We start from the raw sequence: 275,617 nt of genomic DNA on the forward strand, positions 1-275,617 counted from the left end.
TTCCAGGGGATACAGGAGAAAGAAGAGCCTCTATATGCCCCACACAATTAAACCTATGCAGATACTGGTGCACTGGTAATGGCCTTCCTTGAACCCTCCCAGGTGCTAAAGCCTCCTCTCAGTGTGGAGATCAGGAGTCCATCGGGAGGACTGTGGCCACCCAGGGCATTTAGCTACGTACTGACCTCTGCGGAAGTGTAACACAGCAGCCTGAAACCCCAGGGCCAGAAAGTCCTGGATCTAGTACTTCTTTGTGTTTAAAAATGTCATTATCTCACTTTCCTATCTTTATAGAATGTGGTAGCTCTTATAGGTACTGTATATCTGATTTCTTGAAGAGGTTTTGTTGTTAGTCAGTGTAAGGAGAAGTGGATTGAGGTGACGAAGATGAAAAGAGACCCAGTTTGTATTTAAAAAAAGGAAAAGATGAATGATAAAGAAATTGGACAATGCAGAAACATGGTAGCCATTTAAAAATCTTTTAATCTCAAAGTGCTTTGATATCATAATTCTCAGAAAACATTCCAGGTGGCAAGGGTGTGTATTTTTGAGATTGTTATTACTGTCAGGTAAAGGAAGACCACTAATGTGTGAACTATACCATTCAAGATGTTCCAGGCATTTGAGTGCAACATGCTGACAGGTAATACCTGATCTTTCTTCCAGTAAAATCCATCTTTGATATCACAGTAATAGTAGAATTAGGACAACGGCAGTCCAAAGTGATCCATTGTTTAATTACAACAGTCTTCATAATTTTGGTTGTTTCTCAGTCCTAATTAATGACTTAAATTGGTAAGATGTTAAAAGAGTTTCAAATAATGAAATATGGGAGATTTTAAGACTGCTGCTTCTTTCTAATGGGAGGAAGGAGCAAAGCTGGTAATGAGTGAATGAAGAGTTAACCTCAGAGAAGGACTTCCCTCTGAGTCTTCTCCCAAGGTAGATCCAATTCTGTTATTTGTTTTTTTTTTAGAAATACCTTGTTGAAAAGCATTCTACCACATACATGTGTAAACCAAGGTTTAGCACACTGGAAGGCATTCTCCCCTTTCTGTGTGCTTCTGTGGCATGAACACAAGGAGCTGATACGAGAGGATGCACCTCTTCAATCTTTCATATCTACTTTTATCCAAAGATAGTGCTTCAATCCTTTTAACTTGTTTTGTTGCTCTTTAAAGGAAGGAAAACGGCTCATACAAGGAATGCCTGTGAAGACTAAGGGAGGCCGCAGGCTTTGCTGGGTTGAACAAGACATGCTCTAAACAACAGTTGGTCTTTTTTTCCTTTACTATGTTCTTCCATCTCACTTATCCCAGAGAAATTCTTAGGTGTCAACCTAAACCATAAAGTTCCTGAGGATTAACCTGGTGGATCTTGAATTAAAAAAATCAAGAGATGACTGAGGGATTCTTCTGCTAGATCTTAGGTTGCCATTTCCTTTCCACTCTGCTCCTCTTGAGGTTCTCCTTCCTGTACAGTACAGTCAGCCTTTTCACCCCGAGGCTTGGGCGCTCTGCAGAAATAGCGATTGTCTAACACCAGAAAGGGTTTGCATTGCTTACTTGCTGCTTTGCCCCATGCACAAGAAATAGAGCGCAGTCATAGGAGTTAAGACGGAGAAGCCATGATGCTTAATAAGAGGAGTGAAGCTGATTTAATTTTGCCTACGCTAGCTGATACGAACCGGAGTGCTTTCATGAACAAGGAAAATATTTTTAGTCAAAGGCAAAAGAGTTGTATTGCATTGGTTTTATTACCTGTGAACGTCAGATTCTTCTTCCAGCAAGTCAGTGGTATCTTTCCCTTTTATCCTTACAAATTCTTCACTTAGCCCAACCTGCTGGAGGGTGTATCTGTAGCGACGCTCTGCTCCCTGACGAGCATCGTGCTATGAAATCGAAACTTAAACAGTAAGCATGTAGAATGGGGGCTTCCCCATAACAGTCAAGTTGTTTTAAAATTCACGGCTGACACTCCTAATGAGAACAAGAGGAGAGCAAAGCCCCTGTCCAAACTTTTTCTCATTCATACAGTACAGTACAGTACCAAAACTGAATACTAGGACAACGGCTCACATCTCTCAAAGCCAGAGCTCACCTTTTCTTTTTTTTTCTTCCTTCTTATGTTCTCCTGCTTCTACAGCATTCCAGTCTTACCAGACTAGCAGACTTGTGTCCAAGTCCTGACTGGCACTCAAATTAAGAGTATGTACAAAACAGGGTTGTGAGAAATTCTGGAAGCATGTTTGCTCGTAGTTGGTAAGCACTAACAACAGTGGAGTTCAGTAAATGGAGAGCACCTGTGAAATAGCTTCATATCAGCTCATCTTCACGAAACTGAACACCAAGCATCCTGGATCCTATATCCTTGCTGCCTCCAAGTAAACCTTGCAAATTAATGTAATCCAAGATGACAGTTTTCCAGTGGGACTGGCCAGTTCCTAAAGATTAAGGTGTTCTATATGGAAGGATAGAAATCTTGTCTCAACATGACTGAATGCTATTGATACTGGTGAATTCTTACCAACCTGGTAAACAGAAATGTCACCAATATTTATCATACAAATGTGTTTTCTGCCTCCATTAACCACTCATCTGAACAGAAAGTCTGACCCAGGAGGGTACTTTCTGTTGAGAAATCTTAAATCAGCATACTGTCAGTGCACTGTCACTGTGTCTCTAACCAGATATCCCTGCAAGGAGACAAGAACTGAAAGAGAAAACCCAGAGAAAAAGATACTTTACGGAGAGTAAAGACTCTATCTACACCTCAAGGGCAATACAGATTTGCAGCTGGTACTGTGTGATGGATGAGATGTGTTGAACACAACCCCAGATAGCAGAGCTTGAGGGTGATAAAAGTGACGTAACTGTCAGTGTTTTTCTAGTAGCATTATAAGAACAAAGAAAAAGTGCTCAACTGGAGAGGGTTTTAAGAAAAAACTTTAGAATTTTTAGATTGTAGGCTATGGTATTCAGGTGCAGAATAGGTATTCATATAATTTCTGGTGTGATAAGACTTTGGTTCTGATCAGACCGTATATTTTGATTGCAATATACACTAGGCACTGGAAAGCTCTATAATCAAGAAATAAGTCTGAGTAGTTTTTCAAGCAGTGGGAAGGAATTTAAATTATACTTGGGTGGCCCTTCCATATGTTATTTTTAGCATAGTCAAGAGACCATGGAACCATTTGCACCTTCTCATCCGTGAATTAACTTGAGACTAGATTTCTTAATGCCTGTCTTAAATGAAAGGCAATGTACCCTGTCACCCAGAAACAGTGGAACTTTGACCAGTTACCTTGGTGACCTGTTCAAAGAGATATGGTCTGTTCTTGACTCGCAGCTGCATTTCTTCCAGCTCCTTTCTGTATTCCTTCATTCTCTCTCTCATATTTTGCCTGAAATGGAAAAGTTGCCTGTCTAATACAGGTTCTGTCTGACTACAGTTTATCAGGAATGAGGAATTATCAATAACTGTTTGGTTCTTCAAAGAGCTCTGGTAAATCTCTTGATTCCAAATGCTGGGCAAAAGAAATCCTATTGCTGGCAAGCTATGGTAGCAACACTTTACTACTAGACTATAAGCAGACAACCAGTGTTCACATTTTTAAAAAATCTTGTCTTGTGTGTTCTTTACGAAATTATACATTTCAGGTGGCTTGTTTGTACAAATTAGTTTCTACAAATGTTAATCTACAGGAAACTTCTGTATGGAAAGAGTAGTGCGAAGTTGTCAAGAAATCCAAATTAACGTGGAATGGGTTTGACGGCCAAAAAAGAGGCTAGGAATGTTCTTAGACCCCATTCCTCCTAAAGAATTATCTATGATCCCCAGTTAGCAGAGCAAACGGTTATTTCTGTGCAGAATAGCATACTGACCAGTTCTGTTTCGACTTCTCCTTGTGTGTTTCCTCCAGGCTTTTATGGGGATCCAGGGCTTTTGCTCGGCTGTTCACTGACTTTCGGATAGCTTGACATTTCTTTTTCTGTTTCTCCAGCCAATAACTTCCTTCTTTGTCCCCTTCCTTTTTGTTATCTTGGGAGTTCCTACATAGAAGAATTTACTAATGAGCTCACTTAAGACTGCCAGACTACATGCTAGCAGGGAATTTCAGTTTTATAGTCCTTTAAGGAGAAAAGCAAAACTTCAGACATATGAGTGTGCAGCTGCCAAATCAACTGGGAGGCTGGGCAAGAATTAACAAAGAAAGAAGACAGAGAAACATTTAGGAAAAGTATTGTTGATGTAGTTGTGATGAGGGAAAACACTGACTTTTATTCCTCCATTTTGGTCATTAGCTGGTGTATAGTCTTGTAGACAAATTTTTCTACTTACCTAATAGCAGATTCCCTTTTTCTAGTTGCATCTGTAATATGCACTGGAAGGGTGTTGGAAGAGAGAGAGGAAAGTCCGGTCAGAGAATGACTTTTTTGCACTGAAACCTTGGAAAGTTGCTGAGAATCCTGAAAGAAATAGAACTTCATTCAGTGTATTTGTTCACAGTACAGAATCTCCCTGGTTCTTTGTCTACTGAAGAGAACAGTTGGGGTATGTGGGCAATGCACTCATTCTCCTCTCCTCCATCAGTGGGGATTTACATGGGGAGGGGCTGATGCATGAGGAGAAGGAGGCGTGATTAGGGGTATAGAAGGGTGGTTGAGTCTTAGCTGTCATAACTCATCTCTTTGTGTAGAATTTTGTCCTCTGGTTTGTGCTAGAACTCTGCAGTGCTCCCAAGACAAGGGCAGAGGTCACAGGATATTAACCATCTGTAAATAAATGCTATACATTTAAGAAGTTGCCATCTTGATCAGAGAAAGCAGTACCACAGAAATATCCAGTCATCTCACCTTTAACCTTTCATTAGCCTGCCTCTGCCTGCCATGGAGATTGGAGGTTCTTAACTTGAATGGCTTATTACGAGTTGCCTCTTTGATTTCTTGTCTCCTTACTGCTTCCCTCTGAAATGCCCAGTAAAGTCCTTCAAAATCCGGTATTGTTGGATTAATCCTTGGCTTGAAGCTGAAAGTTTTATCCTGCAAGAAGCCAAGTCTTTCTTGCTTAGTTTTATTGGCAGCTCGGGACTGAGGCTCTCTCCGACAGTTGCTGGTATCTATAGGAGCTACGGAGCTCTCAAGCAGATCCTTTGCTCTCATTTGAATACGGATTTCTCTGTAGAGTTCAGCCTCTGATGAAACAAAAGCAAAGTAATGAGAAGAATATGAGTGATGTAAAAGGCTCTGAAATTGTCACTGCACAACTCTAAACTTTTCTTTATAATGGCAGCTACAAACACAGGAGAGACCAGACATCCTATGTTCTCTTTCCCCACTTTCCAGCCTCTCTCTCCTCTGTCTCCCAGGAAAAAAAAAATCAAAGATACCAGAAAAAACATGGTAGAGTCTCTTAGGCATTAGCCTCTAGATCTCTCTTTCGCTTATCAGAGTAAGTTACTGAACAGGCCTTCTCCTATTCCTATCCTTAGGGGTACCAGGTAACTTGTGCCCTTTGTCTTGCAGAAGTGTTGTGTTAATCAAGGTTTTACTTTTCATATGGGACTTCATGTCATTACGTTGACTGTGTGATCCAAATGGGCTGTTCACATATACTTGTAACGGATGGTGGCTTATCTATGTAATGTCCAGCAGCATTTGTCTATATTGGAAAAGATTTTAAGTAAGGAGCACTTGGTGGATGGATCACATCTTGTGACTTCTGTGACAAACTTTCCATAGAAAGAATGTGTTTCAGGGTATAGCATCAAACTGAGTCCTTTCCTGTGCAGCACTAAATATTTGTGAAAATGCAGACAAACAGTTGGCTGTGGGTTGGTTTTCTGCTTTTAGAAAAAAAAATCAATACTGCTGTTTGCAAAATAAGACCTTTTTTAGAGTCTATTTATAAGTTTGCATTGACTGAGGTATGAAATGTTTATTTTTCCTCCCTTCTCATATGCCAGGTAGAAACAGAACAGTGGTTTGTCCATCGCTCTCTTTTACCTTTCTAATCTATGTAGTTTAGTACACCACAACAGAATGTTTTCTGATGAAAACTGAACTGCTGTATACATAAGAAGAAATCAGTGGGAAACAGCTAAAAAAAAAAGAGGTTAGAAAAGCAATGAGAATTAGCAAGGACTGGCTTAGTTCCTATATTCAAGCATGAAGTCTACATTGCTTACTTCAAACTTAGAATTGTGGCGGCTTAAGCCATCTAAAAGCAAGCAAGCATCAGGAAAATTTCCTTGGCTGCCCCTCTGACTAGAAGGGTCCTGGCACCTACCTCCCCTGTTTTAGCACTTAAGAAGGTGGAGAGCAAGCGGGAAGATAACTGGAAATATGAGAGAATGGCAGGAGGGACTGGACTACTGCACTATCACTTAGAACTGAACCAATTGCCTGATTTGGGCTCAGGAAATATTTTTCTCCTAGGGGCTTTGTGCACCATAGATCACTTGGGTGGGAGTAAAATTGTCAGTTCTAAGATACTGCATGGAGCTTGGACACTTCTGGCACTACATCTGTCTTCACATTTGTGCCACAAATCATCTGAGTCCCTTTAGCATAAGCAAAGGTACGGGATCCAGTGCAGGGAAGGATTCCCAAATTGTCACGATCTGCAGCAAAAGGGGCATGGAAATCTGTCTGAAAAGCTCAGTGTACCCATGTGTGCTGGGGAGCAGTACAGAACTGCTGCTGCTGACACTGATACAAGAATACTAAATTTAGGACACTATACTATAAGGGTAATGAAATGTAATGACCAGTGATATGCAGGAGGCTAGACAACCCCAGGGGATATAATGGTATTGGCTTTCCACTCCAAGTAATGCCCTATAGGCCATGATCCTGCCTCCCAGCATGGAGACTGTGAGGGACAGGCAGGGAGTTGTTTTTACAGGAAGAGCCCTGGTATTTTACCTTTGAGTTTATCTCCAAGTGGGTCATAAGTAGATTTAGGAACTTTTTTACTGGCTTGCTTCTGTTTGGAGTTCTCATTTGGGGTTGCTGCTGCCAGGAACTTTTGTCTGATAGCTTCTTTCTTTTTCTCCTCCTTCTCCAGGAAACTGAAGGGCCGCTGGGTTGAAAGTAGCAGCTCCTTTCTTTTCTGTGTTGCTATTTGCCTGCGAGTCTCATTCTGCTCCATTATTTCCTGATAAAGGGGCAGAAACACATGGGCAGGTACAGGCTGTGCCCGGAATTGTTTCTGACATTCAGCTTCATCCTGGCTTTGCCTTTTGTCTCTCTGTTTGTCTAGTTCAAGAAACATGTATGACTTCATCAACTGGGACTTTTTGCGAGCTTCCCGCAGCGTCATTTTGAAAGGCTGAGGGATGGTGATGGAAGGAATCCAGGGAGAGGAAGCACTTTTTGGCCTCAAGCAGGATTTAGGAAACAAGTAAGGCTTTTGCTGATCCCAGGCACTGTCCGAGGTGAGGTTGATCAAAGAACTGGACTGCCTTTTGTTACCAGATGTATGACTAAGACAAAGACATTATGAAGGGGAAATAAGTGAAATTATCAAACAACAGAGTTAAAAAAAGGGAGACGCTGTTGATTCAGAGGAAGACATGGTAGGCTAAGTTGGTCCTTAAAAGGCAGGCCTAGAGCTTATTGTTCTCAAGCTCGGTGTTTTGCTTTGCTACTAAAGTTCGTGAGCAGAGTTTTGCTTGTTTTCCATTTTCCATGTATGAAATGGTGGTTATGCCTCCCTGGCTTTGAAATGCAATTTATTATGCTGCTAGCACTCTATTGCCAGAAAGCCCACAAGTAAGCCAGAAAGTTCCAACCTTATGGATATCTGGCTGATAGCTACTCACCATAAGAGACAAACTCAGGAGGGGCAACAAACGAGGCGTACAGATGCACAAATCCTAACAAGCAGTACCAAACACCAGCATTCCTAAGACCCTGAATGAAGGGCCATTGCAAGGAACTGCTTTAGTGCAACTCTTAACAGCTGGAAGCTTTGTAGCTGATAAGAAGACCATAAAAATGATAGTAAGAAAAAACCCCAAGACTATCATGGGGCTCATTGCAATAGCAAACTTCTCATAGATGTTTGAGGGCGATTGTGAAACTGAGTAAAACTTACATTTAGGGAAAGAATAAATGCAGGTAAAAGGAGGGATCAGGATGGACCAAGAACAGGAAAATGGAAAAAAGGGGGGAAACTGAAGGTGGCAATGACATGTAAAGAGGCTTCCTATTCATTACACTCGCCTGGTGATTGGTGCAGTCCGTTCTTCATAAACTATTTCCTTTGTAAGAGTGTGTGTGTGTGATCTGCTAGTGAACTTCAAGCTGGACAAGGCACAGAGAGAGACAGGAGGTCTGAGAGCTAGGTGTTGGCGAGGCCTCAGCTCTGCAGACTGGATGCTGGATAGAAACCTGTGTGAGCGTCCAGCAGATTTTAAGCATGATTGGGTGATGGGCAGGAACGGGATGTGTGCTGTTCATGTTTTATGTGAATGCAGTTTATGTGGGCCCCTGTTGGCCCCATCCTCCCACCCGTGAGCACATCTGTAGGCACCGTTTTGGTACTATATCCGTGCATCTCGGGGCTTCACGCTCCACCTCGGCAGTGGTCAGGAGCAGCAGGAATCCCACACGCCATTCTACCATCCTTACCAGGTACCGTCCTACCTGAGAGCCTCCCACAGCTTGTCACACAGGACTGCCGCCTCCCGCCTGAAACCCTCGAGCTCCTCATCCTCCTCGGATACCCCGAGGTCGCCCCTTAACGCCGCCTGGTACGGTGAGCCCGGTTCTAACGGAGACCGCCGGCCTCCCATCCCGAGCGGCTGGCGGGAGACGCGGGAGTTGATCCGTTAGAGCCTGAGGGGATGCCGTGTCACCTGGAAGAAAAAGAAAAAAAGACCGAGAACTGCTCGTTTCGGGGCCGCGGCCCCAACCTCCAGGCCCGGCCCCGGCGCGGCCCTCACCTGCCGGCCGCCGCCTCAGCCCGCCGGTCCCCGCTCCCGCCAATCAGCGAAGCCGGCAGCGCTCTAGGCCCGCCTTCTTGTCCCAAACAGCCAATCAGATTCCAAGACGGGACCACACCCGCCGCTCGCTCATTGGTGCTCGGGAAGCGGTGCGACCCCAGGCAGGTTGCGTTGTCATGGTTCCCCAGAGCGACTTCCGCTCTGACGTCACTTCCGCAGCGATGGCGGCCGGGGGCGGCCGGGGGCTGCTGGCTCGGCTGGGCGGGCGGCTGCAGGCCGGCCCGCGGGCTCCGCTCCGGGCTCCGCTCCGGGCTCCGCTCCGGTCTGCTGCTGCTGCTGCCGCTGCTGCCGCCTCCGCTGCCGCGCCGCTCTACGATGTGGTGGTGTCGGGCGGGGGAATGGTTGGGAGCGCCATGGCCGCCGCGCTGGGTAAGGCCGTCACCTCCCGCCTCTCCCCTCCCTGCGGTCCCCGCACCGTGTGCTCCGCCAGCTCAGAGAGTCGCGGGCCTTGGGTCCCGCCCGTTTCCACGAAAAACTTCAAGCTGGGAGCTTTCCCAAAACCTTCGTGGTTCGATGTGTGTGGTGACGGGTGCTTTTATAAGCGGACTTCAGACAAAGGAGATAACTGTGTGTTACCGTTTAGCTTCTTATTTATCAAGATCCTCTTGTGGAATTTCCCTATTCCTTCATCCTCTTGTGGCGGCACCCTGAAGTTGGCTTAAAGTTGTTTGGTTGGCTGATCGTTATGAAGAGCCTTGTCCTATTTATGCATAAATATATGTTAATGTAGCCGTTACTTTGAATTCTGTAGACTACTTGTAGTGTCTCTGTCAAACACAGTCACCCTTCAGTCGCTGGTGGGTAATTTCAGCCGTAGCTGAAAATACTTTTCTGATCTGAAGCTCCATTCTCTAACCCTGTATTTTACACACTGGAATACCAAGATGGATTTGTGCATGGTTTGTATCACTAGAGATCCTGAGAGTACTGGCTGCTTCTTTATTTGCAACGTTGATTCAGAAGGGTGTCACAGTGACAGAAGCCTAAAGAAGAGCAAAAGAGCAAACATCCTAAGCAATAAGTCCTTGGCAAGTATAAGGGTTTACTTTGCAAACTTATAATTGTTCTGTTTGGATTGTTACACAAGACCACAGTGGAATTGAGACAGCATAAGGATCCCCCCCAGCAGTGATATCTAAGGCTAACGTGCAGGTTTAGGACCTTCCAAGAGATGAGGTTATGTTATGCCTAATGTAGAAAATGTGTTCAGGATGCAGCTGCTATTAGGACTGCCGAAGGAGTAAACGCTGGATGTTGTAAGGACACCATTTCTGGTCTCAGTACCTTCCGCAAATGTAGCGGTCAGGTGAAACAAGGAAGGCTAATTCAGCTGTAGTCTGATTTACTCTTGAGTCATCTCTTCATTTTTCAGTTCTCTTTACCTCAGAGTCTAAACTGCCTGTGCGCTTCCACTGTCAGAATATAAGGATAAAGAAAACATTTAACGTAGTGGCTAAATACCATAGCAGTTTTATTTTGATCTCTCATTTGAACAGGTGAATTTATGTTTAAGCTCCAAAAAATGTGTTCTGTGTGTGGAGTAAACACTGCATATTTCACTCATTAATACTTCAGTAATTAACTTTCAGAACAAAATAGGCACAAATTTGTACAAAAATGTAAACTTTGTACAAAAAGAAAACATATACTCTTTGCTTAAACTGCAAAAGGGTTGTCCATCTCAGTAACAGGATTGTAGTCATAAAGCTTTAAAATACAAAAGTTTACGTGCCTGGTCAGAACCTCGATCGTAAATGCATTTCTTTATTAAGTTTTGCATTAACTCTGTCTTATTACAGAAATGCATGGGTGTTACTGATACAGAAATAAGAAATGAGATTCTGTCAGGAGCATTGTACAGAGCATATATTTGCTTATTGTAGGGCATGATATTCACTTCCATGATAAGAAGATTGCTTTGCTGGAAGCTGGTCCTAGGAAAGAATATGATCACATGCCAGACAGTTACAGTAACAGGGTCAGTTCCATCTCCCCAGGATCAGCAACCCTCCTAAGCAGTAAGTATGATTTCTATTGTTTGCACTTTTAACTGTATATTTGAGCTGGTTTTACGTTGTTTAAACAAAGCCTCTTTGAGCATGTGCTGCCTTCATTCTAAACTCAACAGAATAATTTGCCTTTTTTCTCTTAGTATTGTGTATGCTGAAATGTGGTGATTAAATCAGGCTTCTCTTGACAGCAGGGATCTGTGTTCTGGTATCTTGGCCTGATTTGTTATATAAATATTTGTGACATTAGGCTAGTGAAATGTTGTAAGGTGCTCTCTGCAGCATCTGGAATGTTCTGTTCACAAAAGAAGCACTTAGTGCTCTGTAGTCTGGTAACGCTTCTGATTAATTTTCATTTTAAAGAGAGATTTGAGCCTCGATTCCTTATGGAGAAAGAAATGTTGTAAACTGTGATGGCCATGGGTTTCCATGTCTGTTGTATTACTCAGTGATAGGACAGGGACAGGTGACTGTTAAGTAACAGCTTCATGGGAAGCTCTTGTTTCTTTTCCACTGGGTTGTGTTAACAGTTAGATAATGGAATGCTGGAGCTGTGAAAGTACCAAGGCAGACCTGGCCCTGCCTGGGGATGGTGCAAGCAGAGTCTGGGCATTGATAGTCGGGGAAGGAGGAGGAGAGCGTGGAGTGAGCTTCAGTTTTGGTTGGGTCTCAATGTCACATGTCAACCGCTATCTCCGTGCATTTGTGTCCTTTTTCTCTTTCAGGTTTTGGTGCCTGGGATCGTGTCTGCAGCCTGAGACTCAAACCGTTCCACCGAATGCAGGTGCCTTACTTAGGGCTGCAAATATACTATGTGTCCGTCTACTTTGGATTCTCAGAAGTTCTTACATTAACGCTCCAAAGTTTTCTTTGGCAAAGGGCAGGTCATGCTTACGATGATGCCCGTTACTTTTTTTGGGGTAGCAATCTACTGGGAAATACCCATCCTCAGGGTCTTGATGTTACAGGATGAAAGGTCGATTGCTAAGGGAAGCTGTAGATATCGAGGCATGGGTGCTAGTCAGGAAATAAAGGTAAAGGTTTGTATTGGGTTTGGCTGGGATAGATAATTTTCTTCATAGTAGCTTGTATGGGGCTGTATTTTGGATTTGTGATGAAAGCTGCTGATAACACAGGCATGCACTGGCTGTTGCTGAGCAGGGCCTGCACAGGCCAAGGCCTTTTCTGCTTCTCGCCCCACTCCCACCAAGAAGCTGGGAGGGGACACAGCCAGGACAGCTGATCCCAGCTGACCAAAGGGATATCCCATGTCATATGGCATCATGCTCAGCGTATAAACCTGGGGGAAGCAGAAGGAAGGGGAGGGGGGGGCGTTCGGAGTGACGCCGTTTGTCTTCCCAAGTGACTGTTAGATGTGATGGGGATGGCTGAGCACCCGCCTGCCCGTGGGGAGTGGTGAATGAATCCCTTGTTTTGCTTTGCTTGCACGTGCGGCTTTTGCTTTACCTATTAACCTGTCTTTATATCAACCCACAAGTTTTTGCACTTTTACCCTTTCCATTCTCTCCCCATCCCACTGCGGGGGAGTGAGTGGCTGTGTGGTGCTGAGCTGCCTGCTGGGGTTAAACCGCAAGGTCGTAGGGTAGCTTTATATGTCAATCATGTAACAGGAAAGCAGGGCTAAAAAACTTTCTTCACAGTTAGTTTTGAGATGAAGCTAGATCACTGTATGAAAGGAATTACGTGATGTGCTTTAGTAGCTGAGAATGGACAGTAATCCTGGACGTTTCCCCTAGTTCTGTGTTTCCAGGTTGCCGTGTCCTTTTCCTGTTAAGATGGATACATTCATAGTCCCTGTAAGGAACAGCACTTCTTTGTTATGTAGCTTCATGTAATGTATTTTTATTTTGTAGGTGTGGGATGCTTGTTCAGAAGCCATGATCGTTTTTGAGAAAGATGACTTAGATGACATGGGTTACATAGTGGAGAATGATGTCATTATGTCTGCTCTCACAAAACAGTTAGATGCAGTAGCAGGTAGTGGACAACTTCTTTAATATTTTATTTCCTGCAGAGAGCTTTTAGTTGCTTGCCTTCTGTTGTGTGCGTTAAGTTACGAGAGGGAGAAAGGTAATTCATCTAGCAAGTAACTCTGAGACACAGGCAGCTTCTTAAACTGGGGGGGGGGAGGGAGAAGTCTGTCTTCCAAAGGCTACACAGCAAGAAAGCAGTGGCATGTGTAGTTCTCTAGAACGTAGTCTCTCCAAAAATAGACTTAATGAAAAGTTTTGTAGCTTTCTGTCCAGAGCAGGCCTTGCAGTAGCAAAGGGTTAGCCAGATCTGTTCTTTCAGGGTGCTGTGAGAATTGTAGGGTCAGCTCTTACGGTGCCATTAAGACATGTGTGGCCTTTGCTGCTGTAGTGATGTTTCCTTTTTTCATGTCTGTATCATGCTGTGACCACGGTACTTTGTGTTCCCATCAGACCGGGTGGAGGTTTTCTACGGGAGCAGAGCAGTCGGGTATACCTGGCCCCTTCCCTCTCACAGCTGTGACACAAGCCCTTGGGTCCAAATTGAGTTAGCTGATGGACGCAGACTTCAGACCAAACTGCTGGTAACTAACTTTTTATTTCTGTTGATCAGGCGTCATCTCTCACCCAAGTCCTTTCCACTGGATTTGGTTCTGATTCCGTGTGTGCCGCTCCACCCACGTGGAGGGCTTGAGTGAGGTGAGTGCCCAACTGTCAGAGGTGCTGTGGGAAACGGTGCGTAGCCTTTTCTGTACCCGACGCAAGAAGACGGTGCTGAATTGGACAAGTGCAGAAGGGGCCACCTCTTCTGAGATTTTGGGAATCTGTTGTTTGGGGTGGGGTTTAAGCTGAATAAACAAAAACTCTGTACGTGCAGGCTGAGGTTTGTAGACTGGAGTGTTGGCTTTTTTTAGGAGCTGCAGACGAGGTTGCTTTGTATCTCTTTGTTTTGCAGATTGGTGCGGATGGTCATAACTCTGTAGTCCGGAAGGAAGCTGAAATTAAGAACATTGAGCATCGATACGACCAGTCAGCTGTGGTGGCAACTCTTCATTTGTCTGAGGTGAAATTCTGATAATTGACTCTTCCGTAAGCGGCAGAACAGCTTAAGCAGGTGATGCAGGTCACTAGTTTGTAACTGTCCACTTGCTTCTTTCCACCGTAGGCCACTGACAATAACGTGGCATGGCAGAGGTTCCTTCCCACAGGGCCAATTGCGCTTCTTCCGGTAAGGTGACTCGTGGTCTCTGTATTTTATTTATTTATTTATTTTTAGTCTGTTCTTTTCTTATAACTTTATTTCTGGCTGTGCCTTTCTGCGTTGGTTCTGTCTCTTAAGAATTTGTCCATCTGCCTTTTACTTTTTCAGTCACTGCGTTTGTTTTCCCATCCTGTCCTCTCACTTTACCCTTGGCATTTCCCACTTGTAGCAAGTTGGGTTGGAATAGTAAAGTGCAGAGGGGCTGGTGTGAGGCAGGGCAGTGGGAAAATCTTTGCACTGATGGTTTATTTTTGCTGCTTTTTCTTTTGATGATGCTTACCCCTGACATTCTCTTAAACTAGCTGTCTGACACTCTCAGCTCTCTGGTCTGGTCTACATCTCATGAACATGCTTCGGAACTTCTCACTATGGATGAGGAAAGTTTTGTGGATAGCATCAACTCTGCCTTTGTGAGTATCAGCTTTGTGTCGGTTGTGAGGCTGACTTTGTTGTAATTATGAGAAATACAGTGGAATCCTACAGCTTCAGGGATAGTAATGGGAGAAGTGAATTCTCTGGTGAGGATGATATTAAAAAAGGCACTTAGCAAAGAAAGGATGACCCCTTAGGACTGAATTAGATTAGTTCTGAAAGTCACAGAAGTTGAACTGAATTTTCAAAAGGTGGGAAGGGTAGGCTCATCCTTTCTGGAAACTCGTGTCCTAAAATGATGGAGATAGTTTCATTTTCTTGTGTTGTGTAGTTTTATCCACATGGTTAAAACTCGCTATTTTGAGCTCATTCAGATGTTTGTCAACGGGATTCTTTTATATGTCTAGTTTAGGTCGACATCTAAAGATTTGTTTGTTTTTTCAGTGGAGCAATGTAAACCACTCTGACTTCATTGATACCGCTGGGGCCATGTTTCGATCTGCTCTTTCACTCCTGAAACCCTCGGGGACTGCAGTCCGCCAGCTGCCCCCGAGCGTTGCTGAGGTGGATCCAGGGAGCCGAGCCATGTTCCCTCTTGGAATGGGGCACGCGACAGAGTACGTCCAGCACCGCGTGGCTCTTATTGGGTAAGGTCCCCAACGGGAGCCCTCGTCTGAGTGGGTGGCCTGTGGTTAGAAATGATGTGAGCATAGCGACTCCCAGTCAGCAAATTAGACGGTTAGAAATGATTTATAGTTTCAGTTTGACTTTCTCCAGGCCCAGTTTGTATCGTGTGCTCTTGTGCCAACGCTGTCCTTTTGTATGAGTAGCTCTCTGTCCATTGTGTGTGCTTTCTGTGTAAATTGTGAGATAATTTTTTCCCTTTTCTGGTTTGTGTAGTCCGGAACGACGATCCAGTATCTCATGCTGGACCAGTACTTCCCCAAACATTGTAGCAGCCATCCTGTGTACCAGTTTGAGTTTTAAACTCACCCTTCTCGAACACAAATGACAAAACTTAGAAATTATTTCAGGTGGAATGTTACAGGCTTTTGTACAGTGTGGCCTATAGAAATAGGAAGACATCTCATCTTTTACATTCTGAGGTTGGATGCACTTTTTTCTCTGCCTCAGCTGCAGTACACTGGTAGCTGATAGTAATTCTTGGATGCTGTATTACACTTCACATACTTTTTCATCTTTCCAGCTTCTGAGCCATTTTGTGCTGGGGAGCATTCTGTGCTTTATAGCTTGTTAAAGTGCACGATCTTACATTTCGTGCCCAAACTCCATTTCATTTCTCTGAATTTAAAACTCCCTTTTAAGTATGTCTGGCTTTGTCCTTTATGGACAAGTTTGCTCATAATAACCTGATTTTGTTTCTGTTCAATGATATCCCACTTCTCCTTTGTATTCACAATGTCTGCCTACTTTCTGTTTGTGAAATGTGTCAGTGATATAGCTCCTGTTGTGCTGAGGTCACTTACAAAAGCATTAAGGCCTGTTCCACGTGTGATCTGAGAGAGGACTCTGGCTAGTCACCTCTTTATAATTTTCCTTTCAGAACTGCTTTTTGTAATCTCCCCTTTGTCTTGCTTCTTACAACTGGAGAGGCAGTCAGGTAGTTCAGCATAGCATGCAAGGAGGTACTGGAGAAAGTGTATGTGCTGCTGTAAGGTGGTGTTCATTGCAAAGAGGTGAGGAGTGCTACACGGATCCCTTCGGGGGTTTGTCAGCCATTATGGCTTTCTTCAAGAAGGGAGATAAGTTTCTGCCTTCTCTTGCTCCAGGGATGCAGCGCACAGAGTCCATCCACTTGCAGGACAAGGTGTGAACCTGGGCTTTGGTGATATTGCATGTCTGGCTCATCACCTCAGTGCAGCAGCCTTCAATGGGAGCGATCTGGGTAAGGACCCAAGACAGTGAAGTGGCAATAAGACGATTAGCCTTACAGGCCTCTGCTGCAGGTGAAGCGTCCTGCTTTCTTGTGTTTGAAAGGCACAAGCATCTTTGAAGCAAACCTCTTCTGCTGTCCATTGGCTGTGGGAGCAGTTAGATTCTTGGATGCAGTTCCCATTCTGCAAACCTCAAAGCTGCTTTTAAAAAAAAAGCAGCTTTGCAGGGTGGTAGCTAAGGAGGTGGTGAGAGGAAGAGCACTAGCTGATGGAAGGAGGCCTTTATCAAGATGGACCATTTCTGTGTTTTCAGTTGTCTGTGGAGACGGCTATACAGATAAAACGCACGGGTTTTTGTGGCACTTTTAATAGGAGCATTCCATTATCTCTTCCAGGCTCCTTAAAACATCTCTTAAAGTTTGAGACAGAACGTCAGAGGCACAATGTCTCCTTGATAGCTGCTACCGATCTGCTCAAGAGGCTTTACTCCACCAGGCTGGCTCCCTTGGTGTTGCTGAGGACCTGGGGATTGCAAGCAACAAATGCCCTGCCTCCTGTCAAAGTAAGAATCTCACTTCAGTGAGGGCTGTAGGAAGAGTCCAGAATATTTTTTTTTACTTGTAAATTAAACATTTTTGGTTGGAAAATGCTACTTGTTCAAACTGAGGTTTTGTCTTGAATGAGCCTGAGGAGTTGCTAAATGAATGATGGCTCAGTGGTAATGGGTTTCTCCTGCAGCACAAGGTATGATAACAGATCTGAGTGTCTGTACTCCGTATCAGTAGTTAGAAGACATTAGAAGTTTTTGGCTTTATTTTGCTGTGGAATGAAAATATGGAACCTTGAACTGCATCCCAGGAATGCACTATGAAAAACCAGCCTTACAAAGACACATTTTTACTAAGCCATCATGTAACTTGACAGATGTGTGGCACAGCTCAGGCGAGTTACTGGTTTCTGTGCTGGTTTGCTTTGTAAAATTGTTCTCTCCTGACAGAAGTGCAAGTCTGTAATGGAAGTTACCTGAGGAAGGCAGTTGTGAGGAGGTTCAGTCTTAAACACACACTCTCTATTTGCAGCCTGTCTGCCTAAATTCTGCACCATCTTGACCTAGTTGCTGGATTTTAATGAGGTTCCTTAAGCCACCTGCTCTCAAAGCTCCTAAGCACCTTCAGATTAAATTCCTCATTTCTGGATTTGAATGTTTAGTTCCACAACTCAATTCACCTTCTTCCTATTAACCACAGGTGGCCTGTTGCCTTTGTGTTACAGTCACAGTTACTACCCAAGTTGAAGAGCAGTAAATGCTGAAGGTGTAGCAGCTGCCACTGGCCAGGTCTTTATTAGTTGCACTAAAATGAGGACTATGCTGCTGCTTCAGTGCTCAGAATTTTTCTGTTTAAAGCAGAAAACCAAATGAACACCTCTTTCTGAGCACAGAACCGCTGGTAACAACACCTCTGTTTTGTGGTGCTTGTGAAGAGAAGGAATACTGCCACTTCTTCAGTACTCTGGTGTACAGGGATAGGTGCCCTGCACTTGGCTAGAAAGGCTGACAAAGAACAGTTGTCCATATGTATATAAAAGGGAAGGACACTATAGCTGTGTTCTAGAATGTGTGCTTATTACCAGTTCATGAATCACTTACCTTTTTCTTCTCCTCTTTTAGGAGCAAATCATGGCTTTTGCCAGCAAGTGATCTGTTGTCAGTTTGGAACAGCAGCTTGCTACTGAATGCGTTGCCCTTATAAAGACTATGACTGACTTGAATCTTTGAATTGTGTTATTTTAATTTAACAATAAAAGTGAGGGGTTGAGCTCTGTTTTATGGCATCTTCTGGTTTATCCAAAAGTTCTGTTTCACCTGCCGTCCTCAAGAGGATTCAGGGTCTCTTCCCATAGTTCCATGATGTCTTCAGCCACAGAACTATCTGTACAATGTGCTTGTAACTTGGGCCTTTTGAATCGAATGCTGAGGTGGAAAGGGCTGGCTGTCTTTTGGCAAATGCAGTGCTGAATTTTGCCAGCTACAACTTTTGCTGCTTCATTACTTTTGGTTTTTTCTGATGTGATTTCTAGAGCTGTAAGGTCACTCCTGGGTTCTTAACACTTTCTGGACTCAGAAAGGAGAGGTGGTTTACAGGAGAGGGAGACAACTCATGGTGGCAGACATGTTTTGAAGCTCTAAGCTGTCTCTCTTTCTTTCACCCTTTTTCCTGACCTTCTTTTGGTGATTTATTTAATAAGTGTTTCTTGTGGAACTAGCTATTCTTAAGGGCTCCATGAAAGAGATGTAAGACAACAGGAATATTTAGGAAAGAAAAGTGCACCACGTCATCTTGCTAATTGTTAAAAATGCTTTAATTACTAAAATAGACATTCAAGATATTCTGTCCATAGGTTCCAAACACCAGCCTCCTGCATTAGACGTTTGACACTCACAAAATTAAGTGAGCACTGCCCATGGGCAAGACCAGTATCAGGAATTAACATCAGAAAGAATGAAACATAAGTTTTGAACTGAAAGCCATTACTTGTGTTTCCTCAGTCACTGGTACCAAGCAGTTCCTGTTAGTGACTGACTAAAAGACATTACAAAGGAGGAGATAAAAATCAGGGTTGCAAGTAGAACTCTTCTCTCAAAAAGCTGCTCAGTCTTTAGTTAATCTAATAAATAATCTCATTGCACTAGGGCAAGTGTGAGGACTTCAGTAGCTTCTCTAGATCCCCCACCCACCTTGAGTAGTTCAGATGTAAACAGCAGGGGCTCCGTTCTGCAACTTCTTACAAAAGAAAGCTTTGAGCTGAGTTTTTGTTTCTCTCATGACTGCAGGATCAGGCCCCTGATAGAGAGCAGCAGGTTTGCTTCAGTTAATGAATTGTGCCACTGACAAAGGAAGGCCCCGAGCATTCAGAGTCAATGCAGCTTTGGTGCTGGGAAGCAGATGCTCCCACCTAGCATTTGTAGTACCAGAGTCTGAGGCAAAGAACACAGAAACGAAACTTCCTCTGCCTGGTACCTGTCTTGTTCTAGACCACCTGCCCTTTACACAGAACCAAACCCCTAAGTACTTCTCAGGGCTAGAGTCTATTCCGTTGGCAGATGTGCTGCTGCTGCTTGTTCCTTACCTACACCATAACACATTCCCTTCCTGTTTCAAATACAGCCTCACTGCTCACAGCTCTTAGCCCCAAGATCTAATAAGAGTTTGTCGTAGCACTGGCTCAGACTGAGAGAAAGCTTTTGGATTATTAAATTAGCTAGTTCTTGGGGGTAATGCAGCCTGGCTAGTAACCAGTGCATCCTACTTTGTGTTCTCTGAGAATACAAAAGTGAATACAAAGGTCACTGAAGACAAAATGAATGTGGTTACACTCACCCTGTTGTTGCAGACCAGACCATCTACTAAGTTTTGTCAAACACTAAGAAAGGGAATAAGAAACGCTCGTGGTTGAGAAGAGGTCACAACTACTTTCTTCATGTTTAAACAGAAGCTCCTAGTGAGCAAGGACCAGAAGTTTGGTGTGACTGAGGAATTTTCCAACACGGTTCTCAAAACCGATTTTGGTAAGGAAAAGTACAGGTAGGATGAGCATTTCACATTTCAGAGAAACAGCCTGAATTTACAACAAGGTGTCAGTGGTGGGACAAGTACAGGTAGCTCCATCCTCAACCCTTGGACTCCTGATGCTGACTGAATTTATTCAATCCAAAGCACGCCTTGCACCCTAGTGCCATAAAACCTGAGATATGAGAAGGGAATAGCTTAATCAGCCACAGTCTTGCACTGCTAACTAGAGGAAGTGGACTAATGTTCACAGTAAGGCAAATTTCTGAGTCTCCAAAGTGCTTGGCAAGATTAGTGAGGGCACGAGTGTGCTACTTCTTCCCCTTGCCGGGAAGTACCAATTATTTTGAAATCCAGGTTGCAGAGAAGGTAGCAGGAGGGCCATCTTTGGTCTTACAGAAGTAGGAAAGGTGTTACAGCAAATAGGTAACTGCAGCTGCCTGGCAGGAAAGTGTTCAGTAAGAGATCAGAGAATGAAAGCTTCCCTTAGTCACGTGAGTAATACCTCTCTGTTCTTACAACTGGGGTAAAATCATCTTTACCTTACACATTCCATGGTGAGTAGAAGATACTAATTTCTATTGAGCAGCTAGCTGGTAACTATTTCATGGGATAGAGTAAGTTTTTTCTACTTAGGACAATGCAAGGTCTGCACTTGGAGCCTCAAGGTATTCAGGCAATCTCAATGTTCTCTACAACCAATTAAAGAAGAAAACCAGGATCCTACAGCCCAACTTTCTAGCCTGACAAGACACTTTATTTAAAATATTGATCTTTCATTGCTTCTTTGCGTTTGTTGTGAAAGAGAGGGCAAGATTCACTTAAAATTGTTACTCATAGCTTCATGCTCTCCTAACAAAGTCTTGGGCTTCCTAAACAGCTGCAACACCTTCACTGGATGCACTGTTCCTAAAGACCTGTTGTAAATATTAAAAATAATTCCGGAGCAACCCAGGGCTGCATAGACCATTTTATGGGTCTCGCTTCACTGTATTAAAGAGAAATTAAACCAATTTAAAATGGACAAAGGATAAGCAAACAAGGGATAAGAAAGCAAAGCTACTTTTGTTCTTGTTCTCCCTCTGTTTCTGATGCTAATTCTGCTCTCTCCCTGTTTTTATCTATTAAACAACTGAAAAAAACAGCTTGTTTCATCGCAGCTCTGCATTCAGAGGAGGCTCCTAAGAAGAGTGCAGGAAGCGATAAGCCCAAACTTTCAGATGGGAAACCACACCCTAGAGCTCACTCTGACAAAATGGGCTGTGGTGTTCTAACAGCTCGATGGCCCAGCATGGCCCCCGGGCTGTGCAATGCCTGTTCCCCTCATGCTAGCACTAGACTTGACTCTGGTGAGCTGATTTAACTCAAGTTTGGTTTCATGAATTTGTTCACCAAAGAACCTGAGGAGTGCCAGCAGAGGAAAGATGGCTGGGGGAGTGCCTTGCTGAAAGCAGAGAAACAGAACTGCCTCTCACAGCAAAGTGAGCTATATCTGATCAGCCATTTCATCTGACTGTACCCTTAATGTCCGTGTGGGTGTAATGTGACAAGCATTTCTTTTGGCAGTGGAGTTGAAATAGCTGGCACTGCTGCCTAGTTGTGCCAGCACAACCATGTGTTATGACTACATGCTAAATGAATCAAGTTATTGGGTCTGGTAGCCAGATGTACAGTATAGCTGCACAGACTTGTAAAGGGCAGCAAAAAGGAACAGAGTCAGGCACACATTCTGCTTAGGAAATCACTGCTGCCTAAAGAAATGCTTGGCAAGTTACAACCTATGTTTTAGCCAACACCTTTCCCAAAACCATGTCCAAAGTGTGCTTAGAGCAGGCCCTGCCTTGACCGGAGTCTTCTTGCAATGGATTAGCTAAACTAACAGCTGGGTACTGGGAATGCTGAGGCTGGCAGCATCCAGTAGTTCATTTTACTCTGAATGACTGTTGATGCCATCTTTAATTTCTGTATTTAACATCTCACAAGCAAACTTAAGTTCTGTATGTTTAAAATAAAAGGGGGAGGGGAAGTCAGTGTCTGTAGTCTGCCACCACATGCCAGGTACTCTGTGCTATACAAACGTGCTGGTGAAAGCTGGCTTTGAGTCCCTTGCAGATACTCTGCTGGAGTTTAGGCCTTGTGACTTTCAGAAGGCAGCTTCTGGATCGTTTGTGGCAACCACAATTGTAAATCATACTGTGGCAACTCTCATTATGCACGATGCCAATCCAGGGTGAAGATCTATTCTATAGCTTTGGTCCATGTTCTGATCTGTGACCAACACCAGCTGAACAACGTACCTGGAGATTTCAATTTGCTTTCTCAGCCTTTCAGAAATGCCGAAGTCCACAGGAACGTCACAGCTCAGCAGGTTATCCCTAGAGACTGCAGCAGGTGAAAGGTAGCACCCAAAGTCCAGCTTGTCTCTATGTTGTTCACTTTCTTCGTTAACTATAAAGGACAAAAAAGAAGGTGTTCCTGATAGTTCTCTAGATTTGTACATTGCACAGGTGACAGCAACTACGTGTAACAACCCTGGAAAGACTCAGTAGGTAATTACCCAGAAAAATTAACTAATGCATGTTGGTGGACACAGAAACTGGGAAGTTGGCTTTGGGATTTAACTGTTTTTCTCACCTGTAAGAGTGTGTTGTCCCTAAATCCAAAACCTTCCTTTAGTAAAGCAGTGATGTAAGTGAGATCCATGCAGAGGAAAGGACTGGCTGAGTTGTACCTCTCCATGTTATCACAGACTAGAGAAGAAAGAAACAAAAAAAGGGATCTTAGCAAAATAAGAGCTTTTACTCACATTGTACATTTGAACTGACTTCAAGCCAAAGCTCACTGAAGCAAATCACCTACTTCTACTAAGGGGTACACGTGACACATGGTACCTGCTACACAGCTGTTCTATAATGTTGGAGAATAAACTGTACAGTACTTCTGGTTTCTCTTAACTCCATGTAAGTACATCTTTTATTACAGCACCATCATCCACATAGCTCTTTGGAAGTCTGAACCTCTGTTCAGTTGATAACTTGCTGGGGGTTGGTAGATTACTTAATCTTTCAAGAACACAGCATCATTTGTATTTCTTGTCTAGTCTCCAAGGATGGCTCCAGTAATGGACTCCACCTTCTAGGATGGCAGTTTCATTTCTTTTTTTTCCAACCACACATGTCCGAGGACATGGAAGAGGCTATTGCTCAAACAACCACTCCCTTGCTGCAGCTAAGTCAAGATTCCACACTAAGCCTGACAGTGACTGGGAAATGGATTTACATTAAGTGTCATCTCCCAGACCTACTGTTACTACCCTGTTCTACAAGCATCAAGAATGGAGTTCACCTCTTTTTAGAAACTGGTAAGTAGTATCCTCCTAATATGAGAAAGAGGAGCATTAATTTAGGATCACAGAATTGATCTCTTGATGCTCTGAAGCTAAGTAATTGATTGATGGTGTTAGATAACATCTTAGAAAATGAGCGCTCTCAGTATCCAGGGGAAAAAAAAAAACTAACTAACCCACACTCAAACTTTAGAGCCTAATCCCCCTATTCAAAATCATCTGAGGTTCTAGGGAGATTAACTGAACAGTCATTAGACTTTAGGCCGTATTTTAGAAAAAAAAAAAATCAGTCCTGAACTACATAATTAAGCATCTTCTGGTGAAAAATACAGTCTACTAATCATTATGAGGATGATCACAATTCAGAGGTAATGTCTTGCTCTTAGCCATCAGCAGCATGGGAAGGCGGGAGCTCTTTTTTCACAAGAGGAACAAAACTAGAACAAGCATTCAGGAAAAAAGTCAAGGGGAGGGAAAGGAACGCAGAAGAGGCTGTCAGACTTAAACCACCTCTACTCTCTCCCTCCATTTTGTCAGAGATTAAAAAGATTTAAGGTGACAGATTTACAGAAGTCAGCACTCTCCTAAACTCAGAGTTGCAGTTTGACAGAAGGAGCTCTTGATACCGTAAATTCACTTTCTTTTGTACTGACATTTATGAACTATCTCCCTCCTCTCCAGAACAGAACTGCGAAGCTGCTAACACTTTGTTTCCCCTCTCTGCTCTATCAGTACTTTCTTCTGCAGCAGTTACAGGTGTTGGCTAATAAAAGGTAAGTAGCATGACACTGAAGGTATAGAATAAAGGTTACTTTTTTTTTTTTTTTTGTTAAGTCAAACTCATGTCATGTACTGCCTATACACTCATAGTTTTGTTATTTCTCATCCACATCAGTTTCCCAAGTCTCATGACAATTACCTTCTTTGGCTTTTCTTTCAAAATCTTTCACTTCCAAAACACCTCCCTGTTCATAATCTGAAAAGGAAGAGGTGAGAAAACATCATCATAGACCTGAAAGCACTGGAGTTCTATATCTAAGTTGACCCTAGAGTACAACTTGGTGATGCCAGGCTACGAGTGAGATCTGCTGGTTACAGAAAACAGAGCTGCAAGTATAATGGAGCTCAGAGCACAAGTCTCATCTGCTGAACTCTGAACATCAAACTGCACTGGCAGATACATGTTCATTCCCTGAAGACACTCTGTGTATTTCCTCTTTCTCAACAGTGTTCCTTTTCCCTGCTCCCCGTGGCTCCAGCCTCCAGGGTTCCCCCGTCTACCTTCTGGTTGACATGCTGACACATAGTAGATTATCCCAAACCAATTTACCAATTAGGTTGGTGTCAACTGCTCGATCATAGTAATAGGAGAAAGCATAGAAGGAACTTCCACGAATCTCATCTGGTTGGTGCAGTTTCCCTTTGACAACCTTGAGTACTTCCAAGTAGCAAGGCTTGAATCCTGTTTCTCCTGTCAGGACAAACATAGATGGGGTGAGCCAAAGAGGCATATCCAGGAGATGGAAGAATCAGTGGCAATAGGATGAAAAAGGGTAGAAACAAGTTAAAGCATCAGAAGAGGTAAGAAGAACTTAGATATCCCTTTTGTAATCCAGTACAGCACCTGCATGCAGGCAAGGACTCTAAATCACCATCATCAGCTGGAACTGGTTAGAGCAGATCATAACAATGTCTGAAAGGTGCACTGTGCAAACTAGTGTAGGTGCATGAAAAGCTTCCTCCGTGTCAGGCAAAACTCCCATTGTTATGCTCTGTGGCCAGCAGAATCTCATTTACATTTGATACCACCTGCTAGATAAAACCTTACCTTCCCTCCCCATCACATTGTAATTTTATCAATCCACTCCACACACCAAATCTACAACTCGGCTCATGTTCCCCACTGTAAAGCAAGGCAATATCAGTCACCAAAGGGATCTGATGGCAGCAGCTTCACCCTCTGTATGCACCATTGGGGACAGTAGCTTAAAAAGTAGTTCCACAAGTGATGCAGACTTTGGCCTACCAGTTACTGTACCCTAACACAGCCAGAGATTTTGCACTTAGCTCAAAGCCTCAGAAAAAGTTCTCTTATTTGCACAAGTAACTCTTAACATTTCCTATAAAGGTAGCATTTGTAGTAAGAGATCTCAGCCAGAGTACACAGGGTACAGGCCAGCTATTCTTACAGCTTCAAATTTTTCTTTGGCTCTGTCAAAAGTCCACATCTATGACTGGACAGGTATCCTTCATAACCCAAAGTAACTGATGGAGTATTTCCCAAAGAAAAACAGATTCTGGAGACAAGACTTATCTTACAAGAAGCAATAAGACTCCTTAGTTTACCTTCTCTGTTGCCACCATACCAGTATTTCACTCCCCCAAAGTGCCACTCTGCCTCCAGCTGCTTTGGCAAACAAGAACTGCGAAACATTTGTCCGTCCACAGCTGGAATGAAACCAGGAGGGGAGAGTCAGAAAGGATAAAATTTAACACAGCTATCAATCAATATGAAAAACCAGAAAGGAAAGGCTGAAAGATCTTCATTAAGGTCTTTTGCTTAAAGTACAGAAATCTGAATTGATGGAAGCTGCACAAACTGGACCAGTCTCAGTCTGGAAAAGCTGTGTCCATTTTGTCCTCCAAGCTGCAGAGCAGCTGGGCTTGTCATTTGTTAATGAGAGATAAATGGGACAAGGCATATCTGAATAACGGCTGTTCACCACAGAAGAGAAAACCCAAGAGAGGTGGTAAATTAAACACATAGCTACGCAAACCCTAACAAACAGCAGATAACCGAACAAAAAAAGCAACTGAGCAGTGAAGACAAAAACTGCCAAGACACTGGTCAGTGGCTGCTACAGGATCCACTGAATGTACCTTTGAAGGGTTCAACCAGAAATACTGTATCTGGTAAGAAGACAACATGATTATTGTGGCCAGCACAGGTCTCGCAGGAAAAGCAAACTTCTTACAGAATGGTTGAGGGGGATTGTAGGACTGCAAAATTTACTATGGGATGTCTGGGGGAAGGCTCAAAGGCAGGGAAAGGGGGAATCAAGGCATCAGGGAAGCACAAGTGTGGGAGAACGGAGGGGACGATAAAAGGCAGCAATCACAAGTAGGAAGGGTCAATGTGCTTTTCTGGCCGAGCTTTGTGACCAACCACTGCAGTCTGTCCTACCTTTTTCTTAAGCCCTATTCTCAACTATTTTTGATTTGCGTACATTCCAGTAGCTAATATAGGTCCATCTAGCTGGCAAGTAAGAATCCAGAACGTGGAAAGACCTCAGGTTCTGGCCAAAGTCTGGACAAAAGGCCCACAGTCTGGGCATGAAGACCCAAAGGACTTACAGTCTGGGCCAGAGACTGGAAAGACTCAGGGATGTGGGTATGCATTCAGGGTAGTGAGCGAGAGTGTGTGTGATACGCTCATGGACTTCAAGCTAGACTAGTCAGCTTGTCAGTGAATGCAACAGGAGGGCTGGGGAAACACAGCGGGCCAGGCAGATACCAGAGAGACCTATAAAGTAGGTTTGGCCTAATCAGTAATCCTTAGGATAAGGATCTATTCACGCTGCTTGTGTTTCTGTGGACGCTTGTAAAGCTGTGAGTTTATGGTTGGCCATGTCTATATGGTGTTTGTATGTTCCCAGATGTGCGTTTCTGGAATTTGCACTCTGTCTCACTGCTGGCTGGAGCTGGAAATAGGGAAAAGCAGCTGTCTCAAAAGACAACTTGACAAGCAGTAGCCTGTTTCCAGACAGATCTATACCAATGAAAACACAGAAGAGCATAAGATACAGAAGTGAAGATATGGGAAATGGGCTGCTGACACAAGACCATCTCTTCAAAAATCTTACATCTTTTATCATATGACCATACCTTTCATATTCAAAGCTCCAAGTGTTGCTAGTCTGGCAGCTTTTAGTCCAAACCCCAAATAGCTGCAAACAAAGACAGGCATTACAGTTTTATTTCTTCCACATCTGGCATGCTTCACCCATAGCCTCTTCCTAAATACCGAAACACCCAAACCAAACTTCCTTCCTCTGCTTCCCACAAGTCTCCCCTCTATGAAACAGAGTTCCCTTTCCCAGAATAATTGCAAGTATCAAGAGTGCCGCAAAACCAAGAATTACAGAGAGCTGTAAAATGGGTAAATTAAAACTGCAAAAAGTGGTTAGAGCTCATGTGATATTTCTACAAAACATTTATGAAAAGCAAAAATGCACAATCTTAAAAACAAAGAAAGAAGGGTATGTGAGGAGTGCATGAGGAATAGGATGGCCACTCATGTCACGCACATAAAGACGCTCTTAGGGCAGAACTAATAGAACTGCAGAACCTCCCATTAAATGGGAGCTGTGCCTTTGTATGAAATTCACCTGTGACTCCACAGATTACTGCTAGACTCATTACAAACTAGGATGTGAACAACATTTATGAGAATGCCTGGCTTCAGCAACACAACTAGATTAAAAACCTGTTGGTCTTTCATTTCCACCTCTGTGTTTGGCTACTTATCCCTCCAGTCATGTCCATACAGATCTAACAAATTCACTGTAGTGGTGAATATAGCAATCAGTTACATCAGTAAATGAAAGCAATAGGAAAGGGCAGCTTTGCTGTCAGATAAGCATATTCTGTAACTGACTGAGATGATAATCTTCACCCCACTAGTAAAAGACTGAGACCAACTTTCTATTATACGTGGTCAAGTTCTCATTGCACTGAAAGTCACGCAGGTGAACTCTCTGGATTTCACTGCAGACATCTCAGAAACCTGTCAGCCTAACACAGTAAATGCAATTATTACTCCAGGCCAAACATCCCCTCCAATTGGTTCAAGAATCTGTTGTGCTCCATGGTATCAGCCAACTGTGGTTCTCTCTTTGGTCAACATCAGTCTAGGTTTTACTTTCTATACAGTTGCTAATGAGCTGTGCCAATTCAAACTAAGAAGGAAGAAGTCTCAGGAAGGTCCTCTTTCCAAATCTCTGACCAGGTTTAGTTCTGACTACTGGCACAATATCCACCTTTCTGCTTGGTCTGGAATATTTGGCTTGAATCCAGTAATAAGAATTCTTCTTAAATATAGTAACTCATAATGCTTCCTCTTTCATTTAACAGACTGACTAACATTCCCTTGCAGTGATATTAACCAAGACCCTGGAACGTTTCCAGTCAGCTAATGTCATGTTCCACTTCAACTAATGTTTCAAGCAGATAAGAAAACTAGTAAGAAAGTCATGGTTCCAACTGCTGGTATCGGGATGACATGGCCATTTGTGGTTAGCTCAGGGGCTGAAGAAAGACTGATTTCCCCAGTGGACACAGCAGCCTTTTTGCTCCTCACCTGTGAGTATAGAGCTTGTAGGTGCTATTAAACATTTCAAATGAGGTAAGAAAATCCCCAGGGGTTTCCTTCAAAGTTTCCTAAAAGATAAGTAAAAGAAGAAATCTTTTAGTTTCTATTACGCAATGAAGAATAACCAACTTTGATGTGTTATCACAGATACACCCATAGGGTTTACTGCTCATTCATCTGATCTGCTTTGAAAACAACAGTTTTCCAATGGTGCCCACTGCTGCGATATCCATAGCTTTTAACACTGAGTTTATTTATATGCATCTTTGTGTTATTTCTGTGTATATTAGGGAAGCGCAACAGATCAGGATGAAAATACTCTCTAATTCAGGATACTTGAATTTTTCAGAGTACTTACATCTAGTCTATATATACAGAGTCCCCATCAAAATCAACTGCACTAGAAGCACGATGAACTTTTAGAAGTCAGACTAGACATCTCAGCTGAGAAACTCAGAAGAATTAAAAATGCAAAGTAAAGTGCAGGCCACATTTTCACCATGTCAAATATCATGCTAATACTCCAGAAAACACTGTGACCACTCACTCCTAGTCTTATGGCTGCTTTACCTCCTGGTTTAAGTGTTTTCCAGAACATCTCTAAATTCACCTCTTAACTCATCACCTCGTTTTACTTCTTTCACAATCTTCCTTCTGTGTGCACCTGCAGCTCCCTGGTACTCAGTCCCTACCTTCTTGCCAGACTAACTCATATTCTTGTAAATCTGAACCACTTTAGGGCTCATTTACTGTTCCTTTGTTTCCAGTCCTCGAGATCTCAATCCCAGTTTATGTCTTTCCTCTGCTAGTGACCTCATTCTCCCAGTCCTTCTTGGCCCTGTGCATTCATATCAGACACTCTGTTGCTCTGGGCCAAGGAGCAGAATCTCAGAGAGGACTGTAGCTGCAGAGTCCCTGTAGTGACCGTTCAAGTAACCAGATAGAGCAAAAAAACACCAAACAGAGCTGGAATTGTAGAGTCCTAGACAGAAGCCTACTCAAAGCTGAAAGAGATTGGGCAGTGTTCAGCTTGAGTTTTTCCTGAACAAATACAAATTGAAATTTGTTTTGGGCATCAGGTAGATTTTCATGCCTTTCACGAAAATGTAGGAATCCTCACACTCCTCCCAAATGAGGTAGGCAGCAAACAGACAATTTCATAATGATGCCAATTGGTTTTCAGTTGCTTATAACTTTAGCAATAATACCAAGAAAAGCATAACACTAGCCTAAAAACAGCTCCACGCAGTTACCATTATATGTCCTCTATTTACTTGTAATCTAGATTTTCACCAATGAATCTCTTATGATTACATTATTTTGTTCAAAATGAATACAAAAGCAAACATGTGACTGCTTCAGATTTCAGGAAGGGAAAAACCCCCTCTGCAAATCAAATGGGGAAATCCCTGCTAAATCCATCAGGTGGGAAAAACCCTTCAAAAACATACTGAGCTATCTACATGCTTTTTAGTATGGACTTGACAATACAGGCAAGAAGCAGACAGCATACAATCAGGAAACGTGAACCTTGACTTTCACACTGCCCTACAAATTCACACCATTGGTCCTGGTCAGTAGCAAACTCTCAAGGCCTTTTCCTGCAAGGCTCTAAAGAGACATCTGAATCCTAAGCCTGCAGTTCAGCCTACTTCACAGCTCTATTTATGCTCCAAAACCCTGACACGCAACACCCTTTCCTGTTGGTCCAGTGCCCACTTCAGCAGGTGTTATCAACACAAAACAGAGCAAGTCCAGAGTACGTGAGGCTTTGCTGAACAGGATAAGGTTGTATGTCATGTTTCAGCATGACCCACCATTGCAGAATTAAAACATCCTGATATGAAAAACATGTGTTTTGTGGTCCCCAATCACCCTTTGAGAATCACAATTTCTGTAAGCAAAAAAAATGTTAAGCAAAGGACTCTTTCAGAAAGGGGGACAAAACCAACTTCACAATATCAAGGTATAGAATGATATAATGCCCTTTCAATAGCAATGTAAATTTTCCATGCAAACCCTAAATTTGAGTCCCAGCTCAAACTGCTTCTAAAGAGCTATAGAATTCCTGACAAATCCAGCAGAGCTAGACTGAGGGGCAGAGAGGAGAATTCTCAAAGAAAATGCAAAGAAATTGGTAAGTAAAGAGGGAATGGCTGTGCTATTATGAAAGACGTTTGCCTCCTTAGACACCCTCCTTCAAAATATAGTGAGGATCTGCTATCAGACTGGAATGGAAAAAAAATGAGAAAAGACAACTCAGAGCAGACTCTGAATTTCTTTATACAAGAATATGCAAGAATACTCCCTGCAAATGCGCTACATTTATTGAATACAAAATAACGGTCTGCATTAATGGGGCTTTCCCAGCCTGGGTCTAGAGAACAAAAGCTGTTTCTCTTTGGTTTTACCCACTTGCTTGCTTTCTTTTTCCTTCCTCGCTATCCAGGCTCCTTTGTTTTCAAGTGCCTATCAGTCAACTGCTGATGTCAAAGGGAACAGAAATACAGATGATCTGTACACCACAGATGTTCTGCTTGTGCCAGCGCTGACAAACGGTATCAGAGGGCCCAGCAGTGCTCAGGTCTCTCTACTGGCCCTGCAGTCCCAACTCGCACACTTTTAATCACTCCTCACCTCAAACCGCGGCAGGAATGTTATTTGGGTTGAGGCTCCTCCCAAGTCCAGAGTCCCAACAGTATGCTGGTTCTGGCCAGACAGCTGCCCTGCAAACAACATCATGCTCAGAACAGCCCCAAATGCAAAAATAGTGCATGCCTGTTCAGGCAGCCACCAAGTTATCACATTATCACAGCAATGGAGGAGGGCTAAGTTGGCCTTCAAAGACAAAAAACATTCACAGAGAAAAGGTAGGCAAACCAGGTATTACAAAAAGATTCATAAGACTTTCTTCCTTTATTCCAATTTTGCCTCCAAAGAGACAAAAGCAGATAAATCTCTAGGCATCCAGCAAAAGCTGAAAATAAGGGATAAAGTATCTCCTGCAGAACACTGTCAGGGAGAGTACATAGCTTCTGTTAACACCATACAGCTGGCCAAGGGCAGTAGGTGAGGAAGGATAGTAAGAGCAGAACCAGCTATTATAACTTCCCTTCACACAGAGCAGCTGTTTTGCTTGCTCATGTATTTGCTGGAGTACTGACTTCCTTTTTGCTTCACTAGATTGCATTCCCAGAACTTCTCAGAGTCAGCAGGGCTAAAGCACCAGTGCACTCCCTGTTACACTACTGCATAGTTCATGCCGGGAGGAAGAACATTGTAAAACCGGGTCTCCCACCTCCTAACAGATTAGCAGTACCACTCCCCTACATATATTACAGAAACCAGTTTGCCAGTGCCTCCCAGTCCTCAGTAAATCCTGGCACCTTCTGGATTAAAATGCCTCCTTACTACAGGTGTGTCACCCTCTGGAACACAGTCTGCCCAAGATGATCCACTGCTTTAGCACTGGTGCCACACCAGGGAGGGAAAGCAGGACATGACAACCAAGGCAGAGGAATTTAAGATGATCATCTCTGCAGAAAGGACTAAAGTTCGTATTTAGAGAGAAGTTATACAGAATTAACTACCTGTCAAAAAGTTCACAGTGATCCAGGCTAAAATTCCTGCAAAGAGTGAAAAAGGAAAAAAAAAATAGTCACCACTGAATACTCCCACAACCTCCTTCCCACCCTTAACACCCCTACACATGTTACTTATTTACCTGGAAATCATTATTAACTTAATATACCACCCCCTAATTAAGTTATATGATTTGTTATTGAATCATTAAAATCTCAAACTGAGATAGGTAGAATGTTTGTAATATCCATGCAACTGCAGCATGCACTAATCATGTCTATTATCCAATCAATATACAAAGAAGTAACAAACTGACACAATGCACAAGTTTCCTTGGACACTTCCCCCCTCTCCCCCCAGCACTGTAATTCCTAATCTGAAAATTACATACACACCACTCTGTGTTTTAGTTTTGTGGTTTCTGTAATTACACTACAGACATAGTGGCAACCAGTAAAACACAACTCCTCTGACTTCAGCAACTTGCTTGACACTGGCATGGTTCTCACCTAAACATAGGCAAGCATGAGACAGCAGAGTGGTGGGATTTTTAAATAAACCTTGGCAGGCTACACTGTGCTCTGTTATGCCTCAATGGTACTGCTCCCTCTCCATAGGACACTTCTCCCCAGTATACAATTCACCCATTAATCCTAGTGATGTACTAGACATTGCACTGTACTTCATCGAATACTTGTATGTTGCTTCTCCTTTTCTCTGGCCCATATGGGCAGATTTTGCTCTTGAATCTTACTCCATTTATTAGTTGTTTAAGCATTGGGATAATTCACCTTCCAAACTAGCAATATATCTGCCACAATGAAGTGTTCAGAACTGAATGCAACATCACAGATGGCTCTTATCTGGCATCCATACAGAAGGATTATTACCTGCCTATTCTCCAAGTTAATTTGTCTGGCTATGTAGTCAAAATGTTACAGTGGCCTGTTCTGCACTGCAAAATCAGCAGTCACTTCAAACCTACAACATATTTCACCTTTTCCTATATTTTAACTTACTCCCTTTGCTACTTTACTAGCTGCACTTTTTCAATCACAGTATTCTCTAGAATGTATTATTTTATTATGTATTTCATTATCTAATTTTTTAGTACTTGCCCATTATCCTTCATTTATCTCTAATATTCACAATGCTTCCAACCTTAACCTGAAAATTGATGAACTGATCATAATAGATTATATTTAACAGTGATAGTGCAGAATTTACTAGGCACTTTCCAGAAGTTTCCTAGTTTGCTATATACCATCGTGCAGCCTTTCAGAGGTAGACACCATCTTTTCTCCACCAGTTCCCAAAAGCAGGCTTCAGCTGGTTAACCTGCATACTTATTTCTGAAATAAGGTTCTCTTCTGGAACCTCAGAAGGTTTTGGATAAACCTGCATCTAGCTAACTCATAAAACTCTTTGTGCATCTGAATTTATAGCCTAACAGATGATGAAGTAATCAACACCTCCTAGGAAAAGGAGGATTGAATTGTTTCAAGCAGAACTAGAAACCTTTTATTTCTTCCCTCAGTTTAGTGACCATTTCTCTTTCCCTCTCACGTCCATAAGATATCTCCCTCTCTTCCCCCTACTCCTCTTTGCTTTCACTTTTTCCTCCTTCTAAAACATACCTTCATAAGACCCATCCATGATGCTAACACTGTCCTCTGGAACAAGAAATGGTGATTCCTCAAAGACTTCTCTCACCTGAAGAAATAAATAATTATTAGATTCCTTGGTCTTAAGAGTCTTGTTCTGCTCTTATGGTGACAGAGAAAGTTTTCTTTTTCTAGCAGTATAAGACAAGTGTGTAGAGTAGACAAAATTCTTTCAAGGGCCAGGAAAGAAAGAAATAAGGATCGTACGTCTCTCTCCCCCCATGCCTTCTATCCACATCAAGACAGAGGATTTCAGGACCCTATAAGAAAGTCTATAAAGCCTGTGAGTTTTATGCTATCATGGGATTACAGTCAATTTCAAACTTGAAATTCTCTTACACTAAACAGAATGGAGAACTGAGTCATAAAAGACAAAACCCTAGTGCCTCTAGAAGATCCCAGTATTACCTCTAAAAGCAGAGCCTGAGCTTTCTCCTCTGACAGCAAGCGCAGTCCAGCTGTGGCTTTTAACACTACTGGGGTCTTCTTCCAGAGATGAGGTGGCACAGCTTCTATGGCCATGTCCAGCAATCTTTTGACAGATTCAGCACCCTGAAAGGAAAAAGATTATGTTTTTCTTATGGTTTCCTCCTACAGGCCATCATAAAATAAATATCCCAATTCCCCCTCAACACTAGTGAAACCCGTATTCAATAGCAGATGATACCTCACCCACACCCAAGGTAAGGGTAAAAACTGTGCTAGACATCTCATAAGAACCTTAGAGAGATTGTCCACATTGGAAGGATGAGTGTATTCAGAGACATATCTCTGGCAACGGAAATGTCATTGTTGGTGGAAAGTATTTGAAAGGATGGAGGGAGGCAAGGGAACTGAGCATCTGACAGTATGATGAAACTAAATGGTACAATTACTGACTGAAGCTGCAAAGCTCAGGATGAATGTCTGTAGATCTCACTAAATGCACTATAAGAATTCCAAGTGTGTCCATAGCGAGTAGTGCAATTAAAATGCCAGCTGTGGAATGGTTACCACACGAGGTACTTGCATCACTGTGGGGCTCTCTATTATTTACACTGCTCTAACAATTACAGTTTGGCATTAGCAATAAATATTCTCCTGTAAAATATCTAGAAATTTCTTTTGGGGCAAACTCTTCTCCCCTCCTACCCAACAAACAAGACAATTTAATGAAATAATGAGAGCTATCATCAAAGTTTAAAAAAATCCAAAAGCCATTCACTTTTCCATGAAGCTTCTCACTCAAATATCTGTGGCACTTAATGCAACTGAGCAAATCAAGCAGCCTGAAACTCCCCCTATGCTAGTCCCCAACTCCAAGATTGCTAAAGCACACAAGGTAGAGTATCTAACCTATCATTTCTCTGGAACCTCCTTTAGCTTGTGAAAGAGCTTACTGTCAGGACAGGGGGATTTAGAAAATGGCCGCTTGCTTCAGGACTCACCCTGCGTATCACAACAGGATTATTTTAGCACTCTCTGCTCTGTTGCTCATTTCTGACTCCTGATCCAATAGAGCGGCATGGAACGAGCGTGCTGTGCATTAATTTACAACCACCCTCATTTGAAAATAAAGAGGATAACTTCAATTTCTTATTAAAATTATAAATTTATATGTTAATTAATATATCTGATTGTGGAAGATGGAACTGTCCCACTGTGTTTTGAAAAACTCCATATATAAACAAAACAACCAAAGTCCTGAGACAGTAGAAGAGTAACTGCCTGTACCTAAATCATTACTCTGCTAAACCCCTAATCAAATAGTTGAACTGAGTCCCACATATCACTGAGCACTGGCCTCCAAGCTGTCACTCCAAAGACAACAGCAAAGAATCAAAACAAACAAATTATTTTAAGTATGATGATAGAAGCAGAGAATATACTTAGAGAAATATTAAGGCCTGACTTAATCTGTTAAGTGCATCTTTATTCTTCCCTGTCTTCATAACTTATTAACAAAAATTAACTTTTGTAGATCTGACTATACACACACACAAAAAAAATATTTTTAGGAGTCAGAGAAATGAACCCTCTTTGCTTGTCAGTGTAACATGGCTAAAAAAGAAAACCCCTGCAGTCTTAACCCCTTATAAACTAATCAAAACAAAATATGGCCATATTGAACTGTAACTAGCACTGAAAATTTCAACCAAAAGGAAAAACTGTGAAAATTATTAGTAAATGAGACAGAAGTATGTATTTACTCATATTTGGGGCAGCTATAGGGGAAACAAACATTGAATAGGGATGCTGCTAGACCCAAAAATCACTTTGTCTTTGAAATTCTCGAAGGCATATAGTCTAGCTATATATAGCATTTAAGCAACTAATTAAGCCATTGTTCCATGAAATATGTAAAACAACAGCTCCCACTTATCTGTATAGAAATTAACTCCAAAAGTAGAGCAACATGTTTACAAAGTTAAAAAGTAGAACTTTTATGTTTCTTCTCGACTCTCTGCAATTACAATTAGTAATACTTGAACCGCTTGATAGAGTCCAACTGATATTAGCAGAGGCAAGACGAACTCACAGGGAGTGAAGGAGAGCCTTACCTTTTCAGGCTGATCAGCATATGCAGAAAGACCTGGCTTCACAGACTCAAAGATTTCCCCTTCCAACTCTGGAAGGTTTTCTGCACAAACAAAACATTACATGAAACAGTCAACAACTCGAATCTTTTTCTCTAGCTTCAGAAAGGTTGCTTGCAATGCCCGTAAAGTGACTATCCTTGATTTCCCCTTGTGAACAAAAATATTCCCTTCCTAAAACAAGCAAAACTCCCCTTCACTTCAGGAACATTTTTAACAGAATGTTGCTCTTGTATCCTCCAGGTTCACAAACAATTTATTACAAACATATTGGTATAATTTGAAGTTATGTTCATTTTGTATTTTGAACTACAATGAGTCATAGCAATGTAGTGTGACGCCTTACCTTAGTAAAATTTCTTTCCCTTTCTGTCCCCAAGCTAATTGTGAAATACGAATTCATATTAAGACACAACTCCTGATTAGGTGATTCATCCAACTCACAGACACAGAACAGAGCTGACTGGGCTCAAGCACTTGGCTGCAAAGCCAAACAAGTGTGACCATTGCTCCCAGCTTCGGCCTAGAAGCTATCCTGGCATGTTACGAGTCAGGCTGAGTCCATCAGAGCTGGACGTTGTACCAGTCCTTCCAAACTAAGGTTGAAATCACGTGAAGCCGCATAGGTACTATGCATGGCCTTGACAGGCTTATTATTAGCTGAGTTCCACCAATCAGCCTTCAACCTTTGCAAATTTGCTGGCTCACTGTACCCAAGCTAATCCACCCTCTTGAATCCTATTGTGTGAGCAGCCAACCCAGGTACCTATCTGCACACAGGTGGTCACCTGGAAATGGCTCAGACCTTCAGACCTTTTAACTCTAATTTACCAATTTCCATTTTCTACAAAATGCAACATATAAACCTAGGCAGAAGTATCTCTTGATATAATTGAAGGTAACATGCAACTTGATAAAAACAGTGTAAGCCTCTTTCCAACTCAATTAAACACTCCATTAAACAGCTGCCTAGATGAAATTCAGAACTCTCCAGTATACCCAGAATTAAACCTCGGCGTTTCAAAAGATCTACAAACAATGTATTTTCACAGCCAAACACCATCACAAACAGACAATAATCATCTGCTGCTGGACCATTTGAAGGACAAACTATGGAAATCTTCAGTTGTTCCCAAATGCCATGCTGGGGAAAAGAAACCTCTTTTGGGAAGTTGGAATCTAAGTCAACATACTCCAAGTGCACCGACTGACACAGGGTCTTACCTGGGCTGTTCTGCACAAAGGTATAAATGTGAATCCGAGTTCCAGTACTTCCTGCATCAAACATTATGCCATAAAAAGTGTTGGCTTTGGCATTTATAGGGCACACGTTAGGTGGAAAGAAATCCTGAAACCACATCTCTCTGTTTGAATGGGAAAGAACAAAGGACAAAGAGGAAAATGCCAATGCTAGAAGGACGAGAAGTCTGGAAGATGCCATCTTGTCAGGACCCCTTGAGGCGGTTAAGCATGGATCAACAATTGCAGAGTTGCAGTAGGTCCTGTAGAGAAAAAAAAGCAGGAATGGAAATTACCAGGAGCCCTTTTCTTAAAAAGTTGGTAGAAAATAAATAACAAAAAACAAACAAACAAACAAAAAATATCAGTCTGTACAGATATATTCTGCCCTTTAGATGCTTTTCAACACCTCATCCAAAAGATGAGATTTACTGCACTTAATGCTACAACTACATCTAAGTGATCTGTTCTTTCAGAGTAAAAGCTTCTCCATTTACCAAATGCAGAAGAGTTAAAGTAGTTTGCTTCCCAGTATTTCTAGTTTTGACTTTATGTAGACAACCTTTTCTTTGATTTGACTTGAAGATTCTCAACGTTTAGAGTCCCCAGTACCACCAAAAAGCCCAGATGTTATCTGAAAAGAAGCATCACCAAAGGGGAGCTCAGGGCAGAAGCACTTTACCCTAACATTTACACACTTGAGACGCTGTGGCAGAACACAAATGTTATTCAGAGTCACAAACAAAGAGAATTTCATCTCAGGCTAAGAACAGCTGCTGGGAGAGATTAGAGCACAGGGAGTGTGAAGGCGTATCTCCAGCAGCATCCTTGTCCCCATGAAAAGCCCGGGCTGTGCAAGAGGGACTGAACCCTAACGTGCACCTGGCCTCTGCCTCTCAGTATTCTTCATACTTTTCCTTTCTAACTTCATTTTGTTTTTTTCAGCATTTTCTCCTGACACAGTTTTAATTTCCAGAATTAATAAAAAAAAAAAAAACACACACACACACAAAAAAACCACAACAGCAAAATCCCACCATGCTATCACATCTAGACCAGTTGCCCTGAACGCTCAGGTTGCCTACACAGCTTCTAACAGCAGCTTCGATAAGCCAAGGCCCCAAAGTTGTGCAATGAGATATTGCATATCAGGATACAACTACACCTCCTCTGTTAACATGCATCTCTTTCAAAATATTTTTCCTAAGAAATGCTAATAAAGATTTGGGCACAGAAATTATAGGGATCATTAGGTGCCCCGGTAAAAAGGAGAATAATGTATAGCTATCTTTGTTATTTGCATTTCAACAGCAGAAAGAGCATGTGGCCAGATGCCCCACCATATGCAGTATCGCCTGTGCTGACATACACCCAGAGCACTCAGCATACAGAAGGTGCAAACAGCTCCTTATCATTCTCCAGAGACTTGGTAACATATCTATCCGCCCACAGCACTGAATAGTCTACTTCATATGCCTGTTTACCTGCTCTGTCCAAGACCCTCACCCACCCCTAGCCCTTACATTTGATTGTCTTTTAGCAATCTGCTCCATCCCGCTATGTTCATTCTCTCAAAATCTTCATTTGCTATCTCTATCCTACATTTATTCATTCCCAACTCTAACCTCTCTGCTTTTATTTCTCTGTGAACTTGACATAGCCTCTATTTCCACATGCCTTTCTCCCAAGCCCAAAGAACTCACTTATCCTCCACTACGTTTTATTCCAGATTTAGCCCTTTTACGACTTCTATTATTTCCATCCTTCACCTTTGTCCCCAGTTACATCAAAGTGAGATTAACTTTTACCCATTCTCAGTAAACATCACACTGGGTCATTCCTTGAGTGTCTCTCTACTACACTCAAGCATTCAGCTAACTTTGGGGCAAACAATGCACAGCCCACTGCAGAAGGGTAACCTTGCCTGCTTTCTGTGACCTTTATTTTGTATCCTCCTGTTCCTAGTAAACGCAGAGAGCAGTGGGCAGAAGAAAAAGCTCTTGATCCACTCTGTCTTAGAAGCCCACTCTGAAAAGAGGAAGAAGCAACTTTACAATTCTACATACAGGTAACAGCCCTGGCCACCTTCTGTGACAGATCAATTCCAACTATAGTAGTTTCTAAAGCATTCACATTTTACATGGAAATAAGTAAAAGCTTAGTTCTAACCCGAAACAACTTAGAAGTCCTATTCTGAAGAGAGTTCAGGAAAAGCACTAAGCCATTTGACAGCTTCACAGCTATAGATTCGTACTAAGATGCGGCTGGCATTACCCACGCTTGCTTCATCACAGCAAGGAGTTCTACTGAAAATCCAAACAGCTGTGCTGTTTTAACAGAACATAGGCCACATTAATGAGTACTACCTTCCACCTGGTTAGAGGAGGTGTTGTTATTCTCATATAATGTAAGGATTTTGCTTACTGAACAATCACAAATACAACCCAAGCACCTGCCTTAAGAATAAACTCCAGAGTCCTATTACAAACAGTACACGTGACACTTACACAAGCCTCAGAACCACCAATGATCCGAAAATATCTGAGCAACTGCCATCATTAACACATACTTTTCTTGCCAGATCTAATGGTGGATGAGCCTTAGCCTCCCATGAAACACTCCCCCACCAAGCTTTTCTTGTCTATCCTTTCTCAGACATCCACCATCATTTCACACTTTCCATTCTCTACTTCTCCCATAACTTTTTTCCCTTTCCTCTTCAGGACAAAAAAAAACCCAAACCAAACCAAACCAAAACAAACAAAAAAACCCCACACAAACAAAAAAAAAAACAACCACCAACCAACCAACCAACCAACCGTGGGATTTTTTAGACTCAGCACACTGAGCCTCTTTGATGAGTGGTGAGGACCATTTAATCAAGTGCACTAGCAAAACAGTGTCCACAAGAAGCATAAAAATAGAGGAGAGTAAGAAATCAGAATCAAGAGAGAGAAATTGGAAGAGCATAACAGAAATGACAACAGACCAGGAATTTGGAGAGGGTCAAAAGAAAGAATGGAAGAAAAAAATTAGACAAGAAATGAGTTCTTGAGAAAGAAAGATATTTCCAAAAGAGTTCTTCTCAAACAACTAAAATTCCTACCTGCTATCAGAATACAACCAGATGGATAAAATGAACAATAAAGAGAAGGAAGAAAACAGGGGAACAGTAATATGAGCACAAGTTCATTAATATAAGCAAGCAGTTCAGCAGGCAAAAATGCACAGACTGCCATCAGTAGGCTCTAGTTACTGCCTTTATAAATGAGCAGTAGTATCATCAGTTGTGAATACGTTAGGCACACACCTGAACACACCTGAAGCAGGATGGAAGCAACAGCTATTCTACTCCAGAGATTCCTAATGAAAACCACTTCTGAGCACCACAACAAGAGACATTGCGCCTGCACTTCTTTTCTTCACCTTCGCTTTCAGCTAGTAGGAGTGGACTATGTATCAAGCACATTATAACGTCATGGAGGCACATAAAATATCAGTTGAGCTGCTTTATTCAAATTTGAGTTCATCATTGCTCAATAGAAGCAGTGAAACATGCTCAGATAATGATATGGGACAAATTTCAAGAAGTTGAAAGTTAACTGAGTTCAACAAGTTAGTGAAACATTTACACAAACGTTACAGTTGACCTCAACAGCACTGGCCTCAGTCCAGTGACACAAGGTACAACACTCATTTCCCAACACAGAGAAACACATGTAAATATCATCTGCATGAGGCAGATTTTAGATACTAAACCAAAAAGTCAAAGCACATCCAATATAAAGACTTGGCAGCTACACATACTGTATGATCCAAAATATTGGAATGCTGTATACAGACTGCCAAAACTGAAAGCATGAGTAGGACCAAAAAACAACAAAAAAAACCCAACCAAAATTTCCTTAACAAATAATAAGAAACAAATAATAAGAATAATAAGAAATCTTAATACAGCAAAACACAACCTTACTTAGAGTTCACCAGACACAGAAACGCTGGTAATTTTCAAGACAATAGTCTCATCCACATTCTTGAATATTTCTGACAAAGAACATGCAAAACCCAAACCACAGCAACAGGACCATCATCCAGTAAAAAGGAATCTGCCTGATCCGAGGGGAAGGAAAAGCAGTATATCTGAGATACATAAGAATTTCCCTTCTGGCTCCTAAAATATTATTGGGAAATATTTGGATATAAAGATAAATAGTAGAAAATAGTTAGAAATATTTATGAAATATAAATATTTAGGCAAATATTTTAGGAAACAAAATCGATGGATTATGTAATTCAATTAATATTGTTATTTCTTGCTCAAGCACACCAAAAACTATTCAGAATGGTAAGTCTATTTTCTGCATTAAAACACTAACAAAATCTATTTTCCAGATGAGCAGCTCTTACACTTAAAAATATATTTGTCCAGTCATGAGTGTTAGCTCCTTTTTTTTTTTTTTAGAAACAAAAAGTTATTATATTTTTTCTGAACTTATTTTTATTTAGTAAAATAAAAATGCTTTCTTGGATTGTTTTGACAAAAAAATTAAGCTTCTTAAAGGTAAACAGTGTAGAAACCACAATAGCAAGGATAACTGAATCCATTGGCAGAATTTCCCAGTATTTCTATCAACGCACAATATATGCACGCACACATTTTGGGCAAAACTCTGGATCTAGAGCTTTAAGCACTAGAAAAAAAAGCGAACCAACTCCCGAACATGTGTTATCAGCAGGTTTTACCTTTTTCCCCCGTACCGAGGCTCCAAATGCACGTTACTTATTTATTCTCATTTCTACCCAAGGTGGTTTTCAATTCTCCTGTTTCCTCAGGCCGAGGGTGACGGTCCCCGAGCGCCTGACCGTTCCCCTCTACGCAGCGTCCCTTTACACCTCAGTAACCGCATCCCTGCGTGGACTGTAAATAACATCTCTTTCTTGGACCGGCTGATATTCTTAGAAAACAGGTTTGGGGCGCAGAGGGCTTTTGCTTCGCTCTGAGCCCGGGGAGGACGCCGGCACCAAGGCCGGGAGGTCGCTGCCGGCTGCGCGCCCCGCGGAGCGCTGCGGGCCGGGCCGGGCCCCCTGACGCCCCTTCTCCACACCCTACTCCCCTCGGGGGCTGCTGGGTTTTGAACTTTTACACACCTCGACGCCAAAGCGTTCTCCCTTTCTCCACGCCAAACAGCCGCAACCTTACCCTGAACACGCCTAAAAAAAAAAAAAAAAAAAAAACCGAAAATCCCCCCTACCTTCATTTGTCTCCCCAAGAACAAGCCTCCGCAGGCGGCACCGACCGCACTAAGCAGAAACACTCGTCAAAACGCTTATTTCCTCCTCAGGAGCCACCCGCAGCCGCTACTCGATCGCGGCAGGGCGTCCTCCTCCCCGCCTCAGGCGGCAGCGCCGCGGCAGTAACGGAAACGCCGCCGCCTGCTCGGCTTCCGAGGGTCTCACGCCGCTCCCTGACGCCTCCCCACAGCGGAGCTGCCTCCCGGAGCGTCGGGAACAGGGCGGGGGGTGCGGGGGTGCCCCGCAGCCCCGGAGCGGCTCCGCCCGGCCGGACACCGGCAGCGCCGCTGGCGGCGGGGGGGGGCGGCGGCGGGAAGGGCCGCGGTTGCCATGGCAGCGCGGCGCTGTCGCGCGCGCGCGCACACACCTCCTCCTCCTCCCCCCCCCCCCCCCACACCCCGCCGCAGCTGCGCGCGCTCACCGGTCGCTCGGAGCGCTGGCGGCGGCGCCACATCTCGCCGGTCCTGCGTGTCGCGTCAGCGCGCTCCACGTGACGTGCCCGTCGCGCGCGTTGCGCGTTGCTGGGGGGGGGGGGGGGGGGGGGCTGCGCCGTCCCGGTTTCCACGGGGACGGGCCGCCGCGCGCGCGGTAACCGCGGCAACGGGCGGCGGCGGTGGTGTCATGGCGGGCTGGCGGCGGCCGCTGTGCCGCAGCGGCTCCTCCCGTTCCCGCAGGCCGGCGGCGGCGGCGGCCGGGCAGGCGACCCGGGTGTCTGAGGAGAAGCGGGACGAGGGCGACGCGGCCCTGTGGGAGCACCGGCCGGCGGCGACCGAGGCGTCCCGGGCCGAGCACCGGCCGGCTAGCCGCCGGCGGCCCGACAGCGCCGCGGAGCTGCCACGGCGGCGGCAGGAGGCGGGCAGCGAGGCGGCGGCCGCGGTGTCGTTCCTCGCGGAGCAAGGCCGGGAGGAGGCGGAGGAGGTGTGCGCGCAGCCGGGCACGCGGGGGAGTGCGGGGTCCGGGGCTGCCCCCCCTCGGTACAAGGGAGAGAGCGGTGTACCGGGACGAATTCAGGGGAAGGGGCGCCGAAATGGTCGGGGGCTTCAGCACATGGTGTACGAGAAGAGGCTGAAGCGTTCGTTCAGCTTGGAAAAATGTACTGGATTGTTTTCTTGACAGAGGGTGAGGAAAAGCACTGGGTTTATAAAATACAAGCTCTGTAGCCAGAACTCACTTCTGTAACGGTCCAGTGCTGTAGAGCTGGTTTTGGTTTTTTACAAAGTGAAATGAAATCATACAAACATCTATGTGGATGGACTGGAGCGTCTGGTACACACTTTAAAGATATGTATGGAGGAGCTAGCAATTGGTTGTAAGCAGTATCAGTCTGCCTGATTTCTCACTAGTCAGGTCAGTTAGGATGTGAATGCTAGTATTGTATCATTTTTCAACTACATAAATCATTTAGAATATAAAAATAGGGAATGTCTTCCACTAAGCACTTACATAGCACATGACCTAATCAGGGCTACTTTGGAGCTATAATACAAATATTAAATAGTAGTATTGCCTGTAAAACATTTCAGCCTGGAATAAAAAAGTTTCCCAGCTGACTGATGACATGAAAAAAATGCCTTAAACAATTCAAATGCTTTGCTGACTCAGCTCTGCTGGAATTTTTTCCAAGCACAAGAAGGAGCTTAGAAACAACACCAGATGTTTTTGTGGAGACAAATGATTGGTCAACAGCATTTTGATTATTAATATATAGCCACTTTTAAGCTAAGATATTAAATATGCGTTAGGCATTTTTCCAAGAGTGCTTTAAGTGTTGGACTTCGAATGATCCTGATGACTGAATAGACAAAGCAAAGCATATTTCTAAAACTAAGCATTAAACAGTGTGAGTGTGTGTGAATGACTGTCAGTGATGTGAAAATACGGGCACAGATGAACTATGAGGTGGAAGCAAAGCAATGATACAAGTCAGAAGGTTAAGTGAATTTTATAGATTGTGTAAAAATGTGATGAAAACTCTGGGTAGTTCCAGAAAAGACTACCAAAGCCCTTCTTGAAGAGAACCTCCACACTTTTAGTTATATGGCTGAAATAAAACACCGTTATTAAAGAAATTTTATTCTTTACCATAGTTAAAGTATGGAGATTTCAAACAGGTGACATCAGGAAGTGGTTGTGAGATTGGAGAGGAGTTTTCTTAAAGAAAAAGTAAAGACTGGCAGGCAGTTAAAGAAACTTTCATTAGAACAAAATTATTTTTCCCACTGACTACTCTAGTTTTATATATTTTTCACGGTTCTTTACTGAGCATTTTACAATTTCCTGTGTCAATACAAGTATGATGAATGAGTTGGAGGCTAGATGCAGCTTTCCAAGGAAAAACATGGCATGTCAGGATCCCAGAAAGTCTGTATTTTCCACTTCCATCAGGAACTTCTGTGCCCTGGGGGGTTCATTCTTCCTCTAGCAGGAAGTTGGGTGAGCTGAAAACTGTGGGTGTGATTATAAAATTTACACTGTTTCAGGTTTTAGCTTTGGTGACACAGGTCTCATGTAAAATTTAAACAGGCTTTTCTCCGTTTCAGAAAAGACTGGAAGAAGATGTTGAGAAAAAGCAAATAATGATGGCAGAGACCGCCCAGTGTGAGGCTGTTCTGTAAGAAACACTTGCTTTTCCCATTTTCTACTTTACAAAACCATTTTAGCACTGTGTTCTAAATAACAAGTTGCCCATGTTACTACATGGACTTTGAAGGGCAAAATCAGTGACGACCTAGGCTGTTTTTATATTTCAAATGTCAAGAACATACCAGCACTTACATTTAAACTGTAAGACCCATGCTGGTTCCAGGGGAGAACTGGAGTTAATATTATCACAATGGCACTGCTGTTACTTTCATTTTCCCAGTCCAGATGTAAGACTAGAAGCAAAGCTATGAAAACTTGGTACAAACCTGTAAGGATTTTACAGCTTAGCTCTGAAATCAGGACACTGAAATATTGATTTCAACATAAAGCAACCAAGAAAGTTTGTGATTAAAGCTTTTGGATTTTGTTTCCCTCTGTCCAGGCAGCTGAACAGCACCGGAAGAGAGGTGTTGAAGGAGAATGTTCATCTTCGCAATGCATTTGCTTACCAGCTGAAAGAGACAATAGAATTGAAGAAAATCAAACAGAAGTTAGAAGAAGACAGAACTCTTCTGTTAAAGGAGAAGGTTTCTGCTCTGGTTTTAATTCTGTTTCATTCTCCTCCAGGAAGGGGTACACCTATATACAGATGTAAATTTATTGAGACCAACCTCTTCCCGGTCAGATGTCTCCACAGTTACTGAATTCAGAGTTGTCTGAAGACAAGCTCTTATTCTATCTTAATTATGGTGGAGAAAGAAAGGAGGGTTTCCTACGCTAGCCCACTGAGAATAGATCCCTCTGTAATGTATACTACATACCAAGCCTTTTTTATCTGGCTTCTCTTGTAAACAAAACTCTGATCCCAGAGAAATGTTCACTCCAGTGTGAAGGTGCCAGCATGTTTACTACCGTATCGTTTTTTGGGGGGGAAAAAAAGCAACCTTCAGATTTGGTGCAAATTAAATAAAATCCCAAATAATTTATTATCATCTTTTAGGAAACCAATGAGGGTTTGATTCGAAAAAAGATGCTACAGATCAATCGCCAGAAAGCACAAATTGGAGATCTGCAGCATAAAGTGAAAAAGCTGGAGATGGCCTTATGTCACACGCCCAGAGGATCTGTGAGAGAGACTCAGAAAAAACAGCATCAGGCACTGATAGAAAACCAGGCAAGCATGATGGAGATCAAGAAACTGCAGCAATTACTAGAAATGAAGGATCGGGAGATGAATCGAGTGAAGAAACTAGCCTGGAATATCCTAAATGAGAGGACTGAGGTGGAAAGGTTCTTCCTAGATGCTCTGGAACATGTGAAGCAGGAGATCATATCCAGTAGGAAGGACTATAAGAGAAAGGCCCAAACTGCCTATTACAGGAAAATGATGGAGGCATGTGCAGGGAAGGAAGAATTTCCCAAAATCAAAACTTTCAAAAGCAACATAAATAGCACAAATAGTGTGTACAGAGACCTAGAGGAAGCACAGAAATGCTACTGGTATTGAAACGTTAAAAATTCATGTCTATCTTCCTAGCACATCTAAAAAAGCCTTTATGTGATAATCCTGTCTAGATTTGGAATGGTTGTGGAGGCTTCTGTAGTAAGAGTAACTGTATGAGGTGTAATATCCCATCGGTTAGTAATGACTTTGTGGGCATCTAATTTCAACGAGGCTATCACTTTTTGGTGATTATTTTTATGGATTAAAGATAAGCTTGAAAGAGCTTTTTGCATATTCTGCAATGTGCTGTGGAATTTGATATAGAACTTTCAGTATAGCCATGCTTCTGCAGGTTTTTTTTATAATTACAGAGTTTTTAATAGTTATTGTTACTTTTCTAATATTTTTGGTTTTATAGGCATTGCTCTTCTGATATTGTTCTTTTGCTTTTTACTCAGTCCAGTGAGCTAACAACACTGAAGCCAAAAAATTACAATTAAGATGCTAACAGCTCTTTGCTATGTTGCTGCTCATTTTAACAGAAACATCCAGCAGATGGCAAATCCAGTCTTTTTTCAGCCATTCTTTCACAAGTCAGAAGCCCCTGCTTTGCATTGTGCTGTCAAAGGCTGTTTTCCTCAAGCTCTGTAGTAATCTAAAACTTAAGCCATTACATGAAATAGACATTGACATATCAAAAACAAGCGCACATGCAGTGCAGTACTGACTGACTGGCTTACATTTTATAGTGAATAAAACAAAATCTCAGATTTATAAGTGTGAGTATCTCAGAATTTGTATTAGGATGCAGCTTAATTTGAATTAGAGCTACACATGCTGCAGTGGCCAGGATTACAGGTCTCCCACCCCCTGCTAGAGATCTGTGCCTATGAACTGCAGCACTGTCCAGGCAGTTGGATTTTTAAGCCATAGAGTTAAGGTCCTCCATAGATGAAGCTTATGTACATCTTTAGTGAGAGACCAAATTACCCTATTCCCAAATAAAATGTTTGCTTAGTATGCACTGGCTATTGAATAACGTGGCAACACATAATCAGTCAGAATGCTTTGTTCAGTTCAGGTTATCTCAATAGCGCAGAAACACTTCATGAAAAATCAGAGGTGAAAGTAGTTATTGAGATCTAAGGAAGTTTCTCCTTGGAGCAAGAGAAGGGGAAGACTGGAACTGAGAATGAAAATTGGTTACATGTGTTGACCCTTTAAGTATGAACAGGAGAAGCAAGGGAAGGACAATGTACTTGAGATGTTGTATTAACCCCCTCCCAGTATTTATAACCACTACATGTATAACAGAAATGATTGGCTTTGTTCTATGGCTCTTTAGAGAGCCATAGATTTATAAGTCGAAAATACAGCACTGTGTGCTCAGATCTGTTTGTTCAATTTACACGCTATGAATAGCTGAGCAAGAATAATGCAGATCTAGAATTTAAAACCTGTTTTACACATACAGAGTCCATGAGAGATACGCATTTCAAATTTTCTTCTAATACATTGATCTTTTCTGTGTTTTTCAGGGATAAAATACAGTTTGAAAAAGTGGATATCAGTGAGTTGACATGGGAACAAAAAGAACGTGTTCTGCGATTGCTTTTTGCCAAAATGAATAGCACAAACCCACAGTAAGATTCTGTTTCTCCAGTAGGTGAATGCTGAACTTTCCCTCTTACAGGAGCTGGATAACTCTAGGTCAGGGGATTCCAAGAAACTGAGTCTAACGTAAGAATCTAGCTGTGTGTCTTGGTATGAGATCCTTTAACCTTTTGAAAAAGGTGATTTAACTTTTTGAAAACGTTGATACAGTATAGACTTGATTTTGGACATGCACCAGACTGTACTGTTAGATCTTTGTGTGTAGCATCAAGAGAAAAGCAAATGTAAGTAAATTTTAGTAGTACTGAGAAAGAGAGAAGTGAGAAGAATTAACTTCGTTCAGTGCAGTGGGATTAATTTTGTTCAGTCATTAATGAATCCCTATCCATCTTTACCAAACAAGCAAATAATGTATATTGTGACAGTAGCACTCCCCATGTATATTTACCAACATCCAACAGCACACATATGGCTGAAGAGTATGAAAGTTTGAAGGATGGAATACAAACACTTCAGTTTGACTTATGATCAAACCCAGTTTTTAAAACAAACTGGTTTTTATTCATTTCTCCTCACTCCCTTTTAAATGTAATGATTTTGCCACAAAATACAGAATTCCATAGTGTACTGAACTCATGTTTGATTCATAGTGCTGATTTTAGAGTGTACTGCAATAGCTCAGGTGCCCTGGCATTTCTTTTCCTGTTTATTTTAGAAAACAAGTTTGGTGTGGAATTAGAAATCCAGCTGAGCGTAAATCACCATTAGATGAGGATTACTTTGCTCTTGTGTCTTCCTCACAGGAAACACACCAGCGTTTTGGCTACTTCAGCTCCAGGTCCTGACAACACTAAAGAAGAAAGCAAAATTGGGTAAGATAGTCAATTATACCACACTGTCTAACATCTTCTCAGTCCTGGTTATATATAAATTAATGCAATTACCTCTGTCATCCCTTCTACTTTAGAATGGTTTAGTCTGTTTGAAGATCTGCATTAGTGTGTCTATACACAAATAAATGTATGTGTCACGAGAGAGGGATTATTCTGAAATATCTGGTCATGTTATCTTTTAGCAGCAGGCATTTAGACTTAGCTCTCATGAAAAAAATCTCACGCCTCCTTAAAGCCTCCTCTTACTGAAAAGCAGCTTTATGATTTTTTTGAGGATTCTTTTTTGAAAGGCCACGATCAGATAAGGAGATGCATTTTCAGCTAGCCCAGTGAGTTTTGACTAAAAGGCAAAATCTATTAAGTTGATGTTGCATTCAGTATAGAATCACTTAGAGAGAATGGACTGGAGTGACGATTCACATGCCTGATTTTCAGATATAACCATATAGCTAATTATAACACTCAAAGGCAAGCAGTATCAACTTACCCTGCAGGAGTAAGTAGGGAGGAGTTCTGGCATGCCATCATGTCAGACATGAAGCAGTCAAGCACACAAACCAAAATGTAATACTCGGGCATCAAACAATCAGATAAAGTTCATAAGCAGACCTGTAGAGATCTACATGGGAAGAGAGACACCTCCTTTGGAGGGGCAGACTGCCACTCCAGAAATGGGAGTAGAAGTGAGTTGTTGCCTTTTTTTTTTTTTTTCACAGACAGAAAAAAAACAGACGTGGAAGCCACAGGCCCTAATTCTCAAAGGTGCTTAAACTGTTTTAACAAAAGTTTTGGATTTAAAGAGTATCAAACAGCTTTGACAATTTAGACTGCAGTACCTTCGAGGCAAGAAACAATTTTTAATAGGAGACAGAAGGTTGACTATAAAACTGTATTTGAATAGCATCTAAAGAAATTCATGAGAGACTTTATACTGAGATTATATTTTTGTATAATATAAAAAGAAGATATATTCTTTAGCTTAATTTTTAATAGTGAGTGCTGAAATAAAAAGAATAAACAAGTGGGTGGAAAACTAACAGCAGTGAGATGAGGCAGGTACATCCGCAGCTTGATCTAAAAAGGCATTTCATTAAAAAAGGCAGATACAAGATTTAGATTTCTAGTACAAAATTTAAACCCATCTGTTTAAAAAATGCTGTTGGAAATACAGATAATCAGAAAAGATGCTTGCACACAAATGAAGAGATTATACAAGTGTCTAGAATAGGTCTGAAGAAAGTGCAGGGATACTCCTGGAATTCTTCAGGGAGCAAGTAAGCTTGATAATAAAGATTGCTTTTGTTACAGGAGAAGGTAGGTTTTAGAATTTCTAAAGGCAAGATGTGTAATGGGTTTTAATAGGACAACAGAAAAGTCAGAATAGCAATACTAATTAAGAAGAAAATTAAGGTGTTTTGAAAGTGAATGACTGTAGACAATATTAGAGGCTGTTAATTAGTATTCCTTTCCCAGGTGCATGAATGAATGCCAGTGTCTTAATGGTGATTTACCTAGAACATCTTACCTTTGCAAAGAAAAATGCTTCTCCCAACCTAATATTCATTACACAGCAGGTTGGATTATCAGATTCATCATCTTCTGCAGTAATCTTTCTGCATATTCAGATGTTAACACCACAGAGTAAGGCAGCTGTACACTCTGCATGAACAACAGCCTCGGTAATTACTGACTCATCTGCACTTTTCATTTTGGAAGTTATCTTGTGAGCAAAGCTGCTAATTCTAAATCCCATCTGCTGCACTGCTGCGTTGACTACATGTTTGAAATATATCTGAAATATAGTTATTTTCCTCCTTCTTAAAGATTTTATTCTTTCCCAAGCCAGGAGCTTGGAGGACCCTGTAGAAAGCACTAGGATTCAGACTAGTTGTTAGAACTCTGTATATAGGTGTTGCCTTGATTTGATCAAGATATATTTTCAGTTTGTAATAAAGTAAGTTGCGTGAAGCTTACGAGGTTTTGCGATCAAACGATGTGTATATGGAACAGAAACAAGGCATTCCTTGAAATGCTGTATTTGTACAGAGGTCCTTGAAACACTGTAAAAGGAAGATGGATGCGTGGGTTAGAGAGTCACAGACCAGCCTCTGCAAGGAGCGGAATAAAGTCAACATCACACCTATATAATGTCTTACCAAGGAATGGTCATATTCTGCAGAAATGTATTAGTATGATTTTAATTTGTGATCAAATTGCAAGGTGAGAATTTCCCTCTAGGGTATAGCAGAGGAAAAAAACGAGGTACAAACATTAGTGAATGCACAGCAATTGCACCAATACATAGCTGTCAGTTACAAGGTATCTTCAGCAGAAGGCAGGATACAAAGTGTTCACATTCAGATGGTTTAATTAGAACGAGTAATGGTTACAATCATTAGAATAGTAATATTTTCCATGGGTGCTTGAATTCTCTGCAGATCCCTCATGGCTGCATCATCATCCAGGAACCAGGAATAAAAATAGAGGCTCTCCAGATCCAAATGCCCAGATTCTTAAAAACAGGGTATTTCAAATCTTACCCTTCTATAGTAATGGGACCTGCTGTCTCTGGAGAACAGGACTATGTTTGAGCAAACGTGACAAGGAGTCAATCAATCAACACAAGAAATGCAGCTATAGCTGGGAAAAGAAACCAACAGAACAGGCCTAGCTGCTCTGTGATTTAAAAAAGTGTTCTTGCTTCCTACTGACCTGTCTATTCTGTCTTCCACCCAGAGCCACATGATGCTGTGACATGAAGATACACATACACGCTTATGTTTCTGCTTCCACAGTTTCATTATGTTATGGGACCTGTAGGCACGTATTTGTTAGCACAGTAAAAAGGCACCAAACAGCTTTCAGGTATAACGGAATCAATGTCAACCTGGAGAATACAAGCCAGATGCACAACAGGGACAGAAGTTTTCAAGCTGTCAGAGGCATGGTGAAGGTCACTGTACCATAAAAGAATTTCTTTCTTCACCAGGCAGCCCGTTCTTTCCTGAAAAATCCTTAGAACACTATTTCCCAAGTGTTTTGGAAACTGCTGAACAGATGAAAGACTTGACATATTCAACTCCCAAACTGGCTGTCTTCATTGTATGTCAAGTCACTTCTATGAGACATCCAAAGTCCCAGTCAGTTATACCACTCAAAATAAGTACTCAACTTTGAGTAAGGTGAAGTCAAAATCTTAACATGTAAGATAAAGAGGTAAAGAAAACTGCTACGAGATGTAGCCAGGAGTGAGTCACTAAGGCTAAAGATATTAAAGTGGAAACTGGAGTAATGTTCAAGTTCAGAGGGTCTGGAAAGAAACACAAACTAAGACCAATCTCACTGTCTACCCTTTCAACTAGATTAAGGTTGTTTCATCTGTGATAGGTTGTAGGAAAAAAAAAAAATTAGTTCAGCTAGCCAAAAAGCACTGACAGCAACTGAAAACCCAGACTGTGCGTTACAAGAGCCTGCCTGATCTACATAGAAACAGAGGTCCTTGAGAAAATGGAGCTTTCTATTCATTCCCATGGAAATTATGATAGTCAGGACAAAGCTGGAAGTGCAACATAGTAGGCGAAGGGCACCAGGAACAAAATCTGCAAAGGCTGATTTAGTTTCCCATAGTTGGCATAACCACAGCAGGTTTGGTTACGGTAGCATCTTCCTCTTTCCATTGAGAAATTATAGTTTTCAGCTGTGTGTAGAACTGTACTCCCTGGAGGAAAGGAGACACATGGATCAAATGTTTGGCCTTATGAATTCTTCAGGTCTGCACTAATGGTATATCAAACAGTTTTTACTTTATCTACAGAGGGTTGAGTTTTCCTCTGCAGGAACAATTCCTGTCAGCCTGTTCCTTTTACCAATTCCCCAAAGATTCTGATTCTGTGAGAAAGCTTGATACTTAGTTCTTCCTCCATTCTCAAAACTCCTAGCAAAAGACTCGGTTTTTTATATTTAAAAGAAAAAAAAAAAGGAATTGGCTATTGTAACGTGCATGATGGTGGCTGTGATTACTGGCTGGTCTTCAGTTTCCTGATTGAGACGGCTTCAAAGTCTCCTTACTAATGAGGTCTGATGACCATCTCCCTATTGCCATTTATAATGTGACTTATCACAATTCAACCCAACAGAGTACTCTGAATCAGTAAGTTACCTGCTTGCCGTAGAAATTGGTGTCCCCTCTGAAAGAAGCACGAGAGCCGGTGAAAGAGAACATGGGCAGAGGTACTGGGATAGGAACATTGACACCCACCTAAAGTGAAGGAAAGCTGCCATATTAATCATGAAAAAGTAGCAGATTGCAGAGCACTTTCCAAACACTACTTCATTTTGTTTCCTTAAACCTGAGGCTGGGTACTGTTGGCTGAGCAGTCAGCGACTAGTCACTGCAGCTGCATGGCTACCCACTGTAAGTGGTGAGTACTAATAGCAACAATCCTGGCTTGAACATACCTGCCCCACATCTACTAAGTGAGAATATTTCCGAGCTGTGGCTCCATTGGTGGTGAAGATTGCAGTTCCATTTCCATAGGGGTTATTGTTCACCATCTCAATGGCATCATCCAAAGTGTCTGCTTCCAGAACCACTAAGACGGGCCCAAAGATTTCCTCCTTGTAGCAAGTCATGGTTGGCTGCCAAGACAAACAGCAGAAAAAGCAGCTTGTATGTAGGATATAATAAACAGGCTATAATAAAAATATCCTAGTAAACAGGATATAATAAACACACATGCTGCTAAAGCTCAGGGTATTCCTAGAATCACACATCATATACTGCATTGTCACAGGCCATCCCTCAATCCTTCCTGCCTTTTCACCGTTTCCCATGCCCTCCCATCTGCCCAGTCCACTAAAGAGGGTACCACGTCACCTCCAGAGCGCTTTCTGCTCTTACTGCCTGCCTAACCTCACTCACAGGTCTACTCTGACCAAGGCTGATTAAGACTGGGATTAATTCAGCATAGTTTACTTCAGTTCTTATTGACGAAGTGACTAGAACCTGCTATCCTTTCCAACTCAGCATCCAGGACTTATGTCTGATAATTAGTAACATCTGGCGAATACCAGAACACCAGTTGGAGAGTACTTTAATCACTAATAGCTAATACAGAAAACTATAAAACATTCATTTGACAAGTTGTAAGTTTTACGTGGCTTACTGTATTATTAACCACTGTATAAGAAAACACAAAATCTCACTGAAACTTTAGCTTTTGAATATCTAACAATATTTATGACACATCACAGGCAAGTGAAGTATTTTAAGATATTTAATGAAAGTAAGGCAAGAAAATTCTGAGATAGATTAAAAGCCTGAATTATATAATTGCACAAAATCAATAAAATCCTAAGAACACAAAGTACAACAGCAGAATTATCAAGATGGGTTTGCTATCATGGAATCACTCATCAAAAGGCCCACGAGGAATTGAACACTTAAATATTAAGGAAATCATACCAGCTAATTGCATAAACATAAAAGAATGAATTTAGTTATGAAGACTCATGTGGATGTGTACCTGGTAAAGAATATTCCCCCACAGTAGTTTCCATCTGTTGCGCACCATGCATTATATTGAGGGGCTGACTCAAGGAAGTTGTGAACATATTCAACAATAAAGAGATTTTGTACCTTATCCTATATGATTATTGTGAAGATTTCCACAAATATTTAGCGTCTGTTTCTGCAAGTCCTTAAATTGCAAACTGCAGGAATGTATAACAGAGGAAGGAAAATTGCAAGTTTGGCTGTTCATCATACTCTTCCTTGGGCATCTGCTGGCCATTACTACAGATAGTACACTGTGCTCGATGAACATTTAGTTTAACACAGTACAAGCTGCTCATATATTTAATTGGCTGCAATCCATTCAAGTTAAGCTTATTAACCTCCTTCAGAGTATGTTGCACTACTGCAAATTCATTTATCACCTCCACAACAGCATTACAATAAGCACTTCACTGGAGTTGTGCAAGGGAAGGCTGAGCCATTTATGGGATTTCTACATGGTGATTATTGATTACTGACTGATTTGGGTAACACGTTTTTCAACTGACCCTGCAATATACACTATCAAGCACTGGCTTTGGTCATCTTACCTTGACATTGGCAAGGATCGTTGGCCCAACAAAATTGCCATTTTCATAGCCCTTCACTTTGATATTACGTCCATCCAGAAGAAGGCTGGCACCTTCTTTTACTCCTTTCTCAATCAGATGGCAAACCCGCTCCTTAGCTTGGGGACTGATTAGAGGCCCTAGATCTGCTCCAGGCTGGTCTCCTGCAAAGAGGCAGAGATGCCAAGTTTTTAATCCTGACAGCTTCCTCTTCACAGGCATCATGGAGATAACTACACTAGCAGGAAAAATCTGAAAATTCTGATGTTTCTGAGACACAAATCAAAGATTTGAGATATTAATGAACATGAGCAATAGCCTAAAACTTTCGTAATCAACAAATAAGAGAAGTCATAAGCATAAGCATGATTTTAGATCACCAGGAAGCCAAAATTCCAACAAGAGACTCTTCTCAGAAAGGAAGCTTTTCCCCTTTGCAAGATGTTATTAAACATAAAGAAAAGTAATTCTCCTAGAATTAACAACAGTCTAGTTTTTCCAAAGTAATTGTTTCCATTTTTCCTTTTTATTACATGCTTACTGCAAATCGGAAAGATCTCTTAATGAGGTTGCGACATAAATGGTAGGTTTAAGTTAAACGTAGGACATAATCTCAAAGCTCCAGTTAAAACAAGACCGATCCTGTAAACCTTGCATCACAGCCATACTGCCAAGCCTTCCTACATATTCCTAACTCCAAGTCTCCGGCTGTGTTTGCCAATCCAGACAATCTGCTAGCTCCCACTCCTACACATCGATCCTATGGTGCCAACAGCAACAACAGACACACTGCAGCATGGCAGATACTCTGACCTAAAAAGTTACAACTGTACAGAAGTGAAGTACCTTGTAAGAAATTATCACAGTCTCTACCTGCATTTACACGTAGATTTTTGGCTCTGTCCACAAGCTCTGGCAGCCATTTCTGAGCTTCTCCCACCAGAATTGCTGTAGACAGGGCCATGCAGCGCTGGCCAGCTGCTCCAAAAGCAGCTCCAACCAGCTGGTTCAAGGTGTTCTCTTTATTGGCATCGGGCATCACCACACCATGGTTCTTGGCTCCCTGAAATATAACACATACACAGTTTCCCATTATTAACAGCCCCAGCCCACTTTTTTAGCTCTCTGGCAGTATCTTCAGATAGTAGCTATGACTCTGCTACCAACAGGCTGGCAAGAAGGGCAGCCTCATCACTTAACTATCAGTAGCAAAGTCAGCTTCTGCTGCTGAGTGGTGTGGTCTCTCTTTAACATTCACAGGAGACAGAGGCAGTCTATGTGCTGAAGTGTGCGCCATTCGGAGGCATTACCATGTTGGCCTGGACTCTCTTGCCATTCCGGGATCCTCTCTCATAGATGTACTCGCCAGCCTGATTAGATCCCACAAAGCTGATTGCTCTGATATCCGGATGGTCACAAATGAAATTCACAGCTTCAAATAGGAAATAATACATTATAATTGTGGTGCACAAATGCTTCCCTCTGTTCCCATCCCCGCAGTGCTAAATCTCTGTATCTATCTTCTTATCAAAATTCTTGCCTTGGTATTTCCTAAATCTGAGTTCCCCCACTGCCTGTCTATGCATCTCTCCAGCACTACTTTCTCAGCACGTGTACTCCCGCTCCTGTCCTCATACACTTGGCTCTCTGCCATCTCTTCGTGCTTTGGGCATCTCCCAAGGTGCCCGATTGATGCTTAAGTGAAGTTACTGTTGTCTATTTGTATCCTCATGTTCTGAAGCTACTTGTGTGCTGTAAAAAAATATCTAGGAGCTAGATATTAGGAGCTAGAATATTGGCATCCACTGCATATTCAGTAAGGCATTTAATTGTTTAGGCTTCCTTGGGAAACTAAGATGATATATCTACTTATTTCAGTTGGAGCTTAGGTTGCTAAATAGAATTTGAGCACTTACATGCCTCAAGAACTCTGACCCCAGCCCCCAAAATTTAGTCCACCATATCTCCTGGAATATTTGGTGAAAGGTGGCAGAGATCTCCCAGTCACCTCCTTTCACCTCCACCAAGAGGGCTGAAGCATTTGTCCAAACCCATCTAACAGCAGCAATATCAGACTCTCCACGTGGTACCTCCACCGAACATACACCACAACACTTACACACTCCAGCCACCTCCCAAGCAGGGCTATTATTACCTTCATGTTGTCCATGGATGATATTCAGGGTCCCATCGGGGGCACCAGCATCCTGAAACAGCTTGGCAAGGAACATGAGTGCTCCTGGTACGCGCTCAGATGGTTTCATCAAGAAGGTGTTTCCACAAACCATAGCCATGGGGAACATCCAAAGAGGAATCATGGCTGGGAAATTGAACGGTGCAATTCCAGCACACACGCCCAGAGGCAGACGGTAGGTATAAGTGTCCATGTCTTTGGTGATGGAGGGCATGGTCTCTCCCAGTATTAGGGATGTCACACTGCAAGCATGTTCAACCACCTCTGCAGCAGAAAGGGCAATATGCCACTGGATGACCTGTTAACAGTTAGTCCCCAAACTCCCTTCTCACCACTGCCTTGACCCAAGTCTTTCTTCCAGCCTCTTTTCCCACAACTTAAAACTCATTGTGCTCCAGAAAATCCCTTTGCTCTGCCAAGCACTGTGAGCTCATTGTGAATGGATTCACTTGAGTGCAATATATGTCATTGTGACAGGAGCACAGACACAACAGCCCCAGTAAAAGAACAGGTATAGTAGTATTGTATCACCTAGGATTCAAACTCAGACATCTGAGCACAAGTAAGAAGTTCTTATCCCTTTACAGCAATTTGTAGTCACTCCTAGGAAAAGGAAGGATCTAACAACTTGGAAGTGATTTAAGGAAATTCTATCTAAGGGAACTTTTTGGGTTAGAGTTACAATTGCCCCTTTCAGTAGGAGGCTCTGAAGGGAGCTACATGTACACACTCGCAGAGCAATCAGGAGACCTCCTCCCTTCCTATGGGTTCTCAAAGACCCTTTTTTAACAGCAGGAGCCAGCAGCTTACGGAGGCCTCGGAAAACATCTCCCTCAGCATCAGCCAGGGTCTTCCCTTGCTCAAAGGTGATGAGTTTTGAAATTTCTTTCTGAAAATGGAAAACACGAAGTTTATGAACATTAGAAATGTGTCTGCCCGTGAAATAGGCTTCAGGGATAAGACAGTTTAACAAAGCTGAACATCACAATGAACAGACTAAGCAGAACTTGGAAAAGCTTACACTGACTGATTTGCTCCTTGTGGACAAGAGCCAATAAGACACATCAGTGACATTTTAGAAAAAACAACTGTGGGTTGTCTTGTACTCTATGGCTTTCAGGTTTCACACCACAGACACACTGAAAAAGCAATCAGGGAAATCCAAAGACAAAGTAACATACTTTTCCTACTTGTCTTTACCAAGTGGCACGTTCTCACCAAGGCTGAAAATTCCTCTTGTGGTCTTCAGAGAAAGGGACAAATGCAGAATAACATTCCCTAAGAAGCACTGCCTCTCTGTCCCCATTTGATGAAGAGTGCTTTGCTACACCTCTTAATGACAGCGTCTCAGTTGACTCCTCAATCATGGCAACAATGCCTCATCAAGCACTCTGTAATCCCTGAGTGTCTCAATTTACTTCCTAAAGTCAACTGCAGCGCATTCAGCAACAGCTATCACACACAGTCGTGGTGTCTCACCAGATTGTCTTTGATGAGTTGTTGATAACGCAGGAAGATTTGCTGCCGACTCAAAACAGATGTTTCTGACCAGTTCCAAAAAGCCTTTTTGCAAGAAGCCACAGCTGCCTCCATCTCACTGGCTGTGGCTTTTGGTACACGGCCAACCACTTCATTTGTGGCCTGAAGGTAAAAAGAAACTGCATCAAAACTCTTTCCATCTGTCCCTGTCAAACATTCAATAGTCTCTTCACACCACACGCCCAATATCCTTGTTCTACAAGGAGCTGTACTTCTGAGGGGAGAGCACAGAAGAGGCTCCTTCCTTGGTGCACACAAAAGGCCTGGGCTACTGGAACAGTTCTGAAAACCTACACTCTACACATCTCATGTCAGACACCAAGAAAGCTGCAAATGCAGTGCTGATTTCCAAGTTGGAGTCGAGGTGACTTGTCTATCTTGAAGCTTCTACACAGTATAAGGCAAAGGTTTCTGTGGACTGTAGTCTTTTCCCTCTGCATCATATTGGTTCATCTGCTATCCCTCTTGTGCATTAAACAAGGCAAGGTTCCTCTGGAAAAAGCAGTAAATGACTGTGCAATTGATATCAATGTTAGTTTACCTAGACCACCAGGCCAAAGCAAGATTTTTACAAGCAACAGTATTTTTACTTTAAAAGCTTGGTTTTGCCAGTTTAACCTCCTTCAAACACACTCTTAAATATTAAGTCTGCTTTGACATGACATAAACATCAGGTACATCATTAAGAGATAAACTACTCAAAACAGGAGAAATAAAATTAAACAAGAACATTGGTCACCACATAGAGAGACCAAATGAGCTTCGTGAACATGGCTTGCAGCTCTGATTGAGGCCACAAAGCAAATCAAAATAGGGCTTTACAGAGAAAAGCTGTAGAAACTGCTGTCCAAATGCTTACTGGGGGAGGTCAGAAAGGTCAGAATTCTGAGTACAATCTCATTGCCATTTGTCTTTGGTGGAGGACTCAGACAAGTAAAAGGGCTACTAATCTAAGGTTATTTTGCACTGCACAGCATCCAGCCTCTAAATTCACTGTTAACATTGTGGCATTACAGACAGAAGCTCTCTGAAAGGAGAGAAGCTTCGGCCACCAGGATTTTTTACCTTGGTCTGACTGAAATCAGTCTCTATCAGGACTCCACATTCAGCTGGCATCAAATCACACCCAGTTGATTTCACATACAAGGTAAAAGAAACCCTTCAGAAATTTGACATACTGATCACAAAGCCTTTCTATGAGCAAAAAAAAATGTAAGTAGAGTTTAAGGTTCCTTTCTGGAGATCGGGGTTTTACTACAGAGGGGAGATAAAGGAGGTCATCACTTTCCTAAGACTGACATTTCATGTGAAAAAGAAATTGAGAAGCAATTACACAATGCTAAGCCCATCTTAAGCTCCAAGTCTAAACCTTTCTCAATAAATGCATGTACTTTCCTTTTTTGCCAAATGCTTGAACTGAGGCACAGACCCTTTGCACAGTGATCACTAATATATAAGCTGAGACTATTTCACCTACCGGGTTGTGGATATCAATCCATTCAGTAGTTTTGGACTCAACAAACTTCCCATCAATGAAGAGTTTGGTTGTTGGCTGTGAAGGACAAAACACTGGACAATGAGTGACCTGTGTCTCAAGACACCTAAATACCAGCATGCCTTATTGCAAGCCTTCATCATTTACTGTTATGCTGCCCACTAGAGTCTAGATCCAGTATTTACAGCAAGACCACAGGCTAAAATTTTTTATGTTCCCTGTTCCGTTTTTCTCTCACCTTACACCAAAATGGCCAAAATTCTTTCTAAAAGCGGTTAGAGAAAAAAATACATTGTTATGCTTATGTTCAGAACTATTTCAATCTACTTAATCACCCAATGTTTACTAAGTTAGAAAACTGAAAAAACAAAATTCATAAATGTTCAGAAAAAACAGTTAATAATTCACACTGGGAGAATTCCATGTACCCAGTGCACACTGTATTACATGTTTCCTTCCCATCAAACCACTAAGTAGGGTAATCTCTCCAGCTCATAGCTACGAGCATAACAATGGACCTTCCCCAATCCCCACTTGGTCCTGCAGCTAACTAAGAGCAAGGAACCTGCATCTGCTGAGCTCACGACTGTTCTAGCAGGCAGCACAGAAAACAGAACTTTCCAACTCAGATGCTGAGGAGAGAAAAAGAAAGCTTGAAATAAGGAGTTCAGGTAAATGTAGGGCAGAAGGAAAAGCAGAGGTAGAAGCTGTAACTAGCACTGAACAGGCAACAAAACTGTATCATGCAGGAAAACAGATTGGGACTGTATAAATTTGGAAACTAGGAGTTGATACGGGGAGGTAAGGAGAGAAGTAGGAGAAAGCAAGAACCAGTTAATCATGCACAAAACAGTGGCTTTGGGGAGAACAGATAAGGAGAAGCATCTGCTGTATGAAGAACAGAAATGAGACGGATCAATAGAACTGGGATATAAACCCAAATATATCAGGAAACACTGTGGAGAAATTAGAATATGGAATCATGAGAGGGAGATGAGAACTGAGGTGCTATCCAAGTCTAATGAAGGGAAAGAGATCAGAGGAAGAATGAGGAATATAAACGGTGTTGGCTAGACAAGTAATGACAGTGAGAAGTTGATGAGAGTGAAAAAAGTGAACAGCAATGAGAGTTGGGACAAGCTGAGAAAGCCTGGAGATGAGAAGCTAGGATAAGAAGTGTGAAGTAAGACTGTTAATGGATAAGCAAGACCTAGTGATTTGGGAGGTAACACCAGGAATGAATCAAAAATAAAAGGTTGCAGATGATTATGTAGTTGAAATTACACTTGGGAGAGAGAGGCAGTAATCTGTGCCTACGACAATACAATCCCCTCTGGAAGCTGGAAGGAAGCGCAGGAAATCTGAGGCCCTTAACTGAGTCTCCTGACTGTAAGAAAAGGTCTTCTAGTGCTGGTCTATAGAATGACACACTCCCACTGCTATCAGTCACTCCATTAGCCCAAGTGCCATGAATCTGCAGTGGACCTACACGTGTTTTACGCTTTATGACCCACATGGACTTCAGGGCAATGGAATTTATATTTTTTCAAATTCCTTAAAAGGGATATACAGAAAATTGCGCATGCAAAGAAAAAAATATTTTAAGCAAGCCAGGAAATGCTGAATTAAGGTTGATTGCACTTTTTCCATACAATCACCACCTTTTTTTTCTGTAGACAATGAGCCTGCTGTGGGACTACGGGCTGTAGTAAAGCAGGCTATTTGGAGAATCATGATTTAGCTGTTCAGAGCTTGGAGAGTGTACAGTCATGGATACCGGAAGAAAAAAGGCACTGTAACAGTCAAAGTTGTTCAATACTGCCCAAATGAAATCAGATCCACTCTCACCACAAACAGATAATATGAGGCCAGTCCACACAGCTTGAAACAATCTTTTTTCACACATTATCATTAGTCATATATTCTATATTCATTTTTGCTGATCTTATTGAGGAGATACAACACATGGTAAATGAAATCTAAAAATTGGGAAAAAAACCCCTGGCTGGTGTATATGTAGCACAGGGCATGGTACTTACAGAACATGGAGAAAACAAACCAGGACACGATTAACTGCACTAACATACCGCCCTTCGGTGTACCCGCTGGGCCAGGCAGGGCTCGCTACAAGCAGCAACGTGAGGCGCTTCCCTGCGCGGCTGCTCCGCGACCCGCGGAGGGAGCTGCCCAAGCGGGCCCTTCGTAGCTCCGGCGTCAAACAAGTCTGACACCGAACTTTTTTGTTGTTGTTGTTGTTTTACCTTCCCTCCCGTTGAGGGCGAGGGCCCTCCGTGTCCCGTGCGCCGGCAGCCCCAAATGTTTGTTCCTGAAATACCAACCCCGCGCCACGGGGCGGGGAGCGGAGCCGAGCAGATCTAAGCCGAGCTGGCAACAACGACCTCACAAGACAAGACCCGAGGGAAGTCTGCGACCGGCTGCGGAGGCGCCCGGGGCTTTCCCGCGCCCTCCCCCCGCCCGCGGCCGCCCCTCAGCCCGGGCGGGGCCGCCCTCCAGACCCCGCGGCCTCCCCCGCCCTCCGGCTCCGCTCCGCGGGACGGGCACTCACCACCGAGGAGGAGGACAAAGAGGCGGCGGCTGAGACGATCCAGGGGGCACCGGCTCTCCACGGCAGCTGGACGGGAGGGGAAGAACACCCCGGTGTCTCAGGGCTCCCAACCGACCCCGGTCCCCCGCCGCGGGGCCGGCCAGCGCCCGCCCAGCCCCCACCAGATGGCCGCGACCCCCCCCTTCCCCCCCCGCCCCCCCGGAGCCGTTGCGGGGCCGGGGGCCTCCGCCTCACCCTCAGCGCCGCGCGCCTCCGTCCACCCCAGGCGCCGCGTGCCGCCGCCGCCGCCGCCATCCCGGCCGAGGGTCGCTGCTCCGCGGCCCCCGCCGGCGCCCCTCGCCCCGCCCCCGCGCGCTCATTGGCCTCCCCGCGCACCGGCCTCTCCCGCTCCGCGCGCCCCGCCCCCTCCGGAGGGGCCCTCGCAGCCCGCAGCCAATCGCTGTCAGTGAGACCGCCGGCCCCGCCCCCCGGCCCCCCCCGCCCCCCGTGCCGGGCCGCGGATTGGCTGCGGCAGCTAGCACCGCCCGTCAGAGCCCGGGATTGGCCGCGCGCGCCACCCCCTGACGGCGGCGGCGAGAGCGACACTCGGGGCTCGCGGACTGGCGGGTCTGCTCCCCCTCGGGCTCGGCTGCGCGTCACGTGCTGGGGGGGGGGGGCGGCGGGGTGTCCCGCGAGCCGCGGCGGCGCGTCACGTGAGGCGGGCAAGATGGCGGCTCCCGGGGACGGTAAGGCGCGAAGGCCGGGCGGCGCCGCTCCGTTCCGCCTGCCGCCGGCGCGGTGCCTCACCCCCTCTCTGTTCTAGGTGCCGACCTGGAGGCCTCGCTGCTGAGCTTCGAGAAGCTGGACCGCGCCTCCCCGGACCTGTGGCCCGAGCAGCGTAAGTTCGGCGGGCCCGCGGCCGCCTGTCAGCTGGGGGGCCGGGGCAGCTCTGTCCCCTCCGCGGCGCGGCCCTGCCCTTCCTCGGGCAGCTGCGCGGGCCGGGCTGGGTCCTCACGGGCCGGGCGGGGGCTTGGGGTGCTGCCGCTGGAGGCGCTCACCCACCGCTGCCCTTCGTTTTCTCTCCCCAGTGCCCGGGGTTGCCGAGTTCGCCGCCTCCTTCAAAAGCGTGAGTGGTCGCTGCTTCGCCCGTCGCGATTCCCCCCTTCGCGTGTGGCGATAGATCTGCTGCTTTCTCTTGTGGGCTTTACGTCCGTGTTCTATAAAAAGTATCTCAATTATAGCTCCAGTCTATGTTAACATAATCCTTTTGGATTTAATGTCTCTCTTCTGTTTTGTTTTTTTTTTTTTTTTAATACCTTATGCAACTTACTGGGAATGAGAATTACACCTTGGAAGAAGTAAAAGGTTTTAAACTTTATCAAACTGCACTGATTTTGGCTTGTGGGTGGTAGTGTGCCGTTCTTAACACTAACAAGTCCAGGGGAAGATGGAAAACAAGGTTAAACAAAAATATCTTTCCTGAGCACCAGGAACTCTCCTATTTTTGTTGTGAGTTTAGTTTTCAATACAAGATCAGACTTCTTTCTAAAGTGCACTTGTCTGAATATGAACCTTTATTTTTTTTCAAAACAGCCTATTACGAGTTCTCCTCCCAAGTGGATGGCTGAATTAGAAAATGATGATATCGATATGTTAAAGGGTGAGTATGGACATTGTGGGTAGGAAGTAAGGTTGCCGAAGCAGATGAGAGTTTGGTACTTGTTATTTAAAAGTTCTGGAGGTGGCCCTGTGGCCTCAGATCTCTATCCCTCGCATTTGCAAAATCTCCAGCTCAGGAGTCTCTTTATCTTGTTAATGATACATATTTTCATTAATCCATTTATCTCTGAGAGAATACCCAGATGTAAGTGGCAGGCTGATTTTTCAAAACAAGCAAGCGAGAACTAGTTGAAGCAGTGTAATGTTACATATATTTCAGTTACCTCACTTATCTGTCTCTCACTGCGTAAGTATAGTGGGTGTCTTCTGTATTTTAAGTGTCATGAATTTCTTGGTGGGTCTCTGCTGATCAAACTTGGTGAGCTGCTTAGACTTGTTGATTGACTTGTTCAGAGGTGCTCTGGGTGTGTGTTTTCACTCATAGATCCAAGATCTCTAATTGAATGGTAAGGCTGTATGAGCAAATCACAGAAGGACTGGCTAGCATGTGGATTTGTGGCATGTTACATCTGTTAGTTTGCAGTAAACACCCTTGAGCATGTTCTGCCTCTGTTGGAAATTCCAGATAAACTGTTACAAAGTGAAAGTGGGACAAATTAACTTGTTACAAGAAATGTGCTTAAACATGCATTATTAATGTATAGTAAGCCTGTTCCCTTGCAGACTTTGTTTGTAGCTTATTCACATAGAAATGTGAATTTACAAGGACTTCCAAAACATGGGGCAAGTTGCTCATTGCAATGGTGGCAGATTACAGTATGAACCAGATGGGTGGCTGTCTTTTTCGATAAATAAAGATGGGCTTTTCTCATGTTAAAATCAGGGGTGGCATCAGCTTGAATTTCTAACATATTCTGTTCACTGGAAATAGATCTTGTCAGAAGTATGACTTGAAAGTGCTCTATGGAGTAGTAAACAGGTAAACTGTCATTAGAGGGCTATAGACAGTGTCAAAATTCATGTTTTTCTCTCTTCTTAGAGTTGGGGAGCCTCACTACAGCTAACCTGATGGAAAAAGTTCGTGGCCTGCAGAACCTGGCTTACCAGCTGGGACTGGATGAATGTAAGTGCTGTATGTGGATGTGACTGACTGCATTGCAGATCTTCCCACTAGAGCGTATGCTCATGGTACATTTGTAGCTGGAAAAGTGTGTTGGCAGGTTTGGCAAGTTTTTACTGACAGTCACAGTTAGTTACCTTTCAAAACAGGGTGAGAGAGCTAGCTTACATCTCCAATTTATGACCTACCTGCATGGGTGAAACATCTTAGCAGAAATAACAAGAAGTCATGTGTCAATCTGGTGTTGTTTAGTGGCACGTAGATTTCTATTGACATTGCCTTAGATAAATCAGGTCACTTAGCTTTTGTATCTGAGTGGGAAATTAAGCAGTTTTTCAAAATACTTGTGGCACGCGCTGCCTCCACAATGAAACTTTAACTTGTGTTTAGAATTCTCCTATCACTTAGTGTTCATACTGTTTTCTGCTGCTGTAGCTGCTACTTCTTTCTGCACTCAGTTATGGCAGGAGGAGATGTCATTGAGTACTAAAGTTGACCGTCATCCCACTTACAAACAGCCAAGTTTTATCAGTTTTTTGAAGGAGCAGCTGCTTTCATCATCGCATTTAGGACTCTGTTGTTAACAGGTTGATTGAGCTTTGAGGAGTTCATGTTGTGTTTCTTTTAAATGCTACTTGTACATACTGACGCATTTAGTTTTTTCTGTCTAATTTTGCTCTGGCATAGACCTTAGTTGCAGTTACTCTTGGGCTACACAAAGCACCAAAAGTTTTAAAACTTACAGGTCTTTCACCTTCCTTTCACTGGATAACAAAAAGCAGTAATAGACCTTTAGAGTCTTCCTCATTGTAAAACTAGGGTATCCTAATGCTTTTCTGTTGACAGATCATTAAGCACTGTTTTAACGCATTCCCTGCAAGTTTATGTTGCTTTCAGTGCAAACATGTTAAGACTGTGTAAAGCATGCAGTGGAGTAGAAGTTAACATACCACGATGTAAAACTGAGTCAAATACAAAGACTGGCTGATGATTGGCTTTCTCAGTTAAGATGTAAGCTTAAATGTCAGACAGCTTTGTCCTGCTAAATGGAGTTTAAGCAGAGCCTGAGTTACATTAAAGCTAACAAGGTGGTTGTTTCCTTAGCAGTATTTGTTGCATGCATTTCTGTTTATTTTTACTGAGAACAAATAAATACCGGAAGAAGACGAAGTGAGTGAATGTTGAAATAACTGAAGTCTTGAATTTTCAAGCTTTATGAAAGCTCTCTATGTTTAACTTCTTGTCACTGAAGTCTGTTTTCCTCTTGGCTATACCTTGAATGCTTTGTATGTCATAATGTACATTTATCTTAGGAAATTTTCACAGAAAATTAGATGTGGAGTTTGAACAGAGCTTCTCAATACTGTCTCTAAGTTCTTTTCTCTTACAGACTTAGATAAGTGAGAGAACAAGAAGAAAAATCCTAAAGATCTGGTCATTAAAGTTAAAGGCCTTGTGGTTTTGGTCCAGAGGTATTGGATTTGGTTATATCTTTGTGTATTGAAATTTAATAGTCCCTTTTTGATTTGATTGTTAATTGAAACTGGCTATCAAAACCATCATTAAAACCTCTGCTGACCAGTCTCCTCTAGATGGCACCATGAGGCTTCCCAGAGAAGTCTTGCTGCTTTTTCATGAAACTGTTTCAGTCATGATCTGAAGTTCTTCCTCCCAAGGTTGTTTTTTGTGACACATTTCATGTTCTGAATGTGCACTGTCTTTTTTTTTTACAGTATTCTCAAACATTTTATCTGTACAGGATGTGAGAAACAATTCTGCTTCATAGAGCATTTTCAAAGACTTCTCTTTTCATGCAAGCTATTGATAAAATGCTGTGCAGGACCGGAGTGATTCCTGCAGCACTTTGTGGCAAATGTATCTTTTGGGTGACTTTGTAGTTATGTTGTGAGGTCTGTTATTGAACCAGTTTACAGCACATTTCATGTTAATTTTGCATTAGAAGTCATTAGGCAAAGTGACGTGTGGGACTGTGTATCTTTTGAAAAGTTTATTCAAGTACTGCAACCCTAAAATTTAAATCTGAGCAATTGATTTGACATGATGTAGTTTGATAAATTAATAATTACTGCATTACATGCTTTATTTCTTAAATTCATATGAACCATCTTACTCTTTTGTCTATATAAGTGAGCTGTCTTGACAACTTTAGAGCAAATGTATTGAATGGTTTGTCTATCCTTGATGTTTTCATCTAGGAGCAGCTGAATACTGTTATCTGGATTCCACATTCTTATGTATAATTCCTGCTGTCCCTAACTTTTTGGCCATGGATTTCTCAGTTCCTCTTTTGGTTTCTCACTTCCCACAGATGTCTGTTCTTTACAACCAACTTTCTCCCCTCTTTTTCCCCATGGGGGTTACCTTTAATTTCTGTAACCCTGGCTATTTTGTTGAATGCTGCATGGCTCTGTGAATCATATATTAACAATTTAATTCAACTTACATTTCCTTTCCAGCTTGTTAGACATCTGGTTTGATTTACAGTTGTCCTCTGCTTTTAAAAGTAGCCAGTTTTACAGTCACTGTTATTTCACTGATCCGCACTTTAAGCTGTGTGTTCTTATGTGATTTAAATCATTATATCTTATTTAGTGCAGAGTTCTGTGGAAGTTTTTGGGTTTTTGTCATTGAGCTGGATAGACTTGCCCTGCTTGGATTGTAACAGTAAGTTTAAGAAACAGTCGACTAGAAGCTTCAGAGGTGATGTTTACTGTTAGAGAACTGAGATACAGAGCTTCCTCTGGTATTTTATATGGGCATATGAGGAGTCAGGCTTCTTAGCCTCTGTTATGATTTCTGAACAGTATAGCACACACTTGTTTAGACTGCAGTAGCTTCATCTGATAACACATCAGTCTTAGAGTGTGCAGGAGACCTTTGACAACTGAAATGGTTAATTCTATTTTTGATAATGCCAGTTCCCTGCTCTTTGTCTGAGGGTTCAGTTACTTCCAGCCATGCATCCAATTCTTCTAGCCTCAGTAATGCCTAATACATATAATTCTTACTCAGACCAGATAAATTGCTTATTTTTGGTGGTGTTTTACCTTTGTAGTTTAAACATACTTCTGTTTGGCAGATATTTCACAACTTTGTAATTTTTTTTTTTAACCGAGTGGATAAGTGAGCACCTCACTTTTTTAAAAACGTACTTCTGACTGATGGCTGCATGATCTCCTGTATTTTCATTTCCCTTTTCGGCAGGCCATTAAACTGCCAATAAAAGATGGGTTATCTTCCATAAATCAGAATTTCTTATTTGCACCATTTAATTTGCTGATAATGTATGTTGAAGATCTTGTGGATCAAAAAGTATCTCCAAGGTGATCAGGGTGAATCTGTTCTTCAGCTCTCCTCTTAGCACAATAGTAGGTGGATTCTTGTTCACTCATGTCTGTTCCTGGCAGAATATTCTTCCTTTCCTTAGCAGAGAATTCACCTAAAGAATACCCTTCATTGAATGAAGCAAGATTTTTGTACCATGAACCAATGATTAATGTTTTTATTTTTACTTTCCTCTTAAAGGATAGGCTATCCTTAGGTCTCTGGTTTGTGTATTTATTCTTTGCTACAAGATGGTTCTGAAGTTCTCCAGCAGCTTACAGGCTTAGGGCTTGGTATCAATAATAACAAAATCTTCTTAAAATAAATTATTTTTCAACACCTTCTGAGGTCTCAGCTTTCCTTGCCCCCTTTTTAAGCTATGTGAAATTCTCTCTCCTCTTGCTTCTTATTGCTTTTCTCTTTTGCTTCAGTTCTCTCATTAGAGCATCTGTTTTCCTTCTGTTGAAAAGTTATTTTATTGGCTAGAATACACTGAAACCATTTTTAGTATTAAAAATCCTGTTTTGTATGGATTTTACTGTCCCTGTTAATGTGGGTATTGTAAGGGTGGGAGGAGGAACAGGGCTCAACACACCTATTTTCAATTGTTCATGTGGTTAGGGTGACTTTGGGAAGAACAATATTACTGCTGAGTGTGAGCTGCAGCCAGTCAGCAAGTCTCATCTCTGTTGGCAGAAGTCTGGGGGGAAAAAAAAAAAAGGTTAGTCATACTGTCTTGTTATGGGTTTTCGCCTCCTTTCTGTCCCTCCAGCTTTGCATGGAGCAGGATAGTGAGCACGGCAGAATGAGGAGATCCCAGTTGATGTGGCAAGCAAGAAGGAGGTAGTTCTTACCTGGGAACCCAGTCACAGATCCTGACTCAATGTTTGTGGCCCACAGAAAGTTTCAAAACAGTTTGTGTAAATAACTGCAAATTTAGATACCTAGCTCTGTTTTTTCACTTGTATGACCCATTACAGCTTTCAGAGCAACTGAATCAAAGTTGACTTTAGGAGATTTTTAAGTCTTGGTTTCATGAGCTAGCAGCTCTGGGAAGTACATATGTCGCTAGTAAGCAAACTTGGCTTGATGATGAGATTTTTATTATTCTTGATTGCAGCTGTTAAAGATCTACACTGTCATTCGTTTGAATATACATATACAGAGATGTGTATCTGATTATTACATACACAGAGAAAAATAGTTTTTTCTTAAATAAAAAAAAATATTTTTTTTTTTTCTAAACTTTGGAACAAAGCTATGTGTAAAAGTAAGTAGGTAGGATAGAGAAGCAGGAAAAGCATGATGTCACTGAAGGAATGTGGTTGTTCAGGGACTTTCTGAAGGCCCTGCTATTACTCGCCTGTGGATCTCTGATATTTTCTAGATAACACCTGCTATACTGGTTCAGAAGTCCTGAAAAATGTGTGTGTGTTTGTATATATATATATATATATATATATATATACACCTGATATCAGAGCCATGTTTATAAAATCTCACTGATGACGGAGAGATTACCTAGCTGCTATGCTATCACAGTGTAGCTTCAGCGATATCTCTAGTGCAAGACTTCCTGGAAAACCTATTCTTTTTAAGCCTTGATATGTTTGTGGAGATAATGATACTGCACAAAAGCACCTGCCAAAATACTAGAATATGTGGGATAACTGATGCCACAGATGTGAATAACATTTATAGTTTCCCTGGCAGTGACTTTTGCTAATCTGCTCTCTTAGATTAAATTTTTATTTGGAGTTGAAGCTGTTTTGTGCTTTTCCTCCTGTAAAACTAAGAATGTAAGAGTAACTATATTTTCCAATGTCAAATCCTCACACTCCTTCAAGAGCAGTGAGACAGTGAACACATGCAACCGAGTGTCCCTATGTGTCATCCCCTGTGGTTTTGTGTGTTCCGGCTTTCACTGGACTTCTAGCAACTTTGCCCCTATTTTCTTTGTAACACTGACTTATTTTCCATATATGTTCAAGCAAATTAAATACCAAGGGTACAATGGAAGAGCTATTTGATGCAAAAAGTTGACCATCTTTTAGCACCACAGACTGATAAAGGAAGTCAGCCAGGGTTTAGTCAGTCGGTGATAGTTTTCCTTCATATGAAGAATGAGTAAATGACTGGGAGTTTTTAGCCTGGAGAGAGACAACTGGTGCAGCATGTGAAAAAGATCTGTAAAACTGATTAATGCAGAGGAAGTGTGAATAGGGAATGACTCTTCACCGTTTCCCATAGTACGGGAGCCAGAGAGAATAAAATAGCATGTCAGGACAGACATGAGGAGATACTTGTGCTGCGCATTAAAGTCAGAGCTCATCACTGCTGGAGGTTGTGGGCAGGGAGTTTATCTCGCTCAATAAATGAGACAAATTATTGGAAGATAAATCCATCGAGGGTGTCTGACCACACAGAAGTCACCGGTGGCTTGGAAATCTTGGAAATGCAGAAAGCTGTGAGAGATTACCAGGCAGGTGCAGCTATGTGCTTCCCTGCTCTTACGCGCTTCTATAGGCGTTTGTCATTGGCATGTCAGAGTCACGGTGGTGGGTTGGAAGGATCTTTTGTTTGACAGTGGTGTTTTTTTGCTTATTTATTTATTTTAGTAATAGGTTAAACTGCATGGTAGTTAAACAGCTGCCACCAGAAATCACTGAAGTGTCCCTGTAATGGAGAGACCCTTCCAGAGACAGCAAGAGACGGATGGGCATGTGAATGAGGAACAGCTACCTTGCTCCCAAGTTAAACTGTCCTTGGTTGTGAATTGTAGTCCTCTGCAGCCTCAGCAGCCTCTGAAATTTCTGGATAATCATAAAGGGGGTCCTTCTGAACTCCAAGCTATTTACAAATCACTACTTTTTCTCAGATTGGTAGTCTTTGGTTTTTCATTTCTCTCAGATAAATGCTGTCTATAGTGATCTCTTGCCTGCAAGTTCAGCTTTTTTGTAGGTTTGGAGCTGTAGAGCGCTTCCCTCTTCTTCCTTCAGCAGGATTTAACTGTAGCATATTTTGAAACATATATACTTAGTTCTGCCTGTGATTCTTGCAGGTTACTCTTGACCTAGATAATTTCAAAGCCAGGATAGCTTTTCCCTACATGGTTGACTGTGAATTCACTCATTTAATTAGTTTTAAGGTTTGTGGTTTGTTTGGTTTGGTTTTGTTTGTTTTTTTTTTTCCCCTTTTGTGGTGCTGGTTGTAGGTAGGATATGTTTAAATCAGGGGCTCCATCTTTAGTGGACTGAACTCATATTATCTATTAAACTAAAAAATAGCATGACAGTTATTAAACTTGAACTTTGTGTAAATTGCTGAATTAGAATCAAAGTAAGGAAAGGAGAGATGACAATGTATTCTCTTACTGAAACATCTGTTTCCTTTTCTATAATGGATTGTCTTTTGTAGGAGTGTCTAGGTGTAGTACCAACATGCAGTGTTAAGGCTCTATGCAAAACACCTGGCCTTTGTACCCGAACAAGCTTATATCAATGATGTAATTGATCAGATAAAAATATTTCGTGACCATAACTGCTTTTTCTTTAGTCATGAGTCCATCAACACAGGCTTTTTAAGCTCAGAAGTCTTACTTTACATTTGTGAACATGCCCCCACTTCCTGCAGTACAGTTGCCTAGTGCCTTTTCTGGTCTGTATTTCTTTTGTTTGTAACAAAATGTTTCAGATTCTTACAGTTGCAGGAAATCAATATATCAACAGTTATGTGTAAGTAAAGAGTGTTTTAATATTCAGGGTGTCAGTGGGGTGACTGTCTCCTAGCGTCTTCTGAAATCTCTCGTTGGTCCATTTTAATAAAAGCTGTATATCCACTCTCTGCAGTCTGGGAAGTTGCATGAAAAAGTGAACTAGATTCTTACGGTTTCTTGTTAGCCAAAATGAGGTTTTGGAATCTATGTAGAAGAGCAGATTATTTCCTGAACATGAGCTCTTTCCTTATTTCCTTGGAGAGATAGGCTATCTAAAGTGTTGTGGTGGAGCTGGAGAAGAGAACTGACTTTAGGAGAAGGAAAGTGAAAGGCTAACATGATGTGGATCAAAATGTTGATCCCACAGCAGGAATTTCAGTGCCAGTTATTAGAAAGATATAGTAATGTACTTAACATCTTGACTGCTGACAAAAGAGTAAGGAGGAAGCTCACTTTTTGTTTATTAAAAGCTCTCACCTACAGAAGTATAATGCTTCTAGCCCCAGTGTGTTTGTGTTAGTGTGAAACAAGAAGGAAGAAAGTATGTTTTGGAATCACGTTGTTTGAAGTATGCTGGACTTAGAGGAGGACATTGCATGCCAAGTCTAGCACTCATTATGTCTTTAAACTGAAAATACACAGTTTATTTACTCTTGCAAGGTGAGCCCTCCTGCATAGGAGGAAGCAGCTTGAGGTGCATGTACTTCAATTATTTCTGCTTTGCTTAGGATTTTCTTTGTAGCAACTGTTTTTTTCTTTGTTAGTTTCTACATTCTCTGCCTTGCTGAATGAATCTTCATCATGTTTCAGTTTTGCCTGAAAGCATATTTCTCCCTTATTTTGTTATTTAGTACTGTGTTTGGCAAGGACTTTATGTGAAATAGTATACTTCATGTGCTTCAAAGCTTGAAGGCAGAATTTTATAGCTGGACAACAAAATTATGCTCTTTGGACACTGGATTTCTGTAATATGCAGTTAGCTTAAGGATTTACTTAGCAGAGTTAGTAAACTTCTCCCAGTAAATGTCTCACATTTTGGATGGTTCATCTGTGGGTTAGGAAATGATCACAGAGTTTTTCAAGAACTATACAATCAGCTGAAATGATTGTTTTTGTTTTCCTTAGTAGGAAAAAATATGGAGGTTGTTTTCAGTTTACATTCATAGTAATTCTTGGTCCTTATTTGATTGTTTCAGAGAGGTGAAAAGAACACTTACGTTGCCCATTAAGGTGTTTATATGGCCCTGTCACTGTCATGTCCAAGCTGCTATGATTTCCATGTGAAACCTTGGCCTTTGTCCCGATTCTCTTTATACCTTCCTCCCACACTGTAGATCTGCTTCTTCATTTTAATGTACAGCACTATGGTAAGAGATACTCTACATCTGCAGAGGGATGAGGAAATCACCTTTCCTTATACTGCTTACTGGTTGGCTTATTTACAGGCAGGATTCTTCCGGGGCAGCTCCCGCTGGAAGAGTGAGACATAAGAATGCTGCCTTGAAATTGCCATTCATACGTGATCTGTGAATTGGCTAATTTTGACATGTAGGTAGTTAAGAAATGATTACAGTCAGAGGAGTCATGACCTCAACTTTTCATCATCTCCATTGGCTTGTGCTCCAGTTTGGAAGTGAAGAAGGTATAGGAAGTTTTAATTGTACCTGTGTGATTTATCCTCAGTCAGCTCTTTAATTTCTTCTGGCTGTCTGAGGTTTCCGACACGCTGTAAATTTCTCCAACTTTTTCATTATCTGCAATTTCTTTATGACTCATGAATCGGAGTGGAGAGAGAGTGTGGATTTACAGCAGAGATAAACATGTCCATAAAGTCTGTATCTGTGTCAGTAATTGTACTGCTGTCAGTGACTGTCCTGTTTTACAGGTCTCTCTTGGGAGAGGAACACGCTCTGCTACCAGTGTCAGAGAAGTGTTCGCTTTGATTTGCATTAACTTGCTGGGAGATTAGGTTGCAGTGGTGAGGGTAGAAATTGAGTCTGGACCTTGACTGCCATTGTTTTTTTAAAATAAGTGGGTGTGTGGTTGAGTTGCCCTCTACGTGCAAAAAAAAAAAGCAGGTCCAGACTGTTCTTAAATACAAAATCAGGGAGATACAGTCTACTGATGATATCAAATGTGATACTACCCATATGCATAAATTGTGCATTCTTACCATAAAACAAATGCTGTATCTAGGTAACTGTCATATATGGAAAAAATACTGCATGGATCCTTAGGGTGTTCTCTGTCTGCTGGTAAAGCAGAATAAATATTTCTCTAAGCTTCAAGAAATTTCTGCATCTTTGCCTTCTTCCACCTCCCTTATGCTGAGGGGAAGGTGCCACTGTAGATTTCGTGGGCGAATACTAATACAGCACCCCAGTCTCCAGGCACTGATGAGTCTGCTTGCTGCAGGAGGTTTATACTGTTGAAGTTTGAGAAAAGGGAAAATCTCTAAAAGTCTCCTAAATGAGTCAGAAGTTCAAACTTCTGCAGTTTCCCTTTGTTTTTATTTTCTGTTTACCTGTTGTTGATATTTTTGTATGTGGAATTTCCTTTTGTTAGATTATATAGTTTGGGTTGGATTTTTTTTTTGTCTGTGACTAATTTTTTGTCACAGTAAGAAGGCAGGTATTTTCTCATTGAATTATTTTTGAGTATTCAAAGTAACAGTAAAAACCCAAATTTCCATTATGTCAGGTATGCATTGAGAGTTCCAAATGCAGCTGACTGAATTTTTCTAATTTTGCTGGACCCCTTTTACAGAAGGGAGATTATCATAAGCAATGTAAACTCTGTGATTGTGTAGATAGCTTTTAAATGTACATAGATGTAGGAGTGTTAGAAATGCTAAGATGGTATCTGCCATTGCACTGTTGTTCATTCTGGAACCTGATGTAGGAAATACAAAGAGGAGCTTTTTGAGTGTTAGACAGGGCTCATCTAGCTCTGGTAACTGAGTTTCCAAAGTTATGTATAAAGGACCGCATGCTAAGTGGCCCAATAGCTGGCAGATAACTGTGCTCTTAAAACTGCTGTTGATCTTAATGAGTGATGCTCAATGCAACACCAACATTCTAAATAAAACCTGAGTTACTAGATGCTTTTTACCTAATCTTTATTGAAATATCTGTCTTCTTTCCTCTTCCCTCTTCCTCTCCTTATCTACATCCCCACACCTAGTTTGTTAAAACAGAGGTCAGCTCTAAAAGGGATTTCAACCAGGAGGTATTACTTTATTAAAACAAACCAAAACCCAAACAGACAAAAAAACCCCACAAAATATTTGTGTTATTCACTGGTATTCCTTTCTAGAAATGTCTCTTCTGAAAGTCCCCATTGGCTCCTGTAGTTTGTTCAATAGTAGGAAGACATGCTCCAATAGTTTGATCCTTTCTGGAAAAGAGTTGGGTTTATGTTGATAGTGAAGGCTGATCTAGATACTTCCTGTGGTTAAAGGAAGGGAGCCTTTTCAGTGTTAGTGGGGAAGAAGAGGAAGAGAACTGGTTAATCTGGAGAGTGACTGACCAAACTGCTTCGAAGATTGTGACAACCTCTAATCCATCACCGTTAGCTTTTGTGGGATTTTTGGTATGATACTCAAAGCAGTAATTTGTGCTTTGTGAGGACATCTGCAATATTAGCATTGGTCAGTCAAGCAGTGGAACACGTTGTGGAACCACCAGGGTGCTTGTGCAGTGTCTGTTCTTAGAGGTTTTCCAGACCTGACTGAAAAAAGCCTTAAGCAACATGATCTGACCCCATAATCACTCTTACTTTGAGTAGGAGATCTCCTGAGCCCTTGTAACTCAGTTCGTCCAGGGATTCAATGATTCTGTGATCCAGGATCCTTCCTATAAGTTAATTCAAAGCCGCCATTCCCCAAACAGTTGGTTCAGCTTATGAGCTTTGAGCAGATCTCCAGTGCGACTCCATGGTCTGTCTCCATGTGAGCAGCCTGATTAGGAACAAGAAACGTAAGGATTCTTGTATTGCAGTGATGGCTTTCATGATTTTGGGGGATGATGAACGGACCTCCAAATACTTCCATCCATTTTAAGTCTGTGCAACTTGGGCTGGGGAACCGGTTTTTCTGCATAGGGAGATACAGTCCATTCAATATCATTCTTTAACCAGAGGAAGAGAATGATCCTCAACATACACAGAGGTTCTTGTGTCTTAACTGAAATGAACAGTGAAACCACCATCGTCTGTCTAGACAAGCAGGGGGTCAGTGGGGCTTGACTGAAGAGCTTTTAGCCACAAAAGTAAAGGAATGGGCTGTCACATTAAAGCATTTCTACCTGCCACATGCTTGGCACAGAAAGAAACATGGCTACAAACAAAATGTTCTTACATTATACTGTCAGAAGCCTATTTTTTGCTACTCTCATTCTGACAGGATAACTTGTAGACTACTGTCAGTGGAGGAATTGAGGATGGGGAAAAGTTTGATCAAGCATAAGGTTATGTGCATTTTTCCATTACGGTTTAAAAACACAAAAATGCCAAACAAATCTTGGGAGATGCTCTGGCAGGGACTCTCAAGCCTTTGTAACTGGTCTGTATTTATTATTGAAAATTCTTTTGCCGTCTATACCTTTATCCAGTTAAAACTTTTCAACTTCTTCTGTGTTAATTGAACATTTCCTCTGTATTTACAATTATTGGAAAGATTACCCCTGTATCACCTCTGTCTGAAATGTATTCCTGTAAATTTTGGCTTCTGGCAGGATTGAAGAGAGAATTTTCTTCCACAGTGTGGGTAGCTGGACCTATTTGCAGAGTGTCAGCTGATCCTAATAAAAATTGCACTGGAGTATGACTTTGGAGACCTTAGTTCAGTTTCTGGAACCACCACTGTTCTGCTTGCCTTCTCATGTGTCCCTCCCTGTTTCTCCAACTGTAAGGTCAAGTTCATGTTAACATTCTTTGGCAAGATATTGGGGAAAATGGCGGATTTTAACAATAAAGGCTTTATATGCTGTTTTTTAAGTATCTTCTCCAGTATGCTGTTTATTGTTGTCCCCTGCTTGGTGTTATATACCACAGGAAGGCTTCATGAGAATATTGTGCCATCAGTAGAGGTAAAATGAGAATGTGGTGATGAAACAGATGCCAGTATCAAGTGCTCTTCAGGCGGGGACCCAAGCAAGGTAACTAAAAAAAGTAATGCTATTCTCAGCCATTTACAGACATTATATATAAAAACATTTCTATTTGCAAGCAGCATAAAGGTTAGGTATTATTATGTATCCATACTAATACCAGGGATTATATACCTATGTGGTGGCACATTTGCCCTGCTGGCTCAGGGGCAGTCGAGTTACCCAGTACATAAGGATCAGTCTCACTGTTTAGTTCAGCCAGTGTTTGTGCTTTGAGAAAGGAAATACAGTGTATTTGTCAAGCAGACTGAACACGTGTTGGTGGGGTATTGCTATATTCCTTTTTGGTTTTCTCTATTTTGGATCAGGTGATAATGCATACAAGGCCGTGTGAAAAATCTCCTAGCATTTTGTTGCTTTATTGAGTGGTTTCAGTTTTTCTGAGCATGAAGTCTTCTGTAAGATCAGTAATGGACTTACCACCTTACCTCTTGCATCTCCAGTAAATGCAGCTCTGAACATCCTGTCTGTATAATGTTGCTAGACGAAGTCTGATAGTATCTGTCTTTTATTGCCTCATTAACTTGTGAGCATTAGAACAAGATAAAAATGCCCTAAAGCCTCTTATCTGATGATTGTTGTAACCTTCTGAGTGCCATTAGTTTAAGTTTGCAGTCAAATGCTTCCCCTGAGTATGAGGAGCTCTGATTAAACCTGAAGTGTCCCCAGAGGCTTTTACAGCTGTCGTGGGGCGGTGGCTGCCCCTCTCCGAAAGGAAGAGGGGAGCTGGGGGTCCTGGCGGGGCGGCCCCTCTGCAGACCGCCACGTGGCTGCCCCAGCTGTTCCGCTTTGCCTAATGAATTGTTTTACAAGGAGAGGCTGGATATTGTCATCACAAGCTGCCTTCCCCAGGGACTGAAGCCAGCCTGATAATGACTAATGTTAGTGATAGTAATTGAAGTGTGATGGCTCTCCAGGGACTTGCACACGCGTAGAGCTGTCAGGCACTTGTGGCTGGTACAGTCCCATGAATACCTCAGAAATGCCTTTTAATTGCTTGACTTTCATAACTAGTTCCCATATATCTCCTGCAGAAATATACATTTTATGGGGGGAGGGAAAAAAAAGCTGAGGACTCTGCTATGACCCTTGTTTACACATGTAGTTTACTGCCCTGACGTGTTTCTAATGAGGACGGCTGTGTGTTCTTGCTCACCTCTGGTTTTGGTGTGGATCTGCTTGATGTCTCTGCACAGGCATGTACAATTGATTTCACCTGAACATACCTTTTCTTTTATGTATAAGCTCTGTCTTCTATCATGCCAATACTTGATGTGTGGAGATTGTACTTGATTATAAAATAAGGCAATGACTTTATTTCAGAATATTGAAGGATCACTGGTATTAAATATCATGGAAGTAATGATAGTAATTTACATTTTGTTAGGCATTGGAAACTGGATGTAAAATAGAATAAAAATCTTGTAAAAACATAGCATATCGCTGTGTCCCAACAGGACTGGGGTTTATGACCATGAGTTTTTGGGGGTTTAGGACAAAAGTGACCAATCTATGTGAAACAGTGATTTTTTTTTTTTTTTTTTTTTCTTCTCTGAAAATTTTCTCCTTTAGAAATGCTTTGTTGAATATAGCAGTGGGCTTGAGATAAAATTAGCTGTAATGGAGAATCATATTCCTGACTTCCAGGATAGCCTTTTTGTGCGTGGTGGGTGTTTTTTGGTTGTTTGGGGTTAGCTTTTTTTTTTAAGTGCTATGTTGGGATTGGCAGATGAAACTGCCTGGGTTAAACTAATGTTTTCTGCAAGTAATAGCACAGATCACAACATTGTATCAATTCAGGAAACAACTTTTAATGGGACCATGAGAACTGCTATATTAGACCCGTACTCTTGTAATTTCTTGCCCGGACAGTGGACTTTGTCAGTGTGAAGAGCTACTTGCTGTTCTGCACAACTGCAGAGGAGCAGGCAAAGGGAGGTTTCTGGCCATCCCACCCCAACAGCAGTTGGTATATTCCCTGAAACGTGGCGCTTCTATAGCTTCATCTATTGAAAATATACCTATTTCTACATTTTATGTAATACTTCTTCAGGATCTTGTTAAATTTAACAATATAATGTCATACAATTTTTAATTAAACAGCTAATAAACGTGAGTGCATGAAAGCTTACATTTCCCTCCCAGCTATATCCCTTAGTCTCATAAAGTAAGACTTCATCTGCTTGCAAATTTTGCTTTGCCTTTATTTGCTCTTATAGATTTCTTTAGACTGATTTCATTATTGTTCCTCTGGGGTTTTTTTATTCATTTCTATACAGTTTGTTTTCATTAAACAAATCTAACTTTAATGGCTATAAAAGGGGTTCTTATGTACAAATTAATTGGATCTGGTGTGATATTGTTGTACTGGACTGAGAGCTCTTGTGGCTTCGCTACTTATAAGGCTGGTCTTTTCTGAGAGTCTATAAAGTGAAAATAACAGGTCTCCTCTGTTTCAGTGCTGGCTTGGACAGAGGAAGAGTGAAATTCATGTTGCTACTACTTGAGGAAGCTGTGAGGAGGGAATGGGTTTAGTCACAAACCTGAGTGACCAAGAGGGAGAGCTTGGAAAAGACTTAGGAAAGGGGAGACCTTGCCAAATGGAAAACATTTTCTTCATCCTGGTTGTTGAAGGTGCTTGGAAGTGTATATTTACCAGATACCTACCAATTGCATAAAATGGAGAGATAAAAGGATAGACTGGCTGGAGGCACAGATTTTGATAGTAAATTGATCATGAGACTATGAAACAGATGTACAAGGTTGGACGATAAGACAGAAATGTGCAGGGAGGGGAAGGGAATGAACCTAATTTTTTTGGACAGTGTCTCATTTTGGGTTCATTTCTGCTTTTAAATGACTCAGTTCAGCCCACTCTGAAGTCAATGTGAAACTTAATAAATTCAGGACAAGTTAAAATAGATCATATTAATTCATTCCACCCACTTCATGGATTTAAGTGTTGGAAACGGTGTTTTGTTGCTCTTGTTTGTATCTTACTCTGTAAGTGTAGGTCTATCTGGTTTCAGACCTAGGGGCAATCTTCTGAGAAGACTAAAATTTAGAGAGCACTTCTCTCCAACTCTTTCGGAGCATCTTAAAAAGGCACTCTAGGAAATGGAGCCTGTAAATGAGACCCAGCCTGAGCTGTGGGAAAGACGTACAGTTTAGAAGGACACAAGAAAAATTTTCATCATGTGGCTAGGAGGCTTTTTTGAATTAGTTTCTTGCCTGAATTCCCTTGTTTAAAAACTGTCTTTTTTAGAAAAAAAAAAAAAAAATCCTGTTTCACTAAAACAAATCAATGGTGATGGAGAATTTACTGCATACCTATTGCTTACTTTGCTATTAAATCCAACTCTTGATTCTAATGCGAATTTTTCTGGGTGCTGAGGCATTTTGAATTGTCTCTGTTGGTACAGGAGGATTTTGCTGTGGCTTTCCGAGTTCTAGCTAGAGATCAAAAAAGGGTGCTTAATGCCGTTGCCAGCAGAGTAAACATACTACCTCCTCATGATATTCATTGCAAGTTTGTTCTTCACCTCCCCCCCTTCCAGTGAAGTGCTGGCTCTTAGAAATTTATTTTGGTAATAAAACATTACTTTATACTTGCCCATGAAAGCATGTTTGAAGGCTGTTGGTGGATTCTTTAAAGTGTCCAAGAGATTGTTGTTTCCTGAGTACACTGCAAACTCGTATCATAATTAAGCCTGATAAATTAACACATAGAAAGTTAACCACTGGAAGTCACGAGCTTAATTTAGGCTCTTAAAATATGGAAGCAAACTTGTGGTTGGTGTGCTGTAATTCAGTTGTCAGTCCCAAAATTTTATGTATTGATGGGTTTTCGTTCTGAGAAAATGGGTGGGTTTATTCTTTCAGAAATTTTATTCTTGCAGAAATTTTTGTTCACAATGAGGAGGAGAATAAAGTTGTGTGTTGTGTTTACTGCTTTTCACAGTTGTAAGTCTTGACAGTAAAGCTAAAGGATATAGTTCGGTTATCTTCCTGTGATTTATCTTACAACTTTTTACTGTAATTGGGGACATGGGAATAGGAAACTCCATGCTGCGTTAGTAGAGATTTTCAGTTCATAATTTAATTTCAAGGAGATATTTTTACTGATTGATTGCTACACCACATGCGCAAGAGTGGAGGTGATTGAAAGGGGTCTAATAACCCATTAAGCAGATCTTGTTTGTGTGTTGTTTTGAGCATTGTTTTAGTGAAAGCTGGTAAAGCTTATTATAATACAATTTAGCAGAATATATTTTCTGTGTAGAAATTACTTTACATCAAAAGGGCATACTTCCATATGGAGAGCTTTCTGTGCTACAAGGCATATATTCACATACTTTTTTAAACTCCTCAAAGTGTCAATTATTTTGGTGTCAATATACACTATAATGTAAAATCTGGCTTTCCAGATATTTAGTGATGTTTTCCAAATATCTGTATTATAAATAAGTTTCTCTTTTAAGTCCTTGCTCAATGACTCTGAAAACTATTGTTACATTTTCAAGCTTTCAAGATTCAGCAGAAATTCAACAAATACTAGCTCTCATTTTCTTCAGATTAAAATGTGACTTTTGTTTTCTCACTTGAGGGTCTAATCTCTGTTCTGCTGAACCATGTAAAATCAGGTTTGATCAGTAGCTGGAGGGGAATCCGTGAACAGCCCAGGTGTTGCAGTAAGCAGTGTTGGTGCCCTTCTCCTCGGGGTGGGTTGCTGAACTGTTATCCTGTGGTAGCTCTAGAGGGCTCTCTGCTGTTGGAAACGTTACATTTCCAATGAGTTATATGACAAAGGTCTTAATAACCTGTTGGTCGCTGAAGAACTCATAACACTCTTTTTGCAAATGCTGACCTCATTGTTATCAGCAAAATACAGCATATGCAATTATAATTAATTTTCTCCAGTGTCAATTAGAGATTCTCATTTTTATTCTGAACTGTGTTCTGCTCTGTGTGTAAATGCTCCCACTTAAGTTTCAGCATTTAAGTAGTGTAGGAAGTTAATTTTTGTGTAGGCAGTTGGCGAATTTCCTTGTGTAAGTCACTAGAAGTATAATGTTATCAGCACTGACTGTATGTGCAAGAAGGACAGGAAATAATTATACTAGCCTTAATTGTAACTATGCAGTTTGTTACTGTAATAACCTTACAAGTACATGCACGTTGTTACGGGTGCGTTAGAAATAAATGTGTAAAATGGATGACTAGATGAGACATGATGAAAGTATGAACAGTAATTTTCAGCAGATTAATAGGCATTTGTCACCAAGGTGTATCAAGTGGCATTTAGAAAGGAAGGAATACCTGTATAATACTTCTGTTTTTCATTTCCAAACCCTGCCTTTGGGTGTTACACAGAGACATGAATCTCAATGCTGCCTTGGTGGATTTGCAGTATCATGCTGGGTTTGGCTGGGTATTCTGTATCAGACTTGGTTACATTAAAACAATTCAAAATAGTTTTAAATGAGTCAAGCAGTTAAAGATTATAATACTGTGTTCTTTCCCTTAATACTAAATTCTATTCTCTTGCAGTTTTGTAGGTTTGTTTTTCCATATACATGGTTTTGTGCTGACAGTGCATTGCACAAGGGAAGCTGATGGCTTGGGAAGCTAACTGGTGACATTTGGGGGAGCTGACACACAGATAAGAATGCAAAGCAGTTGGGTAGGTAAGACCTTTCGTTGGGTGTATGCACTAACATAACCAGCAGCGTGTAATTATTTCAGCACAAATGCTGATGTCTTAAACACAGCCAAGGAAGAAACATTTGCTGACATGAATAACAAAAGTTTGCATCTCCTGGAGCAATTGTCTTTGGTTTCAGAAAGCCAGTGCTGCACTGCTTTCACTTGGTTGTGTTTTGAAAGCTATGAAGACTAGAGATAACATCTGTGAAAACTAGAAATAACTGCATTGCAATTACAACTTATATTCTCCAACACAGCATGGGTTGGACGTCTGTTATGGATGGTACTGCAGTTTTTTGCATGATAAGGAGCTCATGTATTGAGGGAGTGAAAATACTGTTGAGTTTGATTCTCGGTGAGCTCCCAGTAAGAACATGTGCGAGTGTTCTGCTTTACCTGCTCCGTGGTGAGTTCTGTCTTGTGTACTCTGCAAAGCCCTCGCCTGAAATCACCGTTGTGAATTTACTGCTGAAGGGGGAAAAGGTGAAGTATGGCTAGATTCAAGAAGGGAGCAGGTTGTTTTATTTTCATTGGTAGCATTGGCAGTTCCCCAAGCAATGAGGGCTGGAGAAACTGGCTGTTGAAAGCCACATCTTGATTAGATGTTTGGGCCTGTTGTAAAAACCTGTGATGTCTGTTGGTTGTACCAGTGTGGAAATCTTCCTTATGCAGTGGAGGAAAGGTATTGAGAAATCTTTCCTGTAAGTTCTTTTTTTTTCCTTCTAGGAGCTACTTTTCATACAAAGAAAAATAAACTGAATTACTCTTGTCTGTGTAAAACAGAAACTAATAACAGTTAAGCTATTGATTACTTTTTTGGGTGGTGAAAAAATGCTTCTTCCAGGATTCATTTCCCCATACCACCCCTGACTTCAGACACCTGCAACACATGAGTTCTGGCTGTAGATGAATTTGAATGCTCATTCCTCCTAGCATTTTGGATGTATTTATTACATGTACTACAACTTTTCATGTCTGACCACTGTAATTTGAGAGGAAATCATATATTTTTTATTTAAGGGTATGGATTGTACTAGTTTAGTTGAAGTGGGGATTTTATATTAGTTTGAATATACTAATGAAATTTTTGCATAATGAGATCTTAAGCAAATTAAAACCTTATATGCAGCTATTGAGTCTGTGCTTGTAAATTCAGAGGGTAAACATCAGTGTAGCCAGTTTTAAACTACATTATATTTTGGATTGTTACTTGAAATGTATTTTCAAGTAATTGTGATTGAACTAAAATAATTTCTGTGAGATACAATACTGTGGAGTGGCATCTGCATCCTCCGGTATTTATGCTTTGATTTATTAGTTTTGAATACTTTAGTTAATCAGATCAGAGTGCTGAAGTCAGTGGACAAAATGGCTCATAACAGCATCTCGCAGTTAGTGTTATAGAAATGCTCTCAAGATGTTTAAACTTGCTTCTCTCTATATTGCATATAATACTGTACATTGTTAAACCCTATCAGTTTTGAGATCTAAATAATTTAGGAAAAAAAAAAAAACAAAAACATTTTTGGCTATTGCATCTGCCTAAGAGACATTCTCTTTGTTTGAAGGATTTAAAAATAAAATCCCTATGTTTACTTCTGAGTTGAACTGTTCCAAAAGGTCAATAAATGTAGAGGGGGATACAGTGAAGTTACTTGGCGTGAATTTGTATGCAGATGAAAAAGGAAATAAACATTTTCTATAGTCTTCCATTCCTAGTTGTTTTATGATTAAGTAACAATGGTGGGTAAAATTCAGGTAAGTATGAGTTTCAGAGATCACTACGCAACTGAAAGGGGTGAAAAGAAAGTGTTTTCTGCCAGTGGTGGTCTTGAACCTTCAGAGGCCTGTGTATATGCTTTGTGTTATCTGAAGTTGTATCCTAATTGCCTTAAGATGTATGAAGTGCATATATAAGTCTTTTCACTTCTGGGTCTGCTTTTTACAGAGTACTCCATTTCTCTGTTTAAAACAATAGAGAAGTGACTTTTTTTTTTTGTTAGCCATTTTCACTTTCCAGTAATCCAGCAGCATTACTGAGCTGCTGTGTCTTAGTTTGAAAGTACAGTGGCAGTGTTTGTTGCGTTTTAAAACCAGTTCAGTTGAAATTATTGTAGCAAAAATAATTTAAAGGTTGTAGCAGTCTGCAGTTTTCAAAAATCTGACCTTCATATGTAAATATGTATATTAGTGTTACCTGGAAGTTGTTTTCAGTACTATACTGAATGTTTTATTGAAACTTTTTAAAATGCCTTTTTTTTTTTTTTTTTTTTGTTTTTAATATTTTGACCCCGTTTCACCACATCACTTGCTCTGCTTAGGGAACTTTTCAGCCAGTCCACACCCTGAGCCATCAAGACGGTAATTCTCTAGTTGCAGTGGGTGGCAATGCCTACTCTCTGAAGAGCTTGCTTGTGAATGCTTGTATGAGGTTCTGGCCCAAAATCTATTGATTACGCTAGGGTTACCATAGTGCATTTCCTGGGCTGAAGTTGCAAGGTCCCCAGTCTCTGGGTTGCCTGCTGCTTCCCTGTTAGAATTCAGTGTGCCAGACCCATGGCACCCCTGTCTTTCATGAATGGAATTCAAAAAGACACTTACATTTCCATAAATAAATTAGGAATTCAGTGGCTTCTTCCGGCTAATCAGGGTAGGCTGATAAACCTTGCTAGCTGTTTAATAAATGAATTGTGACTGATTACCTATTAATATGGACGCCTCAGGAATTCACCCTGGGGGAAGCAGAGCAGTGAAATAGAGAGGGGCATGGCCCCCTGGGAAATCAGGGCTTCATGTTTGCAGCTTAAATATCTCTGTGAAGTATCAATAAGGAGGTAATTGAATTTTGAACACAAACATGAGCGCCGGATGGATGAAGGAGAGGGGGGCCTCTGATCATCTCTTCATGCCCCTTCATACTCCCCTCCCCTTTTCCTTAGAGACCACTCTAGTGAAGATAGATGCTAAATCCATTAAATAAAGATTAGACCCTGTCGTGGTAGAAAATGGCAGCTTAGCTAGATCCCTGGGCAAATTGGGACCTTTAGCAATACTGAAAATTAAAATATACATTTTTAACAAGTGTGCTGTCGACACAGTAATAATGACTGTGTGGCTTGTGGGGTTTGCTCACCTTTCAGATCTGCTTTTGTTTGGTTATATCACTTGCTCTTGTTTTGAAACCAGCCTGCCTAGTGTCTCTGAAGCAGAGAAGACTTAGGGGAAGGAAGTTTTTTTTTTTTTTGCCACCTTGCTTTCTGTGTTAGGCACTTTTTCTTGGCTCTTACGCCTGCAATAGTATAGAAGATCAGTATTCTTGTATTTGAATAGGGAAATAATTAACTTTGGCTCCACCATGCTCTGTGACATGTCCTGAAAAGTAGTTGGAAATAGTCAAGAGGAAGCATAAAGATTATATTGGAGAGTGAAATGTAAATGTGATCGGTCTTTTTTAAAATGGGTTTTATTATCTACGCACATGGCTTTATTTTTTTATTTATTCCAGATCAATTTTTCTGAGTTTTACCATTATGGGAAAGATTAGTATAGGGGCATGCATTGTAAAATGTCAGTGTTCTTTCTTGTAGTGCCATGAATTGTAGAAACTTGCCTGAAGTGGCCTTTAATGGGTGACAGTCTTCCTTTATAAGACTGTGCTAGACATAGAATAAGATTAGGCCTTCTTCACAGCTTTACATGCCCTGTCCTCTGTTGCAGAAAGTCAGCAGATCCTCCTGGGTTTTGCAGGCAGAACCTCATCTGCCTATACACTAGGGGACTAACTGCCATACTAGAGTTTGCTTCTCTTTTTCCAAGTAAGTTCATTCTGCAGAAAAAAAATCCAAAATTGTTTCTGTTTAATGTTTTTTAACAAGAAATTAACCTCAATTATTGTGTTTCTGGGGAAAATTGCTGCAAGGAGCAATTTTTAGAAATTTTTCTTTTTATTCTAGATAGGTTTGAGAATGCAAAGAGAAAAAAAAGGGTTTGTGTTTTGATGAATTATAGTGGATTGACACAGGAGTAACATGGGGACTTCTGTCTGTTCTTCCATGACATGTCCCTGATAACACCACTTTCCTCTTTTTGGACTCCTCAAATTTTAGCAGTCATATCTGGAAAACCCTTGATGTTGCATCTTCAGCTTCAGCTGCTAACTGAACCCAGCACCATCATCTTTGATTTAGAAAGAATAAAAGTAAATATTAAGTGTAAAAAAATTATTAATATACATGGGTCCATCCCAAAGACAGTAAAGAGTGCACCAGGAATATCTTGGCTTTCATCAACTCAGAGCTGCTGCAGATGTGGAGAAGGTTTTCCATCTGTGTCCCAAACTATCATCTGCTTCCATATCCTAGCAGTTTACTCATTTGTCTTTTGTCAGAGGGTTTTTGTGTTAGGAATACCTGTATTCTTTCATCCAGCCATGCTTCTAGCAAGGCAAAAGTTTTCTAAGCTGGCTTAGCCTCAAGGATTCTCTTTCATGGTGTTGGCATCAAGTTGAAAATGAAGAGGTACCATCCCTTAACCAAAGTGAGGTAATTGATTGTGTACATGCTGTAGCGTGTCTCCAGAAGCAGGAAGATCCCAAGCCTCCCTTGGTAAAGGCAGATCACAGCATTGGGTTTACCTTTGGCCAAGTATGTTGATTATGGACTCTTTCTTTCTTGGGACTTCCTGGCCTTTGTCCCCTTGCAAGGGGACAGTTCCTCTCCTGAGCTACACCCTCTCTCTTCATTTCTCAGTCTTCTATTTGTAACCCATCTAATTTCCTTTAATCTTAGCTGCCCCCTTTCAAAGAAGGCACCAGTACCTTGACAGCCTATGTCCTTGTTTGTCTCATGCTATTGGCATCCTTAGCCTTACTGTATCACCTGTCCTCTGCCTATTTTGGAGATTTTTCTGCTTGCTTTTCCCTGCATGTAAACTTAGACTGATTTTCTAGCTCAGGACTCTTCCTTTGTGTATCCTGAATTAAAAAGAAGACTCTTGCTAGTTTGCTTTCAGAAGAACCTACAGAACAGACATGTGCCAGGAGCCTCACAAGCTTATGGCTTTCCACATATTAAGGCACTTAGTGATGCAGTATTTTAATTAAATTAACAAGAATTCGTAAATTGTAGATAGACAGATTTTCCAGATCATCTCAATATGAGCTTTTAGAGTGATCAACACTCTGCTAGTGTTTAATCCATCAGACTGCCATATGGAGTGTTGAAGAACAGAAGATCTGTTTATTAACAATTGTTGTTTTTTCACGTCAGCAAGTATGATTTTCGTATTTGAGGACCTGGGAGTGCAATCTGTTGCTGCATCTCACATATTAATTATATCAACCTCATGCCAGACTCTATTTCATGTCTATCCCTCTTTTTTACTGAATCCGTGTGATCTAATAGACTGTCTAAATAGCACGAGTGACCAAGAGCGTCATTCCACCAGAGTTTCCAGAAGTTCTTTGGTTACACTACCATAAAATGATTGTGTCCAGCTGTCCTTTATGAGAAATTATAGATATCTGCAGCATCAGTGGTTTCTGCAAACAGTTGAGACACATATTTAATGAAGCTTTGCAATTTGAACAACCAGAATATAAATTATAATTCACAAAAGTCAGAAAGTTGTTCCTCATCTTCAAGATCCATCCAACCTTTTATTCACTCTGTATTGATAAATACCTGTCCTCAAATTCTAAGATATTTTCTGTGTTGGACTTCCTCAGCAACAGAAGTTACCTGTCTCTTCAGAATAGTGGTCTGTTCCATTTTGTGACATGTAAGTCTGTTTCTACTCCTTTAGCTGAGTGAACACTGCCAGTTGTTGGTCTGTCTAGTGGGAAAAATACTCTTTAGACAAGAGGGAAAAACCTTCTTGTCTTGTGACTTTTTTATTGCTGTCTTCAGAAAGAAGTATTAGCCATTCTAGAGTGAGAGATGAGATGGGCCCAGTGCAGAAATATGTTTTGCAACTTAAGCATCAGGCTGTTTTCATCAAATTTCATTTAAGATATTTTCCTCCGTCAGAACCCTCTGAATTCTCAGCAGGGGTAACATGCAGGCATTTTTACACATCCAGATGTTTTCATAACTACTGGCTTGTTTGCTTTCTTGGATACGTTGACAGAGCATGGGGAATAAAACATGCTTATTAAGACAACTTAAATTTTGATCTCCGTTTAGGTATGGTATGAAGAGGAGGGAACAGTTGGTATGTGTTGATGATGATAGATGGAAAACAGTGGTTTCTCACCTTTACTAGAGTTGTCCATCTTATCCAGCAGATGGCATTGAAAATGTACGTGCTGCTCTCTCTTCTTGCTAAGCAGTGCCTTAACTGGAATCTGAAATCCTACAGGCTGTACTCCTCCCTTTGGTGCATAGCTGCAGATCACTTCCTAATGAGGATTTTGAGTGCCCCCTGTCTGGTGGGTAAAACAAAAGCCAACACATCGGTGGATTAGCAAGAAAGGAATTTAAGGCTGGTGTGCTCTACCCTGTAAAAAAATCCATTTTCAGGATTTCAGGGTATTCCTTTAAACATATAGCATCTGGGCAAGCCCTAGTAGTAGTCTTCTCTTTCCTGACTTTGTCTGTCTGTCCATCTGCTTGTCTGCCAGTCATCTTGGTATTTGCCATGTGAGCAAATAAGCAGTCATCTTTCAATAAGCTCATCATCAAAGGCAGCATCAAGTGCTCATCTTTTTGAGCAGTCCTGTGGTGCTCACTAGATCAGATCTGCTGCTGGATTCCCAGAGCGGGCACAAGTTCATCAAGCCAGTGGCAGCATCTGTCCCAGTGAAGGGCATCTCTTAGGCTGGTGACAGTAGGAGTTTATAGGCCCTTTGCCTGTGGGTCACTGGGAGGAGGAGAGATTGTGGATGTTGATGATATTTACAGTGGGTATCACTTAGCTTCTAATTAAATCATGAGGACAGTGGGATGTAGATGTAGCATAATGATTCAAATGGTAACTGGCTATAGAAATAAAGCTGAGAAGTGAAAAATCTTTACTATGCATGAAGAGAATGAGAGTTCTGTATTACTTTGTTTCCTGTCTTTTCTGTATTCTTTTATCTTTACTCTTTTTTTTTTTTTTTTTCAGTAAATACGCTGTTTAACCACATACTTTGGTATTGTGTCAAAACAACTTTTCTGTTCATGTTTTTTTTTTTTTTTTTGGTGATTTATCTCATATATTGCATCCAGTAACAGAAAGACAACAGACACTTCCAGTCTGTCAAGAATGCAAATTACTATGAGCAATTATGATGTTTTCTAAGAAACTCGATTCCTTACACACTTTGGAGTCATATTCTGTAAACATCCAGGGAGCCAGCTCATCCTTCCTCCACCTGCTATACAGTATGTATAGAAATCTTGATAACTGTTAAGATGATGTGTTCTGAGTGTGATACTTTTCTGTGTTGTCTCATTTAATTGTGTACCTCTGTCTGTATTTACATAGTGTCTCCTAAGCTGCTTAGGGCAGAAATAACTTGTCCCATGTTTGCGTACCATGTAGCAAAGTCGATACTTGATGAACAACAAGAACTTCCAGGCATCAAATAATTATTCAAGATGTACATCAGTGTTGCTAGCCAGCTGCATTTATTTAAAAGTATTTGTCAAGCCAGCATCCTGGCTGTTTTCTTTTTGTTGACACTTTGTTGAACGTGTTAGCTTCCTCTACTTTGGCATTACATGTCCTAACAGCAGATATGTATGGCAGAAACTTTGTGAAGTATTTCTTGAAGGGATTTGGTGACATATAAACAGTCTTTTGCAGGAGTGTTCAAGGCTCTTTTGACCCACTGCTTAAGAAAGCAGTTCTAGGAAGTGCCACAAAAAGATATGCCTGACATTTGGGACCAGTGTCTGCAGCTGTTACCTTTTGACACCTACCTGGACTCTCCTAATCAGAAATAGAATCACTCTGAGCTGTGCATGCAGTCAGATCTTAAGCAGAACTGCTGGTTTGGAGGCATTTATATTTTTCTGTAGATTTATATGAGGTTCTCAACTTAGACATCTCAGTCTGGAACCTTAATTTAGTTGGCATGGATCTAAGCCTTGGATCTAAAACACTGTTCATGAGATTAAAACAGAATTTCCTTGTTTCATAGTAATTCTGTTCCCTCAGTCTTGGAACTTGACAGAGAAAGATATATACCAATTCATGGGTGGGGGGAACTTGAGGGATAGATGGAGAAATCAGACAGCAGGAGTGACTGCATTAGGAATAGAAACCAGGTTTCTATTTGCAGGCTAAAATGCTGTCTACTGGGTCATTCCAGCCCACTAATTATCTATCAATAAGTATCAAGGAAAACTTCACCTATAAGTAACACAACTCTTGATATATTGAAATAATGCTTTCTGACACCAAAATAGTATGGTTCAGAACTATTATCAGAAACAGAACAGACTTGAAGTTCAAATGTGGCAATAATTAGTCACAGCCTTGATTTTTCTTCTGTTATGAAATGTAAGGGAAGGAGTGGAGTAAGATTTGTTCTCTGAACCTTCATTTTCTGTATAAATTGCAGGTTGCTTATAGGGCCATACTATCTTTAAATGTTTTATGTCATGTATGTAAATAGCAAAATCTTTTTTTCACAAAGTAATAAAGTAATTGTAATTTGCTGTTGCTTCTAGTTAGGTAAGTATGAGAAAGTTAAATGAAGTGTGATCTGCACATGCATGTGGAACTACAAAGCTTTAGTTAAACTACACTGCTGTAGTTTTTTTCCTTAATAAAGTTTTATCAATTTGGTAGGTTTGTAAAGAGTACATTTCAAAATAAGTTGAATTGGATAGAAGGTGGTGACACAAGGATGTGTACTTGGGCCCACTTCACTTTATAGCTCATTATACCTGGACTGATAAGAATAGTTAGCAATGCTAAAGTTGTTCCAATATTCTGTATGTTGGGTTTTTTTAATAGGATTTTGATGTTTCTGAACTAAAAACTTGTTGTTTGGCAGAATTTTCATGACAAATCTCTGAACTTGCTGGAGAATTTAGTTACACAAAGTAATTGGGAGCTTGCTTGCAGTTGGTGAATGTAGCAGCATTTAACCGTGTTTTGCATATACCACTGGAGCCTCCTGGGATGGTCCAGAACAGCAAGGTGGAAGCACAGTCTCCAGCATGGTGAAGCAGAGTGGATTGTTCTACCCCTGTATGTCTTCAGGCTTGAGTGAATCTCCAAGACACAGCAAGTTATCGTGCTGTTTCCCTCCTCTTCTGCTTGACTTGAATAATTGTTAGTGCTTTACAACCTATATTTCTGCATAAGGTTTCATAATCTTTTCCCAGAAAGGAAGTAAGTTTCATTCTCTCTTTTGTAACTTCAGATACTCTGTCATTTCCGGCAGTCTTTTGGTAGGAATAATTTTGAGACAGTGTGAAATACACCATTCACTTCTAGAGAGCTGCTTATAAATCAAGGGATTTCTTCATGAGAATGTGAAAAAACGTGGATCTCTCTAATTTTGAAAGGTAGTGCAGTTGTTATTTTACATCTCTACAATTGAGAAGATAAATTGAAAATTCCTATTGACTCACAACCCTGAAAAGAATAAGAAAGGGGGAATTCAGAAAAAAATAATGGAAGCCAGTGAGATTAAAAGTAGCAAAAAGGAATGCTTTTTACACAATGAATAATTTGATGTGGAACTTTCTGCCACGCTGGGATTTTTTTTTTTCTTTTTAGACCAAGTACTTAGCTATTGAAAAGGAATCAGGCAATTAAATGGAAGATGAGAACATTTCTAGTTAAGCAGAATAAAATCTAAAATGAAGTAGGAAATATCAACTGCTTCAGGATATAAAACAAGCACTTAAGAAGAGGAGGAATCTTTCAGAGATGATTATTCCATATGTCTTCATAATGGGGTTCCTTGCTTTTTTTCTTCTGTGATGCTTCTGATATTGGGTGCAGTTAGGCAGGATACCTTACTGGGTAGATCACTGATCTGCCCTGCTTTATAAATTCCAGTGTTCATTTACAGTTTTTATGACTGCAGACCTGACAGATTCTTGTTTATAACATAGAAATGTTACATGTACAAATAACATTTCTACGATCTTAGCGACTAGTCTTAGATCCTATCTACTGATAGGATTTTACATACAAGATTTTAGTCAGTGTTACAGAATGTAAATTCAGAGCATGTTCTGAGTTACATCTCTAGAGATAACATTATTATTAAACCTTTTTGAGGGTGTCCCTGGTGGCAGCTCCATAGAGCAGGTGGCCTGCATGGCACAAGCACACAGGGAGTCAGGAGCCTGTGTCTTATCAGAGCATATAATCTAAAAATCACTCAGCCTGTTTCTCTCTCTTGGGGAGATGACGACGATGACACAGGACTCTTATGGTAAAAACTAATTGTTAACCTGCAGAAGACGTCATTCAACACAAATCCCAACAGAAAAGGGCTGGGTGATGGATGTTTCTGGGTAGCAGGCCAAGCTGTCATTCAATTTTCAACAGATAGTTTTCTGAGTTGCTCAAGATTTTCATGGCTAGTACCTGGCTTACTTGAAAATAGAGAGCATATTAATTAAAAAAAAAACAAACAAACAAAACAAAACAAAAACACGCTTACAATTTCTCTTTACTAATGTATGCATATAAAACTTGGAGGAGCAAACAGTTAGGGCACAAATGCACTGCCTCTTGACGATGGTGCTCAGGTTTCCTGGAACAATAAGCAAAGCATTGTCTAAGTGGAGGGTTATAGGCTAGGAGACGGTGTTGAACAGAGGTATAGCAATTAGGTAATATCTGGGAAAGGAATGCAGAGTTGCATATGCATCTGTTTGATAGGAGCGTGGCTAGTAGATCAAGGGAAGTGGTTGTCCACCTCTACTCAGCAGTTGTCAGACTGCATTTGCAGTGCCACGTCCAGGGGTGTCCTCCATTCCCTGGCATGACGAAAACATTGGTAAACTGGAGTGAGTTCAGTGGAGGGCCACCAAGATGATCAGGGAACTGGAGCACTTTACCTGTGAACAGAGACCGAGGGAATGGGGCTTGTTCAGCATGAAGAAGAGGTGACTTCACAGGGACCTAATAGCTGCCTGCGAGGAGGTTATTGAGAAGATGGAGTCAGGCTCTGCACAGTGCTGCATGTGGGAGGACAAGAGACAACGGACATAAATTGAAGCAAGAAAGTTTCTGGCTGTATTCAAGAGAAAACTTTTTCAGCATGGAACAGTCAAGTATTGGAAGGATTGCCAAGAGAGACTGAGCAGTCTCCATCCATGGATGTTTTTAAGACTTGACTGGCTAAAGCCCTGAGCAACCTGTCTGTTCTGAACAGAAGGTTGACTGGAGACCTGCCAAGGTCCCGTCAAACCTGAATGATTCTCTGATTCTGTACAATTTTCCTCATGTTATTGTACTGTATACTTTACTTGATCTGTTCTCTTTTCATAGATGAAATTTTCTTCACTTAGTACTTTTTCGTAATGTTCCTCTTCTATTCTGCTGTGCCTTTCTACCTCCAAATATGTCTTATAGTCCCATTCTCACTGGATCATGGAGTCTTCTGGGTTGTTCTGGCTTCCAAAGTTTCTTCAATGCCTCTCAACCCTCAGAGCAATCTCACCAGTCATTAAATCTATGGAGACTCCTCATGGTCATCGCCACCTTCTGCATTAATTTCTGAGCTGTCTTGTAGATGGTTTGCCATCTGCTTTGCTGCAGTGCCTCTATTCTTCATTTCCAGTAATGGATGAAGAACACTAGCTTGCTCATTAAAAGATAGCTATCGTCACTGTATTCAACTTTCATGAGAAGAAATTAATGGTAGACATGACCTCAGACCAGTGGTATGCATAGACTGGGAATAAACATGAAGAGATTTTTGGAAGTAAAAAAGTACCAAAGCTTACATGGATGCTCTCAGTAGACCTTCTGGAGCGAAAAATATTTTGTTTGGTTTGGCTTGGTTTTCTTAGGAATGACAGTTAACTAGTATGCTTTATTTCTGTGTTTCAAGAAACTGGAGTTTCTTCTGACCGCTACTTTTAGGAGATATCTGCAGACTCTGATACCTCTGTATTTCTTGTATTTGAATTGTGTCTTTAACCTATTCTTCAAAATCCACAGGTACTAGAAGTGTGATGGTGTTTATGAAAAATGTTCTTGCATTCCTACATGGGTCTGGGAGGGTTTATTTTTGGGTGCATCTTTTGCTTCTGATCTTACAACTGGGCCTTGCATGGTTGCATTTGAGCTCATTAGTGGCTAAATTGTAATAACTGTAGCAAAGCCTGAATTGATTATATTTTAATATTATTTCCAAACATTCCTGAGTGGTATTACAATTTTGTTATCAAGTAGATCAGATTAAAAGTCGTGATAGTTTCTCTGAGTAACAACAGTTTTCCCGTGATTTTTAACTCTTTCAAATATACAGGTTTTTTCTCTATTCATTTTAAGTTTACTCTAATAGCACTTGCATGCTTTAAAAACTGTAACATTTCTAAATCAGTGCATTTCCTCAGATGTTTTGTGACCAACTAGGTAAAGATGGTTTTGAATTTGCTGAAATCTGTTCTAGACTTTCAAATATTCTTCAGCTCAGGCTATTGTTGCCAAAAGAGGATTGTGGTGGGCAGAGCACATGAAACTAGTCAGTAGTATGAAAAAGCTGTACTAAAGCAACCAGTGAATATACTGGGAAGGATGAGGGTAGAGATAAGTGTAGTCATTAAAGAAAGTGCATTTGGTCTATGTGGAGGAAAGAATAAAATGGAGGCAATTGTGAGGGTTTTCTTCTGCAGCCCACGCACTGCATATTGCTGTTCTTCCATAATTCTGGTTTAACTAAGGTTGAGACTTTGGCCTTGAAACATTGAGATTTCAGTCATTCACTTGTATTTGGTCATACAGACTTTTTACTTGGATTCTTAGAAATTATGGAAGTCGTCTAGGTAATTTAATGTGTTCTATCATTGTACTAATGGAAAAAGGCATCTTGATATTTACGTCATATTGAAATCAAATATATTGTTCAGTCATAAAAAGTGTGGATCTTTTCATAGAGAACTTTAATCTTGATAATTCATTGTTGTGTTGAGGACTGCAGTCATCTACATGGAAAAATGTTTCAATAAGGAATTTTGGGATTAGAAAAAAAATTTTTTAATTTGGTCTACTTCTTAAAGACAAGACATACCTCTAGACAAATAAATAGAGTACTATAGTATGAGCTTCTTTCATCTGGGTATCTCTTCCCATGAAGCTTATTAACAGAAGTTAAATTTAAAAATTCTGCTTCGCAGCTCAAGCCATTAGCTAACCCACTGACAGGGGCTTGTTTCTGCCTTTTGGAGGCCAAGGAGGCAGTACCATTCTTGAACCAGAGGTGCAAGCCTCCCTGTAAACACACCTTGATGTCTTCTGATTGGATTTGTGTGCCCTGGCTTGCATAACCATACAGCTTGTATCCCAACTTTATTAGCCAAAAGGAGTATAGGGACTTACATAATCATTACATGATTATTTTTCAGTATCTGTACTGTAAATATGTAATTCGCTCTACTCCTAATAACTCTTAATCCCTTTGTTCCTACTGGCTCCTGAGCTCAGATTTTGCCATGGCATGTGTGCCCCAGACAATGATAAATAAGACTTGAAAAAATTGTTACTTTCAAGGTTCACCTGCTTTGCTCCCAACCGATAAATACCTGCTCCCCAGTATAGACGGGGGCACCACATCACGATGCACTGTTTTGTGAGAGCTTGGGCAGCGTTTCTGCTTGCATGTGCCTTCTGAGAAGGGTCCGTTCACCTCCAGAAACCTTTCATACCTGGCTGTGTCTGTATAGTCAGTGCAGACCTCTCTGCCTAGCTTCTTCATGTGTTTTATGCTCAAGAGTCCTTGAGCAAAGAGTTTTGATCTCATTTCTCCACGTTGCTCAATAAAGAGGATTCCTCTTTGAGATACTGTGGTGAGAAAACCTAAATCATCAAGAACTCTTGGTTGTCCACAGGGTTTGGGAGGCCAGGAAGGGATTATTTTCCTTTTGGTACAAGCAGGTAGGAAATAAAACCTTTAGAATATTTCTCTTTAAAACATGCCCCGTTTCTATCCCACTATTTGCCTCCAACATCTGTGAGATTTGGTGGTCAAAGCTCCCCCAAGCTGTAGCTGTTCCAGTGATAACTTAGACTACTAAAATTCCTTTCAGGTATACTTGAAAATATCCTCCACTTTGGTATAAAATTGCCTTTCATACTGCTTTTAATATTAAAGCATAACTTGAATTTCTTTCTTTAAACCTTATAAAATACTTGAACATCATTTTTCTGTGTTTGATTAGCTTCATGAGTCAGTGCCTGATCTTAGGTCTTGACATTTTTGGCGTGTGAAATTTTTTTGTGTATTTGACCTTGGCTTTATTCCAGAATAAATATTTTAAGCTGCTAGTTGTGTGGGTTTTGTCTTCGGTCTGAGACTAGGGGGCAGACATAAGCAGCACTGAGAGAAGTGAACTGTATAAACCACAATTAGAATTGCAGTGCACAGGTGTCTGAAGATCTTAGACAATTGCCAAGCTATTTGTTTCTCAAATGAGAGGGGCTTTGGGAGTGTATTTTGGAGAATAAAGGGAGCAGAAGGCCTTGCATTTGGATGTTAGGGTTGTAGTTTTGGTTTGGGTGGGTTGTTTTGTTTTGTTTTGTTTTTTTTCAAATCCTAGTTTAGATACTTCTAGACTTGGATACGTTTGATATCGTTACAGAACCAGCATAACGAATGGTGGAAAGTGATCTACTGCAGCTGGTGATGGAATTTATAACTGTCTTCAGATAGGAATCAGCATTTAAGAATAAAAGTTTCTTGCATGCTAGCTTCTCTTTGAGCATCAAGTTAGGTCTTGTGGTTTTAAAATCTGAATGCCAATGTTCAAAGTAAGATGACTTGTAATGATATTAAAGGAGAATGGCTTTGGCATCAGGGTTATGGGTGAGTTCTGTTGCAGATACTGGAGGATCTTTTGGGGAAGGTAGGCATCTTAAATCTCTATGCTAGTCGTATACAAAGTATTATTGCAGTGAAAAAATAGTGAAGTGAATAAACAGCTCACAGTACAAGGCACTTCATGTATCTAGAGTCCAAGTGTTCACTGTATTTTGCAATTTAATGCACAATAATTTTTTAGTTCTGTATTTCTGTATGCTCCACTGTGTCAGATCTGTATTCTTGGGATGTGAGGTTCCATTAAAAAATAAATAATCGCAGCCCCTGCTCCCCCCACGTACACTCATTTTCTATAATATGGTAATGATATCACCGTAGCAGTAATTACGGGTCATCTTCATTTCTTTCATCTCTGCTGGTTCTGATGGCTTCATTCCTTTGACGGAGAAGATTTGGCTCTGGGTGCTGTGATTATTTTGTTAAGCATTATTCGAATAGACAGGAGTGAGAGAAATTAATCAATCCAAATGCAATTAGCATCATGTTTAACCCAGTGATGGACGTCTCAAGGTGAAACAGCCAGGGGAGTTTCAGACATTATTATTCAATCCAGTGGCTCTTATCTAAATTATAATCAAGAGAGGTTTTTATTGGCTTCGCAGAGAGATGTAACTCTTTCCCTGCTTTGGGGGTCAAAGGGATCAGGTCTTTGGCCCCAAAGGATGTTGGCTGCAGGCAGATCCTATAAGTGGGAGGTATTGTAGGGACCCTTTAATATGGGGGATCACTCAGGACAAATATCTGAACATTCTAATATCCATGACCTGGAGCATAAGCTTAGTAGCTCCCTGGGCATTGGCAGGGATGTCATTGCCCCTTGCCTCTAGTGTTTTCATTGACTGACTTTGCCCATCTGTATGTGAATGAATACTGTTTGTAGTTTTGGCATTCAAAGTTTTGTGAATGTTGTTTGCAACTGAGTGCAAACAGAAGGGTACTGGCTTGCAAGGTAGGGAAATTGGGTTAAGACAGCAAGGTAAATTATTCTGCAGAGAAGGAATTTTTTTTTTTAAATGGATATAATTTTAGTATTTATTGATAGAAACAATGTTTTTGAGGATATCTTAATCTACAGCTGATCTGTTATCACTATTCTTGATAATCCTCAACTATCTCTGAGACCTCTTATCAAGTATATGAAAAAAACACTACTGTGGGTGGAGATAAATGAGGTGGAAGGGGGTAACATGGGGATTTCATGGTTCAGGAAAGCACTAGGTATTTGATGCCAGTGGTCTAAAACTTTATCAGTCTCAGGTATTTACCACTTCTCTGTCAGATGACTGTTTTCATAGCACACTGGGAGGAGCTGTCCATGTGCCTCACCTGCACTGATTCACAGCCTGGCTTTGTGCAAGCCTCCACCTTCTTTGGCATTTCAAAACAAGTCATGCCAGACTGTGCACTACAGCTGAAGTAAGGGCAGATTCTGCTGTCTCGTTCACCAGGGGAAGGACAGTGATGTTTTGTACCAAGGGTGGTGTTAATATTTTAAAATGCTGCAGCAAGATTTGACAGAGCTCATCTTTCAGAGCCTGAATTCTAGCACGGTTGCTGACTCCTTTAGTATACATCTGTATACCACTCCTTACTGAGGCAGTGACTCCATCTGTAAGATGGGAATTGAATGACTGTATGTCTCAAGAATATTGTGAAGCTTGATAAACTTTGTAAGTGCTTTGATATTGATTATTGAAAGATACCATGGTAATGCGAGCTTATTCCACCTGGAGGTTTATGCCAATTCCATTGTCTTACCTGAAAAATGTGTTTCAAGAGTGCTAGATGATTATGCTGGTTTTCAGTGTAACTGCTAATAGTTCCTGAGTGTCTGCACATGCCATTTCTACCTTCAGTAAAGGTGACTGACATTGCTTTTACTTACCAGTGTTCTTCTGAGATGGCAGTTCCTGCTCTTTATGAAATTGGGCTTGGTGTAGCATTCACTGGTAAGTATTTATCAGAGGCCCACAGTAATCAGGTAGCAGTTAATTTGACAATGATGTTAAGGAAGTATACAGTTAGCAGAGAAATTGGAGCTCTTTTTGTGAAGGAAGAGGAGCAAGCTGGTACAAGCAGGGATCCAGGTGGTGGTAGGGTTTTGGGAGTCTGGTCTCAAGGTAGAAAGTGGTCCATACAGATCTCTCTCTGATAGGAGTTAAGATTATATTGGCTGGGTAATAATACTCTGCTGCTCTTGTCTGACATAAGCCTCTTTTTGCTTTGAGGGCTGTGTAGTAGTAATATCAATCTCAAATATTTTGGCTGGTTTTAGATTGTTTTTTTGCCTCCGCTCCCCACCAGCCCTGTGACTGATTTTTTTTTTAATTTCCCTTCCCAATGTGATAGTAGTTGAGCCCGGCCGAAAGATGTGGCTTTGCTATTGGCTTTTTCAAGTCCAGTCAAGCAAGACTCCCACAGCTACTCACAGACAGATTCCTCTGGGCTTATTTTACGTCCTACCAAGAAAGAAAAAGAACGGTTGTATCTTCTTATCATAACATTGTGTCTCAGGACAAAAGAAATAATTTCTGATGCAACAGACCCTTGTGATAGAAGGGCTAAAAACTAGAGGAGTGTTCTGCTGTCTCTCTGCAATTCATGTTCTTTGCCCTGAACTGGTAATTTCCACTGATAGTTCTTCAGAAATAAACCCTTTTAGTTTTGTTTTCTATGTAGTCCTAAAACATGGCAGTAATTTGAGAGTGCATGATTAGTACCTTAAAGGAATCCTTCCATGTTGAAAAGCAAGTTCTTTACTCTAAATGCAATTGAATGGGAGGAATAACTGATAAGCTAACAAAGTATGACAGTGCCCAAAATAACCTTTTTGTAGTCAAGAATGTATCATTTAAAGTGTGATACTACAAGACATTTCAGGGCTAAAAACATGTTATGTTCACAGGGCATTAACTGTATTTCCAGGGGTTTTTGTAGCAAGACGTTTCGATTTCAACAAGGCTACATTTTTCAGGTCAGAGGAGGAGCACAGTCAAATTTGTCCTGGAAGTTGTACTTCCGAGGGGGAGGCTGAGAAGTGCTTCTTTAGTGGCCAACTTCATTTTAAAATATCTGTGATTTGAAGATGCTCACAGGCCTTGTTTTGAGATTTTTAGATAAGCCCAGAACTAGGAACTAGTGGAAGGTATAATGATAAATGTGTGGTAAATACAGTTTATCACATATACTTTATCATCAAGTGTGTTATGCTTTTGCATTTAAGGGTATATTATGTTGAAAAAGTGTGTACGTATGTGTGTTGCTGAGGGATTCTCCTGGATGAAAGTTGCTTATATAAATGTAATTCACTGTGTTTTTTACTGATTTTATAGCAGTAAATCCCTCCATTATTTTGTGGCTATCCAGACCTTATGACACAGTATATCCTGTGCTATCATATGTGTGAGAAGGCTTTCTGTGGGGAGCAATCAGGCTGGACCCCAATCTCCAGTGCAATGGGGTTTTTTTCCAATTAAATTATCACCGGAAGGGATATCTGGAACAGCAGTTTTCATTTTCAATCGAGGAGAAAACATTATGAGTCTTTGTCATTTGATTAAAAGTTACTTAACCTTTAAATTGCTACAGATGTAAAGATAGCTCTGAGTTTCCAATGTAATCGCCTCCAAGTTAAAATCAGGAAAATCTTTGTGTAATGAAACCCATATGTCATAGTGAAAGGATGCAAAGCACTGGCAGAGTGGGCTGCTCTCACAGGAGATTCTGCACCCAATCTTGTTAACCAGGACTGCTTTTGGTAATCCCTCATCTCCTCACTTGTAGGAAATCAATCTGTACTACTGAATCTTTTCAACCAGCAACCACAAAATTTACTGCAGAGAGGCAACTTGGGGACAATTGTAGTAGAAAAGGAGCCCCAGGCAACAAGGCTAAATGCAGGATTGAGGGATTGAAGTTCTAGAGAGGAGATTATATTAAACCTTATTCTGCTCCCCTATCAAGTAGAAATGTCTCCTCCTCCCTTCAGCCCCAGCCTTTCCTACCCAATACCTGTGCTTGAGATCTGCTTGGACAATCTTGCTAGACATCAGACTCAATTCATACAGTACAGCATTTCTTGTTAATTATAATAGCCTGATACTATTTTTCAATACATTCCTCTGAAAGAGACTATTCAAGCACCCAAATTCCATTGTAGCCAGTGCTGATACCATCTTAAACTGTTTTTGTCTGTGGTCTTCAGTATCTTCCTCCTCCTCCCTAGTAGGTGAGATTAATTTGTATCCAAGCTATTGCAATCGTATCCATTGTTGATTTTTCTATTGTGGTAGATGCACAGCATAGGCAAGGTTGTAAATTGTGACTTGACATGGAGATTCATGTTTCTGTTTCACGCTGCACAGCCTCTTTAGTGTGTGTTTGCTGGTACAATGAAACCTGCATTCATGCCCTCTCTTCACTTCAAGTCTGTGGTTTAAGCAACCATTTTAAAGAAAAAATCCCTAAGGTTTTCACTGCAGTTTTGTCCAACCTTTTAATTAAAAAATCCACCTCTGTCTACTACGCAACTGGCTTCTGCTGGTCCCTTGGGTAGTTGCTCAAGGCAGGTTTTACTGTCTCTCTTAGACTACAATCATATTTAGAATGTGGATGATGGTTGCTTCATTCACAAGCTCTTTCCTCACTCCAGCAAGCTCTAAAAGGCCCCACTGGAAATGATATTCCCATTATTAAGAATTCATTTATCAGAAGCAATACTGAGCAGAGGAGTCAGTTCAATATTAGAGGCTTTTCTGTGTAAAACCCAAGCTCAAATCATACTCCAGTGCAGATTGAAGAGGAACAAAGAGGAAGGAATAGCCAAGATGTTTGAACGCAGTACCACATAATATATATTTGGCCCGTGTTTACCAGGAATACATTCAACTGTGGTTCTTGGGCAGATAAGAGAAGCAGCTGAAGCAGGCAAAACAAGATTGTTAATGTTTGTGGAAACTTGCCCTTAGTTTGGCTGTGGGGGTTTTTTGTCATATGAGAATGTTTTTTCCTGGCCATTTTCATACATATACAAAGATGTAAAGTCCTTTTTTTCAGTTTGGCATCATATCTTTAAAAATAAAGCCCCGATGCAAGCCTGAGTATGTGAGGAGAAGAGGAATACAGAATAGCAGAAGGCTGTCTCCTGCTCCTAATGGGATTTTGTAGCAGCATGTGCGAGTTTGTTTCAGAAGTCAGAAATGAACAGATGTTGGTATAAATTACCTCTGTGTCTGATGTCTTGCAAATTAAAAGCGCGGTTGGCATCACTAAACAATTTCACCAGGTTGGGGGGGGAAGCGGGCGGTGATTATTGTAGCAGGTCGGTAAGAATCTTTAAGCTGCAGCAGAACAGGATAGCAAGGATAAAGGAATGAAGAATAAAATGAGAGGTCTGTGAATTAATCAGAAATGTTAACATCTCCGATGACAAGTGAACAGGAGGGCACGTGCTCTGGAGCAACCCCCAACCCACAGTAATTTCACTCAGCGCACAGAAGGAGTCTATGCTCTCTGCCTGATTTATAGGGTGCAGCCCTCTTTTGGGGAACAGAATTGTCATGCATTCGTATATCTCCTATATGGGACTTGCACTCCGGAAAACTTTCCACTCTATCAACTACAGTTCGGCTTTGTGCTTTCTGTTAAGAATGTTTTAAAACCATGCATTGTTGAAGGCAGGGAGTTGTCAAAGAACTGGTGCTGAAAATCTGTACCGAGATGAAATTTTTTTAAACTTGCATTTTTATTTAATCGTGTTCTTTGTGCATAACAATTTAGCTCCTGACAAAATAACAATCCACTCTGCCCTTATGCAGCACCTTCTACCCATGTGTCACTTCAGCAGCACTTAAAAGATATAAGCTATCTTGTAGATGGGGAAGTAGAGGTACAAATGGGTACTTTTGTGGTAGTTCATGCTGTAGATCAGAAACAGAGTTGGGAATGGATCCCAGATGATATAGCTCACAGCTGGAGGCATGAACCAAGCAAGTAATGCAGTGATCTGCTTGAATCTGCAGCCAGTCAGAAGCGCGATCCGCTCCCGGCATTGGGCTTTGCAGCCTGTGAATATCAATATGTACCAGACAGTTCATAATAACCACTAATTGTTTTACAGGGATCTTGTTGATAACAATACCTTGTGGTACAATTTTGGGTAGACAAATTAGAATGTAATAATTCAAAGAGGCTTTAAGGCACCAATTCTAACCTTTAGGTAAAGAATAACAAAACATATTTACCCGAGGGTGCGTATTGAGTATTTTAACACTTTTATTACATTTTAGTTCTGTTATAACATATAATTAGTAATGTCAAAACAAAACCCAACATCAGCAAGAAATCCAGTCCCAGTCTTAATGCTAATTGTCATTTCTGTTGTTCCTCTCAGTAGAGAGGTCAGGAATTGAATGGATAAAACAGAAAATGAATTCCCATCTCCTTCCAGAGTCTCTCTAGGCTAAGTGTGGGAAACACGCACGTTTTCATCAATCCTGTGAATAAAAACCTCCATGTTTTGATGCCTGTCAGTCCAGCAGAAAGCTTACACCTTTATTGAAAAGAAATGAAGGGAAACACTGGTGAGGAGATTGTCTTTCTCCAGGATTCAATTGCTAATCATGTTGTCTTTGATGCATTGTATTGTTATTGCAAGACAAAGATAGCATTAGGGCTGTTCTGCCAGTTTGTAAGCTTGTGGGCTCACAAGTCAGAAATGTCTCGTGCAGAAAAGTGGCTGTGTAAACCCTGCAGTAATACAGCTACCAGAGATTGATGGTGCCAAGAGTGAGAGAGAGACATATAAACCTTGCCTTGCTGTATTAAACATCGAAGGACTGACAATGCAGAGAGAGAGAGAAGACCAAAGCTCTATAAACTTTACTTTATTACACCATCCATAGATGAACTGCATTGAAGGAATATAAACCCCATTATATTACAGCATCCAGGGACTGACATTGCTGAGAGAGAGAAAATGCTGTCTAATTTCTGTTGAAGATCATACCATCCAGGGACCAATAATCCTGAAATGGAGAAAGAGAGAGTTCCATAATCTCTGACGGATTATAACATCCAGGAACAATTGCTCTGAGATAGAGTGATGGAGATTTGGATTACACCATTCAGAGATGGATAGTGCAGAGAAAAGGAGATGCTGCGAGACCATAACGCAGTAGGAATAGAAAGCATAGATTGTATGTAATGAGACAGCCTGTGGGAATTATTGTTGACTTCAGAAGATTCCAGGCCCTGCCTGCATTTCTAGGGTGCCAGGAATTCAAGATGGAATGCAGTTTTATTCATTTTCCACTTTAAAAAAAATAAAAATCCTTACTCACTATAGGCATAAGCACAAATGTAAATTAATTTCTTATCCTGTGGTTAAAATCTGTAAATTATACAATTATTTGGTTTTCTTGGCTTTTTAAAAAATAATCTCTTTTTCCTCCCTTGTGATTTCAGCTAGAGAAATGACTCGTGGGAAATTCCTGAACATCCTAGAGAAACCCAAAAAGTAACTGACACGCCTGCAGTTTGGACAAAAATACCCCAGCTAGATCACTTCACGTCCTGTGGATTCAGATGACCCCCAGAACTCCTAAGAAGTACAAAGCTCTTGCTCTAGACCTTCAGAAGCAAACATCTCTTTTTGCTTCCCCAGCTCATCTCTCTGGAGGGGAGATGTGTTGCATACGCAGGTCACAAGGACTGCGATTGGTTGCGCTGGAATTTGGACTTCATCTGACCGCAAGATGTCCAACAGCAGGACTCGGCCTGGGTGTGCTGTAACAGTTGCCTGTTTTAATCAGCTATTTAGAGTGAACAGCCAGAGTGTCCTTATTCAGTTGTTCTCGGTGGCAGCACCCGTTTCAAGTATACAACAGATCTGACGCTGCCCAGTGCGCATCATGAGGCATTGACCCTTTTGTGTCTTTTGTCTTGGATGCATTGATTTCCCGTGATGCGACTTCTGTGCTAAAGAATTCGAGCAGAGTTTGGGGTCTGGATTGACCTGTAGCACTGGTTCAGCAGGAGCACGTGCTTTTAGTGTAGAAGCTGAGTGCAGTCTGTGCATTCGATTCCAGTTACTCACTGTCTTCAAAGAAGCATGTCTGGTACCCCGAGGAGCACCTCCAGACCTTCGGTGTATCAGGAGCTTCATTCATCTCACCACTAAACGGTTCTCTAGTGAAATTGAGACTGACAGACCGTGGGGAGTAAGAGGTGTTACTGTATCATGAAGGAAAATATACCTACAGAAACTTCGGCCCGTACACAGAGACAGCTTTGTCAGTCCACTGAAATTCATTGCTGCTTACAGAGCTAGAAACTGAAGAAAGGTATAAAGTTGAAAGGCAGTAGTATTCTCAGTTAGCACTCCAAGAAGGGGCAACAGGATCATTAGCCACATTGCGAGGATGGTCTGCTTATACAGAATCTTAACATTCATGAAAATAACATTTTTGGGTATTTTTAATTACTTATAAAACAGCAACTTCAAAATTTTTCTTTCCCTACAAAACCAGAATTTTTAAAACAGCGTTTTCTGTGACCTGGTTTCTTTCAGCACACAGTTTTGGGTTTTATTCATCTTACAATTTAATGTCTTTTCCTTCTGTTAATTCACTTCTGCATGTTCACCCCTGAGAAGAGGCAAGCAGTGTGTTCAGACTTTTTATTTTACTTGAGAGTAATTTTTTTCACTTCATCCTCCTTCCTTTTCCTAGAAAACAACATTTTAAGCATTAGTAGATATGGGTTTTTTTAGGGTACAACATAATATCGAAACAATGGATGGAGAGCAGGGGTTTTTCTCTATTTAGAAATGCTATTTTTAGAATGCGAGCTTTTCAAAACTTGTCATTTCCCAGGCTTCAGTCACATGTGAGAGGAGAAATGACTTGGAAATAGTACATATAACAGGCTGTCCTTAGAGCATTGCGTTTTTCTGTCTTTGGAGAGAAGACTGTCTTTCAGGTGCATGTGCAATAAAGAGGAAGATATTTTTTAATCAGATGGTCCTTTCTGAATTTTTACTAAAGTACTGGTGGCCTTTTGGTTTGCAGTCTGTGGTCTTGGTTATTACTGGTCAGAACTAGGCTTGTTTTGGACAGCTCCTGTTAACTGAGTTTAAGCAGTTAAATCCCACATCTTGGAAAGATCCTGCGCAAATATTGAATGTTTAGGAATGCCAGGAATCTGATATTAAACTTAATGGATTTATTTCTGTACTTCATAGTTTGTGCAGGGCTGAGCTTAACAGGAGCTCCATCCCTTGAGAACATGAGAGTTAAGACAGATGAATGTGAAGAGAAGCTGAAAGTGATAATCAAAGACGGAGAAAAAACCTGCTGGTGCAAACTGACGTTGGTGTAGCTTTAAGTATTAAATTATACAATTTAAATACAATTTTAAGTTTGTATACTATATATAATGTGTATATACACATATATGACATAATGGGATACTTTGTCTGTATCGCCAATGAGTTTGTGCACTTCATAGAGGTTGTTTGGTCCAACACATTAAGGCATTGAGATCTGAAAGGAGGAGGAATATAGGAGAAGATGTGAAAGCCTGGCATGGAAGTATATGTATATTTTCTGATACGTTTAGTAAGCAGTTTTGAACTTTAGGCAGTTTTTAGTAACATACATGTGTTTAAGAAAAAAAAACAAACCCAAAAAACAAAAAAAAATATTGTACCATATGCAGTACTTACAGATAGGTAACCAACTTATAGCACAGCCAGTAACATATGCTTTAGAATTGTTATATTTATTGGCCTTGTACTCATCATCTGTAGAGATGTATTTTTTTATTATTTGAGTAGTTTTGTATTTTTGTGTGTTAGCCAGAGCATTGTAATCTGTCTGTTATTGCTTTGTGGTTTGATAATAAACAAATGCAAAGCTCCGAGATTTGTCTTGGTTTCCACAATAGCCCTCTGAGATGCAAAAGCTTTTGCTTAGCCACCTAGGCAATACTGCTCCTCAGGCTCTTCACACTTCTGCATGCAACCACCTCAGGGTTTGGCTTGTGGATGCTCCATTCCCATGAATAAATAAATATTTGGCAATATCCAGATGGTACTAAAGGTTTTCACGGTCTTTTGAACCCTATATTTTTCCTTCAGTGATGTCTTTCCTGACACCCATGCAGTACGTACCTGTATAAGATAATCTGGGTGACTTCTTATTGCTGATAAACTTCTGTATTTTGAAACAAAAAAAAAAAAAGTTCTGATAAGTTAAATGATGGGAATTAAAACTATAAGAAAATAAAGATTAGGTAATATTAATCAAGCTAATGCATTGCTTTATAAAGTGTCTTCATGTGTTGGTATGTTAAATGTTACTGTGATGTTCTTGGAAATAAACCCAATACGTATTTAGTTCCTTTTAAATGCCAGTGTTACACAGATTCAGTTGTAAAGGCTATTCACTTCAGTCTTGGAGTGTCAAATGCTTTGCTGTTTAATCCAACTGAGAAGAAATTCTTGTTTGTGATGTTTAATCATTATCAAAATGAAAGTCTAGTCACACTGGCAACAGAAGAGTGTAATATTCCATTTTAACTGTGTTTTGCCATTACGAAATTAACATTTTTGGAATAACCCTATAACCAACAGTTCTCAATTTTGCTTTGTATTTCCCTCAACAAGTCACCTAGAAATAACACAGTAGTGAAAACCGACTAATCTAACTTGGAGGTAATGTTTGAACCTGATTCTGGTTTATTCTACTGATTTTTATGTTACATAAAAATGTAAGGTGCTATTACAAGTCAAATCACAAGCCTGTCTTATCTGTAATCTTCTCTTTGATTATAAACAGTTGTAGAAGGATAGGGAAGGATATAAACAAAAGGCTTACACAGAGTGATTTTGCTTTAGGGTAACTTATACAGCATGCAGCAATCTGTTTTAGTTGAATCTGGTCCACAGCAGACCCTCCCCTTTATAAATTTGTCTTAGTCATAATTTGTCTATACTTCTGGCCTCTAAAATGCCTCTGGAAAGCGAGTTCCATAGTTCAGTTATACACAGAAAAGTTTTTTTAAAAAAAAAAAGTTGGGGAGGAAAGTCATAGTTTTAAACCTGCTTACCTGATAATTCCATTTTGAACCTTTCATTTCTTTTTATTGTCAGAAACGGTTGTTTGGTGTTTTTTTTCTTCTTTGCTGTCTGCACTATTCATGATTTTACAGCTTCTGCTATGTTTTTAGTTCCATGACTATGTTCACCTTCCTTATGTTCACAGTGTTCAATTGTCTGTCTTCTATTACAGCTTGAGATGGCATAATCAAAATTGCAGAATATTCAGAGTGTAAGCATACTGTGTAGGTGTGTAAGTCCTAATTACAGCGTGTATTTTGGTCCTCTGTTGTTTTCTCTCCCATCATCATGGGCTAAACCCTATTTTAAGTATCTCTGAGAACAGGATCATCACATTTGCAGTCTGTGCATGCAGCAGATCTCATCCATGTCATCTTCACCCACAGTAACTTGTCCTAGGCAAACAACACTTTTTCCAAATCATGATGGCTGTTATCAAGACTTCATCTTGAGGAAGTGATACCAGGTAATTCCATCATCAACCTATGCCGTATGTAAAAAAGATTAATTACATCTTTGTTATATGGCCTGAAATCCTGGACTCCTATCCTACCACAGGTTTTGTAACATTGCATAAAGTAATACCAATTTTTAGACATATGCAATCAAAAGAAAAAGACAACATGTAAATTACTATTGTAGAAAAACCACAGACTGATACATAAGCTTTCCTAAAGCTGGCAGTCATTCAAAACACCAGAGAAGTGATCTGGATAGAGGCATTTCAGGCATCCTCACACTTAATCTGAGTTCCTCCTAAGGAAGAACCCCAGGCAACAAGGGTACTTGTAATGGGGAAACACATCATGTCTGAGTGAACTATCTGAATGTGGCATGCAAACTTAATATAACATGAAATTACTTTTTAGTGTTGTACTCCTATTTTCATATGCCATTTTGTACTGATGCTTTTAAAAAGTCATTAAATAATTAGTCTTTAGCAGAAGATGATAATTCATTGAAACAATTTTGCAGGTCCTCTCTGTAGCTTAAAACCAGCAGAACCACAGTTGGACCGAAGTTTCCTGTGGTCCAACAAACTCTGAACTGAAAGAAATTGCTTAGAACAACAAAGGCAAATGTTATAAATACATTTCTGTAATCACCATAGTAAAAACTTCCCACCACAGAAATATCAAACCCCATGATTCTTACATGCACATCCCAGCATATACATCAGCCAGGGTGCCAAATACTTCCAAAGGTATTGTATGTGTGATGCCAAATACGCATTGCCCTAATAAGAGATGAACCTTGATATTTTTAAAAAGCAAGGTTTAAAAAAAAAAAAAAAAACAAAACCAAAAAACCCAACAACAACAAAAAAAGAGAAAATCAAGGAAAAGTAAACAAAAAAGACTGCATCTTCTCAGTTTTATGTAGTACTGTGATTCTTGGAATCAAAGCTATTCTGGAGATATGTTATCTCTACAAGCCAATCCTTACATCAGTGCTTTGAGTCTCTTTCAGGAGGATGTGAAATGCAAAATCCTGAAGTCAATTATGGAAAATCATTTGAAGTCCACATAAAGATATTTAAAAGCTTAAGTGGCCAGAGAAGTATGGACTGATCCAGTTTCTACAGAGCGTAATCCACATTCCACATAGAGTATGTACGATAATGCTATTTTTATTTAGGTTTATTAGGCAGGATCTCTTCACATTGTGACTTTATCATCCACTGAAACTGCCGATTTTTAGACTTGACCTTTTCCGTCATGTCCTTCTGAGCAGGATGACTGACTCCAGGCAGCTGATGCGTGTACAGAATAGGCGTTTTCTTGTTGGGTTTGTGTGGCTGACCTCTGGCCTGCCTGCTGATTCCTATAATGCAGATCAGTGACCAGTGAAGCCAGAACGCTCCCTGCCTGTCTCTGTTATAGACACCTCAGTAAGGAACAGAAAAGAGGAAGAGGCCTGAGCTTGAAAGCCCTTATTTAATTGCTAGTAGAAAAAATAGGTAATAAGAATGACCTTGCACCTTATTTATTGACCAGATCTCTGGGGGGACAAAGTACTTGACTTGGTTCTGTATCACTTGAAAGGCTGGCTCTGTGGCCAATAGCTGATGAGCAGATGTAATAACATAGGGTAATTAAATTTTGTGCTTGCAGGCACTTGGATGCCAGGGAGGATTCCCTTCCCAAAAATACCAGGCACATCTAACAACTTTTCTTATGATGGCAGAATTTTAAAGCTTGTTCTGAAGCATCAGAAATTTGCCGTTTGCCGTCTTCCGCTTACTACAGTAGCCCAAAACGCAGCAGGTTATGTACAAAAAAGGCAGGAAGGGGGCTCATCAGCCACGTGAGAATGAGGGACAAGAAACCAGCAGAGTGACCCAAAATGGGCACAGATGCTCAGGCTGACAGGTTCTGTGGCCTTTCTTTTGTTTTCATTTCCCTGTATTAAAGTAACTTATTAGCTGTAGCTAGTTTTAATTTATAATTTTATATATATATATTTTTAAATATATATATATATATAAACACACATATATATGTATATATAATATATGTATATTGCTTTTCAGGGTGATCACCGGTGCCTGTCTTTCTCTGGTACTCTGCATGGATCAGTTTATCACCCTGTCTTAGGTTTCTACCCCTGCTTAGCACACCGAAGCCGAATAGCACATATAAAACTGGGGGACAAATAATATCTGGTGGGGCCCATTGCAGGAGGGACCAGGGTGAGCCCTGACTTGCAGGAGGAATCAGTTTGTAATCAGCTGTGTGGGAGGCAAAGGGATCTGCAGGCCCTGAGTATCCTTAATGGGAACAGCTGAGATATTTTGCTCAAAATGAGCTTGTCATCAAAAATTAGGGAAAATGTCTTGCTGAAAAATATTTGGTTCCCGATGTTTCTCAAGAAAGTGTTGGGTTGAAAGTTAGAGGGAGGAGTGATGTGTTTTATTTGCCTTGTTTTGATCAGGGAGTTTGAGCTGGGCTTTCCTACCAACCTCACAACGTCTTCTGGAAGTTCTCATGTTTTTAATAATTCTGTGGGCATCTTTAGAAACCTGTCTCGTGAGACCCAGTACGCGTTGCCTTCCACAGGAACTGACGGGGTCTCATCTACACCCATGCTCCTTCCCAGCCTGAACTCTGAGGCAGACCCACGGCATGGCCTTACTGTAGAAAAGCACATGCCAAGTGCTGCATTTCTCTAAGGGGAACCCCCAGCAGGCCTGAGCAGAGACTTAAGGCAAATCTTTGCAATTAAATGTTTGGTTTTGATGGTGCATTTCTGCGTGGCGACGTGGGTACCTGTGTACTGCTGGAGACGAGGAAGGAGAAGGCAGGCCAGAGAGCTGAGCTCATGGACAGTGGTGATGGGGGAGAGGGTGGAGAAGGTCCGTGTCCCCAGCGACGCGCGGCTGCTGCCCAGCCACCGGCCCCGTGCCGTGGAGCTGGGCCCCAGCGCCTGGGCTGCTTTTCTGGCTGTTTCTCCCCGTCCCCCTTCTCCTCCCCGTGCCCGCGAGGCGGCTGCCCGTCCGTCTGCAGCGCAGGGAGCGCTGGCTGCCGCTCGTTAGAAGAATTCCCCCAAGTCAGACCTATGGTACGAGTCGTGTGAAGCGGAAGACAATTAGGGGCTTATTAGTGTCCTGGGGAGACGTGTAACTTGTGTTGCTGGGACTTACCAAAACAGCGAGAGTCTTACCGGCAAGCTCCAGCCGAGAAAAGACTGAGGGATTGTCTCACCTAATTATGGGGAATGGGCCTCTTTGTGTTTGTGATTCGGTACGGTTGTCCGATCGCTTTTCTCTGGCTGCTGGCTCAGGCCGAGCTGGAAGTGTGCTAATTAGAAGAGAAATGGACGTAGTGATCCTGTCAGCTCTCGTTACCGGCGCGGACAAAGCCGAATATTATTCTGAGGCAGTGTTTTGTGAGTGTCCCCCTTCCAGCTCTCATTAAGGGCAAGGTTGGTGGACAGGGAGGGGACTCTACCACATGGGTTGGCTAATGGAGCACAGTTACCGTTACTGTGCTAATTAACGGGCTCAGGAGGCAAATGTTTCTCCAACCAGCGGTCCCAGCAGCTGCACCTGGTGCTTCCAAAGCTCAACCATCTTGCTGGGCAAAAGCTGTGTGTGCGAGGGGAAGGGGGCTTATGTACGATGCATCTGTCAGACATCCAAAAGCGCAGAAGAACCATTAAAATGGTCGAGAGAGGGAAAGGGCATAGCGCTGCAGCAGCAGTGGGTCAAGCTCCAGCAAAGCCCCTTCACAGAGAGTGCAAAGTGTCATCTTCTGCCCTGCAGAGGTGGGAAGTAGGCAGGAGGGAGAGACCTGAGGAATCACCAGGGTCTCCATGTGCCATCCAGAAGTACAGCTTCTGTGAGTTGTTGTGAACATCACAGGTCCTAGTGGGGCCGGGAAGGGGAAAGCTGGAAGGATGAGAGATGACATGGATGTGAATCAGACTGTCCCTCTCTATGCTGATGCTGGGACACTTGTGGTCTGAGGTGAGAAGCAAGATGTACGTGTGTATCAGGATGTTTCTTTTGCCCCAGAAAGGCAGCTAGGCAAAATTGAAGTGATTCACATAGATGAAGGCAGGGGAAGATGACGACCAAAGGAGCCATAGGAAACACTAAAAAAAAAGTGTACACTTTCATGCCATTAGCTTAAACTTGCTACAGTGAGAGCAGAGAGAGCAACAGGAGAGATGGAAGATAAAACAGGAGCCAGAGGAGGTCCGCAGTGTAACAGCAGCTGAGGTGGTCTCAGCAGAAGGGAAGAACAGTGGGTGCGAAGGAGGGTCAGTGGAAGTGAGTAATTTTCTTTACTTGTCACGCTAACTTTCATTTTAACACATAGGTGTTTTTGTAAAGGAATGTTGTAGCTTGCAGAAGTACTTGCTGGTTGATGTTTCCAAAGTTATGGGAATGTATTAGAGATTAAGTCTGATTTTGATGTTATAGTCCTTCTAAAGGTCCTTAATTAATCAGTGTCTTTGGGCTAGATGTAGTAAAATATATAATTATGTCTTTAAACTTTCAATTTGCTCTCTCTGTTTTAACAGTGTACTCACTGCATGCACTCATACATGCTTGGGTAGTTTTCAAACATATTTGGTCAAGTGTTAAAAGTTACAAGAGGTTCCCTCTTCTTTCTTGGGTTATTTGACCCTGATGGTGAAGATGTGCCAGCGAGAGGACTAGCTGTGTTTTTCCAAAGCTCCATCAAGTCTCCTGTCATCTTGGACGGGGTTGAACTCTGCTCTGTGCTTCTGCCTCCCTACTTTTCTGTCTCAAATAGCTGTGAACCCAGAAAGGATTCTTTCCCTGTGGCAGCAAGTATACTATGTCCTAGTCCTGCAGAGCTGTAAAAGCCTTTCCCTTTTAACTGGGGTTCATTTCCTACTGGCTGCTGTGATGGCTTGAATCTTAGGAGTCTTGATGCAGGGACTGATCTCCAAAGAGAGCTTGAGAAGTATCTTCCCTGCAAAGAGATTTATTCTAGAAGGAGGAGATATGTAATCCTCTTACTAAAACCCAGAGAGGAAAGGCAAAAAGCTTTATTGCTTCTGCCTTACCCCAGTGAGCTGGCAGCTTTTATGCTGCCTCATGAATACAAAGAGGCAGAGAAATATCTGAATACAATTACGCCACCTGACCTGGGGCTCTCTGGTGGATGCTCAGTGAAACCCACATCACCACTGCTTTCAAGTGTCCCAGCAGAACAGATCCATAACACCAGTTTCTGAAGAGGAAAAACTACTGTTACTGCCTGTTACACCGAGTGGCCACTTACCTTGCCTTCCAGATGCTTCAGTCTTGGTCTAAGGAGTCGTCCCAAATCAATGGCAGAAAACTAAAGACCATCATACCCACCGCTGTTTTCATGCTCTGGAAGCTCAGGAGTTGAGTGACCTCCCTGAGTGAGGGTTGGTGACACTTCCCATGTCAAGCCTTCCTCAAGAGATTGGACCTCACTGGCAGACACCTGGAGGAAAGTCTCCAGGAAGACCCATTGCTGGTTTTCCCACTTTATCTCAGTTTCTTTGCTCAGGGAAGTATTGGGGTCCTTGCTTGTGACCCTTCTATTTTACTGGCTTGTAATCTTGATGTATTAATAATATCACTCCAAATTTCTGAATCCCAAATGCAGATAAGGATCAACTGAGTATAAAAAAATGTTGGTGTTGTGTCCTTGTGAGGAGAATGTTCTGGTGAAGAACATTCTGGTGAAGAACATTCTTCATACTGATTAGCAGCACTTGAGAATATTGTAAAGACAGGTGAAAAATATGCAGATGGAGGGAAATGGTGCAATGGCTTCTTGTGTCCTTCACTAAGAGCTTTGGCGTTCTTGTACCATTTATTCATTGTATGGTACTTGGCCTGTGGGATGGAGTGGTGTTTAGAGGACAACTCTTTAGCAGTTTGAGTTATGATTTGCATTACAGCAGTCAAATATTTAAGTCACAGCGACCTCAGCAAGTATCAAAACTTTATTGTGCTGTGAATCATAGAAAGGCATAATTAGGTGAAGGTCTCTGTCCTCAAAATCTTATGAGCAGATGAAGCAGTAAAAGAGTAAGAGGGGAAAAGGAGACACCAAGATGTAAAGAGACATGTTAGAGGTTATCCAGCAAACACAGCTCAAACCCTGTGACTTCTTAGCCACAGTCCAGTGGCCCTTCCACTGTTCGCCATCTGCCTTGTTTCATTAAATAGATGTGGCTTTAAAAAAAAAAAAAAAAGCAAGTGCCTAAGTAACTGAAGGGCATTAGTAATTTAAATAATAATAAATTACAGTGCAATACCAGACATTTTAATCTTTTTTTAAAGACCTGTAAGAACTATTCAAAGAATTAAATTTTTTTAAAAGTCACTTTAATGCAGTGTTAAAGATTAAGAATTTAAAAACAGAACACTAAAAATGAAGGTTTCTCACAGTGCTATTAACTGTCACAGTGTGCATGGTATACGCATGCATTTAGGAGAGCTATGAGCATTACAGAGATCCTAATAATAATTCTAACATCTTCACTGATGTAGAATGCTTATCCTGACCTTTCTGAACCTTTCACACTCATGCAGAGAGAATCTAAGTACTACTTTCCAGATTTCATATAATTCTACACTTCCATAGTCCAGATGTTTGCCAACAGACTAGGGCAGGAAAAATGTAATTTTTCTAATTCTGCCGTGTTGAAATCCTTGCTCTTGCTCTTATGCTCTGTGGATCTGATCCTGCCTTAACAGACAACATTACTAGTGATAACTGGAGCTCTCTAAGAATGAGAAAACTATTTTCTCTAGCAAAAGAGAGTTCATTCCTCTCATTTACTTCAATAGTTTTTGAAAGGGAAGAACTTGCTACAATAAATATTGGTCTACCCCATTAGTGTAATGCATCTGGGTAAGGTTTATAGGAGTTCCACTAGCAAGTATCAAGATATTATTAGCAAGCAATTTTGGTGGGAGAGGACCGTGGAAATGGAGCGATAGGGAAGACTGAATGAAAAATACAGGGAAGTGAGAAGGATTTTAAAATAGGGACTTAAAAACAGAGGAGAGGCGACCAAGAGAGGTAAGAAAGCACAGTCTGGAAGACAGCAAGGCATGGGCAAGAGGTTGGAGAGAATGCAAAAGAGCAAAGAAGGCATACTGTTAAAAATGCAGTTGAAGAAGAAAAATAGTGAGAAAAGCAAAACAGAAGGGGAGCAAACAGCAATAGGTAGTGGTTTTCAGCAAGGAGGTGGTCAGAGAAAAGCAGGTTTCATGTGCAGTGGAACCAGCCAGGCAAGCGTGGTTTTCCTTCTGGACATGTCTTTCAAGATTACATCGTCTGTGGATTCTCTGATGCCTAACAGAGGGTGTGCTCCCACATCAGTGAGGGCAGCCATTGCATTTCTTTTGTCAGCCACTCAATGTAAGAAAACATACAGAAATATATTATCTGCCCTCCACATAGTTATCTGAAATTGGTCTACAGGTTCCAAAGTTATTGAGACACCCATGTATGCCTGTGGAGAGGTGGTAAGATCAAATGGTGAATAGCTGAAATTGCAAATGGATAGAGTGAATAATAGAGAAGGGGAAAACATTAGGAAAATGGGGATTTATATCTGCTATTAATGTATTTAAATGGATTTACTGCCATTTTCTTCCCTGGTTTTACATTAAAAAAGAAAAAAATAACAGGGATCTATTTAAAGCCCTCCTCCTAAATCAGGCTAACTTCACTGTGAGTGTCCACACTGGTTGTTTCTGGGGAGAAAAATCTCTTACTGCAGTTATGTCTCCAGCATGCGATAGGAGAGGCTCCAGGAGCTCCCTGATCAGCTGTACCACCACAACCTGCCTGGGGCCTGTTGGCAGTGGATGTGGGACACAAATACTGCAAAAGCCTGGTGGTCCTTCCATACCGGGATGTACTGCGGCTCTTTTACTCAGATGCTCCAGCTGTTTTTCTGCTGTCCTTCACCGCAAATTCCTATCTCATTGGTTTCTGCTGCAGTGATTCTCATCTGGTGTTTTCTAGGGACCTCCTCATGACTGCACACTGTGGTTTGGATAATACTTGAATTTTTACTGGGATCCCACTTTATTTAGCCTACATGTCCTTCTTTATGTCACTCCCTTAACAAAATTTCCTGATTTCCAAGCGGAAGGTTTCATGTCAAGAAGTGTTAAATAGGACAGAACTGACTGCTGATCTCTGGGAGGGAGACCTCTCCCTCCAACACAATACCTTTTTATGCATCATTATCCTTTATTTGCAGGTCTCCAGCCAATTTTTCACTCCATGTGGTGTTGTAGCCAAGCCAATTTGAATTAATTTTGAGTAGGATTTATGTATCAAATCTTTGCTAAAATTCAAATGTATCAAATCCATCGTGTTCCCTTCACCCACTAATTTTATAATTCTATTTTAAAAAGCAATCAGGTTTCTCCAGCACAATTTGTTCTTTATAAACCCCTAGTGCTGATAATTGTTTTCTTATCCTTATCCCTAGGTGGTTACTGATTTTTTTCCCTCTCATTTTTTTATTCTGTTATTTTACTGGCAATAGATATTCCTGAGAACTCTAAAGTTGGCTTTTTCCCTTATAATGATCAGTGGCACAGTTCCTTTAATCTGCAGGCAGCTTCCTAGTTTTTGTAACTTATAAAATTATTGTCCATGGTAAAAAAAAAAAGTGAGTTTCTCATTTTCCATGTACTGGATGGATAGATGTCTTTTTATTACAAGCCCCGATCCTGAAAACGTGAATGTACAAGCAGAGTGCTACATCTTCAACAAGCCAAATGTGCTGTCAGTGAAACAAACGTGTGGAAATCATTAACTTCTTACGAGAATCCAGTCAGGCTTTTTGCCCGGTAATATCCATTCTGGGCAATTGTTATTGCCTACTGAAGAAGTGTCAGGAAGGTATTTGTACATATTTTTTATTATAATGTTCATAACAGTCTTAAACTAAAATGAATAAAAATAGCATCCAAATAAGCTAGATACATATTTATATACATATGTAAGCTATAAGTATTATTGAGGGAAACTAACAAAACACTATCTTATCAGATGAGTACATAAATTTAGTTTCAGCACTGGATTGGAGATCAGTCATCAAACTAATGCCAAAGTAATCAACCTCTATAAATTGAGAAGCTGTCCTGCTAAATTGGTTATAAACCCCAGCTTGGAGTTATACCAAAGTAAACAGAATCTGTACTTTAAAGGGGTGAGTGTCTGATGTCTTTTAATGGCTAGCACCTATACCACTTCAAAATACCTTTATTTGGGAGAAGGTGTGGATAGATACCCAGACACTTCTCCAGATCTGCAGGTGGGATTGTCAGTGCATTACTCAAAAGACAGTGCACAGGCAAACCTTCTACTGCTTGAGCCTGACTTCTGCTGTTGGATGGCAGATCATCCGATACCCTCACGCCAGTCCTGCATCTACCCAAGTGTCCTCTTCACCCTGGGTTTACAGTCCTCGCCTGCATGTATGGAGAGGTGGATCCTAGGAAGGAGAAACTCGCTTGGTGGTTTACTCGTTCCAAGGTAACCAACCATTCTTGGGGACCCCAGGAGACTAGTCCTTCTGGTGACTTCCTGATCTAAAAAGAAAGGTTTCCTTCTCTTTGATTCTTGTGGTTCACACTGTCTTGCAAGCACCTTCAAACAAATTAGATATGGTCCCCCTTGGGACTCTTCAGTTTAATTCAGGCAAGTTTGCAACAGGTCAGCACTGCTGCACATGAACATAAACAGACTCGTGTAAGTGTTCAGAATATTCCTTATTCTCTACAGCATGGAAGCTGATGGCTTTGGGTTCTCATCTCACCTCAAAATGTTAAAATGCAAGACACATAAGAATAAGGTGGTTTGTTCTTATTTGGGACAAATGTCCTGAAAAATTCCATCATTTTATGGAACATTTAATATAAGACTACTACAGAAATAATGGGAAAAATACTAGCACAAAGGTCTGTCATTCAACATTTATTGATCAGCAAAATAAAAATACATTTGGGATAATGATAAATTTCACAGTTGCTATTTCTTTTGCTAACCTAAAATGAGACAAGTGTTCTTATTTTTCTTGCAAACAAGATAATTACAGTAACATTCTTACTCCTGAGCAAGGCAATCGATCAGGCAGCTTCTTTTCTGAAACCAGATATTGACAGAGAGTAGTTACTTAAAAGCTCTTCAAGATTAAATATGTTCGAAATGATATAAAAAGTCTGTGCACCTGTGTACACTCTTGTGCTAACTAGCTTCTCAAGCACATTAAGTTAAGCACGTGTATCAGTAATCTGTGCGCCATGTACTGCATTTAGGTTGGAAGTGTAGAATTTTGATCCAGAGGTCTCACTTAAGCTTAAAATACGGGCTGGTTTGCTGGTGATTGGGAGCTATGTCACTTATGCAGGCAGCACTGAAAAATATCTTTCTTTGGACTTCAGAACTGGAAAATTGACCTAATTGGAGTAACCATTGGCTAAGGATATTTGTGGCAGTTTTGAAGTTGTTTACCAGGATTTTGACCTAAAATTCAGCAATGCCACTACCTGTTATCATCCCAGTCTCTGCAGAGTAGATGCCAACATACACATGTACAAACATGAGCATATATGCATATACAGTAGTTATGACCTGGCTTTTAAAGTAAAATTTCATCAAGCTGCTGTTGGCATCAGAGCCTTGGGGTAATTCACAGAGACCCTGTGTATCTGGAAAAAAAAATTACTTCTGGAGCCAGACTCAGTAGAAAGAGCTTATTTGTGGTGGCTACTCCCTCCATATGTTACAGAAGAAATTATCTTAGGTAGAAAAGAAGCTGGAAGTATTCCAGAAAACTCAGACCTAAGAAACCCTCCCTCTGGACATTCATAGTCCTCTTGGCCTGTTACTATCCCATGCCACAGAGGTACCCAAATTAAATTAAGACATTGAAAAATCAGTAGGTCACTTTTTTAAAAAGTCACTGATTACAGATAGTGTTGTGAATAGGTTCAGACACAGCTTCAGCTGCAAATGCAGTTATGAGGTGGGCATCTGTGGCTGGACACATGGTTCAGGGATGTTAGTGATGAAAAATGACTCATAACTGCCAAATTGGAGAACAGATAAAGATTCAAGAAAATCTTAGTATTTTAGATCAGACGTTCTTCCTCCTGAAATGGCCTGAGCTACACTCAAAGAGGAAAGCAATGGAAAGGGTATCCCGGAAAGAATAAGCCATGTTGCCAGTCCACATCTGAGCACGGTTCTCATCCAAGCAACACAACTGACTGCTTCACACGATGGCTGACGCAGCATTTCACACTGGCATGGGCATCAGCAACTACAGCCTTGCAACTACTTAGGTAATGATCAGAAGCAGGAATCTCTTACCCTCTTCTTTGAAATATGGAGACTTTCTAAAACACTCCAACCTGCTGGAAGTCCAGATTGCTTTTCAAAAATGGTATAGTTGCCTCCCATGGACAAATGATCTGCTGAGACCTTCCCCTCTTCTTTGGATTCCCAAGATCTAGAGGATTCCAAAGCCAAAAGTTCTGAGATAAAAAGCAAATTAAATTCAGATAGGTTACCCTGTCTTTGATCTCAGGAACAGTTTCCGTTCTGTTAACTTATTTAGAAAGCTTGCACGTAGTTTGTGTAGGGAACACTTGCACTCCTACTACTGTAAAAAAGACCACTGATATTATACGTTTCTCTTTGAGTACTGGTGTCTTTTCCAAATTTTTTTTCTCCAGCACCCACAGACTTAGTACAGAAAGGAGATGGCCTAAATTTAGTGAAATTCTAGATGTCTGAGAGACCTGTATTCAAATGCCAATAATTTGTCATGAACATATACCAATAACCAGTCTCATCAGCTGAAGTGACATCAGTTGAAGTCAAAATACACTGCTATAGTATGGATTGCTCTGAAGAACTGCCTCGCAAACAAATGATCCTACACTATCCTGATCCACAGATCTGATATGACTATCCTAGTGAGACTACACACCACTCCCTCAGGGATCACATCTGTTGCTGCCTACCCAGAACTTTACAGCTGTGTAAAATTTCCTGCTACTAGAACTAACCCCCAAAGCCTGGACTCAGCGATTTCCTTATAGACAGAAGAACTCAGTTGAGTGGGGCTTCTGGCTTCTAGTGATGACTTGGAAATTCAGGCAAATATTCAGCATCAAAAAGTTTTCCTAGGGCTTAGGCCTTGGAAGAGTCACCGTCCCCACAAAGTGTTCCTTCTTCAGAAAGGCACTCAGCATCACAGTGTGGTGCTTGGTGGGTGAGGCTTTCGATAGCAAGAGAGAGTTCTAAAGGTTCAGTGAGTTAGAACACAGAGAATGCACTTGTCCTATCTGCATCGACTTCAGCCATCCCGATAAATGTGGGCAAACACTTAATCAACCTGGGTCCTAGTGCTAAATCTGTAAACTGATGATAATATTAAATGATCTCATAGAAAATGTATATCGTTAATTGATCCCTGTTTATGACTCTTATGTGCTATTGGTGGAATCTGTGTCAACACATAGAAGAGGAAGATACTCACTACTAGGTAGTCCAGTGCTATACCTAATGCTTAATATCCTTGCACCAATGTATAGTCTTTGTATTTACACTAGAAAGCAACAGCCTTGTAATAGTCAGGATGAGAAATGGCTGAGGTTTAGCCAATTTCAACAATGGATCTAGAGAGAAAAAGAGGAAACTACCTGTCTGGGCTCCTCCAAATAATTCCTCTCCCAGGTTCTAAGTGATAAATGCCATAATAAAAGTTGTTGGGGTGTTCTCCTCTCAAATACAACTGAAATTATGGACACCTTCTCCTGAAAGAGACAGACACAGGAGAGGTTCTGAGCAGGTGAGCAAAATTTATTCGTCACATGGGTCCATTTGGCCTCCGTAGCATGAATCATCACCAAGTCTGGGTGTCTTTAGGGTAGAAAGAAGGAACAACAAATGGGAGAAGGGTATTAAATAATGATTGCCATAGAGACCAGTCAGCTTTACCCAACTCCATGAAATTTAAACAAGAGAGCTTAGAAAATGAAACCGCAGTGCATTTCAAAAGGATAAAGGGCAGTGTGTAAGTTAGCTGTGGAATGCAATAGCAGGATATTGAAGCAAGTTGTTTAGTCAGGTTTCTAAAATCCACCATCAGCAATATGCAGATGAGACACCTCTAACTATTTTTCATCCCTTCTGATCACACCAAGAATGTGAGGACAGCACAGCACTTTCAGAGGAGCCACAGGCCAAGTAAGGCCAAAGTAAGGCAGAGGGATGATGCCAGCGGGCAGAGGGAAGTGTCCAAGAAGGCTGCAGCTCTGATGCAGCTTTCTTTGGCTGAAGAGCCCCAGCGGTCAGGTCAGACTGTGGTTTATGGTGATTTTTGGGGTTCTTGCCCAGCCTGCCCTGTGGGCACTCAGGAAGAGCTATCTGCAGTTTTCCCAGGAGATCCCATTCCTTCCACTTCAGTTATCCAAGCCTTCAGGGCCAGTAGCAGTGCAAAGTACCTTGGAATGAAGCCTGTGGCTGTTAGGACAGTCCAGCGATTACAGTGTCACGTAGTCACCCTGCTCGCAAGGCATAGCCTACCTTTAATTCAGCTTCTCTGACACTTTCTGTACTGACTTACCACTGAATCCTGAACCAAGCTTAATAATCAGTTGCTACATCCATGATGCGCCACATTTGGGACAGGACTTCCAAAAGACGGGATGGAAGCTAAGGGTGGTGAGCACTCCCACAGCAACAAGAAGCCATCACAAACCCTGTGACCTTTCAAGCACATTTCTTCAGCCACATCCTGCCTGACATAATTAGACAACAGCAAGGTACATAGTTTTAAAAGGCCCCCTCTGCCCCTCTTGGTAGCAATGCCAGGAACTCCCCACACCCACCAGCGCTCCGTGGCAGCTGCCTGTCCCCCAGGACGCAAGGCCAGACCTCTGCAAGTGTCAGTCCTGTTCAGGTAACCTGCCCTGTGCTGGAGGAGTACGGTGAAGCTGGTTTTACAGCTGGGGCCCTGGGGTTAGGGCTTGAAAAAGCTGGATTCAGCTCTTAGATTTTCAGTGTGACCTTGGTTATGTCATTTAGCCTCTTGCTAGGCAGGGATCCCGCCTGCTCCAGAAGGGCGAGATAAGGATAAATTTGTAAATCCAGAGGACATGCCCAAATTCTCCAGTGAGGGAGATCGCATCGGCTGTCAGGTAAACAAGCCCCTCTTGCTGTCTCCTGATTTGCACACAGTGAAAAGCAACTGAGAAAAGTCTTTTTGAGGAAAAAAAAAAAAAAAAAAATCCCCCGTTTTCAATCAGTATTTGTATTCCCTGATGTAAATACAGAGCGACTAACCATGCCTCGCTATGACCCGCCGTACAGCGAGCACGGGGGTTTGCAGCCTGCCAGCAGCCCCCCTGAGGTCCTGGCGGGTGGGAGGGAGGGTGGGAGGGCCGCTGGCACCCCCTCAGCCGCCACGGACCCCCCCGGGGCCACGGGCACGCCGGGCAGCGCCGGCCCAGCCCGCGGGGAGCCGCAGCCCTGGGTGCCCTCACCCCTCCGTCCACGTCCCCCCCCGCTCCGCCCTGCCCGCTCGGCCGTTCTCTGCCCGAGCCCCCCACCCCGTCCCCGGCCTCCAAAGCCCCTCTCCCACCGGAGCCTGCTGCATCCCGCGGGGAGCCCTCCCACCGCACCCCGCACCCCCTCCGTGGGGGGGGTGGGTGTGGGGGGGGTGTGTTCGGCCTCCCCGGGCGCGGCCCCGCTTGTCCCCGGGCCGCCCAGGTGAGCGGGACCGGAGGGGAAAGGGGGGAAAAGGGGGGGTGGCTGCACATCACCTGACCCCCTCCAGCCGATTCCCTCAGACAGGACGTCAAGTTAATGAGCCTTCAGGCCTATAATTAGCTGTCAATTACCTCAAATTAATCAACTCCTCGCCTAATTAAGCATAACCGGCAGGTGGGCAGAAAACGGGCCATTGTGCGGGAGCCATGAGAAAAGCATGGCTGGCAAACTTGGTTAGGATCAGCGGCGCATTCCCGGACGCCGCGCCACCGACACCCGGGCGCCCCGGGCACCCCCCCTGCCGCCCCCCAACCACCCCCCCGCCGCCCCCCAACCACCCCCCCCCCACCCCGGACCCGCTGCTGCGGGGCAGCAGGGACCGGGCTTCCCCTGCCCCAGCCCCCGGGCTCTGCTTGGGGGGGGGGCCCGGCCGGCAGCAAGCCGTGGCGTGGGTGACCGGGGTGGTGGTGGTGGGGGGGTGTGTGTATTTTGGGGGGGGGGGTGCGGCTGGTTCTTGCTTAATATTTGTGTCGCCGGGCCTTGATGGATCACCTCGCCCTGGTTTTTCGCGCTCCTGTTCCTCCAGTGTCTCTCCGGGAAGGGGGCCGGGAACACCCCCCCGGTGTGCACTGCCCCAGGTGATGAGCACACCTCCTTAGCGCGGGAACGCGGATGGAGGTGATGGAAAATTGAGCTTCGACGGGTCTTAATTGTTACCTATAAAAATGAGTTCGATTGCATTCATATTCGTGCAGAATTAACCCAAACCGCCCCGCCACCTCCCCTACCCCCCATCCTCCAGAGCTCTGTTCGGCGTTGCCCGCCGGGGCAGGGGGGAGCGGGGCTCCTGCCAACTTTCAGATGTGCCCAGGGCGCAGGATGGGAACCGCACTGCGCCGCGCCGGGGGCCGCATCCTGCCCCCCGCGCACCGAACCCCAACAAGCACCAGCTTCATTAAAGTGCAAACACAGCACAGAATCCTGAGCCACGGAGAAGGACTGAGGGAAATGCAAGTTCACAGTAAAAGTATTGTGTGCAATATTGAAGTGAAAGGTTTTGGTTATGCCTAGAAAGTCCTTTTTTTTTTTTTTTTTTTTTTTTAAAACGTAGCCAGATTATCACCCAGCGTGCTGGATTTACACTGCATTAGCAATCGTCGAGATTAGAGCAGAATCCCCGGATAACAAACAGGAACACAAGACGTCAGTTTATGACATAATAGCAATAGTAATGCAAAAATAATCGTAGTCGAGAGAAGAAGGATGCAGTGGAGGGTGAGTTGGATCTCTTGGCTCTGACAAGACAAGCTGCCTGCATTAGAGTGGCTTTGATTAAAAATATCTCTCTTGTGTCCAGAAGGATTATTTTTTACTTTATTCCTGACAGAAGAGAAAAGCACAGCCCAGCACAGATCTGGCAAAGTTGGTGCATGAAACAACCAGCAAGTAGAGGGGCAAGTTAGGAGATGCAAGCTACACCTCTGACCCTACTAAGTAACCATGCAGGTCCCAAAACCCCCTTGGACCTCTCAAGAGAAGGTGCAGGTGTGAACGTGGCATTTCTGTGCCTGCAGCTATTGGAGCACAAGCCATGAGAAGAGGCTGCAGGCAGCCCCTGCCCTGCAGTGGGTGTCATCGGGTGACGAGAGAGGGGCTGCGGCGCTGCCGTGCGGGGGGGGGACCCTGGCCCTGGACGTGCCGGACCCTGGCAGCTGGCCTGGCCCTGGGGGATTAGAGACGCCCCCACTTCCCCGGCTCACACAGCAGCACACGCTGCAGCCGCACCACGAGGCCCCTCTGTTTTTTTTTCTGGCTGCCCTGTTCTCAGTTGAGTGCTTATTACCACAGCAGGAGATTTGGGCAGGGACCCCCCTGCACACATAATGCAGAAGCCTATGAGATGCTGGGGGTCTCAGCATCCTCTCTGTCCCCTTGGCAAAGCCACCACCTTCCAGAGCTTCCCTGGTACCTGTCATCTCAGGGTGACCTCTAGACTCTCCTGGGGGGACAGCTATTTTTTGGAGAATCGGGAACCACTCCAGTATCCTCACTTACCTCGATTTATGAGTGTTTTTATTCCATATCCCGCCCTCCAACACGTGCCTTCCCTTGGCTGAAGCACTGGCCCCGCTCTTTGGGGACCAGCTTGGGAGGGATGTGCTGTGTGACAGTGTCACAGACGATGACATGAACTGCAGGCAAACAGCGCTCTCCTGCAGCTCCCTGTTTATTTACGGGCATGCTGCAGATGCACATTGATTTCACCGGCTCATTCCCATTTAGAGCTGGAGCACTCAAATGACTTACATCAAGGTTGACTAAGCATTTCTATTATCAGCTCCCTTCTTAATCACTCATAACTCTTTCGGTCTGGGAGCGTGAAGTTCTCCGGGTCTGATCTCCACCCAAGGAAGTGGCAGTTGCTTTGACTGTGCTGTGTTTGAGCAAGAAGGGCTCAGGTATTTATGAGGGTAAGTGCCCAGGCCACAGACCTTTACCCCATTATAAACCAAAACTCTATCTTTGCGGAAAGAAAAACCAAACCAAACAAAAACTAAAAAAAAAAAAAACAGAGAAGCAGGCAGTATAAATCTGTTAGGGCTAGACTGATGGAGCAGCTTTCAATGATCCACTGAAAATCAATTGCAACAGGGCTGAGTTGTTACAGGTCGAAAAATTGTGCTGAGAGAGGCAGTGTTGCTGCTGCTGCTGCTGCTGCTGCTGCTGCTGCTGCTGCTGCTGCTGCTGCTGCTGCTGCTGCTGCTTGGAGGCATCCCTGGCAATGGGGCTGCACAGTGAGCGAGCGTGTACGGCGCTGTACAGCTGGGTGCTGCCTCGCTGGGGAAGCCAAGGGCCTGGCTGGGACCACCGGTGGCCACCTCTTAGGGGAGCATCCCCAGAGCCTGGCCGCTGGCTGGGGGTGCCTCCCAGAGAGGAGGAGGGAGGGCACAGGGACAGTGCCAAAGTGGATCAGAGGAATCCCACAGCTGTTCACTACAAGTCAGAAAAAGAATAGATATTTATTCCTATCCCTGACATTGTTTGAACCTCACTGCCCACGCCAGCTGTATCACTCTGCTGTCCTGCAGGTAGTGCCCCAGCTGGGAAAATGCTCTTCTGCCCCTTGGTACTGCCATAACAAACACAAAAAAACACCTGGGTGAGCAATGAAGCCGTGCCATTTTCTGAGTTTGGAAAAGCAAAAGCTATAACTATTTCATTAATTGTTTTGGCCAATGAGTTAGAAACAAGCATAGGGAATTCACAGCCCCCTGCCTATCATTCTGTCTGTACGCAGTACTGGGTGTTTATAAGGATCATGACTGCCACCTTGTTTACTTTGCACAGTGCCATAACATTGAGGCCAGCCACGTTTTGGTTTGATCGTTCCTTGCTGCATTACCCTGGCAAGTAGCAGCAGTGGTTTGAGGGGAAGGCACTGCTGCTCTTAACAGTCAGTCCTACAAAAGCTGTGAGCTTCTCTGAACTTGACAGCTAACCAGAGCAAGGTGGAGAGTGAGCTCTTCCTGACCAACCCTCTGTGTAGCTCCTCCCCAAGATTATAAAATAAAGCACTCAGGTTAGAAAGTACTTACAACATGCATCGTGATTCTCCTACACCTGTTCATTACAATGCAATCTGCAATCACATATCTGCAGTGCTGCAGTCTCTTCCCACTCATGCATGAAACTAAGTTCAGTGATAACTGGCTAACCCAACAATAAACAACAGCCAGTCCCGCCTGGGCCAGGGGGTTTGGGCTAGCCTAGAGTGGGCTGCCTGTCCTGAGCTCCTGCTGGCCCTGGGCCCAAGGAAAGGTGCACAGGAGCCTGTCAACATCAGGCACTTAAGAAAACCGTGAAAGAAGGTAACAAATTTCATAACCATTCAGTGTGGTGTGGTAGCACCTGATGAACGGGGGGTACATGCACACACGGGCGTGCAAGTCTGCTTAGCAAGGTGCAAGCATGCTGCGTTCCTGGGCAGGAGCCACCTCGGGCTGGGAGAAGAGATGCCCGAGCCAGGAGCCTTGGAGGTGACCGAGATGTGAGGCTGTGTGGAGATGCTCCAGCACAGCTCCATGCTGCCAGGCTGGAGCCAGCTGCCAGCCAGAGCAAACCCGCATCTGTCCCTGCTTGTCTGTGTAGACACACACTTAATAACCATTACTGCTTCCCAGAGCAAGTTTCTAGGCTTCATTATATTTTTACTTGTCTTGCAGGGGATCCAGCAGGCACGCTGATAAATGAAGAGAAAGGGCTGCTTGCTTTGCAGGGGATTTATGTGACAGTCTCTCTCTCAGCCCAGGAGATCCTGCGTGCCGTTCCTCATGGTTGGCATCCCTAGGCAGCTGTGGATCGGGTGCACTGGACCCCGGGAGCCAGCGGATGAGCGCACCAGCCCCGTCCCTGCGCTCTCACCCGCAGCGTTTGCCCAGGCCTGCAGCAGAGGTACCCAGCTGAATCTGAGTGCTACTGAAAGACAAACACCGTGCTGGTTTGTTCCCAGTGTTGCTCCAGTGACCTGAACTACCCTTCACAACCAGGTTGGCTCCAAGGAGACCCTTGCACGAGGAGTCCTCGGTGCATCACCGTCTGTGCCCCTGAGCGTGGCTGCGGCACCACCCCTTGTGCGTCCCAGTCCCTCACCCACCGCGGATGCTGAAGGCTGCAGGGTCCGTTCGTGGGGTCACGATGCTGGATGGGGACACCATTGCTAAGGGAGCAGAGGGCATGGATGGCCCCAGGCTAGAGGTTGCACACGTGAAGGCAGCAGCTTGTGCGGGGCACGCTGCCCGGCACCCCAAGGCCGTGGTGGGGAGTGAGCGGGGACCATATGGAAGGTGCCGCCAAACAAGGCCGTTGAAGGAAAGGCTGCAAATGAGTTTATCAGACAGCCAGACATTTTGAGGAGAGGGGGAGGCAGAGGGGGGAGTGGAGGAGAGCAGGAGAAAGGGAGAGCCCAGCACGGCAGCCAGGAAGGACGGACTGGGGCACACAGGTGTGGTGGGCAGCGCTCCCTTTCCTCCCACCCTGCGCCTGCTCCTGGTGCTCTAACTTTAAAACCCCTCAAAGGGAAGAGGGGACCGAGGTGTTGGGGCCCCTTCTTTGTTTTTAATTACTTCCCATTTTAATCTTGATTTGCATGTCGATCTCTCAGAACTGGGCCAGGGACTCTACAAAGCCCTCGTCAGCAACTCCCCCAATAATAAACAGGAAAAGGCTTAAGGGGCAAATCACTTGCATGTTAATGAGACTGTTTGCTGGAGTCGAGAGAGAAAACAGCAAACAAACAAATGGACTGAATTCCAGCGGCAGCTGTTTGCTCCTTAATCTCGGCTCGTCAGAGCTGCCCTTTGATGGGACACAATCTACACAAACGATTGTGCTAAATCTTCTAATCTACGTCCTCATTATTACATCCCTTCTTACGCATGTAAATCAGGGACAAACTCATTTTAATATGTAGATAGATTATGGAAGGGAAGGGGAGGGGATTGGAGGGGAAAGGAGCTGCTGGTGGTGTCTGCTCCTGCCAGTTCAGAAGGGTGTTAATGAGGATTGAAGGAAGGGGAGCTGTCTGCACAGACCCCCAGGGTACCAGGAGGAGGAGGAAGAGGATGACCTGTCATCAGGGCAAAAGGGAGGAGGGGAGGGGTATAAAGGGGCGAGGACACTGGCGCTGAGATGCTGGAGAAGACACGGGCGTGGGGCAGCATTGGCAAGGGGATGTGCTGGGGTGCTGAGGAGGACCTCACGCTGGCATCCCCCCAGGTCCTCTGCCCAGGCACTCAGCTCCCGGCTTTATCGAGGCGGGATGCTGGAGGAGGGCTTGGCGGTGTATGGGGGGGCTTGGAGGTGGCATAGGGAGAGGTGACAGGGCCACACGGTGGGGGAACACCGGGGCCCTGGCGCTGTTGCTGGGTGCCTTGCAGTGCAGGGCCTCCTTGCAGCACGGCACCGTGGTCTCCCACCCGCTCCCGGCACTGTCAGCGGGCTGAGGATCAGACCAACCAGCTTTGCCCAGGTTGGAGGAGCAGGCTAACAGCTCAGGCTGCAGAGTCTGAGGATGCATCCTACACTGCCTTCAAACAAATGTTGTTAGAGCTGTGGTTATGATCTTTGATAATGTTCACAATAGCTGCTTTTACACCAAACGCAACTGTGGGGAAAAGGGCTCTCCTGCATTTCCCTGCCTCTGGCATTTCATAATCCAGTTGCCAACCTGCAACCTGCCCCTTAACCTTCTTCTTCCACTGGAACAAGGTGGGAGAACAGCAAGGTTGTGCAGCACCAGCCTTATTTATCTGAGCCACCTCATCCTCCTCTGCTCCAGGAGGGGCAGTCTCCTTGTGAAATAGGAAAAAATATTTTAAAAACAGCCTGGTTATTTCACAGATTCCCCATTGACCTCATACTTGTGAAGGAAGGCTGCAGAATATAAGCAGTAGGTTGGAGCACAAAAGGTGACTAGAAGAACAGCAGAGGCATGCAGGAATATAATCAAAAAGGCTAAGCATAAAATAAGTTTGCAAGTAGCAGGATAATCAAAGGGAACAAGAAATCATTCTGTAAATTCATTAGTAGCAGAGGAAGACTAAGCAAAATATTGGATCACTGCTGAACAGGGCGTGAAAATTATTGACAGAGGATAATATTAGAGAAACTAATAACAATGATAAAGAGATAAGAACTTGGCACAGAATAAGGAAAGAGTATGGTAGAGGTAATGTTATTGAGTTAGATGCATTCAGATTTATTGGGTGTAATGAGCTTCATTGTAGGTACTTAGAGATTTGGCTACAGCAGTCTCAGAGGCAGTGGCTGTCTTCCAGAGCCTCTAGAGATGTGGTGGAGTATGGGAAAACCACAGGCATCGTTCTTTAAAAAGTGAAGGAACGGGTGATGGATAATTATGGACCAAGCAGCTTAATTCCTATTCTCATTAAAATTCCGTAATAAATCACCAAGTTATCTTTAAATATCAAAGGCAAAATGAGACAATCAGTTGCATTCTGTGTGGATTTGGCAAGGATCAGTCCCTTCCAGTCACTCTAATTTCTTGTTCTCGCAAGGTAACAAGTCTTGTAGATATGGAAGGAACAGAAAGCATTGCATATCTTTACTTCAATAAGCTATTTATGCTCCATTTCAAAAGCTTTCCTTATGAGTAAACAAGGGAAATACAAATTAGCAGAAACTACTGTTAGATAGATAAAAAATAAGTTGCAAAACTGTGCTCAGTGAATAGTCCTCAGTGGTTTACTATCAAAATAAAGGATGTATTGAGAATAGCTCCACAAAGACCTATTCTGGGTCTGGTTCTGCTCACTGATTTAATTAACAACATGGATGACAAAAGAGAGTGGGCACATCAGGAAGACACAGACCTGGAAGGCACTTTAAGTACACCGGAGGACAGGCTTAGCATTCAAAATCATCTTGGCAAATTGGGAATTGGTTGAAAAAACATAGATAAAAGTCAGTAAGAAACCATGCAAAGAGTGTTGGTGATGCAGAAAAAATGAAATGCATAAACAGGGGTTGGAAAACAACTTGCTAGGCATCAGTTCTTCCAAAAAAAGAACTAGGGGTTAGAATGGACTACAAGCCCTGTCAAAAATAGTATGCTGTTGAAAAAAGAAAACCTCCTACTGTAAGGAAGAAATAAGATTACAGTTGTTAAGACCTCTGGAAATTATCTTTCCTTCTAATCAGCATTGGTGAGACTTTAGTTGGTGTTTCGAGCCCAGTTTTGGTGTTGCCTTTCAATGTGGAAACATTGGAGTGTGTCTAAAGGAGGACGATGAGAAAGGTGACAGATCTGAGACATGTCCTGCAAGGAAAGATGGAAAGAAGTGGTGTGTAACTTGAAGTGGGAAGATGGAGAAGATACAAGTAAAGCCCCAGGCATTAAAGTTGTAAAGGGAGAGGGAAAAATCTGTCCTCTGTGCCCATGGCAAGCAGGTAAGTCCAAAAGAAATTGTAGCAGGAAAGGTCTGTGTTAGACATTAGGAGCAAACTAAAGAAAAATGGAGTGAGGGGGAGGAGAGAGAGAGACTGCAAGGGAGACACTGGAAGAGATTACTTATGTGTTTGTCCACATGTCAAGAATGAGACAGGTATAGCTGGTCATGCCATGAGAGAGACAGGAGGAAGAGATGACCTCTCCGGGTCCTTTACAGTTCTATTTTTCTAGGAGCTGATCTGCTCATTTCTGACATCCACCATCTAACCTTCAGCAATATCGGAGCTGGAAGTACCCAGAGAAGGATAAGGCATGAGGAACTGCCACTGATTCACTGAACACACGACTGCTCTCCTCACTCACACTCCAGTGTATGCTTACTAACCAGGATCCATGACAGGATGGAGATCTGAGAGATGACTGAACCTTTGAGATGAACAAAGTGTTGACCCCTGCCATCTTCTGGGGTCTGGCTAAAAGAAAAGGGCAGGGGCATGCCACCCAGATCACAGCCATGCCAACCCATGACTGGCTGAGCAATGGTGCTAGAGTTGAAACAGTGGCACGAGCACCTGCCTCCCTATCATCACCAGGTAACTGACCTGACTGGAAATCTAAACCAGGCAGTGGCTTGAAGACTTACTATAAACTGTCTATATACCTTAATAGAAGTATCTATTTCTGCAACATTTTCTTGGGGAAATTTTGCGAGGTTAGAAATGTATCAGGCTGGAATAAGTATTCACCGCAAATAATGGAGTTTCAAGTAAAGGTTGGAAATTTTTTCCTTGCCTCTTTCTCTCTACTCCCAGCTATTTTCAGTCTGTATGTTCATTCTCTGTCACCTTCTTTCCTCAGCCCCATGCATTCCTGTTCTATATCACAGAATCATAGAATCATTTAGGTTAGAAAAGATCTTTAAGGTCATCAAGTCCAACTGTAAACCTAACACTGCCAAGTCCACCACTAAACCATGTCCCTAAGCACCACATCTATATGTCTTTTACATACTTCCAGGGATGGTGACTCAACCACTTCCCTGGGCAGCCTGTTCCAATGTTTGATAACCCTCTCCGTGAAAAAATTTTTCCTAATAACCAGTCTAAACCTACCCTGGCACAACTTGAGGCTATTTCCTCCCGTCCTATCACTTGTTACTTGGGAGAAGAGACCAACACTCACCTCAGTACAACCTCCTTTCAGGTAGTGTAGAGAGCGATAGGGTCACCCCTGAGCTTCCTTTTTCTCCAGACTAAACAACCCCAGTCCCCTCAGCTGCTTCTTATAAGGCTTGTGCTCTAGACCCTTTACCAGCTTCACTGCTCTTTGGACATTCCAGCACCTCAGTGTCCTTCAATGTCTTTCTTGTAGTGTGGGGCCCAAAACTGACCACAGTAACACAGTATTCAAGGTGTGGCCTCACCAGTGCCAAGTACAGAGGGATGATCCTTTCCCTAGTCCCGCTGGCAGCACTATTTCTGATACGAGCCAAGATGCTTGTATCACACCCTTGTATCACACCTGATGTTCCACACACCCTTGTCTGTCCGAGAAGCACAAAGCCTTTCATGGTTTCTTTTGAGATGAGAGATGAACCATGAGAGGATCATGGTCCCTTGGCCAGATTTGCCTTGGGCTTAAATTCACTATATCCGGGATTAAAGGTGGACACATTTCCAGGTTCCATCTTTCTTCAGGCAGTTATGAGCAGCTCATTGTTGTGTTCCTGTGTTGGGGCCGATTCTTACATTGCATTGTCTGCCAAGCCAGGATATTAGCTCTGGTTTTCAAAGCTCTCTCAGAGTCAATTATGTCTGAGTCTGCATTTTCATCACGGCCCACCTGTTCCTTTGAGAAAACGCAGTTGACTAAGTCCATGATGAAGTGAGGGAAACTGGAGATGAAACAGCAATAAATGTCAAGGAGGTTTGGTTATTGAACAAGTTTGTAGTGGAAATACACTACTCCAAACTGGATAAGTCTAGGACACACAGCAACGTTCCCTTTCTTGTGAGGCTTTTCCACTATAACAGAAAAAAGGGCTTAATATTATAAAGTATGATTAAAACAAACAAACAAAAAAAGCAATAGCCCCTTCTTAACAGACTATATTAGAGTTACCAATGTCAAAAAGGAGGTGAAAGGGGGTGGGGAAGGTTTGGGCAAGTTGTGGTACATGGGGTAGGAGTTTCCTGAAATGCGGATGCCTTCACCAGGACCCATGTGGGCCACGTGTGCAGGATGCAAGGGGTCAGCAGCACTGCACAGCTCCTGTGTCTGGCACTGGTGGGTACCACCAGTAAGAGGGTAAGTGTGTGAGAGTGAAAACATCTATCTATTAAATGTTCCCCCCAACTGAGCTCCCACAGTCCTACCAGTTACTCTGGGGAAACGTCTACAGTCTAATGTCGTACATCCACTCTCAGTCCTCACCTTTATCCTCTGCGTAGGTGAGCTGTGATCTGCATTTCACTTAGTGACTACCACTCCTGTTCCTGCTGCTAGTTCAAATCTTTAGACTACTTCATCAGATTTTGTACCTTTTCTGGTAGCTGAGGGATTACTACTCCTCTCCCTTTAGTTATCACTTAAACAAGTCAGGCACATCTATGCATGGCTTACAGACCAAAACCACAAGTTCCCAATCATTTTCTTTCCTCTTCTCTAGACACTGTTCAGTTTGTCAGTATTTCCTTAAAAAACAGTTGCACAAAACTGCACAGAACATTTGAGTCTTAACATTAGAGCAATATAGCCTTAATAGGCTGCTACACAACGTCATGCTTCTGAACGTGGAGCTGTCTCAATCCTTTTTAGAGCTTTGTCATATTGCGAACGTACATTGCGATCATACCAAACAATTATTTCCAGCTGTTCTCACTGGCCGACTGTCTGTCTCTCAGGCATATTTTTGGCTCTGGGTTTTTCCCCCTGTAACAGTTTGCTGAGTTGACTCCCACCTTTGTTCTCTTCATTGCAGCATTCTGATTCTCTCCTGTAACGGGCACAAATACTTCCAACCCAGTATCAGCTGCACTTGGCATTAATATACAGCTTGGGCCGCTTTTTCCATTGTTTACAAAGACTTGAAGAAGGGCAGATTTAAACTCTCCTTGCTGGAGAACTTCTGTCCCAGTGTGACAGTTACACTCAGAGCCTATTACTTATGGTCATCTGGCTGCATTCTCATTTTTATTGTTAACTGCTACCTGATAATTCACAACAATTTTTCCAGTGGCAATTTCACATTTTGCTAATTTAGAACCTCAAAAACAGACCTGAAAAGGGAATTTTTCAGTCAACAAAATAAACCACAATGCTGAACAAAGCCCAGTGTATTTCTGACACTGGGCAAGAAGGTCACTTGAACCAGTTTCATTTCATTTGGATTGTGTCCTTGGCAATTCAGCCTGAATTTATTTTGACAAACAAACCTTGTGAGTAGTTTCTCCACACGTTGAATGCATCTGTGGTGTTCCCTTCCTCTAACAGTTCCATAATGCTAAGAAAATTCAGTATGCACAGCGCAATTCTTCCTGTTATGATAGAGTGATGGAAATTAGATTTTTGCCATTGCAATTGAGTCTAGCATTCTTTCCCCTTTTGGAAGATAAATTTATCTATCATGCTTCTTTCTTCAGCACCTAGTTCTGTGGTATCCAAATGTAGCAGAAAAATAATACAATCACAGCCCAAAACAAGAACTTCTTTTTAATCTTCCCCTTTGTTCTGAGGCAGAGGAATATGCATTTGTGCTGTTCTGTTACTGCAAAAGCAGAATAATACCTTGTCTCCCTTAGACTGGGATCCATCTCACCTAACTTTAGATGCCTACACCTGAGCTAGTCATGGGCTACTTTTGTAGTCAATATCAATCTTAACAATAAAATCAATGGAGATGCAATTCCTCTAATCCAGTGTGGACAACTATGTCAAGATAAGATGAATTTATGAACTCTATTGAACTTATTGAGCAGAGCCCTCTGGCTAGAACGGGAACGTGCTCAATGTAGACTCCCAGGGCTGTAGGTGTTCACGCTGGGTCTGATGAATCCCATTGCCGCAATGTGTTTTCTCTCTGAACACTATTTGACTCCACATGTCCCTTTGCTCTTTCTAATAGTTCTCATATAGAAGATCACAATAAGCAGGAATTTTGGGGAAGTTTTTGCCTATTTCTGCTAACACAATGCTTTAGTCCAGATTCTCTGGGGTGTTCAGCTGTTGCCTTTGATCATGAAAGCTCTCTTTGAAGGCTACCTACGTAAGTTTGTCCTGATTCACAAAGTCAGGTTTCAGGACAAACAATGAGGGATTAGAACACGTTCATCGATAAGCACAGAGGCATTTCTGAGGAGTAAGAAATAGTCCCCTCCTTAAGATCAGGCCTGCACAAGGTACTAGCCTTGGCAGCCAGCTGGTGTTCATCCACCCAACAGCGCTGGTGGTGGTGGCTAGCTGTTGAGAAATTTTAATTTTGCAAGATAGCAGCCCCTGTTCGCAGGGAAATGACAGTCACCTGTGCAGCCTGGTGTACCTGTGACAGCCTGGCCTGCGCTGTCCCTCAGCCCTGGCTCAGTGGGCTGAGCTGGGTGCTTGCTCCCCGGGAGAGACCATCATTGCCCAGGGCCTTTTCCCGGGCTGCTTCGCTCCACCTGGGATAACCGAGATGGGGGTAGCTCCTGTGCTGCTGCCCCAGCCCCATGGTCAGGTCTGTGCAACGCTGGGGCATCACGCTATAAATCAGGGTGGTGAAAAGTTTTGGGTTAGGAACAATCTCTTCCTGGGAGGCAAGGGGCATCTTCACAGGCCCATTTGGCTAGTGTCTTCAGCCTTGGAAGAAATGATGTTCAATACAGGTTGGTCCCTTGGGTCAAGTGAGATGGCTCAGGTTTAATGGCCGCTTGTACATGTTAATATCCAGCACACAATACCCAAATATCCCCAGCATCTGAGTCCTCCCAGGGAGCGAGGGCAGCTTTTGGAGACTCCACATTAGGTCACTGGCCTTGGGAGCTGAACTCTCCCCTCCCCCCACCTCTGTACACAACTGTTTCTCATTTACATAAATTATCTCTATTCAATTATCTGTCCAGATGTCCGAATTGTGCCACCAATGATCTGTGAATGAATTAAAAATGGAATATAATTTAATAATAACTGATTAGAAGGAGATTAGTTGTTATATAAAAAGGAAAAACCAAGAGATAGCTAGTTGCCCTTAATCCGAGCCAATCCACAGTAATTATAGAAATACAGTCTCGCTTGCTTGCCCTCCCCATTTCTCTTCTTCTCCCCGCCCCATTTTATCTCTTTCTCCTTTTCCCTTTTCTTTCTGTCCTTTCTTTCCTCTCTCTCTCTCTCCCCCCTCCTTTCTTTTTTGTTTCTTTGTCCCTGTCCCTCCTGTTCCTTCTCTCCACTTTCTCCTCCTGATTGTACATACCTACGTCAACAGTGTCAAAGCTCCTCCGGCTGCTGATACACTCGTGTAGCTGGGGATGTCCTGGCAGGTCCTACCAGCAAGAGCTTTTGGCTGCATTAATGTCCTGTCTTTCAAGCCATGTTAATGATAGTGTCTTTATACTCTCACTTTCCTGTTAAACATTTCTGGAATTGCTGCTTTCTCCCTGGGTTCCTAAAACAGACTTTTTCCAGGTTTCCTTCTCTGGGTCTTTTGGAGTCACGCAGAGCAATTTCTACATTGTGCTGGGTATAATAAAATCATAAGCAGCACAGAGGCTCCGGGTCCTCCTCTTGCACCAGGAAAAACCAGCAACAAGTCCCTGAGCCCCCACGGTGTCTCTCCCTGGAGAAGAGTGCACAGACTTTTCCAGGAGACTTGTCATAGATTTATTTTTTCAGTGGTATTTTCTCTTCTCCCAAGCATACAGCCACAATACCCCAGAACCAGGCTGAAAGAGAGTGCAGCACTTGCCTAGGCAGAAAAAACTGGAAATAAAAATACAGCACCCTGCTACCTGAATGCTCCACGGGGGTTCCCCACCTTGTCTAACAGAGCTCCCTCCCTCCTAGCTGCCATCCACCTATGTCATCTGGGACTCCTGGTGTAAACCTCCATCACTCACTGTGATTTGCAATGGCATGAAGCTGAATAACTGAAAATCTATTATTAGTTTATTTTTACTCCTTTTTGTAAATTATAGAAAGGACAAAAAAAATAATCTGTGGATGTTCACTGCTGAGCTGGAGTGGACTGTTTATTTCAGGTAACTTCATAACGTGATTTGGAAACTCTCAGCTAACAATCTAAAAACTTACCCCATAGCTCAACATGGAGCTTGTCAGATGTGGGCAGTGATGATTAGGGATATGGCTTAGAGAAACACTCTTCTACAAGAAAAACGAAGCTGAAACTCAAACACATTCACTGTCATAGACTCATCTACCTGTACTAAGGTACCAGATATTTAAAACCTTCAATGTCTTGCCTTACTATGTGAATGCTGTCTTTCCTGACACCCTGCCTCTGAGGTAAAAGCTCTGCTCCCCCTTCACAGTCACCCTTAAGAGCACTGCTCACAGCAGCAAGTCCACCTTTCCCTCTCCTAAGCACTAAAACATCTGCAGTGCATATCTCTTCCCCCAGAACTAGCCCATAAGTGGCTGCTCCATCTCTCAGGGACAACTGCAGCATTTGGAAAGTCAAGTGAGCCAGCTCCTGTGTCCCTCCAACATCAATTTAAATCCATGTTCCCAAGCTGTGCCTGTACTAAGATCTAGCCTGTATCATTGACAATGGTGAGATCAGATCAGGCTCAGCCCTTGCACAGGAATTCAAGGCTGAGATCTTGGTTTTGCTGCAGAGAGGTCTGAGTTAAGAGGGAGGGGAGAAGGGCCAAGCATGGTTCAGGCTCCACAAGTTTCAGGTGCAGCAGTCTTGTGCATGGAAGTACTTGCATGTAATATTATTCACAAACATCTATTTGAAGTATCTAATCGAGACTTTTAGGCCGTGCTCATTACCATTGCATCTGAACATCCTGTGAATGTAATTCAGTACATATAATTTGATATAAATAGCACTTTATATGTTGGTGCTTTTGTTATCTTCTACACCAACTTAGTCCAAGAAAACTTTAAGGAGGAGTTTCTTTTAGTGGTATGGTGATCAGTTCTCTGCCTTTTTCATTATTACAGGTTTCCTCAGCTTAGGTAGAGACTCTACTGCCAGCTTGATAGGAGCTGCTAAAATTCTGAGGTATCCAGCCTGGCTTTGTGCAGCTGGAAAGCATATAATCCTGGTTGGCTCTACCAAGGAGGAGCAGAGATCAGACAGAAGGTTTAAAGCCCAGAGAGAAAACTAAACGTATGATTTAATGGGCTGCAGACCATTTTGCTGAGGTCACTGATGACACTGTGATGGCAGTTGGTGGTTATTTTACCCTTTAATTCACCTTTTATTTGTTTAAAATAGAAGAGTATTTCTAGACATAAAGGAATTTAATGTTATAATTTAGTGCATTTCTATAGCTGCACCAGCAACCAGTAAATGTTTCACAAAATAAGTTTTGAGAATGTTAGCATCAAAAAACCCCAACTGTTTAAAAAGCAACAGAAATTAATTACTAGGAAATGTGTAAAGTTTTGATTACTGTCATTCATCCCCTTTCATTAGTGCAAATGTAAATGTGAAGACTTACCTTGTCATTCCAGTAACAAGCAGTCTGGGTCAACTATCTTGCTCTTCCTGTGGAAAGCTCATCCTGCGCTTCAAAAATATTTACAAAGGTTTATTCTAGAGAGCTAGTCTGCGTAAGTGCTGGAAGCACAGGGTCCATATTTATTCCCTGTTTAGTTGGTAACTCCAGGGTGGACTGTCAGTTCCAAGGGAAGTTGATCAAGATCTTGCTAAGGTGACATGTCTCTGTTACAGGTCACTGCAAGCAAAATAATTCATTAATTGTAATTTCTAAGTTGCTGCCAAATTTTATGATGTTAACCTGCATCTCACTGTTTTTGTGGTCTTCATAAACACCTCTAAGAATCAAGAATCAAGAAAATTTCAGCTTTTATTAAAAAGTGTTTCCATCACCACTGCTGCAAAAGATTTGACAACACCAACTGGAGCCATTCTGATGCTCAAAAAAAAAAGAAGCTTAATACATTATTTAAAGCCTTACATAATTTTCAACCTAATATATTTATTTTTATGGACTTAATTCAAAAACTTTGGACTCTTGGGCTTCTGCAGTGAGCATTTTTATATTTTGATAATTAAAATGTTACCACTCTGTGGCTAGAAGATGGGTTCAGCAGACTTTGAAGGATATTATTTACATATGATTTGGCTTTGATAGTCTTACCTTTTTGAGTAATATTTTACTCACAAGTAGTTCCATTGGTTTCTATGAGTATTATTCAATATGATAATAGGAGGAGAGGTAGCAAATCTGCCCCTTAGGTTAATGCAAGACAAGCCACAGTTACAGAAGGTATATTACTGCTTTATGTTTTGAAAAAAGGGTTTTGTTCTGTTTTATAAATCCATCTCTGAAGCCCACATGAAAGCATTATGAACCTTGGTATTTCTGTTGCAGATATTCAAAGTTAAAGGGATTACTGAAATGTTTCTCTACCGTTAATTTTCCCAGGTTTAGATTTATGTTAGGGGATGTGTGAACTGGAAGCATAATTAAACCCTTGACACACGTTACCTTTTCATTCTCCTTTTTTTTGCATTGTTTCCATCAGGGTTTTGGTATCTGCTTTTCTAATGGTTATTAACCTCTGGAGGAACCTCAGTTTGAAGCTGGTCTTGTTGATGGTTGTTATGGCAGTTTTCAGGGAAAGGATGCTTATTTACAACAAATCTAAGAACATATTGCAATGCCCTGAGCAACATTTAGCTTTATTTTTCAGTGTAGGTTTTGTCAGGAGTCTGAAGATGAAGGGCAATGCCATGGCGTGAGCAGAGGCACCAGGAGCACTGCAGTCCTAACTTCATCAGAAGACAGTGACTTTTAGGACACCAAATCCAGGTGACTTCTCCGGACCACCCCATGTCCAGGACCTTCTCCAGCTGACAGTCCTGCACGCTGCCTGGGAGAGGCAGCAGCACCATCCTGCACCATTGCCTTCACCCAGCCTCAGCCCTGAGGAGCAGGTACCACTTTCCTTCCAGGGCCTCCGAACACTCCAGTTCAGTTCAAAGTACTTCCTTGTCTCTTGAACCCATTCCCATCTAACGAACTAGCCTACGTCCTGGCTCATTCCTCTCGCTCTGCCTCTGCCTTGCAAACCAAGCCTCTGGCAGGTGGCTGTGAGCCAGCTTTGCCCGTGCTCCACCACACCAGAGCAACAGCACTGATAGAGGCTTCCCCCATCCCAGACTATCAAAATGCTCTTTTAGGTCTTCTAGGTTGGGTTGTAAAGAGCCTGGAGAGTGAGACTGAGGTGTTTTCCGAAATCCATGCTGACCTGAAGGTGGGCTGTCATGCGGTGCTGTTGCAGTGGTGTTGCAATGCAAGGGTAAAGACAGGGGTGCACTGCTAAATACAGGCTATTTTCCACCAGACTGGGGCATGTTTTCTGAGAGAATGGGATGCACGTTGGAAGACACTATGCAAGGATGTGAGATGAAAAAGAGGCCCGGGAGCATTCATAAAGCATGGACCTATCCCAAGCAACCTGAAGTTGGGATAGACATGAGATAACCCAGCTTCTAATACAAAGTCCAAGGAAACAAAAGGGCACCCTGGGATCATTTTGCCATCTCAGCCAAGGGGGGAAGCAGAGGGCTGAGGGGACTGCAGTGATTCAAACGAAAGTGGTGTAAGTGACACGCGCTGCTAGACGCTCGGGCAGCTGAACCACGACCTTCCTCCCCGCTGTAGGAGCAAGGGTGCCGGGGGGTCGGGGTGAGCCTCCACACAGCCCCGGTTTGGGGAATATCACCTGTTTACACCCTGCTGGGATTGCCCTGTACGAGGGATCTCTTGACTCCATCCTTCCTCCCTCATTCTCCATGGCCGCACCCTCTGTTGGCTCCACGGCTTCAGTTAGACATTTCATGGCTCTGTGCACCCTGCAGGTTATTAATTAATTAGGGGAGGCCGGAAGGCACTAATGACTGTTGTTGCTGAAGATGCAGCACCTCCACTGTAGATGTTTGGGGCGATTTCCTCAGATCAGCTCTTCTCTGGTGCCATGGATTGAAGACCTGCCAGCAGCTGGAGGGTGCAGGGAGGGGGGGCCCAGACCACATCATCTTCCCACCCCGTTTCACCCTCAAGGACACCAGGTTGCCTCTCCCAGACCCTGCGCAACACAAAGTGCAGCAATGGAGGCGACTGGGACCTTTGCATCCGGAGTGCACTCCGGATCCAACAGCCTTTTTCAATGTAGACAGACACATTCGCCACCCAGTCTGACCTGGGCCAAGGCTGCAAGTTTTGTCTGTGCTGGAGCACGTATTTTAGAAGGTCTAAGTGGAAAGACCATTCCTCAGGTAAACAGCTTTAACGCTTGAATATTAGAGGTGGTTATAAATCAGGTTCTCATACTGTGGGAAATTCTAACATTTTAAAGTACCTTCTTTCCATGGAGAATTAATGTTGTCATTTTAAAATACTGTTTTGTAACTTCATTTGTTTCATTTTTTTTACTACTAGTCTTACAGGTCAGCAACAGCAGCTGACAGCAAGCGCTGCCTGCAGTATACACACACCTATTGCTGGCAATGGAGATAGTGATTCCTATTTTATATTTTAAAATCATTAAGGTCATCAGAAACTTCATGGCACATGAAATATTTCACACTTTTGGCAGCACAAAGATTCTCCACTGTGTTATAATGAAAGAATTTTCCATCAATTTAGTATTCATTCAGTACTGTGTAGCAAATGTACTTAACAGTTTGAAAATTAAAATGAAAATAGATTTCAACAATTTTTCATGATATAATGTGATAATAGTACAATAATATAAAATGAAAATGCATAAATTAACATGAGAAAATACATTTCAGAACAATTTTGTAAAACAAACTGTTTCAAAATATACTGCTGTTAGAATTTCTGTAAGCAACTATCTATTTTTCTGTCAAAACACCAAACATTTCGATCAAAACAGCTTTTTTCCCAACAAGAAGCTCTTTTCAAAATGTCTGGCCTACTCTAATTATCCTCAGTGTGAAAAATCCAGGCCTTACATTAATACTTATATTTAATTAAATTAATTAATTTAATTATGAATTAGTTAGCTTGACCTTCCAGTGCTGAATCCTGTTATGCCTTTGTCTAATAAATTAAAGAACCTTCCACCCTCTGAAAGTGTCTCTCCTAACTACGTAGAGGGTGACCAAGCCACTTCCTAATTTTCTCCCTAACAAGCTGAATAGATTGAGCTTCTTAATTCTCACTGTACGGCTGGTTTTCCAGTTCATGACTTCCTGAAGCTCTTGTCTGAATAGTTTCCATTTCTTTGGTGTTATTTTTGAGAGTGCAGACACCAGAAGTGGACACAATTTGAATCTGTTATGGTCTTGGGATGCCAAGACCATCCTCATCAGGCTAGGTAATATTTTCTTGACGATACAGTCAAAAATTGCGTAGCTCCGAGAAAGCAGATTACACCCAAAATACCCGTTTAATTTTTATTACCTGTCACATCTCCTCCATCCTCCTCAGAGCCACTGCTTCCCATGACAGCATCCTGTGACCTTCATTTTCTGTTCTGAGATATACGATCTTGCATTTGGCTATATTAAAATCACATATTGTTCAAATGAGCAGAGCCTGCCAAGTGATCCAGATTGCTCTGTATAACTGACCTACTCCCATCATTATTTATCACTCCACCAATTTTTATGTCAAGTAGCAATCATTACCAGCATTGATTTTGTATTTCCTTCCTTTAGTCGCTACAAAGACATTACAGAGTAAGGACCGAGAGCCGATAGGCCTCCCATCCTCAAAACTCCTCTGCCAGTGGAAGATTCCCCGCCGAATTTTTCAGAACCACTAATTAGTCGGCTTTTCATTAATTTAATGTGTGTAATTCCGATTTCACCCCAAGCTAATTCTTTACCAAGAAGGTCACGGGGTGACCAAGCAACTGCTAACCCCCCGACACCTGACCGCGCCGTGACAACGGCCACCTCCACGCCACGTTATTCCTCCCTCTCCTGGAAAACGACGAAATAACGACCCCCTCGGGCCCCCACCCCCGGGATTATTTGGATTGTGGGTTTGGGCACCTTCACACACCCCCCCCCCCCCCCCCGCCGAAGCGGCACGGCAGCAGCCTGGAGCTGGCCCGGGGGCCCGGCTCTGCGTGGGGTGCTCCTGCCGCGGGGGGGCACGGGGGGGGGTCCCAAGCGTGGGATCCCTCCCCGGCCGACGCTGGAGCTGCCGCCTGTAATTAGCGGCATTAGCGGAAGGAAAGTTGCCGGCTCTGATCTCCCGTCCCGAGGCCACAAGACCCCGGTGCCGCCATCCCTCCTCTCTGCTCTATTGCACGTCGGGGCGGCCACCCGCGTTCCTCCTCCTCCTCCTCCTCCTCCTCTTCCTCCTCCTTCTATCCCCCCCCCCGCCAGCCGGGGGAGGCTCCCGCTTGTATTTACCAGTAAATGATTAATTGTTGCTCGGCGCTGGCTGCTAATGCTGCTAATCCGGGCGGCTGCGTGTTCGGCCGCTCGCCCGGTGCCAGGCCCCACGGGCGGAGGGGGCGCAGCGCCTGGCCGGGGGCCGTGGGCCGGGGGGGGGGCCGTGGGCCGGGCTGCGCCCCCCGGCTGTAATTACTCCCCAGACAAATCTCTGCAAGCAGAGGAGCGGGGAAATCTCTGCCCATATTGCAAGGGGCTGCGGCCCCCACCCGCGGGATAATTTTGAGACTCAAATCCCAGCAAAGACCTGCTACAAATTGCTGCAAATTAAGCTGATTTTGCCCCGAATGAGGGATTTTCTGCTGCAGATCAGCCCTTCCCGGAGCTGATGAGGTGGGGATTAGAGAAGGGACTGAAATCAAAGGGACAGGATGGTGCGGGAGGGGGGGAACCCGGGAGGAGAGCCCAGCAGTGAAAGTCCTGGCGCATTAACACTTATTGATTTCTACTTTGCTGACATTTTATTCTATTACCAAGTTTCCAATTAGCCTAAACTAGGATCCATGACAGCCAAGGCAAGGTGCGGAGCCCCGAGGGGCGAGGGCCACCCGCTCTTTGGGTTTGCACCCACCCGGCCCCGCCAGCATCTGCTCTGTGCCAATGCCGCCGTCCAGGGGCTGCCTGGCTCCTGGCTCCGGAGGGGCTGAGCCGAGCTGGGCTTGTGGCACTGGGAGGGCTGCGTGCTCCTTTTGCTCGCCAGAGATGCTGGTGACTTTGAGGGGAGGACGGGAGCTCTTTCAAAATGATGTCTCCTTATAAAAACCCCAACTTTTTACCATCGCATATGATGGGGATAGCCAGTTCACCCCATTTTGAACATCTGTCTGTCTGTCCATCTCTCCATCCCTTCCTCTCTTCCTCCCCCCTCACTCTGGATCCTCATTTCCATCTGTTTAAACAGCAACAGCAATGTATGTTGCAGGTATTTCAAATTGCACCATTAAAGATTTTATGTTGTGGATGTTAAAATTAAAAAGATATATGTGCAAATAGTCACTACGAATTTAATCAACTTGATTTAATACTAATAGGAAACAGCAAATGGAATTTATGACTCAAAAAGAAGTGAATTTTTTTAAATAAATACAAGTACTTTGTGCAAAACAGAAAAAAAAATCCCAATCTGAAGAGTTTATTAGAGTCTAATCCCCCAACAACAACCGAAACCGGGGCTGCCCACCCAATAATCCTGGCTGCCATTAAAATATTAAAGATAAATCTAATCGTCTCTTTATCCAAAATAAGCGACTTTTATGTGGAGAGAAAATGTCTAACCCTTTGGGAAGAGAATTACTCCTAATGCATCAAATGGAATTCAGTTAGGATGGGAAAACTAGGTTTAAAAGCAAATGAGATGGTAATAGAGATAAAGGCCAGTATAACAAATTAAAAACACTCATTTACACGAATTAAAATCCCTCCTAAAAGGTTCTGAGTAAGGAGGCCACTGGACGGTCTTGGTCCTTCTTGGTACACAGGGGCTTAGGCAGCCTCTCTGGACACAGGGGAAGGCAGGATGCGGTGCTGAGTAGCTGTGGGGAAGAAGTTTTGCGTCTGACCCCACCTCCCCGAGGCGGTTTTTACCCACATCCTACCATGGCCCTCTACTTCATCTCCAAACCCATGTGTACCTGAGGTTATGCAAGCCCACGTCTTCTGAATAATTGCCTCTGGCCCCAGCACCCCTGCCCCAGCTGATGCCATGTGCCTGGAATGTCTCTATTTCACCCACAATCTTCACCTGGGATGCTGGATTCCCCGTGCTGCAGGACTTTTAACGCATCGTGGCAGCTCCCGGTGTCACGCTGAGCTCATGCTGGGCATGGCAGGGTGCCCAGCTTGGGACCTGGGTGATGTCTGTCTATGGGAGCACCCTGTTGAGGAGGAGGGTCCCCGAGGAGCTCACCCAGCTGGCCTCCCTGGGCAGAATCACCTCTGGGACCTGGAAATCCAGCTTGCACGCTGGAAGGAGGAGCTGTACCCGGGGTGGTTACGTTGAGCACAGAAACCCCCAGCAGAGGTCTGGGAGCGGTGAGTTTCCTCTCCTTCCCTGCAGCTCAAAAGGAGCGGGCCAAGGCGGGGAGGTAACCCCTCCCCACTGCCGGGCCACGCTGCCTTCCCAAACCCCCCGTCTGCACAGACCCAGCGCCCCGGCCACAGCGCCCTGCCCACGGCTTCATACCCCACACAGGGGAAAGCAGCTTCCAGGCAGGACCTCTGCTCTGGGCTGCAGGAGGGGGCAGGACCCCCACGGTGGGGGCATGGCCGTGGGCAAGGGCAGCACCACTGCTGCGGGTGGGTGCTGTGGTGGGGGCTGCCGCAGCACCCACCTCCCCGCACAGGCTCCCTGTCGGCACCGGCTGCGGTGAGGAAGGTTGCAGCTGGTCCCACCGCCTTGTTAGATCATTTTGAGATTGTCTGTGTGCCCCAGGTTTGGAAATCCCAACCTCTTTGTGGGTGCACTGGAGGAAGAATCCCACTGGGGTACTTCTTCTCAATGCTACAGCCACAAGTTAAATCCAGCCCATGGCATAGTCGCCAGCAAGGTGCCATCTGCAGTGGGCTATAGCCAAACACATTGGCCAAAGCTGGAAAGATGCTGAGTTCCCTCACAGCTGACTTCATGGAAAACATCTGTTAAATCCATAAGAACAAACCTCTACCTGCTCAGACTTCTCCTTCCAGTATGAAATTCAGCCTTGTTTCCAAAGTGAGAAAGTAAGACAATGAAATTTGAACTGTCCCAACTAGCAATATGTGACATGAATAAGAGCAGTTCTCTACAGCACTGGAGCCTCAGGCTGCTTAGATTCCCTGGCCTCATTTTATGTTCACTTTGTAATTTTAAGATTATTGATGAAGTTTTATAGGCAAGATAATTTTTTCTTTAGTTAATGCTTAGGGTCTGGAAAAGAAGATTGATTTCTCTGAGAAAAAAAAAGCCACCCATCTTCCCAAATTTGATCATTAGACTTCACCCTTGGTAGAAGGCCTCTGTCTTCTGAATGGCAGTGGAATAAGTGATGTTCTTGGCATCTTGACTTCTTATTCATAGAAACAACAATTACAGCTCATATGGACCTCAGCAGGCCTTCCTCCAGCTGTAAGTGGGATCCTCTATACACAAATCAATCATTTGAGATGTTTGTGTAACCTGTCCTTAAACCTACCCAATGAAGTTTCTCCAAGATAGGCATCCTAGCCTAATGCCTGTCCTATAGAGGATAGGCATCCTGTCCTAACACTCTCCTTACTGTTAGAGAGTTTCTCCTGCTGTCTTGCTACAGGCTAATCCAGCTCCCACAGTTGTCCACTGTATCTACTATCCTCAGTAGATAAATCAGGCAATTTTGGAAGCTCACCACTGCTACACTGCTACATTGTTTTAACATGTCTTTGAAGTCTGGATGGTTTCTCACATCAGTCATCTTTTCTCTAGACCAAAGACATCTATGCTTTCTGGACATCTCATTATTTTTCTTTGGTACCCCACCAATTAGTCCACATCTGTCCTGAAGCTAAGTACCCAGAACAGGTAGAGCAGAGTGCAACCCAGGCCGTGGACTGGCTAGAAAGTTGCTTTAGATACTTGCCTTTATCTCGTATACTGTTCCCAGTATGGACACTCACCTATGGACAGAAGCTGGGTCTAGTAATATTTTCATATATATTTATTTTCCATAGAGGCTCCATGCCTTGGAACAAAACTTGGTCTCTCTGGATTTCCCCCCCAAACCCATAATCATGCTTTTCTTTAAACAAGGCAGTCTATTTTGTCACCTGATGATGGAAAGGACATCAAATGATTCCCAATTTTCCTCTTTCTCACAAACCAAGAAAAGGGAACACTTGACACAGTTAAAGGACAATGCATCAGAGGAAATCCTTTGGCACAGTATATAATTTACCTGTGGTACTTACACAGGTACTTATTTAGAACTGACCAGGACATCCTCACCCCAAAATTAGTATTAGAATCAAATGGCTAATGAGGTGGCCAGCAGTCACAGTGGATCAAGCAAATCTTTATATACATTCATGGCAGCTTCATTTAGGGTGTCCAGATCAAGCATCATTACTTTCTTATGTCACAATTTAGCTGGCTTTAAAATTATCTCTGCTGAACAGATTTTAGTCCACTTGCTCATACCCTGGTGTAGCCCATGTCTGGTCACTTTGTTACTTTCTAATGAATCAGCACCAGAAGCGCTTGAAATTGGTTGAACAAAAGTAAGCTCAGTTGCTTCAGTACAGTTAAAAAAATGCATATGCTGTGGGTCTAGCTTGGTATAAAAATCACTCTTAGTAATCTTCTTTCAAAAGGAGATAGAAACTTTTATTCATTGCACATTATTCTCTTCTATTTTAGGGGATGGGAAAGATTGGCAAGGAGCCTCTGGTGTTGCCCCATCCAGCACTGCTCTCTGCCAGGGAGAGGAGGTGGGATCAAATGTGATGGGGCACTGACATGCAGTACCCACTCCAGATTGGCCCAAAGGGTCAAAATTTTTCTCTCTGATTTACAGGTAACTGGGAGTAGCTGATATATTCAGCTAACAGAAAGCCTTAGTGTTCAGCCCTTACCCCTCAGGAGACCCATGCAGAAAAGATATTGTCTAACCCCTTGTCTTGAGCCGGGCAGAGCTGCCCTGTGCCTCAAGCTGAAAGATGCCAGAGGAAACATGTCACGAGTTACTCTGTCCTCGTGACAGAAAAACTACAGGACAGAAGAACAGCCTCTGGCGCAGTGTGGTTGGGTCCTAGCAGCTGGATGCTCCATGTGGCATGAATGAAGATGCTCAACCACAGGAGAGAAACAACAGATGAAGTATGGATGCATCTGTGTCAGGAGAGAAGATGAGGTATAATGAACAAAAAGCAAAATTCCAGAGGAAGTGCTACTCAAAGTGAAATCTTAGCTCCATTAAGTGTCAGTGACCAAGGTCCTGCTGACTTCAGTAGGGCAAGGATTTTACTGAGGGGTTAAGAGGTGCAATTTGAAACTACCCGGATAATTCAGAGCAGCCAGAAACAGAGAGGTCTGCTCAGGGCTGCTGTAACTCAGCCAGCAGCTGCCAGCTGAGAGCATTTAGCAATGGGCATGACAGGTGCCATAATCTCCTTGTCATCATGCACTTCGTATCTCCAGTGATTATTTAGAAATCAATATACTCACATGTAAAGAAAAAGATATGTTTAACAGGACACTGGAATAGACGTCAGAAGCTTCTTATATGTGAAGGTTTTGTTTTGTTTTGTTTTGTTTTGTTTTGTTTTGTTTTGTTTTGTTTTGTTTTGTTTTGTTTTGTTTTGTTTTGTTTTGTTTTGTTTTGTTTAGATAGAATGTATCTAACAGACAATGTGAGCTCCATGGAGTCCAAGATTCTTAGGGCCTGAAGGGAGCATTATAACCTTCTAGTCTGAACTTCAACATAAAATAGGCTACAAAATTTCCCAAATAATTTCCACATCATGCCAATAGCTTCTGGATGAGTTATAGATCATGTCTTAAAAAGACATTCAGCCTTGTTTTGAAGACTTTATGTAACAGAGAGAAGCCACAACATCTGTGGGTAGGCAGCTCTACTCACTCTTTGAGTCTCAGCAGTTTTTATTATGATAGCAAGTATTTGTTCCTGTCATATTAGCATTATCATGTCCTATATCCATCTACAATGCAACATATGGTAGAAGGATAATGTGAAAATTCCCAGTGACTGTGACTTCAGTAGCTCACCAGTGCTCCCCAAAGTTAAAGAACACAAGCTAAAATAAAAACATACTAGGAGAAGCTTTTATACAAAGTATTTTTCCCCATATAGGATTTGAAAGGAGATAGGCAGGAGCTGCGTGGACATAGGCAAGAGCTGTGTGGCCACTTCCACTGGGGGAACATGCAGAGGAGACCAAGACAAGTGAGACTGTGCTGGAAGGACCCAAAAGCTATTGTGGAGGAGATGGGAGAGTACAAGGAGATCAGGTCTGTGACCTGTTGGTGTAAATCCACTGAAGTTTATCTAGACAAAGAGCAAGGCAGCTTTGAAGCGGGTGCTGCAAGAAATGACATACAACACACATGTGATAGAAATGGAGAAGTGAGACTTCTTTGCAGACTGAGGGGGTGATGACAGTCATTGCTTCTCTGGGATTCAGGATGTCCATGGACACAGAAAGAGGCTGAAAGTCAAGACTGGATGAAAAATGAAGTCATCCCAATATGTGTGCCCTGGGAGAAGGACAGATTTGCAAACAGAAGTGGGAGAATTGGAAAAGTTCAGCATCAAGGATAATGCATCAGAACGATGGAAGAAGCCAAAGGATGAGCTGGATCAGAAAAATGCGAGAGGATCTGAGGTTGCTGAGGTTCTTCTCCCCAGGAGACCATCTGAGCCATTTAGCTGAGGAAAGCTCAAATAAAGCCAGAATTTCTTCTAGTCAATACAGGTTGAAAACTTTGCCAGAGGTTAGTCAGAGAGGTATTGAAATATAAGTAAGTATTGAAATATAAGTTCAGTTTCCTAATCACAAAAGCTTGCAGAGAGACAAAGAGAAATGAGAGAAGGCATACCGAAAATCAGAAAGTCATGCACTGAGTTTTGCAGCTCAGTGACTGCGCTGGGTTTGTGTGTGTGGTGGGGTTCTGATAGCGGGGGGGTGGGAGGGGGATGTACCTAGAGCGGTGTCTCCTGTGAGAAGCTTCTTGAAGCTCCCCTGGCTCCAAGTTGGACCCACTACTGCACCAAGTCCGAGGCAATTAGCAATGGCGATAATGTATTTAAGAAGGGGGAACCTGGATGGAGGAGTTGGAGTTGTGAGGAGGAGTTGCAAGGACACCTATGCGAACACTGAGGACAGTAGAAGAAAGGAGGAGGAACAGAGCGGGGGTGCGCCGGTGCACCCCCTCGCAGCCTGTGGTGAGACAGCACAGCTTCCCCCCTGGCCACCCATGGAGGTCCATGGTGGAGCAGATGCCAACCTGCAGCCTATGGAGGACCCCACACTGGAGCAGGTGATTGCACCTGAAGAAGGCCGGGACTCTGTGGGAAAGAGCCCCCACTGCTGTAGTTCAGTGCTGGGAGGATTGCAAGACATGAGGGTGACCCACACTGGAGCAGCTCGGAGAGAGCTGCAGCCTGTGGGAAGGACTCATGTTGGAGAAAGTTTGTGGAGGACTGTCTCCTGTCAGAGGGGGACCATGCTGGAGCAGAGGAAGAATGTGAGGAGTCCCCCCCTACCCTGAGGAGGAAAAAGCGGCGGGACTGACCACACCCCCCATTCCCTGTCTCCTGCGCCACTTGGGGGAGGAGGTAGAGATATCGGGAGCAAAGCTGAGCCCAGGAAGAAGGGAGGGGTGGAGGGAGGTGTTTTTAAGATGTGGTGATGCTTCTCACTGCCCTACTCTGTCTGTTAAGTGTTTCTGGTTTTAGAATCTGATTTTTTTTTTTTTCTTCCCCTAACAAGTCTGTCTTTTGCCTGTGACTGTAATGGGTGAGTCATCACTCCCTGTCCTTATCTCGATTTCTGAGCCTTTTGCTTTATTTTCTCCTTCCCAGCACTGGAGGGGCAGGGAGGAGTGAGCGGTTGCATAGCGCTCCGTTGCCCTCTGAGCTCAAACCACAACAGCGACCAAAGACTCACAAAGAATCTGGCAGAGGGGTATAGAGCTGTCCTCACAGCTTTGGAGGCATGGTCAGGAGAACAGGGGGCCATCCAGCAGCCCAGGGAGAAATGGAGGCAAGGATATGCAGGGTACCATCAGGTGACATTGCACTGCAAAGCCAGCAAGACACCCCAGCAGGCAGGTGATTAAGCGTTTGGAGAAAAGCAATGAAAACGCTAAGAAACTCCAGTATATATCAGCAAGTTGCTATATCTATACCTCAATGGCCTGGCAGTGCTCAGAGCATTAACTTAGTATGAACTACAGTGCTTGCTTCAAACCACCAGTCAAGGAGGCACAAAATGATAGAGGTGACACATGCTGTAGAGTGGACCTCAGGCTGATAAGTTCTGATGGGCTTGTCAAGTTGGGCTCTGTGGCAGTACTGCTTGAGCTAGAAAATGTTGCCATACTCAGAGAACCCACAGCCCTGCACCTGCCCTTGGGTAGGGGTGCAGAGCTAGGTCTGGGGGAGATAGGGGAGGAAGAGTGGTGCACAAAGAGCGATGAGAACATGGGCACAAGTTGAGGAGCAGCCCCTGTGCACCCTGTGTGAGCCCTGGGCAGTTCCTCAGGCAGAGCCACAGCGTGCACCTGCTCACACTAATGCTGCCACCAAACAGGGGTAGTTGCAAGATTTCAAAGGGCATCAGACCTGGTGGTCTTGGTTCTGCAGCAGACTGCAGCTTGGGGCCACGTAACCCAGATAACGCAGAGCTGAATCAGAGATGTGTGGGGAGGAGCTGTTTCTGGAGAAATTTGAATCAGATCCTGGAGAACATGAAAATTAAAGGAATAATCAGAATAAAGTTCTGAATAATTTACTGGAAACATGGTAACCCGAGTTTTTGCCCTAACAGACTCAGTCACGCTGAGGCAGGGCCTGAGTAACTCCAGGTTGAATGCTGGGGAAGGAAATTGCACACCATAGCCGGGGAGTCCCGGTGGGGTGGGACAAAGGGCTAACCAGGCATTAGCTAATGCAGGCAAGACACAACCAAGGTTTGAGGTGGTAGGATGGCTTGTGGTGACCCTGTCAGGGCGTGTAGCACAGCCTCCCCACCTTCTAGGAGTGGAGCTGGCTGCTCAGGGTCAGCTCACTGATACAGGCAGTAGATAGGAAAGACCTGGAGGGAGCCTTAGTAGGGGTTCCCCCTCCTTTGCTTGGCAGCTGCTTTTAAAGTGAGGCTCATTGCTGGCTCCTGCCTGAGCTCCACTGCAGCCGTGCCTGTACCTGGCCACATACCCCACTCATCTGCACCCCCACCCAGGGACTTGACTTCCCAGCTTGAACTGGGATCTGCCTCATCCCCATTGACTTCTCTGGTGATCTGGACTGGCGGCTGATCCTGGCTACAGCCCACAAACTGCTCTGCTTGCCTTGCTCAGGTCTGGTGGGCTGGGGCCCTGGCAGGGATGATCCTGCCCTGATAACTGTGTTATCACCCTCGGCTCCCGGCTCCCTGCCCCTGTGGGAGCAGCCGGCCTCCACAGCACCCTGGCAGTCTTCAGCCACCTCTTATCAACCATTTCCATCACCGGGGAGACACGAGTTGCTTTACAATCACGGCTGGGAATATCTGAAACAGCAAGTTGGTACATGACTCCCTTGCAGCTCTGACAGGAGATGGCCTCAGCAATACTGCCATCGCGATGGAGGTGCCCTTGGTTTGCTCAGGGAAGGCATGATATTCAGCATCTGCAGCAGCCCCAATCCTTTGGCAGGCCAAGACTCTAAACCAAGAGTCCCAAAGGATGCAGGACACAGCCTGTGGGCAGTCCAAAACCCCTGTGGCTATCCTGGACAGATCCCACCAATTTCAGAGGCAGTTCCCAGCCCTTGCTGCGCCATCACGCACCGTGCACTGCAGAGCCTCCTCCGGAGGCCAGGAGAGCCTCCCCTTCACAGGAAGGCAGGAGCCATTTGGCCTCACGGACCACCCCAGAGGCCTGCAAAGCTGAGAAGAGAAGGAACGGGGGGCTGCTTCCCATCAAAGCTGCGGGGGGAAGGTGGGCTTTTTGGGCTGACCTGGGGCTGCAGTCCCAGCCCCAGCTTGGTGTCCCACTGATTAACTGGCCCCCGTGAGCAGACTCCAGGAGCCATGCTGTGGACTATTTACCAGTATCAAGGTACACGCTGTGGTGGAGCTGTTGCCTCAGGTCGAGTAAGACAGGGGAAGCCTTAGTTTAATGTCTTTGGCTTAAACTCTTAGTTTAACGTCTTTGGTTTAAGCTCTTAGTTTAACGTCTTTGGTTTAAGCTCTTAGTTTAATGTCTTTGGTTTAAGCTCTTAGTTTAACGTCTTTGGTTTAAGCTCTTAGTTTAACGTCTTTGGTTGGGGTAGGGCTGGCAGGGACGAGGTGTCTGGTATCTTGCCGATGGATGGTGAAAGGCTGCGGTTCTGAAGAACCGTGTGGCTCAGAAACCGTGCTCATGGGCAAGGGTGTCTGGAGAGCCCAAGCAGCTATTTCACCCCCTCTGATGGTATGAAGCCAGGTGTTTCTCCAAAATACAACGCCTTCAGCTCCACGCTCTCAAGGAGCACAGCTCAGCTTTAATCATTAGGTTTCCTCCGTGCTCCCTTATTTCCCTGCTGAGCCGTATTTCCCTCAGAACAGGGGATGAGCAAGAAAGCCGGGGCCGCCGGCCTTTCCCCACACGGCTGTTTCGCACGTCCCTGCTCGGTGCCCCGTGCCCGTGCCGTGAGCGGCCAGGCAGGAGCCGTGTTTCTTGCGAGCGCGGATGCCTCCATCCTCGCCCCCGACCTCCCCCAGAGCGGCTGGAGGCGAAGCGGGCCCGGGCCCGGGGCCTGCCCCGCCGGGGCGGCCCTTCTCGGCGCGGGGGGGGCGGGCGGCGGCCCCAGCCCTACCGGCGGGCACCGGCCCCAGCCCGCCGAGCAGCGGCCCCGCCGCCGCCGGTGCCGGCTTTTTGGCATCCCTAATCGCGGCTGGCCCCTGTGATTGGCTGCGCGGCTCTGACCCCGCTCGGGCTCCCGGCTGGGCGGATAAAAGGGGCCTGAGCCGGGGGCTCCCAGGCATTCCCGGAGCGGGCACCAGGGACCGCCGGCCGCAGCATGACGGGCAAAGCGGGCGCGGCGCTGGCCCCCGGCCTGCCCGGTAAGCCCAAACCCGACGGCGCGGCCGCCGCCCCCGCCGCCCCGCCGCCACCGCCTCCGCCGCCCCCCGCGGCGGGGGCCAAGCCCAGCTCCGGGCCCACCCCTCCCCGCTGCACCGGCTTCGGCATCCAGGAGATCCTGGGCTTGAATAAGGAGCCGCCGTCGCACCCTCGGGCCGCCCTGGACTCGCTGCCCGCCGGGCACCTGCTGGCGGCCCGCTCCGTGCTCAGCCCCGCCGGCGTGGGCGGCGTGGGCATGGGGCTGCTGGGGGCCGGCGGCATCCCCGGCTTCTACACCCAGCCCACCTTCCTGGAGGTGCTCTCCGACCCCCAGAGCGTCCACCTGCAGCCTCTGGCCCGGGCCCCGGGGCAGCTGGACAGCAGCCAGACGGCCAGCTCAGGTAGGCACGTCCCCGGCCCCCCGGGACCCCGGCAGCGCCGCCGCCCGCCCCCGGCAGCCGCGGGCACCCACCCGTCCCGGCGGCAGGGACCGTGTCCAGCAGCGGGAGGCGATTTCGTTTCGGTCTCGAGGAGGAGGAGAAGGGCGGGCGGGCGGGACCATGTTCCCCCACAGCCCGGGGCTGCGGCCGCGGTGTGATGGCGCGGCCGGGGGCTCCCGGGCCGGGGATGCGCGGAGCCCCGGCGGAGCGTCCCCCCCGCGGCGCCGGCGGCCCCAACTCGTTGCTGGGGAATTAGGGGCCGCTCGGCACACCTTTCCTAGACGGCAGCAGCTGCCCGCAGCCCTGCCCCGCAGGCCCCACTCCCAGGCCGCCTCGGGTCCTCCCGGAGCGGCGGGCAGCAGCGCTCGGCCCCCGGCCCCGGTCCCGGGGGCGACCCCCAGCCTCCTCCCGGGAGCCGTCTGACGCGGTGCCCGGCCCGGGCGGTGCCCGCCGCCCCCGCGGGCAGCAGGGCCGGGCTGGCGGCGCGGCGCCGGGGCCGGGAGGGTGCGGGGAGCCGCGGGCAGGAGCGGGGCCGGAGCGGGGCCGAGGCGCGGGGGCAGCCCCGGCCGCCGCGGAGCACAGCGGCGCACATCGAAATGCGGGTCCCGGTTCCGTTCCCCGGCTGGGCCTTCGGGGCAAAGGCGCCGCCGCCCTGCCCTTAACACCCCCCCCCCCGGCAGGGGCACCCCTGGGGAACGGGGGGCCGCGGACAGACAGCAGCTCTTCCTGGGATTTTTTTTTTTTTTTTTTTTCCTGGTAGCTTCCAAAACCTTAATTTTTCCCTCCTCGCTCCTGTGTTTCTGCGAGGAAGTCCGGGGTCCCCGAGCTGGGGCAGGCGGCCGCGGGTGCCCGGCCGTGGGGAGGGGGCTGCAGCTTCCCCATCTTCCTACGGTTTTGTTGTGCTTGCCGGGCTCCGCATTTTTAGCAGCGACACAACAGCAGCCCCAGCAAACGACTCCGGGGGAGAGAGGGAAGAGCGAGAGCCCGGTCCGTGGCCGAAGCCTTCCCTGGCCGGGGCGGATCGCCCCGAGCCGCCTGGACCGGCACCGGCACCGGGAGCAGCGCTGGGGCCGAGCCGGGCTGGAGGGAGCGGCCGGCGGCGGGCCCCGTCCGCGGCGCGATCGCAACGAAAGCTTCGGCTTGAGCCGCCGGAGGGAGCGGAGCCGCCGGACCCGGCCCTGCCCGGGGGTCCCCGGCGGGGAGGGAGCCCCAGCCCACGGCCGCTGCCCGTCTCTCCGCAGATTCCGAGGATGTCTCCTCCAGCGACCGGAAAATGTCCAAATCCTCCCTAAACCAGAGCAAGAAACGAAAGAAGAGGCGGCACAGGTAAGCGAGCGGCCGCCACCCCGCCGCGTCCCGCCGCCCTCCTCCCCGGGGCACCGGGCACCGGGCACCGGCCAGCCCCGGCGGGGCCGACCCGCGGCGAAACACCCCTCCCGGCACCGGCCGCCCGAGAGCCCCGGCGCCTCTGCGGCTTCTCTCCCGGGCCCTTTCCTTTTTAATTTCTCCCCGTCCAAAATACATCGGATCTGGGGACGTGCCTTTAAGGAGCGGGGGATCCGCCACAGGTGTCATTTTATTTCATTTTTCTGGCTGCGGAGCCGGGTGTCCCGAGCCGCAAACCCGAGCAGCCCGTGAGCGTTTGGGCGGGATGCGGATCAGCAGTGTTTTCGGGGAGAAAAGAATCATCAGCCTGTCCGAAATAACCAAAACTGTCCCCTGCTCCGCATGTAGCGATCTTAGTATTGGCTGTCAGCAAGAGAGAATTTCTATCAATGATTTAAATATCTTATTACTTATAAATAAATGTTTTACCAGTAGATTAAATAGTTGGGATTCAGACAGAGCCTGCAGAGAAGCTGAAGGATGCTGGAGAATTGGTTAAGGAAACGAAGATCGACTTTGGGAGATCCGGAGGGGATCTGGTTTCCCCTCGGGAACGGTCAGGGTAATAGACTTTGCCTGACTTGTCCCACAGTTAAAAAGGAGTTGGATTGTCTGCACCTTTTAAACAGAAGGGGAAAATCCCGTTCTGGGTTCTGGCACTGCTGTGGCCAGAGAGTCAGGACAAAGGAAGGCCAGACACCATTCGCCGAGGGTGATTTAGGAATAATTAAATCAATCCTGACACGATGCAGGAAGGGTGGATTTAAAGATGCCCCAGTGAAAGCTTAGGGGGGGAAGGAGACTGACTGACCCTAGAGACGTCCTGCCATGCGTGCAACAGGAGGCTTGGTCTGGAGGGCTCATCCCAAACCCGGGCTCCCTCCCCAGGCAAATGCTTCTAGTTTCGGTGCTCTGGAGTAAATATGAGTTCGTTTTCTTTGTGGACCGGACAGGGCTGGGTGAAAACACGGCAGGGGCTGGTGTACAAGTCACGGTCTGGATGGGAGAAAGGAAATGAAATTCAGATTTGTTTTATTTTCAGTTCTAGACGGAAACAGACCTGCAACATTTAGCCGTAGTTGTATATTCTATACTAAATGGTTAAGACCTCTAGTTGTACCAAGAAAGGGCTGGGAGATAACAGGCCAATAGTCTGCAAATAGCTGCAGGATAGAAACACCAAAAGGGGTAGTGATTTGTGTATTGCAAAAGGGACAGGGGCTACCCAGGGATGAGAGCTAAAAGGGGAAAACTTCACCTGAACGTAAGGCAAAACCCTCCTGCCAGTGAGCCTTGCTGGGCTTCGGGGCTCTTGTCGAAGGAGGGTGGAGAGGAATGCTTGAAATCCAAACTGGATCAAAATTGAAATAATTTTTCCTGCGGTCCCAGAGATAGAAAACACACGAGTTAATGTGGCTCTGCTGTCCCTAGAGTTCACAGATTTGTCGGAGCTGAAGGAAAACTGTTTGAAAAGAGAATGGACTTAGGAGTGACTTGAAAGAATTGCAGGCAGACACCTTGCATTTGCATGCTGCTTTTGTTGGTAATGTTATCGATCTGGTGGAATCCTTTTGATTCTGAATAGCAGGGGATATTTTTGAGATGTTCTGTTTATGCTCTCTGGAATTGTAGGGCTTTTCTGAAATTTGGATGTATTTTAGAAAAAATACTTTTTTTTTTTTTTTTCCCTCTTTCCTTCCCCTTTTTGGGAGTTACATGTTTCTTAGTTTGATAACATATTTATACCTTTACTTTGAAAAAAGGCTGCAATTTCTTGTTGTTTTGTTTTGTTTTTGTTTTTTTCTTTTTCTTTTTTTTTTTTTTTTCCATTGGAATGTTATTAGTTTTTATTAAAAATTGTGTTTTGTGTACCCGGGAGGGCTGGAGGGTGGGAGTTTTAACCCTCAGGGGAGTAGAAGTGGTCCGAGACCTCTCATCCAGCCCCTGGAGAAGGGTTTTCATCTGTCTCAGCTTTCCAGCTGCTGATTTTTCAATCTGGTAGTCCTGAGCTGAGAACTGGCTGCGCAGAGGCGGGTTGGGCTGCTGCCCGCCCAGGGCGGTCCAGGAGGATTTCCAGAGGATAATGGGGTAATGCAAACTGGCAGGGAGCAGCTAATGGGATATGAGTGGAAGCAACCAGGGTAAAGATAGAGGAAAGGAGCTCGCACTGGCTCTCGTGGGGAAGGACTGGTGAAAAGCAGTGGGGAGCAGAGTGGATAAAACCTTTGGAGGATTCAGCCAAGGACTGGGGCTCCAGGGGAGGATTATTTGCTTGTGGAGATTGAAGAGGCTAAGGACCAGCAGCTGGGAAAGGGCTCAGCACCTCACAGGTGGGGTGCTGAGGGGATGCTGCTTTTCTTGTGCTTGACTATCAAAGGGTTAAGAAACCTCTGGATGCAAGAGGAGGGTGGTGGGGTGGGGTGGGGTGGTGGTTTTAAGTCGGCCTGGGGTAGGTTTGATGTTGTAGAGGGGGTGAGGGATAGGGACACCCCCAGAATCCTCACAGGAGGCAGCAGAGCCTGAGATGTAAGGGCAGCTGCCATCGCTGCTGGCTGTGGGTCCTTGCTGCTGGGGAGGGACCATCTCCAGAGACAAGTCCCTGAAAGGGAAGGTGATTTGTAACTGTTTAAAGCGCTGTCTTCTGGCATTTTCTGATTCTCCTTTCACCCTGGCACCTGACCTTTTGTGCACAGAAACACAGGAGATGGGGGGGGGGGGAGGTAGGGAGGGAAGCTATGCGTTAGCAGCTTACCCAGGTTTCTGTAGCTTCTGTGTCCATTTCTCTGACTCTTCATCATTTTTGCTTTTTTTATGTTTTTTGATCAAAGAGTTTTACTCCCCTCAGGACAATCTTCACATCCTACCAACTGGAGGAGCTGGAAAAGGCTTTCAACGAGGCCCACTATCCCGATGTATACGCTAGAGAGATGTTGGCCATGAAAACAGAGTTGCCAGAAGACAGGATACAGGTAATCATCTCTCAGACCCTCTTGTCCGGCTCCTCTCAGCCATGCTCACCCCTCCCTGAAGAGAAGAAGGTAGCAGCATGGGAAGGCTGACATTGCTCTGAATAAACCTCCCCAGGCTGTCCACTCCCCTGCTCTCGATGGTAGGCAGCCAGATCAGCTGTTCTTGGCAGATTTGTATTCGGCGTTTGTATGTCGAATTGTGCTGCACGTGCTGTGTTGTAGCAGTGATTTGGGGTGTGTGTAACAGAGGGGATCCTAAATCATTGAAGGGGAACTGGTGTGCAAGGAAAGACCACAGTGTTTCGAGGTCTTGGTGGCATAGGCAAGGAGAGAGCCTCCCAGAAACTGGGTCTGGGTGGGCAGTGTGGGAGGGAAAGAGCACATCTCTGCTCCTTGGGGCACAGAAGAATGCACAGGGATGTTGTGGGTGGGTACTGCTGTGGGTAGGATTGCAGTGTGGAAATGATGAGTGAGTCCCAGTGAGGTGTTAGCACCATATCTGCACTTTCACTATATTTGCCTCCTCCAGTGAGGCTTCCCTGACAGTTTCTGGGGGTAATTTTTTGTTAATGATTTGTAATGTCTGGGGTTTAATTGCATGCCAGTCTTGTCATGCCACAGTGAGGAGGTAGAACAAGGCTGTGTGGAGTATCGCTGTGGTGTGGTGAATCCTCCGGTGGTAAGGAGCAGCCTGAGCCATGGGGCTGTGCCAGCACCAGCCTTTGGCATGCATGGGAGCCAGTATACAAGCAATCATCACATCACAAAAAGCTGGAGAAGACTTACAGCTGCTGTGTACAGTGTGGGAGGCACAATGGGCTTGGAGAGACCAAACACGATTTTCACGAGGGTGGACTCCAGCAAATTCTGCTGCCTCCCTCCTCCCCATGCCCTGCTGCCACCAGGTTGCTGCACAAGGCACAGTGCTGTAATGGCTGAGCCTTGAACCTATTTTTGCTGGGGCAGGTGACGTTTCTTGTCTGGCTGGGGGTTAAACTGGCCTGGTCCCCTGCACAGTGGCAGTGGCTGCCTCTGTGGCTGGTGTATAGTGTTTTTTACAAGAGGCATTGGCCTGAGTGCCACGTGGTGCTGGGAGGGTCCTGGGTTCCCCCAATTCCTTCTGCTCAGTCCCTCATGCATACTCAGCACTCACTGATCTGTTCCTTCAGCCCGTGCTCTTTCTTTGCTAAAGAGATGGCCCAGGAGGCTGCTCCCTCATGGGTTTGGAAGTTAGCTCAGGGACCACTTAGCAAGATAACGCCGATGCTGGAAGCTGCTGAGGCATGACCCTGTGAAGGGACAGGAAGATCCTCCTGAGCAAAAGTGCAGCCCTTTTTCCCCCAGTCCTGAGCACCCCTCACCACCGTCATTCTTGTGCTCAGTCAAGAGTGACATTTTTGTAAAAGCAAGTTGTGCTTCTTATCCTGTTGTGCTGGCAGGACTCCAGCTGACCTAACAGCTTGTAGATAACCTGCATGCTGACAGGATTTCCACTGGTCTTCAGAAATAACAGCCCATCATCTGAAATCCTACCTGACACATTTTGCTCTGAGCAACAGGTGCTGATGTTTTGCCTCTACAGAGAGTGGGCTGTCTGGAGGGTCACTTCACTTGTGACCCTATAGGACATCAAGTCAAGAGGGGAGAGACATGTTGGGAGTTTAGTGTTGCCTGTAACCACCGTCTGATGCTGGACTGGAAAAAGGATCCTTTGATTTCCCATAAAGGGCCTTTTCAAGGAAGAGATTCATCTAGTGGCACAGTATATGTTGAACTGCAGAGGCACCATTTCTCTGAGCAGAGCTGAGGGCCTTCACTGTGGGTGAGGTGGAGGCAGATGTTACAGCAGACAATGCAGAGCTGGACACTGCATGTACTGCTTCAGCTTCTGGAGCATCCTTCTAATGCTGAGACTCAGTGGTTTATCTAATTTGGAAGTGAAATAGTGGCTAGAATATTTTAGCTGTCACTGACTGCTGCCAGCATGTCATTCTGCAGCTGGCTAATGAACAACTGCCTGCTCTTCCTGTTCTGCAGAGTTTTTAAACCTAGGAGTGCTCCTTACTGTTACCCCTCTGCCCTAGACATCAGGTTAGACTTGAACAGCAGAAGAACCCCATGGTGTGGCTGTTCTGAACACTGGGTGTTGCTAATGGCACATGTGTTCCAGGAGAAAGTGCTTGTGAGTAATACTTTTGCTCATCATGAAAGGGGAAATCATGAGAAACAGCAGAATTTCTGTGGCATCTGTTGTATGAGAGCACAAGCATCTGGCCAAGGTGAGCATCAGGGTCACGTAGGAGTCCTGAGCACCACCGATCCTTCCAATGGGTCAGCACCTGATTGTCCCTTGCCACATATTCTGTGAAGTTTCCTTGCCCATACGTTTTTGTGTGTGACAAGCCATGACAAGATGACTCCTAATCTTGGTCATGCTTCTTGATATTTTACCTCATGTTCATTTTCAACTTTAGCCCCTTTTGTATGAGCCTAATTCTTTCCCCCTTGTTACAACATCCACACTCTATAAATAAATCTAAACTACTTCTCCTGGCTGTCACTTTTGGTTTTAATCATTGCTTAAGCAAGCTGTGAAGATCTTTTCTTAAATCATTCTTCATAAATCACATGTTAGTCTCTTAATCATGTGGTGGTTGTTCTGTGAAGCCCATGCTGCCTGCCAGTCTTCCTGGAGATAAGGGACCACATGCCTACAGCTGCACACAGTGTGTTCTCGCCAGTTCAGCTGGACTTCTGCGTCCTTCCAGAAGCAGCCTCAGATTAGCACTGGTCTACATGCTTCCATATTTATTTCTTTCTATTTATCTATTTCAGTCACTTCAAGATTTTTTTAGACAGATTTTCTTTTATCCCCAGGATTTTCCCTTCAACGTTCTGGGTTTCATATAGCATTTTATTAACTTTGGCTAACAAGCATAACAGCCCTACCAGCTCTGACACTGGCAAGAAGTGGATGTTAGAGAAGACTATGATAGCAGGGCAGCTATGTAGTGGTACTTACGGAGCCTCCTGGGATTTTGAACACATGTAAATATCTAATATCCCGCAGCAAGAAGTCCTGCAGCAGAACTGTATGAGTGAAGTAAATCTCGCTTTGAATCTATTAGCATCATTTAATGCCCATTGGAAAAGACAGCTGAAAATGAATCTTTATTCCATTCTTCATAATATTTATAATTTCATGTCATAGTTTTTTGTTGTTTTTTTTTTTTTTTCCCCTTGCATGAGCTTCTAACTGCTCAAGGGAGCTCTATATTTTTGCATTTTCTCTGTAGCTTACAGTTCCTCCCATCTTTCAACATTGTTCTCTCCCTCTTCTAGTCATTAATGAAAGTGTTTTCTAAGACTGTTGTGATCATCACATGCTCTGGATTTTCACAGCATTTCATGTGGGTTCCCACTGGATCCACACCTAAGAGTGATATCTACCCCTTATTTTCTTTCATGGAATTATTTGTTAGGAGGTAGTAGTCAAAGAGAAAGTAAATCACCTGTGAAATTCATTATGAAAGTGAAATTCAAAGAGTACAATTGAGAGAATGATATATAGGAACTGCTTGCATGTAAAACCTTCAGCAGGACACTACAAATAGTCATCAGAAGCCAAGAAAGTTATTGGTTTGAGAGAACATTGAATTCAGGAAAAAATATTCAAATCCTCCATTTAAAAAGGAAGATGAGCATGTATTTTTTTTCAAGGCAGCACTCTCTCACATTGCATTCATCTTCCTCCCATATTGAGCTGGCAGTTCCTGGAAGGAGCATGAGCATCCTCCCATTGGGCAACATGGGAGAATAATTTAATTTTCCTAGTGAGACACTTTGCACAAATCAGACTAGATGTTACTGTGGCCATTTTGCAAGGTATTTGAAAAAGGCGACATTAATCAATGTATTTGAAAGAATAATCAGAAGTGCCGCTGTTAGAATAAACCCAGACCATTCGGTGAAATCCAGGTGAGGTAAGTAGATTCCTGTGGGGAATTATATCCTTAATAGGCAACACAAAGTATTCAAAATGGCCTCAAGGTGACAAGTATTCTGATACCTGACATAAATCAGTGTGTTTCTCATAACAGATACTCTTAAGTGTAATGTGTAGATTTTAGGTAAATTATCCCTATTGAATTTATTAATATGTGACAGTTCCAAACTTTAAACACCAGTATCTACAATATTAAAGTTCAGTAATAGTTTGAATTGGGATTATTGAAATGACTGTATGTGTCATTACAGTATGTCTCCTACTGATCAAACAAATCAATTCATCGGTTCAGTATTTAAAAAAAATAAGATATTGACTGCCATTGTGGGGACACTAGATTCACCTTTTGAGGGAACTAATCACTTAAAAAAGACAACAAAAGTGGTAAAATTTATCAGCTCTTGTTGTTAAATGATTGTATGGTAGTTACATGAATGAAGAATCTTGGGACAAATAAAATTGCTCACGTAAGCAAAAGGAACACTGGTGCCATGTGTGAGGAACGGGGATTATCTGTGTATCCAGCAAGCTTTCTCAGGCAGCTAAGAGGTCAATTCTGGCTAAAACCAAAACAAAGCCAACTAAAACTGTAATTGAAAATGTATTTTTTTAGCTGATATCAGATTAACACATTTCAGTATCACTGTGTAGTCCTTTAGGAGTTGAATGAGGATGGAGGTGTCAAGATGGGTGGTAATTTGGAGGGAGGCATTTGTACCAAGAGTATTTTTACAGAGAAAGAGGCTTATCTTGCTTCAGTTTTACAAAACCATTCTGTATTTAGAGGTGAATATCATTTGGAAAGGCCTGAGGAACCTGTATTGCACTGAGCAGGAGCTCAGGAGTGAACCCACGGAGTCCTCTCAAGAAACTTAATAGAAATTGTGAAGGAAAAATTGGCTTTATGCAGCTTTAGCAGCCCTGGCTTTTCCTGCTTGCTGCAGAGTGTTGAATGGTAGTCCTAATTCCATGGTGTAGGTGTGGAATGGGGATGATTGCTCCATGCAGTGGCTGACCTTTCCCAAATCTGTGCCTGAAATGGTCACCAAGGGATTTCTTAGTGCTGCAGAAGGTGGTGGTGTTGTATTTTCTAAGCTTATGCTTGTCACTGTTATTCTCAATACATGAGGATCTGTCTATTCTTGCTAAAACTTTGGGTGACTCTCACACTTAGAAGAAAGGCCGGCATGAGGCACAGTGCCAGCAGTTCCCACCTGTATATCTATACAGCATGTTCACGGAGATAGTGTAGCTGGAGGGAAATTATCAGAGTGATTAGGGTGGTTGGAGGTAGGTTACCAAGGTGATGGAGAAGCTGAAGGTGTTGCTGCTGTGTGAGACAACCATTTAAATATCTTAATTTTTGTTTAAGAATCTGGAAGCCCTGCAAGAGGTTAATCATGAAATTGAGCTGAGCAGCTAGTGCTGGCTACCTTTGCCAATAATTCCTGAGCACTGGGGCAAACCATGGCAGTGTGATACCAGATAAGTGTCATTAACTTCCCCTATGCTTTTAGAAATGTAGAAAGTGTACAAGTGAGAGTAATAAAACTAATCAAACTTACTGGCTTGGTGAGAATATTATTATGAGTGTTTCTCATGGCGTATGGTGCATCTCTGCCTCCATGTCTTTAATTGGTATGAGAGGAGTTCATCCACTTTGCTGCCTCTTCAATAGCACGGTTGCTTAGTTGATCTAAATTCATATTAATTTCAATTTTTCAATTAAGAGTTATTTAATTTGGCCCTTCCTGTAATGGAGTGTTTTCATTACCCTTTATCTATGGCCTGTTTTCAGTCCATGTGCTAGAACTCTGTTTACAAGTTAATTACCAGAGCTGCAAGCAGAGGGGCTGGGTGATGGGCAAGAGCAGGGGCCCAAGCAAGCCTTCTTAAAGGGATTACTGTCTGAAGAGTCTTACACCGTGTGCCTTTAGACAGAGGAATAAAATGTGGCAGGAGACAGGAAGGCAAATGGAGGGCTGGGAACATCTCTTCAGCTGACTGTGAAGTGGGGACTATCCTGCTTGTCGCTAGACCGCGCAGGCTACCTGTCCAGCTTGAGGGATTTACCCTGCTGCAGCTGGGGCTGTAGGTGCCATTTAAAAGGTGTTTTTTAGTGCCGAGATGGAGGTATAGGGTTATGAATATTTTGTATACCCAGGTACCTCTTTATCCCTCTATGTTCAGTACATGAGTTGCTTCAGCCACTGATCAATTTTCTAAATGGGACAGAAAAACAAATAAACCCAAACTTGCCTGACCTTGCCTTCTGCTCTGTTCCTTGCAAGATGTTTATGGCTGTCACAGCATAAAGGACAGTATGATTTTGGTATGTTTCTCCACAGTATTGGAAAGGAAATGGGGCTTTGCAGTGACACTTCCTTCTTTGTTCTCTCCATTGTTTGGAGAGACCATCACCAAGGGTCAGATACTTTTAAGTGTTGGGACAGTTAAGGTCCCTGTGAGAGGAAGGACAGGCAGGCAACACAGTCCTTGTTGGGTAGCCCTTTGCTGTGGAGTGCCTTGGCAAGGACTTTCCTCATTGTGGCCAGCACAACGAGGAATGGCTTTGCAGGCTTAATGCCAGGCTGTGACAACTCAGACTGTCTTCCCCACATTTATTCCTCTGTTTTCTTAACAACAGTAGTTTAAGGGTAGCACTTCTCTGAGTTAACCTAGGCACCGTGGTTCCTCAATCACTTAAGCTCTTCTGGAAACACTACCCTAAAGCTGTATGCTGGGAACACCTGGATTCACTCCTTCTTTTAATGATGAATTTTATTTTCTCTTCTCTGATACTGCTGCAGTTTTCCACAACTGTTTTCTAAAAAAATAAGTTGACATCCTAGCAAGTTCAATAGTTAATTCCCCTCCAGCATTAGGATGCCTGGCAGAGGGACCAGCTGATGGTTGTGTGTTCAGGTTTTCGTTTAATGACCTTTTATCATAAAGTTTTTCTCCTTTCCTGACTTTGAATAGAGATTTTTTTAACAGGTCAATAACACAGGCACTTTAGAGACACGGTTAATTTACTCTCCCTTTTATTTCTTAATGGATCTATTTTTCTCTGTACTGTTTATCTTTTACCCTGATAGATCTCAACAAGTTCTTCTCATTCTTCTCTGGCAGCACGAACCTCTCCTGCCTTTTCATTGCCCTTCTTTGTGGGTGTTCTGTGAGCCGGGTTTTGCACAAGCCTGTGCAGAAATATAAAAAAATACTACCATCTGTCTCATGCACAAGCTGTAGAGGTCTAGTCCTCAACAGACATACAAATGACTCTTATCTCCCTGCGTGCAAGGCTGGCAGGTCCTTCTGTGGAGCAGAAAAGAGAAACTGAGTTGGAAAACAAACTGTTGCTACAATATCCTACAGCAAAGGTGACTTCCAGAGACCACCTTCAACAGAGGCTGTGAGAAAGCATTAGGCGCTCTTCTGTCTACTCTGAGCAGCACTGTCCTGAGAGCAGAAAGATATGTTCAATTTAGGACCTGCCTGGTGTATGAAGTACAGTTTTGTGCCTACTTTCTCTTTTCGTGGGTTTCTGTTAGGCTTCCAACTGTCTGAGCAAAGGTAGAGCTGAAACATTGGCCAGTAGTTATTAGAGCTTTCAGCTGCACCTTTGTCTCTGAATTCATAGCAAGGGAACACAAGTGGAGCATTGCTTACAGAATCATACCTAGTCACCTTCCTGTGGCTTGTATAAAGGCCTATGGCACGCATGTTGCACATCCATAAACCTGAGGATTATGTTCCCTCCATGGTCTAGAAGTAACCTACTGACTGATTCCTTCCTGGCTGTTGGAGCTGACCCCCTGCAATGTGGATGAGCAGGAGCACCTTGCCAGGCTGGGTTAGCCTGTACTGTGTGCCTCTGGGAAGCTCAGGGTCTGTACGGTATGCCACTGGAGGAAATACCTTCTCACCCATGCTACCCTTTCCTCTCTAAAGGCACTGCTTGGGTCACCCAGAGGGAGGCTGAACTGTGAGTGTTGTTGGGGAACAGCCCCTTGGAAGGATCTAGCCAACCTCTCCATGTCAATGTACACGATGAGTATTTGTGCCGGTCACTGCTCTTAGCCAAATGTGCCGGTGATGTCTGTTCCAAAATAACATGTTTTATGTCTGTCAGGTGTTTCTGGTATCTCTAGGTCCCTTTGTACCTTTGACTTTACTGCTATCCTTCCGACTCAAGAGTCCCCCGTGACTGTCACTACAGCACTCTGCCATTTGTTAGATGATTGAACAAACTTGTTGAAATTGTATGTTGACCATGACTGAGATCAAGGCTTCAGTGGCAAAGTGACAACTGAGGGAGGGTCCCAGCCTGGGACATCTTAGCTTCGGTGGACTAAGTATGGGGGGATACTTGGGAAGGTTCTGGTGAGCTCAGATATGCCACCCTGGTGCGAGCAGCATCCACGAATGGGTTGCACGTTGCCAGCTCTGCAGGTCACACCATTAGCCATGCTGTGCTCTAGCCCGAGCTGACAATGTCGGCTGAAGGCATCAGTGGCACAGCAGCAGCCAGTGCCTGGAGCATGAGTCTTCTGCAACTGTAAAGTGTCATGTGTAAACTCCTGGAGTCGTGATTTACCCAAAGAAGGTTAAGGGTACACAGAGCTGAGGAACATACAGAGCCAGGAGCACATGGTAGGAGTACAGAGCTGAAGGGCTGCTCCAGTGCAGCCAACATAACTGCCAGTCCTGACCTCTTGGGTGGTGGTCAGGGGACAGATCGCTCTTCTGGCCTGTTCTTTGGCTCTGGTGGTCCTCCTTCTTCCCCAGATTCAAGAGAGGCTGGTGAAGGATTTGTTAAGTTTGGGTGATTAGGAGTCTCTTACTGCATGAGGCAAGGAATTATAAACACCGTCCTTATCATGTATCTTCCTAAGGGAAGATTGTAAAGGACTGCAACTTTCTTCTTTTGGTGCTCAGTCCAAGCTGCTGCATGGTAACTTATTACAGCACATTACATTTTTCAATACATAACATGTTTCTGTAGATATCTTCCAGCTAATATTTCAACGTACCAAAAGTTCCCATGCATTGATGAGCCTGTCCCATAGCCCTTGGAGGGGGGAACTTTGTGGGCTGTCCCTGTGCATACAGGAGTGGGCTGAAGCCTTATCTTGGGAAACAGTGGGCACCAGGTAGTGCTGCAGACACCATCTCCTGCTGGTGCACAGCCTCTGGCTCCTACTTTTTTTTTCTGGAGAAGGCCAGAGTGCACCTTTGCCCTTTGCTCTGTGTGTACTGGTAAAGGGAAGGGCAACAAGCAGCTGCTTCTGGCATGCAAGGGGCAACCCTAGAGCACAGGCAGCACTCCCCAGCCTCTGAGGAAGGCTGGCGTCCCAAGCTCTGATTTTGGTACCCACTGAAAGGCATCATGAGGGGGATGTGACATTTGTCTTCTGACTGCCCTGATTCGCCTTGCGTGAAGGTGATAATATGCTGTGTCCCCTCACGTTCACAGAGTGCATTGCATATGAATGCTTACGAAGACCTTTACTAAGGTTTCGTCTGTACCAGAGGACCTGCAGAGCAGTGTTAGTGGGGGAAAAGGAGGAAAAATGAAATTATACAGGCAGGATAGCAGCTTTGTTAATGGAGTCAGATGTTGTAAGCACCCAAAGGATGGATGTGCAGTATCACCTTTTGTGACAATGACAGATGTCTCCCTGGGAGAGTGGACTGGGATGATGGGCGCACTCTTGCCATTTTTACTGTGACTATCATGCACCTACAACCCTGGTGTTTTTCCTCTTTTTCAATCAGCACGTTAGGGAAAGAGGAATTTGTGTGTTTATTTGCCATGTCCCAGCACCTGGCAGCCTATATGGAGCAGTATCTCCAGCTAAGCTGCTGGTCAGCTGGTGTCATGGTCTGGCCATGATGAAGTCAGTGTCTCAGGGATGCGTTTGCTGTACAGATGTGTTGCACAGATCAAGTGTGTGCTAAACCACTGATCTCAATATACCTACCATGCACATCATGTGCACACTTGTTTTCCTCTGGGGAAGATGGGAGCCCTGCACCTGATGAAGTTCTCCACTATCTGAAGGTTACAAGTGAGAAAACATGTCACCACACAAGGTGGCAGGGCCAGGTGAAAACCCCAGATTTGTCAAGGGGACACAGTTTAAGACGTTCCCTGGTCAAGAGGAATTCTACAGCTTTGGCTGCATAAGTCAGATAAATTGCAACAAGTAGCTATACTTGGCTCATGTAGTGCTTTTAAGAGCAGGATTCAGAGGCAGGCCTGATCTGCTGCGCTGGTGGCATGGTAATAACATGTACATTTTTGCTGGGTGCCATACCAAGCCCATATTCAATGTGTGCCTTGTGCTAGTTCAGCCTAGAGGAGACCCTAAGCTTGGGTAGACCATTGTGCCTTTGCTCAGGGTGGATGAGTGCTGTCTCACGGCTCATCTCAGTATGTCTGGTTGGACTTGAGGGGGTCAGACACGACTCCAGTGGTTACCAGGAAGGGCTCTTGCCATGCTGTGTACAGGATTTGCTCTTTCTAGTGTGAGCACAGAAAGCTCTTTCCCAGTATTTAATAAGAGGAGGGATGATGAGTCCTGTGATCAACCATGCAGCCCATGTTCAGCCTTTACTGCTCTCATTTAACTTCATACCCACTTTACACCAGCCGTAGAAAGTGATGTCATCATAAACACTGCCAATAATTTTGACATTACATTTGAAAAGACAGCGATAAACAGTTTCCAGGCTTATACAAGTGGTGCAGTCTCCATCATCAGCCTAAGAACAGAAAGCTTTCCTGGGGTGATTGCTACACAGGAGGGATTCAGGGAAGCCCAGGACCCAGTAACACCTTATAGTCTTGTGGCAATTAATTACAAAGGCCCAGGGCCTGTGAGTGCCAATGGGGACATGGTGCAGGGAAGATACGAAGCTGTTCTTTGCGGTGCTCACATCCTCAGATTGAACCCAGCCAGGGCCACCAGCCCTGTCCAATATGAGGGTGAGGACACAGCTGTTTTTTTCAGAGGAGGTTTTCATTTTGACTACTCTCATTGTAGAGTCTTGGGTTGGAAAGGAAGAAGGTAGAAAGGGAGATGTGTGGTTGTCAGGAGGAACTGAGTGCTGAGATGGCAGCAGGGTCCCAGGCGTGGAGTTGAGCTGGAGGTGTTCCCTGCTCTGCAGCTGGACCCACCGACAGGCTTCAAGTGGGGAAGTGAGAGGTATGCTGCTGGGCATGATCTTAGGAGTTGCATACTGCTGTGAGAGGGATAGTGGGCCTGACAAGGTTTTTCTAGTTCAGGAGAGGGGAAACCAGTATGCAGGCAGAGATGTGAAGAGCTTGCACTGAGAAACAGAGCTTTTCTGTGCACAAGCTTTGCTGTGTGTACTGTGAGGCGATGGGATCAGTCCAGAGCAGTGTGGTGGGGAAAGGGACATAAGCAACTACTGGGTGTTGGTGTAGATGTCTGGGTGTTTCCCACAGCAGTAAATGCCACAGAGGGAAGAGATCTGGTGGATGAATGTGAGAAATTCAACTTCTGCATAGTTCAGTCTGAGGTGGCTGGATCCCTGGGAGAAGAGTGTGGTGCTGGATGGACATGAGTGTGTAGGGTCAGAAAGCCATCAGCACCGCCACTTCGGGTGGAACCATGACAGTGGATTACAACCCAAGACAATGTCACAGGAGAGGTCCAGAACGCTCCCAGACTGCCTGGCTGGGCAGGACAGAGTTTCTCTGTCATGTCCTCACTTGAGGAGCTCACTATCAGAAATGGCTTCTTTGCAGGGATCATGGAGAGCGACAGTTCATCTCCCTAAACTGAAGGTTTGCACCAGGGGAATTGTCAGAGAGCAAAGAAGATATGGCTGTTAGTCCATGGGTGGGGGAGATGGTCTCAGCGTTGCTGCTGAGGGGACCTGGGATTTTGTCCCTTGCCTTAGTTGCTGGTTTGCCAACAGCTGTGTGAGGTTGGTCCCCACAGCCCGGCAGAGACATGTGCTGGTGGGGCAAGTGCTGGTGCGTCTGTGTCTGTGTGTCTGTGGACGTGCATTTGCTTGTGGCCATCTAGTGGACACTTCAGCATGCACTGCTTTGGGCTGGGACCATCTTGTGCTCCATAAAGCTCGTTACTTGACAGACCCCTGTTGAAATGCTATGTCAAAGGTAGTATGTGATATGTGGTGAAGGAAAAGCTCACCATTATCTAGCCTGGAATTTTCCTTTAAGAGATGAGGAATGCTTGGACAGGGAAAATAACATTTTTTTTAATTGGAATGACAAAAAAGACTGCTACCAATTCTCCTGTCTGTGTGCCCCAGCTTGGAAAGTAGCAGCCAAGAAAAATGAGTGTAACCAGTGAAGATTTTAGGTTGAAACAATACAGAAACAGTACACAGTAACACCCTAGATGCTTTAAAATATCTCTTTGTTAATTCAGATTCCTGGCTCATGGCCAACCTCAGGGAGATTTCTCTCTTTAGCAGACAATGTTTCAGGAGCTGATTAGGTAAACAAACTAACTAATATGATGAATGTGGATAACAAGGACACATTAAATCTCATGTCCCTTTGCAGAATGAGAGATTCCTCCTACTACAATTTGCTCTTCTGCATCATCAATAATCTGAAGAAATATCGGTCATCATTTGTGATTCAGGGGAGGAAACTGGCAAGGATAACCTTGCCAATCTTGACTCCAAAACATTGCAACCCTGTGGCTGGGCACAGAGTGCTTCAACTTTTATTGCTTTGGACATCAGGCACTGAGGGTGAGAATAGGTGATGGTTAAGGTTAGAAACATCCCCATTTATAAGGCTTTGCAATACTGCTGATTTTGGTAGGGGAGCCTTAGAAGAACAGGCATGTGGAACAAGGATCCAGGAGGTGACACTGACGGTGCTGGCATTTGCTGCTATCTTGGTTCATGGGCTATGGCTGCTCTGGAGGAGGCAGTGTCAGTGTGATGTGCCCAGCTCTGACCAAATGAGAGTGTGTGATGATCAGTTCTGACCAAATGACAGAGATTGAGTTGATGGATCAGCTTCTCCCTGAGTGAGGTGTTACGTTGCCACCCTCCATTTGCCTGCTTCATATAGAGAGCAGGTTTTGCGAGGTGATGGGGTTTGGTCTTGCAGCTTTTCTATGCCTAGAGGACCCAACCCCATGGATATGGAAGAGCCTGCAGTTTCTGCAGGGTGTGCCGGCATACCCAGCTTGCAGCATGCAATGTGCAGTGGGCATCGTCTTACCCCGATGTGCTGCACGGAGGGTGTCTGGCAGCTTTGTCAGAGGCACGCTTGGCTGCTACCCCCCGATCAGCCACGGCAGTGGCCACCCCAGATCCAGCCCTTGGCGTGCCAAGGGCGTCACTTGTAGAGCCTCAGGAGCAGACCAGGAGAGGGCTTTGGGCTGCTAAACAGTAAATGTGCATGCAGGGACTGAACTTAGATGTTAATGCACCTGGTGGATAGCAAGACAAACCTTTCCTCTTTACTCTTGTTCATTTTTCAAGAATAGGGCTCCTGGAACAAACTTCCCATGTTTCACAGAGGATGCTCATGTGATAATAAAAAGCTGTAAATCATCTTAAGATGTAGCGCATTGATCCAAAAGACACCTCTGTGCATGACATGTGATAGCTTTGCACAAATATCTGATGTGCTTCAGCCTAAAATGAATCAAGGTTTTCACCACTGCTCATGAAGTGTGGAAGCACAAACACAATCTTTACACCGTACCCTGGGCTGTGCAATGGAGAACCAGATGAAAGCAAGTGAGACGGAAGGTGTGTGGTACACAGCCACATCAATAAAGCATTTCACAAAGCTGAGCAGATCCATGTGATAGGAAGGAGCAAGAGGAAACGTGGACAAACCTAAACATTACTTGAAGCAGACTGAATTTTACAGAGCCAGAGGAAGTGGTAGAGTAATCTCCAAGCAAAGACAACAAGCAGTCAAAGACAGAATACCAAAACCGTGAGTAAGTGTAAGGGTGAAACCCTCTCCAGGAAAAGTGAGGCACCAACACAGATGAAAATAGCTCAGAATTACTAAATCTGATGCATAATTCAGCTCAGAATCAAAGCACAATAAAATTTTGGTAACATGTCAAGAAATGTGAAGAAAGCAGCGAGATTTTATCCCACAAGAAAGTCCCACTGGTGGAGCCACCTGAATGAGGGCAAAATCCTGAGAATGGGCCATGGGGAATAATTCTGTTAACCTGAAATGGCATGAGGGCTGCCAGTGACATTCTGGAACTCTTCACTCCGTGCCCCTTGGGACAGGCTTGTGGCAGAGGTGTCGGGCTGAGTCTGATCCCAGCAATATTGAGCACCATTGGTTTCACTTGACTTCATGCCTGAGGTGAAGATACGGCTCCTGGTATTGAAGCAAGATGGTCAGTCCTCCGGATTTCTGTTCTGGAAATTCTGGGATTTCAAACTTTCATTCTCCTTAGTCAAAACCAAGAAGAAATTCCCATCAAATGACAAAAATCAGTTTTGGAAATTTCAGAATGATCTTATTGAGGTGTTGATGTCATTTTAATTTTTCCATTTGGCTTTAAAGCATAGGTTTTGCATGTCTTAGGCAGCTGAGATTAAAATACAGAATTCAGAAGAAAGCCATGGATAATTCTGATTACACATCTACTGGCCAGACACAGTTTTTCCTGTGTGATTGAATCAGCATTTTTTGATCGAAAATTTTCTACCAGCTCTAGTCAAAATTGAGCTGCCAGCTGGCAAAGCTTCTGCTGTTTCCAGCAGTTGCGTGGCCCTGCCATGGGAAAGGGGATGCTCCGGGGCAGCAGTTTTAGTGGCAGTGGGCAGCACTGGGACAGGCTATGACCTGGCCAGAAAGAAGGGCAAGGGAACATGAGGCATAAGGGAAGATGTTTGGGACATCAAGGCAGGAGGGAGGGGAAAGGGAGAGGTGGTGAAAGCATCAGTGTAGAAGCACCTGGATAAAAGAGGATTGAGGAGAGTTTAAAAAGTTGCCCACTTGGTACTTGATGGGAAAACCTGGTCCTAGCTGAGGTATGGCAACTAGTGACAAAACCAGCTGTGCCCTGCAAGCTGCTCCAGGTACATGGAAAGGTGTCATCATAGCCCCAAACCAAGGTAGATTTGCAGGTGCCGGTACTTGACTTGTGCAGAAATTTATCCCTGAAGCCAAGGGAGATAGAGAGGAGCTCTGTGGTGAGGGACATGACTGCACTGGTCTATCCAGGGCAGAACAGGCAGGATCCTTCTCCTGGACCCAGTGGGTCAAGCTGGCCCCTCACAGAACAGAGGTGTCAGGGGTGGCTGGCCCACCGCCCTGGTCTGGTGGGTGAGAAGGAACCACAGGGGTTTGTGCTGAGTTTGGAGAGGGAGTGAGCCAGTCCCCCTCGGCTCTGCCCGCCGGGCTCTGGGAATGGGAGGGGAGGATGGCCGGGAGTGAGAGACCCCACCAGCATCGTGCTGACTGCAGGACAGAGCAAACCCGTGTGTCACACAGGCATGGAGGAGCGAGAGGAGAGAGGAAGCTGTGCACTTCTGAGGGTCTGTGCTCAGGCCCCAGTGGCTTCGCAGCCATTTGTGGCCCAGGGGTTACATATTGGCAGTATGAAAGTGTAAATCAGACCGTTTATCATGCAGATGAGGTGATGTGTGGTGAAGCAGCCTGGCTTTAAACTCCCCTCTGACATGCACAGAGAGTCTTCTGCAGGAAGAAGCTGGGATCACAGCCACTGGGACCACCACCCCACCCTGCGGAGCTCCCTGCGGGGCCAGGCCAGCCGGGATCCCAGGAGTGGCCAAGGCGGGCTGTCACCAGCACTAGCAAGCCACCCACCTACCCTGTAGCTCTGTCCCTGTAAGGCTTCGGTGCTGGGCAGTTCCCTTCTGCACAGGTAGAAGAGGCGAGCTTGCCTTGCCAGCTGAGAGCAGGATATCACACCGCAGCATCAGTCTCACGGTCCCCACGGCAGAGCTGGGGGGTCTGCCCCAGTCCCCCAGTGCTCCCCACTGCAGCCTGAGCTCCCCCATGGCTATGGGCAATGGGGACAAGAGAGGGTTAAGCTGTCAGATCTGTAATGTTAAACAGGTGTCAAAGGCACCTCCATATATCTGCAGATTGAAATCAAATTCTTTGCAGTATAAAAAGATAAATTACCCAGGCGATTCCCGCCTCATCCCACTCATCAGGCCAGCGCCAGACGGCAAGCAATTTTTTTTTTTAATGTGCTAACGACCTAATCAAGCAATCAAGTCGGAGAAGATTGCGGAGTGACCCCGAGCATCCATCTGCCAGTGAGACCCCGCCATTCATTTCCATTCTGCTGTGTACTTTCTGGGAAAGGGAGGAAAAAAAATAGAAAAGAAAAAAAAAAATCCTAAACAAATTAACACCCAATTTTCTGTGAGTCTAATTAGTTAAATGAGGAGGTGTTTGGGGTGTCCACGGGGAGGGAGGGGCTGCCTCTCGGAGAGGGGCCTGGTAACTCCATGGCATTAATTAGCGCAGGTCAATGGCGTGGTTCCCTGGGGACCAGCTGCTTTAATTTCCCGTGATATTTCAGTGCCTGAGGCCCATCGATTCAAACTGAAATTAACTTATTTTTCAATCAGGCCTGGGCTGCCCCTGGGGCTGACTCTTCCTTTGCCTCCTTCTGAATAGACCTCGAGCAATTTTTCATCTAAAGCTGATGCCTCTGCTCGGCGGGAAGGGAGGGGAGCTGGGGAGGGAGGAGGGCGAGGGAGACAAGAGGAATGGAAATCGGAGAGAGAGCGCTAATAGATTTCTGTGAGCATCCCCCCCTCCCCTCTCTGCCATCGCCACCCGCCTCTCTGCTCACTGCCCCCCAGGTCACAGCTCAGAGATTATTCTGCCAATTTTCTGAGAAGATGAGGGGCTTTTCAGACTGGGAATTCAGGGCGAAGCGCATAGATCAGCTTCCCCCTTCTCCCGCCTCTCCCGAACAACTGCCCCCATCCCAGCCCTCTCTGCAGGCACCGCTGCCCGCAGCCCCACGCTGCAGCTCAGACACCCAGTAAATAATGAAAGAAAATCCCAGGCACGAGAGCCAAAAGCCACTAGAAAAAGACGCTGTGATGGCAAATTAATTACATCCTGCAGAGAGGGATGGGACCTGCTCTCATGCTTGGCCCTTGCTGCTCCTGCAAGGGAGGGAGGGAGGCTGCTGCATGGGGGAAGAGGGTGCAGTGCTTTTGGAATGAACACCCACACATCTGCCTTCATCCTGCTGTGAAAGCACACGAGTGTTCCCACAGAGGAAGAGGACTGACACACCTTCTCCCCCCTCAAAACTGATATTCCTCCTTGTTGCCCACCTCAGGTTTGGTTCCAGAACCGCCGGGCCAAATGGCGAAAGAGGGAAAAGTGCTGGGGCAGGAGCAGCGTGATGGCTGAGTATGGGCTCTATGGTGCCATGGTACGTCACTCCATCCCGCTGCCTGAATCCATCCTCAAGTCTGCCAAGGATGGCATCATGGAGTCCTGCGCCCCTTGGCTCCTGGGTAAGAGAGCAGTCGCCTTCATGGGGAGTGGAGAGTGGGTCTAGACAAAGCGGGGGGATGCAAGGAAGAAACCAGAGCCATGTTGAAAACATGGGTGGAGGGCAGCGGGATGAGGTCCCCCCGCCCCACCACCCTCCACCCCCCAGTTCCCCAGCGGCCCTTGTCAATAGTGTGACCACTCATCTCAAATCCCTGCTGGTCCTTGGATCCTGATCTGCAGGACCTGTCAGGGGCAGGAATCGGGCCCCCATGCTCAGGCTGGTGTTAGTCTTCAACTCCCGTGGCGTGAGCATCCCTCGTGCCCAGCCCTGGGGCAGGGGCTCCAACCCTTGCCCAAGGCAGGAGGTCATCCTAGTCTGACTCTCCCAGCCCCGTGAAGCTGTGTGGGGTCCTGGAACCCCCACATGTGCTCTCCTTGCCCTAAGTCCCAGGGGGAACACACTGTTCCTTCCTTCTGCTCTCAGCACCTGGGGGAGATGCATTTCTGCTTGGTTTCACTTGGTTTTCTGTGCAGACGTGGAAGTAGCAGCTACCCTACCACACTCCTGCTCTTTGCTTCCTACATTCTGATCTTTCAGGCTGATTCTGCCCCAAAACTAGTGTCTGGCATCTTGACAATGGGCAGTCCTGTCCTTCTATCTGTACAAAACTGAGAGGCAGAGGAGTGGGTTGTGTGAGGAGTGGGTTGATACAAGAATAGGCAATGGGGGGGATCTGCTTCCTCAGCCTCAGTGAAGCTCAGGCAACTGTGCTGCTGTCCAAGACCCTCGTCCCCATGAAGGGACAAGTTAGCTTTAAGTTCACAGAGAGAAATGAAGGGGAGAGTAATTCTAGACCTTTAGGGGCAGCCCCAAGGCCACGGATGCTGGGGCCAGAGCGAGCGGTTCACTGTGACTGCTGCGTGAAGCGAGGGTTTCTGCTTTTCCTTAATTCTGGCCTCTCTTTATCTTTGCTGTTTTCAGTTCAAGATGGCTTTCCCATGCCCAGGCGCTTTTCTAAACCCGAATACCAACAATTCTTTTTAGGGATGCACAAAAAGTCTCTGGAGGCAGCGGCTGAGGCGGGGAGGAAGACGGAGGTGGAGCGCCAGGCCCTGCCCAAGCTTGACAAGGGTGACAAGGAAGAGAGGGGCCAGGATCCCAAAACCACCATTTCCCAGGAGGAACTGAGAGAAAACAGCATTGCTGCCCTCAGGGCCAAAGCTCAGGAGCACAGCACCAAAGTCCTGGGGACCATTGCCGGGGACACCGCAGCCCCAGGGAGGAAGCCGGAGATAGGGGAGGAGGAAGCAGCGGTGGAGGATGAGAGACAGACGGAGAAGTTGAACTCATCGCAGAAGGAGGAGAAGCTGATCTAGGGGGGGAAGAGGTGGCGGAAGCCAGCCCTGACAGACACTGTGTCCTCTGGGGGCCGTGTTCCCCCTTGGACTGCCAGGCCCCCCCCGGCCGCCCCTGCCTGGGGAGCGGGGCCCCGGTCTCTGCGCTTGGGGCTGCCTGGCAGGGGTGCCCCCCACCTGCTCCCCTTGAGCGTACCCCTGCCCCTCGCTCCTCTGCCCCGCCGGGCCGCCCTTACCCTACCACCCCTGCCCCGTGGGGACCAGGAAGCGTCCCATCGTCATCGCCACCCAAGAGGACGCTGAGGCTCTGGGTCCCTCCGGCCTTGTGACCAGCTCCGGGGCTTCCTCCTCCTGCTCCAGTCCCAGACCCCATCCGCCATCTTGGAGTGAGCCTGTCCCCTGCCGCCATGCCCCTCCTTGGTGCACGTCTCTCCCCAGTGCTGCCTGGGTCCCTTCCCCTGGTGCCCTGTCCTGCCATGCCCCAGGCAGACCCCCCACCTTCCCCCAGCCATCACCTCTGCCTCTGGCTCAGGCTGCCACGGGACAAGCCCATGGCAGCGTTTGCATGAAATGGTGACTCTCCGTCCAGGGTGGCTCGCCCCTTCCACCCATTTTTCCCCGCCCGGCGTTGGGGTCTGCCGGGAAGGGGCTTCAGCTTTAGAGGGGTTGAGTTTTGCCTCCGTTAATCAGGGAGAGGCAGGTTTAGCCTGCGGGTGCGACACCCTGGTCCCACCTGGCACCTCAAGATGACCCCCGGCCCATGTTGCTGGCTCCTGCAGGGCTGGCCGCCGCAGCTGGGTCTGACTCTGCCCCAAACACCAAAGCCCTGCACCCCTGCGGAGAAGCCGAACAGTGAATTTATTTACTGAATACGTTATTCCAGGCGAGACAACAACATCTGCCCAATGTATTTATTGAATTAAACTTGTCCAGCTCGCTCTCTGAGTGTTAAAGGGAATGACAGCCATGCACGTCCACCCCGATACACCCTGTAACGTGTACATATGTCTCCCAACTGGCCCCACATGAGCGCATGCAGACCCATGCAGCCAAAACCGCTCCGTGGTACCATCACTTTCCCATCCTGGTAAGGCGCTATCCCCCTCCAAAAGCTATAGGACAGTGACTTCCAGGCAATCCTTTCTGTCCTGCTTTCAGCTGTGAGCACCCTTTCCCCAGAGCTACTGTGTTTTCTTCCATCAAAGGTTAAGACCCTCCATCCAGTCCCTGTTTGTCTTTGTCCCCCAGTCGTTTGACGTGTTAGATGATAGCCCATGGTGTGTAAATAATGTATATACAGTGAGAAAATAATTCAGTATTGAGGTGTTTGAGATATGGAGCTGTAACAACTTCTAGTCATCCAACATCTGTGATTTATGTGCCATTTTCTGTAAAGATATGAACAAGAATAAAACTAAACAGGAATACTGTGTATGAGTCTGGTCACCAGTGTTCAAGGAGGGTGAATTCAGCCAAAGCTGAGAGGGGGTTGGATGTCAGGTTGTAGGCAGAGAGAGGTGGGAGCTCCAAAGCAGCACAGAGAGAGGTCTGCACCTTCCCCCCCACCCAGGCATGGAGAAAACAGGGCTCGAGTGCTGCTCTCCCTTTGTGGTGAAAGACAACGCTGAAAGGGCTGTGCTTGTACCTGAGGCAGAAGTTAGGCATCATGTCATACAAATGGCCAGAGAACAAGTCACTTCAGCATCCAGAACAGCCCTGGTGCTTTGAGTCACCCCATATCACACTTGCTCTGGCTTTAAGGGAGCCGGGCAGGCTCAGCCCTTCTGCCAGGAGCAGGCTGCAGAGCCTGGCTGGCCTGAGGAATGGAGGCAGCAGCCAGACACTGCAAGTGCAGGGGAGCTTGTTGAGAGAGAAGGGCACCCACAGGGATTTCCCCCAAGGCAAATCCTGATTTGAAAGCAGGGGGAGCCCATACTGAGGTATCAAGAGAAGGAGCTGAGAGTTGCCTGCCCTGCTAACAGCACCTGGGGATGGTCTGATGGAAGAACCTGATGTCTTACATGGGGAAAAGGCTGAGGCAGAGCAGATGTGCATGGGAAATGAGAGTCTTTGCCTGTGGAATGATGAGAGTGCTTGGGCTTGACTTTGTGGAGGTGCTATAAGCCTACAGGACTGCATTTCCCTGGGGAGACAGAGTCCTCATAGGTCCTCACCCAGCCCTGGGGGCAGCACTGATACAAACCGGGTGTGTGGTCTGGGATGAGTGCACCTGCTGTCAAATAGTGCCTGTCTCCCACAGTGGTGTCCAGCCTGTTTGCTGAACATATCAGCCCTGCAGACCATGAGTGGTGTTGCACTATGGAAAGCAAAGAGGAGATCTACTAACCCTCTCAGGTCTGCTGTTGATGCCATCGGTGTGCCTGGCTGAGAACAGACCTGATTGCAGGGAGAGACTTTTTCTGCTCTTCTCTTGTGCCCCCTAGGAAGAGAGGGGAACCTGGTCAGTAAAATTAAGGAACCCTCCAATCCCTGCCTTAAAAAACACTATCTATATAGGGCCTGAAGAAAAGGAAGGCAGAGAGGCAGCTTAGGTCTGCTACAGTGGGTGGTGGGAGGTCTCAGCATGAGGAGATAGGCTGCAGCCTTTCATGCCAAATCACCATCACCTGCTCCCCCATGGCCTCACTGAGTGTTCCCAGCTCACCCTGTGGTACGGACTGGTCTGAATTGTTTGTGAGGAGGCAGAGAGTGAGGTGGGATGGGATGTGACATCCCCCTCCTGCAGCAGACAGCCACAGGAAATAAACCTTCCCTGGCCCACCAGAGACAGTACAGCCTAGTGCTCTGCAGGGAGTGGGCCTTAATTCTGGAAAGGAGATGGTCCTGTCACCCAAGGCTAGCATGGAGGTGACCCTAACTTTTACAGGTGAGCTGCCCCAGGTTGTCCTCTTGGCTGGTGGAGGACTGGGGGGGGCTGAAGTGGGGGGAGCTGCAGGGAACGAGGGAATGGGGATGAGTAGAGGGAGTTGGGAGGGAGGTGAGTGGGGGCAAAGCAGAAGGGTCTGGGTACACAGCACAGCCCCTGAGTGGGAGTGGGCTGGCGGAGCCTGGCCTGGGCACTGTGGCCCCATGGAGAGCCCAGGCACCCGCTGAATCTGGCTCCTGTTCAAGAGCAGCTGTCAGGACTCAGATTAGCATGAAGGTTATTTTCAGTCAAGTATTTCTACAGCCCACCCCTTTCCCCTCCCTTAAAGGGATTGAATTTCTCTTTCACCATAGTGCTCTGGAAAAGAGAAGAGGAGGAACGAGGCCGGGAGAAGGGGTGCCCAGGCTCCCTGCACAGGAGAGCTGTTTTGTGTCCAGTCAGCCCAGGTCAACGTGGCCCCAGATCCCACAGGGGCCCATTTTGGCTGGGCTGTGTGTCCTGAGCAGCTGTGAGGGCTCCAGGCACCCATCTCCTTGGTGAGAGGCAGGCACCCTGCAATGATAGCCAGGCTATTGGCCAGGGCTTGCTGCCCCAAAGCTCCTCCTGAGCCTCCCAGATGCACCCCTGGGTCAGCAGCTGCCTGAGCCTGGAGCCATGGGCCCCTCACCGCCTACATGCCCGAAGCCGTTGCCTTCCCCAGGCTCAAGGATCACCAAGGCTTGTACAAGGTATCAGTGGAGCAGGGAGACGCCTTCTGGGGAGCACTAGGGAGGAGCCGGCTCACCTGGATCACCCCCTTCCACTCTGTCCAGGACTGCGACCTGCGCCGGGGCAGGGTCTCCTGGTTCCTGGGTGGGCAGCTGAATGTGGCAGGTAAGGAGAGATGGACATGGGAGCCCACCAAGTGCCTGTGGGTGCCCTTCTGTGAAGGGATTCAGCACAGAGTTAAAGGGTGGGAGTGACGGGTATCCCCAGAAGGTCTGGTTGACTCTGCAGAGTGGCTGTAGTGTAAGGATGTGGCTGGTTGTAGGGGAGTAACTGGGTCTCACTGAAGCAACTGCAGCTGGATTGGAGTGTGCTGGGAGCTGGGATGCCCTCCTTCAGCCTGTGTGGATCCCACAGCAGCACAGTGGCTCAATTCTGCAGGACCACAAGCAACAGGATTGAACCCTGTGCTTTCAGCAGGCAGTGTTGCAGGTTATCCCTGCCTAGCAAAGGCAGTATATATCTGCAGAAAGCAAAATACAGGAGCAACGAGCAGTATTGGAAGTCCCCACAGCCGTGAGAGGCTCTTATTCTGTGGGCTAGGGCTACTGCTTTAGAGGGGCTGCCAGGGAAAGACATAGGGGCTGGTGACACTGTGTCCTGCTTACAATGCTGTCGGTCCCCGTGTTCAAAATACAAGTCAGACCTCTCAGAAATTGGGTCTTACACAGTCTATTTGGGCAACAGAGCAGAAGTTATTTGCCTTGGGATTTGAGATCTTACCGTTGCCCCTTTCATGTGTGCTTCTTTCCCTCCTGGAAAACTACACATGGTCAGGAGAAAAAGGCATTTTGGTATGCAAATGGACTGCTACATCTTCTCATGACCTCTGTAACAGGTTTAAGGAAAACACAGAGTGGAACAGGCTTCTGAGGAAACTGCAGCTGCCAGCAATTCAGGAAACTTTTGTCAGAATTACAGCCAGAGCCTCGGCCTACCATGTCCCTGGAAAATCAGGGGCTGTGCACTCCTGGCCCTGTCTCTCCTTCTGTCTTGGACAAATGCACCCTGCAGCCTTCCTGCACAGAGCTTTGCCTCATCCTACATTTGTTCTTTAGGAGCACCACCACTAAAAAACTGCCCTAGTCCACCCCAGAGGCAGCTGCAAGGCAGTGCTGGGTGGAGTGATGGCTGAGTTAATGTTTGCCAGGCCTTCTGAGGGCATTGGGGATGTGACCTCCAAAGGGGCTTCAGGCAGTTTCTGCTCTGGACTGTGTTAAATTGCAATTAAGTGGGAAGCTGATAGTGGGGACTGGTAGGTATTGGAGCGGTGAGGAGTGTAACAGGCCTGGGACAGTGCTTGTGATCTGCTGGCTGGTATCCACGAAGGTTGTTTCAGTGGGTGCACAAGGTTAATGTAGAAAACACTCACACACAGCCTTGACTCTGATCTGAAAGGAGGACCTCCAGTGCTGTCTTTATGGGAGTTAAGAGGTACTAAGGGTTGCTCTAGAAATGAGACAGGGTTGTTTTTTCCAGTGAATTGTCTGGACCGACACGTCCATGTAGCCCCAGAAAAAGTGGCCTTAATCTGGGAGAAGGATGAACCGGGAGAGGAGGTGTGGGTCACGTACAGGTCAGAACACTGCACAGGGCTGATGTGCATCATGTGAGGGGATGCAGCATTCCTTCACATAGCTAGAACAACAGCATGGTGGCTGTTGGCTTGTCTGTGCTGATCTGAGACTCCAGCCTACCTCCTGATTAACCCTCTGGGCCCTGAGGGGTCCCTCCCCAGCTGGGGAGGCAGATGTAAGCCTGTTGTGGCAGCACTGCAATGCTGGTAGGTAAGCCCACATGGGAAAGTCCCACATGTGCCTTCCCAGCAAGGTTCCTGGTGTCTAAACTTGCAGGTGCAGGGTCTGGAAGAGAGGCTAGATTCACAGTCACATGGGTGTTGGGAAGTCCCATGCTCATCCACACATCAGCAGTGCTGCTGAGTTTGGCTCTCTGGGGCAACTGCCTGTTCAGCCCTGTTAGGTTGGTCTGGGGTCCCCCACCTTCCATCTCAATTTGCCTGCTCTCTGAGTCTCCACCACAAAATCCACTTAAATCCCTCTGCACACAGAACAAGTCCCTCTGTCCTCTCTGGCTCCAAACCTCATGTGACAAACATGACCATCCACCTATGTCAATCTCCCTGCATGGAGAGCCCTTCCATGACACAAGTCACTGACAGACAAGCTCTGGTTTCTGGGAGGGACACTTCTCAGGAGAGGCATCATTTTGCTTACTGCTTTCCTACAGTTCTTGTTCTTGCTGGTGGGCACAAGCTCCGGACGACCTGACCTTCTGTGCTTTAGCAGAGCTCGGGGCCCTGTTTTCATCAGGGAAGATACCTAACTCCTCATGTGTAGCCTTCAGTCTTGTAGGGTAGTGTGTTGCTCCAGTTGTACAGACCGATAAGAAATGTGCAGGCTGTCACTGGGAAAGTCAGCTGAGGTGTTGTGGGCTTGCTGAATCAGAGGAATTGCCAGTGGCCATTACTGGCCCTATGGCTTGTTCCTCATGCTGGCCAGTGAGTGTCAGGCTCTGTAGAGAGGCCATTCTGATTTATTTATTTTCCATAAACAACAACCTATGTTAGTGACAGTTTTCTCCTTTCCTTCCCACTGGCGTTTTACAGCTCTCCCATGGACTTCCAGTGTGGGGGGGTTTGGGTGCGTAGGGATGTAAGCTGCATACCTATGACTGAGACCACCCCATCTTTAGGCACACAGGTAAGATCTGTAAGAAAGTCTCTAACTGTGTCATTGCTTCTTTGGGCAGGGAACTGCTGGAGCTGACGTGCCGCCTGGGAAACACCTTGAAACGGCAAGGGGTGAAACGAGGTGACAGGGTGACAATCTACATGCCCCCGTGCCCACTGGCAGTGGCTAGCATGCTGGCCTGTGCCCGCATCGGGGCTGTGCATGCTGTGGTGTTTGCTGGGTTCAGTGCAGAATCCCTAGCAGACAGGGTCCGGGATGGTAAGAGCCAGTGGGTAACAGGGACATGTGTTTCCCTTGGGGGACTGTACTGAGCTTGTTGGTTCGGCAGCTGGGGGGTTCAGGGTTGTGTTGATGGCAAAGTTTTTCTGAGCAAGACTCCCTGGGCTCATTGAGGGTGTCCTGCCATGACATATGGCCATGAAGCAGGGATTAGCACCCCAGGAAATGGCACAGGCTCACTAAATATCTTCCAGCCCACGGCGTGGACTGGTTCTGTCCTTCATTCAAGGGACTAAAGGGCTGGGATATAGAGTCTCCTCTGATGGGATGTAACACAGGCAGGAATGAATGGGAGAGATGCAAAGCTGCTGGTTTTGCTAAATGGAGGACATGAGTAACAAGGGCTGGGAGACAGAGGGGGAGGGTGCAGGGTCATGATGGAGCCAAACTGGTGTGTGACTGATGGAGCAGGGCAGAGCTGCTTATGTGGCTTTTCTGCCTTCTGCAGCCCAGTCAGAGACGGTGATCACAGTGAACCAGGGGCTGAGAGGTGGCAAGGTTATTGAGCTAAAGAAGACAGTGGACCAGACTGTGAAGCAGTGCCCAGGAGTGAAACGGGTTCTGGTTTCCATGAGAACTGACAGCAAGGTTCCCATGATGGCCCTGGATGTGCCGCTGGAGGAGGTGAGAGGCTGCCTGGCACTACTGCTGCTTCTCCTGGGCAATGTGACGGCTCTGAGAGCAGGGACAGGGGATGGAGAAAGGTTCCTGGCTGGCCATGACAGCGTTGTTGGCATTGACATGATGTGGGGACATTGTCCTGCAGCAGCAGTGGCAGCTGGGGCTGTGCATGAGTTCAGGACAGTCCCAGGAACCGCCAGGATGGGTAACTGGTGGCTCTTCCCACAGCACCAGCCCTGTACTGTCAGGGGCAGGCAGTGCAAACTGGGACTCATAGCAGGGTGGACAAGGGCCTAGAAACCACCCCAGAAACACTCCAGACATGGGCTGACATGCTGTGAGCTTAGACTTGGACTGTCACTGCACTGTCACACATGGCCCTGCTTGCAGACCTGGCACCCTCTGTGAACGCCACTGGCAGCTTGTGCCCAAGGAAGCAGGCAGCAAGGTTGCTTGTGTGCCCGTTATTTGTGGCACACAGGATGGCCAGGCTGCCAGCATGGAGCACTGTTTCTGAAGAGGTAAGCCCCTGCTGTGTATTTCTGTTAGCTCCCCAGAGCTGCACAGAGGTCTCCCTGCTTCTGCTCATCCCATCTGGAAGCAATTAGTGCTAAAAAGGCTTTCTGGAAGACTTCTGTGCTGGTCAGAGCAGCAGTGGCTTAAAAATAGCTTCTTCTTACTCAGCAGGTCTGCTCTGTCTGAGGGGAGCGTTTGCTAGCTCAGCAAGGTGAAAGAGAATTCAGTCTGGCAGGCGAGGGGAGCGGAGGTGCAGAGGCGGGGGGATGGCGGGGGGGAGCAGGGTGGTGCAGGTGCTCAGAGGGAGGCTCGGGCAAGAGGTGTGCAAGAGGGTGTAGAGACAACACAGGGAAGCCTGTGAGACCCCAAGAAAGAACTGCTGTGCTCTCTCCTGCAGGAGATGATGAAGGAGGAGGCGTGCTGTGAGCCTGCTGCCATGGACAGTGAGGACATGCTGTTCCTTCTCTACACATCGGGCAGTACCAGCAAACCCAAGGGTCTGGTCCATTCCCAAGCTGGTTACTTGCTGTTCGCTGCTCTCACGCACAAGGTAATGGATCCCAGCCACAGAGTGCTCATGAGCCAGCAGTTCACAGGCAGTGCGGGGAATAGATGTGCTGCCTTGTTGCACCATGAGCTCATCTTTATGCAGAGCAAAGTCTCTGGGAAGCCCTCCTAGGGCATCAGCCCAGTAGAGCACATTTGCCTACAGGTAGTGGGGAAGAACAACGTATGCTCGGGAGCAGGGACTCCTAAACACATACTCCTTTGGGCAACCTTCTCAGCTTTCTTCTTTCTTTCACTGCCCTAAAGTAGACTGAATCATTGGGTGGGATGTTCAGCCCTGCAAGGGTAATTTTATATTACTGAGTGAGGAGGAAGAAGCCAATTTGCTCCTAAAACCTCTGGCTTGCTTTTCCTAAGTATAAGTAGTCCAACTCAGGTGGGAGATCAAAGGCAGTCCTTCTGGGAGGGGCACATTTGAGGATATCTGTAAAAGCTGATGAGTGCCCTCAAGACAAAGGGTCTGTGCTTGAAGAGTGTGGGTCACCTTTGGGAAGACGAAAGCCTTTAACCCCTAGCGTGCCTAAAGTAAACTAAGAGAACTGGGTAAGAGGGTTCCAAGCATGGCATGGAGCTGCACTTGGCTGCTTGGTTGTGAGGGAGATTTCCTAAGACATTATGTGGAGTCCTTTGGAAGAGAGAGTTCCTCTCTGAACAGTCCCTTAGCTTTGGACCTGGCTTTCAGTGTGTGTGGCTGAAATTCCAGCAGTGCCTCAGACCGTGCACCCTATGAGGCAGAGAGCTCAGGGCTGGCTGGGTGTCCTCTGTCAGCCGTGAGTGCCCAGCATGATACATGACCCTCTTGAGACCATCAGATCTGGTCTGCAAGAGCCAGGGCTGCCATCCCAGAATGTCAGTGCAGGGAGCAAGCAGCATGTGGCCATGTTAGAACTCAGGAGCACTGGAAACTGTGACACAGGGCTGGCATGCTCACAGCTCTCAGTTGGATGGGGCAGATTGCTGCTATCATAATTCACCACTTGGTTAAAAAGAGACAGAGCAAGCAAGGGAAGTTTCCATTATGAGCACCCTAGAGCACTTGAGGCCCCAGAGTCCCCAGCTGGCAGCCTGCAAACAGGGAGCTGCAGGAAGAACTGGGAAAGTCCAAAACAGCACATGCCAGAGCAGAAAGCAAGAAGTGATGGGCTAGTGGGAGACCAGCCCCTGGAGAGCTTTCCTGGTGCTGAGTAAAAGAAATAAATGTGAGTGCTTGAGGAAGCTGGCTGTGCTGATGCCGGTCTGATGGCACTGAGTTCTGCCCTGCACAAGGTGGGCATCGTTCCATTATACTCTAGCCTTGCAGCCAAGGGTCTCCTGAGGAATAAATAGGGCAGCAGGAAGAAGAGTCATAGAATCATAGAATGGTTTGGGTTGGAAGGGACCTTAAAGACCACCTAGTTCAACCCCCCTGCCATGGGAAGGGACACCTTCCATGAGACCAGATGGCTCAAAGCCCCGTCCAACCTGGCCTTGAACACTTCTAGGGAGGGGGCAGCCACAGCTTCACTGGGCAACCTGTTCCAGTGCCTCACCACCCCCACAGTGAAGAATTTCTTCCTTACATCTAATCTAAAGCTAACCTCTTTCATTTTAAAACCATTACCCCTTGTTCTATCATTATACTCCCTGATAAAAAGTCCCTCCCCACCTTTCCTGCAGGCCCCCTTTAAGTACTGGAAGGCCACTATAAGGTCTCCCCAGAGCCTTCTCTTCTCCATGCTGAACAACTCCAACTGTCTCAGCCTGTCCTCATAAGGGAGGTGCTCCAGCCCTCTGATCATCTTCGTGGCTTCCCCTGGACCTGCTTGTGCAGGTCTATGTCATTCTTATGTTGGGGGCCCCAGAGCTGGACACAGCACTGCAGTTGGGGTCTCATGAGAGTAGAGGGGGAGAATCACCTCCCTTGACCTTCTGGCCACTCTCCTCTTGATCCAGGCCAAGATATAGTTGGCTTTCTGGGCTGTGAGCACACATTGCTGGCTCAAGTTCAGTTTTCCATCCACTGATACCACCAAGCCCTTCTCTGCCGGGCTGCTCTCATTCCAGAGCTTGTTCTGCTTTCTGCCTGCTTGCAGACACAGGGCTGCACTCACCCAGCTGAGGTGGAGAGGTGACGGCTCCTGCGGGCAAGCAGGGCTGGCTCTGGGCAGAGGCATCTCAGAGTCCCTCTGCTTGCTGCCTCAGTGCTCCTACGCTGGGCTCCTTGCTGAGCTCACAGGTTTACTAAGCATTTACTGTGCGTTTGGAGCCCAGCAGTGCCTGGGGGTGGCTCATGGAGTCCTCCACAACATTGCCCTTGCTTACAACTCCTCTCCTTCCATATGGTCATGTAGGTGTGGAGGAACCATCCTCATCCTGAAAGTTCTCTCATTTTGATGATACAGGATACTTGGCTCAGCCTTGTCTGGACACCAGCAGAAGGAAGAAAAAGGCTGTAGCACTCTCCTTTGGAAAAGTGAAAATTTGGCTGTGGTTTGGTTTTTTTTTTTTTTTTGAAGTGTGTCTCTACTCTTCCACCTTCAAAAAGCACCTGACATTTTATTTTTTTCTGATAATGTTTTTAAAAAACTCTCTGTAGGAAGAAGGTGTCCCTGCAGGGGTGGTGGAAAGATGGAAGGATGAAATAATATCAAGGTTGAGAGAGGGTACACTGCCCTGAGATGTCCCCCTTGCTGGGAGGGCAGGCCCAGGTTGTATCCCTCAGTGCCTCTCCTCTCTTGTGCAGTACGTGTTCGACTACCAGGACAGAGACATCTTTGGCTGCATGGCAGACATCGGCTGGATCACAGGACACACCTATGTGGTCTATGACCCACTCTGCAATGGTGGCACCACAGTCCTTTTTGAGAGCACTCCCGTCCATCCTAACCCTGGTGAGTGAGGTGTCTCAGGGGAGCCAGGACACACCACGGCCACCCTGCGAGACCTGCAGCAGGCAGGGAGCTGGTGGCTTGATGCCAGGACACAGGCAGCAATGGTTCTGCTGCCGCAGGAGCAGACCATGGGCTGCGCCCAGCAGAGAGCTGTGAGGGAAAGAGACTTTTCCTCTGGTTAGGAAGCCACTGCTGCTTCACCAGGGATGAAGCTGTTTCTCCCTGTCCCTCTCTGCAGCAGGGAGAGTAGCAGAGCTAAGTGATGAGGAAGAAAAGGGGCCACTGCTGCTCCTGGACTGCTTTAGTCCCTCCCAGCATGGGATTAGCTTGGCTGAGGGTCCAGGCACTGCTAGAGAGCTCTTGCTCTCACTTCTTCTCCCTCTATCTTGGTCTCAGGCTGGGAGGACCTGTGTGTATGGTTACTGTCCCTGTTTCCATTCCAGGTCGCTTCTAGGAAACAGTGGAGAGGTTAAAAATAAACCAGTTTTATGGGGCACCCACTGCCATCCGCCTGCTTCTGAGATATGGCGACGAATGGGTGAAGAAGTATGACCACTTTTCTTTCAAAGTGCTTGGCTCAGGTAACTGCTGGTGGCATGGGCTGGAGCAGAAAATCCATGGGCATCAGGTTGTGCCTCTTTCCACCAGTGCCAGGAACAGCAGCATGTGAGAATGGAAAGTCAGGGAAACTGCGCTATTTGCGGGGGGCTCTGTGAGCAGGCCCTGGGAAGCTGTGTATTCACATGATCTTTCAGCTCTGTTCCCTTGTCTTTCCCCTTGCAGTGGGGGAACCCATCAACAAGGAGGCGTGGGAGTGGTACTTCCGCGTGGTTGGCGAGACACGGTGCCCAGTAGTGGAAAACTGGTGAGATGTGTACAACCCTTTGTTCCAGCTTCTGCTCTCCCAGGCTTTAGGATTGACCTGCTGCTTTGTTGGCAAAGTGGGAACGGTTGTTACTGACCCTCTTGTACGAGCAGTGCTATAAGAGGCCTTGGGCACCAAAACATGAAAGGGAGAAATGGCCTTTAAAGCTAACAGAGAGAAACATGGGGGAGTTGACAGTAGGGAGCAGATCTCTGCTGAACTAAATGAGCAGGATCACCTTCTGCAATGAACCTTCCCCAGCTCTCTGGAAAACCCAGCCCCAGCCTGTGCTCCAGCTGCATGCAGTCAGGGCCAGGTCAAAGGCTGCTGGCCAAGCAGTGCTACTTGGCGTTCCTCTTGTCACCTATTTTGATAAGCATTACAGTTTCTTTTGGTTCAGAAACAGGAGGCATCTGTATCTCCCCCTGTCCTTCTAATCCTGGTGCCGAAACCCTTCCAGGCATGGCTATGAGACCATTTTTTGGGATCAGGCCCTCCCTCCTGGATGACAAGGTACATTTATAACCTGCAGCCCAGGCACTGGCTCAGCTTGCTTTCCCCCAGGCACTTGCAGACAGGAGTGGAGATCTGTAAGTGCATCATTCCTTCTCACCTCTGCTGGATGGCAACTTTCTTTACTGGAAAAGGACTAACAGTGAAGCTGTTCCTCCAACCAGTGCAGAAGTTGAGTTGTTTTCTAGCTTGCTCTGTCCTGACAAGACAGGCTGTGCTTGGGCTCCCTGGCACGTGTCTTTCCAAGGTGAGGTAGGTGGGCAGGGACAGCCAGCCTCCCTGGAGGGGCCCTGCGTCCCATCGTGGTAGGCAGCTGGTTGCAGACATCTGCTGGGAAACACTGAGCCTGTCCCATTAGAGTTAGGGGCACAGGACTACTCCTCACTGCCTTCCCTGACTTTTCCACCACAGGGTTGTTAAACAGGCAATGACTAAACATCCCAATTACCCTCAACCACGGTTACAAAAAGGTAACTATTTTACAGGGAACTGTCCTTCTGGAAAACAACATCTCTGGAGCCCTTTGCATCTCACAAGCCTGGCCAGGTATGGCACGAACCATTTACAATGACCACAGGAGATTTCTGGAAACCTATCTGACTCCTTATCCAGGTAAGGAAAATGCATGGCAGGTCACTGCAGAGGTGTTTCGTTGGGTAGGGTTGGGGCTGCCTGCTGGTTTTCTGCATGGGGCAGGACTCTTCCACAGACCCTCCACAGTGTTAAGGCCTTTCATCTCCCCCTGCATGATACCTCCACCCTGCCCTCTGGGAATATGTCTCTCTCACCAACCTTCCCCTTCGGATCACATGTGGTTTTAGGGCAGTGAACTTGTCTGTCCTTCTGACCCCAGTTCCCTTGAGCACAGGGAGGCCTCTTGATGCATCACTTGCAAACCCTGTCAGCTTCTGTCACTCACCCAGAGTATGTGTGTCTTGACACAAAGCAAAAGGGGAGAAGCAGCAGGATCACAGGCACCTACACAGGAGCAAAATGCTCCTGGCTTGTGGTGATGAGATAGGCTGGGCATCAGCCAGTGCACTGCAGAATGAGGGAAGGAGCCTGATGATAGAACAGGTACCGACAGAGGCAGAAGACTACCAAGGAAGGAAGGCACCTTCACTCTGGGCAGTTGATGAAGGAGCAGAGTACATGAGCCCCAATGCCAACAGAGAAGGGGGCGAGGTAAGCAGCTCACATCATCACTGCACCAAGTGACCATGGCATGGTTCTGGCCACTGCAGGGTTTTTCTTCACTGGGGATGGTGTGTATCGTACCAGTGAGGGCTACTACCAGCTGACAGGATGGCTGGATGACATCATTAACAGCAGCAGACACCGGCTGGGCACTGTGGAAGTGGAGGATGTTGTGGTAAGAAGTGTGAGTGGGAGGTAAAGCCATCTGAGGGGATGGTGAAGGTGCACTGGTGGTGCTCAGAGAAGCCTCTCTGAAATACCCAGACAGAAACATGCTGCTGCTGTAGCAGCAGGGAACAGCGCTGGACCCAGAGCCTGCCTGTGGGAACAGCGCTGGACCCAGAGCCTGCCTGTGGGAACAGCGCTGGACCCAGAGCCTGCCTGTGGGAACAGCTGCCCCCCTTTTCTCCTCCCATTCTGGCTCTCTGCAGCAGGGGAGGGACAAACCTGATAATGTTGATGCTGTAAGTGGGTGAATCCCAAAGCGGCAGCCAGACATGTTATGAAGGCGCATTCATGGGCCAGTAAAGATTGTGGGAACTGATGGAGCAATGTGGAGGCACAGAACAGGATCTAAAAGGTGCAAGCCTAAAGCAGCCAGGAGGAAAGACTCGTGTTTGCAGACAGACCTGCTGAGGCAAGAAGGAAAAAGGGCAGAGGCCACATGAGGCCCTTCTGTATCTGTCTGCATTACCATGGGCTGCAGCAGCCAAGCTGGGCCAGGGCAGCTCCCAGCTGGCAGTCAGCCTGCCAAAAGCACTGAGCCAAACCCCAGCCCTCTTCTCTTCCAGAATCACCATGTGGCAGTGGCAGAGTCTGCTGTCATCAGCTACCCACATGAGATCAAGGGAGAATAAGATGCTTGCTTTCCTGCCCCTGAAACGTCTCTCCCAGGGGATTGCACTGCAGTGGGAAGTGACACTGTCACACCAACCCCTGGTAGCAACACTGTGCCAACGCCGTACAGCGTGCCAGCCAGGATCTCAGCACAGCCCTCCCAACCTACACGTGAGGCCAGCTGGGCTTTGCGTTAAGGCAGCAGCAGCACCGTGGCCAAAAGCACTTACAGCACAGCCTACAGAGCAGCCCCTGAGGCTACCAGCAGCAGGCTCTCAGGAACATGCTGTGCACAGTGCTCAGTAGCCTGATGGTCCTTCTGCCAGGAGCCTATGTATTTGTTGTGCTGAAGGACAGTGGTTACACACAGGAGACTCTTGCTGCTGAGCTACAGGAGCTGATCTCAAAAGAAGATTGCCAAGTACGCCGCTCCAGAGTAACATACGCGGGCTGTTCCAACACCCACCTCAGCAGCCTGGCCAACCTCTTTCCCTCAGCCTCAGCCCTGCTCCTCCCCATCACAGGTCACACACCGGCTGCCCAAGACACGCTCAGAGAAGATTATGCATCGGGTGCTAAGGAAAATCGTGGAGGACAAGGCCAGTGAGCTTGGGGACCTAGCCACCCTGGATGACCATAAAGTCGTGCAGCAGATCATAGAGGGACGCAAGCGCCTGGTGGAGGGGCAGAAGAGCTGCTACCTAGGCTCTGCCAGCAGCCACCTCCTCCTCCTCCACTGCAGAACCAGGGCCACATCCAGAAATGTCACTAAGCAACCGCTAGCCAGTAAGTGCTTCTCAGAGACTATACCTCCACTGCAGTCTCAGAGCGACCTCTCTGCAACACAGAGACCCTCAAAACCTCTGTCTCTACACACCTATGAGAGGGAGGATAACAGGGAGGGAGCAGAGCAGGGAACAGAAATATGATTCATCACAGGCAGAACAGTAAGGGGAGGTTTCCTCCCCTAAAAGCAGAGGATCAAAAGCTCTCGTTGGGGTGCCTCATGCCTTGCAGTAGCTGTGGAGCTAGCAGCAGGGCAGGATGCCCAGCCCTGGATAGGTACGTTACTCCTACCCTTGCTCTGCTCTTCAGCAAGTGCCTAGTCCAGGACCACTGCCAATATACAAGCAGCTCCTCCAAAGTAAACCCCAGAAGAAAAAGATGCAGCAGCCTGGTTAACAAATACCGACTCTTCTTCATAAAAATCGTTGGAAAACAGGCCCCAGATTTTAATACAAAAATGTTCCTTTGACCTGTAACCATGTGTCATAAGGAGAGCAGAGACATGCCCCTTCTCTGTGCCAGCATTCTCCTCCCCTTACAGTGCATCCCTTGGCTCCTGCTGGGGAGCACAACCCTCAACAGAGCCACAGGTACAGAATCCTGTTCTGCAGGGCTGTGTACCAGAGGCAGAAGTCAGAACAGAAGGCTGCATCCTGGTGGCCATTGCTTCTGCGAGCCCCATGAGACAGCATCTTCTCTCTGGGCAGCCTAGCAGCTCAGCCCTTTCCCCCATGAGAGACGGGGAGGCAGGAGAAGGGGGCTGGGAGAAGGATAGCATAGATGTGTCTGCTCCTGGCAGAACCCCACACCATGAATTCAGACTTGGCTTTGTGACCATCAGCAAGATGTAGAACTGGTCTTGCACTGGATGAATCCCTTGTTGGCAGCTGTTGGCTTGGCAGCTCCATGTCTGTGCTATTCAGAGCTCTCCCACGCGTGTGCAGGTTCTGTGGCTGGCCAGACAAAGGTATGTTTTTCAGCATCCTTCCCCAGCTGGGAGCCGCTTCATCTTCTCACATCGAGTGAGATCCCATCTTCCCTCCCCATGAAGTTTCAAAATCCAGCTGTGGAACTGCAATTCAATAACGCAACGACTGAGGAGTATCTCTACAAGGGCATGTCCTCCCACAGTAAGGCTCTCTAGCATCAGTCATTCCCCTCTGCTCACCAGGGACCCTCTCTACCTCCCCTGTCTTGCCACCACCAGAGGGGTGTGGAGCGCTGTCCCCCCATCTCACCTTTTCCAGGCTGGCCCTGTGTCCCACGCTGATCAGCGTCATACCCAGATGAAGGCACACACGGTACAGTTCATGCTCCACCTCTTCTGTGAGGGCGCTGGTGGCTTCATCTAGCACTGAGAGAAAAGTTGTAAGCCCCACAAACCCTCTCTGACCAGTCATCTCCCCCTAGGCAAAAGAGCAGCAACTGCCAAGAACATTTCACGTATTTATCAGAGTTCACCAAGAACATCTGCAGAAGGCAAGCGAGGAGAGGCCTAATGACTCTGATTTTCCTCTGGTGTCAGTCAAGTGGGAAAGCTGCCCTTCCCCACAAACCCTTGAATCTACTCAAACAGCATAATTCACCTCATTCCTCTCTCTTAGCTGCCAGCCACTGCCCCATCCCCACCATTGTGAAAACCAAGACGTGACCATCTCAAGGCAAGCCGAGTGCCAGGCTGAGCAGCAGCCTGTGCACCCCTCCAGCCCAGACCCCACCTGGGGCATCCAGGACAGCCTGAGGCACCTCCCTGTCAGTGAAGGGTAAATACTACAGATGTGGAGCAGATAAATTCAATTCGGTTTATATCATCTCTACAGCTTTTAGTTTGCAACCCACAGGTTCCTTCTGCCCAGACATCACTGAGCCGTGCCGCAGGCTTCAGGTCAAGAGAGGTACTTATGTGTGGCTACTTGCTACTGACACTGGCTCTGTTCACCCACACCCACCCTGGCCCTCACAAGTCCAACAGGCCCCTCCAGCCCCCAGCAGTCACTAGCAATCTAGGTGTGCAAAAGAATTAGCCCCATCTGCTAATGGGAGCTGCTTCCGTGATCTCTCAGCACCGTTTCTCCCACTGCTCCTTCTCTTCTTTTGTTGCACTACAGCTAAATTTCCCACAGTGCTTCCACAAAAATTCACAAACTTCTGATGTGGCAGCTGACACCACGCTCCCTAGCATGCACACTTCTTTACATAGTAACTGGTGAGCACGCTGAGAGGGGGCTTCTTCAGGTGCCATTGGATCTGGACCAAGAACATTAATCACTAGTTCCCTAAGAAGGGAATGTCTTCTATACAGTCTCTTGATTTACCACCCTCCACACAGATAATTAAATGTTTTCACCTTTGAATTCTCTGTATGCTACGCTGCCAACATAATGGCCAAGACAAAGCATGTTCCTAGCAAAGAAGGGATTTCATGAGCTGTCTCTGTACCAGCTTCTCTTTACACCAAAGGCCCTGCCTTTTCCCCTCCCCCCCTTTTCTTTTGCAGTCACTCACTCACCCGCATACTTTGGCTGGAGGTAGAAGAGCCGTGCAAACGACAGCCTCTGCATCTCCCCTGGGGACAGCACATCATACCTGCAGCAGGGTCAAGATTCAAAATCTCCCTCAACAGAAAGAGCTCATTTGCTAAAGAGCTTACAGTTGCTATGGTTGCTGATATTGGAAACCCAGCAAGCAATTGTCCCTGTGTGTCCTGCCATGCCCCACTCCACGCTGGGACTGACTCTGCACCCCTGTGCACAGTCAGCTGCCTGCAGAGCAGCACGGCTGGTGACTGTTGGCACTGACGCTTGGGGCATGAAGGCTTTGCCTCTGTATGCTGCCCACCTCCCACAGGACACAGATGTTCGTAAGCCCAGCATCAATGTGCATCTGCTTACACAAGTGTTCCCCACCAGAGGGATCACCCAAATTTATGCAGACAACAAGCTCCCTTACCAGTTCCAGTCCACCTGCTTGTCCAGTCCTCCAGCCCTCAGCAGCAAATCCGTCTGCAGAGAGCACAGCAGACTTGTGAACACAGCCCCCAGCCCTGTCAGCCCATGGCCCCGAGCACAACCACCCCCTTCCTGCTACTCTCTCTTTTCCCACTTGAGCTTAAGATGCTCTGTATCCCCCCTCCTCTGCCTGTCCCACAGACGGTCCTGTTCCAGTTGCAGTGTCCCTGCATGTGTCCAGCACATGGCCATACTGCGTTGCCACAAAACCTCAGCCCTTCTCCCCTCACTGGCAGCACCAGGAAAGAAGGCAGCAGCACTACTGGGGACTCACCAGCCCAGCCAGCTCCAGGAATCGCACAATTCTCTCATCATCTGCAGATCCTAGGGGAGAAAGCAGTAAAGTATAAACAGAGGCAATATGTTCTGAGGCCACAGCTGCAAGGAGTCCTCAGTGGGGCAGGAGAAAAGGACTGGCAGATCTCCTGAGGTCCAGTGTAGCTGACAACCACTTAACTATACCAAGTCCTGAGCTTTGGCACAGAGAGCTCCCAAAGACTGACCTTCTTTAAAAATGTGAACCAGGCCTGTGAGCAGCTGGGCCCCACAGATACACCTGAGGCTTGGCTCAGTCCATGGTCACAGGTGGACACAGCCAGAACACAAGGATCCAGGCTTCAAATGCCAAGGCCCTGCCCTCCAGCTGCTCTCAAACAGCTGAGTGCCCACTGTATGCTGAGGTGGGGGAGTCATGAGAGCAGGGCTCGGGTAACAGCCAGCAAAAGGATCCTATGTGGGATGGGAAAAACCTGAGGGTGAACCAGCTGTGGAGCAGAACATACACTTGAGCTGGTACACTTGACCTCTCTGAAGCTGCTGAAGAGCCACAACAGTAACTGATGGCTGCAGTTACTCTCTGCAAGACTGTGACTCCCAAGTGTTTGAAAGCAGCATGTAACTGTTTCACTCAGACAGAAGCTTAAACCTGGACATGTGCAAACTGCAGCTGACCATGTGTGGTCTGGCCTGGGAGGAGGGCAGCAGAGAAAGGATCCATGTAGTCTGACCTCGACAGCATGAATGGCCCTGGGACATCATTCAAAAAAGAGAAACAGTGGAAGATGGAGACAGATGGAAAATGAGATGAAGGCAAACGTGGCTTGGCCAAAGGCAGGTTGTACCAGACAGATCAGCTGTATCCCAACAGCAAGGTGCCTCAACACGTATCATGTCTAACACAACATGCAGAGCATGGCCAGCTTGCCCTCATTGGATCAAGAGAATATGTTCTTGTCAAGAAAGTATGTTCCCTGCCAAAAGGAAGGGAATGCAGTGCCAACCTTTATCTACACTAAGGTAAATCTTCCAGGGCAAAGCAGAGAGCAACAGAAGCGAAATGGATGAGTGCTCCTGATGGAACATGGCAGGGGAGAAGCTGCACTGGGTACAGGACAGGGAGCTGACACCACAGGGCTGGCTAACTGCTCTAATGAATTTCCACATACCTGAAACTGGATAGATCTCCTTCAGAGGATAGATCACCTGTTTAACAGAGCAAAAGAAGCCACGTCAGAGGGAGCTGGACATAGTCCATCAGAGACACAACGGCAGTGGCATGAACTCAGGGGTGAGGAGCCACAGGCATCCTCCCTCTTGCAGTCCTTTCTGCAGCATGCAGGTTTGCAGGGCACAACCACCGCTGGGAGCAGAGCTGGGGCCAGAGTAGAGGCAGCCCCTGTGCTCACCTGCTCGCGCAGGCTTCCATCGGTGAAGAAGGGCCGCTGCGGCAGGAACACCACTCCCCGGGGGCCAAAGCAGGTCAGCATCTTGATGCTCCCTGCACAGAGACACACTCGTGCCAAGCCTGCAGCATCAGTCAGCAGCTCCCCACCAACCCCTGTGCAGTCCTGTCCCACAAACTAGCCAAAAAAATCCCAGAAAAGGTGTATGTGCAACACGGGGCAAAGCAATGAGAGCCAGAGCAGAGTATGGGATAGAGATGGGTGGCTCCGATGCATCCGTGACACATTCACCATCACAAGGTGGCACTGGCCTCACAACCCCACACTGCCACCTTCCAAACTCAGGGCAGCTCTGCGAGAGAGAAGGCTCTGGTGAGCAGCAGTCCTTACCCTGTGTGCTCTCCCAGAGTCCCCCAAGGACCCTCAGGAGAGATGTCTTCCCTGTGCCAGTGTTCCCCACAATCATCACGCTGTTTCCTTGTGAGATCCTCAGGCTCAAGTCCTTGATGAGCAGCTTGCCAGAGGATGGCACTGAGAGTGTCACTCGCTCCAGAAGGAAAGCTGTGTCCCTTGGCAGCGGGTCCTCCCCAGAATGGCTGCTGAGCCACCACCAAGACAAAGGAGGAGAGATCTCAGGGTAAATGATCACACCGAGACTGGCAAAAATCAGGCACCTTAGACCTCCTGTGCCACAGCGACAGCAGCCCTGCCCCACGCACCCCAGAAAGGACAAATCACAGTGAGTGCTGCCTGCTTCAACCAACTGATGCAACAGGCTGCGACACCAAGGGCCACCTCCATCGCGTGACACCCCGCACTCTGGCATGTAAGCTGCAAGCCAGCCAGTTGCTGAGACGAGACTCACCCGTCCAAATCCCAGCTGGCTTTGGCTTCTGAGTAGTTATCTTTTTTTTTTCTGCCAAGGCTCAACAAGGTCTCCTGCAGTTCACCAATCCTAGACGAATAAGAGGTTGCATGAATGCCAGGGACAACTCCAGCAAACTCCTCACAATATTCAAACTTGTCCATGCTTCCTAACAAGCAACCGTTTCTTATTTATTTAGCACAGATCTGGGCAGAGTCTTGTCCCGCACTTCCCTTTGTTGTGGACACTTGCCTGCAGAGCTCACCTGTGCGTGTAGCCAGCTACATCGGTCAAGGTGCTGGAGAGATCTATAAGCTGGCTGAAGCAGCCAATGAGGTAGATGGAAACAAAAGCATTCTGCAGAGAAATCAGATGCCAGAGCAAGGGTCAGTGCTGATCTGGGACACTGCCCCTTCCTCCACGGCTGCAAGGAGGCAGCCAAGGAGTCCGAACATTTGGCCACATCAGTCCCAGCAAGATGAAGGAGGGATAGAGAAGTCACCCAGTGGGTGTGAATGAAGTGGGAATGAAGATTACTGTATGTGGAGGGACCAGGGCTTCCCTGCTCAGTACAGCAGTTTTTGCCAGGTGGACACATCTCCTACCACCCAGGGACGGTGTTTGCAGAGTGCCTGCTGGCCACCCCAGGGCCCAGCACGCTTGCCTTAAGTCATGCAGATCCATGCCCCCAGCCCTGCCCCAGCACCATACATGGCTCAGAGCAAGGTGTCTCAGCCTGCAGTGCCCACTTGGTTATTTTTAGCCCTGCATTCTCTATCACAAGCCAGTTTTGAGTACCTTGGCGTGAGTCAGGTCAGGAAGGCAAATGCAAACCAGCTCAGCCTTGCAGGTGGCCAAGTTCACCGCAGGCAGCAGCCCAAGGCATAACCCAGACCCACAGCACTGTGCAGACCCAATCCCCACCCACACCACTGAAAGCCAGAGCCTTTCTGACCTCCTAGTTTTGTTTGACACAGAGGTCTGACCTAGGAAACACTTACATAGATGTGTCCTTGACAGCCCTCACCCCCAAGTTAATTGTATACCAGCTGGCTCTATGCTCCTATTTCCATGCCACCATGGGCAAGGACAGTCTAACCTGAAGGCTATCCAGCCCCAGTTCCACCAGCTCCACATGAAACCTCCATCCTCAGTGCCCGCTCACCCTCCGCAATAGGGTCAGGGAGGTCACCCTTAGCTCACCTTGCTGACGAGGGCACTGAGCTCTGTTGGACTCAGGTCACTGTAGACCCCAGAAAAGATGGGAATGGCAATGATCACGTAGCTCAGGATGCTGCCCAGGTAGGCAAAGGTGTTGATGCCAACTGGACAGAAGCACATTGAGAGAAGACAGTGAGTGAGGTTGGGAATGTTCGTCCCAGCCAGGCTCAAGTGCAGCTGATGAGCTCTGCCAGAGAAAGACCCATGGTCTTGCCTCAGCCCTTCACAATGCACCAGAACAAAACTTGTTTCACAAGACAGCACAAGCACCAGGGTGAAAATCCATTTGACAAGCAAAGAGCACTCTGGGGCAGGCTGCTGAGCAGAGAAACATCATCTAGACACACAGCTCAGGAACCACCATGGGGCAAAAGCCACTTTACCAGCTTGTTTTGACTCTTCAGGAGCCTGGCTGACTCACAAGACACAGGACAGAGGGCAAAAAGGAAGCTCTGGGCAAGATGGTTGGCTGTCAAGTGTGTCTTGGAGCACAGGACAGGCAGAAAGACTGAAAACCCCAAACTCCAACAGACACCCCTGCACTCAGGGCTCTCCCTCCCTTAGGTTGCTCAGAAGCTCACTATGCCGGTAAGATGAGGAAGAGCTGTCTTGATAGTGGCCATTTAACATCCAAACCTGGACCCGGTGACAATGGGAGAAGGGACACCTGCAGAGGGCAATTATGCTCAAGGGACAGGCTCTAGAGCAAAGAAGTTTCCACAGCTCGCAATGACACAGAGAGCCGCCGCCTTCTCCAAAGCTCAAGCCCTTCCCTCTCTTCCTGGCCACTGAACACCTGCCCCACAAAAAAGCACAAATTCCTGCAGATTCCCCTTTTGGGGCTTACATTCTCTGACTTACCTTGATCCTCCACAACTTTGCTCTCTACAAGGCTTTTTCACAACAGGATTCCCACTTAGGACTGCAGGAGGCACCCTCTGTTCACCCTCAGTGCTTTCATGCACCAGCAAGAGGCGGGAGCTGAAAACCCAACACTACTGCTCTAGCAGTAGGATTCTCAAGTCTGTGGGCCACCACATGCCTCACTTGACCCCCCAGCTCCCCACTCACTGTATAGCCACAGCTCCTTGCCTATCAGCTCCCTCTGGGTCTGCAGCAGGTTCTGCAGCCTCCGGTCTGTGCGCATGTGCTCCACTCGCCCGGCCCTGTAAAATAAGATTGCAACATCCCACAGACTTTCCAGAAGCAGCACAATGATGTCAAAGCACAGGCTTTAGAACTGAGGCTTGGAAAGGGTCTGGTACCTTAGCCTCCAAGCAACAAGCTCTTTGTTGAGCAGGAGCTGAACAGCCAAGATCACCTTCCTAAAGAGTTTCACCAAGAAACTCTGGTTGAAACAAGCAGCCCTGCAAATCTCTCCCAGAGCCCGTGGATGCTGCTGTTGCATACAGCAGGTGAGGCAAAGCCAGGCACTATTAGCAAGGCCCCAGCCTGGAGCAACACACACCCAAGGTCACACACACTTTCCAAGCAGAGCATGGTTGGAAAAGAAGGACAGTACTGCTACACAGCTGGAGCCAGAAAGGAGAAGGCAGAGGTGAGTCCAGGAGGTGACAGCAAGCCAACCCCACCTGCACGGCCAGCAGCCCCAGTCCGCCTCTTCCCATTCCCCATCCTGCAGGAGTGGGACAGACAAGCCGCAAGCAGTGCAGCCCCCAGTGCAGGTGACCCCAGCCCCACAGCCCCCCCATTCCCAGGCGTATCTCCACAGGCATCAGGGGGTTGCCCACCAACCGAGCTAGCAGTGATGCTCCCACCGCCAAGCTGAGCCACTAGCAAGGACGCACCTCTCAGCTCTAAACCACCCCCTGCAGCGAGCCTGGCAGCTCCTTCTGCTCCTTCGCAAGGGCTGGGCTGCCCTCAGGTGGCAAAATGCAGAGAAAGCTCCAGGTCTCGCTCCAGACTCCCACCGCGCAGCTATTGCCCCTGCCACCCAACAGGCGCTTGTGCACAGCGCACACCCACACTCCCACCACGGTCCACGCAGTGGGGAAGTCACTAGGGCCCGAGCAGATAGGGCCAGGAGCTGCACAAAAACCCACGAATTAATATTTTTGAAGAGTCTCCGTTCGAAAGATTCTTGATTCTTAGAAAAACACGTTATCTTTCTCAAAAATACATCCAGTTAGAATTCAATTTGGCATTACTGCCTTACAATCCATCTCAGGTAACTACTGAGCTGCAATCTTTGCTGCTGAGTATTCAGAAAGGACAAAGCCTTGGACACAAGGAGTTAAAGGTGAGGATGGCACCAGGGACCAGAGCTATTATTTCTTTTGCAGATGAGGAGATTGCTGTATTGGCTTCAGATTTTCCTCTCACTCAGTTCACTTTTAAAGCAAGTTTGCCAAAGGCTTAGCAACCAAAGCAGTAAAAAGGTGACAGTGCTCAGGTTCTGTTTCTTCCTTTACCTAAACAATGGTTAGGCAGGTGCAAGAGGAGAAGATCTAACAGCTCCTACAAGCTAGAGAAGTCTGGCAATCAAAATCAGCCACTTGCCACATGCTCCTCTTGCAGGATTCTAGGAATGCAACCTTCCAAAAAAATTCCTTTATTAGGATTCATACCATGAAAATGCCTAGCTTTGTGCAATTCAATTAAATTCTAGTTTTCCACCAAGTGAAGCTTTTCTGCTAATGAACTGTACTGAAGTAAGACACTCTGTTTTCTGGTATAATAATTCACTTTCCATTTTCTACTTAGTAATAGAATAAAAAACTCCAAAACTGTGAGGAAAAGTACCACAGCTTAAATAAGGGCAGGTAATTAAAGTATCTTCTCCACTAGGAATAATGATCATCAACCAATAAGAATCAACCAGCCCACAAAGAAATAACTCAAATTTGTCGGTGCAAACCAAGATTGATTTCAGTTATTTAAACCAGAGTTTCATGCCTGTCAATATAAATCTTCATGAAATTGGTGACTTTGAATCAAACCACTTTGGGGACAACACCACAACACCTGAATTGCTCAGTCATTACAGGATGATGGAGCCAAATACAGACAACAGGCAGAGAAGACCTGAGACAGGACAGCTGCTGCTTGCTTAAAATCTTGGAAGCAACATGATTTCGCAATACACAGGGCAAAGGTAGACATGTGATAAGAGAAGCAATGACCTCCTGCCACCAGCCAGGCATCCCAACACAACCTGCAGTAAAATCATGGCCCTTTTCCTGAGTTCTAGCCATTTCTGTGAGACACCCTAAAGGCTCCAACAAGCAGCTCAACAGACTTCAGCACGTCGCTGAGTGGGGAGGTGCTGCTGGGCTCCCAACTGTGATCCATACTAACCTGTAGAAAGCAGCTGGTTCAGCATTGACACGAATCTGCATGTGCTTGAACCTGGAGAACCCCAAAAACACATCATCAGGAATGTGCACAAATGCCCAGTGTATTACGTAGCAAACATCCTTGCTAGAGGAAACTCGTCTTGCATCTGTCAAAGCACTGATCTGAGGCATCTCTTGACAGAAATAATAGGCTCAAAAAGGCACCAGAGACCAAGGTTTGGCACAAGGTGTTACCATTCTGGGCCAGCTCAGTGGCACATTTGTTTGGTTTCCCGATTTCTGCGCGCATCTTCTAAGTCCCTGGGCCTCCCATTTGCTAGCCCACCATCTCCACCATAAAGAATCACCACAACCAATTGCCCTGGTCTGGGCTCCCTGTTCCACACCAGCTCCTGATGCTGTCCCTGGATGCCCTGAGCCCCAGGGAAAGCTGCAAAGCTGCTGCCACACACCCAGCCAACCCAACAGCGGGAGGACGAGGTGAGTTATAGAGCATATGGAAAGACTGTTTTGTTTTGGACACTTTGTGAAGGTGGTGGTGAAACAGAAACCTGATCTCTGCCAGTAGATGCAGTTCACTGAAGTTGCACCTGCACCCAAAGAAGCTCCACGTGCAGTTTTCTTCAACACATCCAATGCCCTAGCAGAGGCACCAGCAACATCAGTGACCAGGCAAGCAGCCTGGAGACTGAACCAAGGGCACTGCCTGCCACAACACAGGACAGTGAAAGGAGTGTCAGGGGCTCAGCATGCGGACTTTGGGGCAGCACTGCACAGGTAGGCTTCCCTGAGTGTGGGGAAAGTCATGGACAATAGAAGTAGGTACATACATAACACTGAACAGGGACAAAAACGCAGCTTTCGCAGGCGCTGCCAAGAGGCAGTGAAAACACTGCTCTGCTGGGACTCACCTGAAATCCCCCTCCAGTTTTTCCTGCTGCACCAGTTTAGACACAATTGGGCTCATCAGTACCTTGTTGACAATCGTCCCAATGACAAAATACCCAAAGATGCTCACCGGGCCTAGCCAGCCTGTGCTACAGAGGAGGAGAAAGAGGTCAGCTAATAATCCAAGCAAAAGGACACACCAGCAGCCTTGGGCTCAAGCAGTCAGATCCCTCAACTGGCACCTCTCTTGGCTTTCACAGAGGTTTGGAGGCCAGCACTGCACATCCCAGCATCCCCATGGCAGAATTTCCTTTGGAGTGCAGAGACCACTCACCCACATGTACAAGCATCCATCTGGGGAGTTGTAACGTGGGTGCCAGGCTCCAAAACAGAGCACAGGAAAGAGGCATGAAAGCAGGGCCGGGATGGGTCCTTACCTGTGGAAGCACTGGTACGTGTAGTAAGCCAGTGTGAAGGGCGAGATGATGAGCTTGCTGGCCATGGAGCTGAGCTGCTTGCAGAACCTCTCCACATCCTGGCTGATGCGCTGGTCCCTGCTCAATGCAAAGAGCCACTGACAGTGTTAAAGCCCAGGAGCAAGAACCAGCACTGACTCCCTAGCAGGGCACAAGCCAGGCTGTTTCATTGCCTCAACTTAGCACAGGGTGCAGGTGAACAACCCTGCCTGGGAGGGACCTGCAGCTGTAACTCCCAGGGCACAACTTCCATGGCCCAGCAGGACTCACCCAAGGGCCTTCCTGACACCCAGGAAAAACAGCTCCTGTTGTTACCGTCGCCCTGTTCCTTGTATTAATCCCTTGTTCCACTTCCAACAACACTGTACATCTCTGTGCTAAAAGGTCTCTGCATCCTCATCCTTTACTCCTCTCTTAGACCCACCCTTGTACTACCAAAAGCCACTGACTTTCCCCCAAACCTTCTGTATTGGTGCTGCATCTCAGGCACCAGAGCTACCAGGACCAGCTAGGGCATGGGCCAGGCCTTCACCAGCTTTTGGATATTTGCAAACACTTCCATCAAAGCCACCCTTCCGCAGCAGTTGGTCCCTTCGCCCTGCATGGAGTGCCCTTTGGTCCCTTTTCTGCAAGGAAGAAAGTGCTTCCACCCACCCCACAAGAGCAGGCAGCAGCGCACCAAGCCTCCCTGCCCCACTGGCAGCAGGAACACAGGTGACAGACCCTCAAGTCCCATCTGTCCCACTGTTGAGCATGTGGGGTAACTAGAAAGAATTTCAGTATATTTACTCCCTCAGCACTTCATCTGTCCAGAGCACGTGGGTGAGGCTTCAGTCTGATGCACTAAGCGCAGGTGGAAAGGCCGTGACTCTGCTGGAGCCCTGACTTGAAGAGCAAGGTCAGGCTCCTGCTTAGCCATCAGTGCAGATACAACCACAAGGACATTCAACACTTTTGCAGTCCTGGAGCAGCAATGGATTTAATTTGGGGGCAGCTCTCACCCTAACTGACCTTATAGCCATCATTCTTCCTTTTCCTCAGACTGTAATTATTCCCATAAAGTTATAATTTAAGTCGTGCAATAGACTCATGGCAGGATATTGCTTTTTAGAGCTATTAAGCAACATGTAATGATAATATATAAACATCGACTCAAACACCCCGCTATGAGACACAAGTGTTTGTATGCCACTCAGAACCCACTCTTCATTCCTTCTACATGGATGACACTGTGCATCTAACACTCAGTTTGGGTTGCACTGCATAATGGGAGGTCAGTTCATGGCTCTAATTCTCTAAGTACCTGGTACAGGGAAAAAACTCTCATCAAGGAACTGCAAGATAAAGAGAATTTTGTAGTGGCACCAAAAAAGACACTAAACAATAAGATTGGATGTTTCAGCAGAAGCAAGGTGGTAATGAAAAATACTCCACAGCAATCCCACACATTTCGTCTGCTAAGGTCAGGAGACCTGGCTCTATCGCTGCAGAGCAGATCGACTCAGTTATCTCTTGCATTTCACTGCACAATGTGAACACATTCCCTGGTTAAAAATAAACCTGAGCAGGATAGTCATGTGGTGAGGAGCCTCTGTCCTCCCCTTCCCTGCCCCCAGCAAAGGAAAAGACAGGCGTGCAGGAGCTTCTGTCCATGGCCGATGTGCTACACTGCCTGGGAAGCACTGCACGCCTTGGTGACAGGCATAGCTCTTTAACCTCTCCTTGCAACTCCATACCACTGCAAAACATAATCAGAAATGAACATTTAATAAGGGTAGGAGTAACCCTGACAGTGGCTGGAAAATGCATCAGCATCATGAAGCTGTGATTTCACATCTGGCGGAAAGACTGCTTGATCCAAGCTAAGCCCCCTCCTTGCTTGCTGCTCCCCCTGCACACAGCTGGTTGCCTGTACTCTGGCTGTCTCCTAGCACTGGGGCAGCAGAAGCAGCCAGGAAACGGATCTAGCTGAAAAATGGTAGAAACAAAAAAATATCCAAGATACTCAGCACAATTTCGCTGTGCAGCCACACAGACCACCACGCTGCACAACAGAGGGGCAAGGAGAAGGAGCCAGGAGCACTGGGCAGCAGAGGCACAGAGGCTGCTTCAGTTCCTTGAGGTCACCACTATTAGCAACAGTCAGAAGTCCCTGCAAGACAGCTATTTCTCACAGGGACCCTGAGCTTGGTCACCTCTGGTGCCACCAATGTGGGAAATGGCACCAGTGCAGTGACTAGACCAGAGGTGCCCCCTCCAGAGGATGAGAGCTCGTGGTCTCAAAACAACTGCATAAAGCCACACTATTTAGAAAATGTATCCCCTGGTTTCTAGATTTTAAGCAATTCTGGAAGGAAACAAAAAGCCTCTACCTCTCACACAACGTAGTAATGCTACAACAGCAGTGTGTGCAAGGACGGGCTGCAAGGCCAGGGTCCGCAGGCAGTTGTGAGGAAGGCAGGCGTTCGACCCCCGCTGCACAGCCTGGATAGATCAGCAGCTCTGCAGTAAGCAGGACAGTGGACGAAGCAAACTGGAAGGGGATCTTGGGGTGGGCTGGGATAAGCAAGGAGGGTCTGAATGCTCCTCCTTCTTTCATATTTCAATTCGCCCCTGACATTTCCTTCCTAGGAACTGGAAAGGGGAAATGCAGCCCTCATACAGTGCAAAACAAAGCCCTTCCTGGATGTGGCTCCCATGGTTTATCAAAACCACTACTAAAAAGCCAACTAAACAAAACTGCGTTCAGCTGGAGACTCTGGTGGTTGAAGTTCAAACAGAACAACAGGGACTGTCCTAACGTGCTGGTTTCGTGAGGGCAGGGAGAGGCAGTGCTCTCCGACTCCAGACAGGCCCTTTGCAACATCACACCGAGTGTCAAGGGCTGAGTTTGTAGATAGCATGTTTTATAGCAGCACTAGGTCCCCGTTCTGCTGGGCCTCCGTTTTCCTCCCAACAGAAACATCCTACTCCTAAAACCATCATAACTGGCAGTCACAGAAGTTGCCAGCAACAGGTACCAGCTCCCACCCACAGCAGAAGAGGGGATTTGTGCTTAGATGGCGAAAGCTTCTAGGGCTCAGGCCCCTACCCATAGACACATAGAAGTCAGGAAAAGGTGCAGAGCAGCCCAGGAGAAGCCAAGCAAGAGGCTGAGAGAAGCTGCAGGCAGCCTACGGGTTATCGATGTCCTCGCGCAGCACATGCAGGCTGTAGTAGACCTGGCCTTGGAAGTAGCAGCTGTGGAGGTATTCGGTGAGAGACTTCCTCCAGCTCACGTACATCATGTTGCAGATAAACTGGTCGAAGCTCTTCAGCTGGAACGAGGGCAAGAAGACAGACAGGAGGAGATGACTAAGAAGAACAAGCATTTCCCAAAATGACATAAAACCAGTTTGTACCAATGATCCATAGCTACCTAACGGGGCAAGGGCAGCGCTAGATCCTTCATCACCAGGATCATGCCGGGAGCCACGGGCAGCTCTCCCTTCCCCTCCCAAGACAGGGAATCCTCTGGCCTGTCTTACCGTGGAATTCACTACGATCAGAGTCAGGGCAACGGCAGTCAGCGTTTTGAAGCCGGAGAAGTCCTTGTTCCCCAGCACCTCATAGTACTGGCTGGGGATGATGCCGACCTGGTAAATAACCAGCTGCTCTGGAGGAAAGAGGCAAGCAGGGGATGGAAACGGAGCCGGTGCAGCGGCAAAGGGACGAGGTGGGCAGGGGGCGGGGAGCAGACCCGGGGTGCAGCCCCCCCCCACACCCCGGGCTCACCTAGCAAGGCGACACAGAGCAGCGTCAGGAACATGAGGGCGCTGGGGGAGGGCCACCCGGGGAAGAGCACAGCCTGCAGCCGCAGGAACCGCCGCAGGAACCGCCCGTCCAGCCGGGGCACCGGCCTGCAGCGGGGGAAGACGCGGGGGCCAACAGTGAGCTCTGGGGGTGCCCACCGGCCCGGCCCGGGACCCCCGAGCCCGCCCCTCACACCCCCCGCCCCGGCCCGGCCCCGCCTCACCGCCCGCCGGCCCCGGCGCCCCCCGCCATCAGCGCGCGGCCGGCCCCGCCCCCCCGGGCGTTACAACATGAATATTCATCACCTCTCCCCCTCGCGCATCAGCCCCGCGCCGCCCGGCCCGGCCGCCGAACTGCCGGGCGCTTCCGGGTGCGCCGTCACCGCGGAGACCCCGCCCACCGGCACCGCCCCTCCCGCCGAGCGGCAGCGCCCCCTGGCGAGGCGCCGCGCGGCCCGCCGGCACGCAGCGCCCCCTAGCGGCGCCGGGTGGGGGGGTTGGGGGGGGGCGCCCGGCTCCCCACGCAGCCGCGGCCACGCGTGGGGCGGGTGGGCGCTCCCCCCCCCCCCCCCCCCCCCCCACCTCAGCGCCTCCTCACAGCCTGCCGGGTTGCGCAGGCGGGCCGCTGGCTGAGCTGCGGTGTCCCGGCCGCCTGCGCTGGGCGCCAGCCGCGGAGGAGGACCAGAGGCCGTGGGTGGGCAGGGCCACGGCTGCCGGGCCGGAGAAATAGGTTACTGGCTCCTCTTCTGCTGAGGAAGGAGCTGGACAAGCACAGGCTGCTCCCTCTGGGGATCCCAGAGGCTGAGGGATGGTGCCCCGTGGGCACTTGCCATGGGGGACAATGGGAAAGGAGGAGCAGGGCTGGTACCTGCACGTTTGGGTTATTTTGGGGTGGGCAGTGAAGTTTTGGGTTGCTTCGAAAGGATGCGCAACTTGAGGTGGCCACGGTCTGTGGGAAATTTCTCAAGCCGGGACCGGGGGATAAGGCAGCGATCCCCTGCGTGATGGTGAACGGCGGAGTGTGCTCCCCACTCTGCCGCACAAATGGGAGCGGGACAGGGGAACGCCCCGGGTGGAGGGTGGGGAGGGACGTCAAGGAAGGAGCAATGGTCTGTGTCGCTGAATGGACACTCTCTGGCTTCTCCGTGATCCTCAGTTTAATACAGAATCCAGCTGGGTTTTTTTCCCAGATCTGGGTAGTTGCCCAAATGAAATGTTTCGGCACAAGTTTCTGGACAAGTCTGATGATACGAGATGAGGGATCGTACAAGCTGGAATCCCATCCTTCCTCGTGCATCTCTCATACCTGCCATCCTGTTGCTGCCATTTCTTCTGCAGAGCCTTTGGGCTTCTGCATGTACTTCGTGGGGCCCTCTTCCCATACACCAAGTAGCTTCCTTCTCCTGCCAGTCCCCTGCCTCCCAGCCCTCCTTCTCTTCCCTCATCATCATCTCCTTTGTCTTTGCTCTGCTACTATCTGCTCAGGGGTCCGGGCAAATCAAAACACAAAATCAGAGAATATGCACTCAGGGATGAAAGAAGATGCATCAAGTCTGTTTCCTCAGCAAACTGCCCTGTCCCTAAAGAGTGTCCCTTTCTCCTTGCCCTCATCTCCCTTCTCCTAGCTCTTTTACTGCTGGAATTCACAATGCTATCAGTCATACCTAAAGGTTAAGCTCCAGAGGGCAGAGATCAGCCCGCTGAAAACCTGACCTCAGCGATGACTAATTTTTATGTTAAAAGGATCGGTTTTTTCTCAGCTGTTGCATCAGACCTGGGTGATGGCTGCTCCTAGGTAGTCACATCCTCTCACGGTGCAGTATTGCAGCTGGGGCAATTGTGTGTGTCACCTTGTCAGTGGTTACTGGGCCCGAACAGACTCCTTTGCTCCCTTGCCCACCTTATGGTGAGGGGATATTCCTCCCCTTCCCTCCCCTGCTGATGAAATGGCTTCCCAGCACCGAGGGAGCCAGGGGATCTGACACAGAGATGAGATGGTCACGACTGTCTGTCCCAAAGCCTTCCTCCTACCTCCTCCTCCTCCCTGCCCTTTGTCCTGTCCCTGTCACCCCACAACCACCACCTGATAAAGCACATGCTGTGAGCTCCCTTTAGTGAATCAGCTCCAGGATTTTTCCTGGGACCCCTCCTAAGGCAGCCAAGATCAAGAACAAAAGAGAAGTGCCTTTGCTGTGCCTCTCCATCCCCCCACCGAGGCTGTGCCCTAGACACTCAGAGCTGCTCTCGGCACAGAAACATTTACATCTTTTACAGCACTCCAGCTCTACTTCTCACATTTCTCCCCCAGCAAACACCATGGTCATTTCAGAGTGTGCCTGGGGGCAGGGCTTGGGAAAGGACTGGGGAATCACAACTTGAGCAGGGTTGTATGGCTCTGTTTACACTGCAGGGCCATATCTCAGCTCCCTGACTAGCTACAGACCCAAGAGAATCCCCTCTGCATTGCTAACCTACCACTAAACAGCCTGCCATTGATCCAGGGAAGGGAGATCTGGGCATGGCTTGCTAAATCCTGGGCTCCTTGTGGCAGTGCAAGTTAATTCCTTATGGTGTTTAACCCCAGCCCCATCTGCTCCTGCTTGCTAGGTGTGAAACATCCCATCCCCCGTTGTCCCCTGCCTGCCGTCCCATGCATTTTCCCCCTACGCAGGACCGGTGGGGGAAGCCGCTGTCCAGAACCTCTCGCACCCCCGGCCTCCCAGCCCCTGCCTCCTGACAGTCCCCACTGCCCCCCTGTGCTGCCACTTCCCTGCGGCCCCTCTCTGCCTGCTGCCCAGTAGCTGGGATGCAGGGAGCAGCCTGACAAACCCATCTTTCAATGCCTCTGGTGAGTAAGTGGCCCTGGGCACTCTCTGAGACAAGCAGCGGCTGCCGTGACCACCAAAAAACCCACAAGACTGCAGCCTTGACTCTGCAGCTTGCTTTCCCTCAGGTTTCCCATCCCATGTCTTAATGCTGCCGGGTTTGTGCGATGTTGCATAAGGAAGCATTACCAGAAGAATTACGCCTTCCCGGGCTTTCCAAAACTGAATCTGCCATTTCCTGCCCATGTTTCCAGTCTCCAGCCTCTTCGTATGTGCCTGAACTCACTGGAGCTTGCAGCTCCTTCAGTTTGGGATCACCTGCAAGCCTTAGTCCTCCCTCTGATCATCAGTAAGGAAGGGATAATGGAGACTCCCATCCTGAGTCTCAGCTCTGTGTGGATTGGGACATGAACTGAAACAACTAATTTTCATCTGGATCCGCAAACTGAACTGACTGACAGAGTCCCCCACACCCCTGTGACACCCTGAAGCAGAGGGTGGGAATGGAGAACCAAAGGGGAGCAAACAGGAGAGGCCAGGCTCAGCATGGCTTAAACCTCCATGGAGCCGCACCACCGGCTCCTGCTGTGATATCTTAATGATTCTGCCTTTTCTTCCTCCACGCTCTGTGCCTTAATTAGCCTTTCCCCCTCCTGTGGGCCAAACTGCTCTGCTTTCTTTTCAATCCTCCTTCCTCATGCTTTGCCTCTATCAGTGTCTTTCTACTGTACACTTCAAAGGCTTTGCTTGCTGCATCTCCCCTGTGCTGGCATCGGCTAGTAACACCCCAAAGCAGTTCAGGTCCACCATGAACCCACGGTCACTGAAATGGCTTCGGGCCCTTTGGATCTGGGCAAGAAGCAGGCATGGGGGAGGAGGGGTGGAAGGATTTTCACCCATTTCACCTCTGGGAAGAGTTATTAGTAACACAGGAAAAGCAAGGGGGAAGGCAGCCCCCTCCTTCACCCACCCTCCCCAGCAGAGAGCCTGCTGAGGGCAGAGTGCTTTTATGTGCAAGTGGGAGGGAAGGAGAGTGTTAGGGCTTCAGAGGGAAACGCTTTGATCTTGACTTTGAATCTCCTGCAGTTCCCGGCTCTCCCCCACCCCTCCCACCTATGGCTGGGACCCCAGGATGTGGCCAAGACTCCTGGTCCTTGCCTGGTGCTGTGGTACTGTGCTTGGTGCTTCACATTTAATTCCCTCCCGTGTACCTGGGAGCCTTGGGGAGCCTTGGGGAGCAAGGGCACAGTGCTGGCAACAAGTTCAAACCTTTCCTCTGTCCTGGTTTTGTCTGGGATAAAGATAATCTTTTTTTCCCTTCTCAGTAGCTAGAACAGTGCTATGTTTTGGATTCAGTATGGGATTTGATACAAGAAGAATGTTGATAGCGTACTGATGTTTTTAGTTGTTGCTAAGAAATCAAGGACTTTTCAACTTCCCATGTCCTGCTAGTGCGCAGGTACACAAGAAGCTGGGAGGGAGAACAGCCAAAGCAACGGACCCAAATTGGACAATGGAATATTCCATATCATATAATGTCATGCTCAGTATATAGATGAGGGTTGGCTGGGAAGCTCACTCTTGCTTCCAGGATTGTGGTTTCAGGATTCTCTCTTCTCTGGGATCACTAACTGAGAATGGGCTGGGCATCAGTCAGCAAGTGGTGAGCAACCACATTGTGCATTACTTGTTTGTATTTTCTATTATTATTATTATTATTCTAAATATTATTATTTAAATTTTATTTCAATTGCTAAATTGTTTTTATCTCAACCTACGAGTATCCCTACCCTCACACTTCCAATTCTCTCCCCCATTCCCCAGGGTGGGGGAGGGTGAGTGAGCGGCTGTGTGGTGTTTGGCTGCTGGCTGGGTTTAAACCACGACACCCTCCCATCTCACAAAGCAGGAAGAAAGAGGGAGCCCAGCTGGACAGAAGCCAGAAGGGAAAAGAGCCCTGAGCTGAGCAGAGGAGAATTAGAGATGGGACCTACTATCAGGGCTCTGCTACCCCAGAGCAGGGGACAGGCAGACCTGGCTCTCCTGTGCATTCCTTTTGCATTAGACTGGTCAGTCCTGAATATCACCCAGAAGATGATCTGCGAGGCAGCCACCATTAGGAGAGGGACAGGGTACTCTGGGTGACTCTCAGGGGACAGCACTGATGTCCCTTGGTCCCCCAAGGAGGGATCTTAAGTCAGAGAGAGGAGAATGGCAGTGGGGGCCCTGGGTGTTCCCCGTGGGATGGGAAGGAGATGGTGGTGAGGGGTGCTGGAGGAAGGGGAATGACCCTGAGCTCTGAGTCACTGCCGAGGAAGAGGGAAACAGGGTGTGGGAGAGCCTTAGGGGCCCCTGGTCTCTTGTCTAAGATGGGACCTAGTGCCCAGGCTAGCTCCATGCTTCCCCTGGGAGACAAAACTCCTGGCCGGGTCCTGCCACCAAGCTGTCCTAAAGTGCAGGCCACATTCTGCTGTCCTCTATGCAATCTCTCTGTCCTCAGTCACACAGCTGAAGTCACCTCTGTTAACTGCTCTCGCTCGCTGAGGTTGATGCACTCAGATGTCCCTGCCCGCCAGTTCTCACTTCAGCACCACTAAATAGATTTTGCTCCTTGTATCGTCTCCTATAATTCAATCACTCCAGCTCCATCGCTCCTGGCTGAAAACTCCCTGCAGTTTGTCAGTCTCCCTCTTGGTGTGTTGTAAGCAGAACTGAACAAAACCGTCCATCTGCTGGGGCCCAGCATTGTCCCAAGGCATGCACATACAGGAGGATGCCTCACAGGACCTCTCTGCAGAGCCCAGCAGTCTGTCTATCTGAGCATTCCTCTAAGGGCTCTGGCACAGGTGTGAGGCAGTGGATTCAGAGGTGGTTTCAGAGCTGGGAATGAGATGTGAGCCCCAAAACAGGACTTCTCTCATTTAATTTGAACAAGTTACTACAAAAATTGGGGTGAACTCCATGTTTTCCAGGGCCCTGTTGGGCATAGTCATACCAGAACCACTTGAACTTCCTTCTCCCTAAGACTGGTGGGCAGACTGCAGCTGCGGCAGCCCTGTTTCTGTTGCCAACTGAGGCTGCAAGCTCTGCTCATCACTCTTTCCTTGTGGAGCAATGCTAGGCACAGGGGAATAACCCAGCCAAAACAGCAGACACTTAGGACTCTCCTGGAAGCCACCATGCTCTCAGTCCTGCCAGCTCCTCAGCAGTCCCAGCTTCCCTGACTCCCTAGAGGGATGATAGCACTTGGATTTCGACTCTGCAGTGTACTGGAGGGAGAAAGATGGGAAAAACAGAAGCTGAGGCACTGGCAATGGCTTTAAGGGCATGGACATGTCAGTTTAGCCCATTTATAGATCACAGATGGATCATAGAATAGTGTGGGTAACCTGTTCCAATTCCAGAGGTGGTTTTGGCAAGCAGTCCACAGTCTGGCCTGCTCTGAATGACATTTGGCTGCCCCAGGTGTTTCAGCCATATCCCATCCTATCTGGGTTGTCTCCTCTCGTCCAGCCACGGACAGTGCTGCAGTGGGTAGGGTGCTCTGACTCCCTCCACTCCTGGAGGTCCCCTAGGTGGGAGTTGAGGTGGGACTGGGGAGCTTTCCTGCTGTGGGGGATACCTGAGTGTGTGAATATTGTCCCCACGTGTGGCACTGTTGGGATTGTCACATTCCAGTGACAGAGCCAGAGGAAGCCCTGCCTTATACAAGAACCCAGCACCAAGTCCTTGGGACACCCTTTCTTGTGAGACTCAAACAAACAAGAATTTTATCTTCTGAACATGGAGCTTGCTCGTGACCTGGGACAAGACTCCTTGCCCAAACTTGGAGAAGTAAAACCTGCCTTCTGGTGAGGCTGGGCACACAGTGCCCTGAGACCCACACGCAGCTGGACATCCCTGTGCCTTTGCTCTGGGCCTCGTGTGAGAGAGGACAGGCTGCAGCAGGCACGTTAAAGCACAGCAGGCAGAAAAGCTTCTGGCAGCCAAAGCTAAACTGCAAAGGTCTCCATGGCCTACTGTTGTGCTGAAGCATCCTGCACTAAATCAGGGAGCGCACTGGTCCCCCACTGAACTCCTCCAAGGAACAGAAAAATGCTAACTACTTGTTTATATGCTGGAAGCCGGTGTGTGCAGTCATCTGCATAACAGAACTGCCCAGGCTGTCTCTTTGTGTGTTTTCCAGCTCCTATGTTAATCACTGACCCTGCTGACTCGGGCATTTACCAGTGTCTCACTGCCCTGTGAGCACTGCTTTGCATTTGCAACCAAAGAAGTTAAAAGGATGAAGGATGAGAAGGGGAGCTCAGCAGCTGTGGATATGAACACCAGCCTGCCTGGGAAAAGATCCAGGACTGGCCAGGTTGATATTGAGAGTGGAGCTGGCTTTGGAGATATGAAGATTACCTGAGTGGGAAAAAAGATCACCAGAGGATGGTTTAGGTCTCTCTTCCTTGCGCTGTAGCTCTTCTGTGTTCAGTGAGAGTGACCCCTGTGAGCACTGAAGGTTGGGGTTGGGTGTCAGCTGGGGTGATGGCTCCTAGCTGAGGACGGGAGGACTCATAAGCAGCCAGTCCACAGCTTCCAGGGAGCCCGTTCCTCCTGTCAAACCCTCCTCGCCTGGCCTTCCCCTGCGCTGCTGGGCTCAGATGTGAGACAAGAGAAGTAGGAAAAAATGCTCTGGAGTATGTGCTTCTGGGGGAGGTAGGACGCACAGCAGCGAAGGCGTGCCTTGATGTGTGCTGCGATGTTTCCTCCCGGACTAATGTGGAAGGGAGGGCAGAAGAGGGAACTGGGTGCATCTCCCCTGTTCGAAAGGTCTGTGTATAGTTTTCTTCCTGAACTGCACAAGAATCCCATAGATGGTGTCTCCATGACCCCTCCTGCCCTCTCATCGCCAGCCACTGCAACAGAGATGCGTGCCACAGTGAGGTTCCCCGTGGGTGGTGGCATGCAGGGAAGGAAGCCCTTGCCGTCTCTGACATTGGGAGTCACTTTGTGCCCTCAGTGCTTAGGGGTGGTGGTGGTGGGTCTCAGGCTGGTCCCCAAGCTGGGGAGAGGAAACCAAATGCTGCCTGCAACCAGAGCTACACAACACAGGGGACATGAAGCGCTGAGACCAGCTGGTGGAGAGCGCAACTCCTCCTGGTTGACCGAGCTGTGCCCCCTGTCTATAAAACGCACTCAGCCCTCACACCCAGGAGCAGATGGGCTCCTTGGGGACCTGCTTTGGGGTGGTATAGCTTGGGATGAGGCAGGTCCTGGAGGAAGCTCTAGGGATTCTGGAGTTGTAAAGAGGACATGGGGTGGAGTTGGTGTTGGCAGCTCAGTGATGCCGGAGTGAGGTGCCTGGCGTGGGGACTGTTTGCACAGCCTCACGTGATGCCCGAGGGATGAGATGAACCCATTGTGCGAGCGGGAGTTAAGGATGGGGACCTCGGCCCTGAGATTAGGCTGGGGAGGCAGTGGGGCAGAGATAGCGGGGAGGAAGGCTGCTCCATGGAGGGCTCAGGCACGGGCAGGCAGACACAAGCCTGACCAGGAGGCTGACCAGAGCCGAGGGCAGGGAAAAGCTGCTGACATTTGGGTGCCATCCACAGACAAATGAGAAGGTTTTGAAGGGAAGCACAGCTGAGCTTCAACAGCCCTATGAGCCCCAGGGTCCCACCAGCCTTGGCTTGCCGGGGGCGGGGAGGACAGGCGCCCCTTCGGGAGGGGAGAGGAGAGGGTAACTATTTCTAGTTAGCAGCCCGGAGGGGAGGAAGGACCACGGCCTCGGCAGGAGCGAGAGGGGACAGACACGCACACGGGCAGTGCCAACCCCGTGGGCTGCAGCGACGCCCACTCGGGACCTGCCCGCTCCCCGTGGGACACGAGGGCTGCCCCATGTAGGCACCCAGCTCCCACCCCGCAGCCTCGGTGGGCTCCATTGCCCGCCACGGGGCTGCAGGCCCCGGGCGGGGGACGGGGCAGGAGAACGCTATGGGGCGGCGGGGTGCCGGGGAGCACCGGGGCGCAGCGGGGCAGGGCGGCGGGAGGCGGCGGGCCCTTTAAGCGCGGCGGCGGCGGGACAATGGCCATTATCACTTTAGCTTTGGAAGTGACCCCCGGCCCGCTCCGCTTTCATCTGGGCCGGGGCCGCGGGGATGGCCCGCTTCCTGGCGGGGGAGGGGAGGGAGGGGGCAGGCGGGGAGGGGCGGCCCGGCCCGGCCCGGCCCGGCCCGGCGCCGCACGCTGCCGCCCGCTCCCGGAGGTCACTGCGGGGCTGGCACCGGGGCGGCGGCGGCGGCGGGTCCGCGCCGCTTCCTGCCGCCGCCCTTAAAGGTGCGGGGCGGCCGAGGGCGCGGGCGGGGCGCGACCCGACCCGCGGAGCCAGGTGAGTGCGGAGCCGGGCCGGGCGCCGTCGGGGTTGCGGCTCCTCGCCCGCCCGCCCTCCCTCACCCTGACCCCGCTGCGGCGGGCGGGCGCCCCGTCCCGTCCCACCTTCCCCTCGGTGCCGGCGCCGCGGCTACCCAGGCACCGGCGACCTCTCCCCCGCCCCCGGGGCTGTTCGTCCCTTTGTCTCCCGGGCGAGGGGAGCGGCCGCCCGTGCTCCCACCCGTGTGTCGGCGTCCCGGGGGGCGGCTGCGCGGAAGCGGAGCGTTCGGGAGAGGCGTGAGCGGCCGTGGGGGCGCGCTCGCGGCGGGGACGGGGCTGGAGGTGGCTGTCAGGCGCCGCTTGCGCTCGAGCAGGCAGTACCCCTGCCCGGGAGACGGCTGAAACCAGGCTTAGCTGCGGTGCTTTGGCCTGGGTTGAGGCAGGTCTGCGTCTTTTCTCTCTCCAGGCGAGTGCTGCCTCATTTCTGGGCTTCAGTGGAGCTGTGGGGGTTGGTTGGTGCAACAGGCTTCTCCTGCTGCCTGGGCTGCCAGTGCTGCTCACCCACCAGAAACCCCCGTGGGATTTCTAGCGTGGTGGTATTTCTAGCCTAGGCAGCTCTCGAAGACTACCGCTTCTGTTGCGTGGTTACGGTGGTTCAAACCACTTCCTCTCAAATGAGACCATTGACTGCCGTGGGGGTGACCTGAGCCCGCAGCTGGGGCTGGGAAATGAGCTGCCTAACCCAGCTGGGTTGGGGTGCATGGACACCCCTGCTCCTCCAAGGCGCTGGCAGTCCCGGGCAGCCAGGGGCTGAGGTCTCCTGGATTCCTGCTGGTGGGAGCTTCTGGGGCTGGCTGGGGGAACTTGCACTACTGGATGCCACCAGCCCATCAGTTTAGGTGAGGGAACGTGATCTGCAAGTGTTTGCTTATCTGTTACAATGCAAAAGCAGCCAGGTTAGGTAAAGCCTCCTTTATCAGTGGCAAAAAGCTCCCTTGGTTACCTCTTGGTGCTGAGGTGGTTTAGGGAGCACTTGTCTGTCGTGTTCAGCTGGCTTCGCTGGAGGTGTGTGGTGAAAAATGTTCCCTCTGTAGCAGGCCCTCTGTGTTGAGAGCTGCTGAGTTTGATCTGGTGATGAACCCAAGCCCCCCAGTTTGCCTGACTTCTGCTTCTGGCTTACCTGAGCCCCTCTGTCCTGGGAGCTCATCTCTGCTATTTCAGCTGCAGGTTTTGCCTTAGGATTGTTTTTGAGGTCCTGTTGCCCTGTGCAGCAGGAGCTGGCAGTGATATTGATGATGTGGGGTTATCGCTGAAGGAAAGGATTAAATCCTGTGCCTCCAACTCTCCTTCTTGCCTCCCCTCTCCCCTCAAGCTGGGAAATGCCCAGCAGGCTATAAAGACCAGGGTTGTTGCTGGTGCTCCCTAGCCTGTGTCGCCTCTTCACCCCCTCCAGGGTAAAGGCTTGTCTTGCCTTTCCTGGCTCAGCTAGGCTGCGGGGGCTGAAAGGGGAGGTGGCTGCATGGGGAGGTGGCCGGCCCTGAATTGGTTTAGCAGGCCACAGAGAAGGAGGACTTGGGCTCTGCCAGCCCTGCAGCTCTCCTGAGAGATGCCTTTGCTACAGCTCCTTGAGCACATATTCTTCACCACGGCTTAGTCAAAATTTCTATAAATTCTGTGAACTTACAGAACAACAGTACAGACTTGACCCAAAGCGACAACCCCATACTTGCTCAGACCAGGATTTTAGGACAAGTTTGTCTCCCCTGCTTCACACCTGTGTGGATTCTCCTGTGTTGTCTCTGATAGCTGATGCCCCACAGCTGTGGGAACAGCTGTAAGAGAGGGCCCTGGCCCCTGACATGCAGGAGACCATGAAGGAGCCTGAAGCAGGGGAATGGATTCTATTTGATGACTAGCTGTGCCATGATTAAAGGCAAGGGACAGCAGCAGCAGCACGGAGGCTGCTTGCAGTGAAGTAGCCGGGATGTGGCTGTGTGATTCCATGGCACCTCATTCTGTTTGCTGTTTGGTCAGGGCCAGAGGCTGTAGATGTTACAGCAATTACAATCTTATCTGCAGCAGGGTACAGGGCTGAGGATCGGGAGAGGTCAGGAGGGACCATCTGCTTTACTGCAGAGCTGCTGCTTTTCCTGCCTGGCTCTGCTGTTTCCCCATTTCCCTGCAGAGCTGTGCGTGCACAGTGATACCTGTGAAATGTTGTGAGAAGGGTGGGTCTCCATCTGGGATGTGAATCAAGTAGACTACAAAGTGATGCCCTACATGTTAGGGGTGGCATGTGAATGAGCCCTTGGAGAAAATGGACCAGATTAGGTTTCCTGGTTAAGTGAAGTGTTAGAGTCCTTGGGAGGAAACTGGTTCAGGTGGGAGAGACTGGGCTGGCTGATGAGGGAAAAGGTGCTGAGGAGGGATGTGCTGATGGAGCTGGGTCATGAGTCATGGACTGCAGTCACTGCAAAAGCTCCTGGAGTGGTGAGGCAGAGCCATGTAGGCATCTGGACCAAAGCTGACAAAGTGGGGTGTGCAGGTCTGACCCTTTGGATTGCCTGAGTGGAACTGGTGTGTGGAGGGAGGGAGGAAGGACAGGACTGGGATGGACCCACGCAGGGAGGAGGGCTCCATACAGCTTCTGAACCACCCACCCAACACTCGTGCTCTGCACTTTTGGGTTGCCTCCTGCCTGGTAGCTCTTCTAGAAGCCCTCCTTTTGTGGCTTGTCCCTGGCTGGTGCTGTGCATCCGCTGAGCAGCAAGTGACATCTAGTGTCAGCTCAGGCAGCAGTAACCATGTCTTGGTCTGGCTCCAGCTCTTCTTCCCATCCCCGGTTCTGTGACAGCAGTTTTTGGTGCATTCAGTGGGTGCAGCTGCAGTGTGCTGCTTTGAGGGAGGGGGTAAGCTCTTTGCCCCTTCTTCTGTTGGGCTGAAGACCTTGATCCAGGTCCCTCCGTGCCTGGATGCAGTGTGGCTCTGTCACAGGTCCCTTCCTGCAGAGATGACGTTTCCCCTTCAGTCTCCCTTCTCTCTGGGCGCTGGCAGTGGGGTGGTAAAACAAAAGGGCTGGAGCTACTGGTGGGAGAACTGGGTGTAGAAGTGAGGCTGGTCACAAAGCCGGGCATGCAGGGGTAGGAGGTGACCTGTCCTCCTGCCCGATGGATGCAGTCACTCCTTGGTTTCATCTAGACAAGTGTCTCCAGGGGCTGTGTGCCATGCGTGCTGCCCACAGGAGGTCACTGCAGAGCAAGCTGAGCCCATGTCACTGTCCCAAGTCTGCCTGTGGGGACACAGGCTTCCTTCTTTGTCCCTGGAAGTGTGCATTGGGGGGTGAGCCGTGGCCTTTGCTATGCCCTCTTCCCCCATCCTCTCCTTTGGTGAAGAGCTGGACCTGGAGGCCAGGCCCCTGGCAGTCTGAAGCATGCACCGTTTTCATCTCCAGTGACTCTTTCTTTTTGCCATCCTTTAGGATGATCCAGCGGCACCAGCTGGTGCAGTCTGTGCTGCAGGAGCTGCAGGAAGCCACCGAATGCTTTGGTCTGGAGGGCCTCACCAGTGCTGCGTTGGAGGCAGAGAGGACTCTGTCATCTTTTTCCCTGCCCGGCTATTGTGGGAGGCAGTTCCAAGAGGAGCTGGAGGTTGACCGGGTAGCCAGGAGCCTCTATCCTGAGGATGCCCCAAGTAACATGCTGCCTCTGGTTTGCAAAGGTGAGGGGAACCACCTCTTTGAGGCCGCAAGCGTGCTGCTCTGGGGCAACCCCAGCCTCAGCCTGGAGCTGCAGGTGCGTACAGTGGTGGAGATGCTGCTGCACAAACAATACTACTTGAATGGCATGATCGACTCCAAGGTGATGCTGCAGGCTGCCCGCTATTCCCTCTGCACCGAGGAGACCCCAGAGATGACCAGCCTCCCCATGGCTATCCTGGAGGCCATCTTCGATGCTGATATCAAAGCTACCTGTTTTCCCGGCACCTTTGCCAACATGTGGCATGTCTATGCTCTTGCCTCGGTGCTGCAGTGTAACATCTACTCCATCTACCCCATGAGCAACTTGAAGATCCGACCCTATTTCAACCGGCTCATCCGGCCCAGGAAGTGTGGCCCACGAACCTCCACGCTCCACATCATGTGGTCAGGGCAGCAGCTCTCCCAGCAGGTCTTCAAAGCGCAGTACTTCGTAGCTGTGGTTGGCCTGGAGGAGCTAGAACCCACAATGCCTTCACCAGAGCTCCCTGTCCAGCCCATGAAGACCCTTGAGCTGCTGAACAGTGACCCCCAGCTGACTTATTCCAACCTGCGTGACCGATACAGCATTACTAAGAGCACCTTCTATCGCTGGAAGCGCCAGTCTCGTGAACACCGGCAAAAAGCAGCTGCCAGGTTTGCAGCGAAACACTTCCTCCAGTCCTGCTTTCAGGAGGGCAAGATAATCCCCCTCCAGCACTTCCGACAGATGTTTCCAGAAATCTCCCGATCCACATACTACGCCTGGAAGCATGAGATGCAGAGCATGGTCAATGGTGATGCCTCTTCTCTGGCTGAGGCCAACAGATTGCAGGAGCTTCACAGTGATGTCCCAAAAAAGGCTGATGCGGATGAGCCATCAAATTCAGGGGTGAGCTTAAGGTGCCCAAGTCCTTCCCTAGACCCCATCCAAGCAGGAATGTTCATGCAAGGAGCCAAATCTTACCTGGAGAAATGCATTTCCATGAACACTCTGGTGCCTTACAGGTGCTTCAAGCGCAGCTTCCCTGGCATCTCCAGGTCCACTTACTACAACTGGCGAAGAAAAGCGATAAAGGAGAACCCCAACTTCAACCCCCCTCAGTCTCCTTTGGATAACCAGAAACCTCTAGTGATAGGAAAGCCATTCCTGCAGTTGAAGCCAAGCAGCGTGCCTGTTAGGAAGAGGCTGAATGGAGACCGACCAGCACCCAGGAGTCTCCTGCAGCTCAAGCCCTCTCTGTGCTGGAGAAAGCAGCTGCGAGATGTGGCCAAAAGGCAGGTCCAGCAATGGTGCCTGCCATTCTGCAAGTACCGCCTGCGCTACCCGTCCCTATCCTCCACAGCCTACTGGTTTTGGAAGGGCAGTGGCAGGGGCCTCGGGCAGCACCGCCTTCCCTGGACCAGCTCCAGCCTGCCGTTGAACCGGGTGGCTTCCCTGGCACCTCCAAGAGTGGAGCCAGGCCTCAAGCCCCAGTGCCACACGGAGGTAGCCACCAAGCAGCTAAACAAGCCAGCGCCCACTACGCCGTACAACGCCACCATTTCAGGCTATGCCATGTCAGAAAGAGCCAACAGCCAGATGTTTGTGATGGATGTGATTGCCACTGCCCAGTTTAAGGCACAGGCCAAGCTGTTCCTGCAGCAGCGCTTCGAGTCGAAGACCTTCCCCACCTACAAGGAGTTCAGTGCCCGCTTCCCGCTCACGGCACGTTCCACTTATTACATGTGGAAGCGTGCCCTGCACGATGGGCTGACACTTGTGGATGCCTGAGTGCCAGCTGGCAGCTGGCTTGGCCACAGCTCCTATGCTGACGTGCCTTTTGGCGCTCTGGTGGGATGCCTGGGTTGGGGCCCCACTCTAACTTTTGTTCAGGTTCGTTTTTTTTTTGTTCCTAGTCTCTGGTTTTCTTTTCTGTGTGATTCAGTCAGGTATGGGAGCGTCTGCACTGTGCCTGTTCCTGAAGGAGAAGGCACTGAGCTGCCACAAAGGGGAGGGGCCATGGTGTTGTCCTCGCAGTGCTCGGGGGGTGACCAAGTGACGAGTACCATCCCAGTGTCGCAGGATGCTGCCAGGCCTCTTGAGATGGAGGATGTGAAAGTGTCTCTGCCCTGGGCACTTGCTTGAATAAGTAATGTGGATGTGCAGGATGAGCGCGAAGGTGCCCGTCATCCCCTCAGTGAGCAGAGCAGCGCTGGCTCACCTGTGGGTAAGGAAGGGATTGGGGAGTGCTCGGCTTTACAGGAGGAGCATCTTTAATCTGGGTTCTTCCCGGATAAGGAGAATAAAAGCTTCACTTGGGATCAGCACCAATGCCATCTTGGCTTTCTGGCTCTTAATACCTGCCTCTGGCTGCCTGATCTTCCCTAGAGGGAGCAGAGGTTGGTAGAGGGGACTTGCTTGTGTCCCCACTGTAGTCTGTCTGCTGAGAACACTAAGCTAGGAGCCCATGTCCTTTGCAGGCTTTGGAGAAGCTGTCCCTGACCTTTCTGGTCTTGTAGCAATATCCTTTCACACAATCCCTTACTCTCTCACAGCTGACAGCTGCCTTGCTTTCCTAGGGTCTCTCTTTACTGGTACTTGGGAGAAGGTAGAGACACCAGACCTTTTTGCCCAGTGTCCCTGCGTCCCCTGTGCCATGCTGCAAACTGAGTGCAACATGGGTGTCTCCTTGCAGCGAGCCTGGATGCATATATTTCACTTGTAAGAAACCAAAGCAATAAAGACTTGTTCACTCCTAGTCCTGTGTGGTTTCTTACTCTTGCTTGTGTGGTTTCTGGGCAAGGCTTTTCCTTTCATGTCTGCTTCTAAAACTGGCTCGTGGGTGGGGAGGGCCTACATGCACCTTGCTCTCTGCTCCTGTGAAGGTCCTATCCTGGGACCTGCTGGGGGCCATCTGCTCGGTGGTGGTCTGGAGGCCTGGCAGGGGCTGTGCTCTCCCTGGGGAGAGGCCAGGCCATGCCTCCCAGAGCGGATGCAGGGCTGGGGACGATGCAGTGGGCACAGCTCTCTCTGACAGCAGGGATGTGGTGGCAGGGTCTGAGAGGTCAGCAGGTGGTTCTGCCCTGGAGTGGTGGTGCTGTACAGGGAGGCTGAAACTAGCGGTTTGCACCTCTGCCCTGCCAGTATCTCGAGGTGCGGGGCTGGGGGAGGTCCCTACTTGCACAAACTCTGCTGAGGGTCTCCAAAAAGCCTTGTATCCTTAATGTATGAGCTTCCCCTGGAGTGCCTGTCAGCATGGCTGTAGGGGGTCTGGGGCTGGCTGCTGACACTGAGGAAGGTGGTGACAACTGCAGGACCTGCTCTTATTTTCCACAAAGCTGCTGGGAGTCCAAGCACCCTACAAATGTGAGGGGAGAACCTCTTGAACTCTGCGCCTACAAGATCAGCCCCTGAGGCTGGGTCTAACGAGTCTTTGTTACCCTCAGACCTTTGCAGGGGGATAGGGAACTTTAGTGACCTTGTTAGAAGTTGAGATGCAATAATCTACCCTCAGCCTTGCTCACAAATAACTTTTCTTTCTTCAGTATGTCTGGGATTTCTTGGTCCCTACTGCACCTGAGTCCTGCTCTGGATGCAGTCTGGTTTCACTGACCACCAGCCTCTTAGGCAGAGAGGTACCTGTGCTAGAAAGCCCTGCTGAGCTTTTTCTGGGCATCAATCTGCTCAAGGAAGTGGGGCTCAAGGTCATCCTGTGGCTTCCCTGGGCCTGAACTATGTGGTGGGGGAGCAGTGCGGAGCTGGTGGGGCATCTCTTCAGATGCCACTTATCTCTGTGTCCTTGGTGCTAGCGGGTTCTCACCATCCCCCTGCCATTGCACCCCCTGTGCAGCCCCAGAGGAGAGGATCTGGGGCAGTGGGTGCCCGGGAAGGGAGGCAGGCAGTGAGCTGGGAGCTGCTGAGCAGCGCTGTGTGCTGCTGGGGAGAGCCCTGGGCTCTGTGTGTCAGGAAGTAATTGGAGTAATTAGCTGCCAGCGACTTCTCACCAGAGAATTCCTCCGAGGGAGTAAACTGGTAATTACTCCAGAATGGTTACCTGTGTCTAAACAGCTGGAGATAGCTGCTTTTGGTGGCAGCAGTGGCTATGAAGGTGGATGTGAGACCCCCAAAGCATGCCCTTCCTCGGCTGAGCTGGGGGAAGGAGCAGGGAGGGAGGGTTTTCTGATAGTGGGTGCCCCTGAGGCTGGTGCAGACTGCCCAGCAGCAGGGCAGTGCCTGGAGCATCCGTTGGCATGGCACAGCGTGGTGGGTGGCTGCTGGCTGCTCCTGGGGGCAGGTGGGCATCGGGAGAGCCTGGGGGAGCCTCTGTGGTGGGAGGTACTCAGTGCTCTGCAGGGCAGAGGGACAGCTTCTCCTGCTTCCCGTCACCCGACTCTCCCCAAACTGAGAGCATTGCATGGCTCACGCCAGGGTGCAGTTGCAGAATGAATCATTCCTGGGTGATGGCCTTGGGCTCTCTTACCCCATCTTCCACCACCCCCTTGCAAGACATTTTTGAGGAGCCCTGGTGAAGATCTCTAAGCGTGGTGTTTTTTCTGCCCTTAGCTGGATGCCTGAGCAGGACACAGTGGGAAAATAATACTCATCCCTCTGAGGGGTTTTACAAGTGCCCTTATGTTTCTCCTTCCCTGTGCCCTGAATAGCAGCAGGGTCATGGTGGGTCTCTGCCAGTTGGCACCACCTAAATGGTGGGTGCTTTTTATTTACTGATGTAGTTTGTGGCTCAGCAGAGTTTAAATGGAGGGGAAACTGTAGCACTCGATTCAGACCTGTCACGCTGCTCTCTTGTTGAGCTGGTGGCAGGAGATGAATTTGAGGTGGCCTTAGCTGCTCCCCACCATGCTGCTGGGCACTGGCCAATAAATCTCTCCCTTTAGCATGCATAGAGTGAGGTTTAGCTCAGGTGTCACTCGAACTCCCTTGCAGGTGGGTGTTTAAAAGCACCAACCCCAGCAAAGATGGAAATTGAAAGGTAAAGTGAAACACAGAGGCTGGGGGGGGGGGGACACGACACTGCAATTGCACTCACTTGCAATTTAGAGTTCTGCTTCACCACTAACACACCCCATTCGTGTCTGGGAGGGGGTTTGTAGGTGCAGGAGGTGGATGATGCAGTGCAGTGGAGCCTGCCTGGATGATGTACCATGGGAATAGTCGAATATGCCCAAGCAAGGCTTTGGGACACTCAGCTGGTATGTGTTAGCTCAAGCACCACTTTGCCTCCAGATTTTGCACAGGCAGCTGGTTCGTTGGTGCAAAGAACAGTACTGTTGGTTTTAAAAGCATCTCAAGGTAGCAAGAGGTGAGGTTTGCAAGACAGTTCCTGTGCTTTGCTGGGACCATCAGAGTGGAAATGTAGCAGTGGCAGGAGGACAGAAGAGTCAGTGCCACCATTCAAAACCGCTCCTGAGCTGACAAGCACAAATTCAATTCATTATCAAAAATATCTATGTGGGGAGGGAAGGAAAAAAGATGAGGCGAAAAAGGGAAAAAAAGGATCTTTTGGATCAGTGCCCTGCATAATTCCTTCCATAGATCTGGGCTACAAGCAACTAGTCCTGCTGAGCCAGACCAGCTGTTGAGACAAGTTTCCTCCTGTGCCCCCAGGGTATTTGTGGGGAACCATCTGCCTCTGTCCCATCAGGTCACAGCAGCCACAGCCAGGTCCCCGTTCCACATTCTCCTACCACCCCCTCTGCCTCTTTTCCACTAAAACCCATCTCTCACACACTGTGGCTGAAAATGTCTCCTGGAGTCCAGCTGTGGCCCACTGCTGCCCTGCTGTTGTCCTCCATGAATATTTCTGCCGAACCAATTTCTCCTGTAAATCTTCACATCAGATCCACCTTTTTCATGCTGCAGCAATGGCTCAGGCCTTTCCCTGGTCCCTGCCAGTCAAGGAGCTCCCTGCCTGCAGCAGCAATTCCTGTTGGCAGCCCCCCATTGCATCTTCTTGCATTTCATCCTGTCTCCAGCCCACCTGCCCTCAAGGTTCCCCAGTTTCTTTACTCTTTTATGTATTACCAAACCCTCCTGATTTTGTTTCATTAGCAAATGGTACCAAGGCACCCCTCCTTCCCATGCTGAATTGCTAGTGAAAATATGGAAGATCAATCCTCATATGGATCCTCAAGGATTTTCCCTTCCAGGCCAACAGATCTTCTAAAATTTTAATAACCCATTGATACCTATCTTATCTTTCTTGAACCAGCCCCCACCTCACAACTGTCAACGTGGCACCATCCCAGTGGTTTGGCCAAGGCCCAGATGTAGCGTTCCCTGCCTTTCCTCTTCTAGAAAACAAGTGAGATGATGTGTAATGCTAATTTAGCACAGTCAACATCTGGAAAACACTGGAGATTTGGAGAAAATGAAAGCACTTCAGGAAGGAAAAACTTCCATCTTTCTAGCCTAATACTGTCAAGAATTTACTGCATGTGCCTAGACTTTGATATATTACTTTGAGGATGGCATTTTGGCAGATTTTGCATTTATTTGCATTTCATTTCTCCTTTCCTCGCTTCTTCCTTTGCCCCTCTCCCCATCCCTCCTCCATTGCTTAAGTAACCACAGCACTGGGGGAAGGTAGGAGAGCTGCATCGGGATGGACGCCTCCCACCAAACTCAGACACTTGAGAATAAAGTTATATCTTCCTAGCACTTCTGCAACTGTGCCAGCCTGGGCAGGGAGCCTGCCTGTGCAGCGGGAAGACCCCTTGCCCATGGGGCTGTCCTTCAGCTCTCCATGCCAGGAGGAGGCAGCACTCCGACTGCACTTCGACTTCTGCGAGATGCTGCGTTTGGTCCTGCCTGATATTTTGATTAAGCAACAAGATTGATTTTAAAAATTAAACCAGCAAACACTGAACGGATTAAAATTCAGTTAAGCATCGTGTGTACAAAAGTAAAGAGGGAGCCCCTGTGGAGTGGGGGGATTTCTGCCTCTGAAAGGCTCCCAAGATTGGGAGCAAGCTGAGCCCAAGCCCTGCAGCCAAAAAAGCTCCTGAGCAGAAACGAGTGGCAGGAGTGTTGTGCTGTTTGTGTCCAGCAGTAGAGTGGTTGCAGGACACCATGGCATTTTTGGAAGTAAATAATCTGGATAAGCTTGGATGAAACCAGGGAGCTTCAGAGAGGAGCACTTGTGGGGAAGATGTGCCATACAGGGGGAGAGTCCAGCATCTCAGTCTCTTCAAGGCAGCAGAGATGACAGAGCAGGGCAGGGGAGCTGGGCAGACCCTGGTGGCACCAGAGCTGAGGGCTGGCAGCAGGAAGGAGCCCTGCGCATGTGGGACCTAAAGCAGGGAGTTTTCAACATCAGCAGAAATCAGTCATGGACCACTTTCTGAAGGCCCGGGTGGCTGCTTCTTTTCCTTGCTGAGAAAAGGAGGTGGAGAAATCCCAGCCATGCGGAGTGTGGTGGGGTGCAGAGAGAAGTGAGGCTCTTCCACCGCTGGCCTGTCCCGTCCAGTGTTCTGGCATGGCTGGAGATGGAACGCCAGCTCCTCTGCTTAGGGGAGCTTGGCCCGAGGGGAGATCCTGCCTGTTTGGGATGGGGGGACATAGGCCCTGTCTGGCCTATGAGCTCACAAGTCAGGGCTTCTGGCACTTGTTGGTCCTGAGTCTCCAAAGCCCCCAAAGTATCACTTGTGAGGATATTTAAACTACATTTTTAAGATACACTTTCCAAAGGGCAGCTGTGGTTCACCTGCAAAGCCCTTGTCTCTGAGATCCAGCACAGGCACCAACTACAGCAAAACCGAGGTCAGCTCAGAGGAGCAGCACATCTGCAGATGTGGTCCCCAAATGTCCCTGCACCTGGACACTGCAGGGACTTGGAGGGGGACAGTGGGGAGGGGGCTGTGCAGGGGTGCAGCCCCTTGGCACTGCAAGGGGACGGATGAGCAGTGGAGGGTGATGCTAACACCCTCCACCTCCAGTCTGTCACCCTCACTAACCAACCCCTCCCGTGACATCGCAGCAAGCCCCACGGCTCACCGTGGGCCGCGGGGACAGCATCTGCCATGTCCCCAGCAAGGTGTCCCCACCTAGCACTCTGTCCCCTTTCGGCACCGCTTGTCCTCCTGCCCTGCCAGGACAGCTCGGCCTCACCAGTGTGTTCTCACATGTGTGACTACCAGAAGCTGTGGAAGAGGGAGCTGGTGCCTTCCTCTGAGGGGAGAGAGGAGGTAATGAGCCTCCTGATTTCACAGCACCTGATGCCTGAGTGATGGCTCTTAATTGGCTTCTCTCTGCAAAAATCCTCTCCTGCTAGCCCCAGGAGAGATGGTGTTGCCACAGGCTGTGCCTCCCTGCGCTGTCTCTGCTGCAGGCTGTTTTTGGGGAGCAAAGGGGAAAGGATAAGCTAGGCAAAGAGATGCACTGCTAAATGCTTTTAGAATTTTTTTTGGAGAGGAATAGAAAATTTGCCCCGTCTCAGATAATTAGCTATTTCCTTACTGGATTGCTGTGAAGAGAAAACACTGACTGTGCCGTTAAGTGAGGTGAAGGATTTATTCCGTTTTTGTTTCCTTGTGTCTCTTTTCTCACCAGCCTCCAGAGGACAAATGGGGGAGAATCAAGGCATTTCTGCCACACCAGCACTGTTTGCAATCCCACCCCACCAATGGGCACTGCTTGGAGAGCAGGCAGCGGCTTTGGCTCTGCAAGGGGCTTTGTGTTCCCAGGTAGGTGAAGGTGCTGGGAGTGCCACAGGAAGGACACCCCACATCCTGCCCCAGTGGTTTCCACATCACCCACCTCAGGGCTGACCCCCAGGAGGGGCAGGTTGGCTGGGAGGGTGCCGGAGGACCAGTGTCCCAGTGGATCCCTTTGGCTGGAGACAGAGTCTCTCAGGGATATTGGGTCCCCCACAAACCCCACCGGCTTCTTGTCCCTTCTCCATCCTCTTGCCTCATCCCTGTGGGAAGAGGAACGAGATCCAGCATGCCCCATCCCAGCATCCCTCATCACTGGTCCCCAGCCCCCATCCGTAGCCAGCGGCCCCGTCTCGTTCGGCATGCTGCAGTGCTCGTCGAAGGGCGAGCAGCGCAAGCAGAGCCGGGGGAAGCAGGCGGGGGCTCAGATGCGTCGGTCGCTCAGATCTGTGCTGAGGCGCCGGTGTTTTTTTTCCTCGGCAGCTTTCTTCCTGGCTGCATCCCAGAGGGAGGCAGGACTCAAAGGCCACCCCCACCCTTGGCACAGGCTCCATCCACCCCATCCTTAGCTGCTTCTGAAGAGAAAGGCCCACCAGGAAGTGTTCACCTCGACATTGTGGAGGTTATGAAAGGAGCCCAAGCTGGAAGATACATGTTTTCCACTGCTGGGAAAAGAAACAAAAGCCCAGCGCACCTCTGACAGCACTGCTGTGGGCTCCTGAGCATCTCCAGGGCAGGGGAGGAATGGAGGAGATGTTCAGACAGCCATGGGGAGTGGAGGGTGGGGATGGCTCCATCCCCAGGGTCTTCTCCTCACAGTAGAAGGGCATCTGGGACACCTGGTGATGGCACTTCTTGCAACCCAAAAGCCACCCAGAGTGTGAGACGAGAGAGGAGTGTTTGGACAGAGGCATGGGAAGAGGGTCAGGGGATGGGCTTTCTGGTGACTTTCTGTGTCTGTCTCTTGGTGTCACTGGCTTAGAGCAAGGGCTGGGGGTGGTGGTGTTGGTGGGGCCACGGGCTCAGGGCAGGGGCATTTGGGGAGCAGTGGGCAAGAGGGTGTTGGGAGAGGGCTGGTGGAGCCAGGAGGTTGCAGGACTATGCTTGTGCTGGGGGTGTCAGACAGCATCTGCATTCTTGGGGACAGGCACCTGCAGCCCACTGGTGAGGAACTCAGTTGCAAATAGATGTCCTAATTACGGATAATCTATTACTCATGAATGGAGAAGGTGTGCTTGTTCTGATATATCATGTGATATATAACAAGCGTCTCCTGCTTATGTTTTAGAAAGCTCTGGGTTGGGAGGAAGAACAGCTGGTTGTGGTCTACTGCATGCTCAGCTCAGGGAACCCCAAATCCTCCCTCCCCAGCCACCAGGAATCCCACTCCACCGCCACCCCTCTGCAGGGGCACAGACCATCTCTGCACTCCCTGCCCTTCGCATCACCTCCCACAGCTGTGACGTGACAGACCCCCTGCACTCCCTTCTTCTTCCTGGACTAGAAATGTTGCCAGGCCAGAAGTCAAGGCTATTCCTCCTTCACCCAAAATTTCTGAATATTTCCTGTGGGATCAGGACCATTATGAAGCTCTGCCATGGGGCTGGCTGTCCTAGGTGGGAGAGGGACCCCTCCTCTGGGAAGACATAAGGGGGGGGCAAAAAGTCATCTCTCCCACACCCACTGGCAGGGATTAGTTTAACATTTTTTTTTTTTTTTTTTTTTAGGCTCAGTCAAATTTCTGGAGCTTGCATCTTCCCTGACTGCTGTTCCTTGCTGCCTTTTTGCTTCCTTCCCTTCTGCTCGGGCGGCTGCAGCAGACGCTGTGAGTCTATAATAAGTTATTCAGCAGCAGTCTCCATGCTGGTCCTCGGATTTCAATTTCCACATGTTTCCCTTCAGGCTATTTCCAACTAATTTCTCCATTTGCATAATGCCCCCCCTAGGGATGCTCTGGCACAGACCCTTCCCCTCCCTCTCCCCTCTCCTCACACCGCCCCCCCCCCCCGCCCCCCGCGCTTTGACAAGATCATCAGAGATTCAGGCTATTAGCGGAAAACACTTTAATTCTGTTGGCCCTTTATCCCGGTCCTTCCCTATGCACCTCCAATTAAAAAAAGACAAAGACGTGGGTTGTTGTGCAGGGGGACAGGGTGCCCACAGGGAATGGGCTGGGGGCTGCTGGCCCCCCACCCAGGGCAGCTCCTGGAGGAAACCAGCTGGCAGAATTACAAATTCAGAGGCAAATGCAGTTTCTCTTTGCCAATTCTGGTCCAGCAGCCCTAATAGTTTTGTCTGGACCAGAATCAGCAGGGGTCCTCACACCCCTGCCCCTCAGAAACCACCCATGATCCCCGACTGGGGGTGCTCAGGGGTGAGAGGTGGGGAGGACTTTAGCTGTGGGGGTGTTTGGTCTGGTCACCCCTGCTGCATGGGCACCCATGGACATCCCCTCTCCTGAAATAGCACTCCTGTCCTGCTTGGTTATTTGGAGGGATGGATGCCCAGGAAGGCTGAGCACGTGGAGGAGAGGGGAATGCAAACCATCCCTCGGCTGCTGGGTGAGGGTGAACCTCATCTCTCCTCTCTAAGCCACCTCATCTCTTCTTGTCACCCCAGTCCTTCCCCACAAATTCCGTCTCTCTCTGTGCACCAACAGAAGCAGGACCTGCTTATTCCCTCCTGATGTTTCTATTCTTCTGCCCCTCTTCAAGCACACTTTATTTTATGCTTCTATTGCACACAGAGCAGCCTGAACATGCACAATGCTCCAGTCTCTCTCTCTCTCTCCCCCTAATTCTTGTCCATCCACATATGGCAAAAAGACTACATCATCATCCCGCTCCCAGCGCTAGCTGCTTGCTGTGATCTACATCGCAGTACATCTCCCTCCGAGTTGCCCAGACACCAGCTGGATTATAACTTCCTCCAGGAACTGCATAAACACCTCCAGGTTTAAGTGAGCTCAGCACTCCTGCAAAGCTCACCTCTTCACTAGCCAGCTCCATGTCCTTATAAACAGTTTTTTCTCCCGCTTTTTTTATTAGCTCTTCCATGTTATAAATGTAATGGAAACTTTCAGAACAGCTTCTGAACAGGTCTCTTATGTGCTTCTCTCTTTTATGGCTCAAGTACAACAGCAATCGCAGACATTAACATGCTTCTTTAGGATGAAATGTACATTTGAATGGCACCCAGTTGGAGGAACATGCTGCGCCTCTTGCAGAGTTGGCTGCAGCCCACCCAGAAACCCTGGGAAGGGGGTGATGGGTGCCCAGAGTCTGCCTGCAGCCCCCTGCACATGGGGGAAGGAGGCGGCAGGGGAGCCATGGCCAGGGAGAGGGAGGGTCAAGGTGGATGCTGGGGAGCTGGGATGGGGCAGGACCTTTTAACACCAGCCCTTTGGGGCAGTAACTGCCTTCACACCCACCTCCAAAGCACTTGACGTGTTGCTGACAAGATACGGATTAGCAAAAGTAAGATGTAAGCAGGGATGCATGGGGTTTTCTTGTCAGCAGAGCTTTGGGTTGGATGGAGATAACCCTCTCCAAGGCCTGGGAAGAAGCGTGTTGGGGTCGCCCCTGTGTCTCAGGCTCCTTCCAAGTCTTTCCCCTCTCTGGATCTCATCCCCTTGCAAACAGCACTCCCACCCCAGGCTCTGCATGTCATGTCAGCCTTTTCTTTCCATCCCTCTTTGTGTGCAAGGCCCTGACTTAGTGCCGAGAGTGGAGTCCTTCACATCCTCACCCCTCCCAGGTCGTTTCTTGGGTAGAAATTGCCATTACAAGTCTTTTCAGGGCCCGGCACTGTGGGACGCCAACTTTACAGGGACTCCGACTTGCAATTATCATGACAGTCATTATTAATGCTGAGAAAACCTTGTTGTCTTTGCCAGCTTGCTCCAATGATGGGAGTGATGGTGTGCAACTATCAGCCTGCCTTCTTCCTTGTTTCTTGCCTGGGATGGGCCAGTGACCAGGATGTCCCCTGGATCAGGGGTTTATCTGCAGAGGGATACCGAGAGCATGCCCTTTGGTCACGTCTGTGCTGTGTCCTCCTACTTCGCTGCACCTGAAGGGCCAGGTACCACCCCATAGCACTGAAATTAGAATGTTGTCCCCATCACAGGAGTCTGGAGACCCCAGCAGGACCCCAGCCTCCCGGGGTCATTCCCCAGCACCATATCCCCTCTCTTCCCTGCGTGACCCCTTCATGGGCTAAGCCTGGGCACCAGTGGTGGATCTCCTGGCTGTGGGGCTGGGAGGGGAAGCCATGGCCCTGGAGCAGGGGTGATGGCACCAGCCCAGCAGCAGCATGCAGCGTCTCTCCTTCACATCTTCCAGCAGGCAAACATGCTCCTCCTGGTCCCAGCAGCCAGGCCCGTGCCCAATTCCCTGCTGTCGGATGGTGGCACCCCACAGCCTCAGGGAGAACAGGGGTCTACTGTTTGTCTGAAAAGGGAAAGAGCCTGTCAGGGCATCCAAGCCAGGGTCCCACCGTGCAAGCAGCCCTTGCAGGCACCGGTGCCCTGTGCTCTGCAGGAAAACTCTATCCCAGGAGGGCTGGCAGCCGGGGCGGTGCTGACATGCAGGTGGCAGCTATACGTGTCCCCCTTTGGAGAGATAAGCGATCAGTGCTACCACCACCCCGACGTACACTCCTGTGCCGATGGTTATGGAGAGCGCTGCGAGGAAGAGAGCTCGGCGGGAAGCTGAACTGGCCAGGTGGAAATCTCCTTTGGAGACAGCCTTGCTGGTCTGGAAGGAGAAGAAGCACTCGTTGCTCACAGCAGCATCAGCCTGGCCTTTTAGCCTGCAGGCAGTCGTTTTGCTATTGAGTCAGCCCCCTTCCCCAGCCACTGTGTCCCATGAAGGCTGGGGACGGACAGCAAAGTGTCCATCAGTCTGGGAGGGCTCAGCACAGCAGTGCCACCTACACACATTTCCCTGTTGATTTTGCCTCTGAGGGAAGCATGGGCTTTGGCTGTTTGAAAGCCCCAGCCTTCTGGGCGCTCAGCCAGTGCTGTGAGCGGGCAGCTGGACACTCGTGAGACCAGGCAAACAGTCGGTGCATGGGGTGATGGCTGTGTGGTACCGGCTAGATGCCAATATACCCTATACAGACACATAACGAGTACTGCCTAGTCTCAGGGAGCTGACTCCAGACAGCCTGATCCGTTGGTCTGGCTGTGCTGCCACTTGATTTGCCTGCATGAGATTTTTGGATGAAGCCTAGTTGCCACAGAAGGGCTGATGGAGACAGAAGTGTGTGTTGGCTCTCTGGGCTGGCAACTTCCAGCTTTCCTGAGTGCTCAGGGCACATTCAGAGCTACTCCAGGTATTACCTACTATTTGTGTTCGAGTTGCCATGTAGAGATCAGGGCACTCACTGTGCACAGACATTGAATAAAGAGATGTTCCTTCCCTCAGTGAGTGAGTGAAAGTGGTAGTTATAACAAATGAAGCTAAATATAAATTGCACCAAGTACATCATCACGTGGAGAGTGCACTGTGCTACCCTGCTCCACGTGGAAAAATGTGAAATCAAACACTCCTTGGGGTCCTAATCAGTTAAAGCTTCCCCTGCCTCTTACCGCCTCTGTCAGGTACTCATGTTATATATTCTTCCATTTCTGTTTCTATCTATGCAAACGTAGTCTAAATCTCCTGGCTCTGCATGAATTATTCTGGGTCAACAGTAATGTAAGTAAGCCCAGGCTCTGGGCTAAGCCCTCAAGAAGGCAACAGCTCCTCTGAGCTGGTGCAGCTTGAGGGCCACCACCCTCTGAACCCTCTGCCAGCCTGGCTTTGGCTCACACAGCTTAGCCAACGTGCGTCAGAAACAAGTGCAATAGAGGAGCTGTAGTGTGATATGGAGACCAGGCTCCTATTTACGTCCAGTTTGCAGAGCAGTCTGAGTCACGGGGCATGAGCTGCCTCGGACTGGGTCATGGTGTAGGACCTCCGCACTACTGGAAAATGGGAGGGCAGGTGGGAAAATGCCCAGGTGGGACCTGGGAAAGGGGCTGAGGGGAGCCCCAATTCCCTAAATAACACCCGAAAGACCCAAAGGAAAAGCCTGGCCTCCTGTAACCCCCAGAAGAGCTGAAGGGCTTGCAACCCCACAGCAGTTGTGGAGACATCCAGGAGCCAGGAGCATACTTTGCCTCAGCCCTTGGGGGTCTGGGCATGGCACAGAGATGAGCCTTAGAGCCAGAAAAGTGCCCAGTCCCCTCCAGGGCTGATGCAGGGCCCTTGCTCCAGTGCTCAGTGCACACAGGCAAGCAAAGGGATCTCTTACCCCTTGGGAGAAGTAGAAGGCAGCAATCCCCAGGGGCCAGAAGCAGCACAGCATGGAGAAAAGGGCCAAGCCCAGGTGGTCCCGGGGGGGAAGCATCAGGAAATGATCCTCACTTTCGCTGTCGCTGGAGGAGTCGCTCTGGAAAACCAGATGGATTCAGCACATCCCACCTCCCCGTGCCGCCCTGCAGGCTGTCTCAGCCCCCCTCCTCCCAGCTCCTGCTCTCTCCTGGCCCCATCACATATTGTCACGTGTTTCCCACCTGCAAATTCAAGGAATGAGTTTCAAAAATATTTTAGCCTCCTCAGCCTCCTCTCATCATTTTGATGAGAAAAAATGTAGCTCAGCAAATTCAGGAGCGGAGTGGATTCTCGGCTCCCTGCCAGAGCAAATGCTGAGCTCACTTGCTGGGGGTCTGGGATTTCCCTGGGAGATAGATAGTCTTAAACTGAAATATCTTCAGCTTTGGCAGAACTGGCTGTTTGTCAGCTTAAACAAACTTAAACAACGTGCCTTATCCCCATTAGGGACTAGGAGATCGATATCCTGCTAAACTAATTTAGCAAGTGAGGGAAAGTGGTTGAATTGAAGCCTCCATCACAGGGGCAACGCGTCCTGTCCTCTTACTGAGCGCATTGCTCAGCGCGGCTGCGGTCAGCCCTCCCGCCTTCGGGCACCGCTCGGCCAGCCACAGACCAGCTTGGGAGCGATGCCTCGGTGGGGAAGTCACGCAGAGGGGTGGGGACACCCCGGCTGCCGTCTGAAAAGGTCACACCAGTGGCACCGAAAGCAGCAGAGCTGTGCTGGGTCACCAGACATCAGCTCCAGAGGGCACTGGGGACCCGCTCCCACCTCGCGAGGTCCTGGATGATGTTCCCAGCCTCTGCACCGCCGCTCGAGCCGTGGTGGGGCACAGAGCACATCATGAGCCTGCTTTGTCAGCTCTCATTCTTCCTGTGCAGAATTCATCCTGGCTTTATATATAAAGCTTTCTCTCGGCTGCTGCCATCGGGCATGTGAATTTTGCAGTTATGCAAGGATTTCTATTTCCCCTTAGCTCAAGTGCCACAGCGGCAGAACGCTGCCCTTGTCAAAGGGTCCCCATATCCCGAGGGTCCTGCAAAGACAGCCGCACCTCCCCTTCACTTCCAGCAGGCATGCAGCCAGGCTGCCCTCAGGGCAGCTGACCTCCTTCTGAGGTCTGCAGTGAGGAAAAGGGAGCAGAAATTATAAGGAGAAAGAAGAGGTATTGGGTGCACAGGGAGAGGCTGGTGAGGCAGGAGAGGGTAGGGTCTAGGGAGGAAGCTCTGAGGAAAGAAGGGAGAATAAATGACCAAGAATTTGGGCCAATGGCCAGAGTTACCAGAGGAGGAGTTCAGTGCCATCCCACCCAGCAAAGCTCACCTCATACTCCTGGAGCTCCTCTTCCTCCACCTCATAGGACACAGTTTGGATGCGGATGTCGCTCTCTACCAGGCAGGACCCTTGTGCCTCATGCCCATCAGGACCTTCGGATGGAGCCTCTCTGCTTTCCGTAAAAGTGGTCTCACAGCTTTCCATCTTGCTGTCCTTGGCCTTGAGAGCGGTCTCATCCTTCACGAGGATGAAATTGGGGCCGTACAAGGCTTCAACGGCCAGCTGCAGGGAACTGGCATCCAGCAGCTGGTGAGTCCTGGCACTACCAGTGTTTTGGAAGATGTAGGAATACAGTTTCCCTTGGCAGCGATGACTGGGGTAGTCCTGGCTGTGATGCTGGTGGTAAGAATAGCTGCTGCGAAGGTGCCCGTTGGCTTTGGCCAAGAGTGGGTTTTGGAGCTCGCGCACGCTCTCCATGCTGCTGGCGGTGGGGGGGGGAGCGATCCTGCAGGAGCAGAGAGAGTGGGTGGGAGGAAGCTGTTATTTCAGCAAGGCGAGGGAGCAGAAAAGCCTCTCGCCCATGCGGAGCCGATGTCAGGATGAGGCTAGTGGGAACAGAAAGATTTGGCAATGCTGGAGAAAACAAGAGCCCTCCCCACCTCTCCACGGCTTGAATGCTATCTAGGCAAACTGAGCATCTCTTCATCTCTCCCCAGCTGGTAGTAAGATAAGGATGCAGCCCTGCAACAAGATGATCTGAATCAGGCTGGATTAAGATGAGGATTTGCCGTATCTATAATGCATCTTGAGGTGACCACGTGCAGCCTGAGAGGAAAGGACCTACTGCATCTTTTCTGCTGGTTCATAATGTGTGCTGCGACAAAGCCTAACAGACAGCACAGCAGTAGATAAGAGGCTGACAGCCACTTGAGGGGCCTCCCTGACTTCCCAAAGCAGAGGGTCGCATGGCGAATTACGGCTCTCCCGGCATTACACATGCATCTAACAGGTTTTCAGGGACAGAGTGGGTTTTCTGTGGCTCTTCCAAGGCTGAGCTGAGGCTGGAGCGAGAGCAGCGAGCCATCGAGGAAAGCCAGGAGGCCGCTGTGAGGACATGGGGGTGGTGTTTAGGCTGGGGTGGGGAGTGTTGGGTGCTCAGCCAGCTGTGCGGAGGAGTGGAAGGATGCAGAGGGTAAAGGGGAGACCCCATGGAGTTTGGTCCACATTGAAATTACAACAGTTTAAGTAAATGACCCATCACATCAGAGCCCTGTTTAAAGCAGCTCTACCCCTCTGTACAGCAGCAGCCGTGCACCCCTGGCTCTGGTCCAGCAGCTTCAGAAAATGCTGAGTCCAAATGACATCCTCAGCTAACATGAGTTTCTTCCTCGGGGAAATTCAGCCCCTTCTCCCTTCCTCCATTTCAGAGTGCTGAAACCTTGTGCTGCCTTTTTTTTTTTTTTTTTTTCATGAAAATTCCTGAGATGAAATATTTCAACCCCTTTTCTTCAGAGGAGCATTTGCTATTTTGGCTTCCCAACCCACTTTGGCACAAAGAAAATGTGTAGTGAAATATCAGCGTTCCCCAGGAGAGAGAAACAATTACTTTGCGCTCTTCAGTACCCGAGCCCCATGTTTTACAGCTGCTCTCCAGCACGTTCCCAGCTCTGAGACTCTGCCATCTTATTGCCTTGCAACCCCAAATGTTTCTGCCCTCCTTAGAGACCTCTGTCACTGCCTCCTTTGCAGGATGTTGTGTAGCAGAGACACGCTTCCACCTGCTATAGCATTCCCCAAGGTGCACTAGGCTTTCTGATAGAAAGCATATCACCTTGGCTTTAAATCTGTCCTCAGGAAGAAAATATAGAGAAAGAAGTTGGAGTCGAAGACGACTCCAGAGAGGGTAAGGTCCAAGTGGTCCCATCCTCTTGGACAAACTCTGCCACTCCGCACAGGTTTTGAGTGCCATACCTAGTTTGAAATGACCCTGTCGATGGGCTTTGTTCTGGCAGTGGATGTCACATTTTGGAAAGTTGCTCAGGAAAATGGAGCTGTTCAAAAGCACTCTCGTGCTGCTAAAACTCTGCACGTTTTGGTGGATGGCCTCCACTTTGCCCTCCCCAAAACCATTCTCTGCTTCCTGCAGTCTCCCACCTTACTAATAAAGCCTGTAATGGCTCGTGCAGCAGATGGCCGTTCAGTATTTTCAAAATATTTAAGAGAGATGCATATTTGTAGCACAGACGGTTTTATTTTCCACACAGACTCAGAGAATCTCAAAGCTTCATCCTGGTTTTCAGGCAAGGAAACCACAAATCTCTTCTTTGCTTATATCAATTTGCAAATTAGAATTCCAATAAAATATCTTGCCTTTTAATGAAACCGTAAAGAGACACCAGTCACTGAATGTCATTTGAGAGCAGCATCCCAAGAAGGAGCAGAAGCCCAGCTCTAGCAAGAGAATGTTGACAGTTTCAGTAGGGCATCCACACCTCATCTCAGTAAATGTTTCTGGCAGCAAGCGAGGGTAGGGAGGGATGGGATCTTGCTGGGAGCTGCTGGAGGGAGCCGGCTCCAAATGTGCTGAGAAACACCAGCAGATGGGCTGTGGGCAGGCTGCCGGCCACCGGGCAGCGGGTGCTGCCTGCGTGGAGGTTGCTGCTCTGCTCACTTCAGGTCTTCGGTAGCGGGTTAGAGGAGGCGGAGAGCTGTGCGACAAAGCCATACGTTCCCAGCAGCAAGTGCTGGGAAACAGAGCATGGAGCAGGGAAGAAGGAAAAGGAGGTAGGAGGAACTGGAAACCTAAACGGCAGCTTCGAAGGTGGCAGGTATCATGGACCAGGGTGAGGAGAATGCATCTATGCACCTGGACTGCTGCTGGACATGGAGTCCGGTGACTTCGGGCATCCCAAAGGGTGCTAAAGGGGCTGGCTGGTGGGACATGACTGGCTGACCTGGGCTGAGGAGAGGAGGCAGCGAGGACTTGCAGATAGCAAATATCCCAGGGTGAACACACTTTGGGAGAGTAACAGTGTGGGTGGTAAAAGAAATGGCAGGAAAATACTTCTGAAGCACGGGGAAGTCTCTGCAAATGTGGGCTGGACAGGGCTGAAGGCTTTGCCCTGGGAGAGCAGGTAGAGCCCAAACATCTCTGGTCCCTCAAACTGCCCTGGAGCTGTCCCCAGAGCAGGGCCAGGACCTCAGAGGCTGCTGCACTGCACAAAGCGTGGACAGGGCAGGGCTACAGCTAGCAGATTTTAGTCCATGCCATTCTTGTACCCTCTGGGATTATAAAAGATTTACCTGTACTAAACTCACTTTTCCTTGTTGCCTTCTACTTTCAGGAGTTGGGGATGATGCTCTCCTTGGAAGCAGGATGGGATAAAAACAGGGATACAGTGACGAGGGGAAAAGTGCAGAAGAAGATCTTACCGTGCTTCTCATAAATAGGCAAAGGCACCACCAAGTGCAGCCCTCACACCCAATTCTGGCATTTGTGGGCAGTGGGGAGGTGATGCCAAGGGCCAGCACCACAGTATGCCTATGGCAGCATGCTCAGCCCTGCTGCGAAGCAGCCAGGCTGAAACCTCCCTCTCTGATAGCTGATGTGAAAAGTCCCAGTGCTGGAGGGGTTAGAGATGCTTCCCACTCCTTAGTCACCAAGATCACATAAAGACCGCGCCTCTGTGTGCAAGCACGTGTGCTTGCATGTGCCAAATGGTCTGGGTTTGCAGGTGGAGATGGGTGCCATCAAACCTCTAGAGGTGAATGGCAGGGAGGGCGAGGACCAGCCCCACGTACACACAGACAGGGAAGGACAGAGCCAAACCAGCACAGATGTCATCCCTAAATGCCATTTGGATTATGTGGATCCTACAGTGAATTTAGCCACACAGGGACTTAATAAAGTAGGCCTGGTAATAAAGTAAGCCTAGTAATAAAGTAAGCTTGGTAATAAAGTAAACTTGGTAATAATCAGGCTTGAGGGAAGAGGAATGAAGCCAGCAGATGAAAGCAAGAAAGTTGCAAAAGACAAAATTGGCGAATAGTGGCTGTTCTCCATCTTCATTACCAGCGTGCAAATCCATCAGCCCCACAGACTGGGCAGTGCTGGCAGAGAGATGCTGCTGGGTGCGCAGGGAGGATGCACACATGCAGGCACACATGCCAGTTGCAGTGGTCCCCAGCAGAGTGGGAAATGCACAACTGCATTGTGTACTCTCAGCTTCTCAAGGCAAGTACTGGCTAAAAGGAGCCAAAATAAGGCATGAAAATAAAGAGGTAGCAAATTTATCTTTGCGCTTCAAGCATCTCATCTCCACATCACATCCTCCTGGGGCAGTCCAAGTCCCTGAGTGCTTTGCCCCCGCATGAGAAGTGCTCAGGTTGCTGACTGCCCCTCCCCAGCAGCAGCACAGCCCTCGGAGGGACCCTCAGCACAGATGCCGGCTATGATAAGCCCAGTTAATGATGAATTAAGTAGCTGTTCCAGGAATCAATCATCATTTAATTGCCCTGTCAAGCAAACACTCTGCCTTGCTTCCCAGGCTCATTAGCAGGTTGCGGCTGCGTTGCATGTCCCCAGACTCCAGAGCGAGAAGGTTATTCCCTCCTGGCCAAAGGCTTTCCCCTTCAGGACAGCACCCGGGGAGGCTGGTGCCCTCGGGGAGCGGTGCCCCGCTGCGCTGCTGGGCCCTGGCCAGTCCGAGGGCAGGGGACAGTGCGAATGCCAGTTCCTGACCCAGCTAATGGGAAGCAGCATCCCAGCCAGGTACAGCTGCCATCAAGCCAGCTCCTGATGGAGCAGGAAAGCGCAGGAGATGTGGTTAGCAGCCTTCCCAGAGCCCAGGCCCTTCTGGAAGGTTTTAGGAGGTGCTTTGGGGCTTCTAGGCAGAGGCCCAAGACCTGCAAAGGCACGGTGCCTCTGGGAATCCAAGCTTGCAATTCCGCCCAAGAGAAAACCAGCTCTCAAAGGCTGCTGAAAAGCAAAGGCAGAGCATCACAGGGAGGGAATTTGGCATTTTGGAGAGGGAATATGGGGATGAAGGAAGGGCTGTGAGAGCTTCTGGACAATGTGTCTGACCGGGCTGGACCAAGTCCTCCCTCAGCCCCAGGAGCCCGCACAGCAGCGTGGATATCTGCCACGTCCCAGCCCTGAGCCCACAGGGTGAAGCACAGCTCAAGGGGAGAAGGAAGCACTTTCATCAGCCCTGCAGACACGACTGCGGAAAGCGGCTGTGCCCCGGCCAGCACGCCAGCCCGCCTCCACCAGCATGCTGAGTGGGGGGCTGTTCATCCCTGGGGTGTAACGAAGCCTTCAGCAGTCCTGGGAAATGTTGCCGTGGCAGAAGAATCAGGTGAGGAGGTGACTGGGGCAGGAGGGTGGTGTGGGGGAGGCAGCTTTCAGCGTGGGGCAGGAGGGGAGGGTGGTGGGGCATGGCAGCCCCAATGGGGCTGGCAGAAATGGTACCCAGAGAAGCAAAGGGGCATGGTAGGGGCAGCCATGGGAAGGGAAATGATGGGATAGAGGCGTGGGGCAGGGGAAGCAAAGTGATGTCTGAGAGCTGGGCCCTGGCCACCAGGATGGAGAGGAAAGGGACCGTGGAGCTGCTGGAGGGGAAAGAGCTGATGAGGACCGGGAGGGAAGGTAAAAGGTGACACAGAGCCCGTGGACATGGATTAGAGGGAGGATAGATGAGGCATTCATGATGTAGAGCATCTAATTCACAACTTTGCTGCAGCCGGTTTGATAGAGCTGGAAAGGAGTGAATAAAGCGCTTGTTCTGATCTCCTGACAGGTGGAGAGCCGGCAATGGGCTCCCGGCTCCAACAGAGACTAAATTGCTCTGAGAATTGGGATGCGATGGGCTGCTTTTCAAGGTTCGCAAGTCAAATTGGGCAATTTCCAGGTGGAAATCGAGTCTTTATTCTCCCTGATAAAAATGTTTCTCTGCAGCAGTGTTTCGACCCAGCTGTGCTCAGAGCTAAGGCATTGCTCCTAATGGTAAGAAACAGCAAATCCATCCCCGGGGCTGGCAGGGCGGTTTGTGGAGGAGCCGTGCCGGGGGGTTCTGCGTGGCTGTGGGCCCCCCCCACCGCCCACCCCCGGTGCCCGCAAGCCGGACAGGCTGCCCATGAGCACCCGCAGAGGAATGCTGTGAGCTCCATCGCCTCCAAACGCTGGAGAGACCCGCTCGTAACGCTCAGCCTCCCGCCGGGAGCGCGCTGCGCCCCGCCGCCGGGGCACCGGGGCCGGCGGGGAGCTGGCGGCCGGCTGCCACCGTGATCCCCGGCCCCGGCCGGGCACCCCCAGCCCGGTGCCCACCCCCGGCAGGGCCCGGCACTGGGAGAGGTGGCCACTAGATGTCCCAGGCACTCCACGCAGCGCGGGTTGCCGTTCCGGCCGAGCATTCCCACGGCACCGCGGGGCCGGGACGGCGCCTGCACGCAAAGCCTGGGCCCGGCTTCTGAATGTCCAAATCGCTGGGCACGGCTACGCACCCTCAACACCCTATGGATGGAGTTGGTCTGGCTGGTGTGAGCCCAGCGCCTGCCCAGGGCCGGAGCTCACCGGCACGGATGCGGGCAGGGGCCGTGCCCCGCTGGGATGCGCCCCTCCGTACCTCTCGTGCGAGTGGGAAAGGGCTCACCGAGCTGGCAAGGGGGGGAAAGAGGAAACATGGAGAGCGATGGTAATAAAACACATGGTTGTGTGGGCATCTAGGTGTATAATTAGCAGGTTTGGCCTCTCTCAGCATCCTTTTTTTAGCAGGAGATGCAAACAAGTAAATAAGGTGGCTGTCAGGAGTTTCCTTGGGCTGTTCTGGGTGTGGGTGCATGGGATCAGGGAAGAGAAGGGGCAACACAGGGGGGGCTGCTCCTGGGGGCTGCCCCGGTGCTGGAGGGCAGCAGGGTGACCGTGGGGAGGGCAGGCGAGGCAGAGGAGAGTGGGGGTGACCTGGCTGGCAGTGTTGTGCTGGGGAAGAGGGCCAGGATGGGATCAGAGATGGAGAAGTTCTGAAGGTGCTAACAGCCACACTGGGGATGTCTTCTCAGCCCTGGGGTGCTGCTACTGGCTTTGCACCCAAACAACCTTCACCCTGCAGTGCCCTCAACAACGAACGCCAGTGAGGAGCTTTAAAGGGGTACATGATGACAACCAAAACCAATTGATAGTTCTCACTGGAGGCTTCTTCACATGCCTGTTCGGGGGCCCAGCAGGGTTGCTCAGAGGCAGTGGAGGTCAGGGCGATGACGCCCACGCGGGGCGGCTGCTGAGATTGTCTCTCAGGATCTCAAGCCCTCTGAGGCATCAGACAGTGAGATGAGCTTGGGAGGTTGTCGTGCTCTGACTGCTCATCTCAGCCACAACACGCCAGCCCAGGGGCAGGGGAGAGTGAATTTCCCTGTCTTCTGTAGCATCCAAATCACTGGCCTGGGGAAATGTGAGCTCAGACTGGGAGGTTCAACCTCCTCTTTCTCAGCTCAGGACCACACTAAGGAAATACCCTAAGCTGCTGCACGAAAAGCTGTCTGGACAGGGGGGTATTGGCACTGTACCCTCAGTGCGGAAAACCTGCTTAGAAATGTCCATGCCTGTAGAGTTACTTGGAGCAAAACTCACTGGCCCCTGGCCTCCAGGGAGCACAAATGCTTCCAGCACAGAGGCAGCCCCATCCCTTGCTGATACCAGGCTTCCTGTCCGAGGTGCCCATAGGGACACCAAGCCCGTGCTGTCAGGAGCATCTTACAGAGGTCCCCCAAGATGTGCTTATTACCAGGACATGCTGCTGGAAGATACACAGAAGCTCGTGCTTGCAGATTGTAATTTTGTTCATGGCTGATTTTCCTATGCAAATGGTTAGAGTCCCCAATTTCACATTAAGTTTTCTCCATTGCTATTTATACCCAGTATTCAACTGAACACAGTGGGTATCCTAGATGGCTCCAAGCTCTTATCCCAACTTCTCTTATTCCACCCGTACCCTTTGCTCCAGTCCTATCATCTCCACTTCAAGGCTCTTCTCCTGCCTGTAAAGTCCCACATGCCATTGCCCTTTCATGGTTGGTGTTGCCCCAAGACCCTGCACCCCATCCCCCCCACTGCTCCCTCTCCTAGATCACTCTGGGCTGCCTAGTCCTGCAGCACAAGGTGAGCATCACCGACAGGGAGCAGCGATACCCTGTGCTGGAACAGCTCCTTGTGCTCCTCTCCGGGACCAGCCCTGCTCCCCTCAGCCCTCCAGCCCAGCCTGCCCGGGGCCGTGCCTGGCATCTGCACCCTGGGATGTCCTCCCTGCCACGGCCTGTCACCCAGCACGGAAGTGATCTGGCAGATAGGACCTGGCTTTCCTCCAGTCGAGAGACTTGCATTTTCCCAGACCAAGACAGGGATGGGGACATAGCACGCCGTTGGCAGCCAGCGTCGGGGGTCAGAGAGACGTCCTGCCCTTCGCAGCTGCGGCTTGCTGATAGAGCAGCTCAGCTGCAGCACCTAACTCCATCCTCACATCTCTCTGCGAAACACCCTCCTATCAATCGAAGCTGGCAATGTAAAGCGGCTGTTAAGGACTGCTCATTTGTCTCTGTTTAAGACATATCTGTACTCAAAAGATTCATAACCACCCCGAAGGCTAGCACATGCCGGCATTCTCCTTTTCCCACTGTCCTGTTTACTTTATCCACCATCTGCCTGCCTTCAGCTCAGGGCTATTTCCACTTTGCTTGTTGTGGCCTGATTCTCCTGGGGATTCACAGGGCTACTCTATAGTTGTTTAATTCATTTGCCAATGATCTGCTCTCTCTTTAAAAATTAATTTACGCTGTGGAGATGACACCTTTCTACCTTACTTTCCCAAACCCAGAGTTTCCAAACACAGCCTATATTTGTCAGCAGTAAGTTGATCTCCTCTTCCAGCAAATAAGTGGATCTCTCTCTTCCCACTCTGGCCAGCATCTGCAGTCTGAGACAAACTTTAAGGTGTTAAATTATTACCCAAGTCAATAGGTGCAAGCCAAACCAAATGTTGAATCTCTCTTTAGTATTTGTTATTGTCAAAGAAATTGAATCCTTGGGCAGCGATGTGCCCTCTGTGTTTAAGGAGTGGCTGTTCACACTGGTGGGAGCTAGAGGAGAGCTTTATTCTGTCTTCAGGACTATGGCAAGAGAAAATGCAGCAGCTGCCCCCGGCTTTCCCACAGCTCTTGTCCATCCCACAGTCCCAGGAAGGCAGAATCATGCAGAGGATGATGCTGAATTATCTTCCATATGGTATGGAAAGAGATGCTACAAAACCATGTCACATTTTCTTTTCCATGGCCCTGTCAAGTCCCAACCATGCCTGGCTGAGGAGCACTCTGTGCTGCTCCTGACTCTGCCCTATGGGTGCTTTCCCTCTCTTCCTGGCCCATTTTCCTCCCCTGCTCACACCACCGCTGGATTTAGACCAGCCCTTCCCATGACTCAGGCTGCTGCTCGCGCCCATCCGAAGTCGCAGCGTGTCACAGGAGGTGGCTCTGCCCTGGGTGAGCAGCCCCTGCAGCCCTGCGCGGGCCGAGCGAGGACATCTTGCTCATGGTGCTTCCCTGCTGCGTGGGGACGAGCCCCAGCACCTGCCATCTCGCCCTGCCCTCCCGCTTCAGAGGCCCCCGGGAAGCTGAAAAGGTTTTTGGAGAAACCTCTGCTCAGCTCAGGAGCAGTGCCTGTGCGGCCACCACACACAGCGTCACATCCCTAATCCGGTGCACATGTGTGCCCTGGTCCAGTTTTTCATGCCAACAATTGAGTCCCCAGACACAGAGCTTGGGGACCAATCCTGTGACTGGCTCTGCTTTTCTAAAGATAGCTGAAGAGTTTCACTCCGAAAGGTTTAAGCGATGCACCTGAAAAATGCTGGGGATCAGTGGAGTCTCCCCTTCCAGGCTGAGCAAAGCATTTGGGCTGGTTTGCTGCCTTTTTCACTTGACAGAGAAGCAGCAACAGAAAGACAATTTGGAGGAAATCTATAATGGACTTTTTTTTTTTCCCCTCTCTAATGCTGTGGCTTGGCCCTTCAGCCAGAAAAGTCAATCATTTGCCCATCTTTAATTCTACAGATAGAGATATACTGGCTGAAGACCTTGACTTAAATTACCCCCTGAAAGCAGCAGCAGAGCTGCATCCTGCAAGCAGTGCTTGGCAGTCCCGGGCTCGGATGCAGGGCTTTAGAAAATAGAAGAGAGCCAAAATCTGCCCGATCTAGAGACCACACTTGCAAGGGAGCTGAAAACCAATTCCAAGCACAGATATTAAATGAGAGGGAAGGCGACGAAGTGGTAACAAAGCCTTGGGGAAGGGGCATGATGTGTCAGTGTCTGGGTTCTAATGCTGATGGGGAGGGGGTGGTACCAGGGGCTCCCAGTGGGGAGGGTGGGTGGCAGGAAGGGCAGAGGTTCGGGCTGTCCGTGGAGGTCGAGGATGCTCCTGAGAAGCTACAAGCACATCCCACCCCACACAGAGGGTCCGTGAAGGAAGCAACTGAACCACGAGGGCCTGGAGTGCCCATGCCCGTGCCGGGGGGCCATTCCCTACAGCCCGCAGGCTGCACTGCTGCAGGCTGCTGGGCCAAGAAGGACTGGTCCCTTTGGGGCTTGCTCCACAGAGCTTGCAGGTGGCAGAGGGGGATTTTACTGGGCAAGTTTTTGCCGAGTGCTTGGTCACCCCTCTGCAAGCGATGGTGATGTCTGCATGCTGGGCTGAGGGCAGGGAGGGGTTGGGTATCACGCAAAAGCAGGGATCTGCTGTACAAATTCACCATGCTGGAGCTGCAGCAAATTACTCATTCTTTAATAATGGTGTTTATTACCTGCCTCTGATGGTGGTTCAGGGAGCCGAAGTGAAGCGGATTCAGCTCCCCAAAGCTTTAGCTCTGCCAGCCATTTTCATGACACAAGAAACTTTTGCTGGAGAAATGCAATCACTACATTTTGTCTTGGGTAATTCCTTCTCCTAACAGCCTAGAAAGTAACCAGCTATTATCCCCCAGAGACCAAGGCTCATTTTTCCTTGTGCGTTGCAGGCAGGCTCAGACCCCACTCCTCTGGTTATCCCTGCTATTTGCATAGTGCTACCTTCCTCCTGGGAAAAAGGTTTCTACTGGTGGCAGATCCCAAGCTCATGAAAAGGGAATTTATTTTATTCAGAAGCAAAGCAGGCAGCCCAGTAAAGTGGGTTTGGGGAGAGCAGCACGGCTTTTGTGAAACCTGCAGCAGCTTCGGAGAAGGAATTATAAACAGGCACTGGGCAGAAGCGGAAAACGTTTCCCTTCAAAACTCCTGAACGTGCAGCTCTTCCCCCGGACACAAGCCAGGAGGGCATCCGCAGGGCTATAGGGAGGTGGTGCTGTTTAGGGGGGTCATTTCGTCAGCACAATTCGCACCACTGGCAATAGCCCTCTCGACCAAGGTACCCGGGCCGTTCCCCTGCCCGGGTGCATCCCATGGATGTGCACCCGGGGTGGCCGGCAGCAGGGTGGCTCCCACCGGCAGCGGAAGGTCCTCAGCAGAAGGAAAACAACCCCCAAACTTCAGCCAGCAGCTGAGCTGCCTCCCAGGGGGGGAGCCCCGATGGCTGTCTGGGTCCAAGGTGCCATTGCGGTTGGTCTGACATACCTGGCCTCCAAAACTTTGGTTGAAATCCTTACATTTTGCCCACCTCCAGTCAGAAAATTTTGTCAGAGCCTCTGTTCAGGTAATTTTGTCCTGGTTTCTCCAGGCTGCAGCCTTTCATCTTTACATCCCCCAAGACATTTTCTGACACTCCCCCTGGGACCAACCCAAGCTTGGCGCCGGTTTGGCTTTCCCTGGGGACCCGCTGCCACCCCACAGGAACAGCCTGGGGATGCTGGGACAACCATCCGGACCCCCCCCCCCCCCCCCCCCCCCCGTGAAAGCCACCCGCCTGCCTCCGAGCGGTGATGCCCCCCATCCAAGAGCGGTGCGTGGGTCCTTACCTGCGTGCCAAGGAAGGGCTCACCCACCAAGTTGGAGTGTCGGCGGCAGAAGTGGAGCATCGGCGGCAGGCATGGCCACGGGCGGCAGCGGCTCGGCTTGGGGGGGGGGGGTGCCGCGGCCTGTCACCCGCGTGGGCGTCCGGCGGCCTTGCGGGGGGGCCCGGCCGGGGCGATGGGGGAGCGTTGGGCAGCGGCGCGGAGGAGCCCCGAGCCGGTGCTGGGGTGTGCGGCAAGGCACCCGGCGCCGCACGGGGCTGTGCAGCAGCAGCAAAGCCCTCTAGCTGCAGCAAAACCGTACTTCACGCTCGTGTCCAGAGACCCCACGCTCGCTCTCGCCCGCTGGCTGTGGCATCACCAGCTCCTAAGGCTCGCTAATGAGAGCTGTGCACCGCCACCGCTCCTCTTCTCCCGGCGTGATTTCTTCCTCTGCTGGTTTAGATAATAAGGCAGAAACTCTCTCCTTTCTCTCAGGCTCGCTGCATTTCTCAGGGCGCAGCCCTTCCCGTTCCCCCGGCAAGGGAAAGACCCAGTGTCAGCAAGCAGAGTTTAAAGGAGAAGGGTAAACGAGATTTCTCTGGTGCTGGTGTTGTGGGGTCAGGCAGCCTGGCCTGAGGGCAACATCCCAGGGGGCAGGCAGCTCATTTGCTGGCTCAGCCAGGTATTTTTCTGCTCTGCTCCAGAAGGACCCAGGCGGGATGTTGATTTGCCTCACACACATCTGGGAAATAGTCTGGTTAGTGGAGATAATCCGGATTTACACCAGCACAGCAGGAGCCAGTACCACAGTCCCTGCAGCCCACACTTCCTGCATCCCTCTCCAGCCCAGGTGATGTCCTGGGGAGCCTGTGCTGTCCTCCCACACGTTGGCAGCTCCCCAAGCCCTGCACTATCTCCCTGCTTGCTCCTAATCTCCCTGAGTGCCCCTGCAGCGGCTCCCCCCAGCTCAGGAGCACCCAGCACACGTGGCTGAAGGCTGGTCCAGCCAGGGGGACCTGCTCGAGCGTGGGCAGAGGGCTGCCAGCCTTCGCCCATCCCCAGTGCTGCTCTGCCAGGAGCAGACCACACTGGGCAGACCCAGGTGTGACCGACAGCCACCCATGCCCACCACCCACACTGCCCAGCAGTCACCCCACACCGGGGCCCCGTCGGGACCACGCTGTGGTTTGTCAGCACAAACGTGCTTTCCTAGAGGCCCAGGTTTGTCTCTTAACACCTCCCAGATTCTTCCCCATGCTGAACTGATGGGTGACAGGTTATGTGCCAGGCAGGCGGGTCCCGAGGTCCCATTACCAGAGGGGTTGGGGCTCTGACTAGGGGAGGAGATTGCAGGGCAGCCTCTCCTCTGCTCCCAGAGGTGCACATCTTTCCAGTAGCAGCAAGATCCTTTTGCAAAACCAAAGGGTCTGGATTAAGTGGGCTAACACCACGACTAAAGCGTCTGTGTTCCCTGAAGAACCAGTGACGGGTGACCAGCTTTCCCTCCCTGGGGGTGATCTGCATGTGCCACTGTCAGCATCTGCCAGCAGGACTGGGAACAATGTGAGCCCAAAATGCCAACCCCAGGCTGGGGGCCTCAGCCAAGAGGCTGTCTTCCAGGATGTCAGACAGAGTACAGAGCTGCTGTTATGAACAGAGCAATCCCTAGGGAAAAGGTGTCACTGTTGGCCAGATGCAGCCAGCATAGCTTGAGGGGGGGGTCTGAGAAAGGAATAGTCCATCCCCATGTCCCTAAGGAGTGAAAGAGACAGGAAAGGGCTTGGGATGCAACAAAGGGAATTTGGTATCTCCATCATCCCGGGTCTGTCAGTCCAGGTTAGAGGCATCCTTTGGAAATGGCCTCAGCACATGACACACAGAGGCACAGAGCAGATGACTTGTGGCCCCCCCAGCTTTGGCAACTCCAACTCAACCAAATTCCCAGCAAGTGTGAATCAAAGCCCTGGCAGTGCACACTCCAGGACGTTGGAGTGTTTGCAAGCAGAGCCCAGGTCCCCAGTTCTGCACGGGTGCAGCGGGAGCTGCAGCCCTGTGAGGAAGCAAGGGAGACAGTGGGATTTGTTGTTGCATGGCTGGGAACAAGGAGTTTTCGTGGCAATATCACCTTCTCTGAGTGAAAGTGCCCACAAGGGCCCTGCTCGCACCCCTGGCAGCCTGTGGGGATGTGGTCAGCAGCAGGACAGCCCACCGCCGGCTGCCCTCTTTCCTGGTCCTGCTGTTTGACTCAGTTGTCAGAACGCGTGCAGCCCTGTCCAGCCAGTGTGTGCTAATTAAAGGCAAACAAATTGGTCCTCATCACACACAGACAGCCTTTGGGCAAAGCTGTGGATGTGAAGGGAAAGAAGATGGGGGCTTGAAACCCCTTCTCTCCATGCCATGGGGGAGCCTGAAAGAATGGATGAAGCATCTTCACCCATGGCTTGACAAAGCCCAGAGAGCTGCCTCGGCTTTGCGCCACGCCAAGGTGCCAAGGCACCCGGCAGAAGGTGGGGTGGGCGAGGGGGGAGGAGGGCTGACAGAGGCAGCACTGCCACCGCCGTGTGCGTGGTCACCTCTGCCACAGCCGCCCCTGAGCTGTCCCCGCCAGCCGCTTTTGTCAGCCCGGGGTGGCCGCTCCGTCCTTCGCCGGGGCCGCACACATCGCTGGATTAACATGCAGGCGCTGCGATTGGGGATTAGCCCTCGCCAACTTTTACAGATACACTGCTTAGCGGCAGAGCTGCAGCACTGTTTCTACCGCTTTAGCGATGATAAGGAGACATTAGCATCCCAAATCAAACTCTCTCTGACCTCAGGCAGCTCTGAGAGAAATGTATGCATGCACAGATATTGTATTAGTGCTTATGGAGGTACGCTGAACACCTGCCTGAGCGATGTGGCTTTTATAACTGCAGCCATTCAGTCCAGATTAGAGAGGGGGAACGTCCCTGGGAGGTGACATGAGGCAAAAGGGTTGTGTGACCTAGAAGAGTTGGTCAGAGATGAGCCACCTCTGGGGCACTGAGGATAAGCTGCTGGTCGGAAACTTTCCTGCCCAGAGAAGGAAAAGGGACCTACTCTGAAGGGAGTGCAGCAAAACGCACAGAGCCCACTTCACTGGAATGTCTTGTCATATTTGTGCATCTGCTGGGATGAATGAAAGGAAAATAGATATCGAAATGGCCCTTTGCTGTCAGCTGCAAGGGAGACCTTTGGCAAGAGCCCATGCAGCAGAAGGAAATGAGATCTCATTACATTACATATTAGCTGATGCGCTATTATATTGGACTTGTTATACCAGCTAAATGATGCCCCTCTTCAGAAAATAATTAGAAAAAATGTCGCTATAGACATAAAATACACGAGGAAAAGGTTGTGCTTGTGTTTCAGAGCTGCCTCACACTGGAAGGTGGGCTTTTGTTTTTGATTATGTTCTCTCAAACATTGAAACCTCCCTGCCAATATGTCCTGAGCTTCACATGCTTCATCTAACTACAGACATAGCAACAGATAAATACGCCATGACAAATTTGGTAACATTACTTTATTGACAGCCAAAAAAACCCCAGATCACTTGAGACTGAAAGCCTGAACTCCTGCCAAACAGTTGCAAGCAGAGAGATGAGATGAAAGATTTCGCGCCAGAAAGGGACAGAAACTACTAAAACTATAATAACTGGAAGGCCTCCATGAAGGTGAGGACTCAGCTGCAGATCATCCTCAAAGAAGCAGAAACAGAGAGCAGAGACACAATGAAAGGGAAACAAATCACATTTGAGGCGACTGGACGTTGCTGCTCGCGAGGCTGCATCAGCAGGGCAAGAGGGCATCAGGCAGGACCTGCTCGTCAGAGACACTCAGTGCCCCTTGCACTGGCGATATAAGTGGGGGGGATTTGAAGTACTTATTTATGATGACTAGGGGGAGCGCTGGACAGATTAAAGTTATATTTGCAGCTATTAAAAATTATCAGATTAGTGAAATGTAGAGACGAGAGAGAAGCTTCAGAGGGATCAATCACAGCTAATTAATTGGGCAATGTGATGGGAGAATAAATTAAGCATGGACAGGGAGAAGGTAAAGCATATTGGGAGGAACAACTTCAACTCTCCATAATCACTAGTGGTTTCTAAATTAACTGGAAGCATGAAGGGAAAAAAAAGATGTGGGTGTATCTGTGGACAATACAGTGAAAACCATCTGGTTAATGTACAGTGGTGAGGGAAAAAAACCCCTTAACATGCTGTCAGATTGCTTTCATAGTGGGATACAGAAAATAATAAAAATATTACAGTACTGTGTTGGTAGTGACTCAGCTGTTATGGATAACTTGAGGTTCTTCAATTAGAAGACAGATTCAGATCATTTATTGTGAAAAATACAGTTACAAAAAAAAATAAAGTATTCTGTAAAAGTGAAGCGCCAAGCCTTAGAGCGCAGAATGAAGTTTTTAAGCATTTATGAGGAAATCTGGCCATTTAGGAGGCGACAGTAAGCAAGGCATAAGCTGCAGGTCCCTTATGAAACATGTAACCCAGCATCAGATTTTGTGATGCCTCTGATATGATTAGCACCTGATAACATAAACGTGTCCAACTTCCCGTGTAGTTAAAGCTCCTGAGAAGCCTGTATCTGCAGTATATTTGAATAGCATCCTTCTGGGGTTAGTGTCATTTTTCTCTCTCAGTAAAAGTTGGCTTCTGAGGAGGCTGAAGACTAAAACACTTCAGTGAGAAGAATCCACAGCAAAGTTCCTTCTTGCCCCCTGCTTCCCCCCCTCAGTGCTCACGACCCTAGCAGTGTCTCATACACCCATGCCAAAGCAGGTCTCTCTTCTTCCTCCCCCTCACCAGTGGTGCTGGAGCAGCATTTGGGCTGCCTGGTGCCGGGAGCTTCTCTTTGGCAGATGATGGCTGGGGGAAAGCGGGTGCCTTTGGAAAGCCATCGAGACCACCTGAATTCTGTGGTAATTAAGCTCTCAACTGACATGCTGTGACTAGCCATTCAGTGGGACTTTTTCCTCAGTTCAGCTAAGGGAGCCTTGCTGGATGTCTAAAGTATGTGGCAGCATCTCCAGCTCCTCACAGAGTAGAAAACTCCCATCCTCCTGGACAGTCACTTGGATGCCCATCCCACTTGGGATGACAGGACATGGAGGTCATTATCGAAAAGGGCAAGTCCTCATGAGGGCAAGAGACCTCCGTGAAACCCAAATATCCCCGTCAGAGCAGATGGTCCTGGACAAGATTCAGCCAAGGGGTAGGCTGGGAGAGCGGGGAGCAGTGAGGGATGTACAAGGATGTGAAACAGGGCAAGGAGGGAGAAGGAGGTGGTGTGTATGGGTGCCTGCATGCCATGTAGGGGATGCATACAGGCAAACAGCGAACATCTGGAGGATGAACTGGATAGGGAAGGGAACCCTGTGTGCTGTATAGCCACTTTGCATCGCTCTGGCAAAGCAAAGCAGCTCTAAACCCATAATAGCTGGTCCATATGCTTCGGCTGCTTTCACCCGCAGCCAGAGCCTTGTGGCAAATATAGCCATGAAAGATAACAGTCTCTTTAAAAAAAAAAAAAAAAAACTGAGATGGTGGGACTACCTGTGTTTTATGGATGACCTCAGTATGGTCCTTCCAACCTCATGTGCTGTGATTCTGCAACCAGATAGTGTTTGGATGGTGTCACTGAATGGCAGAGCTGAGATTGTTGCTGAAGGTGAAACTCCAAGTTATGAAGAAAATCAAGGAGAAAAAGCCACACAACCCCAAACCTGTAGTCCCACGTAGCCTGTACCAAAATGCTCTGTGGGCTTCAGCTGTACAAAATGTAGATGTGTTTGGGCCAGGGCAGAGTGTCTGAGACCTGTCCGTGCACTTCTGCATCCTATTATGTTGAATTTAGGGCATAAACTGAAGACTTCAGTCTGACATAATTCTTCCCAAGAATAGAAGTCCATGACATGTGCTTGCCTGGCAAACTTTGCCCAGCTCCGATCAGGATGGAAGTGAGGTCAATGGCTGACAGACATAATTCAGCCTTCCTGCTACCAGGGCTGGTTCTGCTGCTGGTACAGACTGCAGCTTCCAGTCCCTGGGGCCTTGGAGAGCAAGAAGAAAACAGCAGGACTGAGCTATGTTTTGAGATGAGATGACAAAAAGCGAACTCCCCATGTCCCACAGCTGGCTTTGAGGCAAGAGGGTTCAATCCTGTAATCCCACAAGGGCCTGATCAGCGATGCTTCGCTTCCTCAAAGGTTCATCTTTTTTTTTTTTTTTTTTTCTCAGTTCCCTCTCATTTTTCAGAGTTGTCCTGTTTCTGCCCCAAAAGGACTTGTTGAATGGGGATGTATCCCAGCCTGTGCACATGGGGACACTGGCAGCCACAGCAGCTGGGAGATCTCAGGCTGCCTCTGTGCCACGATGGGGCTGCGGAGGGTTTAAATCCAACCCCAGCAAAGACAGCGACTACCTGCAGTGTCAGTCACCTCCTTGAAAGCAGGTCCCCCACTGACTAATTGCTGAGTAAAGCATCTTTAGAGGCTAGCAGACTGAGCCCTGGGGACCTGCTCACTCAGCTATTGGCAGGAGGCAAAGGTTCTGGAAACAGAGCTTTACAAGGCTGCTGAGGCCCCAGATGAAAGGCAGGCAGCAGGGTTAGGAAGAAGATATCAAGGTGCAGCCGTGTGAGCACCACAGGGACCTTCCTCAATTGTGCTCAGTCCCTTATTGGCTCAGAGGAAGGACAGTGGTGGGCTGAATCCCTGTCTGCAGGATCCTGCAGCCTCCTGCAGACCCTCCAGCATCCCCCTGCCCTCTTTCTCGGGCTCGTGTTCAGCTCAGGGGCAGCATGGGGCAACCTCCACTTCACGGCTGGTGAGCCGACCTTGCACCGGGGGAGCCTCCCGTTGCAAACCCCCGCGACACAGACCTGCAGATCTCAGGGCTTCTCCTTTTTTCATCCTTCCTGGTATCAAGCCTCTGGGAAACTGGTTGTGAACATTTTAAGGAAATTCTGTTCGGCAAACAGAAACAGAAGGACTTTGCCCCCCAAATACTTTAAAAATATTGAAATTCACTTGAATAAGCAAAAAAATGGCTGAACTGTCACGCATGAGGCACATGAATCATCTTTGGGGAGGAAAGCGATCCTGGCGATGTCTGGGCTTGAAGTAACAGTAGTTAACATTATAATGACTCATACCACATATGCGTCACATCGTTTTTCATTAAGAGCAGCATTCTGGTGTCCTGTGACTAACTGGAAGCTGGAATCGTGGTCCTAAAGCCTTGGGCTGGGTACTTGTCTTGCCCATATGCTCTGGCTGAGTGCCAAAGGCATTATCAGCTGTCATATATTAAATAATAATAATAATTCTCAGATCAAACACTTCATTCAAATGACAAAATGAGATGGGCTTTGGAGCTGCCGTCCCTAGGGATTGCCATGGTTTTAATAGGGAGAAAATGGATAAATTGAGGGCAGGCACCTCCAGAGAGGCCCTTCTTCTGCTCCCAGCTCATTAATGTCAAACCAGACTCTGCAGCCCATTTCTGATCTTCAGACAAGGTCAAAATTTCCATTTCTGTCTCTCCACAGAAAGACCTTGGATTCCTTTTCAACAACCCTATGGCCTCCTCAGCATTCTCGCAACAAATCTTTTGATCTGTGTAAATCCCTGCTAGCAAGCCACAGACGTCAGCTCCTGAAGCCCAAGCCACTCGATCAACATCAGCCAGATGAGCTTGTGTCCCACCAAGCCTCTTGGTTTGCCTGTACTTGCCAGGGACCAGAGTTTGCACTGACCCTTTGCCCTGCAAAACATGGGTCTGGAGTCAGGAGGGGTTTGGAGTGACAAGAGGTGGAGGGGTGATTGCAGGCAAGAGGTACAACGCAAGGATGGATGAATCAGGGAGGGAGAAAAGTAGGGGGAGTCAGAGAATGAATTAGTGGCAACTAAATAAGGATGACCCCAATTTTTTTAAGGCAGGAGATGCAGATTTTGTGGGCTCAGACCTTTGCACCTAGTCAGGGCAGGTGACAAGGCTCTGAGATGATGCCACCTCCCCAGCCAGGCCAACCTTCTCCAGCATCTAAGCCTTGCTGCTGCCACATGAGCCTGGTCAGGCTATTTTGGTGTTTGCTTTCTGTCTGCTGGGGTGTGAGGATGGAGTGCAGAGAGCCCATCCAAGGCAGTGCTCATGGATGATTACCTCTGCTCTGATAACAAAATGCTCAGATTATATCGAAAATTGATGAGTGGCAGGATGAAATTGCCAGGAAATGGGAAGTGGAGGTGAGGAGATCCCCAGGAACAACCTGTCAGGGAGAGATGCAGCTCTGGGATACAAACCAAGGATGCGCTGAGCTGCCAGGGAGATGGTTTCAGGCTCCTATGCCACAGCTACGTTGTGATGGTAGCATAACTCCACTTCACAGAGGACCACCGTGGGCTTGAACTAATGTCACTTGTTGGCCATAGCTGCCTTGTTTCCGTCCTGGTAGAGCTACCTCACCCATTCAGGGCTGGAGCCCTCCATGTAATGGGATTGCAATGAGCAGTCCCTCAATTGACTGCTGGAGCCTGCAGAAGGTCACAAGCTGGGTACCACAAGAGGTTGTGCAAACACCTCTGTGTGGCTGGGAAATAGCCCTCCTGCTCAGACCTGCCTTGTGAGAAGTCCCTAGAGAGCTTGGACCATGAGATGGGTGGGAAGCCCTGGTGTGGAGCAGCAGCAGATGTGCTTATAGCAAGAGCAACATCCCACGGCCACCCATGGAGTCTCATGTTCTCAGGGCAAGGGCTCCTCCAGGCTCTGGGCCCTGCTAAAGCCTGTACCATCAGTTTAAATCCACTCATTACGAAATTGTGCTCCAGCATAATGACAGCATTGGACCTGAGTGTGAGCAGAGTAGCCGAAGGATATGCTGGAGTTACCGTATCGAACTGCAGGAAGAGAAAAAATACAATCTGGAAGATATATGTAGTGCTAAAACCACTTTACCTCCCTCCTATCTGAATAACACAGACCAACCAAACAGATTTTTATCAAACTTTACAAAATATACCACCTATGGTCTGAAGAAAGCAAGAGAAAATATATCTCAGAGGGTAGTATTTGTAAAGAAAGTGATGAACTACCAAAAATAAGTGCTTATAATTGAAGCTGCCTCTCTGTCGTTGCAGCAGGACAAGGACAGTGCTCTCCCTAATGAAGAGAAACCTCTACCATGGGTGGCACTGATGTACCATCTCAAATCCATAGCAGGCCAATAATCATTCACATCAGATGCTGAAATACCTTGTAGGGGCTAGATTAACAGAAGGAAGAGTCTTACAAACCTTGGGAGGTGAGATTGCCTGGAGATAGAGACAAAAATACAATAGCAGTGGGGTTCAGAGGGAAACAGCAGTCGTATAAATTGCCCATTCAGTTTTGCCTCACTAACCCCAGGACAACACCCGAGCTGGACCTGTGACAAGGACAGCATCTGCAACCATTTTGGTACCACACTGACTCAGACTAGCTCTGAGTTACTTTCAAAAGCAGGCAGGCCATGGTGGGGAGCTTTAATCTAAGGAGAAGTAGCCAATATATTTGTTTTCTTGTGGATGCTTGGCTGTAATAGCCAACTGTGCATGAAGTCTGTGCAGCTGCTTGTTTTTTATTTGGGTCCCTTCTCAGGGTTATAGATTTAGCTGTACCAATAACTGCCTCAACCTCAGACTAGAGATCATTTATAAACAGGAAAGTATTTCAAGTGCTGAGTGTGCCAGCCTATGACATAAATGGTAATAGTTTGGAGGGACTGTGCCATAATCAATTGACTTAAGATACTGTTATCTGTGAGACAGTTAAAGATGCAAACTCAAAAGCACATTTCTAAAAGGTGAGAATACAAAATAAAAATGTTTTACAAGTCCCTGTGGCTCTCCAAAAGCCATCGATGCGTTTCTAACACAGCATGTCAGACTCATCAGCACAAATAGCATCACGGCTGTCCTGAAGGGGCCTGCCTGCCTGCCCTTTTCCTCCCCATCCCTGCGCCAGCTGGGAGGGCCCCGCATGTGCAGCTCTGTGGGCTCAGGGTCTGAAAACCAAAATGACGACACAGCATCTGGATTTGAGGTCTCCCAGCCAGAGTCGCCTCATAGCAGCACGTCCAGGATGTGGCTGGACATTGTTACCAACTGCAGTGTCTCTCAGCTGCCCAAAGGTTCTGTATTTTTAAAAACAAGATTCTGCTCCAGACCCGTGTGCCAACTTTGCCAAGTTGCTCTGACTGGGCTCTTCACAGCTGGGTATCACTCCCCTGCACTACATGCCACACTGGAGCGTGTTCAAAGCATGGGGTCCTGCAGCAGCTCTGCCGGCCCTGGAAACCAGGGAGGTGGGGTACCAAAGAGCATTCTGTTTGTTTTCCCCCCATTGTGCAATGTGCATAGGCTTTACTCTGATTTGCTGCACCCCCTGATGACCTTGCAAGAGCAGTAAACACCCACATGGCCATTTGGTTCAATTATTGTAATTCCCTCTCCACAGGGCTTCTCCATCGCTCTTTGCAGGTTGTTCTGGAAGCGGCAGCACACTGGCTTGCTGGCTGGAGCTCATTGATCATATCATCTTCACTTCTGCTGCCTTTAAAGCACTGGATTGATTGACTTGACCTCACCAGTCCTTAAAGCCTTCACCAATGTTTATTGTGGATGTCCTAAAGTCCTGTCCTGCATCCTCACAGGAACTGCCTGCAAAATCTTCTTGTCAGATCTCGGTCCTCACCAGAGCCCGCTCTGTTCCTTCACCAGTGCTACTACAGAGCAAGAGGGTCTGGACCTGGAAGTCACTGCACCATTGGTGTTATTCATGTTTCTCACCTCGCTACAGTGTAGACTTCAGTAAATACCATTTTCTAACACATGGAGAAGCCGGCGAGAGGCAATACACTGGCAGCAGGTATTGCATGGACATGAAAGAGAGAAATGTGGGGTGCATATCTGGGATGCTGCACATAACGGCACAAAGCCAGCCACAGGAGAAGCACCTTCAGGAGACCTCAGAGTTAAAGTGGGCAGGAGATCAGGAAGGTCAATCAGAAGCTAAACAGAAAAGAGAGGAAGGATAAAGTTAGGGAGGTGAGGATGAGAAGTTTAAGCCTGAATCAGGAAGAAGCCAACAGGGAGAAAGCCATCGATGCCACATCATGGTGACATTGGGCATGGGCTGAAGGAGGTAGAGACAAAGAGCACAGCTGGGGGCTGCAGAGCAGGGGCTGTCAAGACAAAACAGCGCCTGAGTTAGAGCTACAGTTGTCCACGCAGTGGAGCAAGCCAGAGACGCCAGGCACAACAGATTGGTAAATCTTGGGCATGGGCTGGGTGTGCAGGGCAAGGGATGGAGGCTGGATGAAGGTGCTCACACCAGCTTCAAGCTTGGGTCCCAGGGAGAGGAGCATCACAGGAAGAATGTCACCCTGCTGGTATGGTACGTTTTTAGCATTCTCATCACCATCCCATTTTCCCCTCCTGCTCTGCACCAACTTCCTTTAATTTGCTCATTAAAGGGAGCTGGGTTATTACAACAAATTGTGGCATTTTCTCTTTAAACATGTGAAAAAGCTAGAGCCCTGAAATTGCCCTGAACACTAATGGGTACAATCCTGGCTCAAGCAAGTTATTGGCAAGCTTCTCACTGACTCTTGTGGAGCCAAGATTTCACCTCAAATGGAGGCTATCTTTCAATTAAAGGTATTACTCTTAATATTCATTAAAATTCTGTTTAATCCAGGCTCTACAAGGGGCAAACTCTGAAATTCATTAAGAGTTGTATAAAAAGCCAGCACAAAGGACCACAGTCAGGAAAAGTGCTTCATCGCAGAGGCTGAGGATTGCCACCAATTTAAGACCAGGTTCAAGGAGTGGGAATGACCTGGTGCTGGAGCCCACTGGGAACACAAGCTCCCAGGTTGTGAGGGGCTGTGGAGCTGGTGGGGTCCCCTCCAGGTCCCCATGGCTGTGCTCCCGTAGCTCCTTGCCTTTTCCAAGGGTCCTTGTGCTGAAGCAGAGGAGGGCAGTCAAAGGAGGCAGCATGGAGCGACAACTGCTGCAAAGTGCCCAGATAATGCCCTTGCTTCAGCCTCTCTCCTTCCTTCAGCCTCCTTCACATACCCACCCAGACACAGGCTCGCTCCTGTCTGTGGGTGCTTCCCCTGCATGCCCTCCCCAGCAGCTCAGCCCACTGCCACGCTGCAGCCGATGGGCAGACTGGTCCCCATGACCCTGCAGGGCTTGTCCTTGCCATTCCAGCCCATTTTGTGTCCATCTGCCATCCACCAAAGCCTCTCCCCAGAAAAGACTTGGAGGAGCACAGTCATCGGTGGGGAGTAGCTGCTACCTGTCCTGCACATGGGGGGAGAAGCCAACAGCTCTGCTCAGCCAGGGGTCTGCTGGTAATCATCCACCCTTGCCTGCTTTTGGAGGCTGGAGATGCAAAGGAGAAAACACTCTGTGCATGTGAGCGAGCTACCTCAGCTACTTACCAGCTGTGGGGACTGTCACAGATGTCCCTCCCAAGGACCTCAGCTGCATCCCTGACACTGGGACAGGTACTGCAGCATCTGCCTGGGACCTGGGATGGTGTTCAGATTCCTAAGACCCCTCTGGAATGGAGACATCCCAGAGGCTAGATCCCGCCCACAGGCTGGCAGTGGACCTCACTGCCTCTGTGAAAGGAGGATGAGCGCGGCAGGCAAACGTAGGAGCCATCCTGGGTGGCTGCTGCCCACCCTCCTCCAGCACTCTGTCTGGCTTTGGACAGCGTGCTAAGCAGCCATGTGCAACTCCTTCTCCTTCACAGCACTTTGGCCCCTGTTTGCGCTGTAGAAGGGCACCCAGTTTGCCCCAAGTCACCCAGAGGCCACCATATTCCTAAAGAAAACCAGCCCCAGTTCTGCGCTTCACCCAATGAGACCCTCCATCCCCGCCACAGCCTGCGCTTCATTGCACGCTTGTGCAAAGCCCCACGGGCTGCTTGTGACTTACCGCTGGCATCTGATGGCTCTTGGGGCTACAAACCCCACACTTACTGAGCCATCGCATCAAGAGAACTCCCCGAGAAGCTGCCCGAGGGTTTGCAGTTACCTGCCTGGAGGCACAGCCCCTTCTGGCAGTGAGCAGGCAGCTGGCAGGCAGAGCTAGCGCTCGCAGCCCTGACGTTAGCGGCTGGGATAGAAAACCGGCAGGTTGCTGAAAAGAGAAAATGGCTTGGAGGCTGAAAGAGAGAGAAATGAAATGGAAGAAGCTGGGCAGGTGAACTCTGTGAGGGCCACACCACGCCACAGCAGGAGAGCTGAGCACTTCTGCAGGCCCAGGGCTAGGATCGAGTCATGGGATTAGAGACACTTGGCCGAAAAGCTAATGAATCACCTCAGTTGGGGAGCAGAACCCCAGATACTATAGTATTTTCTGACCCTCAAATATAAACCAAAGCGCCTTGCGTCTGTCCTTTAGGTCACTTTAATTTCAGTGCAGACATCTTAGATTCTCTGCCTGTATTTGTGGATGCTGTGATTTTGTATCTGTTTTCATAAATAAAAAATATTACTTCATCAAATAAGTACCAGTGAATTTTTCACAGGCTGCAGCTTTAGGTGGTTTCCCAATCTCTGGGAGAAGCCCTGCTCTGCCACATGTTAGACAAATGATTTTTCTCTGCCCCTTGTGTTTCTCTACATCAGTTAATTCCTTTATTTTTATTTCTAAAATCTGTCCCATCAGGCTGGATGACTCCTAAATCCCAGTCCTCTCTCTCTGCATTCTACAACCCAGATTTAACCCAACAAGCACCACTGCCGCCTGAAGACAGAAGGCAGGCTGCCAACAGCCCCTGCTCCCTCTCCTCCCAAACATCAGCTGCCTTTCCCAGCCATAAAATTTTGCTGGATGAAATATGTTAGGTTCCCTCGATCGATAATCTATCAGTACTCCTGAGCACCAGGGAAGCAGCCAGCTTCCACCTCTTCCAGCTAATTCCCGGAGAACTGTTCTCATCTCCCCTGTTACCCTGCCAGATGCTGATTCTCTTCATCCCTCCCTTGTCACTCTGTTGTTTCCAAAGTCTGGCACTATTCTTCCTGGTGTTTGTTGTTTTATTTTCCTAAACTGTGCCCATAATTCTCTTACTTCTTGCTTTCTACCTCTTCTTGCTTTCTTCTTCCAGCCTCTCCCCACTGCTTCCTCCTTACTACTATCCCTCGGTAAATTGTATATTGTCATTTACAGCTGTAATGATGATGAAAGACCCGAGATGTGGAAATAGCAGGCGCTGGTTCCCTCCCTGTTCCTTTCCTCCTCCTCTTACACCCCAGGCATATTTCATTTTTCCAGCTCTCCTGCAGCCAGAGCAGTGGAGCTCCAGCCTGCCCGGGGAGCATCTGCATCGTGCCAGCAGATGCAAAAGTGATGAAGGATGGCAGAAAGGGCCAGCTCCCCTGGCTAAGCTCCTTCGGGGAGCCGTGATGTTACAGCTGGAGTAAGGTGAGGGCTGGCTCTTGGAGTACCTTCCTCTCAGCCATCGCCAAGTGCTGTGCAGTGATAGGCAAATCACTTTATCTCTGTGACACAGATGGAGAAGCTGAAACAAATCACTGGGCTCTGTAATGAGTGAGAGGGGCACAAGCGGAGAGCCCCCTCTTTACACTTTGAAGGAAAATATCACTGAAGGGGACTGGTCCCAGGGACCAACCATAGCTGAACTTGACTCTCCTGGTGGGAGGAGTAACAAACCTTTTCACTGCAGATCTGGAGTCTGCAATGTGAAATTCAGCCCAAAGTTTGACACTCCTCTGCCTCCAGCCTGCTGGTGAGGCGGCAGGGGACTGGCTCGCAGGGAGCACATGCAGAGGCTAGACCTTGGCCCCAGCACACAGCATGCCAGGGAAGGCTGAGGGAAACAGCCCTTTAGCAGGGAAGTTGATAGAGTAGATGAACACGGCGATGGATATGACCATGGCATGACAAAGGCCATGAGAAGCAGGCATAACCCACATAGCCCCACACAGAAACTCCCACCTTCACCTTACCCAGACCCCAGGGAGCAGGTATGTTTATTGGAAGTTGATCCAAACAGCTCCTGGACAGACCCAGCCCAGCATCTCACCTTGGCCAGGGCTACAGCTCAGGCTTCACAGAGCCATCAGCTCTGCTCCTGCTCATTCTGTTTGTCCTTGCTTTAAAGGAGTGGTTTTTACTTGTCTCTCCTCTTCAAGTGGATTTTATCTGCCTCTCTTCTTGAAATACCTGCTGCTGTTCCTACATCACATGTGTCATTCTTGATGATTTCAGTAAATCAAAGCAGGTAGCCAACTGTTGGCTGAATATTAGCCGTGCTGGAGATGCTTTTCCAGTGGTATAAGCTGTTTCGATAAGATAATGAGAAATTAGTCAAGCGTTCACGAACAGATGCTCTTCCTTCTGAAGAACACAGGGCTCACTTCATTGTTTGAACAAATCTTTCTGCTAAGCTGCTGCTAGCTGCTAAGGTGCTGATTTGATGCGACGCTTACCATTCATCTTCTTAACAGTTTCCAAGTTGGGTACTACAAACTGAGGTCTGCCATCACCCACGGGCTGTTTTGGCTGAGTCAGACGCACCTCTCAGAGAGTGCCTTCAGTGTGTGGAAAGGAAACTTCTTGAGCTGGTCCAGGAGGCCACCACACACTCCTCATTTCAATGCCTCCCCACCACTCCTCCTGCAACACCACTGGGCATCTGGCCACCGCATGCAAGACCCACAAATTGGCCAGTAGTTGCTGTCGTGTTGGCTCTGAGGACCACACAGGCTTCTGTTTTCTTTCTTCTCTGGAAAGAACATGAAGCTCTCTGCAAGGATGCAGTGTGACAAGCATATGGTGGGTCATCTCCATGGCCGGTCATCTTCATGGCAGTGGCTGGAGGGTGTGGAGACCCTATCAAGGATGGACACCTAATACCAACATCTCCGGCCATCTCCAATAGTGAAGTGAGCAATTCAGCGTCTTCTCAAGAGGGGAAACTCAAAAAAGCAGGTTGGTGCTGACTCTACCAAACAGTATAGTTTCAGTCAGCCTTGTCCTGATCTTTGTAGGGAGGAATGAAATAGTGGAAAACTTTTAAGACTGTTTTTAAGTATTATTTCAGAAATCCCTGTGAAAAAAGAGTATATTCTAAAATTACTTGCATTTCTGGAATGAGAGCAGACCCTGGTGTTCGGAGGCTCAGTGCCTTCATTCATATGGATCAAGTTTTCTATTAAAAGTTGATAAATTGATACCTGTGCTTGTGAATCCGAAAGCTACAGCTCTTCACATCAGGTCTGGCTGCACCCAGGCTCCCAAGACCCTTATTTTATATCTGTCAGGCTCTAGAGGTTTATTAACACATTTACTCTTGTCCAGCCTCTTGCTCAAAGCTTTATACATCAAGGACGACACCACCACAGCACAGACCTGTGCTGCTAGCTCCCTAGGCTCTCATTTCTAGGCTTAACACAGCTCTGTGCTGCTGAAATCTTGGCCACTTGCAGAGTAGAGTGCACCAATATATAAAAAAGAGGCTATTCTCCTGGATTTACAGTCTCTCCAAAATCTCTACAGCTCTTACACCATTGCTTTTTTTTTTTTTTTTTTTTTTTGGTACAAGCATGCAGAGTGTATGATGCTATAACCCAACTCATTCTTCTCCTTCAAGTTTGCACACCCAAAGCTCTAGTTATTCAGCCCCACTTCTCTTCCTGGGATGCTGCACTTATTCCTGGTCTTCTGACCGTCCAAACAAATTCGGGTATGAACTCAGTGTTGGACATCATGGGGCGCAGGAAACAATTATAAGGAGCAGAAATAGCCTACATACACAGCAGGAACAGCTCTCTGATTCAGAGCCCTTATTATAGATCAGAGCCCATAAGATTCAAAGTCCGTATAGACCATCAGAGACTGTGCAGTCTCTGGATTTCCTCTGAAACATGCCTTGGCAAGTAGAAAAAGACATGTCTACCATATAAAACAGTTTATTTAACCCTTGTCAGCCTAGGGTGGTCCAGTGTAGTAGGAAGAGGGACATCTGAAGCTGGGGCCAGGTTAAAGCAGGGCACACTAGCCCAGAGATTTTTACATCTGGATTCTGCAGTGGCAACAGATGACTCGATTAGGATTTGTGGTGGAGCTCCAGGACTGGTTGGACTAATTGTCTCTCGACCCTGAAAATGCACCCTCAGCCATTTTCAGAAAATTAAGTTCTGTGTCCATGGGCATCTTCTCACTCACTGATTTCCCTTGTACAATGGTGAAACAGCCTTAATAGGCAAAGAGGTTCATCACGTAGGACACAACGTACTCTGAAAGCTGCTTCTGATCAAAACCATTGCCTTTCCAAAATCAGAATTACCCTGAATCCTTGGGAAGCCCTCAATGCTGTGAATACGTACACGACCAAGTTGCCCTTTACTGCATTGATTCCTGATTCCCCCCTGCTCTGCCATGCAGGAGACAGGGGGGTGTTTTCTTCATCAGCTTTTCTGATTCTGTCTCTAACCCCAGTGCAGGAGCCATCCTTTCCCGAGACCACTTCGCTGGGGCATGCAGAAACATTACCTGGATCTGCTTTCCAACGCATGGTTTGCACCAAACCCAGTGTTTCTTGACCAGCCATCACGGTAACTGAAGCAGCAGTCCCTCCTCTGCGCTCCCTTAGAGGACGTTGATGTTTGTCGTTTCCTCTCTGCTTTTTCGCCATCAGAGATTTGCACACCTCACTGCCCCAGCCCAGCAACTCATCAATGCCATGATATGTTTGTGAGGCCCATCAGAGCCATGGGATTAGGCCCTTAACAAGCCACTAGCTTTGTACTCAATGCGCCCCCAACTTCGCCAACAAATCTGCAGCAGCCATGACCCAATTTCGTCTCTCTCCGCCACTCAACCTTAGACAAGAGCGTGGGATTTATTATGCTGGGACTTGTGATCCTAAGCGTGAGAACGCTGCTGTTATCAGCAGTTGACAGGCCATCAAGAAAACATCGCTGTCAAAGTGACAAGCCAGTGGTTAGAATTTTCCCAAAGCCCTGTTAGTCTGTAAACAACAGGAGTGCAGCTCCTGCCCATGAAAACGGGCACTCCAGGGCCCGGGGGGAATCATCCCCTCACCCCCTGCTCAGGACGGGACGCGGGTCCCAGCACCGCAGCGTCGCTGCTGGAGGATGAGCAGCTTCTGAGGTGGCTCCTGTGCTCTGCCGCAGGCAATGGAAGCCCTGGCTGCCTCGCCAAAGACTTATTGGGTTGGTGAGGGGTGAAAAAAGTCAGTGTGGTGTGGCTGTCCATTTGGCAGAATGTGTATTAGGTTTGAATAACCTCTAAGCACAGCAGGAGAGGACTCAGGACGGAGCACCAGGCCCGTGGGCTCCCTAATCCGGGTGTTTCCTGGGAGTGGCTGTGAGCCAGAGGTCACATCCTTTTTCATTTTTCATCAAAGCCAACTCTTTCTCAATAAACCTCCTTTTTAAAAATTTAGGACCACAATTCTCAGCATGCCGTTTTCTGTGATGATGTGGATGCTCTTACCGTGTGGCCTCGATTCCTTCGGATGAGGATGTCCCTGCCAGCAGCAGCTGAGGGGCCATCACACACACGGCACTGCCAGGCTGACAAACGGGAGGTCACGCACAGTTATTTTCCGAAGCAACCCACATGCATTATTTAGAGTGATGCCTCCCTTGTGTGCTCCTGAGCCAGGCTGGTCTAAAATGCAATTGTTTGAAATGTCATGTCAGGAGGACCTTTACCAGCAAGTGCTGTGTGTGAAAAAGAGACTTTTTGGAAGCATGCATGTGTTTTAGCTCTTTTTAGGGGCGGGTCTCTCAGGGGAGTGGGCTGGTGGGCTGTTTCTAACACTTTGTGTCTGTTTTCCATGGGTCAAGCCAGATCATAGATGTTTCGTTACTTTTGATAATGTTTACGGGGTTTCTGTCTGAAATGAAGCCTCTGTGTGGGATATTTCCCTTAGCATTTAAAATGTTCTTCTACCAGGGGAACTGGCCTAAGGTTTCAAGATATTGAATCACTCCCTTTCGTTCATGGGTGATTTTGCTCTGATAATGTGTCACAAACTAATGGAAAAAAAAAATAAATAAAAAGAGGAGGAAAAAACACACTGAAGTCCGTTTTCTGACTGAGATAGCCATGGCCAGATATTAAAGACAGGTTTTAGCACCTTGTTCCCTCCCTCCAGAAAATCCTTCAGCCCTGTGAAGTGTTTTGGCAAAGTGCCCAGAGGTATTAAAGGACAAGGGATGATGCATAACCCTGGGCCTGAATGAGCACCCCTGGCTGAAATTTCATCACAGAAAATCAGGAGCCACCTATTCTCTCAAACTAGATTTTCTGCAGCCTGTTGTTTCCATCCAGACAGGGCTGGCAGTGTTAGGTAGGACACAGCATAAGCTCAGCTCTGCTGTAGGCAGGCAGAGGGTGATCAGGAGCCTGCCTCTTTAATGGGAAAGGAAACCAAATTAATCCCATTCAGACTCAAAGCCTACTGTCAGAGGAAGGCTGAGAGGTCAGCGGAGAACTGCTCTACATAGCTGCATTTTTATTGTATTAATTTCCCCGCTTCTCAGTCAGAGGATTCAAGAGAAAATCCACTTTACAGCTAGCATTTAAATAGAGAAAACCTTTTAGGAAATTGTGGGAACCAGTATCACCGTGGAGAAAGTCTGCAACGCCCAGCTTTGCTTTTCCCGGGAACAAGGCTGCCTTTCCTAGGTGGTCTGGTACTTGCTCTCATGGTCCCTGAGCACGATGAGTATTAAACTGAGGTTTCCCTGCTGGGGCTGGCTCAAGGTCGGTGCTGAGCATCCTGTCAGAGCTGCTGTTCTGGGGCAGTTTCTACCCTTCTGCCTTCTTTCAAACAGCAAAGATGCTGGGTTTTCCCCCTTTCACACAACCTCAGTCAGAAAGGGAGGACTCCATGTTTCACTCAAAGTCAGGAATTCAGAAGATTAGAGAATAAAAACAGTCAATCACTATTTCTATCAATTAGATAGAGATCAACTTTTTTTGTCCTAAATGACTGGGCTTCTCTTTCTTCCCCTGCTAAAGCAGAAGCTTACAAATTCCTGCTTGAAAATGGTTTCCCAATTAACTGGTGACTGTATGCATGTTAACTGCTGCATTGCATTGAATTATTTTGAATTGAATTATTTTACACTTTTTATTGTCATTATTAAAAGATTGGGGAAAAATTTAGCTGTTATCTCATGAAGCTGAGGCTCAACTTCCATGCTCCCGGTGTTTTGGCTGCTCACCTTCTCAGGCAACTGCACAGACCCGGTGAAGGTGGCACAGGGTCCGATGGCTCAGGAAGGGCAGCAGAGCTAGCAAGGGCTGTTTCCCTCTCTCCATCTGAACATCCTTTTTCTACCGCTGGTGTGGCCGTCTGCGAAGGTGCTCACTGTACAAGCGGTTGTCACAGGGAATGTCCCTGGTTTCCAGCCTGCTGCAGCCTCTGCCATCACCTGTTTGGCAACACAGAGTTTAGCAGCAAAAGGTGAGGCTGGTGCCTGCTCCTCCTCTGACAACAGAGGGGCTTCGGTTGCCATTTCAACTGTTTGGGTCCAGTGAGGTGCTGAGAAGGATCCAGGAGACTGCAGGGAGGACTGGGACCTGCTGCCTGCTGCCCGGGATGCACAGGGCACTGTGTGGCACACCGGCCCCAGAAGGTGACCACATAAGGGCTAGAGGAGCTGGGGACCAGGGCCCAGGAGCAGCTTTGGCAGAGCCGCTGGGATGGGGGATTCCTGGCTAGGGGAATGAGGGGAGTGATGCAGAGAATTTGGGGGAGCAGGGGGCTGCTGGTGAATTGTGGCAATGAGTGAAGAACAAGGTGCAAAACCTGACTGGGACTGATCTGAGCACATAAGGAGCACCCAAGTCCACAGTGGCTGATGGTGTTGTCCACAACCCCATCTTTAGCCGCACTGCTGTGGGAGCCTGAGTCCCGGGGAGCTTGCTCAGCCTGCAGAGGAATGTCAAAGAAAGGAGGCCTTACTCCCTCCTGGCCGGCGCCTTGGAGTGCAGGGATGGCTATAGGGGTAAAGGTGGGGAGCTGCAGCCATTGCAGCACCCGGTAAATCGATGCCAAGGCTGCTCCTCAGCCTGACTGCAAGAAGGATGACGCACGGAGGACTCTTCTGAGAATACTCCATTTGTCTCATTTTTATCTCTCTTTTCCTGCCTTGCCCTGTCTCTTCTCCTTCTAGAGCTCTTCCTCCAGCTCATCTCCTTTTTCTCCTTTCTTCAGGACTTTTGTGTCCCTTCTCCCACCTTCTGGTCCCATCTTTCTTCTTCCTCCTCTGCCACCTTCCTGGACAATGTGACCCCATCCCTGTCTGGAGTTTCCAGATGACCACACATCAATGCCACATGCAGCCAGACCAGCTTTTCTGATCCTCCCTCACCATTGCTGACTTCCAAGAGGCAAGGAAGAAGAGAGGTGGAGAGCTGCCTTTCTGGGAATGAAGAAATGCTGGAGCTGAGTGATCCAGGCATCGGCTCCTATTGGACGGGGCTCAATTCTGATCCAGGATGGGAAAACTTCTTCACTGCCACTGCCTGTTTCTGTCTCTGTTGGGTTGGCTCCCGTGATCTTGGCTGAGTGCTCACTAGAAGTGGTGCCCAGGCTCTGGGGCTGAGCACAGGCTCTTCCTTGGAGGTGAATGGGTCTCCTCTGCACAGGTTTTCAAGGACAGCTCTGCTGGCTTTTAAAGACAGACCAATGTTTGATGGAGAGCCTGTTATCTCTGCTTTGCGTGTGCAGAGCAGCCTGCAGTGCCCCCACTCCAGGCCAAAGGCGGGTTACCAGTCTGAAGCCACTTGGGAAGGATTCCTGGACATGACCTTGGTGGGCAGCAAGCTGCAGAAGTCCTGCCTGCCAGCCTGACCCCCACAGCACCCCACCCCAGCCCCCCTTCTGGGTCATGCCAGCTGGGAGAACATGGGCTTTGGCATGTTTTTGGCTGGTCCTGCGCAGGATGCTGGGTTGAGGTCCCTGCCGGGAGAGGGCCCCCCCTGCTGCCAGCTCACTGCTGACTGTACGAGTTCCCACAGCCAGCCCCGCCAGCCCCCTCACTCACACTTATTGGAAAAAATAATTGGATGTATTGAAGTGCAGCACCGTTTTACTTAACAGATAAGAAATTTCATATCTGCCCTGATTAGGGGCTAAGAGATATGAGCTCACTCCAGAGCCAGCAGCGGAGGCAATTTTATTTCACTTCTGCTGACGGGAGGAGTTTGAGGGGCTGAGTACTGCTGTGTTTCGCTGCATTAATGTCACTGCAGGCAGGACCTGCCTGCTCCCAGGGACACAGGGATGCTCTGAGGAGCTTGACCAAGGAGCCTTTGTGCCCCCAGAGAGCCCTGTGCAGTGCCCAAGCACAGCTGTCTGGCATCTGGCAGTGAGCACAGCATGGCGGGTCAGGGCAGTGTGAGCTGCTCATCCTCCCGCTCAGCAGCTGGAGGGCAGGGGTGTTCTGAGCCCTCGCTGCCTGTGCTGCTGGTGCCTGACACCTCACCACCTCTGCTCCTTCATCACAAGTGCAAAACACACAGACTGGTAAAGAAAATCACGAGTCAAGCTGAAACCATCATGGCACATGGGTCTTTTTAAGTTGGGAACAGCTTGGCTGTCACTCTGTGTCAGGTGTAGCACTGCTGTGAAGTCTTTGGTGTCTCATCTCAGCACGACAAAAGAGCTTCACTAGGGGTATTGCCTAAATCCCTCTGGACCAAGGTCCCCACCTGTGCCCCTGCTTTTTGGCTGTCTTGCTACCACAGGGCCATGCAAAATGGGCTGCACCACAGCACAGCCAGCTGTTGCAGATGGGCCAGGACACAAACCCATGTCACGGTAGGGACACATGCGCTTGAGTATTTCTGTCCTCGGCAGTGGCCAGAGGTACCTGGTAAGTCCATGTACTCACCAGGGTAGGCTGGATGTCCCTCATCTCCCAGAGAGATCATCTGGGGAGGAAAGA

At 47.1% G+C, this 275,617-nt stretch overlaps 10 protein-coding genes and 1 pseudogene across 25 annotated transcripts; 6 read left to right on the forward strand and 5 right to left on the reverse strand.

The window, feature by feature from the left end:
• Nucleotides 1–465: 465 nt before the first annotated feature.
• Nucleotides 466–9,064, reverse strand: FAM161B (FAM161 centrosomal protein B). 3 transcript variants are annotated; one of them, XM_033008648.2, is made up of 9 exons: nucleotides 8,954–9,063; nucleotides 8,655–8,866; nucleotides 6,930–7,489; nucleotides 4,860–5,197; nucleotides 4,345–4,472; nucleotides 3,888–4,055; nucleotides 3,307–3,406; nucleotides 1,761–1,891; nucleotides 466–1,516 (listed from the first exon to the last, which is right to left on the reverse strand). In XM_033008648.2, exons 2-9 carry the CDS (start codon nucleotides 8,801–8,803, stop codon nucleotides 1,426–1,428), a joined length of 1,665 nt encoding a protein of 554 aa, XP_032864539.2. In that variant the 5' UTR covers nucleotides 8,804–8,866; nucleotides 8,954–9,063; the 3' UTR covers nucleotides 466–1,425. The 3 variants fall into 3 exon arrangements, with proteins under 3 accessions (XP_032864539.2, XP_032864541.2, XP_042647074.1); XM_033008650.2 differs by lacking the exon at nucleotides 466–1,516 and having other exon boundaries at nucleotides 1,783–2,460; nucleotides 8,954–9,064; XM_042791140.1 differs by lacking the exons at nucleotides 466–1,516; nucleotides 1,761–1,891 and adding an exon at nucleotides 2,418–2,712 and having other exon boundaries at nucleotides 8,954–9,064.
• Nucleotides 9,065–9,114: 50 nt separating this feature from the next.
• Nucleotides 9,115–18,374, forward strand: COQ6 (coenzyme Q6, monooxygenase). The gene is made up of 12 exons (XM_033008629.2): nucleotides 9,115–9,382; nucleotides 10,897–11,031; nucleotides 11,748–11,806; nucleotides 12,897–13,020; nucleotides 13,467–13,597; nucleotides 13,969–14,076; nucleotides 14,179–14,241; nucleotides 14,577–14,684; nucleotides 15,091–15,293; nucleotides 16,437–16,552; nucleotides 16,937–17,103; nucleotides 18,211–18,374. The coding sequence occupies exons 1-12, from the start codon at nucleotides 9,130–9,132 to the stop codon at nucleotides 18,238–18,240; spliced, it is 1,497 nt and encodes a 498-aa protein (XP_032864520.2). The 5' UTR covers nucleotides 9,115–9,129; the 3' UTR covers nucleotides 18,241–18,374.
• A 510-nt stretch (nucleotides 18,375–18,884) lies between these two features.
• On the reverse strand, nucleotides 18,885–43,656 carry ENTPD5 (ectonucleoside triphosphate diphosphohydrolase 5 (inactive)). Of its 3 annotated transcripts, none has more exons than XM_042791146.1 (14): nucleotides 43,602–43,656; nucleotides 37,874–38,151; nucleotides 36,614–36,693; nucleotides 34,482–34,625; nucleotides 34,047–34,122; nucleotides 32,418–32,453; nucleotides 31,465–31,553; nucleotides 28,816–28,895; nucleotides 27,342–27,403; nucleotides 25,803–25,904; nucleotides 24,787–24,927; nucleotides 24,376–24,432; nucleotides 22,745–22,860; nucleotides 18,885–22,558 (listed from the first exon to the last, which is right to left on the reverse strand). In XM_042791146.1, the coding sequence occupies exons 2-14, from the start codon at nucleotides 38,088–38,090 to the stop codon at nucleotides 22,472–22,474; spliced, it is 1,287 nt and encodes a 428-aa protein (XP_042647080.1). In that variant the 5' UTR covers nucleotides 38,091–38,151; nucleotides 43,602–43,656; the 3' UTR covers nucleotides 18,885–22,471. The 3 variants fall into 3 exon arrangements, with proteins under 3 accessions (XP_042647080.1, XP_032864522.1, XP_042647079.1); XM_033008631.2 differs by lacking the exon at nucleotides 43,602–43,656 and adding an exon at nucleotides 43,141–43,472; XM_042791145.1 differs by lacking the exon at nucleotides 43,602–43,656 and adding an exon at nucleotides 41,209–41,563.
• Nucleotides 43,657–43,680: 24 nt separating this feature from the next.
• On the forward strand, nucleotides 43,681–51,687 carry BBOF1 (basal body orientation factor 1). Of its 3 annotated transcripts, XM_033008612.2 has the most exons (7): nucleotides 43,681–44,098; nucleotides 45,721–45,791; nucleotides 46,206–46,350; nucleotides 46,764–47,263; nucleotides 48,746–48,850; nucleotides 49,625–49,693; nucleotides 50,431–51,687. In XM_033008612.2, exons 1-7 carry the CDS (start codon nucleotides 43,802–43,804, stop codon nucleotides 50,465–50,467), a joined length of 1,224 nt encoding a protein of 407 aa, XP_032864503.2. In that variant the 5' UTR covers nucleotides 43,681–43,801; the 3' UTR covers nucleotides 50,468–51,687. The 3 variants fall into 3 exon arrangements, 1 of the variants encoding a protein (XP_032864503.2); XR_006165174.1 differs by lacking the exon at nucleotides 50,431–51,687 and having other exon boundaries at nucleotides 48,746–48,947; nucleotides 49,537–49,873; XR_006165175.1 differs by lacking the exon at nucleotides 50,431–51,687 and having other exon boundaries at nucleotides 48,746–48,947; nucleotides 49,625–49,873.
• A 209-nt stretch (nucleotides 51,688–51,896) lies between these two features.
• ALDH6A1 (aldehyde dehydrogenase 6 family member A1) lies at nucleotides 51,897–63,952 on the reverse strand. Of its 2 annotated transcripts, XM_042791141.1 has the most exons (12): nucleotides 63,866–63,952; nucleotides 63,632–63,697; nucleotides 61,048–61,122; nucleotides 59,511–59,672; nucleotides 58,842–58,920; nucleotides 57,993–58,295; nucleotides 57,148–57,269; nucleotides 56,711–56,900; nucleotides 55,820–56,001; nucleotides 54,173–54,352; nucleotides 53,874–53,972; nucleotides 51,897–53,432 (listed from the first exon to the last, which is right to left on the reverse strand). In XM_042791141.1, exons 1-12 carry the CDS (start codon nucleotides 63,923–63,925, stop codon nucleotides 53,328–53,330), a joined length of 1,623 nt encoding a protein of 540 aa, XP_042647075.1. In that variant the 5' UTR covers nucleotides 63,926–63,952; the 3' UTR covers nucleotides 51,897–53,327. The 2 variants fall into 2 exon arrangements, with proteins under 2 accessions (XP_042647075.1, XP_042647076.1); XM_042791142.1 differs by lacking the exons at nucleotides 63,632–63,697; nucleotides 63,866–63,952 and adding an exon at nucleotides 63,327–63,411.
• A 254-nt stretch (nucleotides 63,953–64,206) lies between these two features.
• On the forward strand, nucleotides 64,207–130,537 carry LIN52 (lin-52 DREAM MuvB core complex component). Of its 4 annotated transcripts, none has more exons than XM_033008644.2 (6): nucleotides 64,207–64,356; nucleotides 64,434–64,508; nucleotides 64,699–64,736; nucleotides 65,204–65,270; nucleotides 66,270–66,353; nucleotides 129,900–130,537. In XM_033008644.2, the coding sequence occupies exons 1-6, from the start codon at nucleotides 64,338–64,340 to the stop codon at nucleotides 130,022–130,024; spliced, it is 408 nt and encodes a 135-aa protein (XP_032864535.1). In that variant the 5' UTR covers nucleotides 64,207–64,337; the 3' UTR covers nucleotides 130,025–130,537. The 4 variants fall into 4 exon arrangements, with proteins under 4 accessions (XP_032864535.1, XP_042647101.1, XP_032864538.1 ...); XM_042791167.1 differs by lacking the exon at nucleotides 129,900–130,537 and adding an exon at nucleotides 101,174–101,219 and having other exon boundaries at nucleotides 64,210–64,356; XM_033008647.2 differs by lacking the exon at nucleotides 129,900–130,537 and adding an exon at nucleotides 84,129–84,250 and having other exon boundaries at nucleotides 64,210–64,356.
• A 26,376-nt stretch (nucleotides 130,538–156,913) lies between these two features.
• On the forward strand, nucleotides 156,914–182,346 carry VSX2 (visual system homeobox 2). Of its 2 annotated transcripts, none has more exons than XM_042791191.1 (5): nucleotides 156,914–157,445; nucleotides 158,726–158,810; nucleotides 161,716–161,839; nucleotides 179,186–179,366; nucleotides 180,329–182,346. In XM_042791191.1, exons 1-5 carry the CDS (start codon nucleotides 157,004–157,006, stop codon nucleotides 180,721–180,723), a joined length of 1,227 nt encoding a protein of 408 aa, XP_042647125.1. In that variant the 5' UTR covers nucleotides 156,914–157,003; the 3' UTR covers nucleotides 180,724–182,346. The 2 variants fall into 2 exon arrangements, with proteins under 2 accessions (XP_042647125.1, XP_042647126.1); XM_042791192.1 differs by having other exon boundaries at nucleotides 156,919–157,445; nucleotides 180,392–182,342.
• Nucleotides 182,347–184,112: 1,766 nt separating this feature from the next.
• Nucleotides 184,113–196,259, forward strand: LOC104367560 (annotated as a pseudogene).
• Nucleotides 196,260–196,508: 249 nt separating this feature from the next.
• On the reverse strand, nucleotides 196,509–211,746 carry ABCD4 (ATP binding cassette subfamily D member 4). Of its 5 annotated transcripts, none has more exons than XM_042791027.1 (19): nucleotides 211,671–211,746; nucleotides 211,348–211,472; nucleotides 211,101–211,228; nucleotides 210,751–210,890; nucleotides 207,535–207,651; nucleotides 207,121–207,246; nucleotides 206,211–206,261; nucleotides 203,964–204,058; nucleotides 202,875–202,996; nucleotides 201,937–202,028; nucleotides 201,672–201,761; nucleotides 201,197–201,402; nucleotides 200,810–200,901; nucleotides 200,570–200,606; nucleotides 199,399–199,448; nucleotides 199,066–199,118; nucleotides 198,626–198,702; nucleotides 197,355–197,470; nucleotides 196,509–197,188 (listed from the first exon to the last, which is right to left on the reverse strand). In XM_042791027.1, the coding sequence occupies exons 1-19, from the start codon at nucleotides 211,685–211,687 to the stop codon at nucleotides 197,093–197,095; spliced, it is 1,830 nt and encodes a 609-aa protein (XP_042646961.1). In that variant the 5' UTR covers nucleotides 211,688–211,746; the 3' UTR covers nucleotides 196,509–197,092. The 5 variants fall into 5 exon arrangements, with proteins under 5 accessions (XP_042646961.1, XP_042646960.1, XP_032864512.1 ...); XM_042791026.1 differs by having other exon boundaries at nucleotides 201,197–201,405; XM_033008621.2 differs by lacking the exon at nucleotides 211,671–211,746 and having other exon boundaries at nucleotides 201,197–201,405; nucleotides 211,101–211,223; nucleotides 211,348–211,429.
• Nucleotides 211,747–220,512: 8,766 nt separating this feature from the next.
• VRTN (vertebrae development associated) lies at nucleotides 220,513–226,959 on the forward strand. Its single transcript, XM_033008628.2, has 2 exons — nucleotides 220,513–220,565; nucleotides 224,025–226,959. Exon 2 carries the CDS (start codon nucleotides 224,026–224,028, stop codon nucleotides 226,051–226,053), a length of 2,028 nt encoding a protein of 675 aa, XP_032864519.2. The 5' UTR covers nucleotides 220,513–220,565; nucleotide 224,025; the 3' UTR covers nucleotides 226,054–226,959.
• An 8,014-nt stretch (nucleotides 226,960–234,973) lies between these two features.
• SYNDIG1L (synapse differentiation inducing 1 like) lies at nucleotides 234,974–253,172 on the reverse strand. Its single transcript, XM_042791278.1, has 4 exons — nucleotides 252,581–253,172; nucleotides 240,639–241,095; nucleotides 239,235–239,372; nucleotides 234,974–237,691 (listed from the first exon to the last, which is right to left on the reverse strand). The coding sequence occupies exons 2-4, from the start codon at nucleotides 241,065–241,067 to the stop codon at nucleotides 237,533–237,535; spliced, it is 726 nt and encodes a 241-aa protein (XP_042647212.1). The 5' UTR covers nucleotides 241,068–241,095; nucleotides 252,581–253,172; the 3' UTR covers nucleotides 234,974–237,532.
• Nucleotides 253,173–275,617: the final 22,445 nt, after the last annotated feature.

Source organism: Tyto alba, unplaced genomic scaffold (genome assembly GCF_018691265.1).
Source record: "Tyto alba isolate M040663 unplaced genomic scaffold, T.alba_DEE_v4.0 Super-Scaffold_18, whole genome shotgun sequence".
Classification (NCBI taxonomy): Eukaryota; Metazoa; Chordata; class Aves; order Strigiformes; family Tytonidae; genus Tyto; species Tyto alba.

What these genes read in the sequence shown, in the direction of transcription:
- FAM161B (XM_033008648.2), bottom strand. Translation starts at nt 8,803, where the DNA reads ATGGGAGGCCGGCGGTCTCCGTTAGAACCGGGCTCACCGTACCAGGCG. An exon ending in TCTTTGAACAGGTCACCAAG is followed by an intron (nt 1,892 to 3,306) that starts GTAACTGGTCAA and finishes TCGATTTCATAG; the next exon opens with CACGATGCTCGTCAGGGAGC. An exon ending in GAAGAATCTGACGTTCACAG is followed by an intron (nt 1,517 to 1,760) that starts GTAATAAAACCA and finishes CTATTTCTGCAG; the next exon opens with AGCGCCCAAGCCTCGGGGTG.
- COQ6 (XM_033008629.2), top strand. Translation starts at nt 9,130, where the DNA reads ATGGTTCCCCAGAGCGACTTCCGCTCTGACGTCACTTCCGCAGCGATG. An exon ending in GACTTCAGACCAAACTGCTG is followed by an intron (nt 13,598 to 13,968) that starts GTAACTAACTTT and finishes TTTGTTTTGCAG; the next exon opens with ATTGGTGCGGATGGTCATAA. An exon ending in CTTCAATGGGAGCGATCTGG is followed by an intron (nt 16,553 to 16,936) that starts GTAAGGACCCAA and finishes TATCTCTTCCAG; the next exon opens with GCTCCTTAAAACATCTCTTA.
- ENTPD5 (XM_042791146.1), bottom strand. Translation starts at nt 38,090, where the DNA reads ATGGCATCTTCCAGACTTCTCGTCCTTCTAGCATTGGCATTTTCCTCT. An exon ending in CTTTGTGCAGAACAGCCCAG is followed by an intron (nt 36,694 to 37,873) that starts GTAAGACCCTGT and finishes TTGTTTGTGCAG; the next exon opens with AAAACCTTCCAGAGTTGGAA. An exon ending in GTATGGTGGCAACAGAGAAG is followed by an intron (nt 24,928 to 25,802) that starts GTAAACTAAGGA and finishes TTGTCCTGACAG; the next exon opens with GAGAAACAGGATTCAAGCCT.
- BBOF1 (XM_033008612.2), top strand. Translation starts at nt 43,802, where the DNA reads ATGGCGGGCTGGCGGCGGCCGCTGTGCCGCAGCGGCTCCTCCCGTTCC. An exon ending in GCCCAGTGTGAGGCTGTTCT is followed by an intron (nt 45,792 to 46,205) that starts GTAAGAAACACT and finishes CCCTCTGTCCAG; the next exon opens with GCAGCTGAACAGCACCGGAA. An exon ending in ATGAATAGCACAAACCCACA is followed by an intron (nt 48,851 to 49,624) that starts GTAAGATTCTGT and finishes TCTTCCTCACAG; the next exon opens with GAAACACACCAGCGTTTTGG.
- ALDH6A1 (XM_042791141.1), bottom strand. Translation starts at nt 63,925, where the DNA reads ATGGCGGCGGCGGCGGCGGCACGCGGCGCCTGGGGTGGACGGAGGCGC. An exon ending in CTTTGTCCTCCTCCTCGGTG is followed by an intron (nt 61,123 to 63,631) that starts GTGAGTGCCCGT and finishes TGTCCTTCACAG; the next exon opens with CCAACAACCAAACTCTTCAT. An exon ending in ACTTAGTAGATGTGGGGCAG is followed by an intron (nt 53,973 to 54,172) that starts GTATGTTCAAGC and finishes CCTTCACTTTAG; the next exon opens with GTGGGTGTCAATGTTCCTAT.
- LIN52 (XM_033008644.2), top strand. An exon ending in GGACCTGTGGCCCGAGCAGC is followed by an intron (nt 64,509 to 64,698) that starts GTAAGTTCGGCG and finishes TTCTCTCCCCAG; the next exon opens with TGCCCGGGGTTGCCGAGTTC. An exon ending in TCGCCGCCTCCTTCAAAAGC is followed by an intron (nt 64,737 to 65,203) that starts GTGAGTGGTCGC and finishes TTTTCAAAACAG; the next exon opens with CCTATTACGAGTTCTCCTCC.
- VSX2 (XM_042791191.1), top strand. Translation starts at nt 157,004, where the DNA reads ATGACGGGCAAAGCGGGCGCGGCGCTGGCCCCCGGCCTGCCCGGTAAG. An exon ending in CAGCCAGACGGCCAGCTCAG is followed by an intron (nt 157,446 to 158,725) that starts GTAGGCACGTCC and finishes GTCTCTCCGCAG; the next exon opens with ATTCCGAGGATGTCTCCTCC. An exon ending in CTGCGCCCCTTGGCTCCTGG is followed by an intron (nt 179,367 to 180,328) that starts GTAAGAGAGCAG and finishes TGCTGTTTTCAG; the next exon opens with TTCAAGATGGCTTTCCCATG.
- ABCD4 (XM_042791026.1), bottom strand. An exon ending in CGCGAGGACATCGATAACCC is followed by an intron (nt 207,652 to 210,750) that starts GTAGGCTGCCTG and finishes TGCATTGAGCAG; the next exon opens with GGACCAGCGCATCAGCCAGG. An exon ending in CAAGGAGCTGTGGCTATACA is followed by an intron (nt 202,997 to 203,963) that starts GTGAGTGGGGAG and finishes GCTTCTGTCCAG; the next exon opens with TTGGCATCAACACCTTTGCC.
- VRTN (XM_033008628.2), top strand. Translation starts at nt 224,026, where the DNA reads ATGATCCAGCGGCACCAGCTGGTGCAGTCTGTGCTGCAGGAGCTGCAG.
- SYNDIG1L (XM_042791278.1), bottom strand. Translation starts at nt 241,067, where the DNA reads ATGGAGAGCGTGCGCGAGCTCCAAAACCCACTCTTGGCCAAAGCCAAC. An exon ending in AGGAGCTCCAGGAGTATGAG is followed by an intron (nt 239,373 to 240,638) that starts GTGAGCTTTGCT and finishes CTGGTTTTCCAG; the next exon opens with AGCGACTCCTCCAGCGACAG. An exon ending in CCTTCTACTTCTCCCAAGGG is followed by an intron (nt 237,692 to 239,234) that starts GTAAGAGATCCC and finishes TTCTCCTTCCAG; the next exon opens with ACCAGCAAGGCTGTCTCCAA.